The sequence below is a fragment of the Schistocerca gregaria genome, chromosome X (genome assembly GCF_023897955.1).
Source record: "Schistocerca gregaria isolate iqSchGreg1 chromosome X, iqSchGreg1.2, whole genome shotgun sequence".
Taxonomy (NCBI): domain Eukaryota; kingdom Metazoa; phylum Arthropoda; class Insecta; order Orthoptera; family Acrididae; genus Schistocerca; species Schistocerca gregaria.
This window is the reverse complement of record NC_064931.1, coordinates 99,897,359-100,185,716: the sequence shown is the minus strand read 5'-3', so window position 1 is coordinate 100,185,716 and position 288,358 is coordinate 99,897,359. Positions and strand designations below refer to the sequence as shown.

Sequence of the window (288,358 nt, the reverse complement as noted above, 5' to 3'; positions counted from 1 at the left end):
GAGGAAAATTACATAGCAATTTGCAAGACTATTTGACAATAGAGCTTGGAATTATACTAGGCTATGGCTAAAAGGTAACTGTGTCTGATCTGAATCGAGTGCACCCTCTCGATATTCAGATCACCCCCTCCCACTGAGATATATGAAAAACTGAGCGCAAGGGAACTGATTGGGAAATTAATCAGTTATGGGAGTTGTCGTACCCAAAATTAATACTAGTCGAAGTAATTCAGGGGTCTGACTAACCACCGAAATTAAAGACCGTTCCAGTTTGACCAAAATTTATTGATATAAAATTCAAGAGGAAAACAAAGACATGATTTGTACGAAATGTCAGCTTCCTCAAACTAAGAATTAAGTGACAAATTGAATCACAGAATCCGTTCAATATTCTAGTAAAATATTTAAAACTGGATTGCAAAGTCTGCGTGACGAAAAAACGAAGCGTCCCGTACTAACTTGTATTCCAGTGGAATTAATTAAATTCCAATCCCAATGAAAGCATGTGTTAACAGATGTGAAATTTCCGAACTATCAGTTTAATAAGCCACAGCTGCAAAATACTAACACGAATTATTTACAGACGAATGGAAAAGCTGGTAGAAGCCGACCTCGGGGAAGATCAGATTGGATTCCGTAGGAATGTTGGAACACGTGAGGCAATACTGACCCTAAGACTTATCTTATAAAATAGATTAAGGAAAGGCAAACCTACGTTTCTAGCATTTGCAGACTTACAGAAAGCTTTTGACAATGTTGACTGGAATACTCTCTTTCAAATTCTGAAGGTGCCAGGGATAAAATATAGGGAGCGATAGGCTATTTGCCATTTGTACAGAAACCAGATGGCAATTATAATAGTTGAGGGACATGAAAGGGAAGCAGTGGTTGGGAAGGGAGTGAGACAGGGTTGTAGCCTCTCCCCGATGTTATTCAATCTGCATATTGAGCAAGACAGGAAAGGAAACAAAAGAAAAATTCGGAGTGGGTATTAAAATCCATGGAGAAGAAATAAAAATATTGAGGTTCGCTGATGAGATTGTAATTATACCAGAGACAGCAAAGGACTTGGAAGAGCAGTTGAACGGAGTGGGCAGTGTCTTGAAAGGAGGGTATAAGATGAACATCAGCAAAAACAAAACGAGGCTAATGGAATGTAGTCGAATTCCGTCGGGTGATGCTGAGCGAATTAGATTAGGAAATGAGACACCTAAAGTAGTAAAAGAGTTTTGCTATTTAGAGAGCAAAATAACTGATGATGATCGAGATAGAGAGGATATAAAACGTACATTGGTAATGGGAAGGAAAACGTTTCTGAAGAAGAGAAATTTGTTAACATCGAGTATAGATTCAAGCGCCAGGAAGTCGTTTCTGAAAGTATTTGTATGAGGTGTACCCATGTATGGAAGTGAAACATGGACGATAACTAGTTTGGAGAAGAAGAGAATATAAGCTTTTGAAATGTGGTGCTACAGAAGAATGCTGAGCATTAGATGGGTAGATCACGTAACTAATGAGGTCTTGAATAGAATTGGGGAGAAGAGGAGCTTGTGGCACAACTTGACTAGAAGAAGGGATCGGTTGGTAGGTCGTGTTCTAAGGCATTAGGGGATCACCAATTTAGTATTGGAAGGAAGCGTGGAGGGTAAAAATCGTAGAGGGATACCAAGAGGTGAATACGCTAAACAGATTCAGAAGGATGTAGGTTGCAGTAGGTACTGGGAGATGAAGAAGCTTGCACAGGATAGAGAGCATGGAGAGCTGCATCAAACCTGTCTCAGGACTGAAGACCACAAATTAAACACAAGATTCGGATCTGGGCATGATGATTGCAGCGATCACAAAGGGGAAAGGGAAGACACAAGAGCCGCCCGTTATGGCCGTGCGGTTCTAGGCACTTCAGTCCGGAACCGCGTGACTGCTACGGTTGCAGGGTCGAATCCTGCTTCGGGCATGGCTGTGTGTGATGTCCTTAAGTTAGTTAGGTTTAAGTAGTAAGTTCTAGGGGACTGATTACCTCAGATGTTGAGTCCCATAGTGCTCAGCGCCATTTTAACCATCTGAATACACAAGAGGGAACCCAAGATACGTGAGTCACAAGCGAGATGTCAAAAATGGCTCAAATGGCTCTGAGAACTATGGGACGTAACATCTGAGGTCATCAGTCTCCTAGAACTTAGAACTACTTAAACCTAACTAACTTAAGGACGTCACACACATCCATGCCCGAGGCAGGATTCGAACCTGCGACCGTATCGGTCGCCTGCTTCCAGACTGTAGCGCCTAGAACCGCTCGGCGACACCGGCCGGCAAGCGAGATGTCGCACATAAACTAATCAGTGGAAAAATGTTCCTGTCTGTGTACAAAAAAGACGAATATGCTTATGTTCAAAAGACAGTTACAGACAAGTGGTGTACCACCTTCCTCATTCTATCTCCCTCAGAACCTTTAATAATTTTCCCAAAAATTTTGAATGTGAATATATCCGCGCTCTTTTTAACATCGCACTCACTATCCACTCCCAGAAGTTCCCTAACTGTAACTCAACTAGTCCATCACAGTAAGTCCTTCATACGCATCCGCCCCAACAAACCCATTATGACTCACTCATTCACCCCTACTCACTGTCACTATTTGTGTTTTTCTCTCACTCTGTCTCCTCTCTCACACCCACACTCTCCTTCGTTCCATCCTATTACCGCTTTCGCCTCTCACTGTTCCCCTCTTCTCTCTCTTACTGCTTCTCACTGATGCTGTCTCTTCTCTTTGTCTCTATATCTCTGTTCCTCGTTATTATCATACACTGTTATTATCACTGGCTCTCAACCATTTCCTCTTTCCCCTCCTCTCAATTCATCTCCCGCTGGCGCTGTCTCCTTCACTCTTTTCCTAGCACTGCTCAGTCTTCATCTACATCTACATCTACTTCCATACTCCACAAGCCACCTGACGGTGTGTGGCGGAGGGTACCTTGAGTACCTCTATCGGTTCTCCCTTCTATTCCAGTCTCGTATTGTTCGTGGAAAGGATTGTCGGTGTGCTTCTGTGTGGGCTCTAATCTCTCTGATTTTATCCTCATGGTCTCTTCACGAGATATATGTAGGAGGGAGTCATATATTGCTTGACTCCTCGGTGAAGGTATGTTCTCGAAACTTCAAGAAAAGCCCGTACCGAGCTACTGAGCGTCTCTCCTGCAAAGTCTTCCACTGGAGTTTATCTATCATCTCCGTAACGCTTTCGCGCTTACTAAATGATCCTGTAACGAAGCGCGCCGCTCTCCGTTGGATCTTCTCTATCTCTTAAATCAACCCTATCTAGTACGGATCCCACACTGCTGAGCAGTATTCAATCAGTGGGTGAACAAGCGTACTGTAACCTACTTCCTTTGTTTTCGGATTGCATTTCCTTAGGATTCTTCCAATGAATCTCAGTATGGCATCTGCTTTCCCGACGATCAACTTTATATGATCATTCCATTTTAAATCACTCCTAATGCGTACTCCCAGATAATTCATGGAATTAACTGCTTCCAGTTGCTTACCTGCTATTTTGTAGCTAAATGATAAGGGATCTATCTTTCTTTGTATTCGCAGCACATTACACTTGTCTACATTGAGATTCAATTGTCATTCCTTGCACCATGCGTCAATTCGCTGCAGATCCTCCTGCATTTCAGTACAATTTTCCATTGTTACAACCTCTCGATATACCACATCATCATCTGCAAAAAGCCTCAGTGAACTTCCGATGTCATCCACAAGGTCATTTATGTATATTGTGAATAGCAACGTCCGTACGACACTCCCCTGCAGCACACCTGAAATCACTCTTACTTCGGAGGACTTCTCTCCATTGAGAATGACATGCTACGTTCTGTTATCTAGGAACTCTTCAATCCAATCGTACAATTGGTCTGATAGTCCATATGCTCTTACTTTGTTCTTTAAACGACTGTGGGGAACTGTATCGAACGCCTTGCGGAAGTCAAGAAACACGGCATCTACCTGGGAACCCGTGTCTATGGCCCTCTGAGTCTGGTGGACGAATAGTGCGAGCTGGGTTTCACACGATCGTCTTTTTCGAAACCCATGCTGATTCCTACGGAGTAGATTTCTAGTTTCCAGAAAAGTCATTGTACTCGAACATAACACGTGTTCCAAAATTCTACAACTGATCGACGTTAGAGATATAAGTCTATAATTCTGCACATCTGTTCGACGTCCCTTCTTGAAAACGGGGACACTGTCAGCTATGTCCCGCTGTCAATATGTCCCTCTCTTACTCTCGCAGTGCCATTTTCTCTGTAGGCGGCTGAGTCAAGACACCTCTGCGTGAAGTTGAGATAGTTGTTGGGAACCTGCGAAGATTCAACGACGCCAGTAAAACATAGGAATTCAGTTATTAATTCAAAATGTTTACAAGTTGTCGTTCTTCTGCGGCAGCGTCAGCTATTGCTAAATCAGCTGCGTACTGGATTCTAGCTGACGTCCGTCGAGTCACCTGAGCGTTTGCACACCCAGGAAGTGATGTCAGCGACCCTGGCAGAGTGGTGGGTGCCGGCGAGCGGGTCGGCTGCTGCCCAGCGCGAACTGCTTCTCACTCCTGCTGCGGAGTATGCTCGGTCCAGGGACGCATCAAGGATCTCGGTCAGGGGGGCAAATTTTTTGGTACCTGCCTTCCAAAAAATTAAATCCAAATAAAACCATTAATATTCTATACGAGAGCACGTGCACACACACACACACACACACACACACACACACACACACACACATATATATATATATATATATATATATATATATATATATATATATATATATATATATATAGGGTGAGTCACCTAACATTACAGCTGGATCGATTCCACAGACCGAACGTGAGGAGAGGGGCTAGTGTAATTAGTTAATACAAACCATACAAAAATGCACGGAAGTATGTTTTTTAAAACAAACCTACGTTTTTTTAAGTGGAACCCCGTTAGTTTTGTTAGTACATCGGAACATATAAACAAATGCTTAATCAGTGCCGTTTGTTGCATTGTTAAATGTTAATTACATCCGGAGATATTGTAACCTAAAGTTGACGCTTGAGTACCACTCCTCCGCTGTTCGATCGTGTGTATCGGAGAGCACCGAACTACGTAGGGATCCAAAGGGAACGGTGATGATCCTTAGGTACAGAAGAGACTGGAACAGCACATTACGTCCACATGCTAACACCTTTTTATTGGTCTTTTTCACTGACGCACATGTACATTACCATGAGGGGTGAGGTACACATACAAACGTGGTTTCCGTTTTCAATTACGGAGTGGAATAGAGTGTGTCCAGACATGTCAGGCCAATACATGTGCAATGTGGTGGCCATCATTTGCTGCACACAATTGCAATCTCTGGCGTAATGAATGTCGTACACGCCGCAGTGCATGTGGTGTAATGTCGCCGCAGGCTGCCACAATACGTTGTTTCATATCCTCTGGAGTTGTAGGCACATCACGGTACACATTCTCCTTTAACGTTCCCCACCAGAAAGAAGTCCAGAGGTGTAAGATCAGGAGAACGGGCTGGCCAATTTATGCGTCCTCCACGTCCTATGAAACGCCCGTCGAACATCTTGTCAAGGGTCAGCCTAGTATTAATTGCGGAATGTGCAGGTGCACCGTCATGCTGACACCACATACGTCGACGCGTTTCCAGTGGGACACGCTCTATTCCACTTCGTAATTGAAAACGGAAACCACGTGTGTACGTTTACCTCACCCCTCATGGTAATGTACTTGTGCGTCAGTGAAAAAGACCAATAAAAAGGTGTTGGCATGTGGACGTAATGTGCTGTTCCAGTCTCTTCTGTACCTAATGTACATCACAGTTCCCTTTGGATCCCTACATAATTCGGTGCTCTCCGATACACACGATCGAACAGCGGAGGAGTAGTACTCAAGCGTCAACTTTAGGTTACAATATCTCCCGATGTAATTAACATTTTACAATGCAACAAACGGCACTGATTACGTATTTGTTTATATGTTCAGATGTGCTAACAAAACTAACGGGGCTCCATTTAAAAAAAACCTAGGTAGGTGTTAAAGAACATACTTCCGTGCATTTTTTATGGTTTGCATTAACCAATTACACTAGCCCCTCTCCTCACGTTCGGTCTGTGGAATCGATTCGTCAGTATTTGATGTGGTTTACGAAATATATCCAGCGGTAACGCTAGGTGACTCACCCTATATATATATATATATATATATATATATATATATATATATATATATATATATATATATATATATATTCTGTTTTCAGTTTAATTGTGTATCGCTGTGTGTTAAGTGTGTTTAATGAAATAACTTACTACATTACCTAAAAAATATTCTTCAAATACGACACGTGCACTTGAAAAACTCTGTGATTGTCTGCAAATGTAAAATAACCTATAAAAATGCTAATGTTCATTTGTTTCCACTCTTAAATCTTCGAAATTAGTTCACCAATTGCTTTCATTTGACAGAATGTTGCCCTCGAATTCGCGCATGTGTTTATACGCAGCAATGACGATACGACTGCGAAAAGATATAATAGGGTGTTTGACTGTGTTCAGGAAATCATCTTATATTGTTAATTACGTCATTTTATGCTCATAATAAGCTGTTTTTCCTCATGGATGTAAATATTAACAATAAGAAAAGATCGGTCAGGTACCAGGGGGGAGGGTGGGGGCAATTATCCCCTTTGCCCTTCCCCCCCCCCCCCCCCCCCCGCCCGCCCGCATCTCGTGGTCGTGCGGTAGCGTTCTCGCTTCCCACGCCCGGGTTCCCGGGTTCGATTCCCGGCGGGGTCAGGGATTTTCTCTGCCTCGTGATGGCTGGGTGTTGTGTGTTGTCCTTAGGTTAGTTAGGTTTAAGTAGTTCTATGTCCTAGGGGACTGATGAGCATAGATGTTAAGTCCCATAGTGCTCAGAGCCATTTGAACCATTTGAACCCCCCCCCCCCCCCCGCCGGATACGCCCCTTGGCTCGGTCCCACTCTGAATTCTACGATGACCCTCCACCAGCCAACTGCGATGTTCTACTTGGTGTCGGTAGTCTTCTGTTCGGTTGATCTCCTCCGTACCCCCAGTAGATTTCAGTACCCGAAGGCGCCTGAGTGTTGAACAGAAACGTGGACCCCAAGATGCCCTGTTACCGGCTTCCGCATTGAAGTTCGATATTGGCAGCACTCTGCGATGTGATGTCGGAAGACAATCAGTTTCTCGATCAGTAGATGACAGGCGGCGAGCATCATGAAGTACCGGGTGATCAAAAAGTCAGTATAAATTTTAAAACTTAATAAACCACGGAATAATGTAGATAGAGAGGTAAAAATTGACACACATGCTTGGAATGACATGGGGTTGTATTAGAACCACCCCATATTGCTAGACGCGTGAAAGATCTCTTGCGCGCGTCGTTTAGTGATGTTCGTGTGCTCAGCCTCCACTTTCATCATGCTTGGCCTCCCAGGTCCCCAGACCTCAGTCCGTGCAATTATTGGCTTTGGGGTAACCGAAGTCGCAAGTGCATCGTGATCGACCGACATCTCTAGGGATGATGAAAGACAACATCCGACGCCAATGCCTTATCGTAACTCCGGACATGCTATACAGTGCTGTTCACAACATTATTCCTCGACTACAGCTACTGTCGAGGAATGATGGTGGACTATTGAGCATTTCCTGTAAAGAACATCATCTTTGCTTTGTCTAACTTTGTTACGCTAATTATTGATATTCTGATCAGATGAAGCGCCATCTGTCGGACGTTTTTGAACTTTTGAATTTTTTGTTTCTAATAAAACCCCATGTCATTCCAAGCATGTGTGTCAATTTTTACCTCTCTATCTACATTATTCCGTGATTTATTCAGTTTTCAAATTTATACTAACTCTTTGATCACCCGGTACATCTTCAGTACACCTTCAGTGAGTTCATAGGCTATACTCGAGCATCTAGGACATAGATTCACTACAGTGCCATAGTCATGGAATCGAACGCTATTGCTGTGAATACCATCGATCCCAATTATCAACTCACGGCAAGATCTGGAGCATTTAAAGGGAGTTAGCGTGACGCTATGACAAAGCTGGGTTCGTAATGACCGAATGTGTCCTCCTCATTCTGCTACATTCAATTAACAGGCTGTTAGCTGCTGTGTCGGTCCCTCGCTTCATGAAACAGATACAGTTTCTTGCAACATGCCTTACGAGATAACAAATATACTTGCCTCGCACCCTTTGGTTTTCCGTCCTGTTTCCTGCTGAATGCTTATTCCTTACTCGGCAGACATTGTCGTCAACCTGACCCATTCATGACATAATGCCGCCTGGCTTCTGGCATGATCTAAATTTGCCGGAGGCAATGCGATTGAGTTTTAATAATTCTTTTTCTAATTTCTGCCCCTTAGTATTCTGTGCCATAACAGTACAACGTTATCTATCGTAACAGTACAGGCAGTGCAAGCATTATTAGATATGTGTCTGCTGCTGTAAGAGCCATCCGAACATTTCGCCAGTCAGTGAGTGAGTCCTGAGTGGGATCACAGTCATCAAAAACGTTGCAAATGCTCTGTGGTTTAGCACTGTACTATGTAATGGTGCAATGTAGCTGTAAAGCTATAGTATATGTGTCACTGTAATACACATACGTCACTGAACTTACTACCTAAATAGCCTATGTGTTTTGGGACGAAGAGTAACGGTACGTGAACAAAACACTAATGTTGCTACCATAACACTTAAAGGCTGGACGCAGATGATGCTGCTATCTATAAGAAGAATAGATTAGCAGCGCCGGTATATTTCATCGAATTCCAGATGATGAAAGACTGCAGCAGCAACTGGACGTGAATAAATATAACATATTGTGCATACATAGGAGATGAAATCCAATACCATTCTTTTACACTATTTCTAGAAACAATAACGACGGCAAAGTATCAAGGTGTAAGCATCGAGAGCGACCTAAAGTGGAATGACTGCATAAAGCAAAAGCAAAATCAGATGCTGCACTGCGAGAAATCTTAAGGGTATGTAACACATCCACGAACGAAGTGGTTAGCAAAACAATATTACTGATAAAATCTCATACGTGATTAGTTGTGACTGACCTGAGAATTAGCCGCATCAATAGAGATGACGTTGTGGATAGTGCTGGAAGCTCCATTAGGCTGCTAGGATCATATTAGGTTGGTATACCCCCTTTGAAAATGTGTAATATAAAATCTCGGAAAAGAGACGACGTATTTTCCGTGAAATGTCATTGCGTAAATTTAAACGAACTAGGAAACCACTTTGCCACCACCATCGTATATTTGCATATTGATGTTATGGATACGATAAAAGAGATTAGGACATGGAAAGAGGCATACAGACTGTCACTTTTTTAATCGATCAGTGAGTGATTGCAATAGGAAAGGAAATCGATAATAATGTGTAGGAGAATCTACAGCCGACCAACGACTGGTGCAGGAACTGGATGTAAAATAAATATAATGTACTTAACATAGACTTAACATAGAAATCCGATACTTCACGATTATACTGTTGGTGGAAACGGTAACGGCCATACAATTCCTAGAAATAACAATACAGTGACCTAAAATGGCATGATTACATAAAATAAAACCATATTCCAGGGGGGGGGGGGGGGGTAGATTACGAAATGTATCCAGTGAAGAAGCGTTTTACAAAATATTTATTCGACCGATATTTTTGCGAGAATAGCTCGTCAGTCTACGACCCTTAACTGGTTAGATTAATAGAAGAACAAATGCAAAATGAATGTTTAGTCGGCGCGACTCCTGCGGCATATGCTACAAGAGGGGTGATGAATTTTTTTCCCACTGTGGTATTATTTGACAAGAAGTGGTGGTTGAGACAGCTTTCTAGCTAATGAAATGGTACTGGTGCATCGTGATCGGATTCTGAGAGAATCACCGACAATGTTACACTACAGGAAACACTCAAAGTACATAGAATGCTATATACACTCCTGGAAATGGAAAAAAGAACACATTAACACCGGTGTGTCAGACCCACCATACTTGCTCCGAACACTGCGAGAGGGCTGTACAAGCAATGATCACACGCACGGCACAGCGGACACACCAGGAACCGCGGTGTTGGCCGTCGAATGGCGCTAGCTGCGCAGCAATTGTGCACCGCCGCCGTCAGTGTCAGCCAGTTTGCCGTGGCATACGGAGCTCCATCGCAGTCTTTAACACTGGTAGCATGCCGCGACAGCGTGGACGTGAACCGTATGTGCAGTTGACGGACTTTGAGCGAGGGCGTATAGTGGGCATGCGGGAGGCCGGGTGGACGTACCGCCGAATTGCTCAACTCGTGGGGCGTGAGGTCTCCACAGTACATCGATGTTGTCGCCAGTGGCCGACGGAAGGTGCACGTGCCCGTCGACCTGGGACCGGACCGCAGCGACGCACGGATGCACGCCAAGACCGTAGGATCCTACGCAGTGCCGTAGGGGACCGCACCGCCACTTCCCAGCAAATTAGGGACACTGTTGCTCCTGGGGTATCGGCGAGGACCATTCGCAACCGTCTCCATGAAGCTGGGCTACGGTCCCGCACACCGTTAGGCCGTCTTCCGCTCACGCCCCAACACCGTGCAGCCCGCCTCCAGTGGTGTCGCGACAGGCGTGAATGGAGGGACGAATGGAGACGTGTCGTCTTCAGCGATGAGAGTCGCTTCTGCCTTGGTGCCAACTCATTCTAACAAGAGAAATTGAAGCTAACATGCCACCAAAATGTACCATTTCAATGCTGGTGCCTCATTTATGGCCACAATCCAGGTCTAAAATAACCTAATTGTAATAGGCCTGCATTAGTAAAAGAACGATCAAGTACATAACAGTGCTCCAAATAAAAGTAAACATGGTGTTGTCAGTCAACACAGTTCGTCACGTGTGTAAAATACTTGTACTTCCTCTAGTAACTAATTACTAAAGAGGAGTACAGTAAGATGTTCGAAGTATAACTCTCGTATTGTTATACGTAATCTAGTCAAGGGTTGACATAAGTAAACAACAATCACTGAAACGCCAAATCACTCTCTTACTTGGACGACTGAAGTCTAACATTTATATCATCACTACACCATAAGTACTCACTCATTTCTCCTATCCTTATAAACCTACTTTTGTATAAAATTTCTAGTTTAAATATGCTGACTATCCACTCATTTACCAGAACGATTATGAGAGTGGGGGGTAACTATTCTGATTACAAGGTATATCAAATGATTAGGATAAAACTGGATTATAGCACTGACTCGTATAACATAAAGATGATAATGTGCCAAGTATAGATTATGTCTAAGGGAGGCTTGTTCTTTCATCGAAGTGACAACATAGTGACCTCCGTAGTACATATAAGCGAGTACAGAAGCATGAACTACTTGTCTTGTAATCAACACTAAACGGAAAAATCTTGACACGAGAGGAATCAATCGAAATATACGAGATTCGACACAATCTAGAGCCAAATTCCCATATATAAGACGGATAACCATAAAAATCCTTCTTAATGATTAGTATAATGGTTACCGGACATCCGCTAACCGTTAACAGGAGGACATATCTCGCGATGATGCATTATGTGATCGAAGGAATAATGTCAGTCATATTACAACACTACATTTGTAAAGACCAATGATATTATTTATCCACATTAACGAAGAAACAGATTCAAAGCAAGGGGTTGGTTACTGTTCATACTACCGACTTTAATGTTCTATACTACAGTATATGTCAAAGGCTACCAGAATTAGTGGTTCAAATTGCAAATACCCCTACGGATCAAAGAATTTAGAGTCCAATTACACAGTCGTTACTACTGTGCAATAATCATGCAACAGAACACATCGGCATCACTATTTCATCACCAAACTACAACTACAGCCTCTTGCATTGTTTCACCATAGGTGAAATATAATCGTATTTTCTCAGGTGAGAATTTCGTTACTGTCGCTGCCAATAACATATTGCAAACATCTGACGATCCTGTAGTCACTACTCATATGGAATTATAACGTAAAATACAGATATTTGTACGGACGCAAAACGTTCCGGATCAAAGACGTTCATTATGAAAAAATGTCATGGCGGTACAAATAATCAAGGTGTAATTGAACTTCATGTTAACGTCTACTCTGGAACAGGAAGCATAAAGACAAGGTCTGTACTGAAGGTGAATGTCCCACTTTGCCTAACGTTACGTTCCCCCAGCGTTACTAGCATAATCTTTTAAATGAACAGTGATAGGGGAACTAAATACTTTAATAAATACGTTAACTATACAAATTGGCGTGTAGTTTCCTATTCGTTATTGCGTCAAAATCTACCATGTTACCCTATTTTATAATACATCAGATACACGGTTATGCTGTTAAAATAATCAGGTAAAGTTCAGAAGCGACATACATAGGGGGAGCGGGTGCATTATAAGCACATCGTTCACATAACCATGTTCGTAGCAAACGCCAAACTCGTGCCTTCTAGCGTACAAGGAAGCTAAGTTATTCCGAAAGCTCGCATCTCGTGGTCGTGCGGTAGCGTTCTCGCTTCCCGCGCCCGGGTTCCCGGGTTCGATTCCCGGTGGGGTCAGGGATTTTCTCTGCCTCGTGATGGCTGGGTGTTGTGTGTTGTCCTTAGGTTAGTTAGGTTTAAGTAGTTCTAAGTTCTAGGGGACTGATGACCATAGATGTTAAGTCCCATAGTGCTCAGAGCCATTTGAACCATTCATTCCGAAAGTGACGTGACAGTAACACACGGTATACGAATAGAGAAACGGTCGTATTTCGTTGTTACTTCTTATGGGAGATCTACGTAGGCAACATTTTACAAATAACTCATCGTGCACTTCGATGATATTAGTTGTGTGTGGCTAAGTACTAGAAGTCCCCGGTGAGACCAATACGTGCTCCACATGGAATGCGGGCAGTAACTAGTGTGTAGTTTAAACCAGAGGGTCAAAGGTAGTAAAAAGATAACTTCAGCGACTAAGATGCAATGCCAAAGGAGCAGCCAACTTATAGTATCGAGAGTCGTTATTTTGAATGCAGAAGTGTGAAAGTCGCATGGATACGATGTAAACTACTCCGAATCAAACTCCAAACTCTTCTTCGTGATTATATTCTTAACGTAACCTTATCATTTGGCTGAAGAAAGTGAGAGACCGAATGTGCAGTTGATAAGTCATACATTACACATCGAATGTAATGAAAGAGGGGGACAGAGGTGATGTGGTAATAAAGTAAAAAAGTAAAAAACGTGGGCATATAGGCTGTATATCAAAATAGTATTCAATCCACATGCAGAAAATACAGTGGTGTCACATATTTATACTTGAACAATTTAACAATCGTTCACAAACGTAATTGTCCACATATACAGACAGGTAACCCTATATATATAAATAAATGCATCTACAGGTTTAAGATTTCCTGGTTAAAAAAATATAAAACAATGACAGTCATACAGTAAAAATAGAATACTAATCATCGAGTATGAGAAGGGTAAAATATGTGGGGTTATTGGGCTCTTAGCTACATAAGAGATTCCGAAAATTATCGAAGAATGCCTTATTCTTTGATTCAACCTGATCATTTGGGAGGGTCAGTGGTTCCTTCTGTGACGAAATATAAATTTATAGATCTTCTAATAGGTCCATAGTCCCCCCTTTGTCTACAAAATGCAGTATTTTAAAATTCTTGTCAATACTCGTGACGTGGTGATTCTCGGTTAGTAGATGTTGTTTGAACGTTGAATGTTTTACAGTGTGAAGTGTTGTGAGTTCTCGGTACGTTTCCTTAAATCTTCTTCCTGTCTGATCAATACAAATGCATTTACAATCATCACAGATAGACTATAAATCTCAGATTTCTGGAGTCGTTCAGAGTGTTCAACCGAGTGTGTAAGTAATCTAGAGAGCATGTGTTTGTTTCTAAAACTTATTTGAACGCCAATTTTGTTAAAGGTCCGTGCAATGTTATGGGATATTGAGCCGATGAAGTCCATACTGGCGAAAGCAACCTTTTTCTTTGTGTAAAATTCGAGGGTTATTTTATTCAAGTGATATGAGTTTTTATTTATAATCTTTGAATGAACGCTGTCAACAATTTCGGGTCTGAAGTCGTTATTGTAAGCTATGTGTTTAAGGACACTTGAATAAAATATCTCTAGAACGTTACACATTCTTCCTGTTCCTCCTCACTTGTGTTTCGTATCGTTGTGAATGAGGTTGTTTAAGTAACCTATTTCACTTTGCTACTTTATAGTGATGACGATACAGTGTTATGCAAACGTAACTCCTTTCCACCTTTCCCACCTTTCACTGTTTATAAACAATGGAATCATACCTTACATATGTCTGATTGGCAGTGCATATTTTCCTTCCTGCTAGTTAAATTGTGCGCACAAAGAAGGATTTATGGTACTATTAGTCGCTTTTAACATAATTTCACTATTTTATGACTATATTATTATGTCTAAGAGTAACGGTTTGACACCTAGATTTATATATACCCCCATTTTATTCAAATGTCTGGTATTGATCTGTAATGGAAATAACCGTGTATATATAACCTCATTTGTACTTGTTTGTACCATATAAATTGTTAATGTCAAGGTAAATTGCATCTTAATGAAAATGAATGAAATGCAACTACTTTTAATGAATTCGTCCTTTATATAATATGCTTATAATATATTTATTTTGGACAACAGCTCACAGACTACTGATGTCTCAGATTGTTTGTTTTGTGAATGGTGTGTTGTATAGGGCCTGAAGATGGCGTTGACGCAACGTCGAAACTAGTAGCCAAATAAATATGAAATCTTACGTATAGATGGAGGAGTTTCATTTTTAATAAAAATTGTGAAAAAGGTTTTATGTGATGGAGAGAGGGGGAACCTTACCAGAGGGTGCTATTGTCTGCCGAACGTTTGGAACGGACAGTGGAAATCACTATTGGGCAGCTGAAAAGAAAGCGCCGAGCCTTTGAAAACCACTGGATGCCACAAATACTTTGTTTAAAAATATAAGAAGTGTGGATACTGGTTCATATGGAACTTCTTCCCAGAGTGAGTGACAGCACGGCAGTGCTGAAAGGAAGTTTGCTTATTGGCTGAAGAAAGAGAAAGAGTAAGGAACGACTTTTTTCCGGGTAAATTTGAGTGGTTAACAAAGTTAACGACAATCTAGGGAAGGGGAGCTGTGCTCTCAGGGACGCTTTTCTAGTGGCCGGAGCGCACAAGAATTAGAGTCCTGCCAATCAGGTCTAACTCGTAACGAAAAAGGCACTTAAGTGGGGATTCCTTGTTGTGCGAGTTGCACAGTAACTACACAATTCATCTGAAACTTCTCTCCACCAGCTCGCCTCACAGAGCTTCCCCTTACGACGCCAACATAATAAGAAGAACTACGGTGCTACCGCAGATTGAGGTCGCAGGATTTCTGCCACCAGGGGAGACCGAGCCACTTCTACGTGAGATGTAGGGCAAGTCAAATGACTTACACCCTAGAGCTTCACTCTAACGATTTATCTCGCAGGTCATAAAATATTTGCTTACCTTCAGCAATCTGTCGACTAACTTATTTCACAGTGACCATTCAGTACTTACGTGATTTCTTTTCAGTTTCCCCCATTACGTATGTCAGATTAGCAGATTTAAGTTCGCCCAGGCTGCTTTGTCGAGGTGTTGCCGTAGAATGCGCTTATTAAATATTATTGAGAATTAAACATTTTTATCATAATTGTGAATATATAAAATAAATTATTATTAATAACATTTCATTCATTTAAAAACTACCTGCGCGATTAACAAAAGTTCCTTTTAAACCACAGTCTTCAAAATATATAACATGTGAAGCCCCAGCAACTGTCTCCTTCATTTTGAAACAAAAGCTGTTATTATCTTCAGTTCCTCTCTTTCTGTAACTGCTACATCACACTCTGGCAATCGTCCAACAGTGTACTCAACTTTCGTTATTTATATAATGGTAAACCCTTTCCGCAATATAGCGAAAGGCAGTACTTTGCAGCGTAACTCTAAAAAAGGACTGACAGAATTTGTGTAGGCTCTCTCTTTTATGTTCATATGTCACCTAGAAGCTGTAACATACAATTCATTACATAATGAGCCTTTGTTAAGTCTTCAGAATGAGAAAAAATGGACTAAGTAGCAATAGCAGACTTATGGTTTTTTAACTATATCAGTTCAAATTCTTTCGTTGCGGAGGAATCTATTGCAAATAACCACTTTTTCTACTGCCAGTCATGATTTTCTTTTAAAATAAATGCTAAATAGTGATGGCAGATGCGTTTTACATCAAATTACATAGCTCATGGGTCGAAGAAATGATGTAATCACGTCCTAACATATAAAATTATGCTTCAGTACACATAATGGAAATGGAATATTAATAGTGACATTTCGTTGCTGAACATATTGCAGTTATCAAATTATTAGAACATGTCTGGCTGGTGTTAAGACAGGACCTATCTGCTGAGTGGAAAAATAGCTGTAACTCTCAGAATTTTTCTCAGCCTCGAATAGAGCTGCCGGATGTGTTATTGACGCTACACTGCTGACTCAACTAGAGATGACGCCGTGGGCTGCGCACTGTTCGATGAAGTCTGCAGCCCAGGGCATTGCAGAGACAGGACAGCCATGGCGCAGGCAGGTGCACAAGTAGTGTAGGCTCTCTCTGTTATGTTCATATGTCACCTACAAGCTCTGACATACAATTCATTATATAATGAGCCTTTGTTAAGTCTTCAGAATGAGAAAAAAAATGGACTACGTAGCAATAGCAAATGTATGGTTTTTCTAGTATGTCAGTATCAGATTCTGTCGTTGCGGAGAAAATGATACCATGTCCCAGCTGGGACATTGCCGCATATCTAGAGTCCCAGGACTGTGGAGTTGGGTTGCTGTCCAGGATGGCGGCTGAGCCCGCGGTGTGGCATAGGCGAAGATCTTCCAGTTTATGGCTGCGATAGAAGTGCCGTATGGAGCTCAGCGCCAGCCTAAATACCCGCCTTTTGGACGGATACCTGCATACCAAACTTCAGCACGTGACATGGAGGATGCATGAAGAGCTGCAGTTTCTCAGCGAGATTATCTGTGGAAGATACCATCCCACATTTTGTTTGTTTTTTATACGACATCGTTATTGTTCCTGTCCTATCTTGGTGATGATGATGATGATGGTGGTGGTGGTGGTGGTGGTGGTGGTGGTGGTGGTGGTAACCGAAGAAGTGTGGGAAATTGTTTAATCATGGTATATCAGTGTAATTTACCGCTGTCTTGTGTGTGACCCGCAGTGAGTTCAGATGGTTCAAATGGCTCTAAGCACTACGGGACTTAACATCTGTGGTCATCAGTCCCCTAGACTTAGAACTACTTAAACCTAAATAACCTAAGGACATCACACACATCCATGCCCGAGCAGGATTCGAACCTGCGACCGTAGCAGCAGCGTGGTTCCGGACTGAAGCGCCGAGAACCGCTCGGTCACAGGGGCCGACCCTGCAGTGAGTCTTTCTTAATGTACATGTATGTCTGTTTAAGCGTTCCTACGTGTCATGTCTTTAATATTCTGCTGCTTTTACACATCCTCTGTCATCTCATGTGTTGGACTCACCATGTGCCGTTTTTTAGTGATGACATAGAGTGTCACCTAATTTTTGGATTATAAATTATAGCGATTACTATATGTACTTGTATGGAACGAGACAGCCATGTTATGGCAGTGGATGACTTTGATAAATATTCAGTAGCCATATTTCGTCCCAAATTATCCTGATTAAGATAAGGCTAAATACACAGGTGGCAATTTTTAGGTCATAAAATATGGTAATAAAGATAAGATATGATGCATCCCTTTCCAGGGAAGCATCCACAGAAGAAATCAAGTAGTCACAAAATCAGACAAATTTACTGATAAATATTGTTCCAACACTTCTCCAGTTCCTGTGAGTCTCAATGGAACAAAAACTAAATGAATGAAAGTTCTTCAACAGTGAAATAAGTTTAGAAATTCAAGTTCACAAAATAAATAATTAAGTTCAACAATGCTTGAAATAGTCTATCACTTTAAGAAACCAAATGAAGCAATATTCAAAACTTCAACTTGAACCGAAAAAAGCCTTCTTCAACTCGGTTTTAGTAAACAAATCTGCAGCCAACTTCAGTTTATTGAAAGAACAAACACTTCACGGAAACTTCTATTGGTACGACAATTACTGATTATAAAGAGGCCAACAGTGACAAAAATTTGTAAGTCCGACATGAGATAGAAAACTAATAGTCTAACATTATCTTGTCAACCAGTAGGACAACAGTACAAATGATACCAAGTCCCAGCTGGCACATTGCCGCAAATGTAGAGTCCCAGGATTGTGGAGTTGGGTTGCTGTCCACGATGGCGGATGAGCTCTGTGTGGCATAGGCGAAGGTCTTCCAGTTGCTGGCTGCGATAGAAGTGCCATCTGGAGCTCAGCACCAGCTTAAATACGCGCCTATTGGACGGATACCAGCAGGCCTAATTTCAGCACGTGACATGGTGGATGCATGAAGAGCTGCAGTTTGTCGACGACCTTTGCTGTCGTCGTGTACATCACCTGTTGCCCTGCCAGAGTGCTGTTTATTCACTCTGCTGGCCTGGCCATTGAGTTCTGTGATTGCAGAGCCCCACATCATCTGAACTGTAGGGACTGCGCTTGCTGCAACCTGTGTGATGTATATGTTGCATGTGGCGTCATTGACATCTGCTGTCTAGGGGGCGGCATGGCCTTCCTACAACCCCCGCCCCTCATGGGCATAGAAGGAGAGAGTTGGATGCACTTGTGAGCCCAAAGGGAAGGTGATTATACCTATACAAGCGGACCGAAGTATTGATTATTAACACTTCATGGAATGCAGCGTCAAGTGGAAGTTGAAGCTATGCATCGCAAATGTAACTTTTTGCAAAAACTTTGCCTCCAGCAACCTTCACAACAATGTCTTCCATCTTTGAAATAGGGTAATATTCTAAAACAGACTGAAAATTCACTGTTGTACTGAAATCACCACAAATCCTTAGGGCGCCATTAGGCTTTTGAACGACAATAATGGGAGCTGCTCATAGACAGTTGGAGATAGGCATCTAAATCCCTTCATCTTGAAGTCACTGTGACTCAAGACAGAGTTCGTCGTCACCAGCAAACGGCACCGTATGAGCTTTGAAAAGATAGCTGTGGATATTAAGGTGATGTGTAGATCGAAGTCAGTGGTCCTAGTGGAGAGTGAAGAAAACACAGATGGAAACGTGGAAAAGGATTCAGAGGTGTATGAGCCGAGGTCCAAACCGCTGATTATTAGGCCAATATTGTGAATTTGCAACCCCAAGGCAGTGAAGAGATCGAGACCAAGTAAATTAGAAGCACTGGGCATGGCCACCACAGGGATGTAGGTGGTGAGACCTGCTGGCCCGTATTGTATCTGGGCATTGAAGGAGCCCATGACTGAGGTGACGTCCTTGCCGAAGCTGAATAGTGGGGTGCGAAAACACTGGAGGGGAAGGAACCCTACTTTTTGATAAGTGAGCCAATCAATGACGATGGTGGAAGATTCAGTATCAATTTTTAACTCAACAGGGACCCCATCTAGCACCACTGTAACTGACATCAACTTTATAGAAAATGGGAGGATCAATTGCATGAACAACACATCATGGCGACTGGAGTCCTCTTCTGCAACACCAAAGTCCTGACAGTCAATGTAAGTCGAATCGACCACCAGAGCAGATGCGGAACGGCAAACCTCTGCCTTGTAATCGATTTGTTACATGCTGTGCAACTCACCCACCTGTGCGAGCATAGTTGTCTCTGATAGCTAATGAAGCACTGGCTACATGACCGAAGTTGGCGAAAACAGCGGAGGCCTGGCTTCCTGTTGTTTAGACGGGGGAGGGCCACTACGACACAGCCAGGATGCAAAAACAAACGCTGGTTCCTGCTGTGCTACCAACGAAAGTTATGACTTTCGAAGGCACGGATAATAGGGAGATTTGGCTCCAAGAATGTAATTTTGAGCTTCAACAAATTGTGGCACAAAGCTTTATCGGCGGAGTTGACCAGCACCTTGTCTGTCATGAGGGAGGAGGTGTAAGATGGTTTGCACTGACTATTGGCCCATTGGAATCTACACTCCTGAGATAAAGCCTGCAGATACACAGCCCATTCCCTATAGGATTCAGAAGACAACTTGTGACAGCTGAATAGCTTGTGCTGGGCTGCCGCCACTTGCACTTGAATGTGCAAAATACTTGCTTTCAGCGTGGTGTGAGGGAGCATGGGACTTAGGTTTTGGGTGATACTGTTGGATCAGCTGGTAGACCGACAGTCCCCCATTGGTCAGGAGGAGTGTGCGTTGCTGCATGTCACCTGTTATGTAGTGGATGAGGAAGGGTTGCTCCATCTGGGCCAATGTAACAGGACCACATTTCCAACTTGTGATCAAACTGTTGAAATGGTTGAGGCGTTGGTCAGAAGTTGTGCTCAGAAAAGTCAGTCTGTGTAAGGTGGTCAGCAAATTCTGGCGCTGACTGGCGGAATGTCACCAGCTGCTCAAAGAGAAGTTCACTGGTGTGTTGCGTCCTCTGCAAGAGAACGAGCAATTGATGTGTTAAGTTCACTTGCTCTGCATCTGTTGCCATGACTGAAAGTGTACATACAGAAAAAGGACTATCTGCAACAATTCATGTGGAAAATGTTCGTTATCTGCTCGTCACTATCTAATATATTTCGTTGTAGGAAAACATCCACAAAACAAGGCAAGCAGTCACAATCATACAGATTTATTGATGAACATTCTTCCAACACTTCTCCAGTTCCTGTCAGTCTGAACTGAATGAAAGTCTCCAAAAACAAAATAAATGAAAGTTCTTCGTGGATGGAATTAGTTCAGAGTTCACACAGTAAATAATTCAGTTCCGTAATGCTTGAAATAGACAGTCACTTTAAGTAACCAAATAAAGCAATGTTCAAAACTTTACTTAAATAGAAAAAAATGTTTTGCTCGGCTCAGTTTTAGAAAACTTCACGAAATCTTACACAGGTATTTTACTTGTTGAAATATCAAGAGCCCAACCCTAATGAAAATTTATGTCTGACAGGAATAGAAAATTTTAAGTCTGACCACGCGGCTTCCCCCGTCGGAGGTTCGAGTCGTCCCTTGGGCATGGTTGTGTGTGTTGTCCTTCGCGTAAATTAGTTTAAGTTAGCTAAAGTAGTGCGTAAGCTTAGGGACTGATGACCTCAGTGCGGTCTGGTCCCATAAGCCCTTACCACAAATTTCCAATTTTTTTAAGTCTGACACTGTCTTGTCAGTAGAACAACAGTGCAATTTATACGAAGTCCCAGCTGGCACATGGCTGAACACTGTGTGTCCCAGGGTCGTGAAGGCGGCGTGCTATATAGTGGAGTAGCTGAGGCTTTGGTGCAGCATGTGGAGGTCATGTGCTGGCCTAAACATCAGCCTTGTGTGTGTTCGGCACATGTCACAGTAGATAAATGGCCAGAGTACTTTTAATTCCATCAGCTGGGCTGGCTGCTGAGTTTTGGGGATGCGAAATGCCATGTCACCTGAACTGTAGTTTGCTGCAACCTGGAGATGTACATGTCACATTTGATAAAGTCAGTGCCTGCTGTCTAGCGCCGTGGCAAGGTAACATAAACATAGAGTCAGAAGTGTTATAATATGGGTTATAAATTATACCCATGAAGTTAATTGCCTGTGCCAGCCAAAATGAAAAAAAAAAAACACTATTTATACATCTCCCAAATGACCTAGAGACGTGGATGTGCTAGAGGGAAAAAGGAGGTGACCTTGAAAGTGTCAGGTGGTGTTTGTGTGCATAAGAGTCATCAGTCACTCCGCCAGTAATGATATAGCCCCTCTACCACCCTATTGTAGCCATATAGGCACGATTATGTGTAGAGTTACAACTATAATTTTGTATTCATGTGGTTTCTGTGTTTCTAAATTGAAATCATTTACAGTCCTCATAAAGATTTAACCTCTAACAGGTGTGTCAACTAATGTAGACATTGTTTGGTAATAAATGTAATACAAGTAAATAAACATCTCTAACAGTTCACACCACAGTTTCACATTATAGTACTGTTTGCTCTTCTTTTCTGGAAATTTGTAGGCAAAGGCTCTTTAATGGATAATACTACCATCTTATCCTCTTTGTGAGCTAAAAACCTCACTCGTTATCGATAGATCCTGACTCATTTTCTCAGACAAGCAAATGGTAGGTTTCAGTACACAAAAAGAGAAGAAAACATCATCGTCATGATCCAGATGCCAGCTGAAAATGTGTGTGTTATGTAGGGGTGTAGATATTTTTTCTTCTTGGGGGAGGGGAGGGGGAGAGGGTAGTTCCTTTCACGAACAAGATGTTTATTCAGGTAAGTATCGCAAAATATCAGCAGTTGAGCCGTCATCAACTGTTTCAACGGTTAGAACTGGAACACAGGTTGCATCTACTGACATTTTTGTTCCTATTTTAGCGAGTGGTGTTGCCACGTTGAGAGGTGTACAACAACATTCAAGGAACATTTTTACTGACTACGCAAAATCTTAACTTACAAATCAAAATCAAGAGACATCCCTCATAGTTAACCATACCATACAACACACACCTTACAGTGCCCTCAAAACACGCCCATGAAAAGAAAATCTAGAACAGAAACACTAATACACAAATCTATCAAATTCAATTCTCACAGTTTCTAGTTGCGAATAAAACACCGTAAAAATCTTAGATGTGTGCCGCCATTTACATTTGCCTTTTTAAAACAGTTACATAACGTGTATTATTATTATTTCAAATTCAGTTTGGCCCTTTCAAAAATAAAATAAAATAAAAATCATCAAACAGCACAGGAACACAGTATGGCCAAAATACGGTCATACAAAATACTTAATTCTCAGAACATTAGGAATAAGGGGGCTACGTATTATCACAGACTTAGGAAAAAATATTGCCATTCAAATGGCAACATAAGATCATATGTAACTATCATGATGTCAGTAATGAACAGAAAAAACTTGTACAAATAAGAACACAATCACCTTTAAACTTGTCAACAGCGAAGTTGCTGGCGAGCTAGAAATGCAAGAAGGCAAAACTGCTCCTGTCACAGCACAAAAATGCGAACATGTTTCTCTTTATAAGATTCTGACAGGATAGTTGGGAACCAGCTGTCTCAATTTTCATTTCACCTTTCTCACCAAAGATCTCGGCTCTCTTAACACAGAACATTCAATTTCTTTAATAAATCCTTTCAACTAATCTGTTTTTCCAATTAAGCCTTCATACTACGCATCTCTAAGTCATTGCATGGTGTACGTACATCTCTCCCACCGTCTCCTTTCTTCCCATTGATTTACAGTATTTCCCACTGCCACTGTCTTCTCTCTCAGTTACACTGTCTCATTTTGTCTTTCTTCACCACTGTCCCCACTTTAGCTCTACAGCTCAAATATTCTAGAGGGTCCAACTTTATTTTCACCAATAACCACATGTTAAAAATTTCGGTCCAAAATGCGACCTTCGCTACATCTACGTGTTAAAGTTCACGGTATGGGAAGCATATCTACATCTACATCTACATCCATACTCCGCAAGCCACCTGACGGTGTGTGTCGGAGGGTATCCTGAGTACCTTTTTCAGTTCCCCTTCTATTCCAGTCTCGTATTGTTCGTGGAAAGAAGGATTGTCGGTATGTCTCTACGTGGGTTCTAATCTCTCTGATTTTATCCTCATGGACTCTTCGCGAGGTATACGTAGGAGGGAACAATATACTGCTTGACTCCTCGATGAAGGTATGTTTTCGAAAGTTCAACCAAAGCCCGTATCGAGCTACTGAGCGTCTGTCCTGCAGAGTCTTCCACTGGAGTTTATCTATCATCTCCGTAACGCTTTCGCGATTACTAAATGATCCTGTAACGAAGCGCGCCGCTCTCCGTTGGATCTTCTCTATCTCTTCTATCAACCCTATCTGGTACGGATCCCACACTGCTGAGCAGTATTCAAGCAGTGGGCGAACAAGCGTACTGTAATCTACTTCCTTTGTTTTGGGATTGCATTTCCTTTGGATTCTTCCAATGAATCTCAGTCTGGCGTCTGCTTTACCGACGATCAACTTTATATGATCATTCCATTTTAAATCAATCCTAATGCGTAATGCCAGATAATCTATGGAATTAACTGCTTCCAGTTGCTTACCTACTATATTGTAGCTACGTGATATGGGATCTTTATTTCTATGTATTCACAGCACATTACACTTGTCTACATTGCGATTCAATTGCCATTCCCTGCACCATGCGTCAATAATTCGCTGCAGTTCCTCCTGTATTTCAGTACAATTTTCCATTGTTACAACCTCTCGATATACCACAGCATCATCCGCAAAAAGCCTCAGTGAACTTCTGATGTCATCCACAAGGTCATTTATGTATATTGTAAATATATATATACGACACTCCCCTGCGGCACACCTGAAATCACTCTTACTTCGGAAGACTTCTCTCCATTGAGAATGACATGCTGCGTTCTGTTATCTAGGAACTCTTCAATCCAATCATACAACTGGTCCGAAAGTTCATATGCTCTTACTTTGTTCATTAAACGACTGTGGGGAACTGTATCGAACGCCTTGCGGAAGTCAAGAAACACGGCATCTACCTGGGGACCTGTGTCTATGGCCATCTGAGTCTCGTGGACGAATAGCGCGACCTGGGTTTCACACGATCGTCTTTTTCGAAACCCATGCTGATTCCTACAGAGTAGATTTCTAGTTTCCAGAAAAGTCATTATTCTCGATCACAATATGTGTTCCAAAATTCTGCAACTGATAGATGTTAGAGATGTAGGTCTATAGTTTTGCACATCTGTTCGACGTCCCTTCTTGAAAACGGGGATGACCTGTGTCCTTTTCCAATCCTTTGGAACGCTACGCTCTTCTAGAGACCTACGGTACACCGCTGCAAGAAGGGGGGCAAGTTCCTTCGCGTACTCTGTGTAAAATCGAACTGGTATCCCATCAGGTCCAGCGGCCTTTCCTCTTTTGAGCGATTTTAATTGTTTCTCTATCCCTCTGTCGTCTATTTCGATATCTACCATTTTGTCATCTGTGCGACAATCTAGAGAAGGAACTACAGTGCAGTCTTCCTCTGTGAAACAGCTTTGGAAAAAGACATTTAGTATTTTGGCCTTTAGTCTGTCATCCTCTGTTTCAATACCATTTTGGTCACAGAGTGTCTGGACGTTTTGTTTTGACCCACTTAGCGCTTTGACATAAGACCAAAGTTTCTTAGGATTATCTGCCAAGTCAGCACATAGAACTTTACTTTTAAATTCATTGAACGCCTCTCGCATGGCCCTCCTAACATTACATTTCGCTTCGCTTGATTTTTGTTCGTCTGCAAGGCGTTGGCTATGTTTATGTTTGCTGTGAAGTTCCCTTTGCTTCCGCAGCAGTTTTCTAACGCGGTTGATGTACCACGGTGGCTCTTTTCCATCTCTTACGATCTTGCTTGGCACATACTCATCTAACGCATATTGTACGATGGTTTTGAACTTTGTCCCCTAAGTGTCTGCATGGTCCCTGCCCATCTTTAATTTTTACTTCCATTTTATGCGCTCTTCTGCTGCTACCGCTTCTATCTCCATCCCACTCCCTTCTCTCTTACTGCCACTGTCTCTTTCTGACCATCAATATCTCTTTGACTCCCACTGCTATCGTCTTCATCCCTCTCCCTTCCTCTTTCACTAGCACTTTCTCTCTTCCCCCATCGCCACCTCTTCTCTCTTCCACCGTCAGTGTCTCTCTGGTACTCTCTTTAAGCACAAGAACACGCCAACTTCTATAGAAGAACATATTTGCCTTTTTCTGGTCTGAAAGGAACATCTTTCCGCTGGTTCTCTTCTTTTCCATGCTACACCAGGGAGTGCTGTTTATTTTAAACGAATTCTACAGGTAAGTGAAGTTTTGACAGTTTATTTATAAATTTTGACACATATAGACAACAAATAAGTATACATAATGTAAGGTTAACACAAAGTCGTTTGTTTCACATTTATTTTATGTTTGGATGCTTTGTTCATCAATCGCAATTCACCGGGAACACCTGACTTATGATACGTATCTCGAAAGAGTAAAATTGTTATTAGAAATGTTTTACTGAATTTGCAGTCTTCCCTTACATAATTTTTGGCGGTAATTTTAAGTCATTTTCAGCCATGTTAAGAACTTTTTTAGCCCATTTTTTGTCGTTGCAGCACCACTTTAGCCATATTTCCACAGACGAAAAGTGCCCAGTGTACAGAGGCGGTACGTCATAAAGATGTGTTGGTGGAAACATGCTGACTAAAAACATAATTGGGTGACCTCAGAACTCTTGCGATGACCCTAGAACCCTTCCCATGTTTTCACTACATCAGCTAACACTGCATTTACACCTTAGATTCGCGAATTCCCCTTAATAGACATTATGGGAGTGCTCATTTCCAGAACCCAAAATACATGGATTCTCGGTGTTTTCTCAGGAACCACCAATGAACAGATGGGGCTTTTATGAGTAGCCTAGAGTCTCCCTAGAACACACATAACGCAAAAGAATTAACCGATTTGCTCATTTTACCTGGGGTAGTGGGAACTGTTTAAAGGTATTCAGATGGTCGCTAGGCCAAGGATTATCAGAAACACATGATCCCTTATCATTCACCCTCAAATAAATTATTTCCGAAACAGTGCAAAAAGTACGAGGTTCATGTTGTCGGCCGAGATTAATGTAGCCTCTAAGTATGTATTTCCGCATTTCTAAATAGTTCTCAGCCATCAGTGTAGGACGAACAAAGATAATGCATCGTTTTACTCACTAGAAACATTATAAAAGAAGCTATTCATTGCTAATTATTGTTGTTATTACAAATAACTGTTAACGACGTCCTCCTGAGTAGTCCCCGCCCGGAGATCCGAATGGGGGACTATTTTACCTCCGGAATATTTTACCCAAGAGGATGCCATCATCATTTAATCATACAGTAAAGCTGCATGTCCTCGGGAAAAATTACGGCTGTAGTTTCCCCTTGCTTTCAATGGCAATGGCAAGGAAAGCGTTTCTGAAGAAGAGAAATTTGTTAACATCGAATATAGATTTATGTATCAGGAAGTCCTTTCTGAAAGTATTTGTTTGGAGTGTAGCCATGTATGGAAGTGAAACATGGACGATAACTAGTTTGGACAAGAAGAGAATAGAAGCTTTCGAAATGTGGTGCTACAGAAGAATACTGAAGATAAGGTGGATAGATCACGTAACTAATGAGGAGGTATTGAATAGGATTGGGGAGAAGAGAAGTTTGTGGCACAACGTGACTAGAAGAAGGGATCGGTTGGTAGGACATGTTTTGAGGCATCAAGGGATCACAAATTTAGCATTGGAGGGCAGCGTGGAGGGTAAAAATCGTAAAGGGAGACCGAGAGATGAGTACACTAAGCAGATTCAGAAGGATGTAGGTTGCAGTAGGTACTGGGAGATGAAGCAGCTTGCACAGGATAGAGTAGCATGGAGAGCTGCATCAAACCAGTCTCAGGACTGAAGACAACAACAACAACATTACAAATAAAACAGGCCTACCAAAGAATGTATAAAGAACAACTGTTTGCAGTCAGAAGGCTCCTTACAAGCTTTATAGACGGTATTTGTTCGATATTATTGCGCGCAATATTCTAAAAAATACGTCAACAGCGCTGTTCAAGTAGTTAAATACGTAAATACATTAAGTGAGAATTCAGTATGTTGCAGCTGCATTTCTGGAAACTATGGTCTGCAAAAATGAAACTCCGTAACCGCTGAAAACACATGCATAACACAATTGTCTTATTAGGAAAGGATGGAAAGAATAAGTTGTTTTTTATTACCAAAATAGTTACTTAGACAACAGAACATGTAGCCTACAGCTCGTCAGCACACGACCAAAGCCGACCGGAGCGGCTGAGCGGTTCTAGGCGCTACAGTCTGGAACGGCGCTACCGCTACGCCTATGTAAAGAAGTTAATGCAAATGTCATAATCGTTTCCATGCAGCTGTTGATGGAGAGAGATGTGATAGGGATGAAGCCTATATCGTTGGAGAATTGATAGGTCACTTGCCTGACTTATGCCATTCCCTTATGTAACTTCATGGGAACTAACTTCCAGATCAACTGCAACAACAGCAAGAACGTTAATGTCCCCTGTTTCCTTCTGTTACATTGTCTATGTATTACAATGCCACTTTTAAGTAACTGGTTGATGAGGCTGATAGATAATTGCCGAGATGGTTGACGTGTATTGGGCTATCTTGCCACATATACCGTAGAAGATCGAACCGCTCTCCGTACACCAAGAACATATTAGTTTTTTCTGTATTGCTAAATACCATCGTACATTCACGACCTACTGCGTTGAATGTTAGAGATTTCACTGTCTAGCAAGTCGCATTGTATTCAAGGAACACACAAGCACACTGTAAGCATACATAACAACATCATACCTAGGAAACACGCAAGCTGAATGGCGCAAACAAGTACCAGTGTGGAAACTTCTCGTAAACGACTCGCAACAAACACCTCTGACATTCAAACTTAACCTACTTTTAGTTTGTTAATGTGTATAAACATTGTTACATTTTAAAAATTTTATCTTTGCACAAAAATTACACTTTCTAAGTATTATTAGCGCCTTCCCCCCCCCCCCCCCCCCCCCCCCCCCGCCATGAACAATGCACCTTGCCGTTGGTGGGGAGCCTTGCGTGCCTCGACGACACAGGTGCAACCACAACGGAGGGGTATCTGTTGAGAGGCCAGACAAACGTATGTTTCCTGAAGAGGGGCAGCAGCCTTTTCAGTAGTTGCAGGGGCAACAGACTGGATGATTGACTGATCTGGCCGTGTAACACTAACCAAAACGGCCTTGCTGTTGTGGTACTGCGAACGGCTGAAAGCAACGGGAAACTACAGCCGTAATTTTTCCCGAGGGCATGCAGCTTTACTGTATGGTTAAACGATGATGGCGTCCTCTTGGGTAAAATACTCCGGAGGTAAAATAGTCCCCCATTCGGATCTCAGGGTGGGGACTACTCAGGAGGACGTCGTTATCAGGGGAAAGAAAACTGGCGTTCTACGGATCGGAGCGTCGAATGTCAGATCCCTTAATCGGGCAGGTAGGTTAGAAAATTTAGAAAGGGAAATGGATAGGTTAAAGTTAGATATAGTGGGATTAGTGAAGTTCGGTGGCAGGAGGAACAAGACTTTTGGTCAGGTGAATACAGGGTTATAAATACAAAATCAAATAGGGGTAATGCAGGAGTAGCTTTAATAATGAATAGAAAAATAGGAGTGCGGGTAAGCTACTTACAAACAGCATAGTGAACGCATTATTGTGGCCAAGATAGACACGAAGCCCACGCCTACTACAGTAGTACAAGTTTATATGCCAACTATCTCTGCAGATGATGAAGAAATTGATGAAATGTATGATGAGATAAAATAAATTATTCAGGTAGTGAAGGGAGACGAAAATTTAATAGTCATGGGTGACTGGAATTCGACAGTAGGAAAAGGAAGAGAAGGAAACGTAGTAGGTGAATATGGATTGGGGCTAACAAATGAAAGAGGAAGCCACTTGGTAGAATTTTGCACAGAGCATAACTTAATCATAACTATCACTTGGTTCAAGAATCATGAAAGAAGGTTGTACACATGGAAGAACCCTGAAGATACTAGAAGGTTTCAGATAAATTATATAATGGGAAGAGAGAGATTTAGGAACCAGGTTTTAAATTGTAAGACATTTCCAGGGGCAGATGTGGACTCTAACCATAATCTATTGGTAATGAAGTGTAGATTAAAACTGAAGAACCTGCAAAAAGGTGGGAATTTAAGGCGATGGAACCTGGATAATCTGAAAGAACCAGAGGTTGTACAGAGTTTCAGGAGAGCATAAGGGAACAATTGACAGGAATGGGGGAATGAAATACAGTAGAAGAAGAATGGGTTGCTTTTAGGAATGAAATAGTGAGGGGCGCAGAGGATCAAGTAGGTAAAAAGACGAGGGCTAGTGAAAATCCTTGGGTAACAGAAGAGATACTGAATTTAATTGATGAAATGAGAATATACAAAAATGCAGTAAATGAAGCAGGAAAAAGTGAATACAAGCGTCTCAAAAATGAGATCGACAGAAAGTGCCAAATGGCTAAGCAGGGATGGCTAGAGGGCAAATGTAAGGATGTAGAGGCTTTCCGCACGAGGGGTAAGATAGATACTGCCTACAGGAAAATTAAATAGACCTTTGGAGAAAAGAGAACCATTTGCATGAATATCAATAGCTCAGGTAGAAACCCAGTTCTAACCAAAGAAGGAAAAGCACAAAGGTGGAAGGAATATATAGAGGCTGCACGAAGATATCATGCACTCCTCTCAAACTATCTACCTGATATGCTGGAAGATGTTCCACTACATGTTGGGAAGAGGATATGGTTCCAACATGATGGTGCACATACACACTCTGGAATTAATGTGTGACAGTATTTGGATAGAACATTTCCAGGGAAATGGCTCGGACACTGAGGTCCAGTTGTATGGCCACCGCGTATACCTGACCTAAATCCCCTGGATTTCTTCCTGTGGGGACACCTGAAGGAACACGTGTACTCCACTCCACTGACGAATGTGGAAGAACTGATAGCACATGTTCATGACACTCTTTTTACAGTGGACATAGCTTCGCTGTATGATCTGGAGGGCTGCGCAGTGTTTAGATATGCAGGGAGGTCGCTTTGAGCATCTGTTGTGCTGACGACAACGTATTCTGTTGTGAAGCCCATGCGTTCATTAATATGGATATTATTATTGTCACTGGTTGCTAAAGTGCGACATCTGAGCATTCATATTACATATAGTATAAATGACAAGTAGACGTTGTGTTATTGTACTGTGCTATCATCTTTAGCATCTCGAAATTGATACTGTTGTTGTAGTTATTCCATCCGATGACACGTCATCTGTTTCAACCACCCGTTTCTTATTTATCTAACCATGTATTTGTTATGTTCCACTTTACAAAATATTGTAAATTTAGGACACATGTGACCTAAGAAACGGTGTATATTACAGTATGAAATGTCAGAATGAAATTAGCAAATAAAAGAATGCACCCCAACCTAGGATCGAACCCTCGACCTCCTGCATTCTAACCAGTGATCTCTATACAACCTGGATGTATAAGTCTGGTCTCTGAGTACAGAACTGCAGCGTGTCTGGAAATACACGTGCTTTGCATCGTTCGGCATATTGTAGTTTGGCGAACAAATTTCCATCGCTATGCATGTGACAAGGAATTGCAGACTGATTTCTTGTTTTGAACTTTATGTCAACATATGATGTAATAGGCTGATGAGGGAGCGGAATTGAAAGTATTTTCTTTTCGTATTCTAGTAACATTTCCTAGCAGCCATGTTGTAGTTTGGCATGAAACGAAATAAGAGCATCTATGGCTGGCACGATCAGATGGCTGAAGTTCAACATCCAGTTAGTATACAGAGCACTGATTCTAACCCATTCGAGATAATTGAAGTTAAAGTTCAAAAAAATTCCAGTAGGCCATGTTTGGAGTTAGGTAGTTTTGTTGACATTACCATACAGCTCAAGGATATAGTTCATCATAAAAACATATTAAAACATTATTTTAATTATATGCAAAGATATTTTTATGTAATGGAAGTTCACTATGTTTTGCACGCTGCACTTTTATCTCTTGTACACCTGCACTTGGACCCCTTGCCTTCTGAATGTAGGTCAATAATGAAATTATTTGAAAAGTAGAAAAGCACTTATCTTAATTTTTAAGTAGTAAAAATTTGTATTACAAAAAAATAAAGATCAATCAAAAAACACACAATCTAAAAGGTGGAACAAAATACAAATTTTCATTTTCATTCATCCTCATCAGTTCAATCAACATTGTCCAGAGCTTCATCTTCTTCATCCCCGTCACTTAGTTCTGGCTCTTCATCACACTGACTTGCCGACTGGGCTTGAAGCCGAGTGGCTACATTTTTTACCTACAAATAAAAGGGATGATGGATGGGTGGTACAAACTGGAGCAGCTCAATCAAGTTTTTTACTTTTTGTAACGGAGTGGACCGTGTCTTGAAAGAAGGATATAAGACGAACGTCAACAAAAGCAAAACGAGAATAATGGAATGTAGTCGAATTAAATCGGGTGATGCTAGGGGAATTAGATTAGGAAATGAGACGCTTAAAGTAGTAAAGGAGTTTTGCTATTTGGGGAGCAAAATAACTAACGATGGTCGAAGAACAGAGGATATAAACTGTAGACTGGCAATGGCAAGGAAAGCGTTTCTGAAGAAGAGAAATTTGTTAACATCGAGTATAGATTTAAGTGTCAGGAAGTCGTTTCTGAAAGTACTTGTATGGAGTGTAGCCATGTATGGAGGTGAAACGTTGACGATAAATAGTTTGGACAAGAAGAGAATAGAAGATTTTGAAATGTGGTGCTACAGAAGGACGCTGAAGATTAGATGGGTAGATCACATAACTAATGAGAAGGTACTGAATAGAATTGGGGAGAAGAAGAGTTTCTGACACAGCTTGACTAGAAGAAGGGATCTGTTGGTAGGGCATATTCTGCTGCATCAAGGGATCACCAATTTAGTATTGGAGGACAGCGTGGAGGGTAAAGTTGTAGAGGGAGACCAAGAGAGGAATACACTAAACAGATTCAAAAGGATGTAGGTTGCAGTAGGTACTGGCAGATGAAAAACCTTGCACAGAATAGAGTAGCATGGAGAGTTGTATCAAACCAGCCTCTGGACTGAAGACCGCAACAACAACAACTTTTTGTGGTTTTACTTTAGGCGTTGTTGTTGTTGGTTGTAGAGTTGAGAGCTTTGTAGGTATTTTCCAGTGGTGCTTTGTTTCAGGCTAAGTTGACTGCATGGCTCTAGGTATCCTGCCGAATACTTGTAGTGTAGGATGCCTGGCGTATTCTTCTTAAATTTAAGAGTTTGCATTTTTCTGATGCCTTTTACCTTTTGGGGGAAAACACTGTTCAGGGCATCAATATTAACAAAGTCTTCATCTCTCATTTTAGTTACAATAAACTTCCGATTTTCTGATACTACTAGGTTCACCCAGTTGTCCGGAACGTTCATGTCTCTGTTGTTGTTTTTTTCTTTTTGATGTCTATGTGCCCAAAGTCTCAGTCACATTCATTTTACGAGTGGCCAGGTACAAAGTAATGCTGCATGACTGTCTCAGTGTCTGTGTTTCTTATTACGTATAACCAATATTTTGACGTCAAGTGGCTCTTGTTCTGGCTTCCAAAATCGTCGGCAAATGCCTCAATGTATTTGATGTAGCTAGGGAGAGTCTTGACGTATTTTAGAAGGCAGCTCATTATTTCCTGACACCCCCTGCTGGCTTGTCCATCTTGCCACATATACATGTTTCTGGTACCATCTTTGAGATTATGGACATTTAAGTTATATGTCCACAGCTGTCACATATAATACGCTTTGGAGTTTTTAGCTGCAGGCGTTGGCATTATTCTTTGAAGGTCAAAAAAGATCGATGCCGTATCTTTTGCCTTGTTTTTGATGCTTTTTTCTTTTAATTCTTTTATAGCTTCAGCCTTTCTCAAGTGTAATTCTTTTTGTTTCATCGCCAACTTTTTTTCTTCTTCTGTGCCATGCAAAATTTTTATTTGGAACTTGTCGCAAGTGATACAGGTATTTGTCTGAGGCCTATGAAAGCTCAAATTAAAATTTGTGTTGAAACTTTTTCGTCAGAAGGTTTATTTTTCAGCACGATTCCTCTTTCCTCTTACGACTCTTTCTACAGCTTGTACAGAATTGTTACGTTTAAGTCTGGATTAAGGAACTTCTTGTTGACAGCTTTTGCTCTGCTGTAGTGACTTGAGTACTTAGGGAAGCTTCTAATGTGTTCTTCAGTAACTGCCACTCTTTCTGCTGAAATTTTGTTTGCAGGTTGCGTTTGACGTCTTTTGTCTCACAGAGCCACACATGATGGGTTTTCTTTCCTTTTTGGAATAATATTTCTCACTCTTTTGTTTGATACATCAAGGCTTCTAAAAAAAAAATCTCTGCGAACTCTGTGGCCATGAAGGTTGTATGTAACTGACATGTCTTTTCTACTTACAGCTAATTCTTTACGCCTTTTGATAGAATTCAGTTCTACAGCACTGTGCATGTAGGCCGTTTGCAGTTCCCAGTCAGCTAAGTTCCACTATTCTTCAAATATGACTTGGCTTTGCTCTTGTGGAATATTTACATTGCACTTTCAACGATAGTTGTGGTTGTACTCACGGACCTACTTAGATGCATGACTTATGGTCACGATAAGCCTTGCCGGAGTTTCGTCAATTCTTGATTTGTTCTGGCTTCCAGAGTCCCGCTCTATGAGCTCGTTTTCTTCCAGGTTGCGTCGGTGGTGGTATTGCACTATCTGGTAAATCCTTGATAATTCCCCCAACCACTTCAGCTTCTGATATTCCAGCTAAAAAGGAAAATTGAAGGCTAGAAAAGGGAGTTACGTTTAGAGTCAGAAGTCAGGGTTAAGTTAGGCAAGGAGTTACATTAGGTTAGAGTAGGGCTATGAATAAACAAAAATATGCTGGTAAAGTAAAATACGTTTTCGTTATGGATTTTTCATATCAAAGGCCTAAAAAATAAAATTAAACTCTCAATATCAGGCTACCACGTTCATCGCTTTCACTTGTAGTTTCATCATCACTTCTGGAAACAAAATTGGTAACTGCAGCATTATCATGTCCGTCTCGAAATAAAGCAGCATATAGGAAATTCAGACTAAACTAAACGAAGTTTTTTTAGTCAGCAAATAAAGAAATATCTAGAAAGGTTGCTAAACTGACTCAGATGAATCTTCATGCTGGTCACTCCTATTGCAATGAACTTTTAACTTTTGATGTTTTAAACAGTTCTCTTTCAGTTTAAAAAATGAACTGGTTCAAAACAATGAGAAATTATAGTTTTACTATAAACGCCAAAATTCACTTTAACAAACAAACTGCTAAGTTTGAATAATACACATAAAATTGGCTAAAAACATGTGACACTAATGCTCATTACCTAACAACAACAAAACAATTTGCTCCTTTATTTTGGTGGTGCAGGGATCCAAGTGACAACTTGGACCCCTAGCGCTCCAAACGACTAACTACTATCCCGAGTTGGTTTAGGGGCACCTTGCTAAAAGACAATGGTAATTTATTACATTTTTCTCTACATATGTAGACATTTTTCAATACAAGCTCATTTTTTTCTCCTCCATCAAAACCACATACTTTGTGGTAATATTTGTCAAATAATTTTCTTTTACGCACCCTAAATGGGCTGCTGTGAAATCACCCACCTTATAGCCAACACACTGGCGATGTTGCATAATACCACGCACAGTAGTACTGAACACATTCTTCACATCATCAATTAATGGATGTATCTGAGCAGCAGCAAAATATATCGCCTCACATTGCACTTGGATGTTCGCAACATTTTGTTTTTTAATAATGTGAGTCGCACGATTGCTATGACATACCACATCCTCTATTTCAAACTCCACTTGCCATGACCCAATGACAGGAGAGATGTCAATACTGACACGCTGCGAACCACAGCCACTTGAATAAAACGTTCTAATGGACGACAACGCCGCATTAACAACTAGGAAACATGGTGGTTTTATATGCATGCAAATAGTCCTTCCCCTCCCACAACACTTGCTCCCACAACTGTGATTCTTGATATTCATTGTTCTGCAACTGTCGAGAACTGGAATCACAGTGCACACTGCTGCATCACGTGCAGCTGCAATGGAGAAACGACGACTCAGCACAGCAATACCATGGCTGCTGTGACCTGCTGGTGCGACCTGAGAGGCAGCTCAGGTCCGCAAGGCTCTTCTTGGTATCAGCCAAGTTTGAGAGAAACTAAGAACCAACGACATGACATTTTGCCTGTTGGGACCTGTTCATGCAACCAGAGAACAGTTGGATCTCTCACTTATCAACAACTGCTGTGCTGCACCTGCTGGAGACAAGTTCACTGTATGAACATCAGTTGATGTATTTCATGATTCGGAGTTTACCATATACAGAGAGGCTCAAAAGGGACACTAGAACCAAGTAGCAATGAGTGCTGGCACTTCCGCCGTCGTATGGATGAAGTCTCCAAAATTATTTCTCCCACTCTTCAAAAGGAGCACAGATGACGTATGTAAAATATTTACCCGAAGCCTGTAAGTGAGGAGGCGGAAAAAAGGAAGGAAATAAATCAAAAACCAAAAATCATTTGTTGAGGCATGTGTGATTTATACTACAGTAGAACCCCTCTAATCCGTCACCTTCGTGACCGGGACCACGGTCGGAACGAGAAAAAGGTCGGATTATCCGAAAAATCTAATATTTATTGTAAAAAATATAAAAAGACATTTAATACAAAAAATAAACAATTTAAGAACTAAAAGATATCTACAGTAATTTAAAAAGATGTTTTTTACACAGTGTTAAACAGTATATTAACTAAAAAACGTCTACACACACTATAATATGTATTGGTTTTAAAAGGAAAAACGACAAACAAATTACAGTACTGTGCTGTACATAATAACGTATAAACGATATATACTGTAAACTAAAAAAATGTTTTACAAAGGAATAAACTACTGTATGTATAAACTAAGAAATGATTATACTGTATGCATTGTTTTTACAGCAAAAATGAAAGCAAATTACTTGGAAAAAAGTCAGGGATACATTTTTGACGAGTTTTCCAAGGATCAATCCAGCCTTTACTGGCAGCAAATTTACTTTCGGCTTCCAGTTTTTTGCGCAAAACTATCGCTTTTTCTTTGACAATTGTCCCGGATATTGGAGTTCCTTTCCTTCTTTCGTGTTGTGTGTTGTCCTTAGGTTAGTTAGGTTTAAGTAGTTTTAAGTTCTAGGGGACTGATAACCATAGATGTTAAGTCCCATAGTGCTCAGAGCCATTTGAACCATTTGAACCTTCTTTCTTGACAAAACCACATCCACAATGCGTTATCATGCAGTTCAGGTTTAGGCTTTTTTAATGTTTTGCGATTCTTCAGAGTGTTTTCACCATCAACCGTAACTGTATAGGATTCAATGTCTTTCCAATTCTTCCTCCGATCCTAAATTGTCGTAACACCGACATTCAGTTTCTTTGCAATTTTTTTGGAGCGAATCTCCTTCGTCCAGTCTTTGTAGCACTGCTAATTTTTCATTTAGTGAAAGAGCTACGTGTTTACGTTCGAATCCAGACATGTTGAAAAACAGACAACAGTACACACAGAGAATATACAGTAATAAGCACGGTATAAAACACGGAATAAATCAAACAACGAAGTTTTTTAATCCGAACAAAGGATAAAACTGCACAATAACGTACAGTATAACAATATGCACAGCAATAGACACCGCAACAATGGCCCGACAGGCGTCCAGTCAGTGACAAGTAGCCACAGACTCGCGAGGCTCATCATGGTCGGACTAACCGGAGTGACGGACAATCCAAGGTCGGATTAGAGGGGTTCTACTGTACCAATATCACCAACAGGGTAGACATTGTTCTCCATTAATAATGACAAACCAAAGCATTTGTTGGTTGGTCTCTTCTTCCTCCCTGATACCCACAGGCATGTTTAGCACAGTGGAGGAACACATGTTAATACTTTCCATTACCACAGAAGCCTCCTCTTCCACACTAAACATCAAAGATGGCAGTACTTCTGAAGACATGATCTTCCACTCGTTCCTTCCAAATTATCCTGTATTTGCAGTCAGATTGTAAACTCCTAGCTCAATTGAGCAATTCAGTATATGTGTGTGTGTGTGTGTGTGTGTGTGTGTGTGTGTGTGTGTGTATGTCTGTGTGTGTGTCAGTTTCTCGCAGGCCTGTCTAGCGTCGGGCACTGAGCATCACGTGTCAGGGGTCAGGCAACCAGCACACCTGTTTGCATCTATGTTCTGTTGTTGGTAGATAATAAGGTAACACCTTCTTCTGACATGCTAATACAGAACATAATAACCAGTGGTGCAGTAAGATAGGTGTAAAGCCGGAGGAGAAGAAAGGCACACAATGTCACTCGCAGGTAGACAGGACCACCTACAGGAAACGATCAAGTGATCTGCAGTTTTTAAGGCTTGAGACAGAGATGCAGAGATCCGTAACATATTTTTATACTATGATACCTACATCTTCATCTACATCTACATCCATACTCCGCAAGCCACCTGACGGTGTGTGGCGAAGGGTACCTTGAGTACCTTTCTCTTCGCGAGATATACGTAGGAGGGAGAAATATACTGCTTGACTCTTCGGTGAAGGTATGTTCTCGGAATTTTAACAAAAGCCCGTACCGAGCTACTGAACGTCTCTCCTGCAGAGTCTAACACTGGAGTTTATCTATCATCTCCGTAACGCTTTCGCGATTACTAAATGATCCTGTAACGAAGCGCGCTGCTCTCCGTTGGATCTTCCATCAACCCTATCTGGTACGGATCCCACACTGCTGAGCAGTATTCAAGCAGTGGGCGAACAAGCGTACTGTAACCTACTTCCTTTGTTTTCGGATTGCATTTCCTAAGGATTCTTCCAATGAATCTCCGTCTGGCATCTGCTTTACCGACGATTAACTTTATATGATCATTCCATTTTAAATCACTAATAATGCGTACTCCCAAATAATTTACGGAATTAACTGCTTCCAGTTGTTGACCTGCTATTTTGTAGCTAAATGATAAGGGATCTATCTTTCTATGTATTCCCAGAACATTACATTTGTCTACATTGAGATTCGATTGCCATTCCGTGCACCATGCGTCAATTCGCTGCAGATCCTCCTGGATTTCAGTACAATTTTCCTTTGTGCAGTTTCTCGATACACCACAGCATCATCTGCACAAAGTCTCAGTGAACTTCCGATGTTATTCATAAGGTCATTTATGTACACTCCTGGAAATGGAAAAAAGAACACATTGACACCGGTGTGTCATACCCACCATACTTGCTCCGGACACTGCGAGAGGGCTGTACAAGCAATGATCACACGCACGGCACAGCGGACACACCAGGAACCGCGGTGTTGGCCGTCGAATGGCGCTAGCTGCGCAGCATTTGTGCACCGCCGCCGTCAGTGTCAGCCAGTTTGCCGTGGCATACGGAGCTCCATCGCAGTCTTTAACACTGCTAGCATGCAGCGACAGCGTGGACGTGAACCGTATGTGCAGTTGACGGACTTTGAGCGAGGGCGTATAGTGGGCATGCGGAAGACCGGGTGGACGTACCGCCGAATTGCTCAACACGTGGGGCGTGAGGTCTCCACAGTACATCGATGTTGTCGCCAGTGGTCGGCGGAAGGTGCACGTGCCCGTCGACCTGGGACCGGACCGCAGCGACGCACGGATGCACGCCAAGACCGTAGGATCCTACGCAGTGCCGTAGGGGACCGCACCGCCACTTCCCAGCAAATTAGGGACACTGTTGCTCCTGGGATATCGGCGAGGACCATTCGCAACCGTCTCCATGAAGCTGGGCTGCGGTCCCGCACACCGTTAGGCCGTCTTCCGCTCACGCCCCAACATCGTGCAGCCCACCTCCAGTGGTGTCGCGACAGGCGTGAATGGAGGGACGAATGGAGACGTGTCGTCTTCAGCGACGAGAGTCGCTTCTGCCTTGGTGCCAATGATGGTCGTATGCGTGTTTGGCGCCGTGCAGGTGAGCGCCACAATCAGGACTGCATACGACCGAGGCACACAGGGCCAACACCCTGCCTGCATCATGGTGTGGGGAACGACCTCCTACACTGGCCGTACACCTCTGGTGATCGTCGAGGGGACACTGAATAGTGCACGGTACATCCAAACCGTCATCGAACCCATCGTTCTACCATTCCTTGACCGGCAAGGGAACTTGCTGTTCCAACAGGACAATGCACGTCCGCATGTATCCCGTGCCACCCAACGTGCTCTAGAAGGTGTAAGTCAACTACCCTGGCCAGCAATATCTCCGGATCTGTCCCCCATTGAGCATGTTTGGGACTGGATGAAGTGTCGTCTCACGCGGTCTGCGCGTCCAGCAAGAACGCTGGTCCAACTGAGGCGCCAAGTGGAAATGGCATGGCAAGCCGTTCCACAGGACTACATCCAGCATCTCTATGATTGTCTCCATGGGAGAATAGCAGCCTGCATTGCTGCGAAAGGTGGATATACACTGTACTAGTGCCGACATTGTGCATGATCTGTTGCCTGTGTCTATGTGCCTGTGGTTCTGTCAGTGTGATCATGTGATGTATCTGACTCCAGGAATGTGTCAATAAAGTTTCCCCTTCCTGGGACAATGAATTCACGGTGTTCTTATTTCAATTTCCAGGAGTGTATATTGTGAATAGCAACGGTCGTACAACACTCCCCTGCGGCACACCTGAAATCACTCCTACTTCGGAAGACTTCTCTCCATTGAGAATGACATGCTCCGTTTTGTTTTCTAGGAACTCTTCAATCCAATCAAACAATTGGTCTGGTAGTCCATATGCTCTTACTTTGTTCATTAAACGACTGTGAGGAACTGTATCGAACGCCTTGCGGAAGTCAAGAAACACGACATCTACCTGTGAACCCATGTCTATGGCCCTCTGAGTCTCGTGGACGAATAGTGCGAGCTGGGTTTCACACGACCGTCTTTTTAGAAACCCATGTTGATTCCTACAGAGTAGATTTCTAGTCTGCAGAAAAGTCATTATACTCGAAAATAATAGGTGTTCCAAAATTCTACAACTGATCGACGTTAGAGATATACGTCTATAGTTGTGCACATCTGTTCCACGTCCCTTCTTGGAAACGGGGATGACCTGTGTCCTTTTCCAATCCTTTGGAACGCTACGCTCTTCTAGAGACCTACGGTACACCGCTGCAAGAAGGGGGACATGATCCTTTGCGTACTCTGTGTAAAATCGAACTGGTATCCCACCAGGTTCCTATGTAGTTTGTGAGTTTCTCGACGAGTTTAGAGGTGGGCCTGCCTTATATAAGGAATGTACGTGTTCTACATAATTATCATAGTTTTATATATATATTACATATCAGCCAGGATGTATCTATTTGCATCTTATGGTTTTAATGTTTAACAAAATTATCATGCTGTGCTACTTGTTTTAGTGTGTGGTATCACTGACATTTCTCTCATATTTTCAACGTTTAGCCATTCTTTCCATATTCGATACATAAATGTACAATTACAAATATCCTCTCAATGCTAACTAATCAGGTGTGATTCGCTGAGCTAAACATCAAGATATTAATGTATATGGGTCAACTTTCTACCTAATGCTTGGAAAATAATCTTGAGTTGGTGATCATATGAGCAACGTAGTAGTAAATTTTGGAAATTTGTGGTAAGGACTATGGGATCAAACTGCTGAGGTCATCCATTAAAAACAATATTCAGGTGAACTGAATTCAGGTGTTGTGAAAAGTCGTTCAGATTCCAATGCCCTGATGCCAAACAACAAAAGTACCATCTACATATCTGAAAACACACAGGTTTCAAAGCTGCCGACTCCAAGGCACGTTTCTTGACGTTTTCCATAAGAAAATTAGCAATAAGATGTGGCAGTGGGCTTCCCATTGTAACTCCATCTGTCTGCTCATAGTACTGGTCAGCGAATAAAAAGTACCCAGTGACAGTACTACGATAATCCAGATTGAGTTGTGATAGGAAGCCCATTGCTATCTATTGTTGCCAATTTGTTAATGGGTGACTTCGAGGAATGTGCCTTGGAGTCAGCAGCTTTGAAACCGGAGTATAATTTTTTTTCTTCAAGTGTGTTGTTTGGCCTCGATATCGATTAACTGTGCACCGGATGAGTGGTGATAATATTAAGATGGCACCGAAGTCTACAGACTTTTTGCCTTATGCTAAACAAGGTTGGTCGGTTTTGCGCAAATATGATGTGAAGTGTGATTTTCGACCACCATCTAAGACTGGGATCCTTTTAGGTTCCGTAAAGGATTATGTTGGTTTCTGTAAGGTGGCTGTCTAACGTATTCCTTGCCGTTGTGACTCGTCATACACTCCTGGAAATGGAAAAAGAACACATTGACACCGGTGTGTCAGACCCACCATACTTGCTCCGGACACTGCGAGAGGGCTGTACAAGCAATGATCACACGCACGGCACAGCGGACACACCAGGAACCGCGGTGTTGGCCGTCGAATGGCGCTAGCTGCGCAGCATTTGTGCACCGCCGCCGTCAGTGTCAGCCAGTTTGCCGTGGCATACGGAGCTCCACCGCAGTCTTTAACACTGGTAGCATGCCGCGACAGCGTGGATGTGAACCGTATGTGCAGTTGACGGACTTTGATCGAGGGCGTATAGTGGGCATGCAGGAGGCCGGGTGGACGTACCGCCGAATTGCTCAACACGTGGGGCGTGAGGTCTCCACAGTACATCGATGTTGTCGCCAGTGGTCGGCGGAAGGTGCACGTGCCCGTCGACCTGGGACCGGACCGCAGCGACGCACGGATGCACGCCAAGACCGTAGGATCCTACGCAGTGCCGTAGGGGACCGCACCGCCACTTCCCAGCAAATTAGGGACACTGTTGCTCCTGGGATATCGGCGAGGACCATTCGCAACCGTCTCCATGAAGCTAGGCTACGGTCCCGCACACTGTTAGGCCGTCTTCCGCTCACGCCCCAACATCGTGCAGCCCACCTCCAGTGGTGTCGCGACAGGCGTGAATGGAGGGACGAATGGAGACGTGTCGTCTTCAGCGATGAGAGTCGCTTCTGCCTTGGTGCCAATGATGGTCGTATGCGTGTTTGGCGCCGTGCAGGTGAGCGCCACAATCAGGACTGCATACGACCGAGGCACACAGGGCCAACACCCGGCATCATGGTGTGGGGAGCGATCTCCTACACTGGCCGTACACCTCTGGTGATCGTCGAGGGGACACTGAATAGTGCACGGTACATCCAAACCGTCATCGTACCCATCGTTCTACTATTCCTAGACCGGCAAGGGAACTTGCTGTTCCAACAGGAGAATGCACGTCCTCATGTATCCTGTGCCACCCAACGTGCTCTAGAAGGTGTAAGTCAACTACCCTGGCCAGCAAGATCTCCGGATCTGTCCCCCATTGAGCATGTTTGGGACTGGATGAAGCGTCGTCTCACGCGGTCTGCACGTCCAGCACGAACGCTGGTCCAACTGAGGCGCCAGGTGGAAATGGCATGGCAAGCCGTCCCACAGGACTACATCCAGCATCTCTACGATCGTCTCCACGGGAGAATAGCAGCCTGCATTGCTGCGAAAGGTGGATATACACTGTACTAGTGCCGACATTGTGCATGCTCAGTTGCCTGTGTCTATGTGCCTGTGGTTCTGTCAGTGTGATCATGTGATGTATCTGACTCCAGGAATGTGTCAGTAAAGTTTCCCCTTCCTGGGACAATGAATTCACGGTGTTCTTATTTCAATTTCCAGGAGTGTATGTTGGTCATAATTTCAGGACTGTGGAGGACCGGTATACCGAGCTGAAAAAATCCACCGCTCCAGAATAGTCTCTTAGAACGCGTGATCCTGGCATACAACAACAGAGATTTTGGTATCCACTTCCAGTTATTGGATAGTGTCACCAAAGAAGCAGTTGAAATTAAATTAGCAAGTGACCATATAAATAGATAAGGTGGTTTTCGTTGAAATTCTGCATGGAATCCTGCCTTCTCTCCTTTTCCAAAAAAACAAGAGAGACAGTGGTAATGCTAACTCACCTGTGGTTTATTAATTTCACTGTATATAACTTCTGACACTGGTCACCTTTGGTTTGCGATGGTGATAGTGTTTACAGCGCGCGCGCGCGCGCGCGCGCGAGCGTGTGTGTGTGTGTGTGTGTGTGTGTGTGTGTGTGTGTGTGTGTGTGTGTGTGTGTGTGTTTTCTCCGAAAACCGAAGTTTTAAATTGCTTGCAAAGTGCTTACTTGCTGCAGTTATGCCTCGAAAATGACAGGGTATGCTCCAGTCGAAATACCGGCGACTGTCGACGACGTCATCTGGCTGCATTCCAGTAAGTTATGTGAATAGCTCAATGTTTCGCTCTTAATTTCTTCTGCCACAAAGATTTTGACACTTTAAAGTCTAGTGAAATGCAGTGTTTGCGATAGCCAGGCCTCCATTGTATCATATGTCAAAATTCTTCCATATGTTTAATGTTTGATGCCCTTTCCGGATCATTTAAAATTATAGCAAATGTGCTTTCCGAGCTTTAAAAATGTCATACTTATATTTCAAAAATCCTGATACTAGCTTGGCAGCTGAACACAGTTTCACTCACAAAGGACTCTTTCTGGAAGAATGATGTACAGTCACTTTTGCTCTAAATTGCATTCTCCTTACAGTTATACAGTAAGTGTCCCAAAATATTAAATTCTTACTGTGTACTTGCGTGGTTTATTAGAGAAGTTTTAAATTTCATATTTAGGAACGTGTTCACACAGGAGAATCGTACAGACATACTGTCGTTTGGCCATCGCACAGAGTCCCGTATGAACGGCACACTAAGAATCGTCCCCGGCACACAGTAACAGTTGATATAGTTCAAAACAAATAAGTCGCCAGGTCCGGGCAGAATTCCAATTCCGTTTTACAAACAGTACTGTACGGCACTGGTCCCTTGCTTAGCTTGCATTTATTGCTAATCACTCGCCCAGCGCAAAGCCCAAACGACTGGAAAAAAGCGCAGGTGACTCCTGTATGTGAGAAGGGTAAAAGAACGGACCCGCAAAATTACAGACCAATATCTTTTACATCTGCTTGCTACAGAATTCTAGAACATATTCTGAGTTCCGAGTATCACAAATTTCTTTGAGAGCGAAAGAGCTTACGTCCATGAATCAGTATGGTATTGAAAACATCGCTCATGCGAAACTCAGCTTGTCCTTTTCTCACATGATATACTGCGAAGTATGGATGAAGGGGAACAGGCAGTTCCCGTATTTCTAGATTTTCGAGAAGCATTTGACAGAATGCCCCAATGCACGCTGTTAACGAACGTTCCCAGAAAGAAGAGTGGCAAGAAGAATTCCTAAATAATAGAACTCGACGGAAAGTGTTCATCAGAGACAAGGGCATCGTGAGCTGTGCACCAGGGAAGTGTGACAGGTCATCTGTTAGTTTCTATATGCATAAATTTTCTGGTGGATAGAGTGGGCAGCAATCTGCAGTTGTTTGCTGATGATGCTGTGGTGTACAGGAAAGTGTCGAGGTTGAGTCACTATAGGGAGATATGAAATGAGTTAGACAAACTTTGTAGCTGGTGTAATGAATGGTACAAGCTCTAAATGGAGAAAAAAAAATTAAGTTAATGTGGATGAGTAGGAAAAACAATCCGTAATATTGTGAGTATTATGGCAGGGAAGGCAAGTGGTCGGCTTTAGTTGACTGGGAAAATTACAGTAAAGTGTGGTTCATCTGGAGAGGAGACCACATATAGGACGCTAATGCGACCTATTCTTGAGTAGTGCTCAAGTGTCTGGCACCCGCACCACGTCGCATTTAAGGGAGATAGCGAAGCAATTCAGAGGCGGGGTTCTAGATTTACTACCAGTAAGTTCAAACAACATTCAGATGTTACATGGATGCTTCGGGATCTCAAGTGGGAATCTGAAGGTGACGTTGTTTTAGAGGAACACTTGAGAAAATTTAGACAACCGGCATTTAAAGCTGACTGGAGGACTATTCTACTACTGTAAACGTATCTTTTGCATAAGAACCACGAAGATGATACCTGAAATTAGGACTCATACAGCGGCATATGAAAGTGAATTTTCTCTCTCTGTATTAGCGAGCAGAACAGGAACGGAAATAACCAGTAGTAGCTGTAGTAGTAGTACAGTGGCTTGCTCAGTATGTAGACGTAGATGCAGGTTGAGTGGTTGTCGGAGTTACAAGGATCACTCCCTTCATCTTATCTGTAAAGACCCAGGAATAATACTCAGAAGAAGGATACGAAAGTCAAATCCTGGGAAGCCCGATTGTAAACAAGACCTCAGAATAAGGATACGAAAGTCAAATCCTGGGAAGCCCGATTGTAAACAAGATACAATAACACAGAGATAAAAGAATGGAGATGTAAGAGGTGAGTGAGAGGGGTAAGCTGGACGAGCTTCTCTGACCAAGAGGCAGTTGGGAGGTCCATGGAGCATGGTACGAGGTGGAAGACACACCTTCTGCATCCCCACTACCCCAAGAAAACGAGCAACATAAACAAGATGATAAAATTTTAAGAATGATGAAACACTAAAAACGACAAACATGAAAGAACAAGAAGAATAAAAATATGGGAAAGGTAGGGGCCAGACGAGACTACCGAGCAAGAGCCATCATTGGACCCCCAGGCCAGAAAAGCCAGGAAGTCCAAAGAACCTGACCTTCCAGAGACAAGTGGAAACAATTGATGGCATAGAGTTGACTGAACGTCCAGTTCTGAGACCACCATTTCCAAAATCGGCATCCCAGTAGCCAGCTTGGCCAAGTGGTCGGCAAGTTCATTCCCTAGATTCCCACATGTCCAGGAGTCCAAACAAGGACGATTGGCTCTCTAGCTTAACGGAGATCAGAAAGAAGAACCTGGATCGTCGTGACTAACGAGTGACGAGGGTAGCACTGGTCTATAGCCTGAAGGCTATGCAGGGAGTCGCTACAGATTAGAAGCATCTTGCCAGTGCAAGAAAAAGCATGACTAAGGGCTTGTTTGATGGCTACCAAATCACCAGTGGAGACACTGCGTCCATTTGGTAAGGAGAGAAGTTTACTGCACCTTGCATATGTGTATGCAAACCAGTTCCTCCACCAATTGTTGAGCCATCAGTGAAGACCTTTTCCGAACCTCATAATGCATGAAGGACAGCCAGGAACAGCTGGCTAAACACTGTGGATCAACTGAATCTTGCAGTCAGAAGTATAAATCAAGTTCGAGGTACACGCCATGATGATGTACGTGATTGCTCTATAACGAAAGGCAACAGTGGGGCAGTTTGAGTTCAGAGCAAAGACGTAGTTGGACTGCAGTTGTGACTCCAGTTCAGGGTCTCTCTTGTGGGAACTAGACCTCCCTGCTAGGAAAAACGGCATGATAGTTTGGATGCTTGGGGGAGCTGCAAACATGTATAGCATAATAAACTGAGTAGCTGTTGTTGGCACTTGATCTGTAGTGAAGGGACCCCAGCCTCCACAAGTAGGCTGTTCACAGGGCTAGTTCGAAAGGCTTCTGTTGGAAGTCTAACACCACAGTGGTGTATTGGGTACAGTGACCGCAATGCTGAGGGCGATACCGAACCATATGACAGATTCCCATAATCAAGATGGGACAAGATCAGGGTTTTGTAAAGCTGCAGAAGGGTAGTGCAGTCTGCATTCTCAGCTGGTGTTACTGAGACAGCAAAGTGTATTAAGGTGTAGCCAGCACCTTTGCTTAAGTTAGAGCAGATGGTCAAGCCACATCAGCCAGGCATTGAAGACCAGTCCCGAGAAGCATCACTATATTGAGCAACTGGTCATCGAGTAAAGTTATGGTTGTGAATGAACAGTAGGATGGTGACACAAGAGCATGATGCGAGCCTTTCCTGTGAAAAACTAAGAGCCATGCGTGAGGGACCACAACTGTGCCTTTGGAATGTCACCATGCAGTTGCGTTCTGAAACACCCACACTAGAGGAGCAATAGTAAAAGCAAAAATTGTCAGTGTGCAAGGAGGGTGATAATGCAGACACCACACCTGCTGCAAGACCATTGATGGCTCCTAAAAAGAGGGGGGCACTTAATGTAGGACCCTGTGGGACCACACTCTCTCTTCGATTTGGAGGATACTGTGGGAAGTACTGTCAAGAACCTGGAAAGTATGGTGTGACAATAAGTTCTGGACAAAAATCCGAAGCAGGCCCTGGAGATCCCACTCATGTAATGAGTAAGGATATGGCATTATTGTGTGATCTCATAAGCCTTTTGCAGGTCGAAGAAGACAGCAGTAACGTGATGATGTCAGTTGAAAGCCGTCTGGATAGCAGACTCCAGGCAAATCAAATTATCAGCAGTGGAATAGCCTCGGTCAAAACCACCCTGTGACAGATTTAGAAAACGATGTAGATTACATCGTCGATCAGTCTTACCTTTGATGGGTATATTTTTAATTATTTTTGAAAAATCCCTTATAGGGAAATGTACCAACACATGTGATAATTTGGCAGGAAACTACAGATGTTTCCTTGGTTGTGTAACACACAAGGAGTACTTACAGGAGATGTCCAATGTTACAATGAACTGAAATGTCGGCTGAGGGAAAGCCACTGCCCTGTCTAATGACGTGTACAAGACACTGGAACTCAACACCACAGCAGCATTCTCTAGTTATCTTAAGGTGTTTGCCAGAATGGGAGGTATCCTCCAAATTTTGCCGGCCGCGGTGGTCTCGCGGTTCTAGGCGCGCAGTCAGGAACCGTGCTACTGCTACGGTCGCAGGTTCGAATCCTGCCTCGGGCATGGATGTGTGTGACGTCCTTAGGTTAGTTAGGTTTAAGTAGTTCTAAGTTCTAGGGGACTAATGACCACAGCAGTTGAGTCCCATAGTGCTCAGAGCCATTTGAACCATCCTCCAAATTTTGTCCTGAGCACTGATCCATTACCAAACTACTCATTACTATACTTTCTTTCACTAACATTAAACACTTTCGCTGCGGCATTGGTGCAGGCGCGCAACTCTCCAGTGCGGCCCGGCAACGTGAGAGTGCGGGCCGGGAACAATGAAACGACAGGTACCGTTCGGAGCCGACGCTCATGAGCACACCTGAGCTACAGGCTGACGTCAAGACCTTGTAAGATCTGTAGGATCATGTTCTATACTGATTTAATGATGACACCTTAGATGCATTACTTCAAATAAGCTTCGACAGTATTGTGGTCATGTTTTCAAGTCTGTCTGTTGCCTGATACCTATAGGGGTCACAGGCGTCATTCAAATGTTCGTGATATGTTGATAATTTAACAAAAAATACAATTCAAACAAGCAACAAATCCGCTGCATTCCGGAAAAATTTGGATTCCAAAACGCAAATTCTTAAGAAGGAAAAAGGAAACTGGATTCATTTGAAATTATATTTACTTCAAATGCGCATTTTTAAGATTGACTCTGATAGAGGTTGTCAATTTAGTAGCATGTTTGCTCCTGGTATGAGAGAATTAGCAGTCTACATTTACATTAGACGCCAAGGGAACGCCCGGATGTGTAGAAATTAGTTAGCGAAACACACCCTACGTCGAGGCTTCTCTCGTGTCCCCCATCACTTCAGTTTCGGTGCTATTAAAACAAATTTAGCGCAACAAATTCTTTCGCAAAAAACTGAAGTGAACGCTTTACAACGCAATAAGAATAAGTCGACTTAACACAAAAGAAAACCTAATTTTCTGAGTACTCGTGAAAAAAAGTTCTAACCTTTCACGTCATAAAAAGAAATCATGGAATGTTAAAGGAAATAATGGACGTTGTCTTTGGTAATCGGAATTTCCCCGATATTATCGCGTTTTTGCTACTTATGGGAAATTATACAGCAGTTCAAGCAGTATCCAGGTTTGTCTGTGCAGGTTGTACACTCGTATGTTGTATAAGTGCGCTTGCCTTGTTCCGCGCTCTTCTTATACCGCTTCCTCATAACTTGCTTTTTCGGTGCAGTAGCTTCCCGCTTTTGCACAACGTGTGTTTGTGATGTTTCTTGCTCACATTTCGTGGCACGTCCATTGATGGAAGGAAGCCCTTTATAATGTTCATTCTGTAATCGTACAACGTCATTTTATTTCGTGAGTATTTGTTGTACAGATACAGAGAATTTAAAACCAGCATGTCAATGACAAGAAAGAATAGTTTTTTCGGCCAGCAGAGAGTCTTTCGTTCACATAAATAATACGATAACATCTGATCTTGTTTATCAGTCACAGACATACACGTATTGTACCTAATAATAGGCAAAGGTTTCGTGACTATTTGCTGGCGAGCATTCGTCACTTGCTCCACATCATTTAGATGTTCTGTGGAAATGTAGAAAACATCTCGTCGACCCTTCCATTTTCCAATAATAACTCCATTAGAATACCGCGCAATTGTCTCTCCTCTCCCAAGTTTTGCCGATACAACGTCTTCGGGGGTATATTTCCTATTTAATTTCAGAGTACCTGTGGAAAGTATTTTTAGGTTAAACAGAGTTGTTGCTAAATGAAAACTGTTATAATAATTGTCCAAGTAAATGTGGTGACCAACATGCAGCTTTTCTGCCGTCAAATGCAAAACGACCTTTTCAGCGTGATCGTTTCCCCCCATATTTCCACTACTTCCCGTGTACACAGCGCACTTATTTATAAAACAGTCTGGATTGTTGAGCATGAACATCTTAATGCCATATTTATTACATTTGCTTTTTATATATTGTCTAAATGACAATCTTCCCCTCCAAAGAATCATTGATTCATCTATTGATAAATTTCTTCCCGGGTAATACACTTGAGACATTCTTGTGTTAAAATAATCCAATACAGGTCGTATCTTATATAAACGATCGTCTGGTTTTTGGTTTCCTGGAAGCGGGTTTTTTGCAAAATGCAGAGAGTGTAGTATGATCAAATACCGGTCTCCGCTTTGAATCAACGCTATTCCTCTATTCTCAAACAGCGGTTCTTTCTTCCAGTAGTCTTGTAATCGCGGATATTTAAGGTTACCCATATGTAACGAAACGCCCAAGAAAACTAGTAATCCGCCTATACTTAGAGGTTTCCATTTACAGATCCTAGCTCCCTCTTTTATATTTTCGCTCAGCAATATGTTGACTGCGTTATCGTTCGTTTCGTCAATTATAAGTTGCAACAATTCGTCTGTTACCAATAACCTCAAGAAATCCATAGGAGAACTGACAGCAGGATGTATTTGCAGAACTTCCTCCTTCACAAATGGGTGATACTGCATATTATGTGGTTCTTTATGTCAGGAAATACCTGGATTATCTCCGTGTGACAGGTCGGGCTCTTTTTCGTCGTATTTTTGCACACAATCGTTGTGATCCGTACAGCCAGATTCGGAACTGTCACGAAACTGATTGGAAGGCTGTGCTTCTACGCCATCATCACACTGCAATTCTTCTGCTGCCTCTAAATGACAATATCCGTTTTATGCCTCGTCCTCACTACACAGAAAATCACTGTCGTCTAGTACATTAAGTAAATGTTCCTCTCTCCGTTTAACACTTTTCCTGCTCCTTTCCACATTGGAAAGTCCAGGTGCCTGTCCAGTAGCCGCCATTACGAACCAATATATGTTCGATAACTGACCACACAAAAGAAAATTTTACACGCTTTGATGCTAGCTTAGACTAGTAATCCGACAGTGGGCGCGGACGCTTATAAGCGTCAGCCACAGCGAAAGTGTTAATGTAGTGGAACTTGCCAATACACACAGTGACACTGACTTGTTCAATCTCGACACTGCATAAACCTACATATGCTGAATTTTGCAGAGAATCAGGTTTTGACCAGGAGAACCACACCAAGCACCTTTGCTACAACTTTAATCCCTTCCATTATGGCAAATTTAGACAGTCTAGCATTTTGGAAAATGTTATGGAACTTCGTCCACACCTATTGGATTAGCACAATCAAATGGAATTAGGATTTTTTCTGTGTCAGTACTAACTATTTCATAATTTGGGATATGACTTGGCTCGAAAGTTTTAAGAGTGGAGGAAATTTCGAACACAGACACCACTAAAATGACAAATGGGAAGATACCACATCTCTTCTTCCCCTCTCCCTTTTTTTTTTTTTTTTTTTTTTTTGAAGCGTATCCTCTGATGGAAAGTGTGTATAGAGGGCCATCTACTGATTCATCTCACATTTTATTCAAACACTTTATGCATCTTTTTAAAGCCGACAGTTGACACAATGGTAAATTTTGCACACTTTTATCTTCAGAAACTCCAAAGCACTTATTTTAAATGTACTGCAGACTGAATTTTACACACTAAGTTGTACAGTATAGGTCTATACTGTCATCTAAGCCACAAATGTGTGAAATATTTCATAGCCAAGTACTTCATTATTACACCATCTCACCTGTTTGGCTGTATTGGAAATGTGAGATATTTTTAGTGAGTACAGAGTCCATGAGCCAAGAGCATGATAGCATCTCCATGAACAAAGCAGAAAGCCCTCACTGAGCAACCCAACATTACAGTTAACCTTTAGTGGAGTCTGCACCGAATTTGTTTTTGTGCCAAACATAAGCAGCAACAAGGAGTAACTAATTGTCACAGACTCTTACAGAGTCTTGCATTCCGATGTAAGGTTTCCTTCTCTAATGATGCCAGCTCTCAAATGTTACACTTCAGCAAGAAGCCCATTTATCACTTTATTACAAAAATACAAATTTTTATGTGCTTCACTGTTGTGTTGACTGCTGCACACTGGCAGCCTCGGGTGTGTGTTTAATATTGACATCGTATGAGCAGCAGCTTGTCATTTCCATCAAATGTCAGACTGGTATATAGAAACAAGCCAAAGTGTGTGTGCATTTTGTTATGTTAGTGGGTTATCTAGGGATAAAGAAATTAATCAGCATTTCCATAGTGTTGCAAATAATGCCAGGAGTATTGTTCTTTCAGGGGTCTTGTATAACTATTTATTGTGTAGCAGCTTATTTATAAAGTATTTTTAGGCAGCAACTCAAGTACAGTCATGATAGAATACACTTCAAAATATGCTTGGTTGTATTTGAGGAGAATGCAGGTGGATGCCACTGTCAACACATTTTCTCACTGCAGTACCTCAGTTTCATTACCCCTCATTCTGTTATTCTCAATGCTTTTTGTAACACAGACATTAGCCATGACTTCAATCTAGCATTGTTAAAACGCCCACACAATGAGAAAACTGTAGCAATGAACATGAGGAACATGGCATCAGGCATATGTCAAGTTAGTGCACAATATTTTAGATACATTCCAACAAATGGCAACTAAGTAATGGGAGAATTGATATATGGCAGACAATGGGACACAACTGATAGCTGAGTCTACTCTTTCTTCCCTAGTATACGATAGTGGATGGACTTCAAATACATAACTCCAACACATGGAACAGTGCACTTTCTCAAGTTCCATGACCCACAACCTGTTCATCTCCACAGGTCTGGCCTAAAACACACACACACCTGAACACTTATCTACTATGCCTTACGGCAAGAGTTTAGGGACCCAGGATGTAGAACAGTTAATACGCAGACAAGCTGACTAACTCCCAGATGAAGTATCTTGAGCACTACATGCAGCATACAAACAGGAGTGACCATATGCTAGAATAACAATGGCTCCATATCAGACTAATCAGCAGTACATAGTGAACAATACAAAAGCACATGGAATCTGATGCTATATCCCACACAAAGTGGAGACGAGATAAATATACGAACATAGCAAAAGCACGCAATGATTCTACAACACTAAATCAAATTAGTCAGATAATTTAACTATGCAGCTGTTTTTTATACCATTTTGCAATACACAATATCTGAAGATTTGACATTTCTTTTGCTGCCTCAGGTGTGATAGGCTTTAAGTTTTCCCGACCTCTTCCACCTGACGGAGCTTACCGACATTTAAAATTGACTGCCAATTTTCACAGTTACAGTTTGGAAACTTTGATGTATTAATTAGGTTTCAATTTAAGTATTATCACTGTCAAGACAACTTGTAACCATACACTCAGAAGGTATAATGGAAGGGACCATTACATATCTAAGCCAGAACGCCATCTCGTTTCTTCTATTAAACACAATTTCAAATTTAAGTACAGCCACAACCTATTGTGTATCTTATCAAAGCTAGCAACAAGTTTTGTTTAAACTGTATATGCATTTGTACTTCAGAATTTGTTTTATCCTTTTGTGAAATTGTAAACAAAAATGTACTAATAAAGCAATATATGTAAAATCACAATGTATGACCTATGTAACAGGCACCATGTGTACTTGAGATATTAAGAGATGTGTACCATGTTCACAGAAATTCAACGAAACTACTTCCTCCCACTGATGACGCAAATTAACTCTTCTGAAATCAAGACAGTAAAAACCATTTCCCAGTACCTTATGTTTAAATTGTATTCAATGATGCAACACCTCTTATCCACTAATATGGCAGTGTGAAGCAAACATATTTATTACTCTTCATTGTCACACCTTTGGCTTTTATGTTCACAGTCCCTTTGTTAACTTTTATGTTGTGGCACATCCAGCTTAAGTATTGCAGCTCAGTTTTGTTCTCAGTGACGTTGCAGATGCAATGAATTGTTCTACTGACTTCTACAGTTGTAGAAATTACTTTATTTGAAAGCCTGTTATTTTACATTAGGTGATAGGTGTGCAAGTTGTGCTAATAATTGAAGGGTATCTTTTCAGCATAGTAGATTGCTTCAGTAGATCGAATTCCAGAGTTTCGACAACAATGATCCATGTGGTATGAAAGAATGAAACAAAACAGACATCTATGTCATATAGAAGTATTAGTATCAACAGGTATTTGATGTTAAAGGAAGTTGTGTGCAGTAATTCCTTGTTAATTGTAGTCCTAAAACATCTATCAGAATTCTAGTACATAGAAAGACTAAGATGAAAGATGAGTTGTTACTGCTAAGGAAGGCAAGCTGGGATGTTCAGTGTGTACAGATGTGCAGAGAATACAAGTGAGCAATGACAAGGGAAGTACATTTCTAATGAATGGGGTATTATTTTGGTGCCCATTTTGTGAAAGTGAACAAGCTCTGTTAACCGAGAAAATTCTTAAATATAGGAATTCAAGCTCACTTAAGCAGGCAAGGAGAAAATTTTTGGAAAGCCTGTAAGCTGAGACATTTTTGGAAGAAGTAGGAAAATGTTTTCAAAGCACATATTATAACAAAGAAGAAACCATATTTAGACTTTCATGAGCTTTTGGATTTGCAAATTGAAAATAGTCTCCACATGGACAAAATGATTCCCAGTATGTTCAATTCTACCAATATCAAAGACTGCATTGTGGACACTGTAAGGAAGCAGCTCTTCATCTAACACCAACAAAATTTACGAGTCTACATTTGGGACTTTGCAATAACTTTATAGTTTATTTAAGGTCAAATTGGTGAATAATGTCAATACCTTTGTCTTTGGTATCATTGACGAACATATACAGAAACAGAAAAAGAACTTCTATAATGTGTCATAGCATGGTTTTTCAAGTTATTTGAATGATTGGAGCATACAGTGACAGTACTGATGTTACAAAGGAATTTAGTTCTTTTAGAGTAACCGAAGATCAGGAACAAAACCAATTCCTATGGCAGTACCTGTGCCACCGAATTTAATTAGCAGTTGCCGATGAAATTTAGGACATTTCTGTTGCAAACCAAGCTTTTTAGTAAGCAGTATGCATTGTACAAACGATCTCCAAAGAACTTTATCATTGTTGGCTACAAGTTAAATAAACGTATCTTAAGCATTCTTAGTTTACTGTGGTGGCCTGAAGCTTTGGAGCAGTGGGAACAGTGTGACATGCCAGGCTCTCGATGCTCATTTTTGTTTGTGTTTTACTGATTAGTTTAGAAAATCAAATGTAAGCAAGGGCTGAAAGGACTGTAGGACACTATCAAGCCTAAAGTTTGTGTGCAACATCATTAAGAGTCACTGAACAATTTAAGGAAATGCCAAGTGCTTGCATGAATCAAAACTATTCCAAAATTGAATTTCAAAGACATGTCACTGGTTCCCAGAAGGTAATCAAGACCACCCAGATTAATAGTAAACAGTTTCATCAGAGCATTAGTGAATTTTTGGTGCAGCCTAATTTCAAGTGACATTAGTTCAAATTCATGTATAAGTGATTCTGGATACTGCCTTACACTGGACACACACACACACACACACACACACACACACACACACACACACACAAGGGGAACACTAAGAAAAATGTTTAGTCTTTCTTTACCAAATGTAGTAAGAAGGTTTAATGCACTATGTTGTCAACAGGAGAGAACATTCCTTAAACAAGTGTGTTGGCACACACCCACTGAGCACACTGGACAAAGGCTTCATGCCTGATTAATGACATTGTGGAATTTACTTTCTACCTCTTGATTAATCTTTGAGACATCTGCTGCATCTGTGTAAACAGAAGAGTAGCCTCAAAGTAAGGATCAAAACTTGCATGCCTGCCGATAACAGTGAATGCAATGTGTAGCTGTCTCAGTGATAAACATGTCTTCTTTAGGTCAAATTCAACACTGATAGTAAGTGATGGTTGTTAAACACTCACTGGCATGAATATTTACGCAAGACCTGAAGTTGAGCAGATTAACACTAAAAACTGTACATTACCTTGTACATTCAGACATTTAATGCAAAAATCAATCTTACTTTTTAAAATAAGCCCACATTCTGAAGTAACAGGATATTACTGAATGATCAGATGCACAACAAACAAAATTGAACGCTTTTTGTATTTTTATGTGCTGGGACTCAAACCACTGGAAGTTGCTGTGTGAACTTACCTGTTCATTTGGTATCATAATGCACAAAAGCATCAAACTTATGTGAACCCTTCTAAAATACATTTTCAAATGTTTGTCATGTGAAAGTAAATGTCATAATATACAGCAATCAATGAAAATTGCATGTACACTTTTTTGTAAAATAGGAATGGGAAGTGAAACATTTAAGTAATAAGCCCGAGTAAGATCAAATTACTTTATATTTCAATTAACATTTATAAACATTTCTCCACTGGAATGACGACCATGCAGACACAGCTAATCAACTTCCAAATATAAATACACTGTACAGCAGATCTTATCACTCAGCTGACAGATGAAGGCACAAAATCAGTTTTAACAAAATATGTGCATCTATTTTCAATGAAAAATACTGAATCTTGGATTAATTGTGGCAATACAATGAAGCATACACATTTGATGGTAAAAGAAGAGTTACACACCTCACTAAATAAATGATTCCTACATACAAGGCTTATTACATAGCATATCACTCTGAACATCTTCAGAACGTATACACCCAAGGTTTCAGTAATACACCCAATAGTGGATCCACAGAATGCATTCACACCACAGGAAGTTTATTACGGCATAAGCCAAATGAAAAATGTTCGATACATTTTAAAGCCTACAGCAACGCTGACAAATCTGCAGTCACATCACGGACAAAGTCACTTAATAACCCAAAAGGTCAGAATATTCTAACTATGTTACAGTGCTTAAATAAACTTCTGTAGCCTAAGTACACTTTAACCTTATGGGAAATACAGTCCTGACAAACCCTTCTGAGCTATTTTTGATATAGCTCCAAAGGCATTCATTTGTAATTGAACAAGTTCCCATTCGTCAAAATTCAGAATAAAAAATGCATTCTTTTCAGTCACGCACAATAACATTACTTTCAGCACAAAGCAATTACATTACTCTACAACAATATATTCGAGTTAAATCGTGAAGTTTTACAACTCACTGTAGCGTGACTAAGTAACGTCTGTAGAAAAATGCTAGAGCTCAAGAGGTACAGCCACAGCCACACTTGCGGAGGACGCCCGTGTCCGATTCGGCACTATATGGAGGCATACTTCTGTAAATATTCTGAAATACGTGTATACGACATTCACCGGTCATTTACCAATTTTGTATTTGCCAATAAATACAGCTACAACAAAATCAGAGTAAAAATGAAGGCTAACAGCAATCTGAAGTACAGGATCCTCCAGTCCAGTCTTCACGGCAGTAATACGAATCACTATCTGACACTATTATTATCTCACTGTGACAGTTTTTCGCAAACCACTGCCGTTCTATAGCCCCCACAGAATCTCCACGGTGTCCTCTTACAATACACAGGGTGGCAAACGTGTAATATGACAACCCGTTACAGGGATCTGGAAGTATTGAGGAACTGCAAAAGAAGTGCTCTGTTAGAACAAAAGGGTACAGACATTTTCGGGCCAAAGACACATTCCACACATCCTCACGTCCAGCAAAAACACCAGAGGGTAATTTGAATATGGAAATCTACAGAGCTTATTGTAAATCTTTTAAACACAGCTATTACAAAACTAACTTCGTCTACAAACCTAGATTTGCCAGTAGATGCGCTTTCGAGAAGAGCTGTCGAACTAAATAGCACAATGAAAACTTTGTGGGGAAAGTAAAAGTTTCGGAATTTTAAAGCTCTAAAGCTCAGACACGTATTTCCAGGGTGGAGCAGGTCTCCACGACACTTCACAAGAGCACTGCACAGCGTCAGTACGCGCGACCTTTACAGCTCACGTCCAGCTTCTTCATGGCTACACATACACCTTGTACTTACACAACTCTTTGGAGAGCGTTCGAGTAGGCAGAAAACGGCCACTAGCACTGGCGGAGATGGACTCACTAACCGCGTCCCGCCGCACCGCGCACGCCCCCCTAAACACACACACACACACACACACACACACACACACACACACACACACACACAGTTTGTAAACACAGCCTTTTTTCTCATGACAGGAAACGACTAGATTAAAAAACCACACGGTGGCTCCGGTGCGGGCGGAGACGTGGCGCTGGTGTTCAGGCGACGCACGCGGGCTTGTGGCGGCTCCAGGGCGGCTCTGCGGCCGCCGGCGCAGGCGACGGTGCGGCGGCGATGGCGGCAGTGGGGGCGGGGGCGGCTGCGGGGCCGGGGGCGGCTGCGGGGGCGGCTTGCTCCTGCGCCGGCTCCACGGCGGGGCCCGCCTCCGGCGTCTTGGAGGCGGCGGCCGGCGACGACCGCTGACTCAGGCACTGCTCCAGCTCCACCAGCTGACCCATGAAGTTGAGGTTGGGCGAGATGATGGGCCGGGCCGACTTGACCAGCTTGTACGCGTCCACCATGCTCAGCAGCTTGTGCTTCATGATGTAGGCGATGGCGATGGTGGCGGAGCGCGAGATGCCGGCCTGGCAGTGTACCAGCACGCTCGTGCCCGTCTTGCGCGCCTCCTCTGCAACAATATTAGGTCCCTCACAACGTGCACTACATCAATTTCAAAACGTTAAAGACCGCGAGTTGCGTGGATGTACCAGAAAGTGAACGAGTGTTACGTATAATAAGCGGCACCGACAGTTTTCTGCGTGTATAAATCTTTATAGGGAAAATCAAGCAGGGAAAGCAGTAGCCTGTTATAGCCTTAATGAAGTTTTCCTCTACTTCACACAATCAGCAAGTGTGAATGAAGTCAGTGAAAAAGGTACTTCTTGGAATAGCTTTTTCGAACTTACGCTACCATCGCTATTATTGTGTTGGCTGAAGAGCCAACGCCGTGTTACTAGAGGAGGCCGAAATGCACGCCTTTTAGCTCACGCAGGCTGGCGTGAGGATGGAAGGACTATACTGACATGAGGTCTGGAACATGACAAGGAATTAGAATTCAGAAAGTGGACGTAATTAGTTTCATATTTAACTTTAATCCATTAATCATGAATGTCGCTCTTGACGGTACACGATTCACAATATCTGTTGGTAACTGAATATGGCGCCTTGCTAGGTCGTAGCAAATGTCGTAGCTGAAGGCTATGCTAAACTGTAGAGTCTGCAAATGAGAGCGTTAGACTGAACAATCACTAGCAAAGTCGGCTGTACAACTGGGGAGAGTGCTAGGGAGTCTAGACCTGCCGTGTGGCGGCGCTCAGTCTGCAATCACTGATAGTGGCGACACGCGGGTCCGACATACTAACGGACCGCGGCCGATTTAAAGGCTACCGCCTAGCAAGTGTGGTGTCTGGCGGTGACACCACAGCTATGCAGCCGATATCGTCGAGACCATCCTCTCCAGAACTCTTCCGGTCAGTAGCCAGTAGTCGCACAACGTCTAGGTTATCTGAAAATTTTGGTGCATTCCACATTCTATCACCGTGCTGTGACGTCAAGTTCTATTTTTGCTCTACCCTGTGAGGTGTGTTTAGGGTTGGAATCTTCTACACGTCTAGAAAAAATTAACCGAACGCGACTTTTGGTGGCAACCAGTTAATTTACGCTAGCGATTTCTACAGGAACCTTTAGTAACTAAATGAATTGGTTGACATGTGAGAAAAAGCGTTTTCAGAATATAGATTATTTCCCAGTCCTCTTGTAGAGCACAAGTTAGGATTACGACTCCTTACGCCCATTAAAGTCTCTATAGCAATACAAAGCTAAGTCCGGTATTACACTATCAAATTTCTTTGTCAAAGATTTGATCAAATATTCCGTCAAACATATTTGATAAAGATCTTTGACATAGCGCTAGAAGGGTATTACACGGTCATTTTTCGTCGAACTTCAAGATGGCTGACAACTTTTTATTAACTGTTGCAGTTGCTTGTACCACAACTGCACTGTGTGCACATGCGAAAGAGAAGCCGGGGGAAAAAGGTAACATGCCTCGGTGAAGCCGTGGGTTTTACGACGACACGATAAAAACATTCAACAAAACTTGTTACGTGAGCTTATAGTGGCGGACGTCTAGTCTTGCATCAATTACTTAAGACTGGATGAACATACATTTGTTTATGTGCTGGATGAAGTGTATCATCATGAAGGACAATATTCACTTAAGAACTGCCAAATCTGCAGAAGACACCCTCACTGTAACATTACAGGAGAGGGTAGGGTTAGGTTAGTATAGGTTAGGTCAGTTCTCAAATCTTCGTAATCTATTTTCGTATTCAGCGTGCCTCATGTTGTAAAGCGGCACATCAACTTCATACATCTCTTAATTTTGTAGTTATCGGCACACACCAATTGTATTTACCGGCAATGTTTATACGAACACTACAGAGAACAGAATGCAGCGATGCTAGCGCTCCATGTGGTAATATGTCACATTGCAGTGAACAGAAGACAAGCAACTTTTGATCAAATCTACAGCGAGGCCCTAGATTTCGTCAAATATTGGACGACATTTGACAAAGTTACCTATTACACCATCAAATATCTTTGATAAAGATATAGGACAAAGATTTTTGACAAAGAAATTTGATAGTGTAATACCGGCCTAAGGCGCAATTTACGGGTGAAACAAATTTAGTATTCGTGCAATTATGAACTGTTTTCAAACTATCGCCAAAGTACGTCAATCGATGTGGACTACGTGCTTGCGGCCTCCAACTCTACGTGAGTTACATGAGAATGTGTGACTCCGTTCGCTATCGGCCCACACATTCGGTGTAGGGAATGAGTGCGCAGGCGCGGCGCAGCTGGCCGGAAGCGGTTGGCTGTGAGTCACTCACTGCCTCGTCCTCGTTGCCCATGCGTACATCTCACACGAGGATATGCTGGGAAAACTACCACTGCGTGCTCCCCTACCAATTGCACTAAGACACGAAGAATTCACCACACACTAATAACATTACTAAATACGAGAACAGTTTCGTTTCTATTCTATGCATAGCACGACGAACTCTCGTAGTACTGTAAAATGAAAATTTTTGAAACTCTTCAGGCTACGCATAAAAACGTTAACTGGTGCAATTCTCGTACTTTAATATTAATCGACACAGTCAAGCTTTCCAAAGACATAGCTTATGACGGATGAAAAACTCCGAACGGGGCTACTTTGACAGCCACAGCCAATTAGCTTACGAAGTTATTGTCTACAAGGAAATACCGTCGTCGGAAGATTTAAAGGAATGCGAAACGACTGTCGTCTGTTCAGAGATCACGAGCATTCCTTCTGTAACATGGAGAACTTGGGTCAAAACCAACCCACGGATGCAAAGCAGTTTTACCACACAATGCTGTAATACGGTGAAGAACACTAACGCAATAGGATGATTGCTAAGCTACTGAAATCACATTTAAATACCTGAGAGGTGGAGAGCGCCAACTTTTATGAATTGGGGTAACACGTGAAATAGGAAAAGCGAATGATCGACTTTGAGGATTCTGAGGAAGTGCGACATTTTTAACGGTGCTGCAAATAAATTGTGTCATCTGGAGTTACTGCCCTATTCTTTCAAGCCCTTATCGAGTAGGAATCAGACTATTCAGCGACATCCTGCTACGATAATAGCAGGCTAGTAACCGGCCATATGGAAGTAACTGTTAAGGGCGATCTACTTAGAATCTTAATTCTAAGACGTTTATGTAACAGATCTGCCATCCATTTGTGTTGCTCATAGGAACAGATCAGGGCGCGTACTGAGTTACTTCACCATCGCCCCACTCGCGAATTGGTACCAAACGCCTTCCGTCGTGCGCTAGTGATTTGTTTAGGTTATAACAGCTCCGATGAGTGAAGAGTTCACTCCATCATGTGACCCTGTTTCACTCTCTCAGACTTAATAGAAGAAAATCTTAACTGCTGGAGTGGGATTGTACCGCCGCATTTATTTCACGACATAGGACTTACTGAGAACAATATTTTACACATCACAGAGCTAGGCGCAATGTCTTACTTCCACAACTAGTTTAAGAAATCTAGGTTACTTTGCGATCAGAAAATCCAGAGACCGCCACGATCACAAGAAATCACTAACACGCGATGTTTTTTTAAACTCACTATCTTTATGTAGGCAATATCTGACAGTAAGTGCTGTCTATAGAAGTTAGCTGACTTCCACCCTTTCACAGTAGTTCTTCCCCTTTAACCATGACAATTCTACCGACTGAACATAAACCATTTGGAGATAGCAGTGGCGGGTGGATCCAACCTTTGTGCTTCAATAAGGATAGCTTGCACGAGGCCTGATTAACGCTACAGGAGAGACACCAATAACTAAGCTACTTTCAGCAACCTACACGCCAGCGCAGTAAAATCAGCTTCTTTCTATGAAGGAAAAGCCAGCAGTCCGGCGTACAACAAACCGGCTTGCACGTCACCAGTTCGGGAAATGGCTACGCCTCCATTCAAGACGCAGTTTTTGTAGTTTTATCAACTTAGGAATTTAACAGAACTTACGCGTTATATATACACTGACAAAAACGGGTATGTAAATGATTAGAGCTGCAATTTTTTGTGACAAGGGTTAATGAAGAGCGTTAGTGTTATAGTTTTCTTGCCAGCCCTGGTAGAGCAGTTAAGGGGTACAAACAGCGTCGTTAGGTTGAGCTATCACTGAAGCACACGGAGATGCCGCGTATCAGTGCTAAGTATTGGGAGTGTGGATCTCCATTTGGCCAGCTGAGACCAAATAATGGACAACAGCGAAAGTGGGCGATCCCAGCCTGCGGATTTGAGAAAAGCAGTGGCTGAACGTCTGAATTACTGTCCAATTTACAAGATGTCATTAACAACACGAACGGCTGTTATGGTGCCGTGACAGAAAATCGGACTGCTGGTGAATGGCATCGCATTGTTTTGAGTAATTACTATTATGGTCATCCACGGTAGTGCAGACCGCGAGTAGTGGCGACCTAGAGGAAAGTATTTTCCTGTGATCTGGAGAAGCACAGCATTGTTTTTCGCGAAGACACGCCATGATAAGTCATCGCGTGTGACTTCGGGTCACGGCTGAAACAGGCACGACGCTACACCACCGACAGCCTGCATCCTTATGTTACCCATTATGCGACAATATCGTGGTGCCATCTCAAGAGGAAAATTCTTGTCCACAAGTAACATTTCTCTTATGAACTGTCTCGTGATTAAGAACTATAGTGGCAAGAGATCCGCACGTCTAACCCCGACAAGAAGTATATGGGACCTCTGACATCAGCACCCAGAATATGAATGACCAGTTACGAAGTGGCAAAGCTTGCCTCTGGAGAGAGAACGGCTTTACGAGACCCTTCGCCGCTGATTCAGTGCAGGCACTGGCCACAGAGGAGGCAATGTCATAGTAACAAGTGGTCCATATTCCCAAATTCTTTAACTATTCTGTAGCAATCTAGGTAACAGCACACCCTTCCAGGTGCTTCACTACAGCACATCAGACTGGAAATGAAATTTAGTTTTTATCTTTCAGACAACGTAATACTGAGACAATTTACGTTCTGTGTGGAAAGCTTTGGACCAGGGCCTGGGGTAAACGCACTCGCCAGGATACCGCAACCATTTGCATACAAAGCCCAGCGGATCGCGTCAGCAGTGTCTGCTATTTGTGAGACTGGTCTTACGCATGGAGCTCTGTTGCCCCTAACCGTAGCGTAGTCTAAGGACATTTAAGGTTATACACCTTACTGCGTTTTGCAGATGTTCAAACTTTTAACACTCGTACCAGCACGCAGGCGAGCAATAATGTGGTTGCAGTGCTTTGATAGGGGCGCAGGCACGAAGAGGTATGAAATCTTGTCAGCGAAAGACTTCTGCAGATATTAACTACCATACAATAACGGAAACGGGAACATTGCAGTAAGACCCACGTGGCTCTAGACGCAGTTCTTGCCACGACTTCGACCAAATCCCTGTAGGACACAAACTGAAAATTTACACCTCATTTTAGCGAGTCCATGATTTGCTGCTGTCCAATACTTTCGAAACATTTTCCGCATCAGCGTTTGTGACTTATTAAAATTATCCGTCAAGGTCAAACGGCACGCAATTCTCACGCCGCGAATTACATGTTACGCGACCAGACGCTCATTTGTACCTATATTGAACTTACAAATTAACTGCGATGGAGGGCAGTTACCGAAGTCTAATGCCAGGACGAAGCTTCTGTAATTTTGACACCTCAGGAGCTGAAACATTTATGACGAACTGCTTAACAGCGTGTATAACGCAAAGGAGTAGCGCCCGTGCGTAGCACGAATTCTATGACCACTTGCTAGGATTCCTGACGTGTGCAGCACGAGGTCACTGCACAGGCCGCACGAATCCCGTAGATTACGGGACAGTGGCTTGAGGGCGCCACACGTGTTCCTTTGGGTCCAGGTCGAGCTACTTTCGTGGGCGAGAAGACTATTTCACTATTGTGCACAGTGTGGGATAGCGATGGCATCAGTTAACTGAGCGATAATTCAACAGGCAATGGTGGTGGTCTAAATCATTTTTTCCACTCACCAACAAACTACTGCTCAGCGGTCCATAGAGTATTATTCCGCATGCAGCTTGTCCGCTAAACCTGTTCTGGCGTTATATACCGTCTGTGCTGGTATTCCTTTCCATTTCACGTCTGGTCAACCGCGCTATAGAGGACGAGTTCACAAAGGGCCGACAGCAAGGTGCTCTAGTTGCAAATGTTAGTGTCCGCCGCACTCTAGTTCTGACAACGGGCATTAACTACCTTTCTACTTTCTCAAAGACAAGACTGAGTATCTGCTTGACCATGTTTATTATTGTAATTCCCACTTGATAACGGGCAGGCACTCTTCTAACGCATGTATCATTTTTCTGTTGCCTGAGCAGCCACGGTGCTGTTTAAATCAGACATGACATGCAGTAGACGCTCTATTTCATCGGTGTACATTCGAACGCGCGTTCAGATTATTTGACGTACGTAATATTGCTTCTCGCGTTCCCAACGTCTCCGTTAAGTAGCTTTTCCACTCTGATCTCAGTAGCACGTTTCCGTTCGAATTCGGGACTCGTGCTAGAAATTGGGTCCTTAAACATAAGAATCACCGGGTCTTGCGCGTCACGGTTTATAACCCTTCGCCCGCTGGTTCGCTACAGTTATGCCTGTAGGTTATCCGCTGAATAACCACTGTTAGTCGTTAGTATAATTCTCTGCCGGCCCGTGTGGCCGTGTGGTTCTAGGCGCTACAGTCTGGAACCGAGCGACCGCTACGGTTGCAGGTTCAAATCCTGCCTCAGGCATGGATGTGTGTGCTGTTTTTAGGTTAGGTTTAAGTAGTTTAAGTTCTAGGGGACTGATATGTTAAGTCCCATAGTGCTCAGAGCCATTTGAATCATGTCGTTAATTCTCTACTTGTGTGACTGGTGAAAATGGTGACTAGTTTACACAGAAGGTTACTGTTTAAGTGCAGAGGCACCCAATACTATTAAACTGTTCCACATGTCATGAAAAATTTTACAGCTCGGAATGAAACAACCAGTCACAAGTGACAAACTGGAAAATTTTAGGATCTCCTTTAATGTCTCATGAAGGCTATAGAACGCTAACTTTAGATAACTTGTCCCTGGGTGGCAGTATTTCTTTTCCATAATTTGGTCCTCTCAATGGCATCGCCTGCAGCAAACAACCACATACTCTATGGGTAATAGTACTACTACTACTACTACTACTACTACTACTATACTACTACTACAAATATCATGCCGAGAGCCTGAAGTTCGTAAAATCTGACACTGCTATCACCCAGAGTGTTACCGATTTAGTTCATCTTTAATATGATTTCAGTACATACAAATGTATTAATACAATATGTATCAGAAGTGTTTTCGAAAAACTAGATGCTCGAAAAGTAGGTTACATTTCTTCCTTTCCTTCCACTCATATTTGTTGCTGTAGTGGACGAAATTACTTTTGTAATCTTAGGTCGTGGGTCATGCGATTTACAGGTAAGCAAGAAATTACAGCTATTCTTAGAAATCACTGCAGAGCACACTGGTAGGTGAACCGTGAAAATGTGAAATCTTGTGAGTTGCAGTCAACAGCACTTTGACACGGCATGGAAGTGTAGAAGTGTAGAAGGAACCTTAGTTTCCATTACTTTCGCAAACACAGCGGCGTCTGGTGTTCATGTAACAGCCACAAGTGACTGACAATTCGATTGAGTTATCCGCATTAGGTACTATGGTCATAATTACTGCACACGTAGCAACGCGTCAAGGAGTTAAAAGCTGCACTGAGTACCACAGTCTAGCAGTAAGTAAAGTTCTGGGCGCTGCTTTTAACCCTTACGCATTGTCACCAGCCCAACAATCGACTGACATTCGTATCTGACGAGCGGCAAGTAGTGTCAGAAGCAATTTTACGCACAAATTTCTGTGGACAGTGGCAGTCAGTTACCTTCAATGATGAATTCAGTGGAACTTACTAGTTAAATATTAACAATTAACATACCATCACATTATCTTATGACGAAATGTATGTAAGATTGTGTTATTTATAGTGATACATAATTAAGCAGTAATGAATTTACTCACTGGTCATACCGGACTAAGAGTCCATTACCGCAGCAATGTATTTTCGCCATCTGTCCCTGTCTTGCGCTATTTCCTTCCACTCACCTTCAATACCTAGGCTCCTGTAAGTGCCTTACCAGTACTCTGCGCGCTGCCCTGCCCTCATCCATTCGAGCTACGTGACCCGTCCATCGCAGCCTACGTGATTTAATAATACTTATTATGTCAGGGCTTGAATAGAGTTACTGAACCTCTTCGATATGCAATTTTCGCCACTCTCCGCTAATGTCATCCCTTTTTTCTCCGAAAATTTTCCTCAAAATTGTTTTCAAATACTCTAATTCTATACTTATTTGACAATTTAATTGGTTGAATTGGTGGGTGGCTAGATACCAAATCTGCAAGTACGGAGCAAATGTCTGACACTATAGAGCTTTAATAATCACGATCGTACGTTACGTTATCGTCTTCCTCAGACCTTCGAAGTAGGTTACCCACACAGTTGTTGGGGTGGACCATCTACATCCATACTCCGCAAGCCACCTGAGTGGCGGAGGGTACCTCGAGTACCTCTGTTTTTTCTATTCCAGTCTCATTGTTCGTGGAAAAAAGGATTGTCGGTATGGCTGTGTGGGCTCTAATCTCCGATTTTATCCTCATGGTCTATTCGCGAGATATACATAGGAGGGAGTAATATACTGCTTGACTCCTGTGAAGGTATGTTCTCGAAACTGCAACAGAAGCCCGCACCGACCTGAGCGTTTCTCCGGCAGAGTCTTCCACCTGAGTTTATCATCTCCGTAACGCTTTTGCGATTACTAAATAATCCTGTAACGAAGCGCGCTGCTCTCTGATATACTCTCTTCTATCAACCGTATCTGGTACGGACCCCATCACTTCAACGTCGACCCCAGCCACGCTGTAATTATTTTTCCACATTGCCACAGGACGAAAACTATACGTGACAAACGTAGGAATAACCCGAGAAGTCTGAATCGGTATTCTAGAAGTTAGTGTGCTCACCGATGAAGTCGAAGGCCTCCTCGAAGTACTGCTTGATGTTCTGGTGCGTGGAGTCTGCGGCGGGCAGCTGCTTGTAGGAGATGTCCGGCGCGGCGGGCGGCGGCTGCAGCTGCTGCGTCACGTTGAGGACGCGCGTCACGCCCAGGCGGCGCAGGCAGTCCAGGTTCTGTGCGTCGCGCGCGTTGCCCAGCACGAGGAAGGGCAGAACCCGCGACGCGGGCGCCTCCTCCACGCGCTCCGCCGCAGACGACTCCGCGTCGCCGTCCGCGCACAGCAGCGCGTTCTCGCACAGCGCAGAGTGCCGCCGTTGGAACTCCTTGTGGCCGCCCGCTGAAAACCACATTTGTGCAGTCGCCGTTTCCAAAATCCCCAAACAAACTTGCACAAAAATCACTGCAAAGTAAATGCTCGCTTACAGTATTCTAGAATGGCCAAGGACGACTTCAGCGTCTCAATCACGGTGTATCAGTGCCTCCGTGCTGACTCATCTCTTACGGGAAAGTAACGAGAAAAATATCCGAAAAATTGGCAGCACTTAACTCCTGTACTGCCACGTAAAGTTATTATAATCACGAACAATTTAAATTTGAAGGAATACACACAAAATGCGGGGAAGACAGAACACTTAAGTGTAACACCTACAAAGCAGACGGCCTGCACTACGCTTGTCCGTCCTCTTTTAGATGGTTGGTTTTGGGAAGAAGACCACACAGCGTGGTCATCGGTCGTAGGGAAAGAAGTCGGTCGTGCCCTTTCAGAGGAACCATCCCGCTATTTGCCTGGATGGATTTAGGGAAATCACGGAAAACCTAAATCAGGATGGCCGGACGCGGGATTGAACCGTCGTCCTTCCGAATGCGAATCCAGTGTAACCACTGCGCCACCTCGCTCGGTCCTCTTTTAGAATACTGTTATGCAGTTTGGTATCCTTATCAGATATGACTGAGTACATAGAAGTTCAAAGAAAGGCAGCACGTTTTGTACTCTCGCGAAATATGGGAGAGTGACAAATGATACAGGACTTGGGATGGAAATCATTAAAAGAAAGGCGTTTTCTGTGCGACGGAATCTTCTCACGAAATTCCAATCACCAACTTTCTCCTCCGAACGCGAAAATATTTTGTTGACACCGACTTACATTGAGGTAAGTGAGGGAAATTAGAGCTCGTTCGGAACGTTATAGGTGTTCATTCTTACCGCGCGCTATACGAGATTGGAATAATAGACTTGTGAAGGTGATTCGATGAACCACCTGCCAGGCACTTAAATGTGATTTGCAGAGTATCTGTGTAGACGTAGATGTAAAATGGGCAAATAGATATTAAATAGCGACAAAAATCTCGCCGTTAAATTACGGAGACGGCCAGGGCTTGCTGCAGTACAGATAGGTTCGTCGGACCCTCCCCGAACATGCGAGGAAAGTTGTCTCGCGGCTCTTAATACATCTGAGGTAGAAGGCATCGGTTTTGGGAGTAGAGCGAAGCTGGAGATGATTTGGTCTTCAGTCCTGAGACTGGTTTGATGCAGCTCTCCATGCTACTTTATCCTGTGCAAGCTTCATCTCCCAGTACCTACTGCACCCTACATCCTTCTGAATCTGCTTAGTGTCAATCTCTAAGTCTCCCTCTACGATTTTTACCCTCCACGTTGCCCTCTAGTAGTAAATTGGTGATCCCTTGATGCTTCAGAACGTGTCCAACCAACCGATCGCTTCTAGTCAAGTTGTGCCACAAACTCTTCTCCCTAATTCTATTCAATATCTCAGTCATGTTATCTACCCATCTAATCTTCAGCATTCTTCTGTAGCACCACATTTCGAAAGCTTTTATTCTCTCCAAACTGCAATCGTCGAGCGGCCTCCTCCTGTAGTGGCCTATCTATGGCACGGACCGTCGACATACCTGCGGAAACGTGCGACTCCTTTCAGTGCTATAATTGTGCACCGTTTCTGTATCAATAGGAGACAAGCGTATCTTATCGCTTTCTCATACAGACAACTAAATCTCCGATGTAAAAACTTACTGGGCGCACAGCCACTGACACGCACTATTGTTAAATACGAACACGTCTGTTGCTTATGTGCCTGTTTCCCTTATTTTCACCGAAACAGCCAACACACTTCCGGAGAAAACTTCAACGTCGTCTTCACGAAGGGGCAGTGTAGATACTGCTCCCAATTTTTCTTTTCGAAGTAAGTTCTTGCGAGGTTTCATTCTGACAGTCTCCGGTCATTTGACATTATGACAGGCTACGACTCCATCGCGTATATACGTTGTACCACGATTTCACGTTTCTCTACAGCCTGCACAAGGAGTCTTCAATACCTAATCGGAAATATTTCCTCATATGTAATCCATCTAGATTGCAGCAACACTATCCTCTAAATACAAGCAATGGTCCATCTAGCACACCAAGATACTACCTGTGTCTGCAAATTATTCCTAAGGACAACATGCTGTCATACCAGGCCCCTGCGGACGTACTGTCTGTATTTAACGTCTATGCTTAATGGAACAATCTTTTCAAGTTATAACACTAACTACCCCTTAGTTCTATCCGTGCCGGAATATTTTGGGTGAAAGAGCGATCTCTTGTTACTAGGGGGCAGTGTCGTTACAGGTAGATCACAAAGTTCCGGTTGCCACATAACCGATAACACCTGCTTTTGAACTATACCCAATGGGTAATTTCGTAAGCCCTATAGCGTAAAATAAGTTTATTAGCACATACGGCTGTTCACACGATCCAGAGATAGTATAGCGCGACGTGCGTCAGACTATCGCGATGAAATTGAGCCCAAGTTTTACGATAATTTCGCTACTGAATTTTCTTTCATCGCCTTGCCACGGCCCTGCAAGTGTACATTCAGTTTCATTGCGTGTCTGCATATTATGAGTTTGTGAAGTGAACTTAATACCTTCTTGCTGCACCGACGTACACGGATTAAATAAGTTCGTGAATTACCAAGTTTAAAAACCACTGTCTGCACCAACAAAGGCAGATATTTATCGAAGAACTCCCAACGCCTTCCTTGTTAATAGAGAAAATGGATGTTAATCCCAATAAGGGCATCACTTTCTATACAGCTGAGGGGGTATAAGCACATCCTTGCAAACGTAGCACATGGGTCGTAAGTTATTACAAACGACTACAACATTCAGATATTATAAAATTCCATAATTGTTAATTTTGCAAGTAGTTTGCTTACAACGACCCACGAAGCAGGAAGTGTGAAAAAATGAAAATTCCGCTTTAATGCTTTCACGATTTTCATGGAGGCTTGACTCAAATATTGCCTCTAATAGCTTTGTTTAGCCTTTGCAGATCACCTTCAGAGAAAATTGCAAGAATGTTATCGTGATAGTGCTTCCGTCAGCGATCAATTATCACAATTTATTCCAGAAAATGATTCCCATGCGACTTACTGGTAGACAGCCCCACCTTAGGCTGCCACACACTTCGATTTTGTACAAGTATTTAGCTGTGCAAAAGATTTGTTCTGTTACCGTAGGTCGGAAACACGCTAAGTCAAATGGTGTAAAGACAATACTCGACAAAAAATCTGCCGACCAAACTAAGTTCGTATGCGCCATCATGTGACGAAACGCAACTTTGAAATATCTGTATTAACAGTAATTTAACACCTAAACCTTCAGATTCCAGACACTGATCGGTACCAAACACCCTGTCTGTAGGGTATCAACCGAACCACCGATTTAGTTCGTGCTGTGTGCTGACGTCCAGTAGAAGATGCGCTAACGTTTAATTAAAAGTAACACCAGAACTACGGAGTATAGGCAAACCGTATCTGAAGTGTGAATGTGCTGCTCTCTGGTATGTGAGTTGACAGAACGTCAGATCGTAGTAGTAAAGGTCACGAGTTCGAAAGCCACTGGTATATTTTTTACAGATAACGCGTGAAATTGTTATGAGAGAACATGTTTCAGAGTTTGTAGCACTGTTCTTTTGGCAGTCTGCTTTCGCTTCGTTAGCTGAAGGTAGTAAAACTATGGATTACATTTGTAGAGAGGTTTGTTATCTATACACATTGACGCTGTGCGTTTACTACTTTCAACTAACGCTGCGAAAGTAGACTGCCAAAAGAACACCGCTGCAAACTCCGAAACGTCCTTTTACATGACAAAACTTGTATCCCACAATCTCACGCGCACCCTTTTAAAAAATCACAATGTGTTTCGAACTCAGGACCTTTAACACGAAAATTTGATGCTGTATTTAACACCTACCAGAGATGTACACATTGAGCTTTCACAGATATGGTTTGCCTATACTCCGTAGTTCTGTTACTTTAATTACCGTTTGCGCATCTTCTACTGGACGACAGTACAAACTAAATCGGTGTTTTGGTTGATACTCGTTTGAAAATATTTGGTACAGAGCTGAGCGTCCATCTGAAGGTTTGGGTGTAAACAACCGACTGGATTTTCCACGACTAATCTAAAAATAACTGTCCCGAAGCACTTGCAAGAAACTGATAGCTTGTTTCTTTGGTTGCGTTAAACGTTTGCCACAAACCATCGATGAAATCCAGAAAAACAATGTAGGACGGCGCATTCTTCAGCTGTCAACACGCGTGGCAAATACCGGAACGATGACACGGTCAATTCATGCCGTATGTGCTGTCTCACTGACAGCTCTAAATCTCAGTTTCATCACAATGTAGTATCCTTCCGAAGCCACGACATCAGTATCAGAGTGGAAAAAATGTTTACACAATTGTTTCCAACACATTTTACAGCTTATCAGATTCAAACGCGAATGTTTCTCGAAACTTTTGTACAAACGTTTTACTGTTTTTATACAAACTTTGAAGTGCAGCCTCGTAGTAGAGAGATCGTCGCAATTAGTGAAAGCATTCTCCACTACGAAAGACGCACCGCTGCCGCGGACCAAAGCTACCTAGAAAACCCAGCTACAGAGAACAGAACGTAATGGAAACCGGAAATAGTAACAGTATCCACGCGAGCAAGATTCATTTCTGCTATAAGGCAGTCAATATGACTAACGCGATACCGTACCACCACAAGTCTTTGTTGTGACCTCCGTTACGTAGTCCCAGGTCTCGAGTATATACCAGTAAGATGACAATTCTGTTGAGTGCTGGTGAAGCCGATGAACGTTTCAAGCTAAGTTTACAATAACAGACAGCCCTTCAGCGTAGCATAATGTTCCCGTTCGCGACATGTTTAAACACTATCACATTTAACACTTTTCACAAAAATCAAGCATGGAAAATTCAGAGAAGCATATTGGATAACGTACAAGTCTCCGATGAGTAGTTTATGCATGTTATGTACCATATATAGCACAAAATATGGAAAACCCGAAACGGTGGATCCTACTGCGAAATTTTTAACAGGACGTTCCTACCTGACTGCCTCTTCAGCATTACGGCGTCGCTATTTGTAATCACTAGTGGCCAGGAGAGACTGTCATATTCACTATACAGCCTCGGCAGCTGTGAGCAAGCGAGCAACCGGCCATTCCATTGAGGGACGGGCGTGAGTCAGCTGCCGTGAGTCACACGTCTGACTCACCCGCTATCAACAAGTGCTGCGCCTCCTTCCGCCCTTCTTCAAACACTTCTGTGCAGTCTAAACGTAATCTCCACTTTGCAGACAGTACACCCGTCTGTCAATTACCACTGCGTAGCCTCCGTTGAGTCAGAGGCGAATTGTTTCACGATAAACAATTCCAATGTTTTGGTATTTAAACATAGCAAATCTACCCTAGCCAATGATCTGAAGACTAATTCGTTGTATCAACGGACAAAGTAGCTCTGTCTTTAGGACGTACTAGTGCACCTACTGAAGGCAGAAAAAGCACCACAACTGACCTAGTTTAATGTAGGTACGCAGACGAAGATAGCTACTTCAACACCAAACAGCGTCTGCATGCAAGTTTTTAACACTTTCACAAAAACAAAAATATAGCTTAAAACGGAAAGAAATGCCACACTTTACATGTGACATTAAATCTGTGAGCTACTGGGTAGCTATGCGTAATCAAGTCTTTCCGGGATAGACAGCTAATAACTACACAAGTATTTCGGATATAATGTTCTGTCAGTATACACATTCGAATACCAACAATGGGAGTTGAAACCATTTTTGTCAAATAGACTACGAAAAAAGTAACGGAGGAATAGTACAGGAATGAATTAGTCTATGTCACTCGCTCACTACGTGTTGAGATGGTAACGGAAAGAAAAGTCCGCATGGGGAATGCGAAGCTTCAGCTTAAAAAATGTTGGGGAGAAAGAAACAAAGCGCTTTTGTAGAGAAATGCTGTGCTACATACCCCAGGAATGCAGCGGCAGGAACCTTAACACTAGACACGGCGCGTCCTTCTTCATTGCTACAGCAATGCCGACTGCCAGCCGCCAGGAACAGGGGCCAGCGGCCAGATGTGTCACGCTGACGTCAGCGCCCCCTCCACCGCGCTTGCTGGCCATGAAATCGCCCCTCCCGCCTCGCTAGCGCCACACACGGCAGATCCCAATTACGTCAAGCACGATGAGTCGCCTAGGAAATACGCACAATTTGGCATTGTCGAGTAGTCTCACGCGCTTTCCCTTGGCTGCCGCGCTTCCTCTATGTTCAATTTAACAACTCGCTGCATTTGGCGGACGTTGTAAAGCGAAAGAACTGTTTCCCAAACTCGCGACACCGGTTGTTGGTAGAAATTCTAAGCGGACCTTTTCAGCTGTTTTAAGTTACTGTAAATGCCAAAACGATCAGTAAAAGATAACACACGGTAGGAAAGATTGAGCAGTACTATCAGGTTCGTACTAAATGGCAGTTTCAAAGTACCCCACTAATTTCATGGCCACAGTTGAGCGAAGTGCAAGCTAATGGCGTATCTCCATTACGTTATACCCCCCCCCCCCCCCCTCTTGAGCTTACGTTTATTTTCTGCACAGGCCTTCCATATCTCACTGCTGATAAATCGTGTGTGGCGCGAGCGAAAGAGCTTTTTTATTTGCTAACTTATAATAATGTATGAAGCAACAGTTACAGTAACGCTATTTTGTGCGTCGAGTAAAAGTGAAGAAAGAGACTGAATATATGATTCCAGTATTGTGAGCCCTTAATGATATCCACATTTAGGGAAATAGCTTGTTCTCTTTAGAAGCGCAGTTTTTATTTTCCTACTATAATTTACCGTTATTAAAGTTCACAAATCGTGTACAGAAAACTAGTATCAAAGAGAAAAGAATACATGCGTTTTCTCTTTATACCCCCGGGAAAGATCCTTTTCGTCTCGTACAGGAGCAATTTCCGAGTGCACATATAACCTAATTCGTTCATCGCAGATTCCATGGGTTCCCATTTATGACGACAGTAGCGCTTGGAGGACTACTGGCAAAGCGCATGCCTAGAAGCCGGAAGGTCGTGGGATCCAACTCCCAATCAGAAATTGAATTTTTTTAGTGTGCCATAACGCTAGCCTTGACCGTTCAGTGATGTGAAGATATACCAGGAACGACAGGTGGTTCGAATCCCGCGTTAAACTGTAGATATACTGGGTAGGTGCATGCAAGCCGCCGAGGTGGCACCCATTTGAAAGACTTCCACCAGATCGCTGAACATGCCTCCTACGGGATTCCTAGTCAATCTTGGCATACGGCTATTTATTTATGTTTTATGAGGATAGATTTACGTCTTCAGTCACCGGTCTAATGGATATCCTGCAGACGTGAGAGGTAAGAGTCAACGCTTATATAGATAGAGCTACTGAGCCATAACATTACGACCACCTGCACAATAGGGTGCTGCAGCCGTTGTGCCTGCCATGGATTCGACAAGTCGTTGCTAGATTTCCGGACCTCAGTGGCTCCAGATGTCTACGCCCATAAATTACGGGCCGACGTCTTGTCGGTGCGGACCTGGCACCTGATGTGTTCCATTGTGTTCAGATCGAGATAATTTGGCGGCCAAGCCAACAACGAAAGTTCAATATCGTGTTCCTCAAATCACTATAGTTCGATTATGGTGTTTGTCAGGAACAGTTATCCCTCTGGAACGTAGCATCGCCGTCGGGCAAGATATCGAGCATTAAGGTATGCATGTTGTCCGCTATAATGTTCACGGAGCATGCAACTGCCATGGCGCCTTCAGTTACTACCCCACGTCCAACGGAAGCTCACGTTAATGCCTCCCATAGGACACAGCATAAATCTGGACCTACCAGCTGCGTTCGGGGCGCATAGCATGTTTCGGGCAACTATCGCCTGGATAACGGCCTATCTGGACACGACCTTCGACCTGGTGCAAAGAGAAACGTGATTCATTCGACCAAACGACACGTTTGCGTCGGTCTACGATCCAAACTCGATGATACCGTGCCCATTGCAATCTTATGGGTCAATGTGGGGAACACGTATGGGTCATCTGCTGAACTCTATGTTCAACGTGCGCGTGCCTGCATCAGAATTGCAATCTACCGCCAGACTGCCACATATCGCAGCCTATCTCCGACCTGCACATTTTGTGATGACTGATGGACGCCCTACAACTTGTGGCCTGCTCGTGGTTTCTCCGTCGGTCGACAGCAGCACGCGATCTTCCGACCAGTTTCTCCGCTTCTGAGATGTTCGTTCTCAGTTGGCGGGCCATAACAATCTGCTCTTTGTCAAAGTCGCTTATGCCAGTGGATTTCCTCATTGCGGCTCGTGTCGTGGGTACAACGAGTACGGGACACCTCAACGTGTCACGTTAAACAGGACAAGATTTCTTTATCTATTTCTTTGTTTTGGGGAGGTTTTGGAGGGCATCTGGGACTCTCAAAACTACCACCAGTGGTGTGTATCGAATGGATGGGGCGTTGACCTTGAGGAATAAGCGTGCACGGAATTTCGAAGTGGTGCCACGCCACCTGCTCCGCCATTCCTTCGTCTCTTGTAAGTGACTGATAGTGCCTTGTTTAGACTCAGACTCAAGAAGTTGGTAGTGAGTTGCGGAAATTTTCCTAATCGCTTCATAGATGATGTCCATCTGGCTTTCGGTGTGGAGATCCACTATCCTGTTCTACTGGTGCGCGCGCAGTATACTGCAAAGGTACATGTTCGTAGGACCTGTATCTTCCTGCATTGTGTAGAACTGGCTTTTCCCCCACACTGAGCTACTACAGACGATCTTCACTTAAACAGCGGACTTAAGAATCTGAGACTGGTAGGCGTGCGTGCCGGCCGAGGTGGCCGAGCGGTTCTAGGCGCTACAGTCTGGAACCGCGCGACCGCTACGGTCGCAGGTTCGAATCCTGCCTTGGGCATGGATGTGTGTGATGTCCTTAGGTTAGTTAGGTTTAAGTAGTTCTAAGTTCTAGGGGACTGATGACCTCAGCAGTTAAGTCCCATAGTGCTCAGAGCCATTTGAACCATTTTTAGGCGTGAGTAAATAGACACTGTTAACAAAAGGCATCAATTCTGTGGCCGTACTTGTGGCGTTGCTGAGTACGTTCTCAGCATGGGCGTGAAGAAGAGCTGCTTGTCTAGTAGGACGCCTAAGTATCGAACCTAGGGACTAGTCGAAATGTAGGTACGACGGTCTGTTCATACTAAAGTGGTTACAATTAAACTTTTGGTACTTGAGAGGGCCCTCATGAAAAACGAGTGATTGTACAACAATAAAACTTTGTCGAAATATTTGTAAGAACAAGTGGAAGAGAAATGACGAATAAACCATTAAACAAAACACATTTTTAATTTCCACATGAGGAGGTAAACCGCGCGAGATTAGTCGAGCGGTCTAAAGGAGCTGCAGTCATGAACTGTGCGGCTGGTCCCGGCGGAGGTTCGAGTCCTCCCTCGGGCATGGGTCTGTGTGTTTGTCCTAAGGATAATTTAGGTAAAGTAGTATGTAAGCTTAGGGACTGATGACCTTAGCAGTTAAGTCCTATAAGATTTCACACACATTTGAACATTTGAGAAGGTAACATTTGTTAACTGTGTACCATATTTACTATGCTCAATGTGAGGACCATCTGCATCCATGACAGCCTGGAACAGCACTAGAGATACAATTTCACAACTGCTCGCAGCACTTTTCGAACAGTGGATCATGGAATGTTCAGCTGATGTGGCACAGCTCGTGCACTGTTTGAAGATCGCACATTACGTCCAGCACTCTCAGCTATAGCAACTGTACCTTCTTTAACAATTTGTGGCGCAATCGGCTGTCGGCCTCACCCAGGAGCAATTCCCAAATCGCCAGTTGAATCTAAGTTCCGAATCACGCTCTTAAACCCCGGTGTGGAAAGAGGATCTCCCCGCATTCCTTAAAAGCGTTGACACTCGCGACGAGCAGCAGCACAATTGTTGTTGTTTTGAAAATACTGCTTCACGAGTAAAGCCCTGTCCCTCTTGCCCAGGCCCGTATTGACTGTCTGTAACTGTAATGCAATCTGATGCTTGTGTTTCAACCCCACCACGCCTAGCCGCAAGACATGGCACAAACACTACGAACAACACAAATGCGGGAATGCACAGTCTGAAAACCATTCACGTAAAGTTGGGTACCCATATGGTAAATAGTTTCCCGTCTCTACTGGCTCAAGTTCAATTATAACCTCCCTATACAACATCACTGTCATCTACGGGTTAAGTTTCATCTCTCTGTGACGGCACCACTTGCAGGTCAGTTCTGACTGGCTCTGAAAACGTCGTATATTAGTCGCAGGGCGTCTGCTAGTCGTGAAGAAAGTGGTATCATCAACGAACTGGGCCAATTGAACAATTAGGACCGTAAGTATGTCAGTTACACAAAGTGGGAAAAGTACCAGCGATGAAACTGGGTAGCCCGGCAGTGGTAGTTTTTGCATCCTATCAACTGTCGGCAACCCACACAACCACTTGTCTATCGTGGAGAAAGCTGACGAGAAGTCGATGGTAATAGTTACTTTAGTGGTCTGTTCTCGGATCTTCCGCAGAAGGTTCTCACGTCACATCTTGTCATACGCACACTCATTGTCACGGAAGACCGTGGCCGTCCATCGACTTAAGCTGAAGTTGGAGGTGATACGTTCCGACAGACGGAGAAGTTGCAATTCGACGGACACTTTCTGTTGAAAGCCAAATTCATAGAGGCGGATAATTTCGTCTGCAATTCACTTTTTTGGAATGTGTTCCAGTAGCTTGGTCGCACTTCCGAGTAAGCTTATTGGACGATAGTTCTTCTGGGCCGTCTTCCACTAGTATGGAAATTAATACGTCTGTTGATGGGCGTTGTAAATATGCATAAGAAGCCCGAGAGGCTTACGCGGTAAATTCGTGAGGCTGAGACTCAATTTTGCATCTAGTCCAGGGGGTTGGGTTGTATGAGAGAAGAGACCAAACTGCGAAGCCATCGGTCTCATCGGATTAGGGAAGGACGGGGGAGAATGCCGGCCGTGGCCTTTCAAAGGAACCATCCCGGCATATGCCTAGAGCCATTTAGGGAAATCACGGAAATTCTAAATCAGGATGGCCGGACGCGGGATTGAACCGTCGTCCTCCCGAATGCGAGTCCAGTGTGCTAACCACTGCGCCACCTCACTCGGTTCTAGTCCAGGGGCCTTGCTGCTGTTCTGCTCCTTGGTGAATCCTCGAACCTCGCTGGGCGTTGTAATTCGTGGACGATAGATAGAAGGTAACACAAGTTAGAAGACTGGGCACAGATACTACTGCCATTTTCCATTTGATATCGCTTCGCTTTGTTATCATAGTCTCCAGAAGTTTACTACCCGTATGGTTAATGTTGCTGCTGGCTTCTTTGCTCTTGCATATGAAAGTTAACTCGCATTGATTCAAATTTAAATAGAGGTGCTGTTGGGTATACTTTAAGTCGTTCTGCATCGCCTTTGACCCGTCTGTAATCGGATAATAAACCACATTACACTAACGACCTAATGATTTCCATTTCGGTTCAGGAAAACTACGCAAACGAGTCACACGCTACTGAGAAATCATTTCCTGAAAGATCATTCGTAAGCCGCGCAGTGCAAGAAAGTAGGGGAGGCGGCATTGACGTAAGCCTGTACTAGGACAAGCGGTGAGTCACTGGAAACTAAAAATTGCAACACAGGGCAGCGTCGCCGAGTGCGTGCTCCGCGCGCCGACTGCCACAGTGGATGGTATTTGCATTTCGGCGCAGAGCATATCGCACACCATACTACTTGTTCCGCCTTTTGTCCCGCAACAACCAACTAAATTGTCAAAAAGGCACCATTTCGCGCATCTGACCACTTGCATCTTAGCTGTAAATGGGTTCAGACTAAAGACGTTAAAGATTACGGTTAGCACCAAACATCACTGCAATATGAATGGCCGGGAGAGCGTTTCAGTCCACTATATACGAATGGGGCTTATACAGAATTGCAGCCTATCCGAAGACCGCGCAGTCCTCGTGTACTCACGGATAGAAACCGCCGAGCATTGCGGGGAATGGCTATAAAATATGACATGAAATCAGAGGATGCCATGGTCGAGCATCTTCTCATAAGCTACACACTTCTGCAGTCAATATTAAGCCATGTCTGGAATTGTATATCGAGCGACGTACCTGGATATTACACTACTGGCCATTAAAATTGCTACACCACGAAGATAACGTAATACAGACGTGAAATTTAACCGACAGGAAGAAGATGCTGTGATATGCAAATGATTAGCTTTCAAGAGCAGTCACACAAGGTTGGCGCCGGTGGCGACACCTACAACGTGCTGACATGAGGAAAGTTTCCAACCGATTTCTCATACACAAACAGCAGTTGACCGACGTTGCCTGGTGGAATGTTGTTGTGATGCCGCGTATAAGGAGCAGAAATGTGTACCATCACGTTTTCCGACTTTGATAAAGGTCGGATTGTAGCCTACTGCGATTGCGGTTTATCGTATCGCGACACTGCTGCTCGCGTTGGCCGAGATCCAATGACTGTTAGCAGAATATGGAATCGGTGGGTTCAGGAGGGTAATACGGAACGCCGTGCTCGATCCCAACGGCCTCGTATCATTAGCAGTCGAGACGACAGGCATTTTATCCGCGTGGATGTATCGGATCGTGCAGCCACGTCTCGATCCCTGAGTCAACAGATGGGGATTTTTGCAAGACAACAACCATCTACACGAACAGTTCGACAACGTCTGCAGCAGTATGGACTATCATCTCGGAGACCAAGGCTGCGGTTACCTTTCACGCTGCATCACAGAACGGAGCCCCTGCGATGATGTACTCAACGACGAACCTGGATGCACGAATGGCATTTTATCCGCGTGGATGTATCGGATCGTGCAGCCACGTCTCGATCCCTGAGTCAACAGATGGGGATTTTTGCAAGACAACAACCATCTACACGAACAGTTCGACAACGTCTGCAGCAGTATGGACTATCATCTCGGAGACCAAGGCTGCGGTTACCTTTCACGCTGCATCACAGAACGGAGCCCCTGCGATGATGTACTCAACGACGAACCTGGATGCACGAATGGCAAAACGTAATTTTTTCGGATGAATCCAGGTTCTGTTTACAGCATCATGATGGTCGCATCCGTGTTTGGCGACATCGCGGAGAACGCACACTGGAAGCGTGTATTCGTCATCGCCATAGTAGCGTATCACCCCCGGCGTGATGGCATGGGGTGCCATTGGTTACACGTCTCGGTCACCTCTTGTTCGCATTGACGGCACTTTGAACAGTGGACGTTACAATTCAGATGTGTGACGACCCGTGGCTCTACCCCTCATTCGGTCCCTGCGAAAACCTACATTTCAGCAGGATAATGCATGACCGCATGTTGCAGGTCCTGTACGGGTTTTTCTGGATACAGAAAATGTTCGACTGCTGACCTGGCCAGCACATTCTCCAGATCTCTCGCCAGTTGAAAACGTCTGGTCAATGGTGGCCGAGCAACTGGCTCGTCACAATACGCCAGTCACTACTCTTGATGAACTGTGGTATGGTGTTGAAGCTGCACGGGCAGCTGTACCTGTTCACTCCATCCAAGCTCTGTTTGACTCAATGCCCAGGCGTATCAAGGCCGTTATTACGGCCAGAGGTGGTTGTTCTGGGTACTGATTTCGCAGGAACTATGCACCCAAATTGCATGAAAATGTAATCACATGTCAGTTCTAGTATAATATATTTGTCCAATGAATACCCGTTTATCATCTTCATTTCTTCTTGGTGTATCAATTTTAATGGCCAGTAGTGTAGATGGATGGGAAGAGGTGATTTGGAGTGATTAATCACACTGTACCCTGCGATAATCCGTTGGAGAACGTTACCAGCCATAATCTGTAGTGCCAACAGTAAAGCGTCGGAGGAGGTAGCGATACGGAATGGAGATGTTTTTCGAGGTTACGGTATCGTCCCCAAATTGCGATGAAGAAAACGATAAATGCGGAAGGATATGAGCACATATTACGGCATTGTGTGCTGCGTACAGTATAGAAACTGTTCGGAGACGATGACTGGTTATACCAGCATCACAATGCACCTTGTCATAAAGCAGCACCTGTGAGGCAATGGCTCATGGACAATAACATTCCTAGATTCTACTGGCCTGTCCAGAGTCCCTTCCTCAACGCAATGGAAAACCTTTGGCTTGAGTTAGAATGCCAAAGCCCTGCGTCCGATAGCACTACCTTTAGACTCTTGAGAAAAAAATTGGGCTACCATTCCTCGACAAACATTCAGAAACTTCACTGAAATTTTCCCAGTAGAGTTAAAGCCGCCATAAAGGTGAAGGATGAACATACCCCATATTAATGCCCGATAGTAGACATCCGGGCACTTTTCACGAGAAGTGTATTCTGCCATGTTACGGCCTTAGCCGGTCGCGCTAACGCCACTGCCCTGCGGCTGGCGCTTTCGAACGGTATTCAACACCCGCATAAAGCTTCGAACCTCTACCTATCGAAAACAATGGAGATGCGCGTCGCACTAGAGTACCAAACGTTATAGCTACGTATGAACTACAAATACGCGAAAGATCAGGAAAATCGGTGACCGTTTGGGTGTATGTTTCCCTTGTAAACATCAGTAGTATCGAACGTCTTTCGAAATTCGAGGAACAGAGATGCCTGGCGTCTTCAGGATATCATTAGTGACGGTACGGAAAAGAAATTCCTCTTCCGTGATCGAACGTCGACGCGAAAGTGGGGGGCAGGGAGGGGGTTTATGGCGCTCAATAATAGCAGAAGCAGCAAACTTTGTAACATGTCACGCGAAGCTAAAAGTATGCATTCTTGATAAATAAACCGCAAACAGCTTTTGCATAGTACTCTAATAGTCCTACCCGTTTCACGACGTTATAGAGTTGCATCTTCAGATACATCTAAATACAAAAGAGCAGCCTATGAGGGATTTATAAATCATAAATTTTTTTAGAAATCGCAAGAATTTACGGTGTAGGAAATATAACGTTATATATGATACATAACTGACAAAAGCAAACGTAAATATTGTACTCAAGTTACTTATTTTCAGATCACTTACATGAAAAAGTTGAGCAAGTTCGACGTCCAATTATTCCCAATCAGGTTACAATAAATTAGTCGAAATAGTGACAAAAGTATAAAAGCAAGTAATCTCTGAAACGACGACAAGTTGTAGAACCAGGAAATTGGATTTATTCTGCTGTCAGGTGCCCGTAACGGTTCTTACCGACATCAAGAGATCAGTTCCCGGAAAACTGGCTTTATTTGTTTTGCATCTCTTTACTGTTCTTCTATCCATTCTAATTTTATTCTACAGCCGTTGTTTTTGTCCTCTTCACTACATATTGTTTTTGATCGCTACTACTATTTAACATCGTTATTCATCTTTAAGTGCCTTTTATTGGTTTTGCTTGTTCATTGCCCTTTCAGAGCTGACCTGCTTTTACTGCCGTCTTCTTCATTTCGCCTGTTTCAAATTCTGACTTTCGTCACTATTTCGGCGAATTTATTATAGCCCGACTGGCAACGATGGGATATTCAACGTGCTCAACTTTTTAGTGTAAATGACCTGAAAATAAGTGAGTTGATTACTATATTTCAGTTTGCTTTTGTCAGTTAGGTATTATATACGGCGTGATATTTTTATCTCCTACGATTCTTGTAATTTCTAAAAAAAAATTATAATTTCGAAGGCACACGTGTGCTATTTTTCTTATTCAGATGTACCTGAAGATGCAACTCTAACGTTGTGAAACCGGCAGTACTATTAAAGAATCACGCAACAGTTGTTTACGGTTTAGTTTTCAAGAAAGCATAGCAGAAGGAGCATTGGACACTGTGCGGTCTTGTTTTCTTTCTCGCAATATGTTTCAAGTTAGATATCAGGGCATTTAAACTATTAGACAAAAAAATTGTTTCTTGGACATATAATCTTTCCCCTTATATGCAATTTTAAACAAATATTGTTTACACAAGAAATCCTTACAAATCCAGCAGCTGGAGAGGTCTCTCCTGTAGCCTTATATTAATGATCCCAAACGATTTACCTATTCATTTTAAGTGACTTCATTATCCAATCGATGTTTCGTCTACAATAGCAATAAACAAGGCTCAAGGTCAGAGAGAGAGGGGAAAAGCAGATGGACAGAGAGAGGAGGAACAGGGAGGGATGGACAGGGAGAGGGCCGAGGAAGAGATGCAAAGAGATTGGGTGGGGGGAGAAGGTCGATAAAGAGAGGGAAGAAGAGGAAGAGATGACAAAGAGAAGGGGAGGAGATGGAGAGAGAGTGGTGGAGAAGGAGATTACGACTACATACAATTCCATGCATATTTATAGCAACTGAGAAGCACTGCCGGGTTCCCTAGCATCTTTATAATTGCGACACGAGCTGTGTTTACAGAGTTGCACGTATACGTTCTCGTGCACACTATGGCATGTCGACTAAACCACACAACGTTAGAAAATGTCTGGCATAATATGGAAAAGTAGGTAAAGCGTATCCCTAGAGGATATAATCGTTAGTGAGTGATTTCACTTGGATATGGCATACCTGAAAAAAAAACTTGTCGACACTTCCTCGCCAAATTTGGACTGCCATGGAGGGTAGAAGGGGTGTTAGCGTGATGTCTCAGATGTGCTTATAGCTGAATGCTGGGAAGGGTGAAGAGGGAAAACTCCTATTGAACGCGAGTAAACGGCTGCATGCTCACATCTCACATATCACATGGTTAAATGGGTCTACAAGTAATGCAACGGCCAGCTAGCCTCTCGTTTGTCTTGTAATGAGGGATTAAGAAGGATCAATCTCATGCATAAGCATGGGGCTCTACTGATTTAGGATTACTGTTCGTTCGTCTTCCCTGCATCACTTATGCTACGATTCCAGCCACAACTTGCCTCACAGCAACAACTGTGAAACGTATGTCCCACACGTGTCTTAATTAGACAGAGTTATTCGCTCCCATTCTCATGGTATCAAGGGTGCCCATATTCGAGCCGGCCGAGCAGTTCTAGGCGCTACAGTCTGGAACCGTGCGACCACTACGGTCGCAGGTTCGAATCCTGCCTCGGGAATGGATGTGTGTGATGTCCTTAGGTTAGTTAGGTTAAGTAGTTCTAAGTTCTAGGGAACTGATGACCTCAAAAGTTAAGTCCCATAGTGCTCCGAGCCATTTGAGCCAACCCATATTCGAAGGCAAGGGGGACTGCCCCGCCCTCTTTCCATAGGTCTCAGAGAAGGAAAAAATATGGCGTAGCCAAATGTTTTTCCTTCAAGAAAATGATTTAAAAATCGGTATTACGCAGGTTTTTAACAGAGTCGGAATTGGAACTACTTACAAGTCGCCGTTCCAAAAGATTAAAAGTCCCTCCCCCCCCCCCCCCCGCCCAAGGACCTCCCCTCCTCCTCTCCCTCTCCCCCTACCATCTATTGTATTGGCGCCCTTGTATGACATTCTGGCATTCAGTTGAGCTGAGTGCGCTAATCACTTATATCAGATATATTAACATACGAGAGTCGCTCTGATAGCACGCGGTGTATTTTTGTTTCTAAAGAATGTGCAAAATCGTGTTATTAAGCGCTTAGTGAAAATAATTTCAGTTATTTATTAGTTACCGTGTTGATCGCTACCTGGTTTAGACGTGCCCGTCCTCTAAGCTGACGACAAACTTCCTTCCTTAATTCCTACATGTGCGAGCGTGAAGAATAGTAGAGGGAGCTTTCACAAGCGATGTTATCGCTTAAAACGAGCGAGCAAGAGATTAGAAAGTACAAGATTTAAATCGTCCTTGTTGGCTTAAACCGTCTTGAAATCTCCCTCCCGGCGACGTACAGTAGGACACTAGATGGCATGTTCTCTATCGTCTACGCTCTGGAATCGAAATGTCCTGACGTAATCTCCACAAATGTGGATTTTCTGTCGTGGCTACCAGCTGACCAACGTCCGGCACCGAGGAAGCGATCCAAATGATCTCGACGTTGGTCGCATTTGGTCATCCGTGGAGTATTTTACTACGCACGGACTTGTTTACTCTAAGTGACTTGACTTACGTGTTCTGTAACCTTTTGCGTTTCTTCGCATCGATGATTCTGACACGAGTAAACCAAAGAGAAAACTGAGCCCGATATCCCGCGATGAGATGCCCCAGCATTCTTCGATTCTGGTACGCATCACTTAGACCGACAGGACTCGTTTAAGGCCACATTCAACACTGAGGGATGGCGAACAGAACAAGCTTGTTGAAGCACCAGAAAAAAGAGCGACACGTCAGCATAAAAAAGTAAGGTAAACAAACTAGCGACGGCTTCGAAAGAGAGCAACAGCGCGCTGTCGCTAACACCAGGGCGCCTGATAACACAGCATGACTCAGTACTCGTTAACTATTATCTGCTGGCACGATTGGGAGATAACATGCAACACCGCGAGATATCTTATTTTAACGTTGAGGTTACAATGAACGTCTCGCATGAAGACGTGTTACTGGTCTCTGCTTCGAGTAGCACTTACGTAGCGTCAAAGGGAAAATGCCGAACGTGTGTCGTGGCACTGTTCCAGTTGCGCAGTAAACCTCGTGCGGGATGGAGACAATCGTCGATAACTGGAATCATCCAGGGAGTTTGCTTGTAAGGTACTCACGAACTGGATCTGTAGCCACAACACACGTTCTTTATTTGACGTGCCAGGTTTTTATGCTCAACTAGATTTCCTCTCTGTTGGACCACCACCCAACCGAAATGCCAAATAATTCAGCGATTGGTCACACTCAGCTTTAAGTTAATGCAGACCGAGTTACATCGAACGAAAAAATAATTCGACAAAGAAAAAGAATTCTAAACTTACGGTGGAGTAATACAGGGTGAACCGCAACTCCATTAACAAAATTTCGGAGATAGTACAGAAATTTTTTCTGGGTATTTTCGAGTTATGGAATCACATCTTACAGAGTAATACCGTAATTATGATTGCGTTTTTTTATCACCGTTACCTTGGCTCTAAAAACATTTTCACAACAGTGAAAAGGCCTGTAATATCCAATACATTCTAACATGCAAGGATACGTACAGATACAAACGTACTGTGATGTGACTGACGTCGCTGCAGAAACAGTTCTGAATAAGGTCGTTGTGCCGCTCTTCCGTGAACCGACCCACAAGGTGCAAATCGGTCAACTCTTTATTAGTAAACTTATCGCTGCTGCTCTGTATCTCTGTCAGTGCACACGTAACACTGCAGGAAAAACAATCTGGAGACAGAACCGAGCAGTACTGAATACCAACACGGAGACGAAAAGTAAAGTGAATATTACTTTGGCAACAGCAGGTACCGACAATGAACAGAACCAATTTGTTTTCGAAAAAGACACAAAACACATAGAACATGCCGTCGTCAGTTGATTTGCACTGTTGTGCAGATAACTCTGTGATGGAAACGAGCTGTAGTGTTGAAACGTGCCCTTGACCAAATGCGAATGAAGTTTCTCGATCTATTTTGTATCAGCGTGGACTGTCGGACGCGGTTTTAAGGTATGGTGTACGCGTGAGGGAAGGCAAGTCGCAAGGTTGTAGTCATACACTTCCCTCGCTACAGGGTATATCACAAAGTTGTCCTCCCTTCCGCACCTAACCTTATGAACCACTAGCGTCATAGTTTGCAGACAAGCCAGCACGTGTTTATTTTCCACAAAGTGAGTCAACACTACATGGATAAAGATATTCATTATTGATAATAATAACGCAAGAAACGCGTAAGGGCAGAATCTTCGTATATCTCTCCACACTGTTCTACAAAGCTACATCTACATCTACATGACTACTCTGCAATTCACATTTAAGTGCTTGGCAGAGGGTTCATCGAACCACAATCATACTATCTCTCTACCATTCCACTCCCTAACAGCGCGCGGGAAAAACGAACACCTAAATCTTTCTGTTCGAGCTCTGATTTCTCGTATTTTATTTTTATGATCTTTCCTACTTATGTAGGTTGGGCTCAACAAAATATTTTCGCATTCGGAAGAGAAAGTTGGTGACTGAAATTTCGTAAAAAGATCTCGCCGCGACGAAATGCGTCTTTGCTGTAATGACTTCCATCCCAATTCGCGTATCATATCTGCCACACTCTCTCCCCTATTACGTGATAATACAAAACGAGCTGCCATTTTTTTCACCCTTTCGATGTCCTCAGTCAATCCCACCTGGTAAGGACCCCACACCGCGCAGCAATATTCTAACAGAGGACGAACGAGTGTAGTGTAAGCTGTCTCTTTAGTGGACTTGTTGCATCTTCTAAGTGTCCTGCCAATGAAACGCAACCTTTGGCTCGCCTTCCCCACAATATTATCTATGTGGTCTTTCCAACTGAAGTTGTTCGTTATTTTAACACCCAGGTACTTAGTTGAATTGACAGCCTTGAGAATTGTACTATTTATCGAGTAATCGAATTCCAACAGATTTCTTTTGGAACTCATGTGGATCACCTCACACTTTTCGTTATTTAGCGTCAACTGCCACCTGCCACACCATACAGCAATCTTTTCTAAATCGCTTCGCAACTGATACTGGTCTTCAGATGACCTTACTAGACGGTAAATTACAGCATCATCTGCGAACAACCTAAGAGAACTGCTCAGATTGTCACCCAGGTGATTTATATAGATCAGGAACAGCAGAGGTCCAAGGACGCTTCCCTGGGGAACAGCTGCAGTGAAATAGTTCCTTAGTCATTCTGCATAGCAGCTGTAGCGTTCTTCTGGGAAAGGCTACTTCCCCCACCACCACCCCACACTTAATTGCAGCTGATAACTGAAATTTATGTAAAATTCGTTTCGAGAAACAATGACTGAGAAGTGCTCAATTTGTGTGATATTGTCAGTGATGTACGCAGTGCTGGCGCGAAGGGGATTTAGCGTATTGCCGCTGTCTGTCGTTGACAGCATATTGTAAAGAGGATGTCAAATTAAATACCTTTCAGCCGTCAGTTTTAAACCTTTCTTTATTTGGCAACCAGTTTCAGCGGTTTACTACGCCATCTTCAGGCCCCTGACAGATGTGTAAGGAAGAATCTACCTCGGTTGTGTTCATAACAGGGGCCAGCGATACTGGCGTTAGTAGATATTTGCTGCAGTGGTCACTTCAACCACCGGCAGGTAATTTTAAATTAATTGAGTATTCTAAAAGACACATGTAATGAAGTTAATATTCATAGAAATTCCGATAGGAAAAAGAATGATGTAAAGAAAAGATGAAACAAATGAAGTATATTCATACAATGGTTGACATAATGTGGCAAAGGAGCAGATATAAAAAAATAGATTTAAAGCAATTAATCGAATAAAAATAATGATCAAAGTCATTTCGATAAAGATTTAAAAATAAAAACTAGATTACAGCTTTCAACCTCACGCACGGGAAGCTACTATCCTATCCATTACACCACGCAACCAGACTGTGTAATTTGCCTTTTTAACGTTACTGAGCATTTTTTTTGTCAGTTACTCACAACTATACTGTGTAATTTGCCTTTCTAATGCTATTGAGAAGCAGTAAAGGAAAGAAAAGAAAAATTTGGAGTAGGTATTAAAATCCATGGAGAAGAAATAAAAATTTTGAGGTTCGCCGATGACGTCGTAATTCTGTCAGTCAGCAAAGGACTTGGAAGAGCAGTTGAACGGAATGGATAGTGTCTTGAAAGGAGGATATAAGATGAACATCAACAAAAGCAAAACGAGGATAATGGAATGTAGTCGAATTAAGTCGGGTGATGCTGAGGGAATTAGATTAGGAAATGAGACTCTTAAAGTAGTAAAGGAGTTTTGCTATTTGGGGAGCAAAATAACTAACGATGGTCGAAGTAGAGAGGATATAAAATGTAGACTGGCAATGGCAAGGAAAGCGTTTCTGAAGAAGAGAAATTTGTTAACATCGAGTATAGATTTAAGTGTCAGGAAGACATTTCTGTAAGTATTTGTATGGAGTGTAGCCATGTATGGAAGTGATACATGGACTATAACTAGTTTGGACAAGAAGAGAATAGAAGCTTCCGAAATGTGGTGCTACAGAAGAATGCTGAAGATTAGATGGGTAGATCACATAACTAATGAGGAAGTATTGAATAGGATTGGGGAGAAGAGAAGTTTGTGGCACAACTTGACGAGAAGAAAGGATCGGTTGGTAGGACATGTTCTGAGGCATCAAGGGATCAACAATTTAGTATTGGAGGGCAGCGTGGAGGGTAAAAATCGTAGAGGGAGGCCAAGAGATGACTACACTAAGCAGATTCAGAAGGATGTAGGTTGCAGTGGATACTGGGAGATGAAGAGGCTCGCACAGGGTACCGTAGCATGGAGAGCTGCATCAAACCAGTCTCAGGACTGAAGACCACAACAACAATGGTATTGAGCATTTTTTCATCAATTTCTCGCAAACGAGGGCCTACCAGGGTGAATGGCTGCAGGGTGAGGTACATCACTGTATTTCAAAAAATCTATCCCACCGCTAGGGACCTCTCCTTGTCAGTAGCAAACATCAAAATGGCAGTACAGTTTACGCAAAGTAATTGCAGATGACTGTCACTGACTTGCTGAGTAGCCACAAGTTGGTTGTGATAGTCGCCTGCGATTAATTTGTAAAGTATGTGCTTCCTTTTTAATGTTGCTTATTAATATGTGGCAGACTCATTAGGTCAGGCTTGGGAATAAACCAGTTGGTTCGTAACTACTCGCCATACATGTGCACTGCAATTGTAGCAGATTTTTTAATAAACGCCTCACGACATATACATTGTCATATGTATGCAGGACTTTCAGCTTGCGTATCCTGCTGTCATACATGTAAGTTACAAACAATGCTGACTTAGGCACTTTCTGTTAAATATTTGTGTTATTACTTACTGCGTGTGTGTTGAGAATACTCTACATGTGCTCTTGCTGTAGCACTTACGACATAAAAACAGTTATCAGCACAGATACTCTTCCTTAATGTTAAAGTGTTTAGTGTTATGTAGCGTCGCCAAATGTGGGATGAATTTAGTGACGCCTATGGTCGAAGTTGTGTGTGTGTGTGTCTGTGTGTGTTCAAAATGGTTCAAATGGCTCTGAGCAATATGGGACTTAACTTCTGAGGTCATCAGTCCCCTAGAACTTACATCCATGCCCGAGGCAGGATTCGAACCTGCGACCGTAGCGGTCCTGCGGTTCCAGACAGTAGCGCCTAGAACCACACGGACACCCCGGCCGGCTGTGTGTGTGTGTGTGTGTGTGTGTGTGTGTGTGTGTGTGTGTGTGTGTGTACACAGTAACAAATAAAATACGTACTGAAGAAAAGGTGCTTATATCAGGACTGTTTGTAACTTACAAATACAGTAACAGAATAACATATAGAATAAAAGAATAAAGGGCACAGTAAGAGGCTGAAAGTGCTGCATACATATGAAAATACATTTTGTACGTCAGGCATCTGACGATATCTTAATAAACTGAGGCGAAACGCCTCTGGTAAAACAAATAATGCCTTTATTTAATTGCTAACAGGCGATCCTAACATATAAATCGTAACTGAGGACTGACAAAAAAAAAAAAATAGGTTCAAATGGCTCTGAGCACTATGGGACTCAACTGCTGTGGTCATCAGTCCCCTAGAACTTAGAACTATTTAAACCTAACTAACCTAAGGACATCACACACATCCATGCCCGAGGCAGGATTCGAACCAGCGACCGTAGCAGTCGCACGGTTCCGGACTGCGCGCCTAGAACCGCGAGACCACCGCGGCCGACGAGGACTGACATAACAACAATATTAAAGTTATGAAAAAAGATTAACAATTGCTCCAATGGGTACGAAAAACTAAGCAAAGACTTTGTTTAAAATATTCCGATGTACTTGAGAAAGACTGGAAAATTCCATAGCACGTTCGCTCCTCAAAAGCCACCTAGCGTTCGGAATCCTGCAGACACGTTGGCGGTCAGACCCACGAGATAAACACGCCAGCACGTCCTTCGCAGTTAGTCACTGGCTCCGCGGAACGAACCTTCGCTCAGGAGATGCGTCACCAGAGTGGCGTGTGGGAACGATTCATACAGCGTGCTCATTCTACGATCCGGGGAAGACCAATCTTACGTCAGCTCGTGCTCTCAAGAGCCGCACACCAAATAAATGGTCAGCACGCATCCTGGTGTGCAGGACTCGTACCAAAAAGGAATTTTTCTAATGTACGCAAAGGAGGGCAGCACGAATGGTCACAGGTACGTCTGACCCATAGGATACCGTTGCTGAGATGCTGGACAAAGTCAACTGGCAGGTGATTGAAAATAGAAGCAAACTATTCCGTGAATTCAAGAACCGGCTTCAAGCTAGGAATCTAGGAATACACTACAACCCTCTCTGTATCGCTCCCTTAGAGATTGCGAAGACAAGATCACTGTGCGCAATGAGGCGTTTTATCAGTCGTTTTTCCTGCGCTCCATTCGGGAATGAAACGGGTAATAAGTGATACAACGAGAAGTACTTTCGAGTGGTACGCACATTACAGGCATAAAAGTTGAGCTTCGTCAGGGTCAAAGTACACAATTTCAGCATGCGAGTCAGCTTCCTACATATTGATATTTTATAACGTAACATGAAATATAATAGCATATAAAAGGGAAGGCTATAGTAAAATTTACGAACCATTAGACAATAAGTTGGTTGGGTCATATGGAGAGGATGACAGATGACAGGGAAGCCAGGCGAATGATGAAAAGCAGATGGCATTTTATCACAAGCAAGGGGCGACCAAGAGCAATGTGGCTGCATACTGTGATCGCTGACTCTACAGGCACCTTTCCTCCGCGAAGTATGTGAGTTGTGTGTGGAAGTGTATCTGTTAAGCGTAGGTGACTGAAATGGTGTATGTGTGTATGTGTAGTTTCGTGTTCGTGTTGGAGATGATGAAATACAATTTGTGCCGGCCACCAGCACCAAAGGGGTCGCGAAGCTTAACGTCCCCCCCCCCCCCCCCTCCAAATGCGCATCCGACGGATGGAACGCTATCAAACAGTGTCACATGCTTTCACCTCGTGAGGCACTGAGGAGAGGTTTGGAATCGAATCCAGGACACTGGCGCAATTGTTGACAGCACGCGGTATGGGACTGTCACCCATCCATGTACTGGCAACCCCGACGGTGCTTAACTTAGGTGATTTGTCGATAACCGGTGTACCCACTTCGCATTGGTCATTGACGAAAGAGAAAAGAAGAGAACCGTAAGGGGGCAGATTGTTGAGGAGGCCAAAGCCCATTCGGGGTGGTAGTGTCAATGAAGACGAACAAGTTGTACGTCCTGGTGACGACTCCGTTTAAAAAACACAGTAAATTAATCTCTGCAGTGATTAACTAACGAGCGTCCCAAGCCGTTACGAAGGGCCGGCCGTTGTGGCCGAGCGGTTCTAGGCGCCCGGAACCGCGCTGCTGCTACGGTCGCAGGTTCGAATCCTGCCTTGGGCATGGACGTGTGTGATGTACTTAGGTTAGTTAGGCTTAAGTAGTTCTAAGTCTAGGGGACTGATGACCTCAGATGTTAAGTCCCATAGTGCTCAGAACCATTTGATTTGATTCGTTACGAAGGGTTGAGAAACAGCTCGGTGACTTCGACTATGGAAATGAATCGGTAGGAAAGCAGGCAACCCCCCGCTGCTTTTTGTTGATGCTCCTTAGGTATGCAAAAGTAGAACAGCAGTACCATTTCAAGGCAAGATAACGATCTTATCACATCCGGTGTCATGTTTCACATCCGGTGTTAGGTTACCCAGTTGATATCCTCGGTCACTCCTCCCTCATCACCATGTCCCTAGGGAAACTACCAGGAACTGATCAAGGTCACCCTGAGGAACCATCCAGGGCAAATGTGCTACTTATATTCAAGGTCATGACGTAACTCAAAAGTCGCCAGGTGACATAAAAATGACCATAAACGTAACTGACCAATAGGAACCGAGCTCTGCCCTTCCCTCTCTTTATGATCGTACGATTTCAGCAGCCACCATCATTCGAGACCTGAACTTGATACTGATATGATGACGAAGTGCTAGCAGCATCAGCTAGGATCAGCCAGCATCCCCAGGCATAAGAGAATAAGACTTGGAGTAAGCACCTAATATAATTGTTATTATTGTTATTAACAAATATATATTCGAATATAAACTTACTGTCTGTTATTGTTCCAGCAACACAACGTGTCCCTGAACCTATGGTAGCGGAACTGTTTGATGAGGACACGCACATAGTTCTGATGGATTATCTCAGCGACAGTTGCCCGCAGACGGACTTCCCGATTTATCGAACCAGTACTAAACTCTACTGCAGCCTTCGTTCAACTATACCGAGCCGCCGCAGCCGCCCCTGTCTCAGCAGCTCGTACAAACACAGCCAAGCCTGCCGTCCAGGGTACTTGTGTATTTAAGTACATATAACGTTACTGCGTGTGGATCGAAACAAGTAGTGGATCTGAATCCTAAAAATCACTTTGCTGTGCTATTGAAATGGAAACGCGCAACGCGCTGATTCTAAATTTTAATATTCATGGTACGAGTGGTAATGTATGAGCAGCAAGAAAGGTTATATAAAGAATAAGGTGACTGTCGAATATGATCCATTAAGAACAACGATTGATTTTCAAATTCTAGGCCGTAAAGTCATTATAGTCGATTGTACGGCGAGGCCATGTTAGAACTAACTTCGTGGCGTCCGAATATACGCTTAAAATTTTGAGAAATTAGGTGATATGTACAGTGCAATAATGATCGATATTGAAACACTGTTGGCAGCGGTATATAAGAGCTGCTTACTATAAGTTTGTAGATTATTTGAGCCAAAATAGTTTTACAACGCACCAAGTGCAACAATGTATAAATTCCCGTGTACCCCTTGCAACAAAGTGTGTATCTGTAGAACTTGTCCGCTACAGTCGCAGGTTCGAATCCTGCCTCGGGCATGGATGTGTGTGATGCCCTTAGATTAGTTAGGTCTAAGTGTTCTAAGTTCTAAGGGACTGATGACCTCAAATGTTAAGTCCCATAGTGCTCAGAGCCATTTGAACCATTTTGTAGAACTTGTAAAGAATGTCAAGGGAGAGTTCAGAGATGGAATTCCTGTGTGAGTAATGCCGCCAAATTGGCTTGAGCGCTACTCAGGCCGACCTCACGCCCTACAGACAACTGTTATTTGCCAAGTTTTGTACTCGGTGTGTGTGCGAAAAGGGTATTTTTTTCAGTCGTTTCGTGTCCTATCCGACAACCTACTAGAAGAATATACAGCTACCTCATAACAGGAGTCAGAGCGCCGCCTACAGGCACCGCTGCCGCCGGCGGCATAAGTCCCTCTTCCCTGGAGCTGTAAGTATCGCACCCGAGCCGATTAGTCCTGAATGAGTGGTCAGATACGAAGCGCACTTTGAGCTAGCCGTAGGCAGGCGGTTATCGGTTCTCCGACTAACAACCACGCAGCGATCGAAGCGGGCGAGGAGCTACGATCTGTGGCCTGGTAAACGCCTACAAAATAAACCACACAGAGAGTAGCAATAAATCATTTTTTGTCTTCCATTTTACACCAACAAAGTGCAGGTTAATGAATGGATGCCCGTCGATCAAGCATCGAGCACTCACACCATAACGTATACAGCGTGAAAAGTATTTAAATCGATAAACTCTGGGAGGTTGTAGGGGACATCAAAACAAATATTTTCCCTGGAATAAATGATGACTAACTGACAACCTCAGCTGCCGACAGGTGTTGTTGTTATACCTCGATGTGGACAGTTGAAAATGTGTGCCCCGACCGGGACTCAAACCCGGGCTCTCCTGCTTACATAGCAGACGCTTTATCCATCTGAGCCACCGAGGACACAGATGAATAGCGCGACTGCAGAGACTTATCCCTTGCACTCTTCCCGTGAGACTCACATTCCCATCTGTCCACAATTCTACATATATACTGTACCTCATAGACCTTTTTCAGCTGTCCACATCGAGGTATTACAACAACACCTGTCGGCAGCTGAGGTTGTCAGTTAGTCATCATTTATTCCAGAGAAAAGCTGCACGGTCATCAACATTAACTGTTCTTTCGAGAACAAGTTACTGTCTTTGTATAAATATTTCCCCCTAATGTCATTTTGTCCTATGACGAGTATTTAAACCAGTAGAGGAAGATTTCTCTGGCGGCTAATTAATTAAATCAACAAACACTTTTCCATTTTTTTATGACCAAGAGACAACTCATTAACACAACCCAATTTCAATTACAGTAGATTTTCAACAATGACTCCACTGACAAGTAAACAAAAGTTACACCGTCGGATCATGTTCTGTCTGACACGGGCAAAAACCCCAGGAGTATCCTGAATTGTCCTGCTGCTGCTACTATCCGGGCAACCAGATCCTCTTCTGATACAACAGGAGTTGCGCAAACAAGGTTGTGCATCTCTCCCCACACAAAAAAGTCCAGAGGGAACATATCTGGGGATCTAGCAGGCCATGGTACAGGACCACCTCTGCCAATCGACGTTTCTGGGAGCCGTCGGTCCACGAATAGACGCACACGACGACTGAAGTGTGCCGGCGCCACGTCATGTTGGAACCATGTGCGTTGTCTTGTAGGGAGCGGGACGTCTTCCAGCAATACTGGCAATGCTCTGGCGAGAAAATTGTAATAGTGTCTGCCATTTAATGGCCTAGGTAGCAGATACTGCCCAATTAAACAGTCCCCAACAACAAAAACCCCACATTAACGAAGAACCGCACTTGATGAGCGCTAGTAACTGTGGCATGTGGGTTATCCTCACTCCAAACATGCCTGTTGTGCATGTTGAAGACTCCATCACACCCGAACGTTGCTTCATCGGTAAACAATTCAGAGGATAGAAATGTAGGAGGCATTGACACTGTTCCAGGTACCTCTGCGAAATCTGTGCTATGGGTGGATAATCAACTGGTTCCAGATTGTGGACACGCTGTAAGTGAAATGGACGTAACAAATGCTCTCGAAGGACTGTTCTTACATTCGTCTGATTCGTCCCGATGTTATGTGGAATTGCACGAGTGTTGATTGAAGAATCCGGCTTCACATGCTGCAAGACAGCTTCCTCAAATTGCAGCGTTCTTACCGTGCGACGGCGTCCCTGTCCAGGTAATTTTCTAAATGACCCGGTCTCACGCAGACGTTGGTACACAGTAGCAAAGGTCGTATGATGCGGGATATGGCGATTAGGATATTGCTGTTTATAAACCCGCTGTGCAGCTCGTCCGTTGTGGTGCGCTACGTAGTACTCACCAACCATATCAGTGTACTCACTCCAGGTGTATCGCTCCAATAGTAAACAGAGACAATGCACTACTACACTGGTGGACAGCAGTTGCCTACAACTGAAGAGCGTAATACGCCCTCTAACAACTGAAGATCGTAATACGGCCTCTAACAACTGAAGAGCGTAATACGGGCTCCACCGGTTTAAATAATCCTCATAGGAAAAAACGACATTAGTGAAAAATATTTGTTTTTATGTCCCCTACAATCTCCCAGAGTTTGTCGGTTTAAATATTTTTCACCCTGTATAGGTTCAGAGGATTCAAGTTTATCAATATTAAAAGACCGAGGCAGTAACTTAAATCTGTGCGAAATGTCATATAGCCGAGGTATAAGCTGTGTAGGTAACAGGTAATGGCCCAATGCATTTAAACTGGATAAATGTCCATGAGTAATTTTACAAATATTTCGTCATTTCAGCCACTCGAACACGTAATATGTGGTCTCTCGTCATCGTGTTGTAGCCTGTAATTCTCCAGGTGAATCGTCGTAACATATTCATATTCGTCTTCTCGAATATATCAAAGTTTTGCAGTCACTAAACAGAGATGTAATAGTCGACACATCAGCGGATCCGACTTGTAGTATACACTCACTGCCTTCGCTTGCGGTGAACGGCCCGCAGAGGCCAGTGTATTCGTAATTCATAGCCTGATTTCTTTCTTTAAAGTTGTTCACAGCATTGCAGAAAAAGGTAAACAAACAGTCCTCGACGAATAGTTCACCCGGTTGTCAGAGAACTAGCAACCGAGTAAGATTTCGAGGCGCACACAGCAACAGCAAGTGAGGTGAAGATGCCACATGACGCGGAAAATATGTTGTTTAACGTTAGCTACTGTTTAAACAACACAGTCTGTAAACGTGGCACTGTTATTAAGGCTCTGAGCACTATGCGACTTAACTTCTGAGGTCATCAGTCGCCTAGAACGTAAAACTAATTAAACCTAACTAACCTAAGGACATCACACACATCCATGCCCGAGGCAGGATTCGAACCTGCGACCGTAGCGGTCACTCGGTTCCTGACTGCAGCGCCCAGAACCGCACGGCCAATCCTGCCGGCGCAGTGGTAAAGGTTCACGGATACCGCGCCGGAGGTATCGTGCTCGTTTCCCTTTTTTTTCCAAAATCGACCGAATTTTTCAATTTTATTTCAAAGAATATCAACAAACAGTGTAAGGTGTGCGAAATTATAAAGCTTTATTCAGTTATTAATTTCTTCAAACTTTAATTCCGTTTACGGTTCTCAGTTGGAGTTCAAAATGTTCGTACAACGGTCGCTTCTTGTATTACCTGAAATCGATCTCCGCCCATTATCGTCTCCTCTTCTGTAAATACCGGTAACCATAACGGGATTCCCGGCTCCTAGGCCAATGAGGATGCGAGTTGCATTCCTTTACTTTCGCATCTAACTACTCGCGAAGCGTCTCTAGTGCCGCGTGTTAGAAAAATTCTGTGAAATGGATGAACCAAGTGTTTCTGCAGTAGTGTAGCCAGAAGAAGATCCACAAGTAGAGTTGAAGAAAGAATCAAAAGGCGAAATCACAAATGCCATTAAATACGCCGAAAATCTACTCCGTGATTTGAATCTCGTAAGGAATACACCGCTTAGCGTGGTCTCTGCCGATTCCGTTGCAATTGGCGATGAGATATGTATCGCAGTACAGGAACTCTTGGCCGAAAGACAGATCGTTATTGATTGTAATTTGATAGACTTCAACGAAGAAGATGAATTAGGAGAATATGATGCGAACCACAAATATTTGAAAAAATTAATAACTGAATATATCTTTATAAATTCGCACACCTTACACTGCTTGTTGATGTTTTCTGAAATAAAACTGAAAAATTCGGTCGATTTTATAATAATAAAAAAACTTACACGAGCCGGATTCGAAGACCGTACCTCGAGCGCGGCAGCCGTAAACATTTACCGCTGCGCTACGCTGACTTGCTCGAAATGTATGTAATGATACAGGTATACAAATCGCGCAATGAACTTCAAAATCAATTTTCTCAAAAACCTAGGCCCGTCGCTAAAAACCCGGATAACCAGGTACTCAGGGTAAGTACCTCTACAACATATTTGAAACGCAGCAAAATCCACGATTTACAGTATGGAGGGTCCCCTTGTTAGATATGATGTGACAATTCTCTTCTTTATACCCTCTATGTGTAAGGTTACATCTGTTACATATGTTGTCTTGTCTATGGTATGGTAATAAGTAATGCCGTATTGATTAATTAGTTTACAATGTGTTTACAGTAACTGTGGAGATTGGGAGTTGCTTTAAAATGCCATAGCAAGCTGCATCAGATGCGAGGGGTCGGTAGAAAGTAAGAGAAATATCAGGTAGCGTTACGTGCTAGCTATGAAACGTTATAACAACTAACTACATAGTCAGTTACAGTCTCATATCTCGTCCTCACTTCCTGTATGTGATATAGCATACGATTCAGCATCTGTGTCATGTACTATGTAGTGCTGATCTATCCGATGTGGATCCCGTCTTATTCTAGAGTATGGTCCCTCCTGTTCGTATGCTGCATGCAGTGCTCACGATATTTCATCTGGGACGTTGTTTATAGAGTTCTAGTCATCTTGTCTGCGTATTAACTGTACTGTGTCCTGGGTCCCTAAAGTCGGTATTATATGTCCTAGGGCATTACAGATGAGCTCTTTGTGTTCAAGTGTGACGTTCTCACCACAAGCACAAATGCAAATCAGTTTTAGACCAAACCTGTGGAGATGCACAGGATACGGGCCAAGACAATAGGAATTTCACCACAGTTTACTGACAATATTATGAATTTTGCGAGACACAGAGGTTCAAAGATACCCTTTGTATTGTACTGTATGTGAACCGGAGACCTAGAAACGACGGAGAGGGTCCGTCCCAGCCGCAGCCGCAGTGGTCCACAACCCCACGACGACTACCGCAGTCCACTTCACACCTTCGCCGCCCTACACCGAACACAGGGTTATTGTGCGGTTCGGTCCACAGTGGACCCCTCCAGGGAACGCCTCACACAAGACGAGTGTAACCCCTATGTTTGCGTGGTAGAGTAATGGTGGCGTACACGTACGTGGGGAACTCGTTTGCGCAGCAATCGCCGACATAGTGTATCTGAGGCGGAATAAGGGGAACCAGCCCGCATTCGCCGAGGCAGATGGAAAACCGCCTAAAAACCATCCACAGACTGGCCGGCTCACCGGACCTCGACACAAGTCCGCCTGGCGGATTCGTGCCGGGGACCAGGCGCTCCTTCCCACTCCGGAAAGCCGTGCGTTAGACCGCTCGGCTAACCGGGCGGGCCAAAGATACCCTACTTGTACACGTAAAACGAGCACGTAAAATCCGGTGTGAGGCGAAACCCAAGTTTAAAACTTGCGTGTAAAGTGTCTTCGTTATCATCAAATGGTCTCCGAGAACCCCATATTGTAGTACTGGAGCACATGCAAAATTTTTGTGCACGTAAAATCTGGTCTGAAGTGAAAATTAGGTTTGCGTTATTTTAGTTTCACACAAAGTATCAAAATTTTAGTGACCCCTAAAGTTCTTTTCCCCTGGATGTGCCGCGTCTCTCCGCTGTAACCGCAGCCGTGAAGCGAGGTGCCACTGGAGCGCTGAGCGACCTTGACGGACAGCGGCTGCGGATATCGGGAAGAGAGTGTGGCTTCCGCGATCTGTCGGCTATTATTTCTGGGTATGACCTACCGCACAGCAGGGTGGCTAGGCAGGTACAGTGACGATCAATCGCGGGATTCGCGTCGAGTGTTAAGGAGACATCCTCGCATTTGTTGCTTGTTTCGAATAAAGTGCACGTCTGTCCAGTTTCCCATCACATATCGGTGGTGATGGTGGTGCTGGTGGTGGATTGAGAGGTAACTGTTTACTTAAATTGAAAATTTGGCGATGTGTTGTGCGTGTGCATACACGAATTTTCCGCCGTTTTGTTTACAGGAGTGCTATAATCCTATAGTGTCAGACTCCTCTTATAGTGACGTCATTGGTTTTAACACGCTATCACCGCACGGGCAAGTCCGTGGAGTTTATTTGCTGCACTGTGGTAACTGTTCTGTCTCGTTTCTGTATGTGTTCTTTACAATGAGTGTTTGCAGAAAAGGGTCTACAATTACCTCTGAATTGTAAAGCAATGGGAGTTGGCCGTACGTCGAGGGTTAGACTCCTTTAAGATATCTTTATAGTGATGCCATTTTTACTGACATACAAAGACGACACAAATTAATACTGCAGAGAAATGTTCCTCATAAATTTCATATAGAAGAAGAGTTTATTTGCTTAAGTAGGCTCCTAATGCACTGCAGTTTGGAGATTTATTTCCTTTTTTTGCTAATTTCAGCTAACACTGTAAGGTTTGTATCTAAAGCTATACTCGGCAAGACACCCTGAGGTTTGTGGCAAAGGGTACTATGTGTACCTTGTTCCGGGGAAGAGCGATTGCCGGTAAGCCTTATATACTTATGGTCTTTATGCGAGATATACGTAAGCAGAACCAATATACTTGTATTTGTTGACTCTTCTAGGAACATACGCTCTCGGAACAATAAACCACGCCATGATTTAGAACGCCTCTCTCGGAGCGTCTACCATTGGAGTAGGTTGATTATCTGCATCAGGCATACCTACGTATGGAGAAATGATCATCATAATAAAATACGAGAAGTCAGAGCTCCTTCGGAAAGATTGAAGTGTTCGTTTTCCCGTGCACTATATGAGAGTGGAAAGAAAGAGAAATAGCTTGAAAGTCGTTTGATGAACCCTCTGCCAGGCACTTCATTCTGAATTGCATAGTAATAATGTAAATGCATATACTTACTAAATGGATCTGTAACGAACTACGCTGCTCTTCTTTGGATCTTCTCTATTCCCTCTATCAATCCTATCTGGCACGGATCCCATACTGTCGAGCAATACTCAAGTATTGGTCGGACGAGCGTTTTGTGAGGTACTTCCTTTGCTGGTAGACTGCATTTCCTGAGGATCCTACCAATGATTCTCAATCCGGCATCTGCCTTACTAGCGATTAAATTTATGAGGTCGTTCCATTTCAAATCTCTCCGTACATATAGGCCTACCCCTAGGTATTTTATGTGCTTCCAGTGATTGTTCTGCCATTGTGTAATCATACAATAAAGGGTCTTTCTACTTACGTATTCGCAATACGTTACGCTTGTTTATGTTGAGGCTCAATTACCGTTCCCTGCACCAAGCACAGTACATATGTAGGTCTTCCTGCATTTCGCTACAATTTTCTAGCGTCGCGATTTCTTTGTATGCAACACCATCATCCGCGAAAAGCCTCATGGAAATTACAGTTTTTCTCTGCTACGTCATTTATATTTATTGTGAAAAGTAATTATCCTGTAACACTCCGTAGGGCACGCCCGAAGTTTCTTTTACGACTGCAAGCTTCTCTCCGTTCCGAATGACATGCTGCGTCCTGTTTGCTAGAAACTCTTCAGTGCAGTCACGCAGTTGGTCTGATATTCCATGCGCTCGTAATTTGTTCATTAGGCAGCAATCTGGAATTGTATCGAATGCCTTACGGAAGTCAAAGAACACGGCACGAATCTGGGCGCCGATCTCTAATGCCTTCTGGGTCTCGTAGACGAATATAGCGAGCTAGGTTTCACACCATCAGTGGTTTCGGAATCCACGCTGATTCCTACAGAGGAGATGTTTTCGATCTCCAGAAACGTCATAATACACCAGCATAAAACATGTTCCAAGATTAACAAGAGACGAACGTCGGAGATAAAGACCTGTAGTTTTTGTGCGTCTATTGGACTACGGAGTCATGGAAGAAAGTCATTTGGTGGGATGAGTCTTGCCACACACCGTTTCCAACTTCTGGCCGAGTTTACGACCCAAGAGTGAAGCGTGGCGGGAGTCCCATGTCTTGTCCACCCCTTTACAGCTAAAGGTGGCCGTGACAGAAACGAACAGTACTGAATGCGACCTTTAGGGCGAAGAATTAAGTGGAAATTACTGTTGTCAACAGCAACTATCGTGAGTGAATGCAGCAAGCTTGTTTGGAAACAAGACACAGTGTGTATTGTCTATATTTCCTTTGTTGGGCAAATATTTTCGTTGCAATGCACACAAAAATAAATGGGTATGAGGAATCAAATGAAATCCAATTACTGTGTAATGAGTCATCGGTGACCAAGGGGTTCCTCATACCAAAATACTCAGAAAATAACTCTTAACGGCCTCTGAAATATTGTCGGTGTAGTTCGGGTTCGTCCCGTACGCATTTTTACGATAATGGGCAGATAACGTGTATGTCATACTTACAATGTAATTTATTGTCCGTTTTATGGCACTTACCAGTTAGTGAACATCGAAAGATCGTCAAGTGGTGGCTGAATAAAGCAACATGGTTGAGGAACATAATGTCATGTAATACTTCTTCGGTTCGGTCCTATTCTCGAAAGGTTAAAGAGGAACTTGCACTTATTTCATTGTCTGTAGTACAACACGCGTAGCGCGCCATCCACAGTATACAGCTTATACATGCCAAGTGAGGAAAGAAAAAATTGGACGCGGTCAAAAGATTCATGGAACTGAAGAAATTTGAGATACTTGATACATGTACTTTCTGCCGTAAACAAGAAGCAAAGTGACAATGAAATTGGCAGATTTGGAAATCGTGGCCATGAACATCTCGAGTATCTATTTTGCCCTGTCTAAAGAGAAGAAGGACATACGAAGCAAATATACGTGACAATATCGCTTGATAAATAGCAGCAGCGATCACAAGACATCTGATGTTTGACTCATCGCTGCAATTATCGATTGCAACTGAAGATTACGACCGCAGACCCTTTATCTACAAGAAACGTGCCTGATGACTGGTAGAATCATATACATCTCATCGTTGGTCTTTGTGTACTGCCTCATTCCTCACAAGTTTTGTGTCCTATCAGTGCTGACCCTCTTATAGACATCTCCAATTTATTTCGCCGTAAGGGAGAAAAATATTATTTTTTTCTTCTTTCTGTTAAAAAACCCACATAATATATTCGACAGGACGAACATAAATCCGCCTACAAAATTTCAGAGCTATTCAGGGATATTTTCAGAGCATTTTGGTAGGAGGGACACTTGGGCCCCAGTGTCTCGTTGCACAGCAATTGCTTTTCGTTTGACTGCTTGCCGCCATTTAATTTTGTGTGTATACTGCAGTGAAAATACCTAAAAAACAGTGCACACGTGGACATTATGCGTTGTGTGTCTTGTCTGGAAACAAACTTGTTGCATTCGATTTCGGAACTTGCTGCTGATAACAGTAACGGCCATTTTACTGTAGCTTGTATTCGGTACTGCTACACTCCGTCTTGGGTTTGTCTTCCGGCATCGTTAGTTGTACGTTAACAGCAGTATGGATAGGTACACTGTTGAACAGTTGGTCCATATGCACCGCGTGTACGCGTTCACTAGATACAATTGGACGACGGCGTCAAATGAGGTTACTGACCAGTGACCTGTGTAACGGATTAAATTACAGAAATCACTGTGTCGGTCACATGTCAGTTTATTAAAACTCGCGACCGGCTTCGACTCTGTAGCCAAAATCAGATCTAAAAATGAGAAATTTAAACAAAAGTCTAGACTCATCTCGTTTCCATATCTAATTCCTTTAGCATCGCCTTGTTTTGTTAGACTACATTTCATTACCCTTGTTGACGTTTATCTTGTAACGAGGATGACACGCGTAAAGCTGAAACACTAAACAACTTTTTCCAAAGCTGTTTCACAGAGGAAGACCGCACGGCAGTTCCTTCTATAAATCCTCGCACAAACAAAAAAATGGCTGACATAGAAATAAGTGTCCCAGGAATAGAAAAGCAACTGGAATCACTCAACAGAGGAAAGTCCACTGGACCTGACGGGATACCAATTCGATTCTACACAGAGTACGCGAAAGAACTTCCCCCCTTCTAACAGCCGTATACCACAAGTCTCTAGAGGAACGGAAGGTTCCAAATGATTGGAAAAGAGCACAGGTCGTTCCAGTCTTCAAGAAAGGTCGTCGAGCAGATACGTTAAACTATACACCTATATCTACGACGTCGATCTGTTGTAGAATTTTAGAACATGTTTTTTGCTCGCGTATCATGTCGTTTCTGGAAACCCAGAATCTACTCTGTAGGAATCAACATGGATTCCGGTAACAGCGATCGTGTGAGACCCAACTCGCTTTATTTGTTCATGAGACTCAGAATATATTAGATACAGGCTCCCAGGTGGATGCCATTTTCCTTGACATCCGGAAGGCGTTCGATACAGTTCCGCATTGTCGCTTGATAAACAAAGTAAAAGCCTACGGAATATCGGACCAGCTGTGTGGCTGGATTGAAGAGCTTTTAGCAAACAGAACACAGCATGCTGCTCTCAATGGAAATACTTCTACAGACGTTAAAGTAACCTCTGGTAAGCCACAGGGGATTGTTATGGGACCATTGCTTTTTCACAATATATATAATTGACCTAGTAGATAGTGTCGGAAGTTCCATGCGGCTTTTCGCGGATGATGCTGTAGTATACAGAAAAGTTGCACCATTAGAAAATTGCAGATGCAGGAAGATCTGCAGCGGATAGGCACTTGGTGCAGGGAGTGGCAATTGACCCTTAACATAGACAAATGTAATGTTTTGCGAATACATAGAAAGAAGGATCCTTTATTGTATGATTATATGATAGCGGAACAAACACTGGTAGCAATTACTTCTGTAAAATATCTGAGAGTAGGTGTGAAAAATGATTAGAAATGGAATGATCATATAAAATTAATTGTTGGTAAGGCTGGTACCAGGTTCAGATTCATTGGGAGAGTCCTTAGAAAATGTAGTCCATAAACAAAGGAGGTGGCTTACAAAATTCGAGTATTGCTCATCAGTGTGGGATCCGTACCAGGTCGGGTTGACGGAGAAGGTAGAGAAGATCCAAAGAAGAGCGGAGCGTTTCGTCACAGGGTTATTTGGTAAGCGTGATAGCGTTACGGAGATGTTTAGCAAACTCAAGTGGCAGACTCTGCAAGAGAGGCGCTCTGCATCGCGGTGTAGCTTGCTGTCCAGGTTTCGAGAGGGTGCGTTTCTGGATGAGGTATCGAATGTATTGCTTCGCCCTACTTATGCCTCCCGAGGAGATCATGAATGTAAGATTAGAAAGATTCGAGTGCGCACGGAGGCTTTCCGGCAGTCGTTCTTCCCGTGTACCGTACGCGACTGGAACAGGAAAGGGAGGTAATGACAGTGGCACGTAAAGTGCCCTGCGCCACACACCGTTGGGTGGCTTGCGTAGTATAAATGTAGATGTAGATGAACGTCTGTTCATGACAATATCCATACCGTTCACTTTCTCTTCCCAGTCATTTGCCCTCTCTGGCAACAACAGGATAACAGCCTCATTATTTACACTCCTTCTCCCTGTCTAAGTTATCCCTTGCTTTTTTTCACTGCTTCCTCAGTGTACAGACTGAATAACGTCGGAGACAGGCTGAAAGGAACTGCTGCAGTAGCGAAGAAGTGACTGCCGGATGGGGCCTTTACCACTGCGACACTCCGCTCAGGCTTCCAGATGGAAAGCGGCCTTGCGTCTGCGTGACTCACGAATCACCACTGCCGCTTTCTCCTGGCTGTGGCGAGGACACCGGACTCCGTCTGCCCTCTACCGTCTTTGGTGGTCTGTCACAGAACTCACAAAAAACACAGTTCATTCAACTCAGTACAAGGCAACATACATTGTCACCAACACGAATACGACACGGGGGAAAGACAATACGTGCTACTGATTGCTCAGATTTTTTGGCTGTGCATATTGATGGATATCTGCACTTCGTAAGCCACCTTATCGTGTTTGATGGTGGTCATTTTGTGTACCACTGCGACTTTCAAGCTATCCTGCTACAGTCGCGAATGGTGTGCGGGGAAGAGCGATTGTTGCCAAGCATCTGTGTGAATTCCAGTCTCTCTGATGTTATCTCTGTGGCCTTCTCGCGAGATGTACGTAGCAGCCGAACTATCAGTTTAATAAATCACGGATGCAAAATACTAACGCGACGTCTTTACAGACGAATGCAAAAACTAATAGAAGCCGACCTCGGGGAAGATCAGTTTGGATTCCGTAGAAATATTGGAACACGTAAGGCAATACTGACCCTACGACGTATCTTCGAAGCTAGATTAAGGAAAGGTAAACCTACGTTTCTAGCATTTGTAGACTTAGAGAAAGCTTTTGACAATGTTGACTGGAATACTCTCTTTCAACTTCTGAAGGTGGCAGGGGTAAAATACAGGGAGTGAAAGGCTATTTACAATTTGTACAGAAACCAGATGGCAGTTATAAGAGTCGAGGGACATGAAAGGGAAGCAGTGGTTGGGAAGGGAGTGAGACAGGGATGTAGCCTATCCCCGATGTTATTCGATCTGTATATTGGGCAAGCAGTAAAGGAAACAAAAGACAAATTCGGAGTAGGTATTAAAATCCATGGAGAAGAAATAAAAACATTGAGGTTTGCCGATGACATTGTAATTCTGTCAGAGACAGCAAAGGACTTGGAAGAGCAGTTGAAAGGAATGGACAGTGTCTTGAAAGGAGGATATAAGATGAACATCAACAAAAGCAAAACGAGGATAATGGAATGTAGTCGAATTAAATCGGGTGATGCTGAGGGAATTAGATTAGGAAATGAGACACTTCAAGTAGTAAAGGAGTTTTGCTATTTGGGGAGCAAAATAACTGATGATGGTCGAAGTAGAGAGGATATAAAATGTAGACTGGCAATGGCAAGGAAATCGTTTCTGAAGAAGAGATATTTGTTAACATAGAGTATAGATTTAAGTGTCAAGAAGTCGTTTCTGAAAGTATTTGTATGGAGCGTAGCCATGTATGGAAGTGAAACATGGACGATAACTAGTTTGGACAAGAAGAGTACAGAAGCTTTCGAAATGTGGTACTACAGAAGAATACTGAAGATTAGATGGGTAGATCATATAACTAATGAGGAGGTATTGAACAGGATTGGGGAGAAGAGAAGTTTGTGGCACAACTTGACTAGAAGAAGGGATCGGTTGGTAGGACATGTTCTGAGGCATCAAGGGATCACCAATTTAGTATTGGAGGGCAGCGTGGAGGGTAAAAATCGTAGAGGGAGACCAAGAGATGACTACACTAAGCAGATTCAGAAGGATGTAGGTTGCAGTAGGTACTGGGAGATGAAGAAGCTTGCACAGGATAGAGTAGCATGGAGAGCTGCATCAAACCAGTCTCAGGACTGAAGACCACCACAACAACAACGTAGTAGCAAGCAATATTTTGACGCATTGATCCTTCTAGGAACGTACGGTCTCGGAATTTTAACAGGTAATCATATAGTGATGCCCAACGCCTCTCTCGTAACGCCTACCACTGTAGATGAATGAGCATCTGCATCATGCTTCAAGCTTACTAAATGAGCCTATAACGAAACGCGCTGCTTTTCTTTGGACCTTCTCAATATCTTCTATATACCATTTCTAGTAGGGGTCTCAGACTGACGAGCGATATTGAAGTGTCAGTCACACAAGACTTTCGTCGTGGGTGAACTACAATTCCTTAGGATTATTACAATCAATCTCAGACTAGCATCTCCTTTTCCTACAATTAGTTTGACATGGCCGTTTAAATCGCACCCTATGCATACTCCCAGATACTTAATGGATGTGACTGCTTCCAGTCCTCCGACATTCTCCATTACGTCATTTATATACAGAGTGAGTAGTAATGGGCCTGCAGCACTTCACTGGAGTATGTCCGAAGTTAATTTCACGCCTCAAGATTACTCTCCGTTAACAATGATGTTTTACTAGGAATTCTTCAATCCATTCACAAATCTCTTCTGACATTCAATATGCGCGTATTTTGTTCATGCGGAAATGTATCGAACGACAACGTGAGCGGTGGCATCTACTACCTTGTGAGCCACAACCTGAATTATAGGTAACATATTGTAGACCTTCTCAAACGCATGAGTTTAGGATCAGAATGGTTCAAATGGCTCTGAGCACTATGGGACTTAACATCTGAGGTCATCAGTCCCCTAGAACTTATAACTACTTAAACCTAACTAACCTAAGGACAGCACACACATCCATGCCAGAGGCAGGATTCGAATCTGCGACCGTAGCAGTCGCACGGTTCCCGACTGAAGCGCCTAGAGCCGCTCGGCCACCGTGGCCGGCAATTCAGGAACATCTGATCCATGTATATCTGCTGATTTTGGTGATGAAAGCATTACAAAATTAGCTTACTTTGTATACATCCATTCACTGATGTCATATGGAATAATTTTCTGCGGCAGTTCCACAAACAGATACAACATGTCGAACCAAGGTAAACGTGCTGTAAGAACAGTATCTGGTGCCCATCAGAGAACTTCATGTATGCAGCTGTTTAAAAAATTCACTATACTAACAACATCCTCATAATTCACCTACTCTAGCATAATGTTCGTTGCGACTAGTTACACAAAGTTTGAAAATAATAGTAGCATTCGTAAATATAATTCTAGGAACAACAATAGCTTTCCTTGCCCGCTACTTTAACTTACTATTGCACAGAAAAGAACAAAGTGTGCACCCAAAAATATATTTGACCACTTTCCTTGTGAATTAAAGGTGTTGGCAGATAATGAAAGTTATAAAAACAAACTGAAATCATTTCTACTTGACAAACCCTTGTACTTCGTAGAAGAATTTCTGATTACATATTACGCATGAGTTTGGAATCCATTTACAAAATTTTATCAGCTTAAAACACAGGTTCCCGGGTTCGATTCCCGGCGGGGTCAGGGATTTTCTCTGCCTCGTGATGACTGGGTGTTATGTGCTATCCTTAGGTTCGTTAGGTTTAAGTAGTTCTAAGTTCTCGGGGACTGATGACCATAGATGTTAAGTCCCATAGTGCTCAGAGCCATTTGAACCATTTTAAAACACAAAATTACGTCATGTAAATTGTCAGCATGCAGCTATGTTTTTACCGAAACGTTCGAAAGCGTGATGAATATGATCCATGGAAGATTAAAATGACAATGGAAGTACTCCAGCGATAGTAGCTGAAACCGAACAAAAATATGGGTATGTTTCATACATCCAGGTGATTTATCTATTGCTTTTCTTTCGTAAGTTATCATTCTTCTTCCAAGTGCAAATGTGGAGTTCAAATGAAGTGATTAAATCACAGGGGAACAGAAAAGCTCGCGGGAAATATCTGTATAGCGTGACCGCTTTAGTGCGGATACACCGAAATGATGTGTCAGCTACACGTGTTATGTTTGACTCACGCTCACGTCTGCAACTCGGAGACGAATAAGAACGCACGACAGGAAGGAAGCCTCATTTGGTTGGCACGCAAGTGATGTTTCGTAGCTTCTCATAGCTACGACAGAGAAATTTCTTGTGGGGGGGGGGGATAAAAATGGCTGTGTGAGAACTGCGTCGCTTACCCTCATCCGACGCTGATACTTCAGCGCCGGTATCGCCCCAACTGACGGTCTCACCGCAGCTGGGTCTCTGCTGATGTTTTGATCGCTCCATTTTACTATTTATATCGTCCTAGTCGCATAAAAACGCCATTTCGAACCTAATATTCACTCTGAAGGCAGGACCAGAGCGATCCTTCAATAAGTCAGGGGACGTAAGTCCGGTCAAGTTTGCGGTGGTGGTGGTGCGTATCTTACTAGATATAATTTGCGTTGCTTTCTGTCAAATAACACTTCATTTGCGAATCTTGTTGCTTTGTCTATTGCAGGGTATTGTTTCCTCAGCGACTTATTTTTTTGCATTCTTTTAATTCAGTGTGTCAGAGAAGATAGCATTTACATACCAACACTGATGTAGCGTTCTTCTCGGACACTAAAATACAAAACAAGACTTGAAAAGCAATTAAGCCCCAAAAGATTTCACACACATTTGAACATTATATATATAATTTCTTTTTGCTCCATCAAATGTTAGACGAATCTGTGCATGAAGATGGCTCACTTATGGAACGGCTTTATCTTATGTCTTCAAGTTTTTCCACAAGAACGATGCTCTAATATGAAATGCCTTATTCGTAATATCCTTGGAAAAGTGAGTTCAACCGTCTCAAAACTAACATATTTGTAAATAAACATCATCTGAACGACGACGCATGTTGTACAACGTAGAGGAGTTTATTAGCATCACAGGCTGTATAATCATATTATTATGGATAAATACAAACTCATTTATGAGATCGCATGTATTAGAAGTATAGTTGAATTCGTTAATCACTGTTAAGATTACAAAACAGTAGCTCTAAGTTTGTATGTTCAGCTTTGTTTTATAAATAAATTTGGTTGCTTTACTTTCAAGTTGACTGCTGAAAAATTAATTTAAAAAGTTCTTGATCAGTTAAGGAAATTAAAGAATTTTAATGAAATGAAATAGGCCTTAATAAAATCTGAGACTGAACTGAGGATCCTAGGATGCTTTGACGTGCTGAAGAAATTCTGACTTGGTTTTCAGATAAGCAGTAAATCTAAGTAGGCAATAAGAGAAAGATAGCTATTGTCAAGAGAGATTTGAAACCATTTCACTTTGTAAATTACACAGCCCAACGTTGAGATTTTTCTGCTCTGCTCTAAACTTCAGTCTGATATTAGCTGTTTATGCTTCATCATCAATGACAATAATGTAGACAGGGCATTGTTGGAGCTCTGATGATATATATGAGAACTGGAAAAGGTGATGAATTCGTTATAAGATCTTAAGATACAACACTTTACAGCTGATGATATTACTGTACGGCGTACATGTAGATGTGCTTTTGTTAACAGTACTGTATGGGTACATTCAGCAGCTCACAGGCGTGTACAGTGATATACATAAGCTGTGACACGAAAATGATTTTAGAAGATTTTTATTCATAAATCTTCTGCTGGTTGCTTCGCGTTTTCTACAGGTGACACGCTAGTAGCCTCATCAAACAGCGTGCTGTGGGCCACTAGCGTGTGGACCACGTTCAGTTCTCGCTTTTTTAACATCTGCGGAGCAGAGCAGCCTGTGGACAGTGTTATGAAGATGTTCATATGGTGGTAGGGATGTGTTTCTTGACAGTTAACGCTAGTGACACACACAGGTCGGTGAGTCACTCCTTTATCAGTTTGTGTAGGCAGTTTTCCCTTAGTTGCTGTCACCCAATGACCGCACTCTGAGGCTGTGGACCCCAGGACTAGGGTTCATTTATGCAGAGAATACAGCTGATGGTTAAAAGACATTTTATAAGATACTTTGCGGCTGTTGAACCTCACCTTATGCAAACATTACAAAATGCATTGACAGAAAGTTCTCTCTTGACTCTGATGAACGAACATAAATGCTTCGTTGATTCGTTCATGTACCTACTGTCATTTTTTAAATTAATAGTTATTGTTCATTTTTTGTTTATAGTTTAATTGATTATTATTTGGTCTTAGAACATGTTTCTTAACATTTCTGAAGAAAATTTTCTTTGTTTTTTTATGTTAAATCCAAAAAATGTAAATGTACATGGAGCGAGACCTCCTGTCGGATAGACCGGTCACCTGGTACAAATCTTTTTAGTTGACGCCACTTCGGCGACTTGTATCTTGATGAGGATGAAATGATGGTAAAGACAACACAACACACAGTCTACGAGTAGAGAAAACCTCCGACCAAGCAACGAATCGGACGGGGCCCCTCGGATGACATTCTGCCATTCTGACCTCTCAGCTATGGAGGCGGACAATACCAAAAACTTTGTCTAGGAGTCCAGTGTTAATGTAAGAGCTGTAATTGTTGGCAAGATAATTTTTTTAATAAAAATTGATTTTTCATAAATAAAAGGCTTTCTTGATTCTTCAACAACAGTTTAGAGAAATGTAGAAATAAATAAGTTTCAAGACACAAAGGAATTAAAGACGTTAACTGCCAGTGGGCACTGATTTATGTCAATGAGGCGAGTTGAAAATTTGTACCGGAGTGGATTTCGAACCTAGGTTTACCGCTTTGCTTACAAGGCAAATACACTGACCACTACATCATATGGACACAGCAGTCACGACAACCACATGGACTACATTAGCATGCCTCCTGTCACACCCAAATTTTCAAAAAAATGTTCAGATATGTGTGAAATCCTATGGGACTTATGGGACTTAACTGCTAAAGTCATCAGTCCCTAAGCTTACACACTACTTAACCAAAATTATCATAAGGACAAACACACACACCCAAGCCCGAGGGAGGACTCGAACCTCCACCGGGGCGAGCCAAACAGTCCCCAAATTTTCAACTTACACCGCATACTACTGATGCAGTGCTCTGCTCATTAGCTTCATTACTCGCGCCATCTCTACCGATTCCCGTAAACGATGTGCATCTGCACTAGAGGGATCATTGGCCGTCATCGCCTTAGTTTTATGCGCAGTGTCTGTTCTTTCGGATCCGAAAGAGAGGTGGACAAATTGGCGAGAATATGATGTGGTACAGGATATACTGGGCACAAGAGCCCTATCGAATAACGAGATAAACGCATGCATTGACAAAGAATGGCAAGAAATCTGGGACAGTCCAGAAACAGGGAGGAGAGCCTACCAGTTCCTTCCTAACATAAAAGAAAGAACAAGAATGACATACTTCGTTCCGACCAACGGAGTTATATACAACCTGTCGAGACATGGTCCACGTCCCAGCCACTTACTAAAAATAAGACAGCGCACCACAGACACTGGTGAGTGTGGAGCAATCGGCACCGAACATCACATCGTCTGGGAATGTTCCACTAGACAAGTTGTTATGGAACAGTACAGGAACGCATTTGGAAATACAACAGTCTGTAATCCGAAAGAACAGACACCACATATATAATTAACTGCCCATTTATGACCCAAAATATCCTTTCTGAATCAGAAGAGTGACTACAATAAAATTATTCCGTTGTGTCATATGCAGAAAATAATCCTGCGAAGTTTATCAGATATTTACTTTATTTTCATAAAATAGTCTGTATTAAATTAGAGCGAGTTATAAAATTTAATTTTTCGACTGCAGGAAGGCTATTTTACGGGTAAAGTACCACTTCTCACATCTTCTACTAGTCAGAAATCTGTCGCTTCCTGTCTTAGCCGCTACTACAGCTAAGAGGGAATGTTCACATTATCGATGGCTCACTACCGTGTGCTATAGCCATGGATTCAAATCACGCTGGAAAAGTACATTTAAAGGCAGAGGTTTTTCTCCTCTACTGTAATTGAAAACGACCACACAGAAATCAGTAACGGAATCCTAAGAAACCCATGAGTTCGCACTGAAGTGAACTGCTAACAAGGAGGCACCATTTCATAATCATATGACTGATGGAGTATTTTTTTTTTTTTTGCTCTCTTCTTTTTGTTTGTTATCTATACAGGGTGCTCCATTGATCGTGACCAGGCCAAATATCTCACGAAATAAGCGTCAAACAAAAAAAGTACAAAGAACGAAACTTGTCTAGCTTGAAGGGGAAAAACAGATGGCGCTATGGTTGGCCCGCTAGATGGCTCTGCCATTGGTCAAACGGATATCAACTGCGTTTTTTTTAAATAGGTACCCCCATATTTTTATTACATATTCGTGTAGTACGTAAATAAATATCAATGTTTTAGTTGGACCACTTTTTCGCTTTGTGATAGATGGCGCTGTAATAGTCACAAACGTGTAAGTACGTGGTATGGAGTAACATTCCACCAGTGCGGACGGTATTTGCTACGTGATACATTACCCGTGTTAAAATGGACCGTTTACCTATTGCGGAAAAGGTCGATACCGTGTTGATGTATGGCTGATATTTTAGCTGTCAGCGAGTTCATCTTATGCCACAGTTCCTCATTCCTTACTGTATTGCAGACGGGCCGGCCGCGGTGGTCTCGCGGTTCTAGGCGCGCAGTCCGGAACCGTGCGACTGCTACGGTCGCAAGTTCGACTCCAGCCTTGGGCATGGATGTGTGTGATGTCCTTAGGTTTGTTAGGTTTAAGTAGTTCTAAGTTCTAGGGGACTGATGACCACATCGGTTGAGTCCCATAGTGCTCAGAGCTATTTCAACCATTTTTATTGCAGACGGTTGTATTTCCAAATGCGTTCCTGTCCTGTTCCATAACAACTTGTCTAGTGGAACATTCCCAGACGATGTGATGTTCGGTGCCGATTGCTCCACATTCACCAGTGTCTGTGGTACGCTGTCTATTTTTTAGTAAGTAGCTGGGATATGGACCATGTCCATATCCCAGGCTGTATATAACTCCCTTGGTCGGAACGAAGTATGTCATTCCATTCTTGTTCTTTTATGTTAGGAAGGAACTGGTAGGTTCTCCTCCATGTTTATGGACTGTCCCAGATTTCTTGCCATTCTTTATCAATGCATGCCTTTATTTCGTTAGGGGTCTTGTGCTCAGTATATCCTGCACCACATCATATTCGCGCCAATATTGTCCAAGTCTCTTTCTTACTGCTATGCCTAGAGGAGGCAAATCTAACATCACCAGCAGCGCCTCAGTCAGTGTGGTTCTATTTGCACGTGTCAGGTGCAGGAGCACACTTGTCTGTACTCGCCGTGAGCCTGTGCTTTCCTTATCTCTCTGACACTATAAGCCCAAACGCTCGACTCGTAGGCAACAATGGCAATTACCATTGCGTTGTGATACGTTCTTATTGCACTTAGTGGTCAATTATTGCAATTTTAATTAGGACTTTAATGCCTCTCTGGCAGACGATTGATGGAATAAGCCAAACTTCACTGATCATACCTACACTATTATTTGCTAGTTCAGTCACTTTTTTCTCGCTTATTTTCACTGTTTTTTTGAATAACGAAGCGAAAGAATGGAAACAATAATCACCACACGAGATATTCGTTTTAGCTTAAGTATTAATCGTCATTGCAACAGCAGAATACACGTTCACATAATATAACAAGAAAACGGTAAAATAGACATAAAACTGCGTCCACAGTCATAATTATGAGACCTCCATAGTCTATGCGGTGGATGGGGTGAAGGAATTGGCGTGAAGTATTCTGTGGCAGACTATAACACTAGTTTATCGCCTCCACAACGAGGTGATTGTCCGCGAAAAAAATTAAGTCACTGGCAGAAATATGCATGCATAGGGTGTTCTGATGGCATTGACTGGCATTTAATGAGTCTGTGTTGTGTGTGGGTCTGGGGTCTCAATGCCATTCACACAGTCTTCAGCAGTTCTTCCACAGGCAGAAATTAATACTGGGCTGAGACTGGGCTTCTTAAACATTTCAGCGCAAATATCTTTGGAACAACAACAGATATTGAGAAGCGACTTTCATAGCAATGAATGGAAGGCAGGGGGCATGAAAGTAAATACTATGAGACATCGAAAACGTAAGCAAACATTATTTTCAACCCAAACTTATGTTTTTCTTAACGAACACCCCGTGTTATTTCTTAACCAGGCAATATCATGAAAAATCACAAAAAAGAATAGTGTTGGTTGCATAAAAATACGTCAATTACATTCCGAGAAATTGCAAAGCGAAATTTTCGCATCAAATAAACGAAACTTGCTACTGTTGCACATGCTCAGATGCAAGTGTGAACCGTACATAGCTCGAAATCGCGATGTGGTTGATGTACTAAGATGCAAAAAACGCTGTGCTCACGTTATTTACACTGTTATTAAGTGGACTTTGTTTTCTCTCTCGTAGTCAGTTTTAACTACGATATCAGGGAGTTTAAACCATTAGACTTTCCTTCCACATATTTCCTTTCTCCTTATTTATATTTTTAAACAAAAATTGTATAAATCACAGTGTGCTGTTTTGTTTTCTTCGCCACAGTCAGTTTTAAGAGGAAAGTAAATGTTGTCTTTATGGCTTATTCGTTTATGATTAGAATACTATTACGTAATCTGAATCATCCGAAACTTTGCACTCCTACTCGTTTACAGGTTGTAACTATGAGAAATACTGTTATTGAAGCTAATAGCCTCACAGATACAACACTTCGACATGTCTCTCCTATAGCTTTTATATTAATGATCCCATCCGACTTAACCATTCATTATAAATGATTTCATAAATGATTTCATTTCCCATTCGAGGCTCCGTTTGTGGTAACATTAAATAAGGCTCAAGGTCACACACACACACACACACACACACACACACACACACACACATACAGAGAGAGAGAGAGAGAGAGAGAGAGAGAGAGAGAGAGACGGCCAGAGAGGGGGAGAGGGTGAAAATGAACAGAGGGAGGGGGAAAGACAACATGGCCAAAGAGGGGGGGGGGGGTTAGGAGGATTGTTGAAAGACTGGGGAGGGGAAGAGGAGCTGGACAGCGAGGGAGAAGGATGAGATGGACAAAGAGAAGGGGAGGACGAGATAGACAGAGGGGGAGGGGGGGGGGAGATTAGGATGTATATACAATTCCGATACATATCTAGCAACTGTGAAGCATTGTTGGGTTCGCTAGTACTGTTACATCTATGAGTAGATGATACTTGTTGTTCTTTCAGTGTTTATAGACTGATTGACAGTTTTGCTTAAGGATGACTTATTCTTCTCATTACTGTCAGCACTGTGTGTTTCTTGTTCCACGTTCTGATGAAAACTGCCTCTCCTTTCATGTTAGCGGAAGCCGAAGTCGAGTTTGCACTTCACACATTCGCTTGTCTTCACTTTCTCCACGCTCCTTCACAGTTTCCTTGCACAGTAGACTTTCTTGATTTGGAACTTCACATTGTTCGTAGCTTATGAAATCTCTATGGATGTTCACGTTTTGAAATCAATGCTGTGTTGCTGTCTTTTCGTTTCTGTTCCTCTGTTTTGGAGATAGTGCGAAAGAAAGCATTTTAAAGAAAAACTTTTCTGTCAGTTACTATCAACAGACATGTTGCCTCCTCTCGAGACTCTGCAAAATGTGAATCACGCCTGTGAACGAACAAAACTAAATGTGGAGGGGGAAGAAAGGAAAGGGAAGGAACTAATGGTATCAGTTGCATCGGGACTTTATGCGGTATTAGCGGCGACGAGTGAAAATGTGTGCCGGACCGGGATTCGAACCCAAGATCTCCTGCAATTGCGATAACCAATGCGCCACCCGGAGACAAGGCTTATCGCAAATGCACGGACTATCTCGAAACTCTGCCCGGCCGACCCACGTTCCCACCAAGCGCTCCACCTATCTCTAGTCCCTGTCGATATCCTTCAGATTCTCGCTGGAAGTCGAACGATACTGGGGAATCATCAAGCGGGCCAACCATAGCGCCATCTGGTTTCCCACTTCAAGCTAGACGAGCTTCGTTCTTTGTAGTTTTTTCGTTTGATGCTTCTTATTTCGTGAGATATTTGGCCCAGTCACTATCAATGGACCAGGTGCTAACTGTTGGAAAATAAAATAGCGTAACAAGTAAGTCTTATAAATGGCGAGGACTTCTAGAAATTTACAAGCGAATGTCATTATATCCATTGTGGATGATTAACTGTAACTACAATTAAAATTGCCGGTTTACACATGTAAGTATAATGCGCAACCACCCGCGTTTTGAGTTTAAAACGATTTGTTGTACCATTAACAAGTTTTCGATCCACTGAATGGTAATAATCAGATGGAGGTGTTAAAAAATTATTCTTGTTCTGCTGACGGAATGGTCGTGATGCTGTCCAAACGTATGTGTAAATTTCCGTTATTTTCGTCATCACCAGGGTCCTAGCATCTAGCTACACATCACCAAGAAAATAGTATTTTTGTAATGCCTCCATCTGATGATAGGCCCGCAGTGGGCCGAAAACTAGTTAATGCAGAAGCAAATCGTATCACATTCAATACTCGGCTGGTTGCATATTGAACGCACATAAACTGAGGCGAAAGAAGTCACGGGATAGCAATATGCGCATAATTATGGAGATGGCGCTGGTGTCGTGTACGCAAGGTATAAAAGGGCAGTGCACCTGCGGAGCTGTCATTTGTATTCAGGTGATCCATGTGGACAGGTTTCCGACGTGATTAATGCCGCTCGACGGGAATCAACAGATATTGAGCGAGGAATGGTTGGTGGAGCTAGACGCGTGGACCATCCTATTTCGGAAATCGTTAGGGAATTCTGTATTCCGAGATCCACAGTGTCAAGAGTGTGCCGAGAATACAAAAGTTCAGGCATTACCTCTCACCATGGACGACGCAGCGGCCGGCGGCCTTCACTTAACGACCGAGAGCAACGCGTATACGTAGAGTTGTCAGTGCTAACAGGAGAGCAACACCGCATGAAATAACCGCAGAAATAAATGTGGCACGCCAGACGAACGTATCCGTTAGTGCAGTGCGGTGAAATTTGGCGTTCATGGGCTATGACAGCAGACGACCGACGGGAGTACCTTTGCTAAACTGCACAACGTCGCTGCAGTGCCTCTCTTGGGCTCTCCACCATATCGGTTGGAGCTTAGAGAACTGAAAAACCGTGCGCTGGTCAGATGTGTACCGATTTCGGTTGGTAATAGTGTGGCGCAGACAGCACGGAACCATGGATCGAAGTTGTCAACAAGGTATTGTGCAAGCTGGTAGTGGCTCCATAATGGTGTGAGCTGTTTTCACATGGGATGGACTGGGTCCTCTGGTCCAACTGAACCGATCATTGACTGGAAGGCTACTAGGAGACTATTTGCAGCCATTCATGGACTTCATGTTCCCATACAACGATGGAATTTTTATGGATGACAGTGGGCCATGTCACAACACTCAGGACATTCGAGCGAATGATTTTGCCACCCAGATCGCCCGACATGAATCCAGTCGGGCATTTATGGTGCATAATCGGGAGGCCAGTTCATGCACAAAGTCCTGCGTCGGCAACACTTTCGCAGTTATGGACGGCTTTAGAGGCTCCATGACTCAGAATATCTGCAGGGTTCTTCCTACTGCAAGCTGAGTCAATGGCACGTCGAATTGCTGCACTGCACTAGGCAGAAGAAGGTCCGATACGGTATTAGGAGGTATCTCATGACCTCTATCACTTCAGTGTACACACGGTGATTCAGCTTTCGTTTTATGCAACGCGCAATATTATAGCTGGCCTTCGTAAACCACGCTGAGATTTTCATATTCTCTCGTTCCCTATGCACGAACTATTAGTAGTACAGAGAAAACGAACAGGATCTTTTTGTAGGAAATGTGATGTAACTGGATTTTGTACGGGAATAAGTGTGCGCTAGAGACCGTAGTTTTCGTGTTATTCAAGAGAAACATACAAAAGTGACCTTCAAACGCACCGCCACGCTCGCACGAAGCCCACAGCGGTCAGGACGTCCAGTATGTTGTTCATAGCACTTCCTCATACCACTGTACAAATTTTGAAGACTGCTCGAATTGTTTTCCATATTCGACATTTTTTGGTCGTCGTTTTTTGGCCGTATTGCGCCACCGGTTTAGTGGAACACCTGCAAATTGTAAAATCGATGTTTGTGTAAATTTTACCTAACGATTTTGTGAATTGTAGCAGCATAAAGTGAACAATTACTGCTTTGTATTCGTCAGACCTTCTGACAACCAAACTACTGTGCTTGTAAGGATTTAGTTTCGAGCGATTGGGGTTTAACGTCCGGTCGGCATTGAGATCATTAGACACGGAGTGCAAGCCCGGACGGTGTCAAGGATGGAGACGGAAATCTGCCGTGCACTTTCGAACCATTCCGCATTTGTCTGAAGCGATTTAGGGAAATCACGGAAAACCTAAATCTGGATTGCCGGACGCGCGTTTGAACCCTCGTTCTGCCGAGTGCGAGTCCAGTGTGCTAACCATTCACCACCTCTCTCACTACGCGGGTTCCCGGGTTCGGTTCCCGACGGGGTCAGGGATTTTCTCTGCCTCGTGATGACTGGCTGTTGTGTGATGTACTTAGGTTAGTTAGGTTTAAGTAGTTCTAAGTTCTAGGGGACTGATGACCATAGATGTTAAGTCCTATAGTGCTCAGAGCCATTTGAACCTCTCTCACTAGTTTCGATCCAGTTGTCAACGTAATTAATTTTAGCGTAACATTTACCAGAGTTTTTTTCCATTATCCTCACGGGCAAGTTTAAATTAGTAACGTTAAGGAAATGGTCGAAAATGCTAGTGGCGTAAAATACCGATCAATAGACGTCAAAGGAGGTCAAATACTGGGAATAGGTCGTGAAGTCGGAAATTTCGTACAGTGGTAGCAGGGAGTGCCACAAAAACATACTAGAAATCCTGACGGCTGAGGAGTGAGTGTGGGGTGGAGGTGCGTTTGAAACTAATCTTTGTACGTTTTTGTTGAATAACTCCAAAACCGTGGCCGCCATTGAAACCGTATTCCAGTACAAAATTTAACTACACTACATTTCCTACAAGAAGGTCCTGCTGATTTTTTCTGTAGGACTAATAGTTTTCGCTCAGTGTGAGAGAGAATATGAAAATCTTGCGCGTGGTTTATGAAAGCCACTTCCAACATTACGGGTAACATAAAACAACAGTGGTAGGGCAGCTGAATCAGCCTGTGTAATACTTGCACCAAATACAGGCTTTCTGCAATATGGCCTGCATACCACTGTTCATAGAACAAAAAGGCTCTGCGAAAATCGTATTAATCGTTTTGAAGGATCCCGAAATAACTGAACATTTATTAATATATAATATACAGTAAATGTCACTGAACCTTCACTTACTTTGCAGACGAAAGACCACATTTTTTGTACCTTCCTTTGAACCGTATGGTCATATAGCAATTGAAACTCTTGATTTATATGAACACCAAGAGAATCCTTGTCTGTCAGCCTCATCTTAGCTTCCGTCCATACAAGAGTAACCTCTTGCTGGTGCATTTGTCTCTGTTTGTCGGCATGCCGCTTAACATATGGAATGTAAAATTATTGATGCAAATTATGTTTAACACAATAACATTGGCCTTAAATGCGTTGCAGATGTCATGACTCATGACTGACTCACTAACTGCCACGCAGTGATTTCATCCTGCGCAGCAGGGAACTCCGCGAATGAAATCTGACATTTGCGCGGCAGTTGTTTCAAATCTGAGAGTCACTGGCATACACGCATGTAAAACACTCACTTCAGTTCACAGGTGCCATAAATATTGGTGAGCACTTTAATATTGTGTATTCTCGGGATTAAATTTATAAAACAAATTGTTACCGCTATAATAATGTATATTCTCTGAATTAAAAAGTTGACATTAGATTTACATCCCCCCCTCCCCTCTCCTCTCCCTTGAAATGAGATTTGGTGAGATTTTACCGGACCCTCTGACCCCTCCCCCTCCCCCATTATTAGCTTGTGTAATTAATGGACGTCCGCTAAGTGTAAATTACAGAGTCAAGAAAGTCCTTCGTAATTGATGGGGCGCCTCCTTTGCCCCTACCAAAAACGCATTCACATATATTGAACTCATTATTCGAAGACACATTTGTATGGCGCATCGATCCTGTTTAGCAGAGACGTCAGGGCGTTTCGATATAGCGTGCACACATAATCAGATATAGAATGAATCATGCCTCGGTAATCAGAGAGTAGGAATGCGTCTTCAGCTCCGCACCATACGCGGGTACCGCCTCTATGATTATTGAGTGAGCGACCGACGTTGGAAATCAAATGTTCCACATGGCGTGCCCTAGACAGTCTGCTGTCGACAAAAGATTCTAAGCTATTTGACTGAGCTGCTGACTTGAATAATAAAAGGCCTTGTTTGTATCTCGAGCGTTGTTATCTTTCGTCTCTGCCGTGTAAAGACTGCCGCTGAGGATCTGGTATCAGTCCGATGTAATCCAGTTCTTCACGCCCACGAGAATTGCCCGTCCGCCTCTCGATCCAGCCACATTATCGTCATCGTTTCAAAATGCTTTCTAATGTTTTAAGCGCAGAACAAGAAAGAGCGGTGGTTATTTGCAAAAGTGGCCGCATTACCAATAGGTTTTCAAATGGTTGTAGGACAGAAACGGTACGTTTCCGGACATTGATTCCAATTGAAAGTTTATCTACTCACTCCCCTCTACAAGTCCTAGAAGTTCTTAACGGGAGTTTACTAACACTCTCTACAGTAAATGTAACATGGGCGTGCCTAATCGGCCGAATTAGTAAGATATTATGCAGTTTGGAGTTTGGAATGGTCTGCGTTTGCGTGCTGTTTTGTGCCGTACTAAAGAAACATGGAAATTTGGCACTTAGAGTAACACATAAAGGAAATCAGTTAATAAATTACTCATTGCCACAATTTCAGTTCGACTATTCATTAGTCAACATAAACTCCCTGGCCGAGATTGCCAATAATAACATTCATATTTCTTTACGTACTACACGAATATGTAATAAAAAATGGGGGTACCTATTTAAAAAAACGCAGTTGATATCCGTTTGACCTATGGCACCGCCATCTAACGGGCCAACCATGGTTTCCCCCTTCAAGTTAGACGAGTTTCGTTCTTTGTAGTTTTTTCGTTTAATGCTTATTTCGTGAGATATTTGGCCCGGTCACTATCAATGGACCACCCTGTATTTGAAAAATTGTAAACGTTTTAGTCAAATGTTCTTACTCTTCCAGCTCGCCGAATCGAGGCTAGAGGCATACCTGCGGGGGTGACTAATTTTTTTTTTATCCGGGTGTTTATTATGGTGTCGTTAGGAATGAGTTCTCAAATAGTACACTGGCGAAATGTCGACGTGTTTGCTCGAAAGGAAAAGGACGGTACATGCGATAACCGAAGTCCGCGGTGGAGACGGGAGTGAAGAGTGCCCAGGAATGCAGGCGGGAGCGAAACGAGGGCCGCGGCGTGGCGGCGCACACGCACGTGCGTGCTGCGTGGTGTGTGTGGCTGAGTCAGCGCGCCCGGGCAGCCGCAGCCGGCGGTCGATGCGTGAGTCAGCGCCGGCGTCCCCACTGCCAGCTGCCAGATTTAGTCGCCGCCACACACCTGGCTTCGCCCGTCCCGGCCGCTACACGGCTCCCGTGCATATTTCTGGCGCCACCACGCGCTCACTGCCACGGGAAAAGCGCGTCAAACTGAGGCCATTTACGTAACTGCGCTGTAAGCCATTCTACGATGTGCGGCGGAGACTAAATTTCCCCCTTCTATTTCTTTCGCTGTGGGTATGCAGGTAGAATGGAATGACGAGTAGTGTTTAACGCCCCGTCGACACAGAGGTCATGACGGAGCACAAGCTCGCATCAGAAAAGGATGAGGAGGGCAATACGTCGCTCCATTTCAAGTGCATTTTCCTTAAGCAATTTTATGGAAAAAATGGTTTAAGAAGACAGATAACTTTGTAAATTGTTATTTAAGAAGGAGCGCCAATATATCTAGAATCGAGAAAAACCTAACGACGGAGTAAGAGCTGAAACAGTGATAGGCTGGACTGAAATGAAACCATTAAACCAGTATGGAAATCTGTTGACAAACCTACAGCGTTGGTGGCCAAACGAAATTTTCCTGTGAGAAATACCTAGCAGACGGTCGGCCTCGGTGGTCTCGCGGTTCTAGGCGCGCAGTCCGGAACCGCGCGACTGCTACGGTCGCAGGTTCGAATCCTGCCTCGGGCATGGATGTGTGTGCTGTCTTTAGGTTAGTTAGGTTTAAGTAGTTCTAAGTTCTAGGGGACTAATGACCAAAGCAGTTGAGGCCCATAGTGCTCAGAGCCATTTGAACCATTTGAACCAACCTAGCAGACGGAATCTCGAGTGATCACGACTTCACTGGAAAAGACCATGCAACGAAATAATAGCGTGTCGCGGTGAACGCAGTGCTGGTTCTTTTAATAGAGAGGTTTAGAGAATGATAACAGGGATACAGCAACATACTGTTATTAACTGACCTATGTACTAGTTAATCAAATGGTTCAAATGGCTCTGAGCGCTATGGGGCTTCACATCTGAGGTCATCAGTCCCCTATAACTTAGAACTACTTAAACCTAACTAACCTAAGAACATCACACACATCCATGCCCGAGGCAGGATTCGAACCTGCTACCGTAGCGGTCGCGCGGTTCCAGACTGAAGCGCTTAGAACCGCTCGGTCACATAAACCGGCACGGTCACAGGCTGGTGTGGCACAATGAGGCCATCCACCTCGGTTTCCGTGGGATCGATGGTAGTAATAAAAAACAGCGAGACAGCTGTGGAGTACGTGGACATTACAATCGAATGCAAAACCGTCTGTCGTGAAGCTTATCGCGAAACTGGCTATCCGCTCGGCCACTGCGCCCTGCTTACTAATTAATCCTGATGCTATAGAAGTCATGGAAAATCTAAAGCTGGATCTGGAATGTCGTCCTCCCTAATGCTAACGACTGGCTCACAGATACTGTCGGTAACGATCTGTACAGAGAGTTCGGAGCATCAAGAACAAAATATATTTTCACGTTCAACAAAATATTTTCACATTCAGTGGAGAAAATTGGTGATTCAAAAGTCGTGATAATAACTCGCCGCAATGAAAACTGCCTTTTTTTTTTCAATGATTTCTACCCCAAAGCGCTTATCATATCCGTGGCACTATCTCCCCTATTTCGCGAAAGTACATAATCGGTCTGGCGTGAGGTCGGTCGCTCGACGGCGCGTTCGGCGCGGGCCCGCCCGTAGCCGGCGCGCCGTAAGGCACGGAGGCTCGCACTGGGGCGTATCGCTTCCAGACGGGCGTGCCGCGGCACTCCTCACAGGGGAAGTGATGTGTCTCTTACAACCTCTCCTTCCCAAGTGGCTCTTTCCGCCTTCCCGTGGTGCCAGACGTCAAGCTCGGCATTTTGCCGTGCGACAAAAGGGAGAGCTGCGACCCAACCCGATGCGAAAGCGAAGGGTGCGTGGCACAGGGGGAGCTGTGTCGAGGGACGAACATCTGTCCCTTTCTGTTCGCAGGGCCCAGACCAGCAGGAGCTCTGCATGCCGGCGACTTCGTTTGTCGGCGTGGGATCGCGGCGCGAGTCGGCAAGGGTGCTTCGCCGCGCCCCTGGGTAACCGGGGCGTGTTCTGCCAAACCCAGGAGGTGGTGACATCGCCTGGGCCAGGTTAACTGGGTCCAGACCGCCGAACGTCTGGGGGACCGGCCCGCCACCTGAGTAGGAGTGGGTCCTTGGCCGTAAGGTGGAAACTCGGGCTAGTAGGCGGCGAAGGGCGAGAGGTGCATCCGCCTCTCCGGAGTGCGGGGTGCAATTGCCGAGGAGCGTCGCGTGAAATCGCCGATGACGAAGCCATCGATGGGGACCAGTGCGCTGGCAACGGCGTGCTGAACCCGGCAGTTCGATAGGGCCCTTGACCTTGGGGCGAGGTCGGTGGGCGAGCTGCAAGAAGTCCCCCCCCATGCCAGAGGAGCCGGTCCGGGGCAAGAGACGGGCTCCCACTTTCTTCTTTATCACTCGTTAATCATGGCTACAACTATAACGAGTGATTCGAGTGCGCTTTCGAGGGCTTCCGCTGTGCCTGATCCCTCTCCACAAGACGAGGTGGGGCAGGCAGATGTTGATACTGAAACCGTCGCACAGAGGCATAACAGAATCGCCCTGTTGATTGACCAGAACGTGAAAAATGGCAAGATCAGTCAGGCTGCCTTGACCATTATTAAGAATGAACTTTCGGCCTGGGCTATTGCCCATGCAAAATTAGAAGGCCGTTTAGAAGAACTAGAAAAAGAAAACAGCAGGCTGCGAAAACAACCAGCCAAATCCTGGGCGGCAGTGGCTGCGCAAGCGCCCATTAAGCCAACTACCACAAAAGATACAATCGACAGGGTAGCAAAGAGACAAGACACGGCAGTTTTTCTTCGGACGCTGCCAGGACAGGACACAAGTGTAAAAAAGCTACAAGAACTTTTAACTACCACAATAGATCCTGTAAAGGACAAAATAAGAATTAAGAAAGTTAAACCCAGCAAGAACTCTGTAATAGTAGAAGTAGCCTCAGAAGAAGATAAGGAAAAACTACTAAAAAACCAAAAACTGAATGCAGTAATGAAATGTGAACCTCCACGGAAAAGGAATCCTTTGGTGATATTATATGACGTGCCAACTATAATGACTAATGACGAGTTAAGTGAGACAATAAGGGGACAAAATTTTGAAAGCATGAACGCGGAAGAATTCAATAATAAATTCAAACTCAAATTCAAAACAGGACCCCGTGATCGGGACGTTGTCCATCACGTGGCCGAGGTAAATCCACAAATGTGGAAGCAAATTACTGGAATGGGCAGACTATATGTTGGGTTTCATGCAATTAATGTAAGGGATTACATCGTGGTACCTCGTTGCCACAATTGTGGGGACTTGGACCACATTCTCAGGCACTGCACCAGGGGGTCGGCGTGCTCCAAGTGCGGTGACAATGGACACGTACGTAAGGACTGCAAGGCTGCCAGTGTTTGTATTCCCTGTAAGAGTAGAGGGAAAAAACCATGTGGAGCTACAGGACGGAGTTGCCCTACATACAGGATGTTAGAACAACGCCTAATATCCAGAATTGATTATGGTTGAGTCTGACACAACCTACAGGATGCCAAAGCGAAAATCCCCGAGCAAGAGAAGGAGGGATGCTATGAGGGCTCACAAATTCAGGGAATTTCTGAGATCGCTATCGAGCTCAGAAGTCGAAACAGCAGACACTGCTGTCCAGACAGAGGTATTCATGGTAGATAAAGGACAGCAAACAGAATTTCCCATGCCACTCATGGCTCCCTCCCCTCGAAGCCGGGGATCTGAGCCGAAAACAGACCATCCACGGCAAGGGCATCCTGTGGTAGCGGCAACCCCCAAGGAGAAAATTGAAAAACCATCCATACAGGAAAATATAGTCACAAGTTCGAGTGTGGGTTGCACCTCTGATACATCAATTGTCAGGCTTCCGCCTGTCGATCCGGTGAGGGTGTACCCAAACCTTGAATTTACGATGCAGCTGGCAAGACTGGAGCAGCCGGCAACCCTGACCACTGCCTTGAGACATGTGGTCCGAATTGGACATGAGAACGGCAGAAAGGTAACCTTCTCGGTGATGGAGGCTGTAGATAGAATACAGCTAAAGTCGGTGAATCTCCCCACGGACTTCGGAGCCCTGCGTGACCTGCTAAAGAAACTGTTTGAAAGACGAGGAGAAAAATTTGATTTAGAGGATATATACGTCCAGTCAGTGCTGGCAAACGGAAGAATAACTTTCGATCCGAACAAGACCTGGCCATATGACCGTGTACACACATATTATCCATGACGACTAGGACATCTGTCGGCCAACTAAATACGCACAACAGTCGACTTGTGATGCAGGAACTCCGTAGGGAAGTGGAGGAGAGGAGACTGGATGTACTCTGTTTGCAGGAGCCTTACTCTCTGGCTGGCAAAATTGCTTTTGTGGCCACTACATGGCAAGTCATCAGCTGTGGGGATGCCCCCAAAGCAGCTGTGGTAATCACCAACAAAAAACTGCAGGCAACCTTACTTTCGCAGTACTCAAACAGTCACTGCAACGTCATAGAACTGCAATCTCCAGCAGGCACTATAACACTCATTAACATGTATTTTCAATATGGAGATGATATCGACATACATTTAGACCACCTAACAAGAGTGGCTATGGCGTTGCAGGGACGAAGAGTTGTCATAACTGCGGATATAAATGCGAAGTCCCCCCTATGGTACAGTGGCACAAGGGACGAAAATGGTGGAAAGGTGGAAGAAGTGATTATGTCGTTGCAGCTTGTGGTGGCAAACAAACCGGGAAACTCTCCCACCTATGCGGCGGGAGGGGGGCAAGGCACGAACATCGACGTGACCTTGGTCACGCCAAATGCGGCAAACCTAATACAGAACTGGAAGGTGATAGACAGTGCCACCACAAGCGATCACAACCTTATCACTTTTACCTTAGGGAGCAGGGAGTGCCACTGGGCCATGGGGTGGGAGGTGCAGTTGAACTTCAGGAAAGCCAACTGGGAACGCTTAGCCAGAGAGTGTGACATTCCTCCGTTACCGGATGGTGACAGACAAATTGACATCGACAACAGAGCTGAGGAACTGGTGTGTGCAGTGACTAGAGCGATGAAGGCGGCCGTGCCAACTAGGAGGAGGGCCATGGCGGCCTCGCCGACACCATGGTCTCCTGAGCTGCAGGAGCTGCGTCAGTCTGTCAGAAGGCTGCGAAGGCACTACCAGCGCAGTGTCGTCTGGTGGGAGAAGCAGAGATGGTTACTGCTATACCGGGAGGCAAAGGAAACATTTCAAAAAGAATTAAAAGCGGTCCGAGTTAGAAGCTGGGAGACATTCGTGACCAATCAGCTGGCCTTGGATCCATGGGGGATTCCGTATAAACTAGTAAGAGAAAAGATCCGCTCCCCTATGATGCTGTCCACAGTCAGGCATGGGGATGGGATGACGGACTCATGGCAGGAGACTGCTGAGGTCCTACTCCGATCCCTGTTGCCTGACGACGACAGAACAGAGGATACTGAGGAACAGCGACGGTTGCGAGATTTAGATCTGGGCGACTATACAAATGATGAGGCAGTCCTCCCCTTCTCGGAGGAAGAGGTCGCTGCCCTCATAAAGACAATAAAGAGAGGGAAAGCCCCTGGGCCAGACGGCATTGTGGCGGAGGTGGTGCAGTTCTTGGCCCCACAACTGGTCGCTCCTTTGACCCAGCTGTACAACGAGTGCCTTCGGCAAGGTAAATTCCCGAGGATCTGGAAGGCAGCAAACGTTGTAATCATTAAAAAAGGCCCCGATAAAGATCCAGCTGAGGCAAAGTCTTACAGACCCATCTGCCTTCTGGATGTGCTCGGGAAGATCCTTGAAAAGCTGCTTGCTGATAGGCTGACTGCCCACCGAGTGCTGCACGGGATGAGCGACAGACAGTTTGGCTTCAGGCCTGGGCGTTCCGCATCTGATGCGATCGCCCTGGCGGCCGAGGTCTGTGGTTCGGCCCCGTGCAAGTACATCGTCGGCATCATGGTGGACATTAGTGGCGCCTTTGACAACCTGTGGTGGCCTTCGCTCTTCTCCTGCTTGCGGGAGAAAGAGTGCCCAGGGCCGCTATACGGTTGCCTTAGGAGCTATTGTGTAGATCGGGAGGTCTGGCTATCATCCCCTAGCGGGAGGATTGGAAAACCCATAACAAAGGGATGTCCCCAGGGTTCCGTCTTAGGTCCCCTATTTTGGGATATCCACATGGAGCCACTCTTAAATGCATTGCAACAAAATGAAGATGTGCTAGAGGTGATAGCCTACGCTGATGACCTCCTTCTACTGGTTGGCGGCCGAAGTCGCGAGGACATTGAACCAAAAATAGATAGAGCCATGACGCAACTACTATCATGGTGCCGTAATACCAAGATGACCATCTCACCGACTAAATCAACCTATCTATTACTAAAGGGACAGTTAATAAGAAACCCGACTGTAAGAATTGAGGGCACACCAGTACTCCGACGACGAGAGGGACGTTACTTAGGGATCATCATCGATGAAAGGTGGAACTTCGGAAAGCACATTGAAACCGTGACACAAAGAGCTCTGCAAATTCTCAATAACCTTATCACCATAGGTCATAAAAGATTTCATCTCCCCCCTCACCTTATCAAATTGTATCATAACAGCATACTAACATCAATAGTGGGTTACGGCGCGGGAGTCTGGGCACACAGGCTCACGAGGGTTGTGCCCGCCATGTCGGTGAGAAGGGTTCAAAGGAACATGATATTAAGATCTGTGGGGGCATACAGAACATCTCCGGGAGGGGCCCTACTAGTAATAATGGGGCTTTGTCCTCTGGATATCAAACTCAGGGAACAGGGTGCTTGGTATTGGGCAAAGAAAGGGGACATAGAAAAAGTAGAAGACATCTTGGGAGTTAGGGTTAGGGATAAGGGCGAGATACGGAAGAGGGGTGAAGAGCTATGGCAAGAAGTTTGGGAGGCAGAGGAATCCGGCAGAAGAACTTTCAGCTTCCTGCCGAATGTGAGGGAAAGAATAAGCATGGGTTATTTTGAACCAACTAGGGGTTTGTTCCACTTTCTCACTGGACATGGGCCTTACCCGACGTATCTATGTCGGTTTGGGAAGAGGGCAACGCCTGCGTGTGACTGTGGTGCATCGGAGGGAACTCCCGACCATGTGGTCTACGAGTGCCCCCTTTTCGATGATGTAGCAACTACACTTAGACAGCAACTACCCAACTATGACACGTATATGTTATTAAGACAAGAAGAGACCTTTCGACTGCTAAATCAGTTGGCAAATGAGGTATCACGAAAGGTCCTAACTCAATATCTGAGAGAGCTTTAAGACTTAAAAATTAACATACTAGGTCAATGCCCCAATCCCGTACCGCCTGTGCGTGGACTGGTCGACTGGTAAAGTTGGAATCCGCCACGCGCAGGATAGGGGGAGAGGGGCGACCATACCGGATTTGACAACGCACCGTTTCTGACTTAGAATAGTTCATTAGGTTAGGAAATTAGAATAGGAATTAAAATAGAAACCTGCAGCGAATAAAAGTATTGGCCTGCCCTGTGCCAGGGCGCGTTCACCGGGGTTAGCTTGGTGAGCAAGGCACACAAGTAGGATTGTATAATTATTGGCATATTTGTAACGCTGCAGGCAGTAGAGACTAGTGTAAGTAGTAATACTAGGAGTAGCAGATTTGTTAATTAGTAGGTCTGCCCATTCAACTAACACACTGTCTGTAGATTATAATTAGAAATGTATAAGCTGTACCTAAGTAATGTATTATATCATGACCCACTAATTAATAAGGTGGTGGGTTTTATTGTATAAAATATTTTGTAAGAAATAAAGATTTTTTTTTTTTTTTTTTAAAAAAAAAAAAAAAAAAAAAAAAAAGTACATAATCGGCCTGCTCTTCTTCCAAATTTTTCAGTGTTCTCTGTCAATCCCGTGTGGTAAGGATCCCCTTCCGGTCAGCATTACCCCAGAAGAGGCAGGACAAGCTTAGCGTGTGCAGTCTCTTTGGTAGATTTGCTGCAACTCCTAAGAGTTCTGCCAAAAAACACAATCTTTGGTTCGCCTGCGCCACTACATCTTCTGTGTCACTGTTCCATTTTGGTCCCCAACACTTCTTTAACGAACATCAGATACAACCTAGGCTTCGTTGGATGACTTACCGTCAGTTAGTACGAATTGTGACCATTCTGACAGGAAACCTCTAATCCAATCGCATAGCTAAGACGCTTCTCAATATACCTGGAATTTGATTGCGTGCCGCTTGTGAGGCATGGTGTCAAAACCCTTTGGGAATCTAGAAATATGGAATCAACTTGAAATTTCCTGCCGATAAACCACATTACTTTGTGTGAATAAAGATACATCTGCATAATTCACAAGAACGATATTTTCTGAATTACGCCACTAACCACCAAACTAAAGAAGGTAAAAATTCCAGGGAGAAAAATTAAGTACTTTTGCCACTAGCGAAACTTAAAATTTGTTTACATTACATTTTTCCGAAGGAAAAAGAAACAAATGCACCTCGATTGGCATACACAACAGCAACAGCACCTCGGTGTGATGACCTCTCACGTACTGCCTACTAATCGTGTTATGGTACACTCTCTCCATCACACACCGTACCTACTATCATCTTATGGCGCTCTCTCTCCATGAAAACTGTTCTTTCATCAATCCGAGCTCGCGCCGGCTGACATTCTGCTGTCGCATACATGAAAAAGCACAATGGAGTTAAAGCCAGCCACGCAGTTTTTTGCTGTGCAGTGAACAGTCAGTGTGACCTGCTACTCTTTTTCTGGTCTACTGTGTTGCATAGCGTAATAGTCATACCCGAAACTGTGCTCTTTCCCTCACGAGACCTGACATTCGTGTAGAACAGAAACGGTACCTTCCTGCAGATGGGCGCCTATTCAGACAGTGTGCACTATATATATCGAAATTTCTCTCAGTTGATAACATCTGTGCGAATATTTGAGTCCATTCTTCCTCAATAGCTACCACAATTATTTTAACATGTAGATAAGAATAAATAATATTTGTATTTCGCAGCGGTTTCCTCCAAACATGTTTGCCGTATTCATATTATACATCATTTGTTGTTTATCAAATAAAATTTGTTTAATTGTACCTATTGCGTTACGAGATGTTTGTTTCTGGCGGCACATTTAAGTTATCTTACTATTCTCATTTTGACGTGATGATCTTTACGCCAACATCTACATACATAATGTGGAAGCCACCGTATGATGCATGAAGGAAGGTACCACGTACCGCTACTTGTCATTTCTGTTCGTGTTTCACTTGCAAGGCGCTGCATTCACGGACTGTGCGGTTGGTCCCGGCGGAGATTCGAGTTCTCCCTCGGGCATGGGTGTGTGTGTTTGTCCTTAGGATAATTTAGATTAAGTACCGTGTAAGCTTAGGGACTGGTGGCCTTAGCAGTTAAGTACCATAAGATTTCACACACATTTGAACATTTCCACTTGCAAACAGAGTGGGGGAAAAGCGATTGTCTAAAACCTCCGTACGAGTCCTAATTTATCTCATATTATCTTCGTGGTCCTTACACGAAGTGCACAGTACGCTGGCGGCAGTAGAATCGATCTGCAGTCAATGCTGGTTCTTTACATTTCCGCAATAGTGCCTTGCGAAATGAGCGTCGTCTTCCCTCCAGAGATTCCCATTTCAGTTCACGAAGCACCTCCGTAATACTTGTGTGCTTATCGAACATACCCGTGACAAATCTTGCAGCACGCCTTCTGAATTTCTACGCTGTCTTCCTCGAATCCGACCTGGTGCGTATCCGAAATACTGCAGCAGTACTCAAGAATGGGTCGCACTAGCGTTTGGTATGTGGTCTGCTTTACACATGAACGACACGTTCCCAGAATTCTCCAAATAAACCGAAGTCGACCATTCGACACCCCTATCACAATTTGCACATGCTCGTTGCATTTCATATCGCTTCGCAACGCTATGCCCAGAAATTTAAACGACGTGACTGTGCAAAGCAGGACGCTTCTAATGTTTGTATCCTAACGTTACGGGTTTGTTTTTCCGACTCATCCGGATTAACTTACACTTATCTACATTTAGAACTAGTTTCCAATTCATCACGCCACCTGGAAGTTTCATCTAAGTCATCTTGTATCCTACTACAGTCACTTAACTTCGACACTATTTCGGCTATCATCAGTTTCTTTGCTGCTCAAATAGCCAAACTCGCCGACTACTGCGAAACTGTAAACTGTTAGGCTTTCGTGGACACTCATTGATAAACTGCCTGATGGCTTCTGTCACGAGTTCTTCTGCCAACTTTTGTTTCATAATTTTTCTGGCCGGCCGCGGTGATCTCGCGGTTCTAGGCGCGCAGTCCGGAACCATGCGACTGCTACAGTCGCAGGTTCGAATCCTGCCTCGGGCATGGATGTGTGTGATGTCCTTAGGTTAGTTAGGTTTAAGTAGTTCTAAGTTCTAGGGGACTAATGACCACAGCAGTTGAGTCCCATAGTGCTTAGAGCCATTTGAACCATAATTTTTCTGACGCATTGCCTGCACGAGTAGTCACCCTTCATTGCTGATGGTGGACTGGAGTCGAGTTTGCGGCCGCAGATTAATGTTCAAAATGGTTCAAATGGCTCTGAGCACTATGGGACTTAACATCGGAGGCCAACTACGTAAACCTAACTAACCTAAGGACATCACACACATCCATGCCCGAGGCAGGATTCGAACCTGCGACCGTAGCAGTAGCGCGGTTCCAGACTGAAGCGCCTAGAACCGCTCGGCCACCGCGGCCGGCAGTAGATTAATGTAACTAGCGCGCCGACGTCCAAGGGTTTCCCCTGATCATTTCAGCCCAATGTGTTCACATTGAGGCCTTCTTCTTTCTTGTGGAAGCTATTTTCCCGTTTGTGTGTTTCTATAGCTTCCCTAAACAAGCAAGTGCAATAGCCCTTCTCTACAGAAGAAACATCCGTGTCTGTGAATTATACTATGTGGTCGGTCTCAAACAACGCGTGTTCCGCCACGTTAGATTTCACCTGAAATGACACATATGTTCTGTGAACCTGGTGTTGAGTCGCAGTCCAGTCATTCCATCACAGACTTTTCCACATGCACATGGTTTTTGGTATATTCGCGACATTGCAAATGCGTACCTTTTCTCCTTTGCCGATCTGAGATACCCTTTGCCGGCCGGAGTGGCCGTGCGGTTCTAGGCGCTACAGTCCGGAACCGCGCTGCTGCTACGGTCGCAGGTTCGAATCCTGCCTCGGTCATGGATGTGTGTGATAGGTTAGTTAGGTTTAAGTAGCTCTAAGTTCTAGGAGACTGATGACCTCAGTTCTAAGTTCTAGGAGACTGATGACCTCAGATGTTAAGTCCCATAGTGCTCAGAGCCATTTGATCCATTTGAACCTGTGCGTCTCTTCTTTGTCCATGTTTGTTCGCGCCACTTTTCATACTTGTTAATTATTCAGTTGAGTCCCAAATCCACCGTCAGAATTTCAGTGGGTGTTCAGGGATAGCTCCTGCGTATATGTATACCGAATCATTGCTATCCACTGGCTTATACAGAGTAATTGCATTTAGTTTCATTTCTTATATTTATTTATCTTTGTATTTAACTGAAAATGTGTGCACAACAGCGCAGAAGTCGACGGTATGCACTCTGTGACTTGTTTGCAGACAAACTTTTTCCCTTGGATAAGGGTTCTTCCTGTTGACACAGGAATGTCCACTTTCCCCTTCGCCCTCAAGCTTGTACTCTGTCTCGGGCTTGTTTTTCCGGCACTGTTAATTGCACGGTGCTGTCAAGTTCCTACGGGACCAAACAGCTGATGTCATCGGTCCTTAGGCTTACACACTACTTAAACTAACTTACGCTAAGGACAACATACAAACACACACACACACACACACACACACACACACACACACACACACACACACACGCCCATGCCCGAGGGAGGACTCGAACCTCCGACGGAGGCAGCCGCGTGAACTGTGACAAGGCGGCTGAGACCGCGCGGCCACCACGCGCGGCTTACTTGTACGTTAACATAAAATACGCAGTATTAGCGATAGGTTTACTGATGAGAAGAGTTGACTGATATGCACTTGGTGTGTGGGTTTACTGAATGCAGTGGAAAAGCAGTACAACGACGCTGTTGGTAGGTTGATTTGGGGGTGGGGACCAAACAGCAAGGTCATCGGTCCCATAGGTTTAGGGAAGAAAGGAGAAGGATGTCGGCCGTCCTCTCTCAAAGGAACCATCCCGGCATTTGCCTGAAGCTATTTAGGGAAATCACTGGACATATAAATCAAGATGGCTGGCTACAGGTTTGAACCATTGTCCTCACGAATGCGAGTCCACTTTGCTAACCACTGCGCCACCTGGCTCGGAAACGACGCTGTACAGAGCTGTTTGGCAGTAACGCCGCTGTACTTTTGCGTCAGAGGTAGAGGAAGTTCCGTCCTGGCCATAGACAGGCTGCCGGCCTGGGTGGCCGAGCGGTTCTAGGCGCTACAGTCTGGAACCGCGCGTCCGCTACGGCCGCAGGTTCGAATCCTGCCTCGGGAATGGATGTGTGTGATGTCCTTAGGTTAGTTAGGTTTAAGTAGTTCTAAGTTATAGGGGACTGATGACCTTCGAAGTTGAGTCCCAGAGTGCTCAGAGCCATTTGAACCTAGACAGGCCAGTCGCGCCCGACCGTTCGACCCTCTGCCAAAGGCGTATGGAGGGGCATGTGCTCAGTACACTGCTGCCTCGGGTTTTTTGACATTGGAACATGTATTACGGTGAGGTTTACTATGTTTTGGTTCAAAAAATCGATTTTTAATAGTATTTTTGGATCCATAAAAGTGTTTAAAATCCACCCGTGAAACGGTTTTTCCGAATACGGAACGGAAATGTTTGTTATTCGCGGTTGAACAAAAAATCCACCTGCCTGAAATCTGCCATTTTCACGCACCAGTTTTTTTTTCTTTCGGAGGACGAGTTATTGTACCGGTGCTTGGGAGGAAACATACAAAATTTAAATGAAAGTTTGAACGCGCATGTTTGGAAGTTAGCCCCACAGCATTTGCATTCTGGTGCGAAGACTGTGGAGATTCCGGCTTTCCTGGCAGTGAGCAGCTTCAACGAAGGGTATTCATCAATTCTGAAGACCATGACAACGATGGGCGTCACCCTGGGACTCTTATTCGACGCAGTTCGCCAAGCATTAGGACGGCCACCGGATTCAAACGGTCGAAAACCGCTTCTCACCGGCCATACGAGCGGCTCGGGAGCAGCGCAGGATGTCCCAGTTCGAGCAGAACGTCCTCTGTGAGGAAGAGGAAGGACTAGTTTATGGACCCGGAAGAGCAGATTGAACGTACGCTGCATAATATTGCATTTATATGTAGTCAAAACTTCACACGCGTTTTCCTGGAAATGACTTTTTTTTTATCGCGCGGTATTGTAACTTCAAATCTACTGAAGCCATTGGCATGATTATTTGTTTCCGGCGAAGCTAACTAAATTGTCTAGGAGTTGTACCACTTTCATTCCGATCCATCAACTATAAATATTTTTACTTGGCCAACGAAGTCGAAAAATCGATGAAATAAACCCTATTTTTTCAAATGGCCGCCATTTTGTTTCCTATGGTCCAAATACATAAGAATCTTATGTACTTTGCTAACGTCAATTGAATTTTGATTATAGACGAGCCGGCTGACCTGCGACATACCACGCGTGGAGGTCTACATCGAAATTTTGTTTCGTTCCGACGGCACTTCCGCCTTTGCTCTTCGACATTTCCGGCGAAAAAATTTCAGTTTGTAGAGGAAACATCAATAAACATTTTGACCAAATTTGACATTGATATCTATAACACATCCCGAGAAAAAATTCTCAAAGAACATGCATTTTTCGGGCCAAAGATAGTAAACCTCCTCTTAATCGGGCGAGCAGTTTCTCAGTTGGCCTTACGAGGCTGCGTACTGGTTCCTCCCACGACCGTAAAGTTCCTGGCAGTACCTGGGTTCACCACATGGCAGTTAGCGCTCTCACCAACCAGCTATGGAAACGGACTTTCGATCGGTGGGCTATTTCATTAATCTGTGTTCTACGCTACTCATCTTCGTGACTACAAGTACAGGCTTTTTCAATTTTGTGAAAGAATTTTGACGGAAATGATAGTAGTTAGGGTAACAAAAGTAATAAATCACATTATTATTCTGTATGTAGTCCCGGAGACCTGGCGCCACTTGCACCGCCGGCTGCGGTGGTCTCGCAGTTAAGGCGCTCAGTCCGGAACCGTGTGACTGCTACGGTCGCAGGATCAAATCCTGCCTCGGGCATGGGTGTGTGTGATGTCCTTAGGGTAGTTAGGTTTAAGTAGTTCTAAGTTCTAGGGGACTGATGACCACAGATGTTAAGCCCCATAGTGCTCAGAGCCATTTGAACCATTTTTTGAGCCACTTACACCAAAAATACTCAGGAAATATCGGAACAAACGTCCGAAATCTTGTCGGTGGAGTTCCTGTTCACCCAGCATGTGACGAGGCAATTGCACATTCATGAAAATCTCTCACGGCGTCGGCTTCCCATGTCAGCAGTCCAATAATGAAATAGTACTCGTAGATGGCTTGTGGAAGTTTGATAACAAAGTGTTATGGAACTATTATTTCTGCGTTCAGACGCTGGAAGACAGCTCTCCTCACAAAAAGTTTTTATATTGTTAAAAGTGGATTGATAATAGCATCTCCATCATTTCATGCCATTGGAAACGAATGACAACAAAGTCGTACCCACAGGTGGGCCTCCATGGCTAAAAGTAAGCTATAAAACCACAGCTCAAAGATTCAACCGTTTATTCGTCCTAAGCTTTTTTTCTGTAACCTGTTCCTTTCTACACTTCAAGCCAGGATTTATTAATGTGAAAAATCCCAAGTTATTCCGTGATTCGGAGACCACATTAAATTGTATGCTCCACGCTATTTGCCAGGCACGTTAGCTCTAAAGGGACAATAGAATCATGCTTAGTAAACTATTGCGGTGTTCAAACAAATCTCCCGGTTAAGATGGTTCAAATGGCTCTGAGCACTATGGGACTTAACTTCTAAGGTCATCAGTCCCCTAGAACTTAGAACTACTTAAACGTAAATAACCTAAGGACATCACACACATCCATGCCCGAGGCAGGATTGTAACCTGCGACCGTAGCGGTCGCGCGGTTCCAGACTGTAGCGCCTAGAACCGCTCGTCCACCCCGGCCGGCTCCCGTTTAAGAACACCCTCTTCAACGTCCCCAAATATGGGTGCAGTGTGCTGCTTTTCTTTGCAACGGTATCTCTCTCTCTCTCTCTCTCTCTCTCTCTCTCTCTCTCTCTCTGTGTGTGTGTGTGTGTGTGTGTGTGTGAGTGTGTGCGGGAGAGGGGAGAGCCTTACTGATATCCTGGGGAGTCAGCAACACAAAGCGCTCGTAGCGGTTGCGCCGTGACGCATTGCACAACACTGCTGACGCTAGCAGGTGCGCCTTCCCGCTTGGTGACGACAGCAAACGAGTAGCCCATCGCCGTCGTCTGCACTCGGTTGCGGTGTGCGAGAGAGAGCGCGAATGAACTTCGCAAACGTCGGCGGAAACTGCCGAAGATAACCGATGCTGCCTCGCCCAGTAGCGCTTGTCAGCGGCCACCTGGATACCACCGATTATCACTCACTAGCTACGCTGCCTATCTGCAGTGTGCGCATTGCATAACGTGCTTCCCTTCCCACCAATGTAGATAAAAATTGTTTCAGTGACGAATACAGGCAAAAATGATTATTAGTTATTCGTGTCCTAATCCAGTGAAACGATTTCGAGAAAACTTGGTACACGCATCCCTTACTGACTAGAAATAATCGCAGTGGAGGTAAGAACCGACAAGCTATCAACGGGATGGCGGCGAGATTGAAAAAGCAGTACAGTCCATCAAGCGCTAATACCCATAATTTAGTCATCCAGTATTTGAGAATGAGAACACTTAGAGAATTTCAACAATCTTTACACATAATGTCAAACCTTTACTAAACTTTTCTCATTGATGAGCTCCACAATATGACGAAAGGAAAAAAAGTTTATCATTTACTACATTTTCGCTGTTCATGCAGAAATACTGAGACATGAAGCACGATGTTTTGATTTATTACTCCGTTACCAATAACTGTATTCGCGACACATTTTGCAGACGATGTTCACATACTGTATATCACTTCATGTACCAGAAATCATATCACTGTACGACACACCGTTCAGGTGATATGACATCAAATACAGTGATATGTGAGAAATTGCCACGTCATGCATGACGTTTTAATTTATTACTTCTTTACTATTGATTTTATTCACGACTTATTTCGCAGGTGGTAGCCACATATGCCACTGGATGTACCCGCAAAATTACATGAATATACAACACGTATTTCAGGAGATGCGATGTCGTTAACACTGAGCTGCATGAAAATGAAACTGCCGGAGATTGGTTGGTTGGTTTGTGGGATTAAAGGGACCAGACTGCTACAGTCATCGGTCCCTACAGATTCATTGGAGATACAGGTGTAATATATGTACAACATTTCCAGGTTCTCGGAACTTCATTTGACTGGTATATCACAATTCCGTGGCTGCAAAATTGTTTCTCTATTGACGTGTTTACGCCAACTTCGATATTTAACAATCGTATGCGGTAGCTCATTCGACGAAAGATCTGTACCTAAAGATTGGAAAGTTGCACAGCTCACACCAATATTCAGGATAGGCAATAGGAGTAATACACTAAATTACAAGCCCATATCATTAACGTCGATATGCAGCAGGATATGGAACATATGTTGTGTTCGAACATTATGAATTACCTCGAAGAGAACGGCCTATTGATACATAGTCAATAGGGCCAATTGACACATGGTCAACACGGATATAGAAAACATAGTTCTTGTGAAACACAACTAGCTCTTTACTCGCACGAAGTGTTGTGTCCTACCGACAAGGGATTTTAAATTGATTTCTAGATTTCCAGAAGGCTTTTGAGACCGCACTTCACAAGCGGCTTATGTGACTGGATTCGTGATTTCCTGTCAGAGAGGTCACAGTTCTTACTAACTCACGTAAAGTCATCGAGTAAAACACAAGTGTTTCCTTGCTTTCCCCTAGGTCGTGTTATAGGCCCTCTGCTGTTCCTTATATATATATATATATATATATATATATATATATATATATATACGATTTAGGAGATAAACTGAGCAGCCGTCTTAGGTTGCTTGTATATGACGCTGTCGTTTATCGTCTAGTAAAGTCATCAGAAGATCAAATAAAAAAAAATTGCAAAACGATTTAGAAAAGATATCTGAATGGTGTGAAAATTCGCAGTTGACCGTAAATAATTAAAAGTAAGACATCATCCACCTGAGTGCTATAACGAATTTGTTAAACTTCGGCAACACGATAAAGCAACCAAATTTAAAGGCCGTAAATTCAACTGAATACCTAGGAATTACAATTACGAAAATTAAAACTGGAAAAATACATAAAAAATGTTGTGGGGAAGGCGAACAAAAGACTTATTTTCGGCGGAACACTAGGTAGGCGCAACACATTTACTAAAGTGACTGCCTACACTACAGTTGTCCATCCTCCTTTGGAGCACTACCGAACAAGGTAGCGCAGTGGTTAGCAAGCTGGTCTCGCATTCGGGAGGACGGCGGTTCAGTCCTGATTTAGGTTTTCCGTGATTTCCCTGAATCGTTCCAGACTAATGCCGGGATGGTTCCTTTGGAAGGGCACGGCCGACTTTCTTCCCCGTCCTTTCCTAATCCCATGAGACCGATGACCTCGCTGTTTGGTCTCCTCCCCCAAAAACAACTCTTTTGGAGTACTGCTGTGCGGTGTGGCATCCTTACCAGATAGCATTAACGGAGTACATCGAGAAAGATCAAAGAAAGACAGCACGTTTTGTATTATTGCGAAATATGGAAGAGAGTGTCACGGACGTAATATAGGATTTGGAATAGAAATAATAATTGAAACCAACACGTTTTTCGTTGATGCGATATCTTCTCACGAAATTCCAATCTCCAACTTTCTCCTCCGCATGCTAAACTATTTTGTTGACGCAGACCAACATAGGGAGGAACGATCATTATAATAAAGTAAGGGAAATCAGAACACGCACCGAAAGATACAGGTTTTCGTTTCCTCCGCGAGCTGTTTGTGAGTGGAATAATACAGAATTAGTATGAAGGTTGTTCGATGAACCCTCTGCCAGGCTCTTAAATGTGATTTGCAGAATATTTATGTAGATGTAGATGTACTTCTTTCGCTTAGCTCTACGAACGATTTTAATGGCCTAACGGATGTCAGTTTCGTCCCGCGACATGTTGATGATGTGGCATGTGACGTCATACATGTTCGCACCGGAAGAGAACAAAACAGACCACATATCCCTGCGCGTATTTTTTATTTAGTTTTTTTTAATAACTGATCTGTAGCGTAGCCCAGGCTTAGGTTAGGTTGTGAGTTGTCAGTTTGGTTGTAAGTTTACAATGTCATTGGTAAACTTTGTTGTTTTTATTTCTTCTACCTGAACTTTAATTCCATTTCCAAGTATCTCCCTGTTTCCTTTCACAGCGTTCTCTATGTATAGATTAAATGATACGGAACTTACAGGGTGTACATGAAGTGCGGGAACACTTTCAGTTATTTACTGCACAAGAACCAAACATTGTTCAGATAGCATACATATGTCATATTGAAGAGAAACCCTGAAAGTTATTTTTTTTTTCATGTATACCTCCTCAGCGTAGTTTAGTAATTTGCTGCTAGTCAGCGGTAGTCGTAAACATTGTGAATTCAAGTACGGAGCGCGCTTTCTGTGTGTTGGAGTTCGACAAAAACAAGCGTGCTGTAGCTGTTCATCGGTTGTTTGGAACAAAGGTTCTAGGGGTACAAAGCATCCACACGAATGCATTGAATTTGAGTGTGATTCTCTAAAGGTAAATGTTTTTTGTGCCTTGTAACGTGAAAAACTGTACGCGCCATTCTTCTTCGCCGAGTGCACTGGCACTGGACGTTCCTACTTGGACATGTTGCAGCAATGGCTGATGTTCATCTTTCAGCAGGATGGGGCTCCACCCCATTTTCATCGTGAAGTTCGTGGGTACCTGAACACGGAGCTGCCGCATCGATGGATCAGCTGTGCTACAGAAGGGGACAGCTGTTTCATGAAATGGCCTCCCCGATCACCAGATATCACTCCGTGTGACTTTCTGTGGAGACCATTAAAGATATGGTGTACGTACTGCCTCTACCTCGTGATGTAGCAGAGCTCCGGGAGAGAATACGAGAAGCGACTGCCACAGTCGACGATGCCACGCTGGCACAGGTATGGCAAGAATTCGATTATCGTATTGACGTCCGCCGGGTCACTCATGGTTTTATGACATCTGTAGATTACATCCCCGTCTTACTGCCTTCTCAGCCACTGTTTCCCTTTCGTTCCTTTGACTCTCATAACTGCGGTCTGGTTTCTGTAAAAGTTGCAGATAACCTTTCAATCCTTTTAACTCTTCTACCGTCATAATATAAAAGAGCGTGTTAGAGACAACATTGTCAAAATGTTATATCTAAAAATTCTATAAAAGGGTTTTTTTCTTTCTTTAAATAATTGGTGTCATTATTTTTCCAACTATGAGATATTAAACTGCTAGCTCGTTAATATTCACACCTGTCAGCACCTGCCAGTTATTTTAATTATTGTATTCTTTCCGAAGTCTGTGGGTATTTTTGCCTGTCGTGAGACGGAAGTTGTTACCGCTGATACGCTACACAGAACCGGCACAAGGAAAGCAGTCTTGTGTCATCTGCACAAAGCAAAAAACTTTCTAATTCAGAATATGGCGGACATGACAAGATGAGTACTATGTCTAAGTACCTAATTACTGTATCCATCCAAGGAAAGACGGGAGGAGGGCAAAACGAGCGCAGGCTTCTGTTGCCGCTCGGCGCTCTAGAAGCCGGCTGTTAGGCAGAGCTCAGAGGTCATAAAAATAGTGCGGCACGATGCCAAATAGTGAATGTAACTACTAAAATACCACTGTTACACGCTGGACCCTATTAAATTTGTAAGTGGGCAATATTCGCCAACACAAAAGCGAAGTCTTCCGAAGTAAGAGTGATTTCAGGTGTGCCGCAGGGGAGTGTCATAGGACCGTTGCTATTCACCATATACATAAATGACCTGGTGGATGACATCGGAAGTTCACTGAGGCTTTTTGCAGATGATGCTGTGGTGTATCGAGAGGTTGAAACAATGGAAAATTGTACTGAAATGCAGGAGGATCTGCAGCGAATTGACGCATGGTGCACGGAATGGCAATTGAATCTCAATGTAGACAAGTGTAATGTGCTGCGAATACATAGAAAGATAGATCTCTTATCATTTAGCTACAAAATAGCAAGTCAGCAACTGGAAGCAGTTAATTCCATAAATTATCTGGGAGTACGCATTAGGAGTGATTTAAAATGGAATGATCATATAAAGTTGATCGTCGGTAAAGCAGATGCCAGACTGAGATTCATTGGAAGAATCCTAAGGAAATGCAATCCGAAAACAACGGAAGTAGATTACAGTACGCTTGTTCGCCCACTGCTTGAATACTGCTCAGCAGTGTGGGATCCGCAGCAGATAAGGCTGATAGAAGAGATAGGGAAGATCCAACGGAGAGCAGCGCGCTTCGTTACAGGATCGTTTAGTAATCGCGAAAGCGTTACAGAGATGATAGATAAACCCCAGTGGAAGACTCTGCACGAGAGACGCTCAGTAGCTCGGTACGGGCTTTTGTTGAAGTTTCGAGAACATACCTTCACCGAGGAGTCAAGCAGTATATTGCACCCTCCTGCGTATATCTCGCGAAGAGACCATGAGGATAAAATCAGAGAGATTAGAGCCCACACAGAAGCGTACTGACAATCCTCCTTTCCAAGAACAATACGAGACTGGAATAGAAGGGAGAACCGATAGAGGTACTCAGGGTACCCTCCGCCACACACCGTCAGGTGGCTTGTGGAGTATGGATGTAGATGTAGATGTAGAGAGGTGTTACAATACACCTCTTTTGGATAGTAATGCGAAAACAATTCAGTTTTTATTGCAATACTTTTCTAATTGATGTTAAAATTGTAAAAAAGGATCAGTACTATTCGTGTGTAATCACTGCTTCATAGTTCTATCGCAACCCAGAGGATGTTAACCAATATGGAAGTGAAACAGGTCCCGCACTGTTTACTAAATCGGAGAAAATTAACCGTTAGTAGTTTCTACATGATAGTAGTAACACCATTTAATTATATTTAATTTAACATTAACATTCGTTTGTGCAGTGTGCTTAGAGCACCAGAAATAACAGATCCTGATACAAAATTATTCACTAAAGAAAAAAAAATACAGCACCAAGAAAGAGTTGTGCGGCGTAACCGAAAATTGATAGGTGTGTTTCTACACCTGAAAGATGATGTCTGCTTAAATTTGGTGCCAGTCGCATAAGCGTAGTGCTACTAGCGCCACTATGCGCGTGCAAATTAGGTTTGCTTTAAATACACGCTGTAACGATCCTGAGCGTTAGTTATCTTTGGGAATGGACGTAGGTGATGCTAGTCCAGAATGCCTTTAAGGCGACAAAGATACCATTATCAACACCTCACTGAGTTTGCACAAGGTCGTGTAATAGGACTACGAGATGCTGGATGTTCTTTCTGCGATTCTGCAAAAAGACTAGGTAGGTATGTAGCCACTATACATAGCATGTCGGCGGTGATCACGGGAAGGTAAGGGCGCATCAAGACCAGGCTACAGACGGCCATGTGGTCCATCATGTTCAGGGAATGGCTCTGGTCCATCACACTGTATCTGTAGCGGCAGTTGGGTTGTTTGGGGGAAGAGACCAAACAGCGATGTCATCGATCTCATCGGATTAGGGAAAGAGTGGGAAGGAAGTCGGCCGTGCCCTTTCAAAGGAGCCATCCCTGCAGTTGCCTGGAGCGATTTAGGGAAATCACGGAAAACCTAAATCAGGATGGCCGGACGCTGGATTGAACCGTCGTCCTCCCGAATGTGGCAGCAGTCTGAGCAGAAGCTGGCACTACAGTGACACAGCGAACTGTTACAAATGGGTTACCTCAAGAACAGTTCCAAGCCAGACGCCCTGTACTGTGCATTACACTGACCCCACACCACTGCCATTTGCGACTTCAGTGGTGTCAAGTGAGAAAAGTGGAAGCCTGTCGTGCTCCCTGACTAAACCTGTTTCTGCCTCAGTGCCAGCGATGGCCGTGTGTTGGTTAGACGGAGGCCAGTTGAGGACCTCCAACCAACCTGTCTGCATGCTTCAAACACTGAACTTACACCAGGAGTTACGGTCTGGGGTGCGATTTCATATGACTGCAGCTGTACTCTTGTGGTTATCACACGCACCTTGACTGCAAATTTGAACGTCAATCTGGTGACTGGATCTGTTGTGCTGCCATTCATGAACAGCATTCCAGGGAGGGTTTTCCAACAGGATAACGCTCGTCGACGTATTGAATATCAACATGTTGCATTTGCCTCCTCGATCAGTAGATCTGTTTCCAGTCGAGCACATATAGGAGACATCCACAACCAGCATTAACCGCCCTTGTGTCGACCAAGTGCAACAGGCATGGAACTCCGTCGCACAAACTGACATGCGGCACCCGTATAACACAATATATGCACGTCTGTTTGCTTGCATTCAACATTATGGCGGTTAAACCGGTAATTAATGTATCAGCATTTCACATCTGCAATGGGTTATCTAGGCCTTACATTAACATGTGATCTTGCTGTGTTAATCACTTAAATATGTTATTTAGACAAATGTATTCCAGAAATTTTATTACTCTACTTCAACTATTTTTATACTTATATGGTGTGAGACACTACGAATATAGTGTGTGGGCACACAAGGTGAGAATGTGAGTCACGCGGTAGACGCGCGCGAGATAGTCTCTGCAGTCGCAGTAGCCTCTGTGCCCTCGGTGGCTCAGATGGGAGCCGGCACGGTAGCTCAGCGTGTTCGGTCTGAGGATTAGCCACCCTCTGTAATAAAAAAAAAAAACTGAGTGAACAGACCAACGAAGAACCTAAACGGGTGTCATCGGACGTCCGCCCTGAACAAATTCAACGAACAATATAGAACAAAATTAAATAAAAAAAATATGGATAGAGCGTCTGCCATGTAAGCAGGAGATCCCGGGTTCGAGTCCCCGTCAGCAGCTGAAGGTATTAATATAAATCTAATATCAATTATTTTTGGTGTTGCTATTTTTTTCCGTCGAACGTCTGAAGAAAACATTCGACATGTATTAAATGACATTTTGCCCATTGCAAATTGGCACATGGGTTTTATTCACAGTCAGAGCTGACGCTCGATACGGTGAATGATGTGAGCAACTGTAAAAATTCCCCTGAACGATCGCTCTCTTCAGCCACCGCCGCGAACGTCAACTTGGATAACGTTAATAATAGGTGTTCTGTTCCAATTTTGTCTGTGCGCATTATTACTTATTTGTGCCATCACACATCTACAGCAACTACAGTTTGCTTTCCACTAAAGCTCGTGTAAGACATATACTACTGATTTACTTCTGTGTGGCAGAAAGCCGGCCGCGGTGGTCTCGCGGTTAAGGCGCTCAGTCCGAAAACGCGTGACTTCTACGGTCGCAGGTTCGAATCCTGCCTCGGGCATGGATGTGTGTGATGTCCTTAGGTTAGTTAGGTTTAAGTAGTTCTAAGTTCTAGGGGACTGATGACCACAGCTGTTAAGTCCCATAGTGCTCAGAGCCATTTTTTTGTGTGGCCGAAAACTATGACGTGTGTTCGAAACTGTGCCGAATCTAGAGTTCTAAGCTTTTTGAGTTTGTAATGTAACACATTTTAGATTTTAATGTCAAATGCATAAAAAAATCCCTTTCGAGGCAGTGGGCAATTAAGTCAAATTATAATTGTGCTTGCCGTTAAAAAAATGGTTCCGAGCACTATGGGACTTAACTTCTAAGGTCACCAGTCCCCTAGAACTTAGAACTACTAAAACCTAACTAACCTAAGGACATCACACACATCCATGCCCGAGGCAGGATTCGAACCTGTGACCGTAGCGGTCGCGCGGTTCCAGACTGTTGCGCCTAAAACCGCTCGTCAACCTCGGCCGGCGCTTGCCGTTAAAAATTTGTAACAGTTGGTAGCCAAATTTTCTCACTTACAGGAAACAAGTGGTAGGGCACCCAGTTCACTTAGCACGTTTTCGTGAACAGTAGTCTTTCCTAACTACATTAATGGAGGTGATAACAGTCAATTGCGATGGCTAGTTTTATGTCTTGAGTAATGTAGATTGTGTTTGTCAGATAATGATTTAAACATTACGGTATGTAGCGCCAGCCGTTGTGGCCGAGCGGTTCTAGGCGCTTCAGTCTGGAACTGCGGTCGCGGGTTCGAATCCTGCCTCGGGCATGGATGTGTGGAATGTCTTTAGGTTAGTTAGGTTTAAGTAGTTCTAAGTTCTAGAGGACTGATGACATCAGAAGTTAAGTCCCATAGTGCTCAGAACCATTTGAACGGTATGTAGCATTTGTTTAGCTTAAATACATGGAAGTAGATGTTATCTTCACATTCTATACGGAACTGATTTAGTAGATCCAGTACTGCACGCTCTGTACGTTTACGCAGCATATTACCGGCAGTACGGCCCGGTAATGTTGACTGTCAGTATTGACGGCAGCACGAATCATAGTCACCTGTTTGGCAGCATTGCCGGACACTGTTGCCTGGCAATACGTTTCCGGACCAGAGGTCATCATAAGGACCACAGTGTTGCCGACAAATGGACGGAAGCGAATTAGTGCGGCTCCCGTGCTTTTGCATTCCACAACGGAAAAAAAATTATATGCATGCGTGGTCGTGTCCGACAGAACAGACACCGCGCACTCATGTGATTGTATCGCCTCGACCGGCTCTGAATCCACTATCTTCAGTAGGAATCCACAACCACGTTCGTCCTTCTGCGGAAATCTAAAAGTAGCGAACAAGGGGGAGATGTACGTGGACTGTGGATAGGTGGAGATAGGAAGGAATGTGGGTCGGCGGTGGGGAGTGCCGAGATAGCCTGCGCAACTGCGGAAGGCGTGTGTGCGGGTGCGCAGTGGCTAAAGCAACTACCTAATAAGCAGGCGATACGGCACCCATTTTCACTCGTTCGCGCTTACTCCGCATACAGTCCCGACGCAGCTGACATCACAAATTCCTGGCGAGCGACGTGGCGCAGTGGTTAGCACACTGGACTCGCATTCGGAGGACGACGGTTCAAACCCGCATCCGGTCCTACTGATTTAGGTCTTCCGTGATTTCCCTAAACCGTCTGAGGCAAATGCTGTGATGATGCCTTTGAAAGGGCACGGCGGATTTCCTTCCTCATCCTTCCCTAACACGAGCTTGTCGACGGGAGGTTAAACGCTAATCTCCTACTGCTCTCATAAATTCCTTCCCTTTCCTTTCGTTTCTGCCCCCATCCCCCTTCAATTTACTTACCGAAAACAGGTAGAAAGAAAATTATAAACAGGGCTTTGCTGATGTTTTCTTTTTTCAAGTAGGCGATCTGCTACCCAAACTTTAACTCGTGAACCGATGCTTGATACACCATTGGTGGGACACCCACCACTGGTCCCCAGTCATCTCTGACTAGTAGTCATCATGATGATATGCCATTCACGATCTGCTTGTCTGTCAGTCATCATCATGAAGCATCAACAGAGATTATCGACCCTACACAGAATAAAATAGTTCAAATGTCTCTGAGCACTATGGGACTTAACTTCTGAGGTCATCAGTCCCTTAGAACTTAGAAGTACTTAAACCTAACTAACCTAAGGACATCACACACATCCATGCCCGAGGCAGGATTCGAACCACACAGAATAAAATGGAACTGGATAGTCAAATGTAATTACTATTAAACCCATCCTCTCATTATTATAGATTATTACAATTTACAGTTATGTGGTAATTATGTGCAGTTTTTGAGTTATTTTTCTTATTTTTCTCCCTGTATTCCAAACACCCACTTTTAACTACTTTTCCAGCGCGACAGACTGTCAATCCAAAGGGCCCGGGTTCGATTCCCGGCTGGGTCGGAGATTGTCTCCACTCAGGGATTGGGTGTTGTGTTGTCCTAATCATCATCATTTCATCCCCATCGACGCGCAAGTCGCCCAAGTGGCGTCAAATCGAAAGACTTGCACCAGGCGAACGGTCTACCCGACGGGAGGCCCTCCTCACACGACATTTCATTTCAAGAGTGGAGTCTGTGTAAACTACACATATATATTCCAAGTTTAACAAGTTGTTGTTGTTTTGGTCTTCAGTCCTGAGACTGGTTTGATGCAGCTCTCCATGCTGCTCTATCCTGTGCAAGCTTCTTCATCTCCCAGTGCCTACTGCAACCTACATCCTTCTGAATCTGCTTAGTGTAGTCATGTCTTGGTCTTCCTCTACGATTTTAAACCTCCACGCTGCCCTCCAATACTAAATTGGTGATCCCTTGATGCCTCAGAACATGTCATACCAACCGATCCCTTCTTCTGGTCAAGTTGTGCCACAAACTTCTCTTCTCCCCAATCCGATTCAATACTTCCTCATTAGTTATGTGATCTACCCATCTAATCTTCAGCGTTCTTCTGTAGCACCACATTTCGAAAGCTTCTATTCTCTTGTTGTCCAAACTATTTATCGTCCATGATTCACTTCCATACATGGCTACACTCCATACAAATACTTACAGAAATGACTTCCTGACACTTAAATCTATACTCGATGTTAACAAACTTCTTTTCTTCAGAAACGCTTTCCTTGCCATTGCCAGTCTACATTTTATATCCTCTCTACTTCGACCATCGTTAGTTATTTTGCTCCCCAAATAGCAAAACTCCTTTACTACTTTAAGTGTCTCACTTCCTAATCTAATTCCCTCAGCATCACCCGACTTAATTCGACTACATTCCATTATCCTCGTTTTGCTTTTGTTGATGGTGTTCTTATATCCTCCTTTCAAGACACTATCCATTCCGTTCAACTGCTCTTCCAAGTCCTTTGCTGTCTCTGACAGAATTACGATGTCATCGGCGAACTTCAAAGTTTTTATTTCTTCTCCATGGACTTTAATACCTACTCCGAATTTTTCTTTTGTTTCCTTCAGTGCTTGCTCAATATACAGATTGAATAACATCGGGGATAGGCTACAACCCTGTCTCACTCCCTTCCCAACCACTGCTTCCCTTTCGTGCCCCTCGACTCTTATAACTGACATCTGGTTTCCCTACGAATTGTAAATAGCCTTTCGCTCCCTGTATTTTACCCCTGCCACCTTCAGAATTTGAAAGAGAGTATTCCAGTCAACATTGTCAAAAGCTTTCTCTAAGTCTACAAATGCTAGAAGCGTAGGTTTGCCCTTCCTTAATCTAGCTTCTAAGATAAGAAGTACCACGCAGTTATATTTCAACAAATGCACGTTTGCTATATATCAGTTACACGATGGTGGTAACATGGGTTCATTTAGCACATTCTTGAAATCAAATGCACTTTACACAAACAACATAGATATCTCACATCTCCATGTTCAAATAATATCCCACCACCGAGTTGTCAGCTGACTGGCATATGACAGGAACATCTTTATTAACTCAACAAGAAAAAAAAAATGTGAAGGATATCTTCAGTGACCTGTTAAACATATTCCTATCACGCACCACAGCCACACTACCCGCTGAGACCGGGAGCCACTCATGTCTACTTCAGTGAGTAGCGCCACAGCCGCCATACAAGCAAGAGGAAGGCCACCAGGGCAGCGATAATGTTATAGTGAATAACGGAAAGACTTACATCTTCCTTGGCTAAAGATGATTGTATTACCAAACTAGAAACTGCTATTTTTTAACTATGGAATGGACCATGTGTCTGACTCTGTGGAAGCTTGCTAAATGTATTAAATGCCAACAAAAAGCGGTTTTTTAAAAACTATTGCGTGTACATTACATTACAGGCTCCAACAAAGTCAACACATGAACTATACATCAGTGTCATACTAAAGATAGAGAAATATATTTTTCTGAATGTAGGACTTTGATTCTCTACAATACAGTCGAACATACGTAGATCTTGCCAAATTAGGATTGCTTCCTACAAACAATGTTATTTCACATACTTTAAGAAGGCTGGCTAATAAAACTATTCCCTACTAAAGATACTGAGTGTAAAACATATATCTAGCGGCACTGTCATTCTGCTATTTTTCCACAGGGGTAATAAGGACATACAAAGTTGGCATTTGTAGAAGTTCACCTTCCTGATAATCGAGATCAAGACAAGATTATAAACTATGCTCTGTCTGTCCATTGTTTTAATAATTTACCTGTAAATTATGTGGAAATCTTTGTTACACGTCCGGTTCCCCTTGCTCTGCTTAAGAACTGGCTATTATTCACAAGCAAGTTGCATTTCAAAATCAGGAGCATGGAAGTTTGTGGCATATATGCCGTAGAAGGCCGTGTTGGATGTATACCATGGAGAATATCCTACTCCATTACAAAACAATTAGCAATACAATACGGAAATTTGTGGTAAAGACTGTGGGACCAAACTGCTGAGGTCATCGGTCCGTATCCTTACACACTATTTAATCTGACCTAAACTAACTTACGCTAAGGACTGCACACACACCCATGCCCTAGAGAGGACTCTAACCTCCGGCGGGAGCAGCCGCGCGAACTGTGACAAGGCGCTTGAGACCGCGCGGCTACCCCGCGCCACCACAATTAGCAATACAAAGAGATTGTTGTAAGTTGCGATTTATGTACCTACAGTTTTAATTAAATACCGATAAATTAAGAGGAGACTGAAACTACCTGGCTGATTAAAACTGTACGCTTCATTGGGACTTGAACCCAAGTCTCTTCCTTTTCCACACAAGTGCTCTACCAACTGCTCACGTTTCGTATCAGCACACACTCCATTGCAGACTGACAATTCATTCTAGGAGGAGACTGTAAAAACAGACAGTACAGGTGTTACACAGAAGCGCTATACTAAAGCAGGAGATATATATTTTTCCCAATCTGGGACCTTGTTAAAGTGATGCACAGCATACCAAAATTTTTAACAAGATAGATAAAACCTAAAAGAATCGATGTGCTGAGCAGACGTAAAACATTTCATATTAAAGGTTTTACATATAAAGCATATATGTGGCACTACTGTCATTTCGCCATTCGTCTGATGAGGGAAATAACAGCACATTAAAATTGTCTGATGTAGAGGAGTTCCTTCATGATAATCAAGACAGAGGTGGTTAGTTTCATACATATATATATATATATATATATATATATATATATATATATATATATATATCCCCATGAACCATGGACCTTGCCGTTGGTGGGGAGGCTTGCGTGCCTCAGCGATACAGATGGCCGTACCGTAGGTGCAACCACAACGGAGGGGTATCTGTTGAGAGGCCAGACAAACATGTGGTTCCTGAAGAGGGGCAGCAGCCTTTTCAGTAGTTGCAGGGGCAACAGTCTGGTGATTGGCTGATCTGGCCTTGCAACATTAACCAAAACGGCCTTGCTGTGCTGGTACTGCGAACGGCTGAAACCAAGGGGAAACTACAGCCGTAATTTTTCCCGGGGACATGCAGCTTTAAAATTCATGGAGAAGAAGTAAAAACTTTGAGATTCGCCGATGACATTGTAATTCTGTCAGAGACGGCGAAGGACTTGGAAGAGCAGTTGAACGGAATGGACAGTGTCTTGAAAAGAGGATATAAGATGAACATCAACAAAAGCAAAACGAGGATAATGGAATGTAGTCGAATTAAATCGGGTGATGCTGAGGGAATTAGATTAGGAAATGAGACATTTAAAGTAGTAAAGGAGTTTTGCTATTTAGGAAGTAATATAACTGACGATGGTCGAAATAGAGAGGATATAAAATGTAGACTGGCAATGGCAAGGAAAGCGTTTCTGAAGAAGAGAAATTTGTTAACATCGAATATAGATTTATGTATCAGAAAGTCGTTTCTGAAAGTGTTTGTTTGGAGTGTAGCCATGAATGGAAGTGAAACATGGACGATAACTAGTTTGGACGAGAAGAGAACAGAAGCTTTCGAAATGTGGTGCTACAGAAGAATGCTGAAGATAAGGTGGATTGATCATGTAACTAATGAGGAGGTATTGAGTAGGATTGGGGAGAAGAGAAGTTTGTGGCACAACTTGACTAGAAGAAGGGATCGGTTGGTAGGACATGTTTTGAGGCATCAAGGGATCGCAAATTTAGCATTGGAGGGCAGCGTGGAGGGTAAAAATCGTAGAGGGAGACCAAGAGATGAATACACTAAGCAGATTCAGAAGGATGTAGGTTGCAGTAGGTACTGGGAGATGAAGAAGCTTGCACAGGATAGAGTAGCATGGAGAGCTGCATCAAACCAGTCTCAGGACTGAGGACAACAATATATATATATATATATATATATATATATATATATATATATATATATATATATATATAAAGCTATGTGTTTTTCATATTACCTGTGAGTATTTACAATATATCCCCTGTCATATGCTTCCACTGTAGTGCAAACTGGTAAGTATCATTCATTAGCAAAGTCCTAGAAATTTTAGTTCTATTTACCCAGGAATATAGGGAGAACTGTTGCTTACATACATTACATCCTCTTCCCTGAGTTGTTTTATTGCTGATATTACATTAGGGAGTGTGAAGTTGTACACACAATCTGATTTTATTCTGAATGCTGTGGTGTTATTTCCCAATATCCGTAAACTGTGAGTCATATGCATTTGGAATGATAAAAACAAATTCGGAAGTAACCATCAAAAGCAGCAGAAACTGGAATGATTCTGTAAAACAAAATGCAAAGAAAAAGTGAACCGGCCGGGGTGGCCGAGCGGTTCTAGGCGCTACAGTCTGGAACAGCGCGACGGCTACATGTTGTGATGAAGAGTAGTACAATGTAACCACTCAGCTGCAGTTCAGCGTTCTGAGGATTTAGTTTCTACTTGAATGGCTGTGTCACCTGATCCCATATATCATGCAGGCTTACTGTGGGATGCAGCTGTGATGGTGCAGACGCCAGAAACCAAAATGGCTGATCCAATAAATCAGGTAACTCAGCTTTGTGCTGCTGCAGCTCGACAAATGATGTTGCTGCAAACTGGTGTATGTCCAGCTGCAACATATCAGGTATTGCTGCATCAGAGGCTTGTTGCACTATCCACAAAAGAAACAAAAATCATATGTATTCCCAAAATTACACACGTACGCGGTAAGAGAGAACAGTAGATTAACGCTACCAATCGAATGCGACAGTCTTCTTATTCTTTGTATTCTGTCTGGGGTGATGGCTGATCTCTGATGACATTTCATGATGTTTACTGGCAGATTTACAGTGCGTGAATACCATCACATGACGATGTCTACCATCCCCAGGGGGGTGTGGAGGGGAATGGTGGTTGGGATCGTATCAATGGAGTAGCTTTCTGCCATCACCTAGTTAACCAAAAGGGCTGGGGGGAAATTGATAAGAAGACAAGTAACACATGTGAAGGTGACAGAGGCTATATCCATCAAACAGAACAATGCCCCAGCCATCCTATTTGTTTTTACAGCCATTTTCAAATCACACAGTTTGTCTAGAGACGATGTGGACGGGAGGAAGAAAAATGTGGCTGTCCTCATTACAACAGGATACACCTTTATGAATTTTCCATCATTTTTTGAATTTTCCGCTATTTTATACGTAGGGTAATTCATCTACATCGGAGGATAGGAGATGGGAAATTTGGCAACATGGATGATGTCACGGGGGAAGAAGAAAATCTGGAAAATTGCGAAGTGGGTTGTAACAGGCTCTCACCTGCTATTGATGTTATTTGATAGTTCGAAAACGACGAACAAATTATAAAGCAAAAGACGATGTTTAGTACCTTTAAATACCGTTTGGTGTGTTTGTATGTATACATATTCTCGAGAAAATAATAGATATTGACGTTATCAAATACTTGTGTGGCACATTTCCTAGTCATTCAGTTCCCAGTAGCATGGAAAATTTGGCCTACGACCATTGTCAAGAATTTCCGTTATGAATATTCTTCGTCATATTCTGCTGACACTGCTAATTCCTCTTTTCTGTAACTACATGTAAACATTATCGCAAGAAGGCTGGTTTCCATTGTTCTGATACCAAACTACGCAGCAGACAGTTCTCAAAACACGCGGAATTTTGTCGCCGATGTGTAAACAGAAACGACCACTCGTATTAAGACATATTCAGCACAGGGGCGCTGACGCAGACACTCCTGCCACGAGCATCCGACAGAGGCGTTCAACTCGCTCGTGAGAAGGGGCTTAAGCCTTAGCGCAGAACCAAACACAGTACGCTCGCCTTCGGTAACATTAGAGATGTACACATTGTTTTACACGCATGACTAAAGGACAAATTCTGAGCTGAAGATACATTCATTTCTGGAGGAAAGATAACTGTCACCTATGGGAAAATTAGGGAGATCTTTGGGGCAACGGGAAGAAGCTATATAAGCATTAAGATCTCAGATTGCACTATTATGTGACGAAGGAAAAGCTGAAAATTGGAAGTAATATACAGGGTGTTACAAAAAGGTACGGCCAAACTTTCTGGAAACATTCCTCACACACAAATAAAGAAAATTTGTTATGTGGACATGTGTCCGGAAACGCGTAATTTCCATGTTAGAGCTCATTTTAGTTTCGTCAGTATGTACTGTACTTCCTCGAATCATAGCCTCCATGCTCTCCTGACCTCAACCCTCTTGACTTTCTTTTATGGGGGCATTTGAAAGCTCTTGTCTACGCAACCCCGGTACCAAATGTACAGACTCTTCGTGCTCGTATTGTGGACGGCTGTGATACAGTACGCCATTCTCCAGGGCTGCATCAGAGCATCATCAGGGATTCCATGCGACGGAGGGTGGATGCATGTATCCTCGCTAACGGAGGACATTTTGAACATTTCCTGTAACAAAGTGTTTGAAGTCACGCTGGTACGTTCTGTTGCCGTGTGTTTCCGTTCCATGATTAATGTGATTTGAAGAGAAGTAATAAAATGAGCTCTAACATGGAAAGTAAGCGTTTCCGGACACATGTCCACATAACATATTTTCTTTCTTTGTGTGTGAGGAATGTTTCCTGAAAGTTTGTAACACCCTGTATATAAGATCTAAAGAAGCGAAATTTTAATACATCTTTACATAAAAGGTGAGAGGACGTAAGTAAAAATGAGGAGGAAGATATGGTACTGCGAGAAGAATTTGACGCAACACTCAAAGGCCTAAATTGAGAATAGGTCCCTAGAGTAGACGATATTTTCTCGGCATTATTGTGATCACTGGGATAGCCAGCTATGACAAAACTGTTCCACTTTGTGCGCAAGGTGTATGAGACTGGCGAAATACCCTCAAGACTTCAAAAAGAACACAGTAATTCCCACACCTAGAAGGTAAGTGCCCAGTGATGTGAATATAATTAAACCGTCAGTTTAGTAAGTGGTCGGAAGAGAAAGACACGGATTATTTGCAGACGACTGGAGAAACTGGAGAACATATTTTCCGGAGAAATATGGGACCACACGAGACAAGGGTAATTTCATACCTTGGCTGTTGTAAGAGAACAGTTATTTACGTCACTGTCAGCTGTTTTCGGCCGTTAGCCATTTTCAAGTAAATATTCCCATATTCTTAAAGACATGTGTGGTACAACAGTCTACGCTAGTCTACACTTTAATAACTAATGCCGAAGTGACATACGCACGAAAAAGTAACTCAGTACTCTATTCGCGCGTAACTTCGATCTCGCTCCGTTAGTTCGACGCAGGCCAATTGCAAGTAAACAGTTGTTCAAAGATATACTGAGAGTTACTACTGCCCAGCTGATCATACTTATCGATATTTGCCAGGGATATAGTGCCTCACTCTTATATCATGTCTCGACGTGTCTAAAATTATTTTAGCTGTGGAACCTGTTCCATCTCGCAAATACAAATATGTTGACGTCCTTTTCCATAACAAGTCATCATAAAAAGCAGTCAAACTTTACCACCGACATTATCAAGCATTGGATTTTAAAAACTATCAAGCTCAACAAGATTGTAAACTGTCATTTAGCAATTACAGACTGCGTGGGCAGTACGTGCAACCTTCACACCGTTTTACCTCATCAAACACAGTTAAATTTCTGTAAGAACTTTATTCTATGTGGTACTGTTAGTTCATTCAGCACACTGTCCAGCTCCCTTTTAGAATGCGTTTAAATTTCGATCTTCTCTAGTGCATTCATAACCCTTTCTTTCCTACTTTCATGTAGAAATCGTCTAGCATTGCTGGTCTCTGAAACAGTGTGTGTGTGTGTGTGTGTGTGTGTGTGTGTGTGTGTGTGCGCGGTCTCTTTCAAATATATTGCCAGTGTAAAATTATTGCTCTTGGTCGAACGACTGTGCTCTTTGAATCTAGTGCCAAATTACGTGTTAACTGACTAGTATATAAAACAGAACGTAATTCTGGCACTATATTCAAAGAACTCACGCAGCTGACCAGGAGCAATTATTTTGCTGTGTAAACATATTTCAAGGAAACTGGCCACGCTATTTTAGAGGCCACCAGGGCCGTGCAAGTTCTACATAAAAGCAAGAAAGGAAGGGTTTTGAAGGCACTGGTCGTAATAGAAATTTACTCGCATACCAAATGGGAGTGGGGCAAAGTGCTGAACTACATAGCATAAGGTTCCTCCATAGTTTTAACAGTGGGTTTGATGAGGTGGAATGGTGTGAAGGTTGCGGATACGGTGTAGGCAGTCTGTCATTCATATTGTCCTACTGTATGACGATTTAAAATCTAGCTAAATGTGATGGTTTTTAAAATCCAGTTCTTGATCTTGTCTGTTTCAAGTTCGACTCCTTTTTATGATGCCTTACTATAGAACAGGACGTAAGTTTCAACATATTTGTACATAGGAGGTGAAATACGCTCACTGAAAACGGATATAATAATGAGGCACCATCAGAGAGCATAAATATCTATGGAGTGAGCACAGCCAACTGCGCATGTTCTGAACATCAAACCGGGCTAGTCACGTGGTAATGGGACGTCGCTGCTTGTCTCTAATTTGTGGTAACAGCGAAACTTTAATGCTACACGTATTCAGCTGTTTTACATACGTTTCTACAAGTTTTAGTGGTTGTTTGGTTGGTTTGTTTGGGTTCGGTTCGGTTGTTTGGGGAAGGAGACCAGACAGCGAGGTCATCGGTCTCATCGGATTAGGGAAGGATCCATCCCGGCATTTGCCTGGAGCGATTCAGAGAAATCACTGAAAACCTAAATCAGGATGGTCGGACGCGGTTTTGAACCGCCGTCCTCCCGAATGCGAGTCCTGTGTGCTAACTGCTGCGCCACCTCGCTCGGTAATGAAGGGAAGGTTGGGAGCTAAAGATTGTAAAGGGCAACTAAGTTTTACTGTAATAAGCAGGTTCAACTGGATGCAGGTCACTACAGTTATGCAGAGATGAACAGACTAGCAGCGGATAGTACAGCGCGGAGAGCTGCATCACCACAGTCTTCGGACTGATGGTCATATCAACAACAACAACAAGAGAGGAATATATTAGCTTTACGTCTGGTCATGCAGATAATGCAGAGAAAACCTACATGTGTGTGGCCACTTTCTCCCGGTACTTTCTTCAACCACTGTGGTCGCGAACGATGCACAGGAACAAGTATTGTCGGTAGCCCTCCGGGTGAGCTCGAATTGCTCTAATTTTACCTTCGTGGTCTTCAGAAGGGATGTACGTATGAGAAAGCAATATATTGGCTGACTCTTTTAGGAGGGTATTCTCTCGGAATTTTAACAGCTAAAACCACTGTGAGGGACAACGCCTCTCTTGTGGTGTCTGCCACTTGCGAGGAATGATCATGTCCGTGACGCTTTCGCGCTTGCAAAAAGAACTTGTGATAAAACGCGCAAATCTTCCTTGGATCTTATCTATCATTCTTATCTAGTGAGGCTCCTAGACTGACGAACAATACTCAAGCGACCATTTTGTACCGATACCAACTTTGTGGCTGGCTCTTGTCTTACTTACACGTTACAGCGTTTATTTAAAGAAAAACCTGATTTGCATTCTCGTAGTGGAGTTACTACCGTCACTCTTATGCGACTGGCGCTAAATCTGAATAGCCATTATCTTCCAGATGTAGAAGCACGCCTACTAACTTTCATTTACGTCACACAACTCCTTCTTGGTGTTACAATTTTTTTGCGTCAGTTTATTACGTAAATTTAAGGTGAAAAGGGAGGGAAAGGAAAGAAATTATTGACGTCAGCTGCATCTGGATTTCATGCGAAATCAGCAGCAATGATTGAAAATGTGTGTTGGACCAGGATTCAAATTGGGGATCTCCTGCTTCTAAGGCTTTTCCGCGAGCCACTGCGCTTTCTCGACTCAGTGTTTGTCGCAATGGCGTAGATTATCTCAGCACGCCTCCAGGCCAAACCACAATCTTGCGGGCGCCACCTACCCGAAGTGCCCATCCATGTACTCCACACTTGCTACTTTGAGATGCCGAAGGAGGTCGAACGTAATTGTGAATCTGCACTAAAGATGGTCGATTCATAGACTATCGAGGCGAATCAATGAATGTGTGGTGACTGTCCTTTCGGACATGTCTAAAAGAACAGACACCGCTGCAAATAGGTGGCGCACGGCAGGATTGTGGGTTAGCTGGGGAACGTGCCGAGATAATCCGAACAGCTGCAGTAAACACTGTGTCCGGATGGCGCAGTGCCTAACGCAATCCCCTAGTAAGCAGGAGACCCCCAGGTTCGAATCTCGGTCTGGCACATATTTTCACTCACCGTCGCTGGTTCTGTATAAAGTCCCGATGCAGCTGACCTCTGTTATTCCTTCTCTTTCTCTCTCCTCCACTTGCAATTTACATCATATTTACAATGCCTGTCATGGCCAGTTACTGAATATAAGTAGGATACCAGCAAGTGCATTTCACTCATTCTGGACACAACATCATAAACTCCAGGCAGGAAGTACCAATATTATACTTCAAAGATTCACGCCTCTACGTGGATCTAATTTCTTTCGAACGTGCGACACAAACTGCTAGCCCTTCGTCTCCTATTCAATGATGTTTTAATTTGAACATGCGTCTCTGGTATCTTTGAAGACTATGCATTAGCCGGCCGCGGTGGTCTCGCGGTTAAGGCGCGCAGTCCGGAACCGTGCGACTGATACGGTCGCAGGTTCGAATCCTGCCTCGGGCATGGATGTGTGTTATGTCCTTAGGTTAGTTAGGTTTAAGTAGTTCTAAGTTCTAGGGGACTGATGACCACAGCAGTTGAGTCCCATAGTGCTCAGAGCCATTTGAACCACTATGCATTAACCCCTGCGAAGACAATCAAAATAATGAATTGAAAATAGCATGAATCTGCCTGATATACAACATTTTGGATGTAACTATTGTGGTGTCACCACCAGACACCACACTTGCTAGGTGGTAGCCTTTAAATCGGCCGCGGTCCGGTAGTATACGTCGGACCCGCGTGTCGTCACTATCAGTGATTGCAGACCGAGCGCCGCCACACGGCAGGTCTTGAGACACTTCCTAGCACTCGCCCCAGTTGTACAACCGACTTTGCTAGCGACGGTTCACTGACAAAATACGCTCTCATTTGCCGAGACGATAGTTTAGCATAGCTTTCAGCTACGTCGTTTGCTACGACGTAGCAAGGCGCCATATTCAGTTACCATTGATATTGGGAATCATGTGCTGTCAAGAGCGACATTCATCATTAATGGATTAAAGTTAAGTATTCCACCAGCTACGACCGTTTTTTCTAAATTCTAATTTCCTTGTCATGTTCCAAACCTCACGCCCGCCTGCGTGTGCTAAAACGCGTGCATTTCGACTCCTTTAGCAGAACGGTGTTGGCTCTCTTGCCAACCACAACAACTATTCCGCGAACAAACGTACTATAACGGAACGATGGGTGTTTTCCGCAACAAGCTGTTTTGATTTTATTGTAATTCCAGTCTTGGATCACAATGTTTATTTGTATTTGGGCAACTAATTTTGTTCGGTAATGACTATCTTCAGACCTGAGTAAAAATGTGTTGCATTATACACATCACGCCATTAAGTGTGATGGTGTCACACGTATAAAGGAATACCCTCTACTGAAATACGAAGCTCGTCATTACCAACCGAAATTAACTACGTTATTACATAAACATTGTGATCCGAGACTGGAATTATAATAAAGTAAATATTTCCATAGATCGCTGGAAACGTTTTCACGACTACAGCGATCATGTAAAACTGTCTTTCATAGAAATATACTGGCGTCAGAATGAGTGCCGCCTTAATTCACTACAGGTCCACTTCGTGTTCACATTGTCGAATGACGAAATGATCTGGGGTAGCTCATCTTTATTAAAGAAAGCTTTCATTCCCCAAAGCGTGTTGTAAGAACACAATATGATGCTAAACCGCGATCATCTCACAGACATCTTTTTCAGGAGTTAGGTATCTTACTTACTGCTTCACAATATGTTTGTTGTAAATAACCTGTTACAGTTCAAAAGAAACGTTGATGTACGTAACTACAACACACGATTAGACTGGGTTAGGTTAGATTCCGTTTTCGTCCCACAGACCCAAAAATGAGATGATTCTCGTGGGTGTGGGACATGTCAGAGAGTACAACGTAAAAAACCTAGACCATTTGAATATAACACTCACTCTTCTGATCATTTATCAGGAGATTGTCAGGATATGTGAATACATTACAGTAAAGTGGAACTGCTAATATTTACGGAATTAATACAGTCAGAATGAAACATAATTACATACTTTTAATAAATACAGAATACCTCATCTTGGCTGTTTTGACCAAATGCTGTCAAATCTGAAATGTAACCGACATTTTTACTTAAACCGGTCCAACAGTACCTATTCAGATATTCATCCATACAGTAGAAGGAGCTGCCAACCGAAATGTCTTCCAAACTTTGTTTAAACTATGCTTTATCTGAAACAAAGTGTTTGACGATTGCTGGCAATATATTGAAAATGTGCGTTCCTGAATACTGGACCCCTTTTTGGACGATGGTAAGTGATTTTAGGTCTTTACGTAGATTGTTCTTATTCCTATTATAGATATTATGGTTGGTGATAGATATTATTTGCAACAAATTTCATTAAGAAAGAAGCAGAGGTTAGGATACTTAGTTTCTCGAGCAGGTTTCGACGTGATGTCTTTGATCTTACACCACAAATGAGTCTTATTACACGCTTTTGCAAACCATAATCTTTTGCTTGGTTTGACGAGTTACCCAAGAATATGATCCCATATGACATAATAGAATGAAACCAAGCATAGTATGCAAGTTTTTTATATTTATATCTCCCATATCTCTGACATCATTCGCACTGAAATTAAAGACTTGTTTCGGCGCTTCAACAGTCCTGTTGTTTAGCCTTCCCAACTAAATTTATTATGAAGTTGTAATCCCAGAAATTTAACACTGTCGATTTGTTCTATCTGCATGTCTTCGTTCATTATACACATGCTGTTAGGAAATCTCTTAAAACTCCTGAAAACCATACTGTGAGTCTTTTCAAAGTTTAATGACAGTGAATTAGCTTTAAACCATTAGTTAATGTCAGTGAAAATTTGATTATCAGCCATTCATACTTGATATCCTGTTTATAGTAATTCTTGTATCATCTGCAAACAAAATAAAGTTCGCATCTGATAGTGTAACAGACAAGAGGTCATTGATGTACGCAAGAAAAAGCAATGGATCCGAGATGGAACCTTACAGAAGACAACATGTAATTCATTTCCATTCACACGAAGAATGATTTCTTACTCCACAGGGATTGCGGAAATCATTTTGCAGTATTGTCAGTGACACCATAATATTCTGATTTACTTAAGAGAATGCTGCGATTCACACAGTCAAAGGCTTTCGACAGGTTACAGAAATTGCCAGTAGCCTTTAATTCGTTATGTAATGAATAAAGCACATTCTCTCTCTATGTGTGATTAGTCTTCTCTATATCGGAACCCTTAAGGAACCCAGTCCAAGACTTGGACAATATATTGTTTGCACTCAGATGATTAAGAGGACGTTCGGGCGCAGCGTTTTCAAATATTATTGAGGAAGCCGGCATAAGAAAAATGACATTCATTACTCCATATTACAATTTTCTTTAGTACAAAAAGGGGTACACAATACTGTCACCAAAATATTTGATCACCAACGAAATGACACAGTATGTCTGACGGACAACAAAGTAATATTTGACAACAAATTGAAAAGGTTTCTCCTTGACAGTTTCTTCATTCCGCAGCATAATTTCCTTTCATATAACATCTAAAGAGTAGTTAGTGCGAAATAATAATTCAGATTGTTATTCAAAAAATTGTAAATGGTCAGCATATAACCATACTTATATACGAATGTATAATAAGAACTTATAATGGTTCCTTCCTTTATTCCCACAGATAGTGAAAACGAACCATCGGACTTAGCTAAACAACTATGTTTTTCAAACGTTCATTCTACTTCTATATAATACATGAAGGTAAGGTCGGCTAAAATTTTATTTCATTAACAGATGCTGCACAGCTACATTTTTGAACCATTATCTGAACCACACTATTAATACTAGTCTACGTTCTAAAACTGCCCAAGCCACTGTTTGATCAGTCAAAGAGTTAAATGTATGCCTTTCTAACAGGAAAATTTTTAATTGCTGAAATGTCTGTGCATTGCCAGTCAAGTCATGGGGGAGAATGATTTCTCGACTCGACCTCAGATCCTTGTCTGCACTGGTGGACAGGATTACAAATAGAACGAAAAAAAAAAAGTCTACATTACAACACCGAAATTACAACACCAACACTCATGTATACCTGTAGATAAAATGCATTACAACACCCACTTAAATGTAATTGTTACATATTAAGTCAGAGATATATATCACGTTGCTATAGCGTAGTAAACGCATCCTCTGTAAGGGCGGAAATGACGTCACGCAGTGGCTTCGAGAATAGCGGGAGAAGTTGGTTTCAGCCCGCTCTTCCTGCTGGGTGGCGTTGCACATAAAGTGCAGCTACTCACAGAGATCCCGTTTGGGCTTTATTTATTGTATAACAGTATAACTTGGTAACTATACTTACGCGTTAATGCGGAACCGATTCACGCTGTTCTTGTGTCAGAATCTTTGAAGACATCAGTTCTTCAGTACTATGACCTGCTGTCTCCTGATTAATATATACACAATCTCCTACACTCAGCTGGTATCTTTCCAAGGCAGGTGCTAATTTCTCCGTAATAAAGCCTGTGGAACGTCGCTTTGCACGATTCTCAATGAAATACGGTCAGAAGCATATTCTAAAAGCTCACCGTCATTTACCTCACTTTCATATTATCTTGAAGGCGCTTTATCTCATTCTCAACATGTTAAAGAAGGAAGTATAGCAGAAATTGGACGTAGATGCCGTGTACTTTTGTCTTCTTCCAGTTTTCTCTACCTCGTACTTTGTTCTTTATTCACAAGTACTTGGTCTAGTGCCTGCAAGGTAGCCTTTATGCCCTGACTCTCTCTGTCGAACTAAAAATATCCTGAATTCTACCTACTTGATTGATCGTAGAGCACTGGCATGTGCGATATCAAATAAATGACCCAAATGATTTACAAAGTTCTCTTCACGGCGCTTAAACACATCTCGACTTTTTTTGCATTTTTTGTTATTTTCTCCAGTCTTAATGCAACTTATTAAGTTTTTGTAAACAATGCTGAATAACTCTTCGCATTCTTGCTTTCTCCTAAAATAAAATGCACTCGCGAACCAGATGATTACCACATTAACTAATGACTGATTTTACCTCCCTTATGTTATAAAATAAAACTTTCAGCACTTGTCTATTTGATGATACTTTGTGTCCAGCTATGTAGTGCCTTGATATCCACTACTAAAAACACATGTTCCTTACCACAGTCTAGCTGATGTGACCTCTTACAAGGGTGTGCTGAAAAGTAATACCTCCAAATTTACTATGTGAAGACTCTTAAAGCTTGTTTAATGAAAAAAATGTTGCTAACATTCTAAATTTGATTCTTCATATCTACATATTTAAGCCCGCTGTCATTAGAGGGTTCGAAATTGTAGTGTGTAGCATGGCAGGGTGTAACGTAACGTAAATATGTCGGCGTGCGAGAAACGCTAAAATCGAGTTTCGAATTCGAAGAGTTCGTCCTCACATGAAACACCATTTCCTTGAGCATGACAATGTCAGACCATACATGAGCGTTGAGACATCTGGAACAGTCTATTGCCTTGGGTCCACTGTCACTGATCACCCTCCATACAGTCTCAACTTGGCTACATCCGATTTTTATTTAAAAAACCACCTCTGAGGGCTTCACTTTGATAGAGATGAAGTCGTGCTAGCAGAGGTAAGGTTCTGGCTTCATCAACGAAGTTAAACATTCTACAGTGACGGTATTAACAAGCTAGTCTCCTGTTGGGAGAAGTATGTTCGTTGCCAGGGGGTCTGTGTTGAGAAATAAATATGAAGACACAAAGAATAAGGATATGTAATATTAATAACTTTTGTTTTATTTAAAAAGCTTTAAGGATTTTCGCGCAACAAATTCAGAGGCATTACTTTTCAGCACGCTCTCATATATAGCAACTGGAGAATCTGTGCGACACGATCGGTAACAAATACTGCACTACATACACGCAAGTTGGTAAACTGAGGTGACGTCACCATGACATCTGCGAACGATGTGAAAGATCGGGATCCTCCGCAGAGTTCGTGCTCAAATCAGCATGGGTTTAAGTGCTTCTAACACAAAAAAAATTGTGCAGACATGTTTTAGATTCATTCAAAATATATTCCTGGAGGGTGAGCGCTCAAAAATATTGAAGTCAGAAAATAAAAGACATCGTACTAAGTATACATCAAAATTCATCAGCCTGTTAGGAAGCAGATCGAAAAGATTATCATATGGGTAATATAAGTAATTTATGAACACTTTTGCATTGGCTAGGTTACTGTTAATGAATGCGCCGAAATTCTTAGTTACATACATCCCCGCCTATCTGTTCGCAGCCGCAGGATAATGAACTGAGGCGTTTCTAGTTCATGTCACAATCACGCAGTAATGTCCGAAGTCATCGGTAAAGATGGATACTCAGCGTTCCAATGAACTGAAAGTAAATGACAGTTGAATGCCAGAGTTCGACTCATGTATTGTTTCAGATGGGTCTCATCTGACATAGAAATTCACGCTAATTTATGAAATAGACTTTTTTCTACTGTGTGTGCATATTGAATGTATAAATTATTATCTGTTGCACTTTTAACGAGAATCAGTTCATGCTTAGCACACATAATGGGCCAGTTATTGCCCTCAAAGATTCGATAGGCATTTTGAGCGCGATGCACATTGTGAAGTGATTACTTATCGGCTCGTCGATGAACAATCCCCAATTTTCTTGTATATTGAGGTCTGTATTTAATATGGATATGTAAGTTTTGAGTCTTCATGTGATTTCAACGTTTCTTGTTCGAATGACTTCTTGCCATAGAAAGCAACACATTACGCGTAAATCATGATGTTTCTGCTGGAGCACCTTCCATCATTCTTTATAAACGGGCCTTCAAATTATAGAAAGCTGCTGCTTATAATTGTTAAATCGTCTTGATGCTGAATCAGTATTCGTATCTCATCGTTACTACTGCACCTCACCAAAGCAAAAGGTTTGTGAGATGTGTAATCGGAACCGGTGTTGTTATTTCACTTGAAGTCACTGTGAGGTTTCAATCCTACTGACTTGAGGAACTCTAAATGGTGAAGTGTTGCCGCCTTGTCCGTTCACTGCAGCGTGGCATAGTGACTACATGTAAATTTTCTGCCTCATTTCCACAGCGCTGCTAGGTGGAGGCAGAGGAGTGGAAGTTTCTCAGAAGGACAAATTATCCTCACAGATGATAAATCAACTCCCAAGGGATCAAAAAGCACTTAGCAGAACAGTAGATTAGGGGGTGGAGGAGGGGTGCTTTAACTGGTCAGTTTAATTAATTAGCATAACAGTTTGATATCAAAAGTGCACCAGAACCTCCTTTGCCCCACTACTGACAGATATGGAGGTCGGTCTCTGTTAGCCACTGTGGCCGAGCGGTTCTAGGCGCTTCACTCTAGGACTGAGCTGCTGTTATGGCCGCAGGTTCGAGTCCTGCCTTGGGCAAAGATGTGTGTGATGTCCTTCGGTTAGTTAGGTTTAATTAGTTCTAAGTCTAGGGGACTGACGACCTCAGATGTTAAGTCCTGTAGCGCTTAGAGCCATTTAGGTCGGTCGCTCTCTATCATCATCATCATCACCACGTCTGCGGCAAGCAAACACCCTGCCTGCAAATCTAATACATGAAACTCGTGGGTGGAACAAATATTTTACAACATGGTTTCCTTAGTTTAGATTTACTGATTTTGAAGGCCCAAAGGAACACCCAAGAAAACTGATACAGTCAATATTCAGTTCATTGGGAATTAGCATTAAAAGTTCTTTCCAGCTAGTCCTTAAGCTAAGCATTCCTCAGCGTTCGTTGTTACATCACCGGATTCCCTTTCCTCTGCAAACGTAACTACGCCCTTTCGAGTAAAGGCAGCAAAGATAATTACAGTAAATTCTTTTCTGTTACGGCTCGAACATCGCCTTACTGGTGTATTTCACCTGCAGCTGTGCTGCCCTCCACTCCGCCCCCCCCCCCCCCCCTTAAGAAGTCTCGAAAGCCTTTTAACGGTTTTTCGCACATATTTTTCACTGCATAAGATGAAGCAACTTTTTTGTATCCCGCCTGGCTAGGCGGTGCGTGGGTCAGCTCCTGTGAACTGCTTCTGTAATATAGGCCGAGAGTGAAGTAAACGAGTAGGAGCAGGAGAGGTGAAGCACTTCGGTGCTGCCTCTATCTTTAACACTAGAGAGTCAAAAACACAAGTCAATATAAAATGCATACATGGCACGTAGGTGTGAAGCCGTAGCCCATGTCTAATACTCTGAAGTTAGAATGAGTGTTCTGTATAAACTCAGAACTAATAAATACTCGTTGCTGTCCAAACTTTAACTGAACGTAACTAATACAAAGTCTCAATAGCAAGCTAGCCCATGCCGTACTAGAAGCGATATTTGTTGTGTTGGCAGAAGAGCCAACACCGTGTTACGAATGGAGGCCGAAATGCACGGGTTTTAGCTCACGCAGGCTGGCGTGAGGAGGGAAGGTCTATACTGACTTGAGGTCTGGAACATGACAAGGTAACCCATTAATGATCAACGTCGCTCTTGAAGGTACATGAGTCACAATATTATCTGTTTAGAAGACATTTTTGAAGAATATGGCGCCTTGCTAGGTCGTAGCAAATGCCGTAGCTGAAGGCTATGCTAAACTGTCGTCTCTCCAAATGAGAGCGTCTGTAGACAGTGAACCATCGCTAGCAAAGTCGGCTGTACAACTGGGGCGAGTGCTAGGGAGTCTCTCTAGACTAGACCTACCGTGTGGCGGCGCTCGGTCTGCAATCACTGATAGTGGCGACTCGCGGGTCCAACGTAAACTTACAGACCGCGGCCGATTTAAAGGCTACCACCTACCAAGTGTGATGTCTGGCGGTGGCACCACAATATTTCCAGGCCGTTTGCTCTTGATGAAAAGGGAGAAATCAAGACGGCAATCCCTGAGCTCCACAGCGTCGGCCAGAGGGCGCTGTGATCGGCGTAGTTGGTCTTCTTTCGTAGTGCCAACGTACGAGAGCGTGCACCCACGTTGTGGCATCGTAATTCTCGGCGCCGCATACTTCATACATTTTCACAGCATATACGAAGACGGGAGCACATGACCACGGATAGTGGGACAGAAAAAATGACTTTCCATTCAGATTTGAAGCAAGAACTAACTGTGTTAAACACATAGCACGATTATTCGCTACAACACTGACGACTTTGAATATTTTATTCACGCTAGAAAAATAACGAAATGATCAGTACATCTGTCGGCCCCGTTTCCAGTGACATCACGACTTCTAGTGTTCGTGCACCGCGTTCGCCACTCAGTCGCTAGCTCGGAACATTAGGGTCGAGCTTACGATGAATGAAGTATAGGATCTGGCCATCACCAGCGCCGTCGCCTCATGAATCTGGCAATATTTCTGCATTTCACAAAATGAATAAAATCGGCAGCCTGCAGCTAGAGATAAAGATTCTCGAGTAGAGACGTTTTGTTTAGTCAAGTGGCAACACAGAGTGCAGTAGTTGTGTGCGAGTGCTGCTGTTAAGTGAAACGCCGCGCTGACAATTGGTCGCTTTCCCCTGTCGGAATTGAGAAAGCTGGCGGGAAGTTGCATCGGAGCGGAGATCCTCAGAACAAAAAGCGGAACAGAGTTCTCGTAACGCCACTCGTCACAAGGCTGCAGCATCTTACCACTCTGTGGAAACGAGTCCATCTGTTTACCTATTACGAAAAGAGGCAACTAGACAAACCAACAGTTTTATGACGACGATGCTAATTACAGCGTCCTTATTTGTTAGAAACCAATTGTACAAGCAGGTGCACGAAGGAAGAGAAAGAAATATCTAGATTACGATTTAAGCTAGGTGGCATTTAGCTTCCAGAATGAGATTTTCACTCTGAAACGGAGTGTGCGCTGATATGAAACTTCCTGGCAGATTAAAACTGTGTGCCGGACCGACATTCGAACTCGGGACCTCTGGCTTTCGCCGGCAAGTGCTCTACCAACTGAGCTGCCCAAGCACGACTCACGCCACGTCCTCACAGCTTTACTTCTGCCAGTACCTCGTCTCCTATCTTCCAAACTTTACAGAAGCTCTCCTGCGAACCTTGCAGAACCAGGAAGTTTCATATCAGCGCTCAGTTGGTAGGTCACTTGCCAGCGAGAGGCAAAGGTCCCGAGTTCGAGTCTCGGCCCGGCACACAGTTTTAATCTACCAGGAAGTTTCTTAGTTGGCATTTGACAGAGGGAGCTGTACTGCCATCGTCCGCCCCACTGTGTCGTCGCAAAGCCAGTCAGCTGTGAGAGAATGGCGTAATGTTTAGTTTCGCCTGCCTTACCATGTACGATGAAGATACCTGATATAAGGCGTATGTAACACTATACACATGTGTCATGAATTTCTGAATTTTTACTCGTTTTTTATAGGAGGCAGAGGTTAAAAGTTTCATTTTTTAAGAGTTAAAAATCACTAAAATATCGTAATAAAACGAACTTACGCATATCAAACGCAATACGATATGCATCTTTGGAAAGATCCGTTGCACAACGAGTTACTTAACTAATCAACGAAAAAAATGGGTTTTCATTGACATAAATAATTTTCCAGATACAATGTAATACGTTTGAATTTGTATCCCAGATGGAAAAAATTCGTCCAGAAGAAAAGTCATGCTTCTGGCTCTAATGAAAGTCAAGAACAGATATTTTTACTGTCTTAGAGAAAATTTTGACCTAATTACGACACGTAAATTTAAGTGCTTTTATGTTATTTTTGTAAGGAATAGAGATTTTTAAAGATATTTCCTATGATCATCGCTGCCTGCAGACAATGCTTATAACGGCATATTCAGTAGACAGGTGTCGTAAACGTGTTTTCAGTTTTTTTAAAGTCACACGAGAGTTATTAATATTTATTATTTAAATGCTAAAACATATAAAACACACCCACACGTAAGTACTGACACGAACCAACAACCTCCGGTTGTTTTACAACGTCAGATATGGACGACTTCATAACGAACCGTTAATGTTCTTATGTTTGACGCCTCTTAGTCGGATTATTTGCGAATTTATTTACGAGAACAAGCGACGGAATTGTTTCCAGACTTCGAGTTTCCAATATATCCAATATATGCACTAGGGTCACGTCAGCAGCATTGTACTGTGCATCTGATGGATTGGAGCAGACATGAAATCAGCATGCAAAACTGTTTCCAGGCTTTGTGTTTCCACACTCATCGAGCCACTTCCATCATATAGTGGAGTAACGAGAGTTGTGATATTCTCTGTGTTACCCTGCACAAGTTGAGTGCAGGTGACAAAAAGCGCCTCGTTGTACGAATCTCCTCTGATCATGAAATGAATATAGAGACAATTTTTGAAAATCCACGATTTAGTGAAATGAAGCTAATGCTTTAAGATGAAACAAGCAAAAGGAAAGTGAATGATATAAACTGTATCAGAATTCAACACAAATAACTGCAATTATCGGCGCTTGCAACCTCAGAGTCCTCAACTGTCACAATTTACAAATACGCTGAGAAATGTCTTATGTATAATTTAAAACAGAATTTATGTGAAGAATCAGATAGAAATCATTTATAAACTCAATGCGAACCTGGACACTAGATTACTTTCTGTTTGTAAGAAGGATGATTGGAGTTTAACGTTTTGTCTACATCGATATCAGAATTTCCATAACACCAAGGCACACCTATAGTGTCAGGAAGTCTTTTTCTGAAAGTATTTGTATGGAGTGTAGCCATGTATGGAAGTGAAACATGGACGATAAATACTTTGGACAAGAAGTGAACAGAGGCTTTCGAAATGTGGTGCTACAGAAGAATGTTGAAGATTAGATGGGTAGATCACATACCTAATGAGGAAGTATTGAATAGGATTGGGGAGAAGAGAAGTCTGTGGCACAACTTGACCAGAAGAAGGGATCGGTTGGTAGGACATGTTCTGAGGCATCAAGGGATCACCAATTTAGTATTGGAGGGCAGCGTGGAGGGTAAAAATCGTAGAGGGAGACCAAGAGATGAATACACCAAGCAGATTCAGAAGGATGTAGGTTGCAGTAGGTACTGGGAGATGAAAAAGCTTGCACAGGATAGGGTAGCATGGAGAGCTGCATCAAACCAGTCTTAGGACTGAAGACCACAACAACAACATGGTCATTATGGTACAGATGATTGAAAATATATGTTTATGAATATACGACTAAAGCTAGCTGGGCGCCTATCTGAATCCGTAATACGAATCTACTGCTACTACTACACTGAATTTGTCATTCGGCTTACTGTTTGAATCTATGTAGACCTCTACCATTTGCAGCACGCCAACCACACATGCTTAAGAACTATTATAACCCACTTTCCTGTACAAACACCCTACTAATTGACTGCGCTGAAAGGCTTAAATCGTGCTACAATGGTTTGAGGAATACTCACGTCGATGTATTGGCCATGAAATTCGTCTGATCGGAGTGTATTTAAGATGCTCTTGGCTGTCAGCTCTACACCTTCATTTTACGGAATGCATGTGTAAACATGTGACGCTTGATATTTCCGGAAATCTAGAGGAATCCACCGTAGCGTGTTGCATTTGTCGACAAAACAAAACAGAACAAATTGCAATACGAATAAGAAAAGACATCTGTATGGCGCGAAAATTGGCAATTGACCCTAAATAATGAAATGCGTGACGTCATTGACGTACGTGCTAAAAGGAATCCGTTAAACTTCGGTTCCACGATAAATCGGTCAAATCTAAAAACCGTATATTCAACTAAATACCCAGTAATTACAATTAGGGACAACTTAAATTGGAAAGAGAACATATAAAATGTTGTGCGGAAGGCGAACCAAAGACCATGTTTTATTGGCAGAACACATGGAAGATGCAACAGATCTACTAAAGTGACTGCCTACATTACACCTGTCCGTACTCCCGTACTCTTTTGGAGTACAGTTGCGCGGTGTGGATCTTTATCAGATAGGGTTAACGGAGTACTTCGAGAAAGTTCAAAGGAGAGCAGCTCGTTTTGTACAAACGCGAAATAGGGGATATAGTGTCACTGACATGATACAGGATTTTGGATGGACACTATTAAAACAAAGGCGTTTTTCGTTGCGGCGGAACCTTCTCACTAAACTTCAATCACCAACTTTTTTCTCCAAATGCGAAAATATTTTGTTGACGCCGATCTACATACAGAGAGAGGATCATCGTAATAAAATAAGGGAAATCAGAGTTCGCACAGAAAGGCATAAGCGTTTTTCTGCGCTTTGTTGGAGAATGGAATAATAGAGAATTATCGTGAAGGTGGTTCGATGAACCCATGCACTTAAGTGTGATTTGTAGAGTATCAGTGTAGATGTAGGATCTTGAACTGTCATGTGAAATGCAGTCTCAACGTAGTGCCTGACACTCACCGTCGTGAGCGTTCGCATATTCGTCTGCAAAAACCTTCTAGCACATACAGGTTGTTGAACGAAGCACAGCTTTATTCGTCTGAAATGATTTTGGAATCTTATGCAAACATCAGGTGTCCACACCGTACTTATAGATTCATACCCTACAGACCAATGCCCACTAACACAGCTCTGCTCTTGCGAGGGCTTTCGGTGAAACACCTGTGTTCCTCATCCTCATGATGATATTCAAATCCACAGTTCACAGGTTCGCATGATGTTGAATCTCAGAACACAGTGCCATTAGAAATCGGCTGGAAACGTTAGATGTCTTATGCACAACACAAAGCATTTATAATATATGATTGGAATTGCTTAAAAATTATGATACTAGCCTGAATACTATATCAGTTTCCGTTTATAAACGGATGATTACAGTTTAATGTACTGCTCAACGTCTGAGAGTATCGTATTATTCCAAGTTAAGAGCTTTCACGCTGCTTCTGCAAAACATAATGCGATTGAGGGATGCAGTACCGATAAACATGTGAAACTGCGTCATCATATCAGTCCGTTATGATTATAATCATGAAAACTCTTCGCAGTTACAGTGGATCATTTGCACAATAACACAAAATGTCTGACCGGTAGCAAAGCAAGTCTGAAAACTTATACAGAAAAAGCAATGTCCCGACTGACTGACTCATCCTTGACTCATCATGAAATTCACAGAGGGTGTTCATTTTATATTGTAGGCATCGTTTTCGATATTCCATCCCTGAGGGGGTGGAGTATCTGGGTAATTGTCTTGCAGCTCTCAAATCCAAGGAAAACGATCGTGACGGTACTTCTAGTTCTTAACGCGAGAACTAGAACATCTTCGATTTTTACTCGCGCTGAAAGCTGCAGTATCTACTGTTGTAGTAGCGATAATAGTATGTGTGCGAGTCGTTTTGGCACGGCATGTGGCTGCAATTGACGTACGGACCGAGCACATGCCACATAAAAGTTTAGAACTGACAATACCCCACGTGCAGATTTCACCACTTACAAGCAAACCCTTGCGCGTGGTGATACCAAAGGCCAAGTCCTGCGGGATTAAGAGCATGTCTGTAGACTTCTCTCAACTGCTGTGCTCGCGTCGAGGCGTTGCGCAGGTCCACGCCACTCGCTCTCCCAGTTAAAACCGTATGTACGAGAGTGGATTAGTCGTGTCGGCGTTGTGGTAGCCCTCGATGATATTTATGAGCAAATTTATGGTACTAAAACCTGCTTTCATTTAAAATGGATCGTGAGCTACCAAGAGCGAGTTATTCTATAGCAGATATTTTTGTTGTTGTGGATTATGGAAGCAGCACATGGCGCATAAACCTGGCCGGTTGCTTTGCAACTATATCCGACGTCGGATGAGACGGTGTGTCGAATTCCTGTCGCTGAGGCTGTATCTACACTACTGGCCATTAAAATTGCTACACCAAGAAGAAATGCAGATGATAAACGGGTATTTATTGGACAAATGTATTATACTAGAACTGACATGTGATAACGTTTTCACGAAATTTGGGTGCATAGATCCTGAGAATTTAGTACCCAGAACAAACACCTCTGGCCGTAATAACGGCTTTGATACGCCTAGGCACTGAGTCAAACAGAGCTTGGATGGCGTGTACAGCTACAGCTGCCCGTACAGCTTCAACACGATACTAAAGTATATCAAGAGTAGTGACTGGCGTATTGTGACGAGTCAGTTGTTCGGCCTCCATTGATCAGACGTTTTCAACTGGTGAGAGATCTGGAGAATGTGCTGGCCAGGGCAGCAGTGGAACGTTTTCTGTATCCAGAGAGACCCGTACAAGACCTGCAACATGCGGTCGTGTATTATCCTGCTGAAATTGTGGGGTTTCGGAGGGATCGAATGAAGGGTACAGCCACGGGTCGTAACACATCTGAAATGTAACGTCCACTGTTTAAACTGCCGTCAGTGCGAACAAGAGGTGACCGAGACGTGCAACTAATGGCACCCCATACCATCACGCCGGATGATACGCCAGTATGACGATGACGAATACACGCTTCCAATGTGCGTTCACTGCGACCATCATGATGATGTAAACAGAACCTGGATTCATCCGAAAAAGTGACGTTTTTCCATTCGTGCACCTAGGTTCGTCGTCGAGTACACAATCGCAGGCGCTCCTGTCTGTAATGCAGCGTCAAGGGTAAACGCAGCCATGGTCTCCGAGCTGAAGTCCATGCTGCTGCAAACGTCGCCAAATTGTTCGTGCAGATGGTTGTTCTCTTGCAAAGTTCCCTATCTGTTGACTCAGGGATCGAGACGAGTCTGCACGATCCGTTACAGCCATGCGGATAAGATGCCTGTCATCTCGACTGCTAGTGATACGAGGCCATTGGGATCCAGCACTGCGTTCCGTATTACCCTTCCGAACCCACCGATTCCAGATTCTGCTAACAGTAATTTGATCTCGACCAACGCGAGCAGCAATGTCGCGATACGATAAGCCGCAATCGCGATAGGCTTCAATCCGACCTTTATCAAAGTCGGAAACGTGATGGTACGCATTTCTCCTCCTTACACGAGGCATCACAACATTTCACCAGGCAACGCCGGTGAACTGCTGTTCGTGTATGAGAAATAGGTTAGAAACGTTCCTCGTGTCAGCACGTTGTAGGTGTCGCCACGGGCGCCAAACTTGTGTGAATGCTGTGAAAAGCTTGCTGTCGGTTAAATTTCGCGTCTGTAGCACGTCATCTTCGTGGTGTAGCAGTTTTAGTGGCCAGTAGTGTGTATGGGTGCGCAGTTGCGACTCACCGACGAGGTAGACGGGCTGCCAGCCGTCGGCTAGCAGGCTGGTGACGACGAGGTGCAACGCGCTGGCGGCCGAGATGCGGCCCGCGCCGGCCTCTGCGTCGGGGCAGTCGTCCGACACGACCACCACCTCTCCCGGCGGCCGGCGCAGCGCCTGCCGGCCCTCGGCGCTGCCCGCCAGCTCCGCCAGCGACACCTTGCCGTGCTGCAGCCGCCGCCGGTTGAACCGGTCAGAGCAGTTCACGTTGACGGCGCCGCGCACGTGGCTCACGTTGAACGAGAAGAACGGCCGCAGGTCCAGCACCACTAGCGGCCTGCAACAGGCAACCCGGAACACTGTCACCACTGCCCGACGCCCGGTGACCAGACGGAGGCATTTTGGCAACAGATCGGAGAATGCACTGACATAAGAGACTGAAAAAAACACAGATTATTACTGCCTGGCCGCTGAAACACGAGCCTGTCCGGAACGGCGATGCTAGTGGGCGGTTTGCGTGCTGCCGTCGTGACTGTCTCCACAAAGTCAACGTCTCATTACGAGTCTTACCAGGTCAATAACGAAACGTCCCCTTAGGAAAATTTACGAGTGACTGTGCTGACAAACGTCTTACATTATTTGATTTTCAAACAGCTGAGCAGAACTGAACGTACTCAGACATTTCGCTCTTTACCTATTCTGATCATCACTAAACTGACACACAATTTTTTAGCGCACCGCAATCTGACTTTCAATAATCCCTACAAAAGAATGGCCCTGACTAACATTAACCTATACGTTTCACAAACCAAATACCTCACAAAAATCTTCGTTACTCGAACTACTGCAATACAGCGAGCGCCACTACTGCCAGCTAAATAAAAGATTCTAACTACTGAAGACACTAACTACTGATAGGCATAGTTAGCAAATGAAAGATTTTGATAGAAACAAACAATGTATTTACCTTAATAGTGTTCAAAAGTCTTATATATATATATATATATATATATATATATATATATATATATATAGTTCATGAAATCCAGTCTAACAAATTTACTGTCTCTCCTGGACATACATCCAGATCATCCGCTCTCAAAACTCCTCCATTTCTCTCCCCACATCCCCTGCTGGCGGCTCACCTCCAACTGCGCAACGCTAAGCGCTGTTAACAGCCAACTGCCAAACACTACAATAGCGAATTCCAACAATGCAAACCAGCCACAGACTCCACACAGCACAGTCAGTGATTTTCATATAGAGCGCTACGTGGCGTTATCAACATAAAAACCGAAAACAGCCTACTTACAATAACGCAGGACAGGTGACATTACCGGCAGATCCGACAGCAGAGCATCTCGTGGGCGTAACTATTTCGGATCACATCATACAACGCTCATTCTCGATTGGGGGGTCCCTACGTGTTGCCACGTTGACCCAGCAGCATCGTCAATTACGATTGCAGTCCGGCACGGGATCATCGAAATTGGACCACATATAAATGGAAAAGTGTAGCCCGGCCCGATAAATCGTGTTCCTTGTGGTGGTTCAAAAATGGTTCAAATGGCTCTCCGCACTATGGGACACTATGAGGTCATCAGTCCCCTATAACTTAACATTACTTAAACGTAACTAATCTAAGGACAACACACACATCGATGTCCGAGGCAGGATTTGAACCTGCGACCGTAGCGGTCGCGCGGTCCCAGACTGAAGCGCCTAGAACCGCTCGGCCACACCGGCCAGCCTTGTGGTGGTGGCGGTAAGTTCCTATGCTGAAGTCATCGGTCCCTAGGCTTACATACTACTTAATCTAACCTAACCTAACTTACGCTAAGGACAACACACAAACAGCCATGCCCGAGGGAGGACTCGAACCTCCGACGGGGGAAGCCGCGTGAACCGTGGCAAGACGCCCTAGACCGTGCGGCCATGTTTCTTGTAGTACCAGGTCAGTGACGGTGTCCGGATTCACTGTCATCGAGACGGTCAGCTGCTCGAAACATACACCGAGCCACGGTCACAGGCTGGCATGGCACAATGTGGACATCCACCTGGGCTTCCGTGGGATCTATCGTAGTAATCAAAAACAGCGCGACAGCTGTGGAGTACGTGGACATTACAGCCGAATGCAAAACCGTCTCTCGTGGAGCTTACCGCGAAACTGGCTTCCTTTAAGGCGCAGCTGCAGATATTGCAATATTATTGAGCCGTGGTAAAAATTTGCTGTTTTGAAGAGCGCGGCGCGACGCGTAGTGTGAAGCAGTCGCCCTCCGTTTCTGGCGGTGGCGCGGCTGTGGCAATCGTAACTTTGGTGTCTCCCTCTGGTGGAAAGCGGAAAGGTAGCCTGTTCACGTGCATTTAAGGGGCGCTATGAGCTCGCTAAGGGCTGAGTCGGGGCGAGTCTAGTCAGTTAGACAGCCGGGTCAGTGTGAGGCAGTCAGTGTCTGTCGTCTGGAGTGCTACTATGTGTTAGGCCGCCAGTCTGCTCGAGTTGCTCGGGCAACGGTCATTGGCGGTTGGATAGATCGGTTGGTCGGTCGCGCACTGAGACACAAGATGACTTGTCCGCCTTGAGCGTCGGCGCATGTGAGGTCGCCACCTGAGTCCAGTGGGCCGCGCTGTATAGCGAGGGATAGTGGCTTCGCGTGACGGGAGACGGGAGATCGGCGCGCCTTCCTGCGTCCGTTTAAGCGGCTGGCAGCAGACGGTTTGGGAGAGCGTTTTGGGGGTGCTGCGCCAGGTCTTCGCCAGAAATCGCAGTTATTGTAAGTTAAGTGATTCGTGATATGTTGTTTCAGGTACTTGTTAAATTGTACTTGTTTTCTTGGCCAGTCTCTCGTCCCCAGCGTGCTCGTTTGTCTCTCGTCCGCATTTGTTAGGTAGTTAGTGCCTATCTGTCGGTCTGCCGTACTTTAATAGTTGCCTCTGTCATGTTTGTCGGGTTCGGTGTTAATGACTTTATTGCTTAAGGTGTATAGGCCGAATTCCTGAAATATGTTTTATCTTGTCTATCATCTTGCGAGGTGGTATATGTGTAATGCAGAGCAAGTTGGTACATTTTATGTAAAACTGCATTTCATGGATTTTTTTAAATGGTCATTTTGGTATATCAAGTTGCCACCTTTCCACCGTAAGAGTTCTTTTAAAAACAGGTTGCACTTTCGGTGGCAAATAATTTTTAATGTGAGTGTTTTGTACCATTTCCATCCCTCTTACGGGGTGCATAGTTTATGTGTTTGTGTGCGTTGTTAAAATTTTTAGTTTAAAGTAATCTGGTGCGTTGCAGAGTTGCACCAGTGTAGTCTTTCAGAGGTTGTCGTGACTACGGCCGTGTTAAAAGGGAGCGACAAGTTTCTCAGCCCGAAAGCTCATACTATAAGTAAATAAAAGAGTTATTTCTGCCTCTGAATAAATTGTAACTTGATATTTATAGTGTGTTTTCTGATTATAATTTTAAATCTGTTAAAAAAGGCTTTTCGGAATAAAATTTCCATTTATTGAAAATAAATTTTAATTTGTTTCTTCAGTTACCATTGGCAATTACTTCCACGCTCACATAGTGTGATTACATGTGTTAATGTTCTTGATGAATCGCTAGTAAATAAAGTAAATTCTTAAGAAAAGGTTTTGAAAGTAAATTCACGGTTCAAGTATGTTTTATAGGCACGGAAAAAACACATCTAGAGGATGAATTTGTCCAGTAGTTGCAGGTGGTATGAATTGCAATGCCACAAACTTTTCAGGAGGGATAGTTTGCTCTAAAGGAGTATGGTTTTTATACGGATACCAGAAATCAAGTAAATGCGAGTTATTTTGACCAGCTATTGGCCAAAAGCAACACACATTCTATAGTTGTAGTTCTCTTAGGCCCATTTTCTCACTCTTGCTTGCTGTGACGTAAATATTATTCACAGCCTTTGCAAGATCACGCACACCTGCACGAATCGTAGGGGGGAGAGCACCTCTAACTTCTCGCAGAACAATAAATAACATTCCAGCCAATTTACCACCTAGATTAGCAGTAGGCATAAATGTATACGAAAGCGTTAAGGCACTGATGTTAATCGATATTGGTACAACTCTCTTGGTACCTGTAATTTCCAGGGTTCCCTTTCATTTTCATTTTCTCTTCAAATCCCGATTGGTCGGAGTTGAAAACAAATTCGTTACTGAAGAATGGGATGAGTTTGTTTATCTCATCTGCAAATTTTGGGCCCAATTCCGCAGTTTACTGTACATCGTCAAGTGAACGCTTCGTTTCGTTATCTTACTTCTTCCACTTCTCTAGCAGTGAAGTAATGCAGCCACCCACTCCTTCCCCTGAAATCACTGTAACCTATGTCGCTCGCAGTTTGATGTGCTTAACGTAGTAGGTCACTGTGATGGATATCCTGTAAACTGTAGCGAGCATCCCTGAAACGTGCAAACAACAGTTTTGTAACAAAAGCGCCATGTCCTCCCTTGAATGTACGTAGTTGTTCTTCTGCACTACATGGTCATATTGTTGCAGACATATTCTAAATCTGTTCATAATTGATTTTTTTACTATTCTGCGTAGGATATTCCATTTATGTAATTATGTTTAGTACTCGCTCCTTGGATAACGATTGTCCTTTGCTATTTTTCACTGGATACGAAATTTGTGACCCTCTGTCCGATAAGAATGGTAAACTACGAGGGTTGCCCAGAAAGTAATGCACCACATTTTTTTTCTTCAACAAGTCTTTATTGAACACAATGGCAATTACACACACGAGAGAATGGTGTTTCACCTACGCGCCATATTTTTCCACGTAATCTCCATCCTGTTCTACGGCCTTCCTCCAGCACGAAACAAGAGCGTGTATGTCTGTACCAATCCTTGTCCTGGTGAAGGAGCCAGTGTTTCACTGTGTGAATCACCTCCTCATCGTCCTCAAACTGTCCTCCACGAATGGCATTCTGTAATGGCCCATACAAGTGGAAGTCCGAGGGGGCTAGGTCACGAGTGTCAGTTGCGATAGCCGTAGATGGTCTCCCCGATCGCTGCAAATCGTGGAACTCCGCCGAACCGCCTTCTGATGACATCACCCGCCGTGCCTAGCGACTAACTGTACTTCTGTCGACAGCAGATGCTCCATAGACTTTGCACAAGCGTTTGTGAATATTCCCCACAGTTTCTTTCTCTGCAGTGAGAAACTCAACGACGGCACGTTGCGTGTAACGTACATCACCTACAGACGCCGTTTTGAAACTGTCCTGCAACTACGCTATCTGTCGAAAGTGACGGAACCTTGGCGCGCTCACTTAGGGGACTTCAAGTAATACATACGTAACGTTTCGCATTCGTAGCATTGTTTACGGCTGAGAAAAAAAATGCGGTGCATTACTTTCCGGGCATATGGCTCGATATTCGTTTTAATATCATTTTCACTCGTTAAGCACCTACTATTAGCCGGCCGGTGTGGCCGTGTGGTTCTACGCGCGTCAGTCTGGAACCGCGTAACCGCTACGGTCGCAGGTTCGAATCCTGCCTCGGGCATGGATGTGTGTGATGTCCTTAGGTGAGTTAGGTTTAAGTCGTTCTAAGTTCTAGGGGACTAATGACCTCAGGTGTTACGTCCCATAGTGATCAGAGCCATTTGAACCTTTTTTGCACCTACGATTATTACTGTACTCCTGATGTAGATAGATAGTACAGTCGAGCGTATAATACACCACACATTTCACTGACCATCTAGCAGAAACGTTAATATTTCTTTTTCCACATCATTCTCACGGTGCTAAATTCCTTCGGTTCCTTTCTGACGCTATTTCAAATTCGGCAGTTGTTCTTGTACACATAATGCAATATTTGCTTTGCTTAACGTTGTCATCACTCTGCTGTGTATTAAAACGGCTAGCACTATGGCACTGCTGTGAGCTACTCGTCGACTAAGTAGTTCAGCTACACTCTGTAGCCTGATGCTGTGCTCATCACTGGATACCTCCAGTCCAGCCCACTGTTGTCATCAGCAGCCAAAATTGTGGTTGCATGGTAGACAATACGTGGGGCGTCGAGTGCCGTCCACATCACTGGCCTTTTGCCAGTTTAAACAAAGTTATGTCTCCTGAACTATACGTCATACAATCACATAATTTTGCAGTTACATTCGCCGGCCGAAATGGCCGAGCGGTTCTAGACGCTACAGTCTAGTTAAGGTTAGTTAGGTTTAAGTGTTTCTAAGTTCTAGGGGACTGATGACCACAGCAGTTGAGTCCCATAGTGCTCAGAGCCACTTGAACCACTTGTAGTATAAAAAAAAAAAAAAAATTGGTTCAAATGGCTCTGAGCGCTATGGGACGCAACTGCTGTGGCCATTAGTCCCCTAGAACTACTTAAACCTAACTAACCTAAGGACATCATACACATCCATGCCCGAGGCAGGATTCGAACCTGCGACCGTGGCAGTCGCACGATTCCGGACTGCGCGCCTGGAACCGCGAGACCACCGCGGCCAGCACTTGTAGTTACATTCAGCGGCTTATGCGGACACTGTCTGCGAAATGTGTTAATAATGGTATCAGTAGCAGAGAAGTAATGAACGTCATGCATGATGCAGCAGTTCTTCACGCATCTTAGTGTTTATATCATTTCTTCTGAACTATGTGTCGTACAAAATGGTTCAAATGGCTCTGAGCACTATAGGGCTTAACATCTGTGGTCATTAGTCCCCTAGAACTTAGAACTACTTACACCTAACTAACCTAAGGACATCACACACATCCACGCCCGAGGCAGGATTCGAACCTGCGACCATAGCAGTCGCGCGGTATGTGTCGTACAATTATATAATTTTGTAGGTACATTCAGTGGCATATGTGAATGTCGTCTGCAAAACGTGCCTTGAATACATTTAGTAGCGAAGAAGTAATAAATTAAAGCGTCATGCCCGATTGGCAGTTTTACTGTATGAACAGCGAAAATGTAGTAAGGAATATACTTTTTTCCTTTCATTATTTTGTGGGGGCTTGTCAGTGAGAAAAAAGGTTTCGAAAATGTTTGAAATTACGTGTAAAGTTTGTTGCAAGTCTACTACGTGAAATGTTGTGTACATTGTCTGGCAATTCCCGCGCGGGAGCTACACTCGTTTCTCAGTCCCTCTGCCGCCCCTTTAATAAGTACATGGTTCTCACCATTACAGCGACGATTTACAGTCAGTAAGTGGTATGTGTACCAAGTCCTGTGGAAATCGGTCCACTAGTTTAAATGGAAATGTGGAACACACTCTCTCTCTCTCTCTCTCTCTCTCTGGGCAAGGAAACACTTAAAGTTTTTTTAATTAAACAAACGTTATCAACATTCTGGCAAAGGCCTTGTCGCAGTGGATACACCGCTTCTTGTGAGATCACCGAAGATAAGCACTGTCGGGCGTGGCCAGCACTTGGATGGGTGACCGTCCGGGCCGCCATGCACTGTTGCCATTTTTCGGCGTGCACTCAGCCTCGTGATGCCAATTGAGGAGCTACTCAACCGAATATTAGCGGCTCCGGTCGAAGAAACCATCATAACGACCGGAAGAGCGGTGTGCTGACCAAACGCCCATCCTATCCGTATCCTCATCTGAGGATGACACGGCAGTCGGATGGTCCTGATGGGCCACTTGGGGTATGAAGACGGAGTGCTATTAACATTCTACTTCTTTATTTTTTATCTCTATATACCTGCTGTCCTTTGTCGCTAGGGGGCTTCAATTGTAGTGTGCAACATTGCGTTGAGTAATGTAACTATGTCGGTGCGTAACGAACAGTGCACTGTAATCGAGTTTCGAATTTAAAGAGGTCGTCCACACAGGGAATATCCTCCCTTCCAGCATGATAATGCCAGACCAGACGCGAGCGTTGCGACATCTGCAACAATGCGACGCCTTGGACTCACTGTCACTGCGACGGTATCAACAAACCCGTCTTTCGTTAGGAGAAATATGTTCGTTGCCAGGGCGACGATGTTGAGAAATAAATACGCAAATATGAAGAATAAATATGTAGACGGTCTGTTTTATTTAAAAAATTTCAAGAGTTTTCAGATAAGAAATTAGGAGGCAATACTTCCCAGTACGCTCTCAGACGTACGTACATCCATTTTTGTAACATGTATGCATTCCGATTGCCAATACAACGAGATATCTACTACAGCAGCTGATGTTTTCTATTTTCGATCAAAAACAAACGCTGCAGCACAGCAATCGGTAGTAACATGCGTTACTGATAATTTTCCACATTATTTAGAGATATGCGTGGGCTATTTGGTTGTTAAGGTCCCATCGGTCGCGAAATGGAAACCACAGTAAAAAATCCGATGAAGCTTTGCACAGATGTGTTGGCCACTGTCTCTAACACGCCCATCCACCCTGTCGCGTCGAACTTTTCAGTTCTAAGCACTCAGTGAGCTCGTAAACGAAAATAGTGCCTCCCGCCAAGCACGACTGCCTGCTGAGATATTTCTCTTGGATTCAGGCAGCACACATTTAGTAACTGTCATGCATTTCCTTCCTCATGACAATTCACGGCCGCGCACAGCACGGGCAGTGCAGACGCTCCCTCAGATCACATGGACCGCTGGCTATGAAGACAGAATTTTAGCACTGACAACGAGCTGCAGACCAGCGTACAGAATTGCTGGAAAGCGCTGGTGGCTGCCTTCTATGACGAAGGTACTCGAAAGTTGATACAACGCTACGACAAATGTCTACGTCGGGTCGGCAACTATGAAGAGAAGTAGCTAGGAGATGTACTAACTGTTGCACAAAAAAAAAAAAGAATTTCACAGTGGTTTCCATTTCACCACTGATCGGACCTTAATAAGCGTATAGCTCTTTTATACTGAAGGCTCCGAAACCACAGGTAATGGCACAGTGGGTTGTGCTTTCATTTGTCAACGCACAGGTTACAAGGAACTGATTTCAAATGGTTCAAATGGCTCTGAGCACTATGGGACTCAACTGCTGTGGTCATTAGTCCCCTAGAACTTAGAACTACTTAAACCTAACTAACCTAAGGACATCACACACATCCATGCCCGAGGCAGGATTCGAACCTGCGACCGTAGCAGTCGCACGGTTCCGGACTGCGCGCCTAGAACCGCGAGACCACCGCGGCCGGCGAACTGATTTCACTTTCCATTGAGGTTCTAATTTTTCTGCTATCCTTGCAGATCTATTTACATACAGAACCTGAAAGTAAACGGTATTTGGATTATAAAGGATTTCACAAGCTTGCTGCAATACAGGCGGATCCCACTCCACAGGAAGAAGACTATTTTACAGAATAAGAACTTATTGTCCTTTATTTTCAAATTAATTCGAAACAGTTTTATCTGAGGGTTTTCATTTATTACTATCAAATTCGGAGTTTTGTTGACTTCGTTAGAGAGAGTTCAACATGACACACTGGACATGTTTATCAATAACAATGAGCATTTGTCGGAAAAACGGAGCTCTCCTGTGATGGAACCATATACCTTTCATAAACATTTCATATATCGTATCGTAAATAGTATTGGTACTGAAGAGTCATCGAGGGAGATGCTTTCAAATGTGAATGTGAACTTGATTTGTTATCCGCCAGCCTTGAATCATTAGCCTCATGACGTTTACGTTTTGTAAACGTTGAATGGGTAGATGATTGAATCATCACGAGGAAATCTCCCATGATACCCAGCGTCTCCGATAGCGCGCTCCTTCCAACTGGGGGCCCCATTCACAAGAGAGCGCACCCGCCTTAGGTGATTGTTCACGCCTCCCGAACACCTGACAGAGGGACCAATCGGAAATTTGGGAAGGTTACAGCTCAGGCGATCACCCCTCCCTGGGCCTAGCCTTACCAGGGGGTACGTGCGAACCCTACCTGTCGACCAGGGGCTGGGAAATACGCGTTACCCAGTCACCTGTTACGCGTCAGGCGAGTGGGCCGGTCTTCAGGAGCGCACTGGGAGGAAGAAGCAGAAAAAAAAGAGGGTCCTCAAACGCCGAAGCGGAGGAACGAGAGGAGAAAGGGAAATAAGGAAATGAAACGGGAGCGGAAAACAAAGGTGAGACTGTTCGTACGCCAGTGACAGAATGCAGAACATTCCCAACAATACCCCAGACGTGTTTTCCAAGGGAGGGAAAAAGAATAACAAGAGGATAGATATGCGGCACGGAAGGGGAAAAAAATGCTGCAAATGCTGGGCACCCGTGGTAGCCAAGCACGAACCCTCCAAAGAGTGGCGAGCACCCCATCTCGAGATTTTGACGATCTAACGCGCCAGCAATGTCATGCTGTTAGCAAAGGCATTCCCTCGTCTGCTGCCATAGCCTATTAATGCCAAATTTCGCAGCACTGTCCTTATGGATAACTTCATCCTACGTTCCACATTTATATCTGCGGTTTTTTCACGCAACATTGCTTGTCTGTTAGCACTGACAACTCTACGCAAAGTCCGCTGCTCTCTGTCGCTAAGTGAAGGCTCTCAACCACTGGGTGGTTCGTAGTGAGAGGTAATGTCTGAAATGTTATATCGTCGGCACACTCTTGACACTGTGGATCACGGGATACTGAATTTCCTAATGATTTCCGAAATGGAATGCCCCTTACGCCTACAAAAACTACTATTTCGCATTCAAAGTAAGTTAATTCCCATCGTGCGGCCCTAACCACGTCGGAAAGCTTTTCACCTGAATCACCAGAGTACAAATCAGAGCTCCACCAATTTACTGCCCTTACCTTGTGAACACGTACTACCGCCATCCATACACATGCATATCGCTGTCCTACAACTTCTGTCACCTCATTGTACAATAACCAGATTTTGGTATTTACAATCATATGTATGGTTACATAAATATTCACACACAGCCGAGCGGTCTAGGGCGCTGCAGTCCTGGACTGTGCGGCTGTTCCTAGCGGAGGTTCGAGTCCTCCCTCGGGAATTGGTGTGTGTGTTTGTCCTTAGGGTAATTTAGGTTAGGTAGCGTGTAAGCTTAAGGACTGATGACCTTAGCAGTTAAGTCCCATAAGATTTCACACATATTTGAACATTCACACACATAAATATGGGAGGAATATAGTTACACAGGGTGAGCGTTCCGCATCCTGATGGGCAGCACTTGGGAATGTAGTCAGTTAATTGTACTTCGGCCTTGTCCTGGCATTCTAATTACCATGAGCTATAGATTAGCAGCAAAGGGAGCTATGCATGTAATAGGACATGAAATGAGTTTAGAGTATGCGATCAGGGGCTTTCCCTGCGAACAACTGTTCCGCCCAATCAGGTGGTGCTGATTCCATTATTACCACCTGATGATGACGGAACGATTGTTCGCCGAAATATCGTTGGACTTTGACGATTCCATTCGGCAGTACATCCGAGAACCTTCGAAGAGAGCTTGTAGGATGTTCCATAGAGCTGGTATGACCGTCAAAAATCTCTCAAATACGAAATTAGAATTGTGGCAACGGACACACACACACACACACACACACACACACACACACACACACACACACACACAGTTTTTAAATTACATCTTTGTTATGCAAATCATGTTCAGTGTGAAAATATAAAATCTACACTTTGTCAATGATGTTTTTTAGACAATACGGATGATATCGTAACTAAAATAAATTCCGCCCGAACAGGTCATGAAGGCCCAACGGTACCGACCGGCCACCTTGCCATCCCCAGCCCTCAAGTGTCACTGGATGCGGATATGGAGGGGCACGTGGTCAGCAGTTTACGTGACCGCTATTTCTCAATCAAGTAGCTCATCAGTTTGCCTCACAAGGGCTGAGTGCTTGCCAACAGCGCTCGGCAGACCGGATGGTCACCCATCCAAGTGCTAGCCCAGCCCGACAGAGCTTAACTTCAGTGATCTGACGCGAACAGGGAAGATAACAAAGTTGGCTATTATGCGAGATGTGCATGGTAGCCTAACACATCCATGTTGTAGGCCATATTTTATAGAACTAAAGTGTGGCTCAAAACAATGCATATTTGCTACAGTATTACAAAGCACCGTTTTGTTTGCAGCATTTACAAGAAGCCACATTCCTCATGTCAGATACATAATATTTTTACTAAAAATATGACGAACAATATTAAAGGACTTGTTATGTGGAAGCGTTTTATGTAGTGTGTGATCGTATTTATTACTCACTAATAATTTCTCGGTGTGTAAGGCGTATGTCATTATTGTCTCAGAACATACAAAAATATTCTTTACCATGTACAATGTTTATTATTATCATCTGAAACAAGGTTTCGTAAATAGAAAACTGAACATATATCTGTACTGTTAAACTATTTTTGTCTCTCTAATTTTTTTCTCATATTCACTTCATGTGTATGAACTTTGAGATGACATACACGTTTTCAACTCACTAAACATGATGATGAAGCAAGAATTACCCTATGTGATAATTTATAGTTTTTGCTGGTATTGTTACTGATATGTACTCGAAGAGAGATAAGGTTATTTCTGCTACTATACAGAGATTGTTAAAAGTAATTGAATTTCAATATTTTAAATACAAATGTACAAGCTACATTTTCAGTATCAAGAAAAACATTTCACAAAGGCGAAAGTGTATACAGAATGACATCACAAACAAAGTCGAACAGCCATAATGGCAGATTGAGTCTTGACAACTATTAGCTGTTATCTGACTCACTGCACACCACTCCAATGCTCTGGTCAGTGAGGAAACTCAAGTTCCATGAGTTGTAAAATTAGGATGTAACAACTGATAAGAAATGAACAGGATAGCACAATGACCTGTAGGCGGTGATGTATCTCCATTAGAGCAATGCAATACTTATGTCTGAAAAATGTGAGTTGTTTTTAAACAATATAAAATATTATGAGTCACCACAATATTTGTTTAGTCAGTTTTGCATTTTGGTGCTAGACATTACATCATCATGTCAAATTTTAAATGGGTAACTATCCTCAGCAATTAATGCGCTGCTCTGGGAATGACAAAGGTTTTGTTACTGTTTATGATACCTGTTTATGTTGCTATGTGAGTGTACTGAGTCTATGTAAACTCCACATGAACAGTTTTTATTATAACTTTGCTAAAACTCTTTGTAAGTACTAAATTACTTCACATTTATATGGCCAGCTTCATTTACTGTGTGAAGAGTTGTGATCCGTGTGAGGTGATAATGTATCTTCCTGATGAATTCCATACTTCTGGATATTCAGCTAATAACATTTATGGAATAAAGCCTGAAAACAGTAATATTTTCGGTCTAATGAAAGACAGATCGTCAAGTTTGTACGCTTCCTTTAAAAAATGTATGCTTAAGGAAAAGTTAAATATTTTTCCATGTAAATAAATGACGCAAACATATTCCTATGGAACTGCTTCGTTTGCTTCAATAATAACTTAGGTGGTACATTGTAAACAGTTCTTTTATTATCAAAATTATTAATGATTTATACAGAAATAAATATACATCATTTGAACATTTTTTATTCTTGTTATTTATTTTACATCCTACAACATTGTTTAAATAAATCTGTTTCATATGTAGGAAATTCTGCTTGTTTGGTTTGCAGACCGATAGGCGCAATGCTGTTCTTAGATATACTGTGTGTTATTTATTCTTGTATGGATTTAATACCTATAGGTGTGATCGCAGCAAGCTTCAGTCTGCATGCACACATGTAAGCTTACTGGACGAAAAAGTAGTCATCCCTAGAGAAATCATTATAAGCATTATTTAATACCGTTTAATGCCGCCCCTGGACTTTATAACCACCTGGATTCGGTTTGGAAGTGAGTTCATATGACTGTGCAGGCACTTCGCATCCAGGTTAAGCCACTCGACGAGGATTTCATCACGCGATTCCACTAAATTATGGGGATACTGATACCGGCGTTTTACCTCCTGTTCTAACATGTCGAACGGATTTTCCAAGAGATTCAATTCAGGTGATCTCGCAGGCCAATGGAGCTGTAATAGGGTGGGGGAGTGTTCCGAAAACCATTCACGTATTCATCCAGCCCACTGAGCTTTGCTGTTATCATTATGTGGTGTGTGAGTAATGGCCTCTTGAAAGGTGACTGACTGGAAATGTTCATTGCATGCGATTTCCGTCGCAACGGTCTCAGGTTGGGACGCACCTTCATTCACTGACTGCATCAATTGCTGTCGGGTTTGGAAGCGATTTTCATTCACACACTGTGAAACACGACTCCAGTCCTTCTCACTCCGGCTCTTTCCACGACCACAATTTTGACATGTTTCGTGTGTTACACCACTGCCTGTAGACATGTTGAACAGTCCGCCGCAATACAGCAGCTTCACACGCCGATCAGCGATGGGCACGGCCCTTTTTGCCATTCTGTCACGTCCTTAAATTTATTCCTTTTTACGCACTATGTCCACCTGAAACATAAACACCTTCCTGATCGCTACTGCCTTACATTCACGGAGGCAGCGTGCATGCGGCTGAGCACGACTCGATCACTGTGCAAAAAAGCCTTTAAAGGCTTATCGATCAGCTTTTTGTGCGCAGAGAGGTGAAAATTTTTTGTCCAGTGAGGTTAATTATACTCTTATCTAAGTCTCCATGCGCACTATGTTCGTGCACATAATTGATTGCGTCATCAAATAGTATCTCGAAATATGGTTGCCAACGAATCTCTGTCTACTGCTATACATACTGCATTGCATAGATCAATCAAGTTCACTACACTTGAATAAAGCAATTAAGAGTACTTTTAAGAATTTTCTGATGTTAAGATCGCTATACACCGAGGTGACAAAAGTCATGGGATACCTCGTAACGTCGTGATGTACCTCCCTTTGCCCAGCGTATTACAGCAGCTCGACATGGTATGGACTCAACAAGTCACTGGCAGTCCCATGCAGATATATTGGGCCATGTTGCCTCTACACCAGTGTTGTCAGTGCAGAATACTGTGCACGAACTGTCCTCTAGATTATTTTCCATAAATGTTCAAAACTAATCATATTGGGTGATCCAGGTGGCTAAATCATTCACCTGAACTCTCCAGAATGTTCTTCAAACCAGACGTGAGCAATTGTGGCGGAGTAACATGGTGCATTGTCACCCATAAAAATCCATCACTGTTTGGCAACATTAAGTCCATGAATGGCTGCAAATGATCTCCAAGTAGCGAAACAGTCATTTCGAGTCGGAGATCCGTTCAGCTGGACCAAAGTCCAGTCCATTCCACGTTAATACAACCCACACCATTATGGCGCCACCATCAGCTTGCACAGTGCCTTGTTGACAACTTGAGTCCATAGCTTCGTAAGCTCTGCGCAATAATTTAACCCTACCATCGGCTCTCACCAACTGAAATCGGGGTTCATCCTGACCAGGACACGGTTTTCCAGTCGTCTAGTGTCCATCTGATATGATCACGATCCCAAGAGAGGTACTGCAGGCGATGTCGTCGTTTGCTGCCATAGCCCATTAGCGCCAATTTTCGCCGCACTATCCTAACGTATACGTTCGGCGTAAGTTCCACGTTGATTTCTGCGGTTATTTCACGCATTGTTGCTTTTCTGGTAGCACTCACAACTCTACGCGACCGTCAATGCTCTTGTTAATTAACGATATGCCAGAAGTCACTGATCAGACCATCGTCAGAGGTAATGCCTGAAATTTGATATTCTCGGAACACCTTGACACTGAGGATCTCTGGATACCGAATTGCCTACCTATTTACGAAATGGAATGTCCGTTTCGTCTAGCTTCAATTACCATCCCGCATTCAAAGTCCTAATTCCCATCATGTGGCCACAATCACGTTGGAAACCTCTTCACGAATCATAGCCCTGCCAATAAACAGGCCTTTCATACCTCGTGTACACGATACTACCGTCATCTAATACACGTATATCGCCATCCGATGATTTCTGTCACCTTAGAGTACGCAATTATGGGTGCCGGTAGCTAACGATGTTGATGTCTGAAGGAGGTTACGATGGGTCGTACCTTGCCATTATCTAGCCATCGATGTATTTCCTCTTGCTACACAAGTGAAGCCACACGAGCTCGATAAACTGCACTTAATTATTATGTTGAACATTCCTGAATTCAATTATTACTTCACAGTCACTATCTAATGCTATGACTACTTTACATATCTCTACCCATATCCTGTTACCATGTATGTACTAGTAAACAGCAGTTATTTTAAAATAAACTACCAATATGGTCCAAATGATGGGGGTTTACATACCCACATACAATCTCTGCCAAGCATGACACAAGAGCACTCTTGGTTGAAAGTGTAGTTGCGTCCCAACCAGAAACCTTAGAAGTGGTACTTTGGATTACAGTATAATGTACTGTTTCAACCAGATCTACATACCTCAGTCAACCTTAGCGCGCGCGCGCCCACACACACACACACACACACACACACACACACACACACACACACACACACACACACACACACACTACTCAACCCGCTACGTACACCTATCTAACGGCTGGTATGACCATCTTTCGCGAGGATAACAGTGGCGACACGTTATGGCATGGAACTAGTGAGGCCCTATTGGGTGACACCATGCTCAATCACATATGAGGTGTGTTCGATCGTGTTTTGATTTGGCGAGTGGTGGGGCCAACACATCAGTTGGAGCTCGCCACTGTGTTCCTCAAACCACTCCATCACACTCCTTGCCTTGTGACATGGTGCATTATCTTGCTGATAAATACCTCTGCCATTGGGAAACATGATCGCCATGAAGGGGTTACACGCTCTGAAACCAGTGTACGATACTCCTCGACGGCCATGGTGCCTTCCACTGGAACCATGGATGCCCACAGAGAATATTCTCAAGAAGATAATGGGGCCGCTGCCAGCTTGTCTCTGTCCTGCAGTACAGTTCCCATGGATGACGATGGATTTACGCCAACTCTTTACGTGACGCTGCTGTCACGTGGACGGATTTACACTGAAGAGCCAAAGAAACTGGTAAACTTGCCTAATATCGTGGAGGGGCCCCGCGAGCACTCAGAAGTGCCGCAACACGACGTGCCATGGACTCGACTAATGTCTGAAGTAGTGCTGGAGGGAACTGAAACCATGAATCCAGCAGGGCCGTCCATAAGTCCGTAAGAGTACGAGAGGGTGGAGATCTCTTCTGAACAGCACGTTGCCAGGCATCCCAGATGTGCTCAATAATGTTCATGTCTGGGGAGTTTGGTGGCCAGCGGAAGTGTTTGAACTCAGAAGGGAGTTCCTGGAGCTACTCTGCAGCAATTCTGTACACGTGGGGTGTCGCACTGTAGTGTTGGAATTGCTGAAGTCCGTCGGAATGCATAGTGAACATGAATGGATGCAAGTGATCAGAAAGGATGCTTACATACGTGTCGCCAGTCAGAGTCGTATCTAGACGTATCAGGAGTCCCATATCACTCCAACTGCACACGCCCCACACCATTACAGAGCCTCCAACAGCTTGAACAGTCCCCTGCTGACATGCTGGGTCCATGGATTCATGAGGTTGTCTCCATACCCGTACACGTCCTTCCACCCGATCCAATTTGAAACGAAACTCGTCCGACCAGGCATCATGTTTCCAGTCATCAACAGCGCAATGTCGTAGTTCACGGGCCCAGGTGAGGCGTAAAGCTTTGTGTCGTGCAGTCATCAAGCGTTCACAAGTGGGCCTTCGGCTCCGAAAGCCCATATCGATGATGTTTCGTTGACGGGTTCGCACGCTGATGCTTGCTAATGACCCAGCATTGAAATCTGCAGCAATATGCGGCAGCGATGCACTTCTGTAACACTGAACTATTCTCTTTAGTCGTCGTTAGTCCCCTTCTTGCTCGACCTTTTTCTGGCCGCAGCGATGTCGGAGATTTGGTGTTTTACCGGATTCCTGATATTTATGATACACTTGTGAAACGGTCGCACGGAAAAATCCCCACTTAATTGCTACCTCGGAGATGCTGTGTCCCATCGCTCGTGTGCCAACTATAACAGCACGTTCAAACTCACATAAATCTTGATAACCTGCCATTGTAGCAGCAGTAACCGATCTAACAACTAAGCCAGACTCTCGCCATCTTACATACGCGTTTCTGACCGCAGCGCCCTGTACTGCCTGTTTACATAGAGAGCCTATATAGGGAAAGAGTGGCTATGTTCTTACCAGATTGCGCGCGGTACGTGCAATTAGGTAGCGATGCAAGCAGAAAAAAAATGGCTCTGAGCACTATGGGACTTAACTTCTGAGGTCATCAGTCCCTTAGAACTTAGAACTACTTAAACCTAAGGACATCACAAACATCCATGCCCGAGGCAGGATTCGAACCTGCGACCGTAGCACCTGTAACCGCTCGGCCAACCACGGCTGGCGCAAGCAGAAAGCTAAACCACTTTACGAGTAAAATAAGGCATATGTTTGACGCATGATGCCAAAGCAGATCTTCTAGCTTGATATTCGGTACATGATTAAAACAAATGCCACTCGTCTATGTTTATATAGGCCCAATAAATTTGTGAGCAAATGGCAGCATCGTGAAGCAGTGTATATGTCTGCCGAATTTCAACAGGTGTATTTTATGATGCTATGTAAACATTGACAACTGATTAATAATAAAAAGAATTTTCATTTAATGTATCTCAGAGTACATGATGCCATTCCAGGTTTTTCCGTGCGGATATTCATCGCAGAAATTGGTAAACTCTTGTCTCCTTCCGTCCCCACGTGATGCGTCGTAAGTGTGTGTCGATCTTATAACATTTTCTTATGCTGGTAAAACACGCCGGCCGCGGTGGCCGTGCGGCTCTAGGCGCTGCAGTCTGGAACCGCGGGACTGCTACGGTCGCAGGTTCGAATCCTGCCTCGGGCATGGATGTTTGTGATGTCCTTAGGTTAGTTAGGTTTAAGTAGTTCTAAGTTCTAGGGGACTGATGGCCTCAGATTTTAAGTTCCATAGTGCTCAAGGCCATTTGAACCATTTTTTTGGCAAAACACGTCATTCTGTAAACACTTTTAGGAATTCTATACCACAGAAAATTGGAAAAATATCAATACTTAGTTACTCTACTGAAACAGCAGAAAGTAATTCGAAATAGGTAACTGAATATGTACACGATAATTATAATTTACAGGAATGTGAATAGCCAAGAATACAGAGCGAGTCGCCAGTCGGAAGTACGTAGACTTAGGGTTCCGTACACATGTTAAAGCACATCGGGTAACATGAAATGACACTCAAGAACCATTAAAAGTCTAACAAAATAACGTTTAAAAAACAAAGGATTGAGCAGGATTTTTTAAAAATTTTGTTCGTTGAATTTGTTCGTGGCGGACGTCCGATGACACCCGTTTAGGTTGTTCGTTGATCAGTTCACTCAGTTTTTTATTACAAAGGGTAGCCAAACCTTCTGACCGAACACACTGAGCTACCGTGCCAGCGATTGGAACTCACGACCTTCGGATTACAAAGTTAAAACGCTACCCCTGTGCTACAAGGCCACATCATACTGTTGTGTTCATAGATCTGACCAATAGAGTGACTGCAAGGAAATTTACGTAAATAGAACCGACAGGGAGCATGCAAAAGTCCTTCAATACCTACCGTATTACAATCTGTACATAATTGTACAATGGAATTGGCGATCGAAGCGTTGAAGAAAAGCAATAGTACAGAATCACACATATTATCTATTTATACTCGTACCAAGTCAGCGTCAGTTTGGAAAAAAGATGGCGTTCTCGGCTCTCAGCCAATCAGCACTGGCCACTCTCACCATCTGTATAGGCTCTCTATGTTTACATACACCGAAGAGCCAAAGAAACTGGTATAGGCTTGTGTATTCATATACAGAAATATGTAAACATGCACAATACGGCGCTTCGGTCCGAAACGCCTATAAAGGCACAAGTGCCTGGTGCAGTTGTTAGATCGGTTACTTCTGCTACAATGACAGGTTATCAGGATTTAAGTGAGTTTGAATGGGTCGTCATAGTGTGCGCACGAGCGATGGGACACAGCATCTCCGAGGTAGCAATGAAGTGGGGACTCTCCCGTGCGACCGTTTCACGAGTGTACCGTGAACATCAGGGATCCGGTAAGAAATGATATCGCCGACATTGCTGCGGCCGGAAAAAGGTCCCGCAAGACCGGGACTAAAGACGACTAAAGAGCATCGTTCAACGTGACACAAGTACAACCCTTCCGCAAATTGCCGCAGATTTCAATGCTGGGTCATCAACAAGTGCCAGCGTGCGAACCATTCAACGAAACATAATCGACATGAGCTTTCGGAGCCGTAGGCCCACTAGTGCACCCTTCACGACCGCACAACACAAAGCTTTACGCCTCACCTAGGCCCGTCGACACCGAAAGTGAACTGCCTGGTGGGGCGAGTCTCGTTTCAAATCATATCGAGCACCACTACTGGTGCAAATACCGAGTAAACTCAATTCATGCTCACTTTCTGAAAATAAGGGTGCCGCTTCAACACTCATCTCTGACAAAAAGTCTAATGGCTCTGAGCACTATGGGACTCAACTTCTGAGGTCATTAGTCCCCTAGAACTTAGAACTAAGTAAACCTAACTAACCTAAGGACATCACACACATCCATGCCCGAGGCAGGATTCGAACCTGCGACCGTAGCGGTCTCGCGGTTCCAGACTGCAGCGCCTAGAACCGCGCGGCCACCTCGGCCGGCCTCTCTGACATTCAGCTGCTTCTGTCTAACCCAGACATAGTAGTAACTCACGCGCCTGTGCACTAGTCTACATCATCCTAATCAAGGCAGACTGTATGAGACATTATTACATAGTTTTATTTTTGTAGTTGTTCTTGTGTCTTTACTCATACCCATTTCCCTATAGCTTTCCACTTCACTGGATAAAGATATACCATAAGGCGTCGATAGTGACAGGCTATTACCAAAGAAAGAAAGTCAAAAATAAAACAGTCTATAATAACAAAATAAACACTTAGAACAGCCCGAAAATATCAAAACACACAAAATTAACTATTTCACATCCTATCGACAATACATATCACAAACCCATAAAATTAAGTTATGATTGACTTAGGACCTATTTTCCTTTCTTGTTGTGTTTAAAATTCTGTACTGGTGATGGCACTGGTATCTGCGGTAAAGGGCCTACAGCTCCTTTCAACGGCTCGACACACCCAACATGCAGAATTGAAGTTTTCGCCGGCAATTGAAACTTGAAGTTCACAGAGCATTTCATCTCTGACTCATATAGTTCTTGCACCGGTTCAGAAATTTCTTTTTCTTGCCCTTAGCTGTGTAGTGTTCGTCAACAAAACCTACAATCCAATTCTATTGAGGTAACTTAGTGGTAGGCCATTACACCTGCTCTGGTCCCTCGTCTGCTAGTGTAATTGCTTCTTTCACATCCTGTTAAACTCGCACATCACCTTCACAAATTAATTACACTACTGACCATTACCATTGCTACACCACGAAGATGACGTGCTACAGAGCCGAAATTTAACCGACAGGAAGATGATGCTGTGACATGCAAATGATCAGCTTTTCAGAGCATTCATACAAAGTTGGCGCCGGTGGCAACACCTACAAGGTGTTGCCACCGGCACCGGTGCTGACATGAGGAAAGTTTACAATCGATTTCTCAAACACAAACAGCAGTTGACCGACGTTGACTGGTGAAACGTTGTTGTGATGCCTCGTGTAAGAAGGAGAAATGCGTACCATCACGTTTCCGACTTTCATAAAGATCGGATTGTAGCATATCGCGATTACGGTTGATCGTATCTCGTCATTGCTGCTCGCGGTGGTCGAGATCCAATGGCTGTTTGCAGAATATGGAATCACTGGGTTCAGGAAGGTAATACCGAACGCCGTGTTGGATTCCAGCGGCCACGTATTACTAGCAGTCGAGACGACAGGCATCTTCTCCGCATGATTGTAACGAATCGTGCAGCCACGTCTCAATCCCAGAGTCAACAGATGGGGACGTTTGCAAGAAAACAACCATCTGCACGAACAGTTCGACGACGTTTGCAGCAGCATGGACTATCAGCTCGGAGACCGTGGCTGCGGTTACCCTTGACGCTGAATCACAAGCACGAGCGCCTGCGATGGTGTACTCGACGACGAACCTGGGTGCACGAATGGCAAAACGTCATGTTTTCGGATGAATCCAGGTTCTGTTTACAGCATCATGATGGTCGCATCCGTGTCTGGCGACACCCGGTGAACGCACATTGGAAGCGTGTATTCGTCATCGCCATACTGGCGTATCACCCGGTGTGATGGTATGGGGTGCCATTGGTTACACGTCTCGGTCACCTCTTGTGCGCATTGACGGCACTTTGAACAGTGGACGTTACATTCCAGATGTATTACGACCCGTGGCTGTACCCTTCATTCGATCCCTGCGAAACCCTACATTTCAGCATAATAATGCACGACCGCATGTTGCAGGTCCTGTACGGGCCTTTCTGGATACAGAAAATGTTCGACTGCTGTCCTGCCCAGCATATTCTCCAGATATATCACCAACTGAAAAGTCTGGTCAATGGTGGCCAAGCAACTGGCACGTCACAATACGCCAGTCACTACTATTGATGAACTGTGGTATCGTGTTGAAGCTGCATGGGCAGCTGTACCTGTACACGCCATCCAAGCTCTGTTTGACTCAATGCCCAGGCGTATCAAGGCTGTTATTACAGCCAGAGATGGTTGTTCTGGGTACTGATTTCTCAGGACCTATGCACCCAAATTGCGTGAAAATGTAATCACATGTCAGTTCTAGTATAATGTACTTGTCCAATGAATACCCGTTTATCATCTGCATTTCTTCTTGGTGTAGCAATTTTAATGGCCAGTAGTGTAAATTCCTCTCCATTTTCTCCCCGTTCAGACGTCAGTTAAGTCAAAAGGAAACTGCATCTTCTTACCTTACACTACGTCACAGAGGGAGAGCCCAATGTTACTGTCTATTGCTGCAACCCGAATAACTATAGACATGGATTTGGGGAATTACGGAACATTTTCCGCAGCTGTCGGCAGAAGGCAGAAGTTAAGGGGTCCGATGGATACATCGGGTAGCACGCGCTGGATACGTTGATATTAAGCAAACAGGTCTGCGAGGCAGGTTGACACACCTTGCAGGCGAGGGAATATGGCCTGCCAGGCGCTATGAACAAGTGCGAAGAGTGAGTAGTTATCAGGCGCAACACGGGGCGATGACGTGCTATGAAAAACCCGTATCTTGTTGTTACAACAGCACTTCGCAGCCTATATGTGGGGACCGAAGCGGGCTAGAAAAATTTGAAGTTAGAATTACTCGTCCTCTCCAGAGGGACGACGAGAGAGGCGTAGGAAAAGGAGTATGAAAAACGGAGCCCAGAGGCTCAAGGCGAACGGTCATATCGCCATTCTGACTACGTCTGGAACCGTAGAGAATGACAATTGTTGACGTTGCAAGCCAACCGCGACGACCATCTGGTGACGAATTTCGGCGGCCTGCCGGCCCGCTGAATCAAACGACAAGCTCCGCTGTACGGAAGCATCGCGGCCGCGACGGGGTGGGAGCGAAACTTGACGCTGCACGGGTGCAGAGGGCAGGGGGCGGTCTTCCTCCGCTCTCTGGGTGACGTCATCCAACAGACTGCAAGATGACGTGCGCAAGGGTGGAGCCGGGAGGCAATCGCGCGACGTCCTGGGTCCGAAGCTGTCCTCAATCACCGATAGTGTCGGAAGTTCCATGCGGCTTTTCGCGGATGATGCTGTAGTATACAGAGAAGTTGCAGCATTAGAAAATTGCAGCGAAATGCAGGAAGATCTGCAGCGGATAGGCACTTGGTGCAGGGAGTGGCAACAGACCCTTAACATAGACAAATGTAACGTATTGCGAATACATAGAAAGAAGGATCTTTTATTCTACGATTGTATGATAGCGGAACAAACACTGATAGGACTTCTGTAAAATATATGGGAGTATGCGTAAGGAACGATTTGAAGTGGAATGATCATATAAAATTAATTGTTGGTAAAGCGGGTGCCAGGTTGAGATTCATTGAGAGAGTCCTTAAAAAATGTAGTCCATCAACAAAGGAGGTGGCCTACAAAACACTAGTTCGACCGATTCTTGAGTATTGCTCATTAGTGTGGGATCCGTATGAGGTCGAGTTGACGGAGGAGATAGAGTAGATCCAAAGAAGAGCGGCGCGTTTCGTCACAGGGTTATTTGGTAAGCGTGATAGCGTTACGGAGATGTTTAGCAAACTCAAGTGGCAGACTCTGCAAGAGAGGCGCCCTGCATCGCGGTGTAGCTTACTCTCCAGGTTTCGAGAGGGTGCGTTTCTGGATGACGTATCGAATATATTGCTTCCCCCTACTTATACCTCCCGAGGAGATCACGAATGTAAAATTAGAGAGATTCGAGCACGCACGGAGGCTTTCCGGCAGTCGTTCTTCCCGCGAAATACAAAGTTAAAACGCTACCCCTGTGCTACAAGGCCACATCATACTGTTGTTATGGACACCCTGTACATCTACATTAATACTCCTCAAGCCACCCAACGGTGTGTTTTGAAATCAGGGAGAATTTTTCTGGACACCCTGTAGATGCAGACCGAGCCGCCCTGGGCTGGCGACTGGAGAAGCAATTTTCCGTTTACAAAGCTTACATCCAAATTTTCTCTCACTCTCACTCTCCTTCTTCCTCTTCCTCTTCTTCTTATTCTTCTTCTCATTCCTTCCTCCCTCCCTCTCCCTCTCTCTCTCTCTCTCTCTCTCTCTCTCTCTCTCTCTCTCTCTCTCTCTCTCGATCTTATTCTTTTTCGGCCTAGCTTGTCTAGCTTCAACAGCGTGTTCTGAACTAGAAACACAAAACAAATAGTGCAACTCTTTTCAATTTAAATTAACATAAAAATAATCTTTTCTTAACGAAAGACGAAAATTTTTACTTGGAACGTAACCAGTCGTCTGCAGAGATAAAATCGCATGGAGGATAACGGTGGAGACATCGTGCCAAATATTTTTCCAGTTTTTTTCTGGGATACTTCATTTCTAGGGGTTTTGCGAACACTGAGCTGTGAGTGATTCGTAGTTCTTCTCGGCGGCGATTTGGTTCGGGTCAAGGCATATATAGCTAAATTCTATAAAATATAGGCGTTACTTAGTGTAGCTCCGCATTTATGTGTCCGAAATTGCACGACGCGACGCTCTCCCCACGTCTGAAAGTTTCAAATAGGTGTTGCGTTACCCCTGGCTCGTTTGTGTGCATTATTTTTGAGTCCTGGTGTGGAATATGCCATTAGTGAGTGTCTGAACGTGTCCGAAGTTTATTTATTTATTTTTATTTATTTATTTTTATTTATTTATTTCGTTAACAGTACAGAGTAACCAACCGCCTTGAAATGTAAGGTGGGTCGGATGCTTCTGAATCTGATTGGTATACAGTTGACAACACTTTTTTAAAAATAATATAAAGAACGTAACATATAAAGATTTCTCTGAGGTTACAGCAAATTGAATGCTCAACAAATGTGAAAATGGTTCCATATAATTTGTTACTACCTAGTTGATGAGAATATAGTTTATATAATGCAAATGTCAAAGAAAAATAAAAAAAAAAGAAAATTTCAGACAATGAGCGTGGTGAAAATAATTCTTAGTATGTAGAGGGAAGTGATATGCTGTATTTGCATGTGTAATACAGCCTAACAGCCTAAGTAGCATGTTGGTTGATAATGGCCTATTTCTAGCTATTTCAGATGAGAAGGTCTCGGTACAACCTCGAGCTACTCTCATCTGAAATGGTTTGTGCTAATGTATGTTTATACAAATTAAATACTGATTCAGCACTTAATACACGGAATACATGAATTTTAGCTTTACATGAGAAATACACTTATGTTTGTAACTTGTTAGTAGAAATAGAATATAGTTCATTGCTACTTGAATGCATTATTTCTTATATAACTTAATATATTTCTCATATATAAAATTCATTGATTGTAGTTTTGAATAGAGAAGACAATATACTTCTGTCTGCACATAATAAGACGAGCAATACATTACTGCTTGTATGCAGTATACTTTAAACACTAGGCAGGATGTCATTAGGGAGGAGGAGCCTTGGAATAAAAGTTCATCGAGCCTTCTCCTCCCAAACATTACTTTATTACTACAGTCTTATTACGTGGTGCCGGTGTTTATTGTTTTATGATTGTTGTGTTGTTTGTGACTGTGTTGTGGCATGCAGTGTCATGCATTGTCGGTTTTGGTCCCTTACATGTTGATCGCTTCTGAGTCATGTTCACTTAGTGTTCGCCGGCCGCGGTGGTCTCGCGGTTAAGGCGCTCAGTCCGGAACCGCGCTACTGCTACGGTCGCAGGTTCGAATCCTGCCTCGGGCATGGATGTGTGTGATGTCCTTAGGTTAGTTAGGTTTAAGTAGTTCTAAGTTCTAGGGGACTGATGGCCTAAGATGTTAAGTCCCATAGTGCTTAGAGCCATTTGAACTTAGTGTTCCTTCCTCGGTTTCGGAATCTGTGGTAGTGTTTGTGTTCTCCCGTGTGGTTTGTTGTGTTGTTTGTGCTTGTCTACGTCTTATTCCATAAGGGTTTTGGTGCTTGTATTCTTCGTGCAGGGTTTTCCATAAAATACCGGCTACGATATTTATTGTGTTCCAGTCATCGGGATTACGTATTATTCTGGCGATGTCATTGTCGTTCTGTACAGGTCTCACTTGTGCTAGCGTATTGCACAGCAGTGTGACCTGTTCTGGTGTCCTAGTTTCTCCGCATATGCATACTTCCATACGGTTTAAATGTACCGGATACGGCCCATGGCCTGTCAGGAAATGGACCATCCCACGGCTTGGGTCAACATGTTTCATCTACATCTACATACATACTCCGCAATCCACCATACGGTGCGCGGCGGAGGGTACCTCGTACCACAACTTTCATATTCTCTCCCTGTTCCACTCCCAAACAGAACGAGGGAAAAACGACTGCCTATATGCCTCTGTACGAGCCCTAATCTCTCTTATCTTACCTTTGTGGTCTTTCCGCGTAATGTAAGTTGGCGGCAGTAAAACTGTACTGCAATCAGCCTCAAATGCTGGTTCGCTAAATTTCCTCAGTAGCGATTCACGAAAAGAACGCCTCCTTTCTTCTAGAGGCTCCCACCCGAGTTCCTGAAGCATTTCCGTAACACTCGCGTGGTGATCAAACCTACCAGTAACAAATCTAGCAGCTCGCCTCTGAATTGCTTGTATGTCCTCCCTCAATCCGATCTGATAGGGATCCCAAACGCTCGAGCAGTACTCAAGAATTGGTCGTATTAGTATTTTATAAGCGGTCTCTTTTACAGATGAACCACATCCTCCCACAATTCTACCAATGAACCGAAGACGACTATCCGCCTTCCCCACAAATGCCATTACATGCTTGTCCCACTTCATATCGCTGTGCAGTGTTACGCCCAAATATTTAATCGACGCGACTGTGTCGCGCGCTACACTACTAATGGAGTATTCAGACATTACAGGATTCTTTTTCCTATTCATCTGCATTAATATACATTTATCTGTGTTTAGAGTTAGCTGCCATTCTTTTGTAGTCTTTCGTGTACATCAGCAAAGATAGTATACTCTGCGACCCTTATCGGATGCCTCCCACTCTCTCTACCATGTTTGAATCCGCCATTGTTTCATTTGTGTTTTCTTTATAATGTTGGTTCCCGTAATTTCGGTGACTTTATCGAGCCAGTCTCTCTTAAGCCAGTAAAGTGCAGCTCTATAACGAATTGTTATGTCTATACAGGGTGTTACAAAAAGGTACGGTCAAACTTTCAGGTAACATTCCTCACACATAAATAAAGAGAAGATGTTATGTGGACATGTGTCCGGAAACGCTTAATTTCCAAGTTAGAGCTCATTTTAGTTTCGTCAGTATGCACTGTACTTTCTCGATTCACCGCCAGTTGGCCCAATTGAAGGAAGGTAATGTTGACATCGGTGCTTGTGTTGACATGCGACTCATTGCTCTACAGTACTAGCATCAAGCACATCAGTACTTAGCATCAACAGGTTAGTGTTCATCACGAACGTGGTTTTGCAGTCAGTGCAATGTTTACAAATGCGGAGTTGGCAGATGCTCATTTGATGTACGAATTAGCACGGGGCAATAGCCGTGGCGCGGTACGTTTGTATCGAGACAGATTTCCAGAACGAAGGTGTCCCGACAGGAAGACGTTCGAAGCAATTGATAGGCGTCTTAGGGAGCACGGAACATTCCAGCCCACGGCTCGCGACTGGGGAACACCTAGAACGACGAGGACACCTGCAATGGACGAGGCGATTCTTCGTGCAGTTGACGATAACCCTAATGTCAGCGTCAGAGAAGTTGCTGCTGTACAAGCTAACGTCGACCACGTCACTGTATGGAGAGTGCTACGGGAGAACCAGTTATTTCCGTACCATGTACAGCGTGTGCAGGTACTATCAGCAGCTGATTGGTCTCCACGGGTACACTTCTGCGAATGGTTCATCCAACAATGTGTCAATCCTCATTTCAGTGCAAATGTTCTCTTTACGGATGAGGCTTCATTCCAACGTGATCATATTGTAAATTTTCACAATCAACATGTGTGGGCTGACGAGAATCCTCACGCAATTGTGCAATCACGTCATCAACACAGATTTTCTGTGAACGTTTGGGCATGCATTGTTGGTGATGTCTCGATTGGGTCCCATGTTCTTCCACCTACGCTCAATGGAGCACGTTATAATGATTTCATACGGGATACTCTACCTGTGCTGCTAGAACATGTGCCTTTACAAGTACGACACAACATGTGGTTCATGCACGATGGAGCTCCTGCACATTTCAGTCGAAGTTTTCGTACGCTTCTCAACAACAGATTCGGTGACCGATGGATTGGTAGAGGCGGACCAATTCCATGGCCTCCACGCTCTCCGAACCTCAACCCTCCTGACTTTCATTTATGGGGGCATTTGAAAGCTCTTGTCTACGCAACCCCGGTACCAAATGTACAGACTCTTCGTGCTCGTATTGTGGACGGCTGTGATAAAATACGCCATTCTACAGGGCTGCATCAGCGCAACAGGGATTCCATGCGACGAAGGGTGGATCCATGTATCCTCGCTAGCGGATGACATTTTGAACATTTCCTGTAACAAAGAGGTCACGCTGGTACGTTCTGTTGCTGTGTGTTTCCGTTCCATGATTATGAGCTCTAACATGGAAAGTAAGCGTTTCCGGACACATGTCCTCATAACATATTTTCTTTCTTTGTGTGTAAGGAATGTTTCCTGAAAGTTTGGTCGTACCTTTTTGTAACACCCTGTAGGGCAGGTCCCCATCACAACGCCAAGTACCTCTAGTGACGCGGTGTTGAAGGCTCCGCTCATTCTCAGGTGTACACTACGTTGACCTCGTTTTGCAATTTTCTTGTGTTTTGGAGGCTTTGTCAATTGTCAATTTTATATGACGGTTGAAAGTCTGTCCGAAGTGAAAGCCGCTCCTTTCTCTCCCTAACGCCGCGGCGTCGCAGGAATGCGCCTCGCTTTCTAGGTGCCGAAGCTGTACTTACTTGTCGCCGCCGAGGACGAGGCGCGCGGCCAGAGCGTCTGGGTAGACGATCTGCACGGCGCTGGCGAGCAGCGGCTGCGCCTCGGTGCACGGGCTGGGAGTCGCGGGCAGGCTCAGCGGGTCCAGCTTGCAGCGCTTGTTGCTGCCCGCCGGCTCCGACAGCGACCGGTTCAGCGACAGCTTCAGGCCGTCGCGCGCTGCCCGCTCGCACACCAGCGCCGACATCTGCCACATCAGTCATTTTATTAGCCTCACCTCGCCCACGAATACCGTCCACAAATACACTACTGGCCATTAAAATTTCTACACCAAGAAGAAATGCAGATGATAAACGGGTATTCAATGGATAAGTATGTTATACTATAACTGACATGTGATTACATTTTCACGCAACTTCGGTGCAAAGATCCTGAGAAATCAGTACCCAGAACTACTACCTCTGGCCGTAATAACGGGCCGGCCTGGGTGGTCGAGCGGTTCTAGGCGCTAGTCTGGAACAGCGCGACCGCTACAGTCGCAGGTTCAAATCCTACCTCGGGCATGGATGTGTGTGATGTCCTTAGGTTAGGTTAGTTCTAGGGGACTGATGACCTCAGTGCCATTTAAATCATTTTTTTCGTAATAACGGCCTTGAGATGCCTGCGCATTGAGTCAAACAGAGTGTGGATGGCGTGTACAGGTACAGCTGCCCATGCAGCTTCAACACGATATCACAGTTCATCTAGAGTAGTGACTGGCGTATTGTGACGAACCAGTTGCTCGACCAGAAGACTTTCAGTTGGTGAGAGATCTGGAGAATGTGTTGGCCAGGTCAGCAGTCGAACAGTTTCTGTATCCAGAAAGGCCTGTACAGGACCTGCAACATGCAGTCGTGCATTATCCTGCTGAAATGTAGGGTTTCGCAGGGATCGAATGGAGGGTACAGCCACGGATAGTAACACATCTGTAATGTAACGTCCAACGCTCAAAGTGCCGTCGATGCGAACAAGAGCTGACCTTGACGTGTAACCAATGACGCCCCATACCATCACGCCGGGTGATACGCCGGTATGGCGATGACGAATACACGTATCCAATGTGAGTTCACCGCGATGCGTCCACCATGATCCTGTAAACAGAACCTGGATTCATCCGAAAAAATAACGTTTTGACATTCGTGCACCCAGGTTCGTCGTTGAGTACACTATCGAAGGCGCTCCTGACTGTGATGTAGCGTCCGGGGTAACGGCAGCCATGGTGTCCGAGCTGATAGTCCATGCTGCTGCACACGTCGTCGAACTGTTCCTGCAGATGGTTGTTGTCTTGCAAACGTCCCCATCTGTTGACTCAGGGATCGAGACGAGTCTGCACGATCCGTTACAGCCATGCGGATAAGATGCCTGTCATCTCGACTGCTTGTGATACGAGGCCATTGGGATCCAGCACTTCGTTGCGTATTACCCTCCTGAATCCACAGATTCCATATTCTGCTAACAGTCTTTGGATCTCGTCCAACTCGAGCAGCAATGTCTTGATACGATAAACCGCAATCGCGATAGGCTACAATACAACATTTATCAAAGTCGGAAACGTGATGGTACGCATTTCTCCTCCTTACCCGAGGCATCACAACGTTTCGCGAGGCGTCGCCGGTCAACTGCTGTTTGTGTATGAGAAATCGGTTGGAAACTTTCCTCGTGTCAGCACGTTGTAGGTGTCGCCACCGGCGCCAACCTGATCATTTGCATATCACATCATCCTCTTCCTGTCGGTTACATTTCGCGTCAGTAGCACGTCATCTTTGTGGTGTAGCAATTTTAATAGCCAGTAGTGTATATACGGCTATCTAAATTACATTCGTCGTAACTATTACTTTTAGATAGTCTGCAACTGTCTCATTAATAATTTAATTACGAGGGTCACTCCAAAAGAAATCACACGATTTTTGTAAAAATACAGTTTTCATTCTGCATATGTGAAAGTTTTACAGTGTGTAGATACATCCTTCCAGCTTGTTTTCAAACTTAGCTCAACCTGTTCCCGTGAGTGGCGCCGTCACACCATGTCTTCAAGATGGCTGCTACACTTGATGTTCGTCAGAAGCAACGTGCTGTCATAGAATTCCTGTGCTGTGAAAACGAGACAGTGGGAAACATCCACACGAGGTTGAAAAAGGTGTATGGAGATGCTGCTGTCGATCGCAGTACAGTTAGTCGGTGGGCAAGCAGGTTACGTGAAGACAGCGGGCACGGCAATATTGAGGACTGTCCTCGTAGCAGCAGGTCTGGTACTGCACACACTCCCGACAGTGTGCAGAGAGTTAACGAATTGGTGACTGCTGACAGACGCATCACAGTGAACGAATTTTCACGCTACGTTGGAATAGGGGAAGGAAGTGTTTGCAGAATACTGAAAGTGTTGGCGTTAAAAAAGGTTTGTGCTACGTGGGTTTCCAGGATGTTGACAGTGGCTCACGCCGCGCGGGATTAGCCGAGCGGTCTAGGGCGCTGCAGTCATGTACTGTGTGGCTGGTCTCGGCGGAGGTTCCAGTCCTCCCTCGGGCATGGGTGTGTGTGTGTGTGTGCTTGTCCTTAGGATAATTTAGGTTAAGTAGTGTGTAAGCTTAGGGACTGATGACCTTAGCAGTTGAGTCCCATAAGATTTCACACACATTTGAACATTTTTTGACAGTGGCTCACAAAGAAACAAGAAAAACGGTATGCAGCGAACGTTTGGAACAGTACGAGAATGGTGGAGATGAATTTTTTGGAAGAATTGTGACATGTGGTGAAACATGGCTCCAAAATTTTTCACCAGAGACGAACAGGCAACCAATGGAGTGGCATCATGCAAATTCACCCAAGGAAAAAATTCAAAACCACACCTTCTGCAGGAAAAGTTATGGCTACGGTGTTTTTCGATTCCGAAGGACTCTTGCTTGTGGATATCATGCCAAGTGGAACCACCGTAAATTCTGACGCATATGTGACGACGCTAAAGAAACTTCAAACTCGACTGAGTCGTGTTCGACCACATCGGCAAAATCAGGATGTTTTGCTGTTTGTTGTTACCAGATTTCATTTGCCTTCCTCATAGGGACCCAGCACCTTGCGTGGTGACATGGTGTGGACACAACACGCTTTCGTCTGGTTCGCGTAGCCTTTAATTTAGACAGCAGCCATACACGTCCGGTGTGTAAATTCGACGGCTGTGTCGTACCTTCGCGGTCACCGTAATGTTATCTTTCGACAAGATAACGAAAAACCCCTGTTGCCCACAGTGCCCTGATCTACCTGGATACAGAGGTTGCCTCGACCAGCACACGTGGCATACTAAAAGCACCTGCTAATCGTTGCCGACAGACTGGCACGCCAGCACTGGAAAGCCACTTCCACTGATGATCTCTGGCAGAGATCTGAAACAGCATGTGTAACTGTCATCCAATCCAATGGCCAGCTGGATGACAGCAAGTTTTGATATTTTATTTCCCCTACTGTAAACCCCGAAATCACCTAAAATTTACTCATGTGCGGTCGGTGACAGAATTCGCGAGACCCCTCGTCTATTCATTATGCTCTACTGCACAGATTTGCTGTCTAGCACGCAGCATTACAGGCTAGGGGACACAATGCTACCAACATTAAGTCACACGTGTAGCCAGTAAATCTTACACGAAACGAATGCTGAGGTAAAAACACTCAATCTACGATGAGCACAACCAGAGAAACACCTCACGCAATTTTTTTTTTCCTCCGGTGGACATCGCGAACGTATTTTCAAACTGCTTTGCACGTTTCACCTCGGTGTTATACTCTAAACTATTCACGAATGACATTTTTTTATCCGTCCCTATCGTCGTAGTTTCAGTGAATGATGACAGTAATAAAAGTTAAGATGATACAATACGGGCAACATAATTCTGCCTTTTTTGTTAATTAGAATGGAGAAGGTGCTTACACAACACGAAATTCTGTGAATTAGAGGACGGAAAGTAATTATGGATTACACCAGATCGACATGACACGTTTTTAGTGGGAGCTACTTGGGCGCACATGCTGGTGCCACGCTAACGACACTTATTTGTTGACGGTACACACAAAAGAGATCTTTTTCTACACCTTTTGTTACGAATCGCTACGGGCCACACTGCACCATGATGTTCGAACACACCTAGCGACGGTTTCCTCCAACTACTTTTTCAGTCAACAGAATGGCGACAATTTTTTGGTGTGGCGGTTTTCTCGAGAGTGAAGATTTCATTCTAATGGTCTCGTCCACTGGTTTCAACGTATACTACTGATGCTACAACTAAAATATTGGTGTGAATCTAACGAATATAAACAAGCTGTGTTACCACATGCAACAGTTCCCTCTATAGATACGTAATTAATATAAAATGCTACCGGGTCATAGATCGATCTCGAAACAAGCGCTCTAGCGGTACCTGAAGAAAAATAAAGCATCGACTAGCAGTGCAGAGTGGTTATTAATTTTATTAATAGCGTGTCTTAAGCGCACATGTTATAGAATATTACTCGAAACACAGTGTCAGCTGTAAACCTAATTCATATTTACATTTCCTATACAAAGCTACGAATGTCTACATCCGATTGTGAATCTTTACAGCTGCAGCTAATTTACCATAAGTCGGTGTCTTATAAAAATTATCAACGATCATCTATTGGGGGTAAATGCTAGCACACACGATTATTTCAAACGAAAACTCGGAGCACCGAGTTTTGCTAAAAGAAGGTTATTTATTAACTCTGATCAGCTAACATACCACTGGTCAGCAAATGACGGCTCGGGTTTTCCCTTTGTCACATTTTTCTTGTATTTCTACATATATCGCATTATCTTTTCCTCATCAAAAACAAACTCATAAAATTTTAATAATATCGAGTGTCGCAAACATTATGTCGAATTCATTCGATACACTTCGAAAGTCCGAATACGAGAAAAAGAAACGTGTGCGACAGAGGACAGAGTTGCAATTAATGAATTTCTTGAGGCCATTGTATCTAAGCAAATAATGATGTTTTTATTTCTTGTTTTTTTTCAATAATAATAATACAGAAACTACATTTTCAATGTAAGAAACGTTCATAATATTAAATGGCTCCACCATTCGCCCCTTTCATCACCTAATCCGACAAGGAGAGGGTCTGACATATGGGTCACCGACATTGATAAATATTTGCAAGGCCGTTCTATATTGAAAATAAAGATAAACTTGTTTCGGCTCTTTTCTAGACATTCTCCAGTAACTGAAAAAAGTCGAGGTCAAAGTCAATGACGATAAGTCTTGTTTTCATGCTCCCGCTTGATCAACCGTAATTTAAAACGGTTCAAATGGCTCTGAGCACTATGGGACTCAACATCTTAGGTCATAAGTCCCCTAGAACTTAGAACTACTTAAACCCAACTAACCTAAGGACATCACACACACCCATGCCCGAGGCAGGATTCGAACCTGCGACCGTAGCAGCCCCGCGGTTCCGGACTGCAGCGCCAGAACCGCACGGCCACCGCGGCCGGCTCAACCGTAATTCTTCGCGTATAGGAACGCTACTAGGAGAGCAGGCGAGCGATTTCCGGCACGGTATCTCAGCGTGTTCAGTCAGGGGGCTAGCTGCCCTGCGTAATGAAAACGAACTGAGTGAAATATTCAAAAATCAACTGGAACAGTTGTCATATGACGTCCACCCCGACCAGCTGCAGAGAACAATATTGAAGTTGTTAGACTACCCGACTGCCGGTCCGTGTTCGATTCGTGGTCCTTGCCGTCCTTCAGTCGACGTTTTTTTCCGCTGCATCTGATAATATTCTAATAAGTAGGGTACTTTTTTTCCCTTTTACTGCAGTAAAACAATGGAAGGTGTGATTAATTATCAAATAAGTATATACAGGGTGGTCAGAAAATGTCTGAAACGCTTGTCGTGATGTTATAGGGCAGATTGTACTGAGACATAAATGTTAAGAAAAAAATGCGATACGTTGCGCCGTTTCCGGGTTATTTAGCATTGAAGTTAGCCAATCACATCGTCGCGCGCGTAAATTCAAGTTTCAGCTAACGAGACAAAGCACTCGTTGGGCAACACCGCCCCTGGCAGGCCGCTTGAGTGTCAGCCCGCGACGCCCCGATTGGCTAAATTCTACGCTAAATATCTCGGAAACGGAACAACGTATCGAATTTTTTTCTTAACATTTATGTCTCAGTACAACCTGCCCTGTAACATCCCTACAAGCATTTCACACATTTTCTGGCCATCCTGTATATATAAAGTTCTTTTCTTTGCATTTAAAGAACAAAAATACACTGTAAGTAAATTATTGCGTAATCTCAGATGATCGACTGTGAGCGTTTTCACAATGACTGGGGTGATACTTATCATAGAAACAGGCAACACATAAACAATTCTCGCAACATACGAACGAAATCTCGCCGCATTGCTGGTGGAAAACATATCCGATTCAGGTTGCCAAATGCACCGCCCGATGCAGAGACACAAAGAAAAGTATTCCGATGATTAGAATAGTATCTGATGGACCGAAAAAACTATCGAATAAAAATTGCCACGACCAAGACTCGAACGCGAACCAGTGGTTTGTTGGTCTAATGCCTCGACTGCCGACCTCGCTTGGCTAGACGCATAAACTTACGTGTACTCAAATGGTTCTGAGCACTATGGGGCTCAACTGCTGTGGTCATTAGTCCCCTAGAACTTAGAACTACTTAAACCTAACTAACCTAAGGACATCACACACATCCATGCCCGAGGCAGGATTCGAACCTGCGACCGTAGCAGTCGCACGGTTCCGGACTGCGCGCCTAGAACCGCGAGACCACCGCGGCCGGCTTACGTGTACTGACCTCTGACATCCTTCCCAACAGGCGGGCATTAATTTGATATAGTGAACCGCGAAACTAAAGATGTAAGGTAATTTGTAAGAAGTAAAATTACGTGCGTAAGATTCGAATTTTCCGCTGCTTCTTTGTAGTGGCAGTCGTACTGTAGGAAAGTAGGGACAAAATGAAAAAAAAAAGAAGATTCGTATTCTCCTCTCTTGTATTTAGAAATTGACTCTTATTCGGCTGCGACCACTGATGCACGAGGACAGCACTATACTGTAAAGGGTCTCCGTTTGTACGTAGAACTCAATACCACGGTTTCTCGTTAGCAACGGGTGCATGGTTTCTGGATGACGTTAGTCACTTCAGCATAAATGGTGTTCCTGCAGAAGTTCGAAAAACGGTAATGCTATCTTCTTACAGGGCAGGGGACGGAAGCTTGCTCACCCATTTTAGACATAAATCAAGTTCATGCAATTTTAGACAATGTTGCTGTTGTTGTTGTTGTTGTTGTGGTCTTCAGTCCTGAGACTGGTTTGATGCAGCTCTCCATGCGACTCTATCCTGCGCAAGCTTCTTCATCACCTAGTACCTACTGCAACCTACATCCTTCTGAATCTGCTTAGTGTATTCATCTCTTGGTCTCCCTCTACGATTTTTACCCTCCACGCTACCCTCCAATACTAAATTGGTGATCCCTTGATGCCTTCCTCCTGCCACCGAACTTCACTAATTCCCACTATATCTTACCTTAACCTATCCATTTCCCTTTTTAAATTTTCTAACCTACCTGCCCGATTAAGGGATCTGACATTCCACGCTCCGATCCGTAGAACGCCAGTTTTCTTTCTCCTGATAACGACATCCTCTTGAGTAGTCCCCACACGGAGATCCGAATGGGGGACTATTTTACCTCCGGAATATTTTACCCAAGAGGACGCCATCATCATTTAATCATACAGTAAAGCTGCATGCCCTCGGGAAAAATTACGGCCGTAGTTTCCCCTTGCTTTCAGCCGTTTGCAGTACCAACACAGCAAGGCAGTTTTGGTTATTGTTACAAGGCCAGATCAGTCAATCATCCAGACTGTTGCCCTTGCAACTACTGAAAAGGCTGCTGCCCCTCTTCAGGAACCACACGTTTGTCTGGCCTCTCAACAGATACGCCTCCGTTGTGGTTGCATCTACGGTACTGCTATCTGTATCGCTGAGGCACGCAAGCCTCCCCACCAACGGCAAGGTCCATGGTTCATTGGGGGTGGGGGGGGGGGGAGGATTTTGGACAAATCTCGAGCAAATCAGATTCAAAATTATTGATGCTCTGCGTAATAAATAATACGTTCAGACTATATTTGGCGACTGGTAGCGCACTGATGCGTAAAATGAGGTCCTAGGATCAAGCCTATCTTCTAGGAGGTTTATTTTTTAAAGTACACTCATTTCACTCATTTACGCGAGTAAAAAATGTGCTCTTCATAATCTGACATTCACAGATACGTAAGTTATGTGCCCAACAAAAACTTTTTACAGGAAGATAGTATATAAAAATTTCAAATCTTCATTCAACCTGTTCACATCACATTTTAAGGGACTATCACACGTAAAATTTTGAACTGTCTACTCAACGTGCTAATATGATGATTCATATTCGGTAACTACCGGGAGAATTGTTGGACGACTAACCAAAGTACATTTTTCAATCGCTGGATTAATGTGTGTCCTTAGTTCACTCCCTACTATAAATGGAAAATTTGTTTGCGTGCAGATGTTCTGAGCAGATCATCACTTCCAACGACAGAATGGAACAGAGATGCTATGAATCATAGTATGAATGTGTTCCACGGTCAGATCATATTTCTGCATAAAAGATTTTCTTAAACAGAGGTTTCAGGCCACACAACGTTATATATGCATTTATAAATATCAAATATAACAGTAAACATAATATACTAGCTCGGATGAGAACAAACTGAAAAACTTAACGTGTATGTGAACTCATAACTTCGATTCCGCAAGCACGAGCAGAGCGCTTATTGCTGAGCCTCTGCTGGCCCGGAGTGACGAGTACATACCAACTGTAAAAGACCTGCATCATCAGTCTTTGAATTTTCAGTCGTGAATTCTACATATGCTGAATGAGAGTCAATTCAGTGAGGGAAAATTCGCATCCCTGCTTATTAGTGAAAATTCAATTAGTAAGAGATTTGTTTCATAGTGTCGAAGATTAAAAATTGCTCTTAGCTCTTAAGGTGTGCATTTTCGACCCTATGTTTACTGAGACTTTTTTGCTTATAATATCGTGTACTTTCAACTGTATGCGTTAGGGCCATTAATTATGATACACCTTGAATATTGGCCGAAATATGGCAGTACTTTAGCAACCTCATCACGAAGACTTGGGAACATTACTTGAGGAAAGCAATATAGACATCATAGACACTTCTAGCGTTAAAGGGGTTCGTCTTTAAAATACGAATTACCTTGAAGATCAATCAGTTACACTGCACACGCACTGGGGCGTTTTCAAATGAAATTTCAAACGGTATTGAGAAAAATCTCTAAAAGAGGTATAAGACTTACAGTGTCCTCAAAACGTTTAGGAAACTGTAACTGTAATTCTTTCAAGGTTATAGTGAATTCTTCTAGCCTCGCGTTTTCTTTAACATCAGTGGGCTAAGGGAACTGGACTGTGTCAGAATATGTCCCTTCTACAACGCGATTTTCTTTTTAAACGCATCCACATACAATCAGAAAGTAATTGTTTCTCACCTATTACTGTCTTACTGTGGGCAGTGTGCCATCAGGTCCACTTAAAATGCGATGTCTGCAATTATTCCGGATGTTCTAATTTTCGTTCCTCTACTCCTTTTTCCTTCACAAATTCAACAATAGCGAGCTTTAAACCGAAAAGTCGTTCCAGACATGCCCTTTCATTTGACTAATGTAATTTGCAGCAATATGTAATGTGTACATATTCTCCGTTCAGTTCCATCGAAAACTGTTGCAGCTGACACTGGAATAGAGATGGAAAAACTCGTTCATCCATGGGAACTAGTTCACTGGTGATCGCTCTTTTTGGGAACCGTTCATTTTTACTCGTTCACCGTTCATTTGTGATTGGTATACGGTTCTTATGAAAAATTGAAAATTAGTACCATAGGTGACTGAAGATGGAAGGCGCCATCAGCCCTGGAGTACAGAGTTTTTATTCGTAACAGAATTCTCACACACTTGTAATTTTCATGATTCTGCAAAACCTCTCGTTTAGCCAACTGTAGCGTTATGTGGCTGATCACAGTGAAATAGTATCAGGTAGCCCACGAAAAACCGGCCCCGAGTGCAGACTGCTCGCCAATTACGCACGATTTGTTGACCGCTACGAGCAGAATAGATAAACATGTAATAACTAGGCAGTGAAGAAATAACAAATAAGCTAATGCAGACAACAACTTCGAAACAATAGCTGACGATTGGTGGGCGACAATGAGCAGTCTAGTACTCGGGGCCGATTTTTGGTGCGCCACCCTGTACCACTAAAATATTGTAGAAGTTATCATATTCTCTTTACAAAATGTGACACCAGACACTCGATTATGGAACGCGGACTTCACTCGGTTGTAAGTCGGTCTGCCTTCCATAACAACGAATATGCTCTTTTACCTTGGATCAAGAAAAAGACGGAAAATGGCCACTCGTGTGCCGTGCCGACTTCCTTTGCATGTGTAATAACAACAAAATCTTGCCATTTTACAAGTATTTCTTCTGCTGTTAATCGAAATAGTGAAATAAGCTGATATGCAGCCTTGTTAACTGAAAAGATGTATGAATTACATACCACGTAATTTTATGTAATTTACGTAATTATAAAATACATTTCAATTACCGATCATGGACGCTGACTAGAATACGAAAAGAACCAGAAGTTCATAGTTCAAAAAAGGTTTAAAACAGATTTTGTATGGGCGTACGCAGCGAACGAAACGAACAACTCCATACTGAACTAACTACGAGCAGTCAACAGTGGAGCTGCGTCGAGTGGCCACGCGAAGGCGGACGAGTCCGGCCGAGCGAGCCCGAGACACATGGGAACGGGACCGGGGCTGGAACGAGACCGGCCTACGTGCCGTTCCGGGAACGAGACCCACCGTTTCCCGTTCCCGGGAATTATAAGTAGAAAGCCACGACCGAGACCGACGGGAACGAGACCGAGGCTGGAACGAGACCGGCCTACGTGCCGTTCTGGGAACGAGACCCACCGTTTCCCGTTCCTGGGAATTATAAGTAGAAAGCCACGACCGAGACCGACGGGAACGGGACCGAGGCTGGAACGAGACCGGCCTACGTGCCGTTCTGGGAACGAGACCCACCGTTTCCCGTTCCCGGGAATTATAAGTAGAAAGCCACGACCGAGACCGACGGGAACGGGACCGAGGCTGGAACGAGACCGGCCGACGTGCCGTTCCGGGAACGAGACCCACCGTTTCCCGTTCCCGGGAATTATAAGTAGAAAGCCACGACCGAGACCGACGGGAACGGGACCGAGGCTGGAGCGAGACCGGCCGACATACAGTTGCGGAAACGAGACCGACCGTTTCCCGTTCCCGAGAACTATAAGTAGAAAGCCGTGACCAAAGTGAACTATAAAAGACCGTTCCTTCGTGTCCGTTCATCACTCGTTTCGTTCATCTTGATGAACCGTTCCTTTGGACCCGTTAGTTCGCGAACGAAACATCTCTGCACTGGAATAATGCATGCGAATTCAGAAATTTTACTATTTGTACCACCAATTCCAAGTGCTCCATGCCTGCAAATTCAACATAAAGTGCTTCTTGCACAGAAAAATGAATCCCATCTCTCGATCATTTTTCCCTTCATTTTCACCTAAATCTTTTAATTCTCTCTGCATGGTCTTTTAATCTTGTTTCATACGTAATTTACAGTACCCGTCGCTTATGCGAAAGAGCAATATATATTGGGAATTCTCATCCCTCTCTTCTGTCATTCCCATTCAGTTTCAAAGGCTAGTAATAACAGATTGTTAAACTGCGTCTCTTTGTGCAAATCGCCAGTGGATCTGTTAATGTCCCTCATACCACGAACAAACAGCGGAGGGTAAAGTGCGCTGACAATACGATTCTGCCGAACTGAAGAGAGCTGTGCCGACAGAAACATGCCACACCGCAATAGTGACTACGAGACAAGTTCAGCGCGTCATGGTCTGCCCTATGTACACTATGGGATCAAAAGTATCTGTACACCCCCGAAAAATACGTTTTTCATATTAGGTGCATTGTGCTGCCACCTACTGCCAGGTACTACGACTGAGCACCTGTTCATAATGGACGGCCTGTGGCGGAAAGCTATACGACAATAACATCCCTGTAATGGACTGGCCTGCACAGAGTCCTGACCTGAATCCTACAGAACATCTTTGGGATGTCCCAGGCCTCACTGACCGACGTCGATACCTCTCCTCAGTGCAGCACTCCGTGAAGAATGGGCTGCCATTTCCCAAGAAACATTCCAGCACCTGATTGACCGTATGCCATTTTAGAGCGGAAGCTATCATCAAGGCTAAGGGTGGACCAACACCATATTGAATTGCAGCATTACCGATGGAGGGCGCCACGAACTTTTAAGTCATTTTCACCAAGGTGCCCGGCTACTTTTGATCACATAGAGTAGCAGGCCTCTATCTCATGCCTACGAATGTTATAATGGTGTGAATCCATAATTTTCAATGGCAAGTCCATCCGCTGTTTCTCGTCACGTGGATGCCTTCTTCGTTGTCTCACAGCCAGTACCGGAGTTGGCAGTACGTGTAAATGACGAAGTGGATAACGTCAGATGCTCGATGAAGATTTTCGTGGATAATGCTGCTGTATACAGTCAAGTCGCCAAGTGCAATAAGGATCGACGCATTGTGCTACGATTGGCGGTAAATGCAATGCACTGAGCATAAGCAGGCCGATAAAACCGTTATTGTATGATTACATGACTGCCGATGCTGGGAGTAGTCACATCCGCTAAACATCTGAGTATGGATACGGAGTGACACAAGTTTGAATGACTACATAAAACTAATTGTAGGAAAGACAGATGCCAGACTGAAATTCACTGGAAGAACGGCTACGGAACGCAATCTATGCACTAAGGAGGCAGTTTACAAAACAGCTCGTTTGACGGACACTAGAGTATTAGACGATAGTCAAGAGCCATTACCAGATATGATTGATACATGAAATACACTCCTGGAAATTGAAATAAGAACACCGTGAATTCATTGTCCCAGGAAGGGGAAACTTTATTGACACATTCCTGGGGTCAGATACATCACATGATCACACTGACAGAACCACAGGCACATAGACACAGGCAACAGAGCATGCACAATTTCGGCACTAGTACAGTGTATATCCACCTTTCGCAGCAATGCAGGCTGCTATTGTCCCATGGAGACGATCGTAGAGATGCTGGATGTAGTCCTGTGGAACGGCTTGCCATGCCATTTCCACCTGGCGCCTCAGTTGGACCAGCGTTCGTGCTGGACGTGCAGACCGCGTGAGACGACGCTTCATCCAGTCCCAAACATGCTCAATGGGGGACAGATCCGGAGATCTTGCTGGCCAGGGTAGTTGACTTACACCTTCTAGAGCACGTTGGGTGGCACGGGATACATGCGGACGTGCATTGTCCTGTTGGAACAGCAAGTTCCCTTGCCGGTCTAGGAATGGTAGAACGATGGGTTCGATGACGGTTTGGATGTACCGTGCACTATTCAGTGTCCCCTCGACGATCACCAGAGGTGTACGGCCAGTGTAGGAGATCGCTCCCCACACCACGATGCCGGGTGTTGGCCCTGTGTGCCTCGGTCGTATGCAGTCCTGATTGTGGCGCTCACCTGCACGGCGCCAAACACGCATACGACCATCATTGGCACCAAGGCAGAAGCGACTCTCATCGCTGAAGACGACACGTCTCCATTCGTCCCTCCATTCATGCCTGTCGCGACACCACTGGAGGCGGGCTGCACGATGTTGGGGCGTAAGCGGAAGACGGCGTAACGGTGTGCGGGACCGTAGCCCAGCTTCATGGAGACGGTTGCGAATGGTCCTCGCCGATACCCCAGGAGCAACAGTGTCCCTAATTTGCTGGGAAGTGGCGGTGCGGTCCCCTACGGCACTGCGTAGGATCCTACGGTCTTGGCGTGCATCCGTGCGTCGCTGCGGTCCGGTCCCAGGTCGACGGGCACGTGCACCTTCCGCCGACCACTGGCGACAACATCGATGTACTGTGGAGACCTCACGCCCCACGTGTTGAGCAATTCGGCGGTACGTCCACCCGGCCTCCCGCATGCCCACTATACGCCCTCGCTCAAAGTCCGTCAACTGCACATACGGTTCACGTCCACGCTGTCGCGGCATGCTACCAGTGTTAAAGACTGCGATGGAGCTCCGTATGCCACGGCAAACTGGCTGACACTGACGGCGGCGGTGCACAAATGCTGCGCAGCTAGCGCCATTCGACGGCCAACACCGCGGTTCCTGGTGTGTCCGCTGTGCCGTGCGTCTGATCATTGCTTGTACAGCCCTCTCGCAGTGTCCGGAGCAAGTATGGTGGGTCTGACACACCGGTGTCCATGTGTTCTTTTTTCCATTTCCAGGAGTGTAGAAAAGATCCACGTTTTGTCACGCGTTCGTGTAGTAAGCCGCATACGCAGCAAGAGGCCTTATCCGTGGTTTACTGGTAAGATTCCAAGAATGTACGCTCCTAGTACTTCAAGTGTACTGCTTCCTTCTACGTATATTTCACGTAAAGATCCTGAAGGTAAGATTAGAGAGAGTGAAGCGCACACGAAGGCGATGCATTCTATTTTCTACCCCAAGGGAACCTCCCCATCGCACCCCCCTCAGATTTAGTTATAAGTTGGCACAGTGGATAGGCCTTGAGAAACTGAACACAGATCAATCGAGAAAACAGGAAGAAGTTATGTGGAACTATGAAAAAATGATCAAAATATACAAACTGAGTAGTCCATGCGTAAGATAGGCAACATCAAGGGTAGTCTGATCTCAGGAGTGCCGTGGTCCCGTGGTTAGCGTGAGCCGCTGCGAAACGAGAGGTATTTGGTTCTAGTCTTCCCTCGAGCGAAAAATTTAATTTTTTATTTTCAGTTTATGTGACAAACTCTTCATGTTTTCATCACTTTTTTGGGAGTGATTATCACTTCCACAAGAAAACCTAAATCGGGCAAGGTAGAAGAATCTTTTTACCCATTCGCCAAGTGTACAAGTTAGGTGGGTCGACAACATATTCCTGTTTTGTCGATTGATCTGTGTTCAGTTTCTCAAGGCCTATCCACTGTGCCAACTCGTAACTAAATCTGAAGGGGGTGCGATGGGGTGGTTCCCTTGTCAGTCAGAGCGCATGTCGCTCCATCGAGTCAGTGCTTGAGGCCAGGGAGAGCTCTGCATCGCCCGCGCGTAGTAACCGCGCGGTCTTGGGCGCCTTGCCACGGTTCGCGCGGCTCTCCCCGTAGGAGGTTCGAGTCGTCCTTCGGGCGTGTGTGTGTGTGTGTGTGTGTGTGTGTGTGTGTGTGTGTTTTGTCCTTTGCGTAAGTTAATTTAAGTTACATTAATTAGTGTGTAAGCGTAGGGACCGATTACCTCAGTCCTTTGTTCCCATAGGAACTTACCACCACCAACACCAACACCTGAGAACTCTGCATCAGAGTAAACTGCGACATTAGAAAACACAGTGAGCGGGGAAAAATAAACTTTCCTTCTAACACGGCAAGCTACTGCAGCTAACATTCATGGAATGAACTTCAGTTCGTTTCAGACAAGTTAGAGTCCAGTAGCTGTGACGCTACGCAACGCTCTCGCAGTAAAAGTAAAAATAGTAACAGAAGGTAGTGAAGATAAGTTTTTATTCGGCCAGTGAAGGCTCACGAGAGCCTCTCGTAATGTCCAGAGGCTTCAGGCAGCTGCTTCGAGCAGACTCCGCCTGCGGACGATAAGTGGTAATAAAGCTTCATGGCTGCATCAACCTTTTACTGACCTATGATGTGTATTTAAAAAATGATAAAAATGCGAATGTTTTGCGGAAAACACACTGCGAAGAGTGCTTATACATTATTCTGCAGTGCTTTAGGCGAGCATTTGTTTGCGTAATAGATTTCTACGTTAATTATAGGCACATGGATAATATTTTCCATTAGACCTCCACCTATCTAACACAGTTGAATCGATTATACATATCGGTAGCAAAAAGATATGAGTAAAGAATCCAAACGCCATATTTTCGGTTATACCCTCTAAATGAGGGTGCAAATACTCTCTCTCTCTCTCTCTCTCTCTCTCTCTCTCTCTCTCTCTCTCTCTCGAATGCATCATCTTTCCACTATTAAAGCATATGCAGTGTTATGTGTCATTATCCCTCTTATTTCTGTTCGTTACAGCCCTCTCCACGGATTAACCCTCCTGTACAATGCTTTTTCTTTTTAATTTCTAAGTGTATGAATGACATCACGTGTCTCCCTCCTTCTGTACAAATAAATTACATATATTTTTTTCTAAGGCTCTGCGACTTCTCTCAAACCTTGGAGCAGATTTCTCGGTCAATTTGGGAACAGAAGGTGCTGTGATTCCAGCGGTTCTCTTCCTTGATACGAACTTATGACTTTCGAGGAAAATATCGAAGACATTTCCAGACACTTTCGTCTTGTGATTACGTCACAAGAAATTTCATCCCTTCCTCTGTATAAATACAGATATCCAGTATGACCAGGTCTTATCCGGATTTTAACGTATCTTTTGCCGTTTTTACGTAATTTTCTCACTTTTCCATATTCTATAGGGAAATGTACAAACATATATAATCTCTTACTGCTTACATTACTGTCCACCTATGATGCAGTGTCGCAAACTAGCCGTGGTACCTATAAAGTATACTTTCTCAGAATGTCAACACAGATCCCACTAGCTGCCAAAGCCAAAGCCTATAAACACACATATGAACATGGATTGTTGTGGAAGTTGAGTGCTGACATAATTCTGCTGTCAACATAACATAGCTCAGTTATGTTTTTACGTGAGTGTTATCTTCCGATGTGGCCCCCACTCTCTGGGATTTGTTGGGAGTAGCGCCTGAAAGGTGGATCTGCCTGCATTAATTCTGCAACATTGCTCACAGTGGATGCAGAACATGCTACATCCAGGAATATTACTTTGTGTGGATCCACTATGTGCTATGTCTGGGGATACTGCCTGGCGCAGATCCACCTGCACAAGGTCTGGAATAATGGTTGGGGTTGATCCACCGGCACAAATCCCAGGACAGTGCTAGGGGTGGATCCATCTGTGAAACAATTTCAGGGTAATACTTGGTACATATTCATTCATTTATGATCTGAGATAGTGTCCAGAAATGTATCAACCCATGGCAGGTCTGGGAAGTATGGACGAGGGTCCTGTGAGAAGCTAATACGCACTAAGTAGCGCAAATGAGATGCCGGCCATTTACCAACTTTTCGTTGTTTTCTCTGGCATTATCCGTTGTAGAACATTTACTGCTTTCAACACGTACACAGATGAGTGTTTTGCAGAAGAATAACTGTATGTTGGAGGGCGACACAGTCAATGTAGATACAATGGATATCACATCTTTATGGTGCAGTGCCGGCCGGAGTGGCCGAGCGGTTCTAGGCGCTACAGTCTGGAACCGCGCGACCACTACGGTCGCAGGTTCGAATCCTGCCTCGGGCATGGATGTGTGTGATGTCCTTAGGTTAGTTAGGTTTAAGTAGTTCTAAGTTCTAGGGGACTGATGACCTCAGAAGTTAAGTCCCATAGTGCTCAGAGACATTTGAGCCATTTTTTATGGTGCAGTACGTCAGGCCTTCCTCACAATACCTCTATCTCAGGGCCATTCTGTATCGTTATCCATCAGCCAGGGAGCTCTTGTCGCCATCTAATGGTTTTAATGTTTAACATTTCACAGTCATACATTATTATTATTATTATTATTATTATTATTATTATTATTTAAATAAGCAATTGCAATCTTGCTATTCAGTGGATCTGGACAGCATTAAAAATCATTTTCCTCCATTAGCAAGTATTTTGAGTAACACTGGGGCTATGTGCATTGCAGTGTGCGCACGAGTTCACGCCCCACCCCCTCCCCCCAACATACATACAGAGAGAGAGAGAGAGAGAAATTATATTCACATTTAGAGGGTATGACCGAAAGTGCTGTCATGTGGTGTATTTACTCAAATGTGTCGTTACAGATATGCCGTAATCAAATATACTGCGTTTGACAGGTGAGAGTCTAAAGCAAAATATTATCCGTCTTTTTATAGTTTTAATTATTTAACGTGGAAATCGATTATGCAAACAGAACTATTTATAAACACTGCTATTGTTAAAACATTGAGGTTTTATCAATTTTTAGAAACACACCTCAGAGGCCCAGTAACGACTTAATACACTCCTGGAAATTGAAATAAGAACACCGTGAATTCATTGTCCCAGGAAGGGGAAACTTTATTGACACATTCCTGGGGTCAGATATATCACATGATCACACTGACAGAACCACAGGCACATAGACACAGGCAACAGAGCATGCACAATGTCGGCACTAGTACAGTTTATTTCCACCTTTCGCAGCAATGCAGGCTGCTATTCTCCCATGGAGACGATCGTAGAGATGCTGGATGTAGTCCTGTGGAACGGCTTGCCATGCCATTTCCACCTGGCGCCTCAGTTGGACCAGCGTTCGTGCTGGACGTGCAGACCGCGTGAGACGACGCTTCATCCAGTCCCAAACATGCTCAATGGGGGACAGATCCGGAGATCTTGCTGGCCAGGGTAGTTGACTTACACCTTCTAGAGCACGTTGGGTGGCACGGGATACATGCGGACGTGCATTGTCCTGTTGGAACAGCAAGTTCCCTTGCCGGTCTAGGAATGGTAGAACGATGGGTTCGATGACGGTTTGGATGTACCGTGCACTATTCAGTGTCCCCTCGACGATCACCAGAGGTGTACGGCCAGTGTAGGAGATCGCTCCCCATACCATGATGCCGGGTGTTGGCCCTGTGTGTCTCGGTCGTATGCAGTCCTGATAGTGGCGCTCACCTGCACGGCGCCAAACACGCATACGACCATCATTGGCACCAAGGCAGAAGCGACTCTCATCGCTGAAGACGACACGTCTCCATTCGTCCCTCCATTCATGCCTGTCGCGACACCACTGGAGGCGGGCTGCACGATGTTGGGGCGTAAGCGGAAGACGGCCTAACGGTGTGCGGGACCGTAGCCCAGCTTCATGGAGACGGTTGCGAATGGTCTTCGCCGATACCCCTGGAGCAACAGTGTCCCTAATTTGCTGGGAAGTGGCGGTGCGGTCCCCTACGGCACTGCGTAGGATCCTACGGTCTTGGCGTGCATCCGTGCGTCGCTGCGGTCCGGTCCCAGGTCGATGGGCACGTGCACCTTCCGCCGACCACTGGCGACAACATCGATGTACTGTGGAGACCTCACGCTCCACGTGTTGAGCAATTCGGCGGTACGTCCACCCGGCCTCCCGCATGCCCACTATACGCCCTCGCTCAAAGTCCGTCAACTGCACATACGGTTCACGTCCACGCTGTCGCGGCATGCTACCAGTGTTAAAGACTGCGATGGAGCTCCGTATGCCACGGCAAACTGGCTGACACTGACGGCGGCGGTGCACAAATGCTGCGCAGCTAGCGCCATTCGACGGCCAACACCGCGGTTCCTGGTGTGTCCGCTGTGTCGTGCGTGTGATCATTGCTTGTACAGCCCTCTCGCAGTGTCCGGAGCAAGTATGGTGGGTCTGACACACCGGTGTCAATGTGTTCTTTTTTCCATTTCCAGGAGTGTAGATAGGCGCGCCTCTACCTCCAGTTATCGCCCATACGGTCATGGGCAGGCTCTGCACGGTAACAGCTGCCCGAAGCCTCTGGACGTTGTGCAAGGCTCTCGTGAGCCATCCCAGGCGAAGTAAAACATTATTCTCAATACCATCCATTAATATTGCTGTAACCTGGTACTAGTACGCTTGAGTGCGCCGAGCGTAGTGTCGCCGAGCGTGTGTACGAAAGTCAACCGCCAACTGTATCAGCGGAGTCCGGCCACTAGAGGCCGCCTATCGGAAGCGTGCACACGGCACGGTCGCCGCCACGCCATACACCGGTGACTCGCGCCTATATACCCGCGTAGCAGCGCAGTGTTCCTTTAGTTTGTACGGCTCGCTGTATCGCTTATGTTGCCCCTTCTATATGATTCTTTTGTGTAGTTACACGTGGAGCCACGAGAGGTCTATTACCGTCATTGGTCAGAGGTTTATGAATGAAGCCGTATTTGTGTAACTTGGATACTACACGAATTTGGCGACAGAGTTTGGAACGGTTTCCGCGTATGCGTCTTCAAGTGCGGTTAAATCAGGTTTAGTCATTAGGTACGCCATCCTACCGGCCCTGATTGAATAGCTTACTTCAGCAGTGACCACTTTGTTGACCGGCCAGCGTGACCGAGCGGTTCTAGGAGTTACAGTCTGGAACCGCGCGACCGCTACGGTCGCAGGTTCGAATCCTGCCTCGGGCATGGATGTGAGTGATGTCCTTAGGTTAGTTAGGTTTAAGTAGTTCTAAGTTGTAGGGGACTGGTGACCTATAGATGTTAAGTCCCATAGTGCTCACAGTCATTTGAACCAGTTTTGAACCACTTTGTTGGCTTCCATTAACAGACAGCGTACCTTACCACCGGTCTATCAGCCGAGGATTGGGAAGCTTACGAAACGACTCATACAGCATTTTTTGGCTTTCGGTGTGACAGACTCGACTTTGTGCAAAGCCTTATTCCTCTCGTGGGCTCCACCTAAGGTGTAATAATTACTGTGTCAGATAGCCCCTTTACAAGAACCAGCAGCTCTTACTTTTGATCCATGTGCAGTTTGTTGTGCAACTACCATCGCAAGCGAACGCATGTCAGAGAGGCACTAGTTGAATTCTACCGATGAAAAAAAAAAAAGTCATACAGGACCTGGCAGCCGAGCTATCTACATCTACATTTATACTAAGCAAGCCACCCAACGGTGTGTGGCGGGGGGCACTTTACGTGTCACTGTCATTACTTCCCTTTCCTGTTCCAGTCGCGTACGGTACACGGGAAGAACGACTGCCGGAAATCCTCCGTGCGCGCTCGAATCTCTCTAATTTTACATTCGTGATCTCCTCGGGAGGTATAAGAAGGGGGAAGCAATATATTCGATACCTCATCCAGAAACGCACCCTCTCGAAACCTGGACAGCAAGCTACACCGCGATGCAGAGCGCCTCTCTTGCAGAGTCTGCCACTTGAGTTTGCTAAACATCTCCGTAACGGTATCACGCTTACCAAATAACCCTGTGACGAAACGCGCCGCTCTTCTTTGGATCTTCTCTATCTCCTCTGCCAACGGGACCTGGTACGGATCCCACACTGATGAGCAATACTCAAGTATAGGTCGAACGAGTGTTTTGTAAGCCACCTCCTTTGTTGATGGACTACATTTTCTAAGGACTCTCCCAATAAATCCCAACCTGGCACCCACCTTACCAACAATTAATTTTATATAATCATTCCACTTCAAAAAGTTCCGTACGCATACTCCCAGATAATTTACAGAAGTAACTGCTACCAGCGTTTGTTCCGTTATCATATAATCATACAATAAAGGATCCTTCTTTCTATGTATTCGCAATACATTACATTTGTCTATGTTAAGGGTCAGTTGCCACTCCCTGCACCAAGTGCCTATCCGCTGCAGATCTTTCTGCGTTTCGCTGCAATTTTCTAATGCTGCAACTTCTCTGTATACTACAGTATCATTCGCGAAAATGTGTCTGAAAAATTTGGGACTTAACTGCTAAGGTCATTAGTCCCTAAGCTTACACACTACTTAACCTAAATTATCCTAAGGACAAACACACACATCCATGCCCGACGGAGGTCTCGAACTTTCCCCTGGAACCAGCTGCACAGAGCATGACTGCAGAGCCCTAGACCGCTCGGCTAATCCCGCGCGGCATCCGCAGAAAGCCGCATGGAACTTCCGACACTATCTACTACGTAGTGGACTCGCATTTGGTAGGACGACGGTTCAATCCCGTCTCCAGCCATCCTGATTTAGGTTTTCCGTGATTTCCCTAAATCGTTTCAGGCAAATGCCGGGATGGTTCCTTTGAAAGGGCACGGCCGATTTCCTTCCCAATCCTTCCCTAACCCGAGCTTGCGCTCCGTCTCTAATGACCTCGTTGTCGACGGGACGTTAAACACTAACAACCACCACCACCACTACGTCATTTATATATATTGTGAAATGCAATGGCCCCACACCACTCCCCTGTGGCACGCCACAGGTTACTTTAACGTCTGTAGCCGTATCTCCATTGAGAACAACATGCTGTGTTCTGTTTGCTAAAAACTCTTCAATCCAGCCACACAGCTGGTCTGATATTCCGTAGGCTACTTTATCAAGCGACAGTGCGGAACTGTGTCGAACGCCTTCCGGAAGTCAAGGAAAATGGCCTTAGCCGTAAGTGTCAGTTCGGTCTGGTGCCTATAATGACTTATGTAGAGTCTATGGAGCGTGACGAAATTATCTGTTTAGCTCCGCACAAGGGAGTGCGCCAGAAGGCTTCACTTAGTCAAAGCTTCCCGCTGGCTGAAGTTTTGCAAACAGCACAATCATTTTGAGGTTTCTCAGAAAGCAGGTGAACAAATTGAAGCGTGGTGTGGTGTGGTAGTAGTGTCACAAGATGTGCCCAATAGGACGACAGATAGCTTGCACGAGGAAGCGGCAGCGGCGGCGGTAAACATGGGGGCCCAGCGCCGAGCAGACACAAGGACGCGTCCTACGTAATCGACAGAAACGACCGACAGCGCGCGACAGCGTCAGACTACGTAACACCACGGCAAGTTATGCTTACAGAAGTGTTCTACGTGTGCGAAGTCCGTGGCGCTGCCTGTTCTCTGCGACAACTAGCGACGTTTGAATTCAAACGTGTTCGCATCTTGTCGCTCCAGTACGCGCCAGAGCCACGTGTCTCTTCGGCGAAGCAGTGGAACGGACGCTCCGGCAGCTATGAAATACTTATCATCCCATTATAAGAAAACTATTCGGTGAAAAAATTTGATTCTTCCGTATATTACAGGTTGATATCTCTCCTCGATAACGGTCTGAATTTAGCGACGTTTGAATTCAAACGTGTTCGAATCTTGTCGCTCCAGTACGCCCCAGAGCCACGTGTCTTCTCGGCGAAACAGCGGAGCGGACGCTCCGGTAGCTGTGAAATATTTATCATCCCATTATAAGAAAACTATTCGGCGAAAAAATTTGATTCTTCCGCATATTACAGGTTGCTATCTTTGCTCGATAACGGTCTGAATTTATTTTCGCTATTCGTCATAGTTTACTGTGCTGCACGAAACTGAGTACACGGCAGCACGAAACTTTTAAGAGTTACGCAGAGGTAAAACCGCATTGCGTACACTTTCCGTATAGTTCATTTTAGGCCATACATTATTGCGTTTGAAATGTAACCAATATATCTAAATTTTATTTAAAGTTGAGACCGGAAGAATCTCTCTTTTCATTCTTGAGATATTGGTTGTTGTATCCGCAGACAGGTTGCTCGCGGCGCGTCCGAATCGTTTCCTGCACATCGCGAATCAAGTCGTCGTAAAAATCGTCGTATCTCCTAAACGGCACAAGATATCGAAATGACGTTTTTTGGAAATGACAATACGCAGGAAGGGCTATTTTATCGTATGATTAACACTCGATAGGTTTTAGTGAACGCGTGAGCAGAGCAAAAACAAGACTTCCTATAAATTACACCATGAGGTTTTGTCCGAATTTTCATAGCCAAACAAAAAGAGAGAAACTGGCAAACGGGGTATCAGAGTGACCAGTGAGGTCTAGGTTTGCATGAAAATATTTAACTGCTTGAAAGTATTAGGGTAATTAAAAACTTAATTAATGAGTTGAGGAAAAATTGAAATATTTCACGAAAAGCTGCTGCCAAGCTATGTAAATGAAGTGTCAAAAAGTTCATCTGTTCAAAACCTAGCTACTTTGCTCATAAAAAGATACATTGGTGCGGTGTTTAAATGTCAAAAAGGCTTCCTTCAATGGCTGGTCCAAATGGCTCTGAGCACTATGGGACTTAACATCTGTGGTCATCAGTCCTCTAGAACTTAGAACTACTTAAACCTAACTAACCTAAGGACATCACACACATCCATGCCCGAGGCAGGATTCGAACCTGCGACCGTAGCAGTCACGCGTTTCCGGACTGAGCGCCTGAACCGCTAGACCACCGCGGCCGGCAGGCTTCCTTCGAATCAAGTACCAAAGTTAGGATTTTCGACAACACCAGACGTTAGGGAGGCAAAAGAGGAATCGGTAAGAACATGCTTTCTGAATAAAACTTGAAAATAAGAAAATGAAAGAAATCAGTGAAATATTTTGAGAAATGATGTGTGAAAGAAATAATTGTATCAGAGAAACGTTCTACGTGCCTCTGAATGACGCTCGACATCATGAACAGAAAATGAGGTGCATCAAACGTTTCCCTAACATTTTTTTATTTTATATTTTTAGACTACTCATTTCACAAAAATATTGACTTTCCTTTCAAAAATTTTGTATGCTTTCGTTTTACAGACTATTTAGATTAACTGAAACGCTCGGCATTATCACTGACTGCCGATGAATTGGCAACGTCAAACATCTGTAAAATTTCATGGTTGTTCATAGTAATTTATTAGTAGTTTACTGTGTGTGATATACTGGGAAAGGTGCGTATATACTTACAGACCGAGTACTCTGGCAAGACCTTAAAAAAATTCTTAGCGATGCAGTGTAAACAGTATACGTTAAACGTAGTATACAGAATTGTAGCTGAAGCAGTTAAAATATACGAAATGGCTGGGATCGAACCCAGGACCTTTTCATTACCTCAGCTGACAATCCAGGAATATTACCGTTACACCACAGCTAGTCAGTGATTCTTTCGCCTTTATCGGCTGTTAAAAAGTTGTTGGTCCTGTAAAAAGCATTCGTCTTTAGTTTATTGATGAAACAGTAAAATGCTTCTCTGCTCATTCACTTGTATTCAAAGAATTAGTTTGATCTTCGTAGTTGATGATATAAATTATGAAATTATCCATGAAGATTCCTTTCAAAAATGGTTCAAATGGCTCTGAGTACTATGGGACTTAACATCTTATGCCATCAGCCCCCTAGAACGTAGAACTACTTAAACCTAACTAACCTAAGGACATCACACACATCCATGCCCGAGGCAGGATTCGAACCTGCGACCGGAGCAGTCCCGCGCTTCCGGACTGAGCGCCTAGAGCCGCGAGACCACCGCGGCTGGCAGATTCCTTTTTTCGTAAATTTCATGCACAGCATTCCTTTTCGTTGTATTTTTCCTCAGTAAAGCTAATTTTGTAGCCTTACTCTCGAGGTACAGTATTCTACAGCTTGGGGCGCCATTTTATAGAAACTGGTCGGCTCTAAGTAGCTATCTTGTAGCGGGTGATGGTCTTTCGCACGCAGGACACCCGAGCTTTTCGCCAAATGCCGCTGCTTGTCGCAAGTGTGTCGAGTATCCAGACGTCGTTCGCTTTTGACGCTTACGTACCTGACGGCCTTAGGCCTTACATCATCAATGTACAGCACATAGTTCAGGAGATACGTTATAAGCAATGCGCTACGTGAAAGTGAATGTTCAGGGCGAAATTCACTAGAGACACAGATGAAATATTTGTAAAAATACCAGTGAAATATGTTAAACATACATGCAGTATCCAGAATGAGATTTTCACTCTGCAGCGGAGTGTGCGCTGATATGAAACTTCCTGGCAGATTAAAACTGTGTGCCGGACCGAGACTCGAACTCGGGACCTTTGCCTTTCGCGAGCAAGTCCTTTACCATGGATCAACGACGAACTGAAACGGGTGTCGTGTCTTGCGACGTCCGCCCCGAACAGATACAACGAACGAAAGCGAACAAAATGAGATAAAAAAAAAAGTAGAGCACTTGCCCTTGAAAGGCAAAGGTTCCGAGTTCGAGTCTCGATCCGGCACGCGTAAAAAGCTCTCCCTAAATACCTGGTTGGATTGTTAACAAATTTTGGTACACATATTAGTCACAATCTGGAAAGAAATACTGTGTGGGTAAGAATCACCAGACCCTAATTGTGGCGAGCGTGATAATGTTGAGAGGGGGAAGAAGAAGAGTGGCTAATGGATGATTGGAATAAATACATGCCCAGGCAATGCTGTGTGCTCAGTTAGTGTATAAAGGCTGTTTTTTGTAACATGAGACAATTAAATATCTGAAAAACGGTGCATTGTAGGAACAAATTTTCTAGGTGAAACGTTAATATTAATAAATGGGACATCTGAGTGTGATACAAGTGGACACCTTCGAAACACCACCCCTGCTTGTGTGAGGCAAATTTACATTTTCGAACGGGAAAACTCCCCCCCCCTCTCCCCACTTTTATTCCATATTCGGATTGTACTCTAAAAAATGCGTACGTTTTACTCAAGCCATTGTTTTCCATTCGTAACAGGTGGCGCTGTAATAGAAAAATATAAAATGTGTGTTTCTGCAACTAAAAGTCGACACACCTGATTCTACATTTCATTTACGACGTAAAAATAAATAAATACATAAATAAATAAAATTCAAATGGGTCTGAGCACTATGGGACTTAACATTGAGGTCATCAGTCCTCTATAAATTAGAACTATTTAAACCTAACTAACCTAAGGACAACACACACATCCATGGCCGAGGCAGGATTCGAACCTGCGACCGTAGCAGTCGCGCGGTTCCGAACTGAAGCGCCTAGAACCGCTCGCTCACCAGGGCCAGCCGTAGATGTAAACTTTTGTATTCTAACGACTGATATTTATGTTCGAAACTTACTTTAGTGCTGCAAATCTGACTGTAAAATTCCGAAAACAAAGTTGACACCCGGCGCAGTGGCTGATGGGAGGGGGCTGTAAATGGGAGATACCTTTACGGTCGCTCCCATCGGCCACCGCGTCGAGTGTCAACTCAGCGCTTACAGTACAGTAGAATACGGTTAGCCATTTCAGCGTCTGATTGGAAACTATATTTACCGTCTTCCAGGAACAACGATCTAGATGTAGCAGTTTTCTGTTCTCAAATGAATGCTTAACAGTCGTGAGCTGCCTTTGGGTGCAATACCGAATACGGCAACAGTGACCGACCGCAACTACAGACGGGAAACGGCAACACTGCCTCCCGCAGTCGATGTGTTGTGGAACGCAGCGACAACTAAGCAATGCAGTCGCTTGTAAGAACTTCGCGAGGCGACACTTCTGGTAAATACACCTCTGTTATTGCAAGAGGAAAATGATGATATTTTATTGTTACATTCAAGGAAAAGACGAAAGCTGGTAATGCGCTTATATAAAAGTAGAACTGCAGAAGGTAGTTACACGGCAGCGATAAAAAAAAATTGTTAAGTGATGAAAATATACTCAGGAGCTATTGTCGTTTCAATAAAAGACAGGTTAACTTCAGGCTCAGTTTTATTAAGGATGACATAAAACCACAATGCCTAAGAAATGCAGTAAGTGTAGAAGAAAATATTTGACGCTGAGGTAAGTAAAAAAAAAATTTAAAAAAAAGTTCAAATGTGTGTGAAATCTTAAGGGGCATAACTGTTAAGGTCATCAGTCCCGGAGCTTACTACTAAATTATCCTAAGGACAAACACACACCCATGCCCGAGGGAAGACTCGAACCTCCTCCGGAACCAGGCTGACAGTCCATGACTGCAGCGCCTTTAACCGCTCGGCTAATCCCGCGCGGCCACAAAATTTTATACATTATTATGTTGTGCTGCGATTCCAAGACTTGGTGAGAGAGGTGTGAAGGTTGAAGAGTTGCTGGTAACATCTGACTGATGTGTGTTTGTATATGGAAATTACATTAGCTACATGTTTTCGTTTGTTTCAGATTCCTTGCCACAGGCAGAAAATTATAGGTCTTTGTCATTTATGTATCGTATATCACCATCTTACATGACGGCCGAGGTGGCCGAGTGGTTCTAGGCGCTACAGTCTGGAACCGCGCGACCGCTACTGTCGCAGGTTCGAATCCTGCCACGGACATGGGTGTGTGTGATGTCCTTAGGTTAGTTAGGTTTAAGTAGTTCTAAGTTCTAGGGGACTGATGACCTCAGATGTTAAGTCCCATAGTGCTCAGAGCCATTTTGAACCATCTTTCTTTTTTTTTTGTCATCAGTCTACTGACTGGTTTGATGCGGCCCGCCACGAATTCCTTTCCTGTGCTAACCTCTTCATCTCAGAGTAGCACTTTCAACCTACGTCCTCAATTATTTGCTTGGCGTATTCCAGTCTCTGCCTTCCTCTACAGTTTTTGCCCTCTACAGTTCCCTCTAGTACCATGGAAGTCATTCCCTCATGTCGTAGCAGATGTCCTATCATCCTGTCCCTTCTCCTTATCAGTGTTTTCCACATATTCCTTTCCTCTCCGATTCTGCGTAGAACCTCCTCATTCCTTACCTTATCAGTCCACCTAATTTTCAACATTCGTCTGTAGCACCACATCTCAAATGCTTCGATTCTCTTCTGTTCCGGTTCTCCCACAGTCCATGTTTCACTACCATACAATGCTGTACTCCAGACGTACATCCTCAGAAATTTCTTCCTCAAATTAAGGCCGGTATTTGACATTAGTAGACTTCTCTTGGCCAGAAATGCCTTTTTTGCCATAGCGAGTCTGCTTTTGATGTCTTCCTTGCTGTGGATACACGTTACGTGTCTTTAATGCAGTGGTTTCCATTGCCTTCTGCATCTTCATGTCGTTGATCATTGCTGATTCTTCCGCCTTTTAGGGGCAATTTCCCACCCCTAGGACAAAAGAGTGCCCTGAACCTCTATCCACTCCTCCGCCCTCTTACATAACAAGAACTGTGAAAAATATTTTGAAGATTTTTAGGCTAAGGCTGCATTCCATGTTCATTCCACCTTCTACGGAATCAAATTTCAGACGTATTGAACAAGAATTTTGGCTTAAATGGAATATACCTGATTGTGTAGGCACTATAGACGGCTGGTTGATTCGGGGTAGGGGACCAAACAGCGAGATCATCGATCAGCGATATACATGGAAAACACGTTCACATAAGATGACAAGAGAAGAGTGGATCGCCGTTTTTTAGTTACAGATACATTTTTCAGTTGCTTTGTTGGCTATTGTCGACGTAAACTGTAAATTAGTCGGCTTACAGGAAAAAAGTCGAATAACGGGATATTTCAGAAATCGGCTACGGACAAGAAAGTAACCGAAAAGATATATATCTCCACTAAAATGTCCTCCGGGCATAGCTGTCATGTTACCACGTTTCCTGATAGAAGACGAAGCGTTTGCTCTCATTGATTGTATGATGAAACTTTATTCCAGAACAGTTGCTACATCACATCGCGACAAACAGATCTGTCACTATGGACTATGCCGTGCTCGTCAAGTATCAGAAAACGCCTTTTTGCTGTTAACCCAAGTATTTGGAGTATTTTATAGTCCTATTGCTGTGGCACCTGCCGTGGCTGACAACCTCGTTTGATCGGCAAGTTGTTGACACAATTTTCTATGAGACCGTTATCTTGAAGAAAATGGAATTACATTTTATAGCTGCAATGTCAACGAAGCAATCAGCCAAAACAACATTTCTCGTTTTGGGGGATTCCTGAGCAGCAGTGATTTTCATATTAGAGGAAAAAAATGGTTCAAATGGCTCTGAGCACTATGGGACTTAAGATATGAGTTCATCAATCTCCTAGAACTTAGAACTACTTAAACGTAACTAACCTAAGGACACCACTCACATCTATGCCCGACGCAGGATTCAAACCTGCGACCGTGGCGGTCGCGCGGTTCCAGACTGAAGCGCCTAGAACCACTCGGCCACACCGGCCGGCGGTGTTCTTACAGTTTTTCTCCAGTGAGTAAGATTTCGTGGCGTGGCAAGAGGCAGCTGTTAACAAAGGGGTAGTAAAAACAATTGTTAATGCACATATGAATCTATTTGTTAATAATTAACTGGTTGAATATATGTACACTAATGGCTTTTAAAATTGCTACACCAAGAAGAAATACAGGTGATAAACGGGTATTCATTGGACAAATATGTTATACTAGAACTGACATGTGATTACATGTTCACGCAATTTGGGTGCATAGATCCTGAGAAATCAGTACCCAGAACAACTACCTCTGGCCGTAATAATGGCCTTGATACGCCTGGGCATTGAGTCAAACAGAGCTTGAATGTCGTGTACAGGTACAGCTGCCCATGCAGCTTCGACACGACACCACAGTTCATCAATAGAAGTGACTGGCTTATTGTGACGAGCCAGTTGCTTGGCCACCATTGACCAGACGTTTTCAGTTGGTGAGATATTTGGAGAATATGCTGGCCAGGGCAGCAGTCGAACATTTTCTGTATCCAGGAAGGCCCGTGCAGGACCTGCAACATGCGGTCGAGCATTATCCTGTTGAAACGTAGGGTTTCGCAGGGATCGAATGAAGGGTAGAGCCACGGGTCGTAACAAATCTGAAACGTAACGTCCACTGTTCAAAGTGCCGTCAATGCGAAAAAGAGGTGTCCGAGACGTGTAACCAATGGCACCCCATACCATCACGCCGGGAGATGGCGATGACAAATACACGCTTCCAATGTACGTTCACAGCGATGTCGCCAAACACGGATGGGACCATTGTATGCTGTAAACAGAACCTGGATTCGTCCGAATGAATGACGTTTTGCCATTCGCGCACCCAGGTTCGTCGGTGAGTACACCACCGCAGACACTCTTGTCTGTGATGCGTCGTCATGCGGATAAGATGCCTGTCATCTCGACTGCTAGTGATACGAAGCCGTTAGGATCCAGCACGGCGTTCCGTATTACCCTCCTGAACCCACCAATTCCATATTCTGCTAACAGTCATTGGATCTCGACCAAACTGCAATCGCGATAGGCTACAATCCGACCTTTATCAAAGTCGGGAACGTGATGTTACGCACTTCTCCTCCTCACACGAGGCATCACACAACGTTTCACCAGGTAACGCCGGTCAACTGCTATTTGTGTATGAGAAATCGTTTGGAAACAGCACGTTGTAGGCGTCGCCACCGGCGCCAACCTTGTGTGAATGCCCTGAAAAGCTAATCATTTGCACATCACAGTATCTTCTTTCTGTCGGTTAAACTTCGCCTCTGTAGCACGTCATCTTCGTGGTGTAGCAATTTTAATGGCCAGTTGTGTACATAACTCATGTGTTAGAGCTTTCTAGTCAGTATTTTTCACTAAAACATTTCTGTATTCTTCGTGTCCTGCGTCATAAATTACAGAATATTTTGCCGCTTTTTTAATTAACTTTTCTTCATCGGAGTCCGGGAAGCTCATCTTCACTGAATTGCGTACGTCCAGCTAGTAGAAGCAGCTTCTGGTCGCTATGCGGTTTGCCGGCAGCGGCAATGCCGGTTGCTGACCGGATGCGCGGTCTGCCGCTAAAGCAGGTATACGGCAGCACACGACGCTGCCGCCGCGTACCGCACGCCTCACATTACGAACAATGGAAACCAGTGCTGCCGCCTGCAACCCGTCAGTGCAGTCTGCCGTCTTGTTCGGAATTGCACGTTAACCCTCTCACCACCAGGGTGCTTCTTACAGCCTCATCCTCTATTAAATTGTTTTCGATCTTCTTTGTAACATCCATTATGGCAGCTGTGCAGTACAGACTCCAGAGAGGGGTGGGGCAGTGAAGTACGGTACGGCAGGGCTTCCCAACGTGTGGTCAGCGGACCCCTTAGGGGCCCGCCGGCTCTTTCTAGCGGATCCGCGGCCACCTTTCACCAAATCGTGTAAAATAATGAGTAAAATTATTGAATAAAAGTGTGAAAATCAAATTCATCACTATTTTTTTCGTGTGAAAAACATGTGTACTTTTACTTCAGGTTGTATTCCCAAGCAGCCTTTGCGGTTCCTAAGTGAGAACGTATACACAGTTTAATGCCGGAGAATGCGGCTTCTGTGATCGACTGTTTCGCAACAATACGGGGGTCGTTTGTGCACCGGCTCACGGCGCTAGATTCGCTGAAACCTTTTACGCATGCGCGCTTTGTGGACCAATCACAGCGCTCGCTGGCACGTATGCGGCCCCAGGCATAATTAAATGTTTAACTTGCCTTGTCAAAGCACTACCTGTTTCATAAGTCGATTTTTGGCCAGTTTATTACTTCTAACATGGATCAGTGGCTGAAGTCAAGGTCATTGAAGAAGGCTGCAGTTTCTCCATCGCCTTCACAGCAAGTGAAGTTTCCAGTTGAAATGAATGAGGAGGGAGGACGACCAAAGGAAGACTTTACATCCATTTGAACATTTTTCTTCGGATTTAACGAAAGAATCACACACACACACACACACACACACACACACACACACACACACACACACACACACACGAGACTGTTACGAAATGTGCATGCTCCTTACACAACAGTAGCCAAATAGTGGAAGTGAACAGACCATAAGCGGCAGCTTGTCAACAGCGAATAATTTGGACGTGACGTTGATTGCTCTTGGAGGAAGACAGTTCCAACGTGTGAAATGTCAATTATCAAGTAATTTTAATCAGGCTATAGTGTGTTGAACAAAGGGAATAAATCGGCTAGTACGTGTCTGGATACAGTGGGAATTCAAATTGGATCGTTAATTTCAAGTTGTTTTCATTCATCTCTAAACCAAAGACTATTAATACTGGGGGGGGGGGGGCATTGGGAACATGGCACCTGCATTAAGAAGCTTTCAGTTCCCATGGGTTTCGCTCTGAAATTTGAAGTTACTGTGCTCTTGACTGACTAGGAGTCCGCCATGGATTTTCGACTGAAGAAGGGTTCCGCCAGCTGAAAAGGTTGGGAAGCCCTGCAGTACGGTGTTCGCAAGACTCCGGCGCTGCAGTGGGGCCTGCCACGTGGTGTGAGGCGAGCGTGTGTATGTTTACACGGTGTTTTTGCATTAATAGCAGCTGTCACTACCACTTCGTGCATATTTTACGTTAGTATAATGGTAGCGGTATGTATTCCACCCGTAGCGGCCTGCTTGAGAGTCAGGCCGGTTGGATGGAAACACGAACCGACGTCAGCGTACGGCGTAAAGTCAAGCGCCAGCACACCAGTCGGGAACGACAGGGAAGAGAAGACTGTGAGAAGAAGTCAGTCAATCGCACGCTGACAAGACCTCCCTTCCAGGACGACAACGCGACAGCAGCGGACCCTAGGTGAAGAGGTCTGGTGGTAGCCCAGTTTAATAGCAGCTTCAAGATTACCCACTTGGATAGCAGCGTCAACGTTAGTCACATCGATAGCAGCTTTAACATTACCGACATCGACAGCAGAACGGACAGAATTTTGTCAGAGATCAGCAGTCACTGCTAAGACTGATTATTTCATATGTCGCCCTTTGCTTGCGACACTCTGTGTAGTTGCCAAAAATAAGTATTGTGTTTGAATAATGATAAATATAACTCATTAATACGAGTTGGCCGGCCGGTGTGGCGTGAGATCCACACCTGCTATTCAAAAGCCTGTTAACTTAAGAGCCGGCCGAAGTGGCCGAGCGGTTCTAGGCGCTTCAGTCTGGAACCGTGCGACCGCTACGGTCACAGGTTCGAATCCTGCCTCGGGCATGGATGTGTGAGATGTACTTAGGTTTAAGTAGTTCTAAGTTCTAGGGGCCTGATGACCTCAGATGTTGAGTCCCAAAGTGCTCAGAGCCATTTTTGAATACGAGTTGTTTGTTTGTCTAGTGAACCGAGTATACAGGCTTCGTGGACACTACAGTCAGTAGCCCTGATCGTGGGATTCGAGGGTGGCAAGGAAATCAAGCATTCCGGTGGTTTGGGAACTTACTACAAACAACCTCGCAGGTAGCAGAAAACTACGTTCCCATGAAAGTAGTTTACTTGTCAGAAATTTCAATGTCCAGCCGCATTACTTTTATGTGCAATCACATTTGCAACACTCAAGTAACGTGAAGACCAGTATCAACCATCACACCACAGAGGCTTACATTTACATCGTATATGAAGTGTAGAATCAAATGGTTCAAATGACTCTGAGCACTATGGGACTTAACACCTGAACTTAGACCTACTTAAACCTAACTAACGTAAGGACATCACACACATCGATGCCCGAGGCAGGATTCGAACCTGCGACCGTAGCGATCGCGCGGTTCCAAACTGAAGCGCCTACAACCGCTCGGCCACACGGACCGGCAAATGTAGAATCATATCCGTCGGTTTTAAGGTGGAAAAACAGGCTCACTTGATATTTGACGATTACAGCGCCATCTACCACGAATGGAAAACAACGGTTATAGTAAACCATACGCAGTTTTTTGCTGTAGAATCCAAATATGCAGCAAAAATGGGGGGCGGGGGGGGGGGGGCATTTGAAAATACAAAGTTGATCCTGCCCAAGCAAGAGGCCCCTTTACTAAGATGCAGAACAGTTTTTCTTACGATGCGTCGTTAAAGTTGTGTGAAGTTGAAACAAATATCCTAAAAACGATGCATCCTAGGAAAAAATGTTCTAGATGAAAAGTTTATATTTCAAATTGGGACATGTGTCCGTGCTACAGCTGGCCACCTCCTACCACCCCTCCTCTGTGGGCGGCGTCAGCTTTGTATTTTCAAATAGGAACCCCTCATTTTTATTGCGTATTCAGATTCTACGCTAAAAATACGCACGGGTTACTGACACCATTGTTTTTCATTCGTGGTAGGTTGCGGAGTAATCGACAAATAACAAGTGTGCCGTGGTTTAGCAATCAAGAAGCTATGCATCTGAATCTACATTTCATTTACGGTGTAATAAACCTCCGTGTTCTAACGGTACATATTTATGTTCGAAATTTACTGTAGTATTATGTAATAGATTGTGCACTACAATATGGTTCGCCATTTCTATGACTGGTTAGAACCTACCTTAAGCTTGATCCAAAAATAACGACGTGGATTTAACAGATTTCTGCTCTCATCGTGATCCTTGATATTTGTGAGTCGCCTTGCCTCTCACCATAACTGTAATTCACAATAAATGCTCAAACTGACGACCTTCCATTTGTAATTCGTGCTTGGAATGTATGTACACAACGTTATACACAACTGGTGGAATGTTGGTGCAAGCATTTTCGATCTGTTGACTCAAGTATCGAGACGTGGCTGCACGATCCATTACAGCCATGCGGATAAGATGCCTGTCATCTCGACTGCTAGTGATACGAGGCCGTTGGGACCCAACACGGCGTTCCGTATTACCCTCCTGAACCCATCGATTCCATATTCTGCTAACAGCCATTGGATCTCGACCAATGCGGGCAGCAATGTCGCGATATGATAAACCGCAATCGCGATAGACTCCAATTGGAAACGTGATGGTACGCAGGCAACGCCGGTCAACTGCTGTTTGTGTATGAGAAATCGGTTGGAAACTTTCCTCATGTCAGCACGTTGTAGGTGTCGCCACCGGCGCCAACCTTGTGTGAATGCTTTGAAAAGCTAATCATTTGCATATCACAGCATTTTCTTCCTGTTGGTTAAATTTCGCGTCTGTCGAACGTCATCTTCGTGGTGTAGCAATTTCAATGGCCAGTAGTGTAATAAAAAATATCTCTCAAGCATATTTTATTCTTCAGAGCATTGGGAAAAAAATACAGGTATAGGGAATGGTCTTCTGTTCGATACATCTTGTGTTTACAGCAGTGTCGGGACTGCCCGATGAGATACATTGGCCACTCTGGCAGACCTTTTAGTGTGTGCGGTATCGACCGCTATCCGGTCGGCCGCACTTTCAAATACGCGCGCCGCCATTTACGCCGCCGCATTTCCTACACCCGCCACCGTGGCACGAGTGCGCTGCCACGAATGATTACGCCGCTGCTAACGAGATGTAAGCATCCCCAATTCGGATCTCCAGAGGAGGATATACTTGCACTGAGCCCATTTTTGTGTTTTGACAGTTGAGTAACATTTACAGACTTTCATTGTGGCCAGGGCTCGACTTCGTCTGAATAAACAGTGTATTGAAGTGCGACAGATTTATAAATCTTTTGTGTCTGTATATGTGTCTACATTCAAATCTACTGTTACCAACTGACTCTAAAATTATAGTAAAAAAATTACGCATTATCTTCACTATTTATGTTAGATGTAGAATAAATTAACATGTGACTTCTCTGCTCATCAATGGCGTCTGTTTCTCGCTCCTGTATCCACTAAAGAACCACACAACGTGCAAAGGAAGTCATAATAATGTGCGTTTCTGAGTGCATCTTAATGTAGCCAGATCGCAGTCGTACTTAAGAGCACATCTTTATGGTACGGGATATACGGTGGATTACCTGAACTCCAATTTATCTTATTTTACATTGTCAAGAAAACGGTTTAATTCTGAACATCCTTGAGGAGGTTGAGAGCAAGAACAGTAAGAACACCGCCGGCCGCGGTGCCCGAGCGGTTCTAGGCACTTCAGTCTGGAACCGATCGACTGCTACGGTCGCAGGTTCGAATCCTGCCTCGGGCATGGATGTGTGTGATGTCCTTAGGTTAGTTAGGTTTAAGTAGTTCTAAGTTCTAGGGGACTTATGACCTCAGATGTCAAGTCCCATAGTGCTCAGAGCCATTTGAACCATTTTTGTAACAACACCTTGCCATTTCATACTCTGAACAACCATATGGGACTAAGGCAATTTGGCATTTTCAATATCTTTGACTGTCAACAAAGTGGATTGTAAGTTCATATCCTTTGTGATTCTACTTATTTTTACGCGAATTACGTTTTCCAGCATTGTATATTATACACTCCTGGAAATGGAAAAAAGAACACATTGACACCGGTGTGTCAGACCCACCATACTTGCTCCGGACACTGCGAGAGGGCTGTACAAGCAATGATCACACGCACGGCACAGCGGACACACCAGGAACCGCGGTGTTGGCCGTCGAATGGCGCTAGCTGCGCAGTATTTGTGCACCGCCGCCGTCAGTTTCAGCCAGTTTGCCGTGGCATACGGAGCTCCATCGCAGTCTTTAACACTGGTAGCATGCCGCGACAGCGTGGACGTGAACCGTATGTGCAGTTGACGGACTTTGAGCGATGGCGTATAGTGGGCATGCGGGATGCCGGGTGGACGTACCGCCGAGTTGCTCAACACGTGGGGCGTGAGGTCTCCACAGTACATCGATGTTGTCGCCAGTGGTCGGCGGAAAGTGCACGTGCCCGTCGACCTGGGACCGGACCGCAGCGACGCACGGATGCACGCCAAGACCGTAGGATCCTACGCAGTGCCGTAGGGGACCGCACCGCCACTTCCCAGCAAATTAGGGACACTGTTGCTCCTGGGGTACCGGCGAGGACCATTCGCAACTGTCTCCATGAAGCTGGGCTACGTGTGTAATAAGTTACATGAGAATGAAATGTATGGGATGTGTGCAGGCAAAGCCACAAGTACAAAAATCCTCCTAAATATCTGGATCGTTTTTACCCAAACATTGTATACATATCACTTAGTATCTGGAAGAAAACACTGTGGCGAAATAAAAAGTGATCTCCTATTGAGGGATGGAGTAACACAGAGAGAGTAGTGGAGAGCAAGAAATGAAACAATGAGGGGAAAGGAAGAGATGGACAGAGAAAAGGGGTGGAGGAAACGAATTTAGATGGGGTCAGAAGGTGAGAGAGAGGGGAGGATGAGATTTACATAAAGGAGGGAGGAGTAGGAGGAGATGGGCCAAGAAGAAAGGAGGAGGAGACAGACTGTGAGAGGCGAGAGGAGGAGGTGGACCGTGAGAGGCGAGAGGAGGAGGAGGACCGTGAGAGGCGGGAGGAGCAGGTGGACAGAGGGGGGCGGGAGGAGCAGGTGGACAGAGGGGGGCGGCAGCAAGTGGACAGAGGGGGGCGGGAGGAGGAGGTGGACAGAGGGGGACGGGATTAGCAGGTGGACAGAGAGGGGTGGGAGGAGCAGGCGGACAGATGGGGGCGGGAGCAGGTGGACAGATGGGGGCGGGAGCAGGTGGACAGAGGGGGGCGGGAGCAGGTGGACAGAGGAGGGCGGGAGCAGGTGGACAGAGGGGAGCAGGAGCAGGCGGACAGAGAGGGGCAGGAAGAGGTAGATAAGAGGTGGAGGAGAAGGTGGATACAGAGAAAGCAGAAGGAGATGGACAGATAGGGGAGGAGATGAAGATGGACAGAGACAGGGGGAAGAACGTGATGGACTATTGGAAGACTGGAATAAATAGTATCATAACCATATGCAAAAATGTGTGTAGAGCTAGACCTGAAATGTGATGTTCCAAGTAAAGGAATCACTATACATGGTGAACCAGAACTCCTCTGACAAACTGTCACAGGTTGTTGAGGAACACCTTCAGAGTATTTTGGTATGAGGGACCCACGATATCTGGCAGCTCGTTATAGAGTTAATGCATTTCGTTGGGTTTCTTGCCCTAATTACCTGATGATGGCCCAATGGACGTCTCCAGGCTGCCGTGTCATCCTCTGCCTTGCAGCATCATGCGAATGCGGTATGCAGGGGTATGCAGTCAGCACACACTCTCCCGGCGGTTTTGCAAGCATTCCAGACCATGAAGCCGCTGCTATTCGCTCAAGTAGCTCCTTTATTGGCATCACGAGGTTTAGTGAATCCTTTAGGAGTCTTCCCACGAAAGAAAAGTCCTCGGCTGCATCAGAAATCGAACCCGGGTCCTTCATATTGCAGCCATCTGTGCTGACCAACCAGCTACGGTGGTGGACCGATAACAGCTGTAAAGGCCTCTTCAGGGAGTTTGGTTGCTTGGTGCAACTATCTTTAATTGACGCCACTTTTGCGAATTGATACAACAGTACTTTGGATGGGTTTACTGATGAAGAACTGACAGATATGCACAATATATGTGGATTCACTGAATGCAATGGTGGACTGCGCTATGGAAGAGCCGCACAACGACGTTATGATTACCTGTTCCCGCAACCGACTTCAGCCGCATCGCAGCACTTTTCCATCGTCTAAGGGTTGTTGTGTTTTACATTCTGGTGGTATATTCACTGCTGGCTTTTCCACTTTCGTGACGATGTATCCGCAAAGAAAAAAAGGGCAACTGGAGCAACAAACCGAATAAATTATAATTAAGTTGTCATTGTGTAATGAGCGGACGGAGGCTGTCGGTGTCTTACATGAGAATACTCAGATGCTATCCCTGGGCAAGTTCTGAAAGTTTGTCGGTGGAAAATTCTGAAGCGCACTTGTGCTTCGTTAAGCAGTTGGCGTACCTGTATAAATGTTCTCTTAGCAGACGCTCCAAGCTGATGGACTCGACATTATGAATTGTATAGGGCAAGCTTACGATAATGCTGCTACAGTGGCCAGAAGACAGACAGGTGTGCAGAAACGAATAAAACATATCAATCCTAATGTCGAATTTGTGCATTGCCCAAACCACCCACTGAACATACACTGAAGAGCCAAAGAAAATGGTACACCTGCCTAATATCATGTAAGGCCCCGAGAGCACGCAGAAGTGCCGCAGGACGACGTCGCATCGATTCGACTAATGTCTGAAGTAGCGCTGGGAGGAATTGACACCATAAATCCGGCAAGGCTGTCCATAAATCCGTAGGAGTATGAGGGGGTGGAGATCTCTTCTGAATAGCACATTTCAAGGCATCCCAGATCAATAGCGTTCATGTCTGAGGATTTTGGAGGCCGGCGGAAATGTTTAAACTCAGAAGAGCGTTCCTGGAGCCACTCTGTAGAAATTCCGGACGTGTGGGGTGTCGCATTGTCCTCCTGGAATTTCCCAAGTTCGTCGGAATGCACAGCTGACATGAATGGATGTAGATGATCAGACAGGACGCTTACATACGTGTCACCTGCCAGAGTGGTATCGAGACGTATCAGGGGTCCCATATCACTACAACTGCGCACGCCCTACACCATTACAGAGCCTCCACCAGTTTGAACAGTCCCCTGCTGACAAGCAGGGTCCATGGATTCATGAGGTTGTCTCCATGACCGTACACGGCCATCCGCTCGATGCAATTTGAAAAGAGACTCATCCGACTAGGCAGCATGTTACCAGTCATCATCACTCCAATGTCGGTGTTGACGGGCCGAAGCGAGGCGTAAATCATTGTGCTGTGCCGTCATCAAGGATACACGAGTGGGCCTTCGGATCCGAAAGCCCATATCGATGATATTTCGATGAATGGTTCGCACGCTGACGCTTGCTGACGGCCCAGCATTCAAATCTGCAGCAATTTGCGGAAGGGTTGCACTTCTGTCACACTGAACAATTCTCTTCAGTCGTCGCTGGTCCCCGTTCTTGCAGGATCTTTTTCCGGCAGCAGCGATGTCCGAAATTTGACGTTTTACCGGATTCCTGATATTCACGGTACACTCGCGAAATGGTCGTACGGGAGAATCCCCACTTCATCGCTACCTCGGAGACGCTGTGTCCCATCGCTCATGCGCCGACTATAACACCACGTTCAAACTCACTTAAATCTTGATAACCTACCATGGTAGCGTCAGTAAACGATGTAACAACTGCGCCAGACACTTGTCTTATATAGGCGTTGCCGACCGCAGTGTCGTATTCTGCCAGCTTACACATTTGAATACGCATCCCTATACCAGTTTCTTTGGTGCTTCAGTGCAGTTTGCTTGCATGCGGCTTCGGCAGAGGTGGATTCAGTGACTTTCTTGGGCAAATTGTAAGGTTGTTCTTTTCAATGTTCACCCAGCGATGGGAGTTAATTTGATTGCTATTATGGGCAAGAGTTTGAAAAGCGTGCAGGGCACACATTGGAGCGTCATTACAAAAAAAATTGACAACACTAGCGAGGCCAAAAGAAATAAATGAAAACTTGAACACCTGAACGGACGCAGGGACTTTGTTAGCCGTGATGCAATCATTTTGGTTTTCTATGTATCTTGAGTCTCTGAGAACCAATACTGCGTGAAATGACTAACATCCAAAACCATTTGCAAATTGAGTGATTCAACGTAAATCAGCGTGATTCAGTAAATAAGCGCCTTACAGACGATATTCTAAGGTAAACAGAGGAATTCGTAGACGAGGTTTTAAGTTACGTTTAAAACTTGTGGAACGTACTGTTGAATTCTCAAGTTGAATTAGGAGGCACATTTCTAGCGACGGAATTAGAGACGCCGGTTTATCGTACGAAGACTATTCAAAACGAAAAATATTTTCTTTATTACATAGGGATTTTGCTAAAATTCGAGAAACGTTCCTGCAGCTCTAGAATTTGGCCGAAAATATACCTTTATAAGGCCCACAACAATATTAAGTATCGATGTTGAGGAATGCAACCTTGAAAAAGTTCCCCAAGATATTGACAAAGAAGTGTGCGTACATTTACGTGCTTTCGTAGTTACAACAGACTGTAAGAAACAACTTGTTCACTCTGGTCTACTGGGGTTAATTTACAGTTTATTTACGAGTCCACCTTGAAGGAAGCTACCTAACATGGTTTTATAACGCTCAGAATGTTCCTCGCAGCTGCGTAAGTAATTATAGTTGTGAGAGAAGCTTTTTTACGTTGAGAATGATAAAATATTATTCACCATCTATAGTGTCCACCACGAAATTAACAAATCTAGCTACACTACTGGCTATTAAAATTGCTACACCAACAAGAAATGCAAATGACAAACCGATATTCATTGGACAAATATATTATACTAGAACCGACATGTGTTTACATTTTCACGCATTTTGTGTGCTTACATCCTGAAAAATCAGTACCCAGAACCACCACCTCTGGCCGTAATAACGGCCTTGATACGCCTGGGCCTTGAGTCAAACAGAGCTTGGATGGCGTGTACAGGTACAGCTGCCCATGCAGCTTCAACACGATACCACAGTTCATCAAGAGTAGTGACTGGCGTATTGTGACGAGCCAGTTGCTCGGCCACCATTGACCAGACGTTTTCAATGGGTGAGACATTTGGAGAATGTGCTGGCCAGGTCAGCAGTCGAACATTTCCTGTATCCAGAAAGGCCTGTACAGGACCTGCAACATGCAGTCGTGCATTACCATGCTGAAATGTAGGGTTTCGCAGGAATCGAATGAAGGGTACAGCCACGGGTCGTAACACATCTGAAATGTAACGTCCACTGTTCGAAGTGCCGTCAATGCGAACAAGAGGTGACCGAGACGTGTAACCAATGGCACCCCATACCATCACGCCGGGTGATGGCGATGACAAATACACGCTTCCAATGTACGTTCACAGCGATGTCGCCAAACACGGATGCGACCATCGTATGCTGTAAACAGAACCTGGATTCGTCCGAATGAATGACGTTTTGCCATTCGCGCACCCAGGTTCGTCGGTGAGTACACCACCGCAGGCGCTCTTGTCTGTGATGCAGGTCAAGCGTAACCGCAGCCATGGTCTCCGAGCTGCTAGTCCATGCTGCTGCAAACGTCGTCGAACTGTTCGTGCAGATGGTTGTTGTCTTGCAAACGTCCCCATCTGTTGACTCAGGGATCGAGACATAGGCTGCACGATCCGTTACAGCCATGCGGATAAGATGCCTGTCATCTCGACTGCTAGTGACACGAGGCCGTTGGGATCCAGCACGGCGTTCCGTATTACCCTCCTGAACCCACCGATTCCATAATCTGCTAACAGCCATTGGATCTCGACCAACGCTAGCATGTTGCGATACAATAAACCGCAATCGCGATATGCTGCAAACTGATCTTTATCAAAGTCGGAAACGTGATGGTACGCATTTCTCCTCCTTACACGAGGCACCACAACAACGTTTCACCAGGCAACGCCGGTCAACTGCTGTTTGTGTATGAGAAATCGGTTGGAAACTTTCCTCATGTCAGCACGTTGTAGGTGTCGCCACCGGCGCCAGCCTTGTGTGAATGCTCTGAGAAGCTAATCATTTGCATATCACATCATCTTCTTCCTGTCGGTTAAATTTCGCGTCTGTAGCACTTCATCCTCGTGGTGTAGCAATTTTAATGGCCAGTAGTGTATTTTTGGCAACCCATCAAGAGGTAAAAACTACCAATTACCAACATATAACACACTCCGCACTGAAAAAAAAAAAAAAACGCAGAATAAAATTTCAACTTTGAATCCGTTTGAAACAGTTACACAGACTATTCTACTTTGAAATTCGTTGCATGCATTTTATGGTCGGTATAAGGTAAGTTAATGCTTCCACGAATACGGAGAGTTAACGCTGATCCGGGGTGGTTGGTTGATTTTGGGGGAAGGGACCAAACAGCGAGGTCATCGGTAACATCGGGTTAGGGATGGTTGGGGAGGGAAGTCCGCCTTGCCTTTTCAAAGGAACCATCCCAGCATTTGTCTGAAGCGATTTAGGGAAATCACGGAAAACCTAAATCAGGATGGCCGGACGCGGGTTTGAGCCGTCGTCCTCCGGAATGCGAGTACAGTGTGCTAACCACTGCGCCACCCCGCTCAGGCCGCTGATGCTGTATTTCAGATTTATTTGTGAGCAAGATCTAGTGTGTACCAACTGAGGCCTTACACCCTCGTATCACGTGTCCTTTCTATAAGGGCGATCACAAAGACCATAGATTTTCCCAAGAAATCAGAAGGTTTGAATATAATGCTGCATTCAAATAAGTACATAATTAAATTTCCGTGGCGCTATGAAACACATCCCACTTCTCAACTTATAAATGGAATCGAAGTTAGATCACGTTAGTATTCATTCTTGGATCAAAATTTGGTGTGAAAAGAGAAATATTTACAGGGCATTTTCACTGAGGTCATATCAGTTATATACTCAGTTTAGTTCGAAATAGAGTAGAGTGATTGCAGACTGGAAAATGTGTTAGCGAAATACAGAATAGAAACATGTACTCAACACACTTGATGTCAATAAAATGTAATGTATCCGTACGATAGTATACAGTTGTCTAGGAAAGCGTTGCAAAAAAAGTTTTATAAATATCATTCCCTTTATTATTATTTTTTGCGCTTATTAGTCAACATAAGGAGATCTGTGCCACCGCTCCTAAGCACAGCAGTTCATTTTCCATGGCGTTCGAAATAATGGTTGAACGAGCTTGTTAAATCGCTCGTGTGTGAAAGGATCGAGGAAACCGACAGATTGCGAGAAGGGTGTGTGAGGGGCCCTAACAATTCGTGTCTACAAAGCAGAAGTGTGTTACAAATCATAAAACAATCTCATTGGGTTCTTATAAAGACAGTGTTCTTAATTTTGGTGTCACTAGCGCAGCTGTATTCGGTTTTCTCTCTCGGACAAGACCTAGCGCATTAGAGGAGACCGGATCCTGTACGTAGTGAAGTTGCGATGTTCCTTCTCCCTTTTCTGTGACGCCCATGAGAACGGCCGCTGTCCACGTCCCTATGACGTGGGACGCACTCTCATTTCATTACGCAAAGTAAGCTTAACTACATCGTGATCGCTAAAGAAAACGTTAATCAGATTGTTACTGACGGATTTAGAAATAAAGATTCGGTTTAATTCGGTAAACGAATGCCATTGTTTTTAGCCCTCGCTATAGATACGTCAATTCTCTAAATTAAAATCCTTTTTCTACTACTGGCTATAAAAAGTGACACATGGCTGCTCTCAAAAGTGAATGGATATTCTCACCCTTAAAAATCACATCTGTCGAAGATCTACCACTTCTTACTCATACCCTGTGTTAACAGGGTGACTGACTTCCGCCGCAGTATAAGCATTCCTGTTCGCACTTTCACCTCTTTTGCTACTAGTACTTTCCTCCCAGTCATCGCTTCCTAACATTACAGCTCGTTACTGTTGTTTTCATCTCAGCGTTACTGAAAGTTTATGCGTCAAGATAACCTCTTGTGAGTGGTAGAGTTCTCTTGAACCTAATGCCGACAAAATGGAGTGTGCATATCCATACGCAATTTCGGTGCACCTCGTGTAATGTGAAGTGGGAATTCCTACTGATGTCCCACTGACAAGGAGTTGTTATAGACTTAAGACAAGTGAAAGTTTTCCCCAAACTTAAATCAGAATAGCATAATTCATTGCAACGAAACCTCATTTCCTACCGACTAAGAAATTGTTTGTGACTAATTATTTCTCAATGCCTGAAACTGTCTTAAATACATGATGCTTTTTCTGGCGTTACCAACAACTCACACGAACTAGCCACACCAATCATCTTCGAAAACGATTTGTTCATCGTAATGAAAAGTACAGAAAAACCCCAAAAAATTATGCAGGGAGTATAAATGGCAACAACCCAATCTTCTTTTGATAAGCTAGTCCACTGAAAGGAGGGAAAAAGTGGTCTTCAATGAATGTGCGAGATTTGTCAGTGGGAAAAAGTGAAACCAGAGAAAATAAGTGACGTAAAAAACTGCTTTCCAAACTAGGTGTGGGATCGGATCACCTCACTATGGTAGTGCATAAAAAGATGTTCAGTTATGAAGGTGCTAATGAAAGCATCAAATCATATTGTCTCTATGATTCATTACTGCTGTATTGAAATATGGTACTACACTGATGAAACATGCATACATCATTATAGAAGTTTCGAAATTTTTATTCCTGTGGTGTTTACAGCTAAATAGTTTCGTATATAAAATAGGACATTAGACACATTTAAAAATTATGGTTCTTCATTTTAATCATATCCAGTTATAGTAATAAACAGTACATATAACAATTATTTAATACAATACTTTGTTTCATATTATAATAAGATGAAATATTAAAAACACTTATTTTAATGTCAAAGTGCCTTCACTCTACAAGACGTGAATCCAGTCCCTTCACTTCCAAACATCAAGGGTTTTAGTAACACAGATTGCACCATTCACACGTAGATCATTAAGTCAGGTGCTTAATTTCACATATGCTTATGAAACATTAAGGATCTGATATTAAAACAAGGTATCCTCTGGAGCTCCTTATTTTATGGATATAAATCAGTTTGGAAACACACTCTTCAACAGTCCATTTGGCAATGGAGGGAAATGTGTTTGTGGGGGAGGGGAGAGGAGTGAATACTGCAGGGAGAGACAAGGAGTCGAATACAGTAAGTGGGTTCAGATACATGTAAGCTGTACAAAAATTTCCGCTACCAGTCACAATAAAAGATTATTTATTCGTCACACTCAGTGCAAATGAGTGGAGAAACTGTCACCACAGCATAATTATAATAAGAATGCTTCATTTTTATGAATATTTTCGACAGATGCTGCTTTGCCACTTACAATTGTTCCACTTGTCTCTGTTTAGTCACCAGAAAATAATGTTCTTTGTATTCAAAGAGTGATCTCGAGCAATATAAACATGTAAATGAACGTACAAACACCTGAGGATGGGCACAAGCCCGAAACCGGTCGTGTTCCGAATAAATAATCTTTTATTGTGACTGATAGCGGAAATTTTTCTACATTCTAAAAGGAACAGTCACGGAGTTCAACAGCATCCACTATGGATAAAATTCAGTGTATGTAAGTTGCACTAACTATAGATATGATGATACGATAAGGCTTGCACAGGATAGACACCTGCATCGAACTGCAACAACATAATTCCTCCCAATTTCAGCCTCAGTTTCTAGATTCCATCATTAATTTCTCTGCAGTTTTACTGTCTGAATTAAAATATTCTTGCTGTTGTTTGAGAAATTATACGATTTTTTATCTCCTTCACTGAACTTATACGCTTTTTCTCTTGTTTTTCCACATTAATGATTATCGCTACAACTGCTTCACAATCACATTTGCCATTTTGAAAGTGTTACCCCTGTGTGAGGTCAACAATTTATTACCAACAAAGGTGGGTTTCCAATGTATGTGTTTTTCAAGGTTTTGCAGTGTGAGTGCATCATGTAAACGCTGCATGGGGTATTTCTTTACGAGCTCTAACCGAAATTCAGTATTGTACCTCTTCCGCCACATGTCAAACAAAAAGTTCAGGGACACTGACGCAGAAAAACATACATCAAGAACGTGTAGCTTTACAACAATTGCTAAGATTATAACTTAAAAATGGCAACTCGTCACAACGTAGATAAATATCTCTTTTGTGAGTAAAGAGTGAGTCAGCGGAAAGAACAGCAGCTAAGTACGCGAGAGGCAGACTTCCAGTCCAAAGGTGTGTGTCTCAAAGTGTTAATAGGGCTTTCTCTGTCACCTTTGGCAATGACTTATTAATATGAAGAAAGCTAACCTTTATTTTACCATTGTCGTGGTATTTTTTAGGAAATTATCCCCACGAAAGTTCCTCGAATTTTAAATGTAATGTATCATGTGGTAGACAACGCCTTTTCTACAGTTCATTATTGGATTTTGTTGATCTCCAATCGCCCTCGTACTGACTACAGAAATTCTGCACTGAAATTTTTCAATTTCTTCAGTGTGTTGCTAAATAAGAAACACAAACAGATGGAAAGCACTCCAAGAATCATATTTGAAATGACTTAGTTAAACCAAAACCCCACACAAACATTTCATACACCATAAAATGGCTTCCATATTATAAGATTCACTATTTCGTCCGGTCTTATATTACATCCACCAAAGTTATAAAGAGTAATGCCAGCTTTACAATTCTTGTTATACTCTTACAATACAAATCAAATGCGATTACGGTTCCACGTTGTACTCTGTTTATGTTTTGTGACCTCTCAGTAGGCGTATAGTATACTAACTCTCTGATTTCTATAGACTTTCTCGAATTTCACATAAGGTATCACAACAGCGTCGTATGCGACCACTGACACAGACTACTGACTTCATCAACGTCATTTTTATGTACAATCGGACCAGCAGTGATGATAAAAAAGTTTTGAGGTGAAGATCTTTTACAATGGTGACAGTCAACTGCCATAATGGAAGAGAGTATTACAACGTTCGTCTGGCAGCGATTTTCAGAATCGGTTTCATTTGGAAAAAAATTGTTCGTGTCTTAACGTCAGTCATCACGCGTGAATCTAGATCTTGTAAATGTCAGCGAGGAGACACTTGCACATTTAAAAACATGCACAGCAACGCGCATACCTCAAGAATGCTTCGCGAACGCTGTGTATTCTATTGGTACACATGTAATAATTAATTTCTAAGCTTTCACAGTGCTGTCGCACACTGAGAATTTAGTGTTTTTCCACAACTAATATGAGACCTGAACATTGCAAGCTCGATGAATAACGTACGTAAACCTAAACATGTGTTGACACATGTTAATGTGTTGATACAGCTTGATAAGAAAAGTCACTCAAAAGAGTTTATGGAATGTAAAAAATGACGAAAAGTTGTCTAAACAGAATTGAGAGTTTCATTCTGCGAGAGACTATGGAGTCTCACCAAACGGTACCTAAATGGTTTGCTCGACCCTTTAACTCAGATAATAAAATTTCGTTCGATAATCAATCACCTGTATTCGTCGTGAGAGTACTCTTGTTTCAACGATATCGACAATAACGAAAATTATTGACGCGGTGAATAAAACGAGCACCCTTGTGTCACTACGAAGTAGCTCTCACTGAGCATCATTCCCAATAAACAATTATCCCGCAACAACGAAAGGGAACTTGCAAAACATTGCTGGTTGTGATAGAGACTATATAAAAGATCTTCGTGCTACTATTCTATGTACATAAGCACCTTCCGACGCTCTATTTCTTTGCAGGTAATAGTTTGCATCTCGGCAATAAGCATTCATCTCTGGCTATTGCCATCAATTACGTCACGAAAATGCCTCTGGAAACATTTTAGAAAGAAATCAGCATGTGACAGTAACGTGGAGGGGAAAATGTGGCCAACTGTGTCTGACTCACCGTCTAAATTTAACGTCTGCGGAACTTTCTGTGCTGCTACGGAGACAACCGAACATGGCCGAAGTCTTTCGAGCGGTGAGCAAAGCTCCAGGAATCTCGATACAGACAGGTGCAGTCTAGGCACGTGTTTTCTACTCTCTCTCTCTCTCTCTCTCTCTCTCTCTCTCTCTGTGCTTGTGTATGTTTTAATATGAATGACAATAAGTGTGAGCTTACCAGCTCTTCAGATCGATTTAACCCGCAATACTAAATTTACTTAACACTATGCACGAAATTTCTACATCTGTGTTAAAGATCCGGGTTCTCTTAAAATGTCATCTGTGTGTGTCACCTCATCTTTCTAACGTATGGAATTAAAACAAACGTCAGAAAGGAAGCGTGAATAAAACCGCCATAAACGTGAATGGAATAAATTGTGCGTGTCTGGCAGATAACACATGCCCACTTCCGTGCTGCCCAGCGAACGTTTGTGTTCCATGTTCCTGTTTTTGTACACAATAGTTCGCCTGACATCTACTGTCGGGCTCATCAAAATGAGAAGTCGGGCAAGTGGCAAGCAATTTAATCTCGAAAATTATGACTTCCGTGGACTGACCACTACAACAAAAAATTCGTGACGACTTTCGAACATAAGTGTTAAGTGGAACCGTGTCTCATTAAATCTGTACTACATCTACCACCCAAAACATGACTAAAAAACATCACATTTATCTTCAATACAATACTACACGTACTTACATCCTTTAATCAGCGTATTGTAAATGCGGCCTATTAGCATTGTATAAGCACAGGTACGTCTATGACCTGCTTTTCTATTTATTTGACATAAAGAATACAATTTAAATAATTGTTCGTGTGTGTATTTTGCGAGGGCTTGTGTTTGGCCACGAAATAAAGCGTCATACAATCCCAAATACGTTGACACAAATCCGTTTGTGCAATTGTTTCGCTCTACGCTTGTTTCTTTCTTCACCCGCCACGGGAAACATAACGGGTAATTATGCTGACTAAAGCGACGACTAGATTTAAAAGCAATTTACAACTTTCTGACATACATTTTTAATGACATTAAGAAAAGAAGTTATAATCTGAAGCGACACTATGATGATTGTACTTACCTGTCTCAATAATGGAATGTGAAGAGGAGAGCACAATAATCCGAAAGGTGTAGTTTAGTTCCGCAAACACTTGCACAGCGCACGCACGCACTCAAAGTAGCAGGCGCCGACGCCAAACAGTGTGACACCCATGCTGCCGCTAGGCTTGCCGATTTCTAACTGCGTGACTCAGCCGCGCAGCTAGCGGCCGGCGCGCCGCGCGCCTCTGCTGCCACGCAGGGGGGGAAGTGGACGCAAGTTGCTTCCTCGTCCTCATTCATGAAAGCTCTCAACGGAAGGATGCATTACATTTTTCTGACACCTGCCTCTGTCTTCCTCAGTGGTGGGTGCTTCGAGCCACATTTCGTAAACTGTCCATATTCTATTCACGACTTTGAAGATTGTGAATTTCGTTTAGTCCGCTAACTACCTCATTGAAGAGGAGCCACTGAAATTGGGACTGTCACACTTGCGGAAGTGGCATTACAGATCTCCCATTTGTCCGACGGGTCATAGAGAACAGACTAATTACTGTAACGCGAATGATTTGAACCATTGTGACTCGCCTATATGATCGGTCGCTGAGAGCGAGCGTTTCTAGGCGCTTTTGTCTGGAACCGCGCGACCGCTCCGGTCGCACGTTCGAATCCTGCCTCGGGCATGGACGTGTGTGATATCCTTAGGTTAGTTAGGTTTAAGCAGTTCAAAGTTCTAGGGGACTGATGACCTCAGATTTAGTGCTCAGAGCCATTTGAACAATTTCGCCTATATGCTGTTAAACTAGCGATAGTCGTATGTGTGGTGTCACCGCCAGACACCACACTTGCTAGGTGGTAGTCTATAAATCGGCCGCAGTCCGTTAGTATACGTCGGACCCGCGTGTCGCCACTATCAGTGATTGCAGACCGAGCGCCGCCACACGGCAGGTCTAGTCTAGAGACTCCCTATCACTCGCCCCTGTTGTACAGCCGACTTTGCTAGTGATGGTTCACTGTCTACATACGCTCTCATTTGCCGAGACGACAGTTTAGCATAGCCTTCAGCTACGTCATTTGCTACGACCTAGCAAGGCGCCACATTCAGTTACTATGTCTTCTGAACAGATAATATTGTGACTCACGTACCATCAAGAGCGACGTTCATCATTAATGGATTAAAGTATCAAACTAATTACGTCCGCTTTCTGAATTCTCATTCCTTGTCATGTTCCAGACCTCACTTCAGTATAATTCTTCCCTTCTCACGCCAGCCTGCGTGAGCTAAAACGCGTGCATTTCGGCCTCCACTCGTAACACGGTGTTGGCTCTTCTGCTAACACAAAAGTATGTGCCCCTGTCATCAAAATGAAGTTGCAGACGGCAGTTGAATCTGTCACCGGAGGCCTTCTCCGAATCGCGATATTCGTGGTACACTTTCGAGATGGTGACATGTGAAAAGATCAATAACTACCCAACGTTGGACATCGAGAGTCCCTCGTGTCGGGTAGCCACGATCTACTCTGGACGAGACGTAAAAGAAACGATAAGTAACACAGGAAAACCACGGATCTTTGGATGAGTAATCTGAGCTATCCAAGAAGGACTGGACGTTAGTTCTGAAATTCCAAGAGGAGGATGCCGAGGAAGCAGAGGTTTTGGTACTCTCGTTAAAAAAGAAAATACACAAATAATGACAAGCAAAGGTCGGTAGACATTTGTGCCCCTGTGAAAAGAGCTATACGCAAAGTATGAAACTGCCACCACCATCATACCGTAGCGAAGAATCTGGCAGGGAACCCGAGAAAATTCTGGTCCTATGTGAAATCGCTAAGTGGGTCAAGGCTTCCATTCAGTCCCTTGTTGACCAGTCTGATGTGGCAGTTGAAGAAAGCAAAACCGGGCAGTTGTAGGCGCATCTGTCTGGAACCGCGCGACCGCTTCGGTCGCAGGTTCGAATCCTGCCCCGGTCATGGATGTGTGTGTGATGTCCTTAGGTTAGTTAGGTTTAAGTGGGTGTAAGTTCTAGGGGACTGATGGCCTCAGATGTTAAGTCCCATAGTGCTCAGAGCCATTTTAACCATTGAAGACAGCGAAACGAAAGTCGAAATTTTAAATTTCACGTTCAAGAAATCGTTCACTCAGGATAATTGTGCAAATTTACCGTCATTGGACCATCGGACAGACTCCCGTATGGACGGCATAGTAATAAGCATCCCTATGATCGAGAAACAACTGAAAGATATGAAAACAAATAAATCACCAGCTCAGAAGGGAATCCCCATTCGCTTTTACAGAGAGTGCTCTACGACATTGACCCCTTACCTAGTTTGCATTTATCATGAATCTTTTGCCCAGCACCAAGTCCTAGGCCACTGAAAAGGAGCGCACGACCCGCAAAATTACAGACCAACCCAACATCCCTCACTTCGGTCTGCTGCAGACTCCTTCAAAATGTTCTCAGTTCGAATATAGTAAACTTTCTTGTAAGTGAGAAGCTTACTTCCACAAATCAGCAGAATTTTAGAAAGCATCACCAGTGCAAAACTCACTTTCCCTTTTCTCACATAACTTACTGTGAACTATGGATGAAGTGGATGAAGAGCAACAGGTAGACTCCATTTTTCTAGATTTCCGAAAGGAATTTGACACGATGCTCCGTTGCAGGCTGTTAACGAATATACAAGCATATGGAATAAGTTAGCAGACATGTGAGTGGCTCGAAGACTTGTTAAGTAATAGAATCCAGTATGTTGTCCTCCATGGTGAGTGTTCATCAGAGACAAGGGTATTGTCATGAGTGCCCCAGGGAAGTGAGATAGGACAGCTGATGTTCTCTATACAAGGTGGTCCATTGATTGTGACCGGGCCAAATATCTCACGAAAAAAACGTCAAACGAAAAAACTACAATGACCGAAACTTGTCTAGCTTGAAGGGGGAAACCAGATGCCGTTACAGTTGGCCCGCTAGATGGCGCTGCCATAGGTCAAACAGATATCAACTGAATTTTTATAAACAGGAACCCTCATTTTTATTACATATTCGTGTAGCACGTAAAGAAATATGAATGTTTAGTTGAACCACTTTTTTCGCTTTGTGATAGATGGCGCTGTAATAGTCACAAACATATGGCTCATAATTTTATACGAAAAGTTGGTAACAGGTAGGTTTTTCAAACTAAAATACAGAACGTAGGTACGTTTGAACATTTTATTTAGGTTGTTCCAATGTGATACATGTACCTTTGTAAACTTATCATTTCTGAGAACGCATGCTGTTACAGCGTGATTACCTGTAGATACCACATAATGCAATAAGTGCTCAAAATAATGTCCGACAACCTCAATACATTTGGCAATACGTGTAACTATATTCCTCTCAACAGCGAGTAGTTCGCCTTCCGTAATGTTCGCACATGCATTGAGAATGCGCTGACGCATGTTGTCAGGCGTTGTCGGTGGATCACGATAGCAAATATCCTTCAACTTTCCCCACAGAAAGAAATCCGGTGACGTCAGATCCGGTGAAAGTGCGGGCCATTGTATGGTGCTTCGACTACCAATCCACCTGTCATGAAATATGCTATTCAATACCGCTTCAACCGCACCCGAACTATGTGCCGGACATCCATCATGTTGGAAGTACATCGCCATTCTGTCATGCAGTGAAACATCTTGTAGTAACATCGGTACAACATTACGTAGGAAATGAGCATACATTGCACCATTTAGATTGCCACCGATAAAATGAGAGCCAATTATTCTTCCTCCCATAATGCCGCACCATACATTAACCTGCCAAAGTCGCTAATGTTCCACTTGTCGCAGCCATCGTGGATTTTCCGTTGCCTAATAGTGCATATTATGCCGGTTAACGTTACCGCTGTTGGTGAATGACGCTTCGTCGCTAAATAGAATGCGTGCGAAAAATCTGTCATCATCCTATAATTTCTCTTGTGCCCAATGTCAGAACTGTACACGACGTTCAAAGTGGTCGCCATACAATTACAGGTGCATAGAAATATGGTACGGGTGGAATCGGTGTTGATGTAGCATTCTCAACACCGACGTTTTTGAAATTCCCGATTCTCGCGCAATTTGTCTGCTACTGATGTGCAGATTAGCCGCGACAGCAGCTAAAACACCTACCTGGGCATAATCATTTGTTGCAGGTCGTGGTAGACGTTTCTCATGTGGCTGAACACTTCCTGTTTCCTTAAATAATGTAACTATCCGTCGAACGGTCCGGACACTTGGATGATGTCGTCCAGGATACCGAGCAGCATACATAGCACACGTCCGTTGGGCATTTTGATCACAATAGCCATACATCAACACGATATCAACCTTTTCCGCAATTGGTTTGCGGTTCATTTTAACAGGGGTAATGTATCACGAAGCAAATACCGTTAGCACTGGCGGAATGTTACGTGATACCACCTACTTACACGTTTGTGACTATTACAACGCCATCAATCACAAAGCGAAAAAAGTGGTCCAACTAAAACATTCATATTTCTTTACGTACTACACGAATATGTAGTAAATATGGCGGTTCCTATTTAAAAAACCGCAGTTGATATCCGTTTGACCATGGCTGCTCCATCTAGCGGGCCAACCATAGCACCATCTGGTTTCCTCCTTCAAGCTAGAGAAGTTTCTTTGTAGTTTTTTCGTTTGATGCCTATTTCGTGGGATATTTGGACCACCCTGCATACATAAATGATTTGGTGGACAAGACATTCAGCAAATTTGCGGTTGTCTGCTGATGATGCTGTGGTGTACGGTAAGGTGTCGAAATTGAGTGTCTGTAGGAAGATACAAGACGACATAGACCAAATTTTTAGTTGGTGCCATGAATGGCAACTAGCTCTAAATATGGAAAAATGTAAGTTAATGCGGATGAGTAGGAGGAACAAACCTGCAATGTTCGGGTACAGTATTAGTAGTGTGTGAGAAATACGATAGGGAAGGTGAGGGGCCGACATTGGTTTACTGGGAGAATTTTAGGGAAGTGTAGTACACCAGTAGAAGAAATCGCAAATAGGGCTCTGCTGCGACCTATTCTTGAGTACTGCTCGCGTGTTTGGGATCTGTGCCAGGTCGGACAGAGGGAAGACATGGAGGAAATTCAGAGACGGGGTGCTAGATTTGTTATCGGTAGGTTCGAACAACACGTAAGTGTTACGAAGGTGCTTCAGGAATTTAAATGGGAATGCCTGCAGGGAAGGCGACATGGTGAGAAAATATAGAGAACCGGCATTTGAAGCTGACTGCCGCCAACATCCATCACGCGTAAGGCCCACGACGTAATACACTACTGGCCATTAAAATTGCTACACCACGAAGATGACGTGCTACAGACGCGAAATTTAACCGACAGGAAGAAGATGCTGTGATATGCAAATGATTGGCTTTTCAGAGCATTCACACATGGTTGGTGTCAGTGGCGACATGAGGAAAGTTCCCCACCGATTTCTCATAAAGAAACAGCAGTTCACCGGCGTTGCCTGGTGAAACGTTGCTGTGATGCCTCGTGTAAGGAGGAGAAATGCGTACCATCACGTTTCCGAGTTTGATTAAGGTCGGATTGTAGCCTATCGCTATTGCGGTTTATCGGATCGCAACATTGCTGCTCGCGTTGATCGAGATCCAATGACTGTTAGCAGAATATGGAATCGGTGGGTTCAGAAGCGTAATACAGAACGCAGTACTGGATCCCAACGGCCTCGTATCACTATCAGTCGAGATGACAGGCATATTATCCGCATGGCTGTAACGGATCGTGCAGTCACGTCTCGATCCCTGAGTAAACAGATGGGGATGTTTGCAACACAACAACCATCTGCACGAACAGTTCGACGACGTTTGCAGCAGCATGGACTATCAGCTCGGAGACCATGGCTGCGGTTACCGTTGACGCTGCATCACAGGCACGACCGCCTGCGATGGTGTACTCGACGACGAACCTGGGTGCACGAATGGCAAAACGTCATGTTTTCGGATGAATCCAGGTTCTGTTTACATCATCATGATGGTCACAGTGAACGCACATTGGAAGCGTGTATTCGTCATCGCCATACTGGCGTGTCACCTGGCGTGATGGTATGGGGTGCCATTGGTTACACGTCTCGGTCACCTCTTGTTCGCATTGACGGCACTTTGAACAGTGGACGTTACATTTCAGATGTGTTACGACCCGTGGATCTACCCTTCATTCGATCCCTGCAAAACCCTACATTTCACCAGGATAATGCACGACCACATGTTACAGGTCCTGGATACAGAAAATGTTTGACTGCTGTCCTGGCCAGCACATTATCCAGATGTCTCACCAATTGAAAACGTCTGGTCAATGGTGGCCGAGCAACAGGCGCGTCACAATACGCCAGTCACTACTCTTGATGAACTGTGGTATCGTGTTGAAGCTGCATGGGCAGCTGTACCTGTGCACGCCATCCAAGCTCTGTTTGACTCAACGCCCAGGCGTATCAAGGCCGTTGTTACGCCCATAGGTGGTTGTTCCGGGTACTGATTTCTCAGGATCTATGCACCCAAATTGCCTGAAAATGTAATCACATGTCGGTTCTAGTATAATATATTTGTCCAGTTAATACCCGTTTATAATCTGCATTTCTTCGTGGTGTAGCAGTTTTAATGGCCAGTAGTGTATAAGAGAAATTAGGGCTCATACAGGAGCATATGGATATCCGTTTTCCCTTCGCTCTACTTGCGAGTGGAACAGGAATGGAAATGACTAGTAGTGATACAGGGTACCCTCCACCACGCACATTAAGGTGGCTTGCGGAGTATCTGTGTAGATGTAAATACAGAAGCTGAATCACTCTGTACATCACCAAGAACATAAGATTTGATCGAAATCATCAATCTGATAATGTAAAAACAAAAGTAACAAGTGTAACACTCGATGTGTTAGCGAAGACAAAACAATTCAGCTGTATGAAGAACTAGTAAGCAGACCGACGTGTGGTTTCTTCTTAGCTCTAACGACCACAGTCTTGAAATTTCTAACGTACAAACGTAGTTTTTAATATTTATTGCTGCCGAAGTATGTCGCCGACTTCGTTTTATAAATGAATCTACAATGGAATTTCGAAATGTGAGTCATATATTATTATGGCAAGCCAAGCGACTTTTATTCATTGCTGCACTCAATTTCAAAGTGACAAAGGTATGTGACACTATTTTTAATAGAGTCATTACGTTTATGTAAACAACGGTCGGAGCGACCTGCCAATCATTCGGTTTATTAACGATAGTAATCCGCTCCTCGGTCACGCAGCTATTCGAGAATCGCTGGGTGAACCTCGTCATTGTTGGAAAATCTGCGATTGCTGTGAATGAGTTCCTCGGTTATCGTCTGTCGTCAATAACCTCCGTTCCCCATCAGAATCCGCTCCAATAGCGGAACGGTCGCCGGCACAGTAGCTCAGCGTGTTCGGTCAGAGGATTTAGCTACCCTCTGTAATAAATAAAAAAAAACTGAGTGAACGAATCAACGAACAACCTGAACGGGTGTCATCGGACGTCCGCCACGAACAAATCAACGAACAATACAGAACAAAATGAGATTAAAAAACAGGTCAGTGCGTTGGATTGCCACGCACGGTGGCCCTGGTTCTATTCCCGGCTGGGGTGTTGTGCTGTCCTCATCATTATTTCATCCCCATTGTCGACGCGCAAGTCGCCCAATGTGGCGTCGCGCTCAATAAGACTTGCACTTGGTGGCCGAACTTCCAGCCTCGGAACTCCCGCCGACTGACGCCATAGGCTCATTTTCCATTTCCCAGTCAGAATTACTCACGTCTGGGCGGCTTTGGCCAAATTGTCGGCATCAGTTCACTACGAATTGGCCCAATTTGGTTCACATACAACCAGAATTTCACGGTGAATCTGCGTGCAATGTAGACATCTTGCTAACAAGAATCGTATTGTCCTACGTGCTTTCAATCTGAAGTACGATTGCAGCTGCCGCGCCGCTTCACTCGCACTTTGTGATGCACCTGTTACCCGTAGAACAGCAGAACTGTGTCTGCAGGGAAATCTGACAATGTAACCCCCTTGTTGGGCAATGGCTTTATTAGCATGGGATGACATGTGTAATTTAGTTTCTGAAGTCCCTACGTATATTCTTCGTTCCGGAACATTGGAAAGAATATTCGAAGAGAACATTACAGACATACATTATGTGATCAAAAGTATCCGGAAACCTAGCTGAAAATGACTTACAGGTTAAAAAAAAAAAGGTTCAAATGGCTCTGAGCACTATGGGACTCAACTGCTGTGGTCATTAGTCCCCTAGAACTTAGAACTACTTAAACCTAACTAACCTAAGGACATCACACACATCTATGGCCGAGGCAGGATTCGAACCTGCGACCGTAGCAGTCGCACGGTTCCGGACTGCGCGCCTAGAACCGCGAGACCACCGCGGCCGGCACTTACAGGTTCGTGGCGCCCTCAATCAGTAATGCTAGAATTCAATATGGTGTTGGCCCACCCTTAGCCCTGATGACAGCTTCCACTCTAGCATGGCATACGTTTAATCAGGTGCTGGAAGGTTTCTTGGGGAATGGCAGCCCATTCTTCACGGAGTGCTGCACTGAGGGGAGGTATCGATGTCTGTCGGTGAGGCCTGGCACGAAATCGGCGATCCAAAACGTCCCAAAGTTGTTCTATAGGATTCAGGTCAGGACTGTGCAGGTCACTCCTTTACAGGGATGTTTTTGTCGTGTAACCACTCCGCCACAGGCCGTGCATTATGAACAGGTGCTCAATCGTGTTGAAAGATGCAATCGCCATCTCCGATTTGCTCTTCAACAGTGGGAAGCAAGAAGGTGCCTAAAACATCAATGCAGGCCTGTGTTGTGATAGTGCCACGCAAAACAACAAGGGTGCAAGACCCCTCCATGAAGAACACGACCACATCATAACACCACCGCCTCCGAATTTTACTGTTGGCACTACACACGCTGGCAGATGACGTTCACCGGGCATTCGTCATATCCACACCCTGCCATCGGATCGCCACATTGTGTACCGTGATTCATCACTCCACACAACGTTTTTCCATTGTTCAATCGTCCAATGTTTAAGCTTCTTACACCAAGCGAGGTGTCGTTTTGCATTTACCGGCGTATGTGTGGCTTATGAGCAGCCGCTCGACCATGAAATCCAATTTTTCTCACCTCCCGCCTAACTGTCATAGTAATTGCAGTGGATCCTGATGCAATTTGGAATTTCTGTGTGATAGTCTGGATAGATGTCTGCCGATTACACATTACGACCCACTTCAACAGCGGCGGTTTCTGTCAGTCAGACGAGGTCGGCCTGTACGCCTTTGTGCTGTACGTGTCCCTTCTCGTTTCCTCTTCACTATCACATCGGAAACAGTGGGCCTAGGGATGTTTAGTAGTGTGACTCCAAATCACCTGACCCGGTTCGAAGTCCGTGCCTTCCGCGGAGCGCCCCATTCTGCTCTCTCACGATGTCTGATGACCACTGAGGTCGCTAATGTGGAGTACCTGGCAGTAGATGGCAGCACATTGCGCTTAATATGAAAAACGCGTGTTTTGGCGGTGTCCGGAAACTTTTGATCACGTAGTGCAAAATATGTGGAACTCGGTGAAACAGTAATAGTCAAGGGCGCACGCAAGTTTTTGTCTCAGTAGGAGCAACTCACACTCCTCATCTATGCGATTTAGAAATATGAGGTGATTACTATCTACTTAACATTCTATTCTATTGGTTTCTAAAATACACTTTTAGTACATGGCCAGTATTATAAACAATATAAAAGAATAATTACCGTTAAACCTATTCTGAAATTACCAGATTTTACGTTTCCTACATTTACATTATTTTCTTTTGGTCCCGCCGTAAACGCTGTTCCCACAGATAATTGTTTCCTTTCCATTAAAAGTTTCGTAAGAATAACATTTCCACATTAAGCGCTTTCGAACCAATATCGATTTTCGGATCGATTTTTATGGTAATTACATCGTGTTTTTGCTCTCGCACAACCTGTGGGATAACGAATAACATAAAACTGTATAGTTTTTTTCAGATTTTAAACAGTTTTGGGTTCGTTGAAAAATATTCTAATGTACTCGCTCTGTCTGGTATGACCTGCCCTTACCACTTACCACGGACTGATAGCTGTGACAAATTTAAAGTGCCTGTGAAAACAGGCCATGCCAGGTAAGGAGGTCCCAAACACAGTGATATTTCGACATCAAAATAATATCTGTTATACATGACCTAAAATACAGGGTGTAAACGGTATAAGGCGTCAAAATTATACAGATGGTACATCTCGGTGTGCTTGACAAAAAAGTCTAATGACATTTTCTTGTATCATATACTTTATTTTTGTATTATTAAAACCTAATGTACGTAGGATAGTTAGTACACGCATTTCTGTTTACGTAGTCAACCGACAGTACACGGCGTACCGAGCTTATTGCCTACAATGACGGGGCGGCCAGAGAAAGGCAACAAGCCGACCAGAGGATTGAAATCATTAGACGTGTACAACGACGTGGTGTAATAATCAGGTGGTACCGAAAAAAGGAATGTAAACGGTTTTTATGTTGTCAAGAACTTGTAATTCGCTTTACGTGAATTGAATACAATCAGTCTGTTTCTCAACAAGTCGATAACGAAGGTTGTAGTAGTAATGACAAGCTAATATCAAACACAGTGTATTTCCGCTAGTACAGATTCAATCAATCACCAAGTAGATAGTTGTGCATTAATTACAATCAACTGTTTCATCTTTTTACGGCAATGCCACAACGAATACTAAATTCACATTATTTTCCTTCTGTACAACAACATCGTAACGAAAAGAAAACCCATTACTTCGTTTCGTCTTACACCAATACTACAATAAATGTTCGAAATGACCACCATTCGCTTCTACACATGCTCCATTACGGCGAACCCAGTTTCGTCGCACTCGTTCAAACATACGCACATTGGCCTTTATGGTATTTGCAGCATCTAAAATCTTCTGCGTCAATTCGTTCACATTATTTACTGTCTCAGCATAAATAAGTTCCTTCATATGGCCCCAAAAGTAAAAATCCAGTGGATTTAAATCAGGGCTGCGTGCTGGCCATCGACGTGGACCCGAACGCCCGATCGATCGTCCTGGAAATCGACTATCCAAAAATCTGCGTACTCTGTGACCAATGCGGGGTGGAGCACCATCGTGGAGGAACCACATGTTATGACGTATGCCTAACGGAATGTCTTCTAATAACGTTGGTAAGAATGTTTCCTCTAGACGCGTTCGGGAATAGTTACCAGTCAAAAGTGCAGGTAAAACATAGGGTCCAATAACGTAATTATCGAGCATACCCGCCCACACATTTACGGAAAATCGTCGCTGAAAATGTGTTACCACTACGCGGAGAGAATTGTGTACTCTCCACGTGTGCATGTTATGGAAATTAGTTATTCCGTCGCGAGTGAAACACGTTTCATCTGGGACGAGTATTTTGTTGACAAAATCATGCTGCGCACTGTGTAACAAAAACCACTTTGAGAATTCACGTCGTGGAGGGAAATCCGGTTCTTCCAATGCTTGTACGCGTTGAATGTGGTAAGCCCGCAGACGCTCCTCTTGTAAAGTGCGATGAACGACAGTGTGCGATATACCCACGTGGCGGGCGATGCCTCTAGTACACTGAGAAGGATCCTCCTGGATGAGGTCCAGAATTCTTTCCTCAGCTTCCAATGTACGATCGGCGCGTTGTGGGCCTCTGCCTTCTGCGCGGGGCGGTAAAGAGGCAGTATCTCTCAATCGAAGGAAATTAAATACGTACTCGTCAGTTGTATTCTGTCGTGATGTAACAAAAGCGGAAAGCATATCAGAACAGAAGATACGTTTCGAAACGGACGAAAATTTACAAAGGTGCAGATAACTACTGAGTTTTATTAAGATGTAAATACATAATAATCGCATACAAGTAGAGAATTACAATGACACAAGCCTTTCGTGCACAGCAGCAAATGTCTTTCGTGCACGAAGTCGTCGTCGTGGGAAGCGTTCTCGATAAATTCGTACAGCTGCCCTCGCAACACCTTTTGCCTCGCTATAAATTAAATGCACATCGCATAGTTCAGCTATAGTAAATCTCCTTTCCATCCTAACAGTTAACAGAGTTGCAATAGCATCTGCACAGGTTATTCGCCTACTGTCGTCGCTCGATGTATTACAATGACGCAGCCACTCAGGCCGTAGTTGCCTATGTGTTTACGATTTACGCTCGCGATGTCAATACGCGCAGTGGGCAATAACAGGAACCGATTGCTTACGTACGTCCACCGCCAAGTATCTACTTTCCCAAAACCATTATCATGAGACGAACTGTTTTTTTTTCTGGGACAACCGTAGGAAATAGGCAAACATGTTACTAGACTTTTTTTGTCAAGCATTGCGAGATGTGCCATCTGTATAATTTTGGCGCCTTATACCGTTTACACCTTGCATGTTAGTGCGTGCTTCCTATCAAGCAAACAAGCTATTACCTTTACTAAGTATTTTTATTATATTTGAGGAGCGCCGGAACAAAAACCGATAAATCCTCATTTGCTGTTAATATAGAAAGTAACAAATAGTAATCTCTAAATGGCTCCACAAGCTATAAAAAGAAGAAACACACCATAAAACACTTGATGTCGCGTCGTGCTGGCAATTATTTTGTGGCAGCATGTATTATTACTCCCTTATCTCCCCCCTACAGCTCAAACACGCGAATGCAGCAGACGTGGATGCATCGGGTTTTGTTCCGGCGCTCCTCAAATACTAACGTAACTTCAAGCAAACTGAACACAAATAAATTTACCCCGTAAATATTACACTGGCAGTGCTATAAAATTACACAATTGACCGTATGTACACTGACTAATCTATTGTATCTGGACAATATCGTCTATCAGTCGAATGCTTTCTTCTAAGTTATTCTGGAGGAAACCAGGCACAATACCGTGGCCAACATGGACATGAGGGAAAGAGAAAAAGCAAATCAGCTTCAATCTAAAGCAGATCTGGAGTGAACACACTATAGTGACTCCCACACTTTGCACCTGAGCAACGCAGTATTTACCTTGTGCAGAGTACGGTGATAAGGGCGGTCGTGGACTGCTGTGGCGTGTGTCGGCGGAGGGTGCGTCGACTCCTTGCGAACCTGTTGACCTGACAATCCTACTCTACTGACTGGATATACAGTTGTAAATTGCCCTAAGTTTTCGTGACATGAAAAAATAATGTTTCCCCCGGCTAATTCAACTGGCCGTGTTTACTCGCTAAAGCTGAGCGACGCGTACACTGTTGCCCTCAAATTTTCCATAGAACACAGTTCGTAGTTTGTACTCTCCAGTCCGGTGATATTACGAGATTGTTGACCCAAATATGGGTGATATTAGACGCTCACGAACACACACACAGAAACAAAACGTCTCTTCCAGAACCACAACAGAGTGGGATGCGTTCTGTCCAACACACAGCCCTTCTAGGAAGGAAATGACTGGACAGACTTTCCCACCGTAGCGTGGTTTCGCCCCCTACCACAACTAGTGCAGCCAATGAGATGATTTGCTGCAACTTACGTTGGCAGAAATGCCAGTGACTCACTCTGTTGTGCTCCTTCCTGCGCCCCAAGAGTGGCCTCTCACTGCGTTCCTCAGTGCTTTCTTAAGTTAACAGGCTTTTTGGATAGCAGGTGTGGATCTCACGCCCTATACATGTGAGTGTCACATGAATTTTGCTTATGTCAGGCTGATGATGATCTTTTTGCGTTCGTATGTTTCCGCGTAAATGAAAGAGCTGTATTCTTCTTTATCACCACCGAAATGACACCCTGCTGCGTTAAGATGTTTACTTCAGTGCGGTTATGACACAGAAGACTCACCCAACGGTGACGCACTGTTGTGCGGTTATCTCCGCTGAAAATGTCAGGAGTGGTCCGCGCGTCACATCCCTAATTGAACTCCCATAGCAAGAGTTCGATTGAGTTTTGTGTCGCTGTGCCTGGCTCGGCTGGGAATCCTTGCTTAGACTTCAGTCCAATGCTACAGATTTTGTTGGTATTGAGTTCATTTGAGCCACGCATGAATTAATTACTCTCCATACTATGCAAATAGCGCGTTTCTAAGCAAAGAATAAATTCCAGAATGAGATTTTCACTCTGCAGCGGAGTGTGCGCTGATATGAAACTTCCTGGCAGATTAAAACTGTGTGCCCGACCGAGACTCGAACTCGGGACCTATGCCTTTCGCGGACAAGTGCTCTACCAACTGAGCTACCGAAGCACGACTCACGCCCGGTACTCACAGTTTGGAAGGTAGGAGACGGATACTGGCAGAAGTAAATCTGTGAGTACCGGGCGTGAGTCGTGCTTCGGTAGCTGAGTTGGTAGTACTCGCTTCGGCGGTGCATATACTAAAATTGGAACGATACAGAGAAGATTACCATGGCCCCTGCGCAAGGATGACACGCAAAATCGTGAAGCGTTGCACATTTTGCGCCGGCACGGTAGCTCAACGTGTTCGGTCAGAGGGTTAGCAGCCCTCTGTAATAAAAAAAAACTGAGTTAATGGATCAACAACGAACTTAAACGGATGTCTTACGACGTCCGCCCCAAGCAGATGCAACGAACCAAAGTGAACAAAATGAGATTTTAAAAAAAAAAAGTTGGTAGAGCACTTGCCCGCGAAAGGCAAAGGTCCCGAGTTCGAGTCTCGGTCGGGCACACAGTTTTAATCTGCCAGGAAGTTTCTAAGAATAAATTCATCAACTTGATGAGCAGAATTTATTTCTCGATATAAAAATTATTTTAGGCGGTGAAAATTATACTGTCACCCTACATATGCTTCCGCTTCCGAGTTAATTTTGTGCTAGAGTGAATCAACAGTTGATGCGTTGATTAACACAGCACAAAGTCACATAACTTCTCAACGTCAACTTCCATCCCTGCAAGAGATATCATCTGAATTGTCCAGCTCCTTCAAACCCAATATGTACCGTGACAGACACTCATAATATCAAATTTCTCTGTGAATACATATACAGGGTGAGTCATTGACTATTGCCATTTAGAATAACTCCGAAAGTATGATAATAGGTGAAAAGTTTGTGGACAAATGTTGCATGAGACAACGGGGGTCATAATATGACGTTGGTTTTTTGTTGCTAGGTGGGGTCGCGTCAGAGATATGAAGGTCAACTTTGTTTCTTTAAATGGGATGCTATAGTTTGGTATTTCTTTTCTGATAGCGGCTGTCGAGACGATTCCAATGATGTGTAACAGTAAGGTCTTTGAAGGCAATGAAGGTCACAAAGGTAACATGAACGTCCATTTACAGAAGGTGTTAGAAGTGATGACCATTGGTATCAATAAAGTGCTGCAATCTTCTTATCATGGATTAAGGGGTATTCCTTACCATCCGGCACTTATCAAGTACATGCTCTAACACTTCTCTCTCATATATCATGCAAATAGTAAATATTCGCCAAAGACGGCAGATCCATATAACGTGCCATTCACATGTAAACACTATTCGACGGTTTCGCAATACATCACTAATAGGAATGGTAAGACTAGTATCGTCGAACCAAGAGAATGTGAATGATGTATTCCTTCAAAGAACAAGTCGATATGCTTTTCATTTATGGAGAATTCCAACAAAATTCAGTGACAGTTGGAGACTTGTACGCTGAAAGATATCCTCAACGCACTCACCCTACACGCCGTACATTTAAATATGTGAATGATAAATTGAGAACAACTTGATCTTTAATGCATCGGAAATATATCCGGCAAAGGAAAGTTACTAACGAGGAAACTCTTGCCATTGCGGCTCGAGATCCTTGTGTTAGTCCGCCAGAGAAGTGTTGTTCGTGTTCTGCATTGCCATAAATATCATCGTTACCATATCATTCTCGTTCAAGAATTAACTGGTACGGATTGTATGCGTCGCACTGAATTCTGCCGATGGGCACAACTTCAGACTCAAAGGGATGACACATTTATTAATCTGAGTTTATTTACTGACGACGCTATATTCACGAACCATCGACATGTTAATTTGCATAACTTGCATTATTGGGCAACTGAAAATCCATGTTGCACACCGAAAACCGTTGTCGGTGAATGTATGGTGTGGGATTCTGGAGGACAGAATTATAGGCCCCTATTTCATCGAAGGAAATCTTAATGGTAAGAAGTACACTACATTCCTGCAAGAAACATTAGGTCTGTTATTGGAATAAATACCACTTCTCCAAAGCTTCAGACTGTGTTGGCTCCAGTTACACAGCTTGAGGCTGCAGTGCATGGCCATCACTGTTGTGGAACGTCTGTAGGGATCTAATGGACGTCCGTCCAGCACGACCCACGAGTCCACTGATCAGCCCGCATCAGTGGCCAACCCAGTTACTACTCTCATTGAGGTTGATCCCTCACCCGTGGTCGAGTGGCAGGTCGTCTCAGGGAGTGACAGGATGCGAAGGACATCCGAGGGGGGAGGGGGGCAAACATAGTGCCTCCCTGGTTAGTCTGAGAAAAAGGTTGCAAGTGCTATCTTTGGCTGCCAGTGTACCTCAGCCAAATGCGGTCGCTTGTCCTGTTTCTGAGAAAAACCTCTCAGTCTGCAGGATCCAGGTGGTCACAGAGGGTGGGATCATCTGTAGGTGGGAGCTCCAATGTTAGGCGTCTTTGGAGGGAAATGGATAGGTTAAAGTTAGATATAGTGGGAATTAGTGAAGCTCGGTGACAGGAGGAACAAGACTTTGAATCAGGTGAATACAGAGTTATAAATACAAAATCAAATAGGGGTAATGCTGGAGAAGGTTTAATAATGAATAAAAAAATAGGAGTACGGGTAAGCTACTACAAAAAGCATAGTGAATGCATTATTGTGGCCAAGATAGAGACGAAGCCCACGTCTACTACAGTAGTACAAGATTATATGCCAACTAGCTCTGCAGATGACGAAGAAATTGAAGAAATGTGTGATGGAATAAAACAAATTATTCAAATAGTGAAGGAAGACGAAAATTTGTCATGGGTGACTTGAATTGGCTAGTAGGAAAAGGGAGAGAAGGAAACTTAGTAGGTGAATATGGATTGGGGGGAAAAATGAAACAGGAAGACGTCTGGTAGAATTTTGCACAGAGCACAACTTCATCATAGCTAACACTTGGTTCAAGAATCATAAATGAAGGTTGTATACATGGAAGAAGCCTGGAGATACTGACAGGTTTCAGATAGATTATATAATGGTAAGACAGAGATTTAGGAACCAGGTTTTAAATTGTAAGACACTTCCAGGGGCAGATGTGGACTCTGACTACAATCTATTTGTTATGAACTGTAGATTGAAACAGAAGAACCTGCAAAAAGGTGGGAATTTAAGGAGATGGTACCTGGATAAACTGACTTAACCAGAGGTTATACAGAGTTTCAGGGAGAGCATAAGGGAGCAATAGACAGGAATGGGGGAAAGAAATAGAGTAGAGGAGGAATGGATTGCTTTGAGGGATCAAGTAGTGAAGGCAGCAGACGATCAAGTAGGTAAAAAGACGAGGGCTACTAGAAATCCTTGGGTAACAGAAGAAATATTGAATTTAATTTATGAAAGGAGAAAATATAAAAATGCTGCAAATGAGTCAGGCAAAAAGGAATAGAAACATCTCAAAAATGAGATCGACAGGAGGTGCAAAATGGCTAAGCAGGGATGGCTAGAGGACAAATGGAAGGATGTAGAGGCTTATCTCACTAGGGTTAAGATAGATACTGCCTACAGGAAAATTAAAGAGACCTTTGGAGAGAAGAGAAACACGTGTATGAATATCAAGAGCTCAGATAGCAACCCAGTTCTAAGCAAAGAAGGGAAGGCAGAAAGGTGGAAGGAGTATATAGAAGGTTTATACAAGGGCGATGTACTTGAGGACAATATTATGGAAATGGAAGAGGATGTAGATGAAGATGAAATGGGAGATATGATACTGCGTGAAGAGTTTGACAGAGCACTGAAAGACCTGAGTCGAAACAAGGCCCCGGAAGTAGACAACATTCCATTAGAACTACTGACAGCCTTGGGAGAGCCAGTCCTGACAAAACTCTACCATCTGGTGAGCAAAATGTATGAGACAGGCAAAATACCCTCAGACTTCAAGAAGAATATAATAATTCCAATCCCAAAGAAAGCAGGTGTTGACAGATGTGAATATTACCGAACTATCAGTTTAATAAGTCACAGCTGTAAAATACTACAGCGACTTCTTTACAGACGAATGGAAAACTGGTAGAAGCCAACCTCGGGGGAGATCAGTTTGGATTCCGCAGAAATATTGGAACACGTGAGGCAATACTGACCCTACGACTTAGCTTAGAAGCTAGATTAACGAAAGGCAAACCTACGCTTCTAACATTTGTAGACTTAGAGAAAGCTTTTGACAACGTTGACTGGCATACTGTCTTTCAAATTCTGAAGGTGGCAGGGGTAAAATACAGGGAGCGAAAGGCTATTTACACTTTGTACAAATCTGAGGTCATCAGTCCCCTAGAACTACTTCAACCTAACTAACCTAAGGACATCATACACATCCATGACCAGGGCGGGAATCGAACCTGCGACCTTAGCAGTCGCGCGTTTCCGGACTGCAGCGCCTTGAACCGCGTGGCCACCACGGTCGGCACAATTTGTACAGAAACCAGATGGCAGTTATAAGAGTCGAGGGACACGAAAGGGAAGCAGTGGTTTGGAAGGGGGTGAGACAGGGTTGTAGCCTCACCCCGATATTATTCAGTCTGTATATTGAGCAAGCAGTGAAGGAAACAAAAGAAAAATTTGGAGTAGGTATTAAAATTAGATGATTAAAATTAGATTAGATGAGTAGATCACATAACTAATAGGAGGTATTGAATAAGATTGGGGAGAAGAGAAGTTTGTGGCACAACTTGACCAGAAGAAGGGATCGGTTGGTAGGACATGTTCTGACGCATCAAGGGATCACAAATTCAGTACTGGAGGGCAGCGTGTAAGATAAAAATCGTAGAGGGAGACAAAGAGGTGAATACACTAAGCAGGTTCAGAAGGATGTAGGTTGCAGTAGTTACTGGGACATGAAGAAGCTTGCACAGGATAGAGTAGCACGGAGAGCTGCATCAAACCAGTCTCAGGAATGAAGACCACAACATCAACAACAGGGATATGTCTGCCGAGAGGGGTTCAAAATGTTTCAAATGGCTCTGAGCACTATGGGACTTAACATGTGTGGTCATCAGTCCCCTAGAACGTAGAACTAATTAAACCTAACTAACCTAAGGACAGCACACACATCCATGCCCGAGGCATGATTCGAACCTGCGACCGTAGCAGTCGCGCGGCTCCGGACTTAGCGCCTAGAACCGCGAGAAAACTGCGGACGGCCGCCGAGAGGGGAAGAAAGCCAGTATGCACTCCGTGTGCGAACCGGGTAGAGTCATTCCAGACATGGAAAAGGCCCTTCCAGATGCCACAAGGTGCAGCCAACTTCAGGTGGTGGTTCACATTGGTACCAACGATGTGTATTGCTTTGGATCGGTAGGGAGTCTCTCAGGGTCCAAGTAGCTGTCTGAAGTGGTAAAGGCTGCCAATCTTTTTTATGAGATGAAAGCAGAACTCTTCATTTGCAGCATCGTCGATAGGACCGATTGCGGACCTCTGATTCAGAGCCAAGTGGACTATCTGAATCAGAGGCTCAGACGATTCTACAACCTTATAGACTGCAGATTCCTCGACTTGCGTCGTAGTATGGTGTGGTTTCGGTTTCCGCTAAATAGGTCAGGTGTCCATTAAATGCAGGGGCGGCTACACAGTGACGTGGATTGGTCGGTTTTTTAGGTTAGAGAGTCTTTGAGGAACACAGAAAGCGCTTCAGTCTCAAATAGTGCAGGTCGAACACAGAAAGAACGTAGATTCAGGACCCATCGGTATAACAGTTGTGGCCAGCTGCAGTGGCCGAGCGGTTCTGGGCGCTACAGTCTGGAACCTTGCGACCGCTAAGGTCGCAGGTTCGAATCCTGCCTCGGGCATGGATGTGTGTGATGTCCTTAGGTTAGTTAGATTTAAGTAGTTCTAAGTTCTAGGGGACTGATGACCTCAGATTTTAAGTCCCATAGTGCTCAGACCCATTTGAACCATATAACAGTTGTACACTGTCTTAGCTGTGTCGGGATAGTGTCACAGCTCCAAGCGCTAATAAAAAGCACTAGTGACCGAATCGTTATAGGCACTGAAAGCTGGCTAAAGCCGGAAACAAGTTCATCCGAAATTTTGCGAAGGACCTAACGGTGTTCAGAAAGGATAAGCAAAATACAGTTGGCGGTGGCGTGATTGTTGCTGTTAGAAGTACTTTATCTTACAACGAACTTGAAGTTGATAGTTCATGTGAGTTAGTATGGGTAGAGGTTATTCTCGGCAATTGGAATAAAATAATAACTGGATCCTTTTACAGCCTACCAACTCAGATGATAGAGTTGCTGAAAGGTTAAAAGAAAACTTGAGTCTAATTTGAAACACGTACCTGACTCATACAATTATAGTTGGTGGTGACTCCAGTTTATCCTCGATATGTTAGCGAAAATACATTTTTAAATCCGGAGGTACGCATAAAACATCATCCGCAACTGTGCTAAAAGCACTCTCTGATACTTATTTCGAGCAGTTAGTTCGTGAGGCCACTCGAATAGTAAACTGTTGTGAAAACACACTTGGCCTCTTAGCAGCAAATAATCCTGAGCTAACTTCGAGCATCTAAACGGATGCAGGGATTTGTGAACACAGGGTTGTCGTAGTGAGACTGAATGCCGTTACTCCCAAATCCACCAAAAATAAACGAAAAATACAATGGTTCAAAAAAGCAGATAAATATTCGCTTGACGCCATCCTGAGTGTAAAATCTCTATTCCTTCCAAATTAACAATGTATCCCTAGACCAGATATGGTTTGAATTCAAAGAAACAGTATCGACAGCAATTGAGACAATTATACCAAATAAATTAACAAACGCTTGAGCTGATCCCCAATGGTACACAAAGCAGTGAGAATACTGTTGCACTGTTGCAGAAGCAAACGCTACCAGCCCCCCCCCCCCCCCCCCCTCCAAGTTTAAAGCTGACTTCAATGCGAGATAGATATAATAGCTTCCAAAAAGGAAGTTTCTCTCGAAATCTGGTAGAAAATCCAAAAAGATTGTGGTAGTATGCAAGATATGCTAGCGACAAGACACAATCAATGGCTTCTCTGAGCGATAGCAGTGGAAATACTATTGTTACAAGCCTCCCGAACTCAGAGGTTGCAATATGTCAGAACGACCGAGAGATGTGGTTTGGGAGAGAGGGATGACTCACCCCGTAGCATACAGAGAAACACAGGCAATTGCTTTATCACGTCGAATGTACACAGCGGGCTTTGCGCTGAACTCGGCGCTGGCGACGCACAGCGTGCGCGAGTCAGCGCCACTGCCGTAATCTGCAGCGTCAGCGTCTGGTTGTCCAGCCTTGCAGACGTAGCAGTCCTATTCGCGCTACGGCTAAGTGACCGCTGTATGCGTTAACTGTGCCTGCCATAATTGTAGTGAGTCTTAGGAGCTCCGGCCGACTGCCCAGGCAGCTCATTCAGTGCCCGCAGACAGGTCTGCACCCCGGGGAGGCCGAGAATTCGCGCCCCTTCCTCCCCCCCCCCCCCCCCCTTCCTTCCTCCCGCGGATGGCAGCTTGAAGCCCGCCAGACGATGTTACCCGGAGAACAGAGACTAGCAGCCCTCTCTCTCCTCGCGCTGGTGTAGCTCCAAGGTGAGACGCTCCCTGCCACAGCAGTGACAGGTCTGGGAGGTTGGAGGTAGCTTCAATAGGCCAGTTGGCCGCTGATATCCACCACCAAGAGATCGTTGCAATTGGCTTGCAAACTTAGTCGCCATTTTGTCTGGTTCTAGACGAGGACAAAATGATTACATGACTGTCTGCTTTGAGCCTCTGGGCTTGCTTATTTTTTCACTACACCTCTGACGTAGTTCTTCTGGAGGGGACAAGTGGAGTGCTCTTTGATAATTACAACGTCAGCTTTCCTCAGTGCGCTTCGACCCTTACACACAGGCCACTAGGTGCTGTTGTAACTGCAATGTATGGTTTCTTCACAACACGTCGGTGCCCTGTGCTGCATTGATTATTTTACATTTGTATTCAGTGCCCGCCAGGTCATGCCCTCTAGCCTGTGAGCGGTGTCGTAAACCTGCCTCGCAGAATCGTTTGCAATATACCAACATCGCCCACGCCTCCCATCCGATGTGCCAATCGGTCCCTTCAATACTGTTTTCCAGTCATAGTTGCGCGAGATTTACAAGAATTCCCCAAATCTACAACTGTACTTATTCGTGGCGCAGCATACCTCCTCCCTTCCGAGAAGATTCGTGCCGAATCTTTAACACCATGCTCCCACTCAACTCTAATGATTTACACATTGAGGACAATCTCCCGCTCAAATTTTTCTACTTCCATTTATCCTTTGTCATTCCTTTATACACTAATTAGGATCTTAATACTACTTGCTAGGTCCGCAGCTCGTGGTCGTGCGGTAGCGTTCTCGCTTCCCACGCCCGGGTTCCCTGGTTCGATTCCCGGCGGGGTCCGGGATTTTCTCTGCCTCGTGATGACTCGGTGTTGTGTGCTGTCCTTTGGTTAGTTAGGTTTAAGTAGTTCTAAGTTCTAGGGGACTGATGACCACAGAAGTTAAGTCCCATAGCGCTCAGAACCATTTGATCCATTTTTGAATGTAATCGAGTGCCGTAATCAGAAATTTTCTGTTACAAATACAATTGATGTATAATCTAGAACGAGATTTCCGCTCTGCAGCGGAGTGTGCAATGATATGAAACTTCCTGGCAGATTAAAACTGTGTTGGGCCGAAATTGGAACTCGGGACCTTTGCCTTTCGCGGGCTACCCAAGCACGACTCACGCCCCGTCCTCACAGCTTCACTTCCGCCAGTACCTCGTCTCCTACTTTCTGAACTTCACAGAAGCTCTCCTGCGAATCTTGCTTAATCTGCCATGAATAAGGACGATTCCATTCCAAATTTGGTTTTTAGTAAATAACTTGAAAACTAATAGAGGTAGCTTATTGGCGTCACAGATAGGATATCAAAATGAGGCTACATGGGAATTTTCATCTTTCTGAGTATAATATTTTGCTCCTTCAATTTTTCGTGAAAACACCGATTTTGATCAAAATATTGCTCTGTTCAGATTGAGACTTGTAACTTTTGATTGTTACACATATTTGCATATTCTGAGAAATTCTTAACGTTCTAGTTTTATTATTTAACGCCACTTATTTTTTCTTAAGTTCGACATTTTGTGTGACATATTGATTTGATTGTTCTGAGTACTTGCAGTGTTAACAATAATATACGCAAGTATACATTGACGAAGTCTGGATAAGTTATTTTAATTTTTAATTTCACTCTTAGATTATGCTGCAGTCCTTTGTATGCTAAGCACAGGTAGTATGTTGTATGCTAAGCGCTGGTAGAAGTGAATTGGGGTAAGTCTTAGCACACTCGATTGCCTCTGTACCTCTTACAATGATACAGCGATTACCCCGTCGCAAGCGAGTCGCCCAATGTGGCATCGACTGAAATAACACTCGCACTCAGCGGTCAAACTTCCTCTGATGGGGCCTTGCGGCGAGCAGTGCCATACGATCATTTCATTTTTTTTACTTTTGTGGAAAAAAATTATTTTGGAACAAAATTAAATATTACAAACAAGTGATATTTCTATGGCTGGCCTTTTTTTAAATGAAATTCATTTTAGCTAAATTTACCTAAATACTATAACCATAAAATTAAGCATCTATAAATACATAGAACAACATGATATAGTAGGTTTTTACTAATCATGTACATAATATAACAGAGAAAAATGAAATAAAAGTTTCGATTATTACAAAATTAATTTTGTGATTTAGAATTTTCAGCCTTAGCCTGAAAGAGAAACACACAAAACTATTGCACTCTTACGTAGCTTTCCAGCACTCACTCATTTAATCATAGCAGTAAGCACTGTGCAGTGTGTCCTTACGAACCACTTTCACTAAAATCTTTAAAGTAGAGATAGGATAGTCATTATGGTTGGTGACCTTCTTGAGACTATTACAAAAAGGAGAATGGGAGGAGTCACCGTGGTAGGTGTCCTTCTCGATTTCTTCTCCAATACAGCTTGTAGGCTGCCTTTCATGAGGCCTCTATATGCATGAGAAACAGATAACACAGCCTAACCTTCAGCGGGCCGTTGTGACCGAGCGGTTCTAGGCACTTCAGTCCGAAACAGCGCTGCTGCTACGGTCGAAGGTTCTAATCCTGCCTCAGGCATGGATGTGTGTGATGTCCTTAAGTTAGTTAGGTTTAAGTAGTTCTAAGTCTAGGGGACTGATGACCTAAGACGTTAAGTTCCATAGTGCTCAGAGCTATATGAACCAATTTTTGAACCTAACCTTCTGTTCTCAACTTATATCTAATGGAGGGAAAAGACGCATTCTATACTCTGTTTTTCTTTATAATTTAACTAAACAGTTTAGAAATTATCAGAAGAAATTTTCTTTTCTAAAAAAGTCATTATTTGTAAAATTGTTATTAATTTTTGCAAAATGATTAATTACAATACGCCGCACCATAAACTTGTGACGTTGCTCTAGCTCACTTTTAATAGTTACCTCATTACTAAGATTTGCAATTTTTTTAAAAACCATATCTACTATGCCCTGAAAGTCAACATTGTTTTCAAAATAGTCACATTCTGGGCTAGTCTGTAATTTACTTCATTACTTTCGATATTGCTTTACTAAGAAAATCAAGTAACCTTTGTAACCTTTATCTTCATATGTTATCGTTCAGATTGGTATGCTGAAGAAGTTATTTGTTTGACAGCTTTGTTACACACATAATTAAAAAGGAATATATATTATAACATACCAGTGCTCTACAGTCTGCATTTATTAACTCATTCATTTATCTGTACTGTTAACTGACCACCTGCCTTAAGCAAGATTGCGCTTTCTCAACCCTTTTTTACGAGGCGTGAGGCAATTGCACGCCAATATACCACCATCGCACCATATATGTCAGCATACTGGCATCATTTCTTCTATATCTGTTTATTTTCATTTATTTATATGTTTCATTTCTCTACAAATTTCGATGCTTCTTTCTATCTTTTATCTTCGTCTTGGAAGACATTACAAACAAATAGCATATGCACAAGATGCAGGTATATATTCCCAACTTACTATAGCTAGAGCATGTAAGGTGGCAGAATTAATGAAGGTCAGTTTCGCACCTTACATAAGAACTTTACACATCGCAACGGGGAGGTGAATATGATACCTAACTTAATACGTCACTAATGAGCAAATTTGGCTATCAGTCTGTAATGCAAAAAGAGACGATACTCAATCAGGAACAAGCAGAGAGAGGAAACGTTTTAGTTTGGAAACAAGGGCGGGCAGAGGCGAATGCTGCGCCACAGGGTGTACCACGGAAACCACTTAAGGGGCGTCCCAGCCGAGGATCAACGGCCGACCGACCAGGTGACTCAGACGGGAGGGAGAGTAAGGGGCCGGGCCACCATGAGGAGGGCAGAAAAAGCTTCAGAAACTGCGTTTCAGAATTCCCAATGGATATGAAACACACCAGTGACGCATTCTTTCATGTGAATTGTGAGTGGTAAACACATGATGGACACATGTAACATTTTAGGAGTCTGGAGCGGGCACAAAACGTCCGATTAGCGGAAACGCACTGGAAAGGAGTAAAGTGCCGAGATTTCGAGGCAGTTTAATGGTAGGACCCTTGCAGAACGCAGCATGTCATTCTCAATGGAGAGAAATCTTCCGAAGTAAGAGTGATTTCAAGTGTGCCGCAGGGGAGTGTCGTAGGACCTTCGCTATTCACAGTATACATAAATGACCTGGTGGATAACAGTGGAAGTTCACTGAGGCTTTTTGCGGATGATGCTGTGGTATATCGAGAGGTTGTAACAATGGAAAATTGTACTGAAATGCAGGAGGATCTGCAGCGAATTGACGCAAGGTGCACGGAATGGCAACTGAATCTCAATGTAGACAAGTGTAATGTGCTGCGAATACATAGAAAGAAAGTTCCCTTATCATTTAGCTACAAAATAGCAGGTCAGCGACTGGAAGCAGTTAATTCCATAAATTATCTGGGAGTACGCATTAGGAGTGATTTAAAATGGAATGATCATATAAAATTGATTGTCGGTAAGGCAGATGCCAGACAGATTCATTGGAAGAATCTTGAGGAAATGCAATCCGAAAACAAAGGGAGTAGGTTACAGTACGCTTGTTCGTCCACCGCTTGAATACTGCTCAGCAGTGTGGGATCTGTACCAGATAGGGTTGATAGAAGTGATAGAGAAGTTCCAACGGAGAGCAGCGCGCTTCATTACAGGATCATTTAGTAATCGCGAAAGCGTTACGGAGATGATAGATAAACTCCAGTGGAAGACTCTGCAGGAGAGACGCTCATTAGCTCGGTACGGGCTTTTGTTGAAGTTTCGAGAACATACCTTCACCGAGGAGTCAACCAGTATATTGCACCCTCCTAAGTATATCTCGCAAAGAGACCATGAGGATAAAATCAGAGAGATTAGAGCCCACACAGAGGCATACCGACAATCCTTCTTTCCACGAACAATACGAGACTGGAATAGAAGGGAGAACCGATAGAGGTACTCAAGGTACCCTCCGCCACACACCGTCAGGTGGCTTGCGGAGTATGGATGTAGATGTAGATGTAGATTGGTAGAGAGAATTTCAACAAAATAACAGGAACGCTCCTATTGGTGGAAAAAAGCCGTGATGTGGAGAACGAGAGAACCCAGGTGGGGAGACAGTTCGGATATGAGATAGACAAGACGGAAATTTTTGGGGGACTCTTCTCTTAACTGGCGTCTAGTGCAGAACGGGGCGCATAATGCTCTGTACGACGCAGAGGACAAATTTGTGTGAACACTGCGTTCACAGCGGCTGACATCCGGCTAGAAATTAACTGTAGCGTCGTTGAACTCCTACTGTGGAGAAAAGAACCAGCCAGTTAGTTAACTGTTCTTGTGAGAACTGAGAGGGCGTTATAATATGCACGCTGCTCCAGGCATGTGCGTGTAGATCGCCACAGTCTGAGACAGGGATGAGTTAATGTTTTCTCGCATATCGAGAAACATAGGGAGAGTTTTTGCTGGAAAATTCAGCAAAGGTTTAATTAGTTTTGCAGGAATTTCAGAGGGCGAGAGCAGCCAGGCAGACAACAGCTCATCACAGCGAAGGTAAAATCACGTGCAGAGGCATAAAATGGTTGGTTCACCAGCTTGCGTCCACTATAAACGCGAGCGACCTTGGGTAATCTTTTGCTCAACTTGTCAAAAAACTAACCATCCTCTGTAGACTTGATTGTTATCCTAAAAGTAGTACCAAACATTGAACCGGAATCGAATGATTTATCGTAGCATTGGCCAACATCATAACGTAATCATAAGAATAATTTTATAAAGAAACTTCCAGCAAAAATTTAATTTTGTTGTGTTTAGGATTATTTAACTTTGTGAGGGTCAAAATTTAATACTGTTGTGTTTAAGATTAGTTCACTTTCAGAGGACGAGATGCGTCATTTTGACAACTGTCTTAACATTGTCACATTGTAAACTGCGTAAAAGCTTGTATTTCCATGACAAGATTGCAATATTAAACAATGTCATTATAGCTTACGTAGTTGTGTTCAGTCATAGAATAAAGAACCTCCTAACGACAACCTTACAAATGGCAGACCTGCAATTGTTCTGCCAGGATGGCAATTAGTCAAGTTAGAAAGAGAAAATAAAATTTTGAATTGAAAAAAATTGTTGTTGTTTTTATGACGAGGTTACCCAATGTATGTAAATTTATAGTGGTCAGAATACAGTAAATGTGTGATCTAAAGTATAGAAATGTTGTATTAACAAGTAGCATAACGTTTGTGATTGTGTAAAAGTAGCTTGTGCATGACCTTCCTGGTGCGAGAGAAGTTCTTCACGGCGTTGTTGAGTTGGGTTGAAATTCTACAAACAGTGAATAGCGTTAATAATGATGTGTAGGTAGTCTAAGAAACTTTTTATGATGTTTTGGAAACGTGTAATATCATATAACTTTATGTTGAAGAGAACGCAAGCTCGCGCAATTCGAGAAAGACAGAGGTTAGGTAGAAGATCAGAGATGGCGGAAGAACAGAGAGTATCGCAGATAGGATAAAATGAAGATGTTGACAGGGTAGAGACTGATGTACAACAAAAGGTATCGAGTGCGAGTCACGGAACGGCACGAAGGGATAGTGCAGAGGGAATGGTAAAAGTTTCGCGATTGGTATCACAGTCTGAGAATTCACTAAAATAAATGACGGAGATAGTGGGACAGAAGTAGAATCAGAGGACGAACAACTTCAGTACGTTGAACCAAATATTGTGTTTCAAAATCATACGGGACAGTTTCCAACAGAAAAAATGTGTGTAAGTTCGTCCGCACTATACAGCGTGGCCCATTGATAGTGAGCGGGCCAAATATCTGACGAAATAAGCATCAGTCGAAAAAACTACAAAGAACGAAACTCGTCTAGCTAGAAGGGGGAAACCAGATGGCGCTATGGTTGGCCCGCTAGATGGCGCTGCTATAGGTCAAACGGATATCAACGGCGTTTTTTAAAAATAGGAACCATCATTTTTATTACATATTCGTGTAGTACGTAAGGAAATATGAATGTTTTAGTTGGACCACTTTTTCGCTTTGTGTTAGATGGCGCTGTAATAGTCACAAACATATGGCTCATAATTTTATACGAAAAGTTGGTAACAGGTAGGTTTTTTAAACTAAAATACAGAACGTAGGTACGTTTGAACATTTTATTTAGGTTGTTCCAATGTGATACATGTACCTTTGTAAACTTATCATTTCTGAGAACGCATGCTGTTACACCGTGATTACCTGTAGATACCACATTAATGCAATAAATGCTCAAAATAATGTCCGTCAACCTCAATACATTTGGCAATACGTGTAACTACATTCCTCTCAACAGCGAGTAGTTCGCCTTCCGTAATGTTCGCACATGCATCGACAATGCGCTGACGCATGTTGTCAGGCATTGTCGGTGGATCACGATAGCAAATATCCTTCAACTTTCCCCACAGAAAGAAATCCGGGGATGTCAGATCCGGTGAAAGTGCGGGCCATTGTATGGTGCTTCGACTACCAATCCACCAGTCATGAAATATGCTATTCAATACCGCTTCAACCGCACGCGAGCTATGTGCCGGACATCCATCATGTTGGAAGTACATCGCCATTCTGTCATGCAGTGAAACATCTTGTAGTAACATCGGTACAACATTACGTAGGAAATCAGCAGACATTGCACCATTTAGATTGCCACCGATAAAATGGGAGCCAATTATCCTTTCTCCCATAATGCCGCACCATACATTAACCTGCCAAAGTCGCTAATGTTCCACTTGTCGCAGCCATCGTGGATTTTCCGTTGCCTAATAGTGCATATTATGCCGGTTTACGTTACCGCTGTTGGTGACTGACGCTTCGTCGCTAAATAGAACGCGTGCAAAAAATCTGTCATCGTCCTGTAATTTCTCTTGTGCCCAGTGGCAGAACTGTACACGACGTTCAAAGTCGTCGCCACGTATAGCGAGAGAAAACAATAGTACGGGGAATAACAGCAACCGAATGGGCTTTAGTAATAGTTACAATGGGAATAATAACGTGGGAAAAGGTAATCGTTTTAGAAGGTGTGGTAATCGCCCATGGGATAACAATAATAATTATGGTTTTGGAAACACACAGAGGTCAAGTAACAGTTATGGTTTTGGTGCTCCGCGGAATTGCAATAGTGGATTTGGCCCTAGAAACTACGGTGGTAACTAGGATCCGAGTTATAGCTCCCATGCAAACCAAGCCGGAAGGGTTTGAGGTTTTCAGCAGGAAAATAGAGGTTATTCAGGTGGAAATGGAATGGTAACAACGCAGGAAGGTTGGGAAAATCAAGCTTCAGCAGGACAAAACACGCGGAATTAAGCTGTTTAGGAAGTCAAGTTGAGGCCACCAAACCCAGGTATGAGACAGAATTGACGAGATGAACCATATCAAGACCAGTCACAAATGATTCAATCGAAAAATGAAGTTAATTATATAATTAAACATGTAAACAGACTTAGACTTGATCAGCAAGATTCTGAAGTAGGATTAGGGTGAGATCGAATACAAACACCATCGTACTGGGATTCAATTGACTGGGAGTCGACCGATGATGAGGAACAGAAATTATTAAACG

The 288,358-nt window shown here is 43.8% G+C and overlaps 1 protein-coding gene and 1 non-coding gene across 2 annotated transcripts; one reads left to right on the top strand and one right to left on the bottom strand.

Annotated features, from left to right (window-relative positions):
• Positions 1–57,027: 57,027 nt before the first annotated feature.
• On the bottom strand, positions 57,028–258,560 carry LOC126298370 (dual specificity protein phosphatase 10-like). Its single transcript, XM_049989671.1, has 5 exons — positions 257,950–258,560; positions 207,983–208,206; positions 178,410–178,720; positions 68,353–68,682; positions 57,028–59,322 (listed from the first exon to the last, which is right to left on the bottom strand). The coding sequence occupies exons 2-5, from the start codon at positions 208,204–208,206 to the stop codon at positions 58,913–58,915; spliced, it is 1,275 nt and encodes a 424-aa protein (XP_049845628.1). The 5' UTR covers positions 257,950–258,560; the 3' UTR covers positions 57,028–58,912.
• Positions 258,561–272,349: 13,789 nt separating this feature from the next.
• Positions 272,350–272,456, top strand: LOC126300039 (U6 spliceosomal RNA). The gene has a single exon (XR_007552861.1). It is a non-coding gene; the product is annotated as a U6 spliceosomal RNA (small nuclear RNA).
• The last annotated feature ends 15,902 nt before the right edge of the window (positions 272,457–288,358 follow it).

Bases quoted from the DNA above. Each gene is read 5' to 3' on its own strand.
- LOC126298370 (XM_049989671.1), bottom strand. From the start codon at position 208,206: ATGTCGGCGCTGGTGTGCGAGCGGGCAGCGCGCGACGGCCTGAAGCTG. The intron at 68,683-178,409 runs GTGAGTCGCAAC...TGTGGTTTTCAG, and splicing joins GCAGCCCGTCTACCTCGTCG to CGGGCGGCCACAAGGAGTTC. The intron at 59,323-68,352 runs GTGAGCACACTA...ATATTGTTGCAG, and splicing joins GGAGGCCTTCGACTTCATCG to AGGAGGCGCGCAAGACGGGC.